The sequence below is a fragment of the Arvicola amphibius genome, chromosome 6, assembly GCF_903992535.2.
Source record: "Arvicola amphibius chromosome 6, mArvAmp1.2, whole genome shotgun sequence".
Classification (NCBI taxonomy): domain Eukaryota; kingdom Metazoa; phylum Chordata; class Mammalia; order Rodentia; family Cricetidae; genus Arvicola; species Arvicola amphibius.
In genome coordinates, this window is record NC_052052.2 from 156,612,343 (window position 1) to 156,900,025 (window position 287,683).

The window sequence follows — 287,683 nt, forward strand, 5'->3', positions numbered from 1 at the left end:
GTCACCAAGATCCATTTAGAGACCCTGTCTCAGAAAGAAAAAAAGTGTGGGGCCAGAAAAATGTCTTAGTAGATAAAAATACTTGAGACCAAGCCTGGTGACCTGAGTTTGATCCCTGGTACTGATCACATGGTAGAAGAGAATTGATCGCTGCAAGTTGTTTCTCTGACCTCCACATTCATGATCTCATACACCCCCAAAATAGATGATAGATAGACAGATGATAGGTAGGTGGATAGATAGATAGGAGAGAGAGAGAGAGAGAGAGAGAGAGAGAGAGAGAGAGAGAGAGAGAGAGAGGCAAAAAGATAAAAGTGGCACAAAACCAGGGGCTAGGGGCTGGAGAGATGGCTCAGCGGTTAAGAGCATTGCCTGCTCTTCCAAAGGTCCTGAGTTCAATTCCCAGCAACCACATGGTGGCTCACAACCATCTGTAGTGAGGTCTGGTGCCCTCTTCTGGCCTTCAGGCATACACACAGACAGAATATTGTATACATAATAAATAAATAAATAAATATTAAAAAAAAAAAAACCAGGGGCTAGAGATATCTCGACAGTTAAGATCTTACGCTATTTTTACAGAGGACCTGGGATCAGGTGCCAGGATCTGTATGGTGGCTCATATGCAACTTCAATTCTAGGGACTCCAGTGCCCTCTTCTGACCTTCTCAGACACTGTGCACGCATACAGTGTACATACTTACATTCAGGGAAACCACTCATACTCATAAAAAACAAACAAACAAAAATGTGTTGCTGGAGAAGTGGCTCAGCCATCAAGAGCCCTTGCCACTCGTACAGAGAACCTAGGTTCAGTTCCCAGGACCGACATGGTGGCTAACAACCATCTGTAACTCTAGTTCCATGGAATCTGGAGTTTATCTAACACAACAGGCACTATACAAGCATGTGGTGGGCACACATATGTGTAGGCAAAACATTCATGCATAAAGTTAAATAAATATTATGGAACAAAAGCTTTTTTAAAAAAAACTCACTGAGGTGAAGAGTGATTGAGGAAGATATACCCCATGTCTATCTCTGGCTTCCACATGTGTACTGCATATGTATATTTACACACACACACACAAGCACACACACACACACCATGATACTCTGCAATTTCAGGTGTAAGTTTTGCCCTAATCATATCTCTATGATATCATAGCAATCACCCCTAATAGTTTTAGAGAGCATAACATTGAAAACCAAATGGTAAACAAAATCAACCACCAGACCACAGGCATCAGGATTGCAACAGCAACAACCTGGGAGGCAGGTAGCACCATGGGGCCCATCTTCCCAAGGAGGAAACATGGTTTGTGTAACTGCAGCAACTTGCCCGTGTTTGCAAGGACAGTCCTGAGAGCTAAGACTCTGGGGTTTCCTGCACACAAAGTCTAGGCCCAGAGGAAGGATCTGCGCAACTCCCTGAAAACCATGACCAGATTTTATTTCTTTGCTTCAATTTCCTTAAAGGTTCTTGAAAGTTCAGAGCATGAGTTAATGGAGGTAGATAGAATAAAGAAGGAACTCCCAATGGGAATTCTGTGGAAAAGTGGATGGCCCTGAAATCAACCCCTAAATGTCTCAGGGCAGGTGGCAGTCGAAAGGCGAGTCGTGAATTCACTCCTGACAGCAAGCTGCAGAGCAGGAGGGTGATGCTTGGGCAGCCATTTCCAAGCCCCGCGAGAACCCTGACAGGATTTATTGCATGTGACAAACTTTATGTAAAATTATAGGCAGAGGTGAGACACAGAGCTGTGGCCTCTTTTCATCAAAATGGCAGCGACGTGGGGTGGGGCTTTAAAATATCTATCCAACTGCTGGAGCCAAACACAGGGACTAGAATGCATTTGGTGGTCACTCTGCAGCATTAAGTCAGGTGTCGGTGGTATTCATGCAGCCCAAATCTCTGGTAACTTTCATAAAATATGCTCACACTTGTTTGAGGTCCCTTAAGGGACCTTCTGGGTCATTAAAGGAGGATAATCTGGACTGGGTACGTAGTTCAGTTGGTAGAGTACTGGCCTATCAGGCACAAGGCCACACTTAACATTGCCTACAACCACATACGGTGGTGCACACCTAGAACCCTAGTGCAGGTAGGATGAGTATGTCAAGATTAGTCTTGGCTACACAGTGAGTGCAAGGCCTGTGTGGGCTACATGAGCCTCGTCAGAAGAAAGATGGTGGCTGGGGTTGAACAGGGGCCCATCTCTGCTGTCCTTTCTCCTGACAAAGCTCAGCAGGAAGTACACAGAAAGCCCTGAAACAGAGCAGGAAGGTCCAGACCGCTGACACATGATGTAAGAAACACAGCTAATAAACCCATTGGGAGTGTGAGAATAGGGCAAGCCTGGAGCTTGGGGAGAAACAGGAGCCTAAAATACCCCAGCTCCACCTGCTTGAATGCACAGGCACAGGAGGAAGACGCCAGGGTAGGGAGAGACACGAGTTGTCACGCTTGCTGATGCAGACGACTTTGTGTTTTACAAGACCAAGTATGGGTCCCAGTTCCCTAGCTCTGCAGGCTAGAACGTTTATTGCCTGGAAGATGTTACCTCCCAGGGCTGGGGCAACGGCTCAGTGGGTAAAGGGTTTGCCTGCCAAGAGTGAAGATCTGAGTTTGAATCCCTAGAACCGATATTGAGCTGGGTACAGCAGCACATTTCTGCAGCCCTGTTGTTGTTACAGTGGATGGAGAATCCAAGGAAGTTCCAGGCCATCTCTCCTGATGTACGCAGAGGCCAAAATCAAGAACTATCAAAAACAAGATAGAAGGGTCCAGAGTGACACTTCCACTTGCACACAGTGGATGTGCAGTCCCCACTATATATACAAAGTACCTGGAATACATATGGTACATTCCTATAACACGTCTGATGTCAGGGCATCTCAACCCCACCCTGCTATGAGCAGCACGTTACTTGTGGGTGCCACCAATATCGTTGTCATGAAAGCTGAGACTGAGGATTTCCTTGACCAAGCAGCCATTGCTGGTCTAGAAGGACGCCTCATAGTAACCCTTCCCCTTATTTTCATTGTTCACAAAGAGGACTTACCTCTAATTTTTAAATGCTTGCCAAAATTGGGAGTCTGGCCACAGGACACTGGGTCAAGCCACCACTTTGGTCAATAGCAGGGCAGTTGATGATCAGCCAAACACGCCACAGCCTGTGTGGCTCAGAACCAAACTCTTTCAGCAGCCCAGCATGGGTTTTCCTTGAGTCTTGCCTGATGTACCAAAGTATCCTTCTGGAGAGAGTATACATAGGGGAAGCTGAGACTCCAGAAGTCACGACTGTTAATAAAACGTGACAGTGCACAAGGTGAAGTTAAAGAAATTTGATGTTTATCCATTCACCATGTTTCCACATCATGGAACAAAGAGCATAAACAATGTTCATAAAATCGACTGCTAAAATCATGTGTGCTGGTGCACTCTGTAATTCCAGTACTCAAAAAGCAGAGGCAGGAGGACCATGAGTTTGAGCCTGGCCAAGATTACATAATAAGATTGTCTCAAACAAACACACAGATTGAGGGACGTATCACCCTCCAGCTGCTGAGGACACTGGCTGGAAAGCCTTGAAGGAAGGCTGGACCGTGGAACATGGCTTCAGCAGCCTAAGGGATTGCTCAGATGTTTCCATTACCAGTGACTTACACATGATTCTTTACGCTGCACACTGTGGTCCTGACAGGCCAAGCGAAACCTCCCAATGCCCATTAACAGGCGCTCTCTTCAGGTGCTTGCCTGTTTACTAGTGAGTGTCCTTGCCATGCGGCGTCATGTTTGTTTATGACCTTGCTTCAAGATAAACACGTTCCATTAAATAAAACAATAAAGCACTTTTCAAAAAAGTGTTTGTGGCCTTGGTGATGGTGTTTGATGGGTGCGTTTTGTCTCCAGACTCCTCAAGATAATCGTATCGGTGAGAACAGCTTTTTCTTGTGTGTGTGTGTGTGTGTGTGTGTGTGTCATTGTACTTGACATTGCCCTTCAACATAAATTGTGGGCAATTATTCTAAATAAGTCTGTTGTACATATTAGTTCTGCCACTTCTTTAAGGACTCTCTCAGTCAGATCCAAGAGTTGTTTTTTTTTGGAGGGAGGGAGGGGAGGTTCTTGTTTGCTTTGCTTTTTAATCTGGATGATTTTTAAGGCTGCTCCAGTCATTTAAGGACAAGGCGTGTGCTCTGACGCTCCGAGCAGTTTCGAAGTTTCAAGAACACTTGGAACATCGTCCTGAAGAACATCTGCCTCTTTTTAAGGCTTTGTTGAAATTTGCTCATTTTAAGAGGACAGTCAGTGGTGTTCAGTACAATTTGTATCTTCTTTGAAAAGTGATTATTCTGGGTAAGAAGCCTGCAATCCCCTTCTCCCAGGCCTGTGTACCCTTTCAGTCCAGGTGTGAGGTGGCTGCGGTTCCTAGGTTACACTTTGTACAGAATGCCCAGCCTCTCTCTCTAGAACGCTGGTTGAGAGGCCTGCTTCCCCCCAGATCTGAACAATATTTTGTCACCTCCACCCTGCATCAAGACTACTGAAAACTCTACCCAGCTATAAGGTGCTCCCACCCAGCAGGGTATACATGGCCAAGCATTTCCTGTTGAATCTGTTGTAGTCAGAAATGAAAATGGTATTTTCCACCAGCAAAACATAACACATTTAATAAACTTATCTCTGCTGCTCAGTAGCTGTACGATCTATTGGTCCCCCGGAGAGACTGCTGCAGTTCTTAATTTAAAGGGTCCATGAACTTTTGTACCTTTGCACTGGCTTTTTCAACAACTTGCCGTGCGGTTTCAAACTCAGCAGATTTAATTTAGTGCTACTGAGATCCACTCTGGAAATAGAACTGTTACACTTTCAATTAACATAGATTTAAGCAAAAGCAAAAGGAAGGAGACAGGAAGAGGGGAGGAGGCAGAGAGAAACAGCTGCAGCTTCAGTACTCCCTTGATTCCAGGGCCTCCTGTGGACACCCACGTCCCTGGGTGCTCCAGTCTCTGTAGACTGTGTGGAGTCCATGGATGTCCAGGTTCTCTGTCTCTACATTGATTCTACTACATGCGCAATGAGAATGTGGTACAGCAGTCCTGTTACACTGCCCAGGGAATGAGGGCAGGGAAGACAGCCCGTGCATGTGCTCTGGAGATGTGGGATGCCCCTGGAGCTGGAAGTACAGGCAGTTGTGAGCTGCCCGTTGTGAAACGGAGCCCTGGATCTCTGGAAGCCAATGCTCTTGACTGCTGAGCCATCCTTCCAGCCCAGAGCTACTTGTTCTAGAATTCGGCAAGCTTGTCTAGACCGTGTGTAGAGGTTTCAGTGAGAAAGCTTATGTATTTGAAAACCTGGTCCCCAGTTGGTGGTACTGTTTGGGGAGACTATGGAACTTCTGTGATGCGTAGCCTTACCAGAGGAAGAACATCAATGGGACCACTTTTGAGAGTTTGTGCCTTTGACTGTTTGCCTACACATATGTATGTGTGCCATGTGTGTGCCTGGTGCCCATGGAGGGCATCAGATCCCCTGTAACTAGGGCTACAGTTGTCATCTAGGTGCTGGGAATCAAACCCACGTCCTCTGGAAGGGCAACCAGTGCTCTTAACCACTCAGCCAACTCTCCAGCCCCATGGGAACTTTATTATATTTAATAATAAGAATTTGCAATTAATTGAAAGAGGAACAGCAGAAAGGAATCGAGATACTTTTGTTTAAGTTTTGATCAAAAGAGTACATCCCTGTACAACAAGCACTGATGTAAACAGCACACACTCAGAGCGTCTTCCTGAGCTGTGTTGAGGAATCTGAAAGGCACTGCTTTGGAGAACTTTCCTAAGAACAAAAGGCAAACTAGGTCACACTTTCCTGGACAGACACTCAGTAAGTAACCCGTGCCAAGAACTTCCAAACTCTTCCAAGAATTTGGAAGACAGCTTTCAAGCTCTTAAGATCAGCATAACTATGAAATAATGGTTAATGTCTTATATACACACACTGTTCTATTTTCATGTTTACTTAGTTATTCATAAGGAGTCAAAGTCTCCTTATGTTTCCCTACTGGCCTTGAATCACTGGATAGCAAAAACAAATTCAAACTCAGAATCCTCTTGCCTCAGCCTTCCGTGTCTAAGGACGCTTGACGATAGGCATGTATCACTGGGCTCCAGCAAACTGTCTTAACTAGAACTCTTTTTCTCTTTTTTTGGTTTTTCAAGACAGGGTTTCTCTGTGCATCCCTGGCTGTCCTGGAACTTGCTTTGTACACCAGCCTGGCCTCGAACTCAGAGACTCATCTGCTTCTGCCTTTCAAGTGCTGGGATCACCACCGCCCAGAACTTTCGATACAGTGACGTCACATTGTGTGTGACATTGTTTCTGTCACGACAAAGCACGCGGTGATGTGTCCAGTGCAGTTACACTTCCCAGTAAGGCTTCCTAGACATTAGCTGCTGACACTTGGTTTCACGTGGCTGCCAGGAGTGCTCAGCACTGACTTCCTGAGGTATGTGGGACAGGCATGCCCTTACAATATTTCATCATTAAGTTTTTTTTTAGAAATAGGGAAATAGAAAAATATTCAAGCTTCAAAATAACTGCACCATTTATATTATATATGTGTGTGCGCGTTTGGATGTCATCCCTCTAAGCAGAAAGCTGCAGCCTCACGGGTATGTGAGCCACGTTCCTGGTCTGAGGATGCTGCACAGAAGATGTCCACGTCGGTGGTTTCTGCTCTCCTTGCAAATCTTCAGGCTGACAAGCACTTTCGGGAAAATTCATGGCGAGTTTGTCTTTTTTAAAAGCGATGTTTCTATAAATCCTATGAAGCGCGGTGACAGAGACTGTGAATCATGTCGCTGGCTTGAGTAATGAGGTTTTCACTTTCTGAACTCTGCCGGGACGCCCAGAGGCTTCCGTTGAGATGGAATCTCTTGCAGTGTTTAAAACACCCATCCACGTGAAAAGGAGAAATTCTGATGTGGACCGAAAATATTTCACCATAATTTCTGCTGAAAGGAAAATAAATAGCAATCGACGGTGTAGGTCTGAAGGCTTCAGAGGGGCCCATTAGTCACCACAGAAGGGAAAAAAGTAGACTCAGTGGGAAAAAAATAACTCTTCGCTGCATCAATGGGCTGTAAGTTTGAGTTTTACAGGTGAGTATGATTGGCTCATCCAGTTCTAGTAGGGGTATGAGGCTTAGGGCTTGTGTCTGGATTTCACTTCAGTAATAAATGAACAATAGAAACTGAATGAGAGGAAATTGAGAGAGGGCATAGGAGCACAGCAGGCAAAAGCCCATAAGGCTTTGACGCTGGGATCACAAACCCCTAGGGCTGAAGGCCATGCAGGTAATATGGAAACTCTCATCTTTAAAACTGGCTTATGTGGCGGCAATATTTAACCACCCAGCCAAACTTCAAGTCATCCTATGTGTCCCTTTCGACAGGCATACAGGACCACCGTCTGTGATTTCTACCTTTTGCCTGCCTCTCACGATCCACCTCTACTAACCCTGATCAAGAGTGACAGGAGACTGGATCAGTGTTGTGGGAAGGGACCCGAGAGGGACTGGAAATCGGGCCCGGTTCAGTGGAAGGTGCGTACCGTGCCTGTCATATTGTAAATATTCAATCCAACTGTGGAAGACGAAAAGATCAGCTGGGAGATGAAGCTCGCAAGAGGCTTCCGATGAGATGAAGAAGTTAGTAGCTGTTTGCTGAGAAGAGAAACAGATGTAGGGTGTACTCTGAGACCCTTGCTCTTCATAAGGTCTTTGTTTGTTTGTTTGTTTGTTTCGAGACAAGGTTTCTCTGTAGCTTTGGTGCCTGTCCTGGAACTAGCTCTTGTAGACCAGGCTGGCCTCGAACTCACAGAGATCCACCTGCCTCTGCCCCTGAGTGCTGGGATTAATGGTGGGCACCACCAACGCCTGGCTATAAACTCTTAATTCATTGCACATTGACCCCACTTGTTCTCTAAGAAAAAAAACAAATGAGACAGCCACATCTCATCAGATCTATTAGCTATAGCTGCTCACCAGGCATTCTTGTCTCTTAACATTTTGCTTCGATTTTCTGGAGACTCAAGCCCATAGCTCTCCTCTATTCAAGCATCTTACCCCTAGGTGACTTCAGCCACTTCCAGGGCTGTAGGACCTTCGTGTACTTGGTAGTTCTCCAACCCCACTCCCCAGGTGCCCACTTCTACTTGGGCATCTTTAACGTCAACCTCCATATCTCTAAGACAGACTTTATCTTCTCTTCCCAAACTGTTTGACTACCTGTATTTCAGTCTACATGGTGGCAACATCTAGCCACCGAGCCAGACTTCAAGTCATCCCGAGTATCTCTTTCTCCTCCCACCCTCTTCAAATCCTGGAGGCGCGGGAATAGCTTCTTCACTTCTTCATGTTAACCTGTCCTCACTGCCTAGGATCTGGCTGCTTACAGAAGCCTGAAGGTCACAATCCAGATCTTCTTGTGTCTTTTTTTTTGTTGTTGTTGTCTAGATCCTGCTCTCTTGTGACCTTCTGCCCTGCCCCATTTCACCTCCATCACCCCAGTCAGCTGTGCTCAGCTTTCATCTTTCATAGATCTATTAAATGCGAGCTTCCTGGAAACCCTGGACTCCTCCCACCCCTGAATCCTCCCTGCTGAATGTGAAAAAGAAATACAAAAGAGGACATGACCGCTCCTAGGTATGACGGCAGAGATTTACTGTAGAAGTGAGGGAGAGCATAGCCTGAGGCTGAGACATCAGTGAACTTGACCCTGAGCTGAGTCTTCTGAGGAGAGGGGAGGCTAAGAGACTAGGAGGGTAAAGGGGGGAAAGGACTGGGTAACCCAAATGGCTGGATTATATAGGGAAGAGCAGCTGGGGGAAGGGCAGCCCAGCCCGTGGCAGGAGAGTTAAGTGTAAGGGAAAGGGTGGACCCTGTACCAGGTAGGGACTGAGGGATGCTGGGAGAACTTGGCGGCCAGGTCCACTTTCATATATTAAATAGGAATCTCAGCTAAGCCGTTTGTCTGGGTTTAAGACCTCCTAGCATCGTGTTTCCACAGCTCCCTGAAATGCTTTTCTTGTTAATCACCAGGGTTCTGGAGAAGTACGATGACATTGACGTCTAAGTGTGAAGGGGAGGGGGTGAGACTTAGGGGCGGTGGGGTTGCCAAGACCTTCGGGATTGAAGGAGACAAGAGAGATGGAACAGCCAAAACCGTGCAGAAGAGGTGAGGCCCCGCTTTGTGTGACCCTGGCTGAGGAAACCCCATAGGCAGGTCTGGGAAGTAACTTCTCTGTTCTCATTTTCCTCCCTGCTCTTTGAGCTCACGCTTAGTTCCCCATTGGCCAGATCCACTCTCTACCCAAGGTTAAGGAAAGATTAAGTCAGTCTTGCAGTTCAGCCACAAGGATGGGGAAAGCTAGAAAGGCCATACTGATGGGGATTGTATTTAGCACAGTTACATGGTGGGTTTGTTCACATCAGCCTCTCTAGACAGTCTGAGTTACCTGGCAGAGGGAAGAGGCCCTGATGTCTGTGTGCACCCCTAGCTTCAAACAGAGTAGAGTCTCAAGATTGCAGATCAAATCAGTGGAAATGGTAACTCATGCTTGCTTGAGGATTGTGTTGGAAAAATTGCCACGTGCTTTCTGGAACCCAAGGCTAAACCATAGGCAGCATAAGCTCAGTAATTTTTAAGAGAGATTTCTTTATTTTTGTTTTATGTGTCTAGGTGTTTGTCTGTGTGTGTGTTTGTCTCTGTGTGTGTGTGTGTTTGCCCTATGAGTGTGCCTGGTGTTCTTAAAAGCCAGAAGAGAGCATCAGATTCCCTGGAACTGGAACTAGAGATGTTAGTGAGCTGCCATGTGTCTGGGAATTGAATCCAGACTCTCTGGAGGAGCCATCACTTCTCTTAATCTCTGAGCCATCTCTGCAGCCCTCCCATCCCCCCACGGAGGCCACAGGGGGCCACTGGATACTCTGGAACTGGAGTTACAGGTGGTTGTGAGCTGCCTGATGTGGGTGCTGGGAACTGAGTTCCAATGCTTGTAACATTGCTCAGGAAGAGCAGCAAGCTGTCGTACCTGCCGAGCCATCTCTCCAGTTCCAAAGAAAGTACCTTTCACAATGAACCAAAGTACAGGCATATTCTGCAGGTATCGTTTAAAATTATCTGCCCATGGTGCTGGAGAGACGGCTCAGTGGTTCCGTTCCCAGCACCTTCATTTTGGCTCACAAACACCTGTAGCTCTAGTTGCAGGGAATCCAATTTCTTCTGGAATTCTCCACAGGCACCAGGAATACACACGGACCATGTAAATATGTGTAGTAAAACACTCACATGCCTAAAATAAAAATAAATATATCTTTTAAAAAATCCATTCTTTTTTGGGGAGTGGTGGTTTTGAGACAGTTTCTCTGTGTAGCCCTGGCTGTTCTGGAACTTGCTCTGTAGACCAGGCTGGCCTCGAACTCTGCCTCCCAAGTGCTGGGCTCAAAAGCGTGTGCCACACTGCCCAGCAAAAGAATGTCTATTCTTGGTAAGACTAAAGTTACATTATTAAAAACTAACCTGAAAGTATCTTTCTTTGATCTAATACTATCTTGGTAATTAAAACAAAGAAACAAACAAAAAAAAAAAAACAAAAAGGAAGGAAAGAAAAACAGAAGTTTAAATCTTAACTTCAAACCTAACAAACCTCCAGAGTCTGCATGCTCTCTGTTTTCATCCACTAATCTTGAAAAGACCGCAACCTGCACTGGGTGCAATGAATCCATCACCACATGCCTGGTCCCTGCATGGAATCATGGAGTAGCACATTCTTGGGTCCCTGAGTGACGTCATGGAGCTTAGTCTGCTTCCAACTCCCTGGAAACAAGAAATGAATCTTTAGTGTGATAAATCTCTGAAATGAGTTAGATTTTTTTTTTTTACAGCAAGTGGTTTTATTCAGACTAATGTAGCTATGAACTATTAGCCTGAAATCTATACTGTGGTTTAAATTCCATGTCCGTGATTGTCATAGGTCTTGGTGTGTATTGTAATCAGTCATTTGTAGCTCGAATCTTATACCAGGAGGGCTCTTGTCTTCTACGAACAAGATGTGTCCCTTGGAGCTGTTTTTGCTTAGAACATTTTGTGAAATCCATGCCAAATAGTCTGATGTATTGTGTAATACACATAGCTATGATTCACAGATTATCTCTTCAGAGCCTCTCAGAGGACACAAGGATAATTGTCCCCATGTACATTATTTTCTTTACTTCGTTCATTATTTGTGTGTGTGTGTGTGTGTGTGTAGTTCAGAGGACCACTTTCTGCAGCCACCTCTGTCCTTTTACCGGGGGTTTGGAGTATGAAACTCAAGTTGTCCCCATGTTATAGATGATGAAACAAACTAAGAAAATTAACTATAAACCAGAAAAACTCAATTTACATAATTGTGACCCTGGTGTGTCTCAAAGTTACATTTCCCTGAGCCTTTTCGGATTCCTCTAGCTCTTCCTGATTTTCTTATATAATGATCTAGTGCTTTACCAGAAATCACCTCACAGTAATCCTCACAGGACGTGAGCTAGCCGCTGTCAACTACCCAGGGGCTGGGTGACTGGAGGGGTGGGTAGAGCCGGCTGTGTAGGGCGATTTCTTTGTTTTCTCTGCTTTTATCTGCTTAAATGGCAGTTCCAGAGGAAACTCACAGAAAGGTCATGGATGAGGAGGGAGGGAGAGAGAGAGAGAGAGAGAGAGAGAGAGAGAGAGAGAGAGAGAGAGAGAGAGAGAGAGAGAGCGCGAGCTTGCTCTAACATTGGAAAGAAACCAACCAGCAGTATGGCTATCCCCAGATTTTCTTAGAAACAACCAGGGTGAGGGGTGAGGCCTGTCTTCATGGGAAGAACATTAAATTCCGCATTTTGATTGGAGGAAAGTCAAAGACTTTTCCTGGCACTGTTTCTAACTGCCACAGTCCCCTTTTCTAAAACATTTGCCTGAATTAGTGCAGATCTGGGTAAGCGATTTCATCTAAGCTTGTGCAGCTGGTAGACAGCCTTACGATTATTAGATGAAAATTTGTAAATCAGAATTCCACTCTGCTCTTTCATGACACCAGAAAAATGTCTTGTAATCTGCCCTAATGGCCCCAAGTAGATCCAATCCTTTAAGTGGCCTGGAAAATAAATTTGTTTTTGTAGGAAACCAGCCATCAGTAAACACTTTCCAAGTTTCTTCCCGTGCTTTTCATTTTTCCAACAGATGTATTCATTTTCCTGTTTCCAAAATGAATTGCCCCACCCCCACCCCCACCTTTTGATTGCTGATCTTTATTGTATTTCTCAAGATTCTTTTATATCTATTCTCAGATCGACCACTTAGGCCAGTGTTACCTCCTCGTTATTTTTTTCCTCATGCCTGCCGGGCTCTTCCCATGGGCCACTAAGAATATCTTTGATTTTGTTTTTGAGACACGAACTCCAGGCTAGCCTCCAACTTGCTATGTAGCTGAGGCTGTCCTTAGGCTCCCGATTTTCCCGCCTCTACCAGGGAGTGCTGGAATTACAGGTGTGTGCGACCACTCCTACCTGGGGAAATATTTAAGATTAGGATCTGATGCGTGGCCTGAGGAACATTCTTCTGCTTTACTTTGTTCTTGTAGCCCCAAGCCTCCACAGCTCAAAATTTCTGATGAATCAAGAGTTTGAGCAGTTGCGTGGATAGGAAATCTCAGCCGGGTTCACAAATGAGTTTTGGCAGTTGTAGGAAGCTGGATAGAATTCTCTTTGAGAACTCCACTTTGCTGGGAACACAGGGAGAGACTTAAAGAAAAATGGATGTGTGGATACCTACCAGTTTCACGAGTGGACCTGGAGTGTGGTGGCCAGTCCCCAGAAATCCAGTGCAAGGCGCTTGTGTACTGTTTTGATGGCTAAAAAAAAAAAAAAAAAACCAACAGTTGTAATTAATTTTAATAAAGTTTTATTTAATCTGAGAGATGCAAAGCACCATCGTTTGAACATGTACCTAACATAGGATATGCCTACGGCGGTTTTCATTCGTGTTTTTATAGTGTCTTAGACTCTGATGTGTAATGTACGCTTAACATAGCTCAAGCAGGACTTGCTGTTTCAACATCAACAACCCATGATCATAGGTACTGACAGGCCTCTTAAGTTTCGTCGGGCTTCTGATAGCTCGGCCTTTTCCTTCGTGGATCGCACACCTTGCCTTCATTCTAGCTCAAAACATCTGTCCTGGTGTTGCCCGCTCTGATGAGGCTCCTGTTATTCTCTGTTGGTTTTGTTGTCAACACAGAAGAACAGAGCAACCTCATTTATAAGCTATTTATTTGCTATCGTTTCCATCAGCGTGTGGGCGTCTCCGGGGCAGGATTTTATTGATTTATTTTTTTAAGCCTGCTGTTTTGCTTTTTGTGTGTGTGTGTCTCTGTGTGTGTGGTTCTGGCACGGAACACACAGCCTGGCCCACGCAGGTCATTGGGTTCTCACTCTGGAGAACCCTGAAGCGGGCGGCAGAGGGCAGCCGGGCGCTAAGTCACAGGTGGGGCGCGCGCTCGGTGCGGGCGAGTGGGTGTGTGCGGGGTGCGCGCGGCGGGGCGGGAGCGCGGAGCCGGGAGGAGCCGCGAGCGCAGCGGAGGAAGAGGACGGGGAGGAGGAGGAGGAGGAGGAGGAGGAGAAGGTGGTGGCTGCGTCCCTGAGGGGCCAAGCTGTGCCCGAGGCAAGGAGCGGAGGCCGCTCGGAGGTGCCCCGGATCGGGACCCGCAACGGGGCGCAGGGCGCACGGACCGAGGGCTGCGGGGCCGGTGAGCGGCCGCCACAGGCGGCGGGAGGAGCGGGAAGAGCGGGAGGGCGGCCCCGGCGCGGGGGAACAGGTGGCCGGGCCGGGCGCTTTGTGTCCCTTTTCTCCGCTGTCCCCGCGTCGTCCGGAGGCGGAGGCGGGAGCCTGGTAACCGCAGGCTCGGGGCTGGGGGCGCGGCGGTATGGGGCGTGGGGGGTCCCCCAGCCCGGGCTTTAACAAAGGGCGCGCGTGGCCCCAGCCCGCGGGAGGCCTCGAGATTAAAGCGGAACCCCGGGGACCCCGATTTCCTTGAGGTTTGCCATTTTCATTCTCCTCTCCGTTTCTTTCAGAGGTCTGCGGCTTGGTGCATGAGGGGCCCGCAGCGGCGCGGCGGCGGTGGGGATGGTTCGGGCCGCGGAGCCGGAGTGGCCTGGGCTCTGGTGAGGCGTGACAGTCTATCATGACTGTGTTCAGGCAGGAAAACGTGGACGACTACTACGACACCGGCGAGGAACTGGGCAGGTACCAGCAAAGGGAGACCGAAGCGCTCGGTGTGGGGGGCAGTGCGCGGTAAACAGATTCTGCTAAAGCCAGGCGTGCCTCTCTCTGGCCCTTCTCTGGGATGTGCCGATGGTGGAAGAGGCAGTGCCTAACCCGCGAAGGCCAGGGACCAGGAATAAGTTGTCTGATCCTAGGGGTTGGGAGGCAATCCACGGTGCGGTTACAGAGTGTGGTCAAAACCCCTGGACGAGACCAGACTTCATTGTGCGCACCAACTCCTGTCAGCAGTCTCCCTTCTGAGACAATGAGGCAAACGCCAGGACTCTTAACTGCAAATGGAGGGACCGCCTATGTGTGCTTTAAGCAGAGTACAAGTTAATTAATGGGTGTTTAACATTTTAATACTCACCCCTTGTGCTGGATTTTCAGTGCACATCAGCCAGGATTGGTAGGTAGGTGTGGAACTTGCCAGATGTTGGCCTTGGAATTTGAAACTTACTCCCACCAGGAATTTGCTGCTAAGCTTGGTATCTTTATGGCGGCTGTCTATATTCAGAGACTAGCAGCACAGTGTGGGGGCTGTGGTGCTGAGCAGGGTGTGTTAGTGTCTAGGTGCACCAAGAATATTTCTCTGGCAGCATTTGGCAACTGCTGGGTGACTCTTTCCATTAATCCACTGGGTTTATTGATCTGTGCTTTATGTGAGCAAATAGCCCAGTGTTCATACTCTGTTTAAAATTTGGCATGTGGAATTGCGTGTTGGCATTGTGGCTAAAGCAGGCAAAAGGATTGATAAACAAACATAGTTGCAGTTACTCACACAGTGCTTGTGTTGAAATTTGTATTTTTCATATATACCCAATGGCCTTCTATAAAGCTTTTTTTTTTTTTCTTCACGGAAAGGAAATTTAAAAAGAAAAAAAAAGACCCACACCCTCTATTACCTAATAAGATTTTGGAAGATATCTAACTCAAACTTTAAAATATTCAGGAATGAATATTTTACCCAGGAATGAAAAAGATCTTTTAAAAAGTTATAGCCCAGAGTGTTTCTGTGCATTCTCAGTATAGATCGAGGCATCTATAGAGTCCATGCTTAGGGAGAGAACACCGTTATCTTACATCTTAATGAATGACTGAAAGACCAGGCTCTGAAAGATCACATTTCATGGGTATGGTTAAGACTGAGGTCGATAGTGTGCAATTGAAATACTTGGCTTAACTGGAATTCAACCACGCTCTTCCTGTGGTTCATAGCAAGACGAGTGTGTGGGATTTTCCCAGGGGGCTAGAAAATAAGAATGGGATGACAAATTTCTCATCCCATTGCTGAAAGATTGCCAGAGTCTATAAATTATCTTGCAAAAAAAAAAAAGAGATGGTAAAAAATGAGGCAAGATGGTTGTTTTGTGAATAAGATGTATTGACTCTGTTTCCTTTAAGATCTTTTCATGGAATTGTGTGTTTAGAGAGAGGAGAGGGAGGCTTGCCTGTGGTTAGCAAACCTAGTTTTGATCTTCGTTGCGTGGGTGTGATGACGGGGAGCTTTGCTCATTTGTCACTGTGTTCCTCTTTGATTTTTGACTCTGTCTTCGTTTCTGTATCTAACTGTTCTCTTCTCCATGCAAGACTAATTGATAAGTTGTTTATTAAATAATTTGTGTGACCTAGGAACTTTGAAAACATACTCTGGAGAAGCTGGGAGTTGGGATTTTAAGAAAGAGAACATGTATGCGCAGCTATTGTAATGGCTGCTCTTGTTTTTGCCAAAAGATGAAGCACGTGGTTAACTCTTTCTAAGGTTCTTCTGTGCCCTGTTGTTTTATGTGTTGGATGTCATCACTTCTGCAAAAGACGCGTTAATGTACGGTACACAGGTAGAGATGTCTCTGGAAGACGGGGAGTGGAAGAGAGAAATTCAAGGGCAGAGAAATGGAAACGGACGGTCTGTGGCCTAAATGGAGGGTGATGCCAGCTCTGAACTGTGAGCCCTATGAAGAGTCTAAGTAGACCAGCATTCAGAGTTTAAAACTTTATTTAGTTCATCTGTGAGCCTGTGTATCTGCCACACAAGTGCAGGTGCCCATGAATGCAGGAAGAGGGTAATGGGTCCTCTGGAGCTAGAGTTACAGGCATGAGCCCCCTGGTGTGAGCATTGAACTCAAGTCCTCTAGAAGAGCAGCAAGCACTCAAGCATGGAGCTGTCTCTGAATAAATCTAGGTTTATTTAGTAATCTCTAAATAGAGCGGTTCATCTCATAAGTGGGCCAAGAAAACCCTCATCTAGAAGAGAAAGGGACAGTTTTAGGGAAGTAGAGCACACTTGTTATTTTTCTCGGGAAAACACAGGAGTATGGCTTTTGAATGTGTGTGTGTGTGTGTGTGTGTGTGTTTTCTGTGTATTGCCCAAGACTGTAGAACTTCCTGTTGACTTCTGAGAACTTTAAAACTACCATGTTTTTGCAGGAGTGACAGATGAGACCAACCAATGGATAGGCAGCCTAGACCCAGTTTTGCAGTTTGATGGCTTTATCACCTCCCAGGTCATAACTGATAAGCCCAGTGCTTATTTCATAGAAGTTGTGAAAATTGGGTCATTTAAGGCGTGGAAAGAGTTTATAAGGTGTAAACAAGAGCAGATTATCTGTAGGGCTGACCCCGAGATAGGTATCTGTGACAGGCTGGTAGCTTGCTGGGCCACTTGGGAAGAGAAGGGAGCCATTCAGTGTAGAGCATCCTGGTGGAGACCGTTGCTGTGGTTGACCATCTCTGTCCTCTTTGATTCAAATTAATGCAGCTCTAGGCTGGATCTCTGTCCTCCATGTAGAAGCAGAGGGGACCATTGTCTTTAGGAGATTTTGGTGCCCTTCAGTGCTAACTTGAGGAGACCATCTAGCAATTTCCCTTCCTTTCCTGGGAGGCTAAGCACAGTGTTCCTTCCATGGTGGGTGGTACTCCCAAAGATGAATTTTGATAATACAGTGTTCCTTCCATGGTGTGCCGTGCTCCCTAAAAGTTGTTGTGGTGAGAGCCCCTTTTCAAGGCTGTGATACTAGGTTGTTTTAATAGTATGCCTGGCTACTTCTTTCAGCTGGGCCTTTGGACAGCTGCTTGCTGACTTGCCCACCACCGGCCCTAGTTACACTCTTGGTCATCCCTGAGCTTGGCCTGTGAGTTTCCTGGGCACCTCCTTGTCTGCTGCTTTGCTGAGGTACTGGTTGTGTCTTCCGTCTCCTTGTCTGAACTTACTCAGTCTTCCTGAGGCCCACTTCCTTAGGAACTCCTTTATGATCATTCTCAAAAGAGTTGTTTATTATTATTATTATTATTATTATTATTATTATTATTATTATTTATTTTGTGTGTTTGTGCGTGTGCACAGGTGTGTGGCAGGTATGTGTATGTGTGTGTGCACCGGTGTGTGTGTGTGTGTGTATGTGCATGTTCATAGTTGTGTGTGCAGTGTGTGTGTATGTGTGTGCAGGTTTGTGTGTGTGTGTATGTGTGTATGCAGGTGTGCTCACCTGTGCACATGTGTGGATCCCAGAAGACAGCATCGGGTACCTTCCTTTGTCACTGCCTGCCTGTACCTTTGAAGCAGGTTCTTTACCTGAACCTGGCTCACGTTTTCTTAAGTAGGCTAGCAGCCAGCAAGCCTCAGCTAGTCTTCTTCCTCCACTTTTTTCTTCAGAGCTGGAGTGACAGAAGTGTGTGGAATGCCTGACTTGTTGTATGAGTGCTGGGATTTGAACTCCTGGTCCCCTTGATTACACAGGAAGCACTTCCAAGCTCTGAGGTATCTCTGCAACCACTCCATGGTTACAGGAGCCAGGTGGATGACTTGTCTGCAGGATCAGGTCCCCTGGGTTTTACGACACCGTTCATCTTGATCCTTGTAGCTTGCTGGGAGTTCTTTCTTGGTGTGCTCTGTGCTTCAGCGTCCCTGCGGTCCTCTCTACAGGGTATGATGTGTGCTGAAGACACAAGGCCCGCGTATCCATGAATGACCAAACTCCAAGCTGCCAGGGCAGCTGTACACGGAGCACTTAAAGTGTAGCTGGTGGTTGAGGTGTGGCGCTGTTAGTGAAGAGTGGGCTTGCCTTGGTGTACTGCTTTGGATGCCTTTATTTATGTGGTCGTGGGTGAATTAGAGACAATGGCCCTGGATTTCTGGGCATAGTCATCGCCTAATGTTCATTCAGTAACATTTCTGTATCATGGCAGGCGTCACCCTGCCCAGTAATAGCCTGCTTGATCCTAGGGAGCAATGACCTTGGATTTTCTCACCTTTTGTTTTTAGTGCTGACTTAGATGCATGATATTTAGTAGGTGCTCACCCAAGGTGCGGTGATTGACTAAATGAGTCCTTGGGAGAAGCATCACTGTGGGCCTTGAGAAAGTAGTGACCATGATGTAGACAGACACCCAATATGTCAAAGCTGCTGCTCATGGGAATGAAGCCTTCCCATCTGCATTCCCTGCCACCCAACAGCAAGAAGCATGACTGCCCAAATTTCCAAGACTGAGATCAGTTTTAAGCAGAAACAAGTGGAGTGGAGCATTAAGTATTTCACATTGGCTTGGATGGTGGTTAGGAGGCTTATAGTTTAGATTTATTACCTTCCCCATTTGTCATAAAATTCACAGGCATTTTAATTGAAAATGAGAAATCATAAGAAGGTAGGCATGAGGCTGGCGGTGGAAGACTTGTGTTCTGGCCCTGGGCCTGAGCTAAGGCTCTGTGTGGCCAGTCGCAGAGGGGGTTTGGAGCTGACTTTCTGGGCCTGATACATGCCTTTCCATTCTGGGCATGTGTCTTATCTTGCTTTTAGGAACCTGAAGGGTAAATTGTGTTGATGTGCCCCAGGGAAACCAAGAAAGCTGTGAGCCCTGAGGGGTGCTCACACTCCTTCCAGGAGTTAAGCACATTTTACCTGGAGAGGGAGCAATTTCCTTGTTCTATGTCCTTTGTCTCCCTGTGGTTGTCATGCCTTGAAGGCATGGACCATTTCTCTCCATGTTAGGTGGGGAGAGGTGGGTGAGTGGGTGGAGAGGCACAACACCCCCTCAGATGGTGTCTGGGGTGGGGTGCAGGATGACAAAGTCAAGGTTATATTGACTAACTCAGCAGGGAAATGTGTCCTTAATTCTGAGGCAGTTGCTGTGTATACCCAACCTAAACATGGTGTCAGTAGCGATGACTTTCTGATCTTTCTGATCACAGGAGGCCATGTCCTGCCAGGAGGGGAGTGGTTTCCCTTGGCGCTAGCAACCTGAGGCCTCAGGAACTGTAGCCTGGAGGAAGCCTGGGTGGTCAGTGTCCTCCCTTCTGCTTAGTGTTTAGTCACAGTAGGTTTTCCAGGACAGCTGGTCAGTAGGGGACGAGAGAGATCCCCTAAGAACCCTGGCCCAGGCTGAGCTGTTGTCTATAATGTTTAGGCTGTGGCCATTCCCCTCTTGCCAGAGCCAAATGAAATTGGTATTCAAGTTGGGCGGCTCTTCACGTCCATGCACCCCAATAGACATGACACAGAGGATGGTTGAGAATAGCTTATGGGTTATCTTGGCCTTCGTGGGACAGAATACTTGATGAAAATGCCTAAGGGGTTTTTGTCTCATGGTTTCACAAGTTTCAGCCCACCATGGCAGGAAAGGCATGAACAACAGAGAATGTCAATGCATGTCATCCGGAAAGCATAGCAAATCTGTCAGGTAGTGGTGGACCAGGAATCAGAGGAGTGGCTGCAGCTAGAGATCCGCTTGTATGTAGCCTTCGAAGCTTCACTTGTAGTGACCTGCTTCCTTCAGTCAGTCCCTGCCTCCCGAAAGTTCCTCAGCCTCTGTAACTGCGTCCTCTTCCCAGAAGGGTTTCATAGAAACCGAGGAGCTAGCAGCCGCTGCCCTTCTGAGTGTGAGTGCTCCCTCAGGTCTTAATGTCTTACCTTCCCCTGTGGCTTGTGCCCTGCAGTTACGTGTGGCATCAGCACAGGATGTAGTGCTTAGACAAGACCCAAGGTTAATAGCTTAGTGTTTTAGAAACTTGACAAAACTCTAACGCTGTATTTGCCGCAGTGTAATGGGGAAGACTCTGGCCTCTGTCCCCTGGGTCTGCTTCCTCACCGATCGACAATTTTTCAGACTTGGTGTGTGATCATTTGGAATTTTACAGGGAAGGTGAAATTCAATTGACCTGCTTTGAGTTTCTGGGATAATTCTGCAGAGCACAGTGCATCTTTTCTTGGCCTCCACAGAGGATCCATAGCAAGGTATTATTAGAGAGTCTTCCTGTTCCCTTCTTGACATTTTCAGTGGCCTTTAAGTATGCAGTCAGGATGGGATAGAGAGAGGAAAGCTGGCATTTGATTTTCTGGTCTCCTACTAAAATGGTTTAAATATTAATGCAAACAATAATCGTCCCCGACTCGTATCTTCCTTAGGACAAACAAAAGGTGTGGTGTTGTAACCACAGTGCTGGGCCAGGGGAGACAGGGTCTCTGGGAACATAGAAGACACCAGTGTCCTTTTCTGGCCTCCATGAAAGCGCAAGCAAGCAGACACTCTTGTGCATGCATCCTGAGTACCCGTCCTCCCCATTACCTCAGGCTATTTGTATGAGGTGTGAGTGAAATAAATGAATTTTACATTTAGACTTAGGTTTCTTCATTGAGCTAACTCTTTATGTATATGCAAATTTTTCAAAATCTGAAAAGAAGAAAAAGAAAAAAAGAAATCCTAAACACTTACTGTCCTAGTAATTTTAAAAAGGGCCTCTCTCTATTTTCACTCGCAAGATTGAACAGATTTCCATGTTAATTATTTGTCGATAGTTTATTTATTTTCCTATTATTTAAACTATGTCACTTTATTTCTTTCTTTTTTCTGAGGTACTGGAGACACCCCCAACCTACCTTTTTGGTTTTTGATGTTTGTGTGTGCACACATGTGCGTGTTTACACAGATGTAGGTACACACGTGTGTGCTTCTTGTGAAGGCCATAGGTCATTCTTCAGGAGCTGTCCACCTTGTGTTTTGAGGCGGGATTCTCTCACAGGGACCTGGAGCCGATGGCTGTACTGATTAAGCTGGCTCGGGATCCATCCACATGTCTCTACCTCCTAGACTAGTTTTGTAAGTGTCTGTTACCATGCTTGACTGGGTGTTAGGGACTCAAGTCCTGTGCGTGTGTGGCGAGCACTTTGCTGTCTGAGCCATCTCCCCAAACTCCCCAAACCCCATCTCTACTTTTTTTTTTAAACTTAAGATAGGGTCTCACTCTATATTCTTGGGTGGCCTGAAACTCACTTTGTAGACCAGGATGAGCTCAAACTGCCCGCCTCTGCCTCCCGAGTGCTAGGATTAAAGGTGTGTCCCACAAACCTGGCCATGTCTTTTACTTTTAGTATAAAATTGCTCAGGCTGTTTTAGGCATCTGACAGTCCCCTCTGCCTGGCCTGCACTGTAGGATTTTCCAGTTGACAAAGCTGAACGAGAATGAATAACCAGTGCTGTTCTTTTGTCCCATCCTGAGGAGGGTTGGATTTTTCTTCAAGCTTCTTATCTCTCTGCTTAGCAACTCAGAGGTCTGTCTGTGTCCCAGCGCACAGGAGGGCAGGGTTTGTACCACTTCATTGATGGAAGAAAGGATAAGCAGCGCGCTCTGCTGGGGAGAAGTCCTTGCTGGTGTTGGCTCAGTTCTGATGCTGCCCTCCTTTGAGAGGGTCTGTGCTGCGTGGTCAGCCCTCCCCCACGTCCAGCTCTTCCCTCTCCCAACATCCAGCCCTTTCCCCCCCACCTACAGCCCTTCCCTCCCCCACCTACAGCCCTTCCCTCCCCCCCATGTCCAGCTCTTCCCTCCCCCACCTACAGCCCTTCCCTCCCCCACCTACAGCCCTTCCCTCCCCACAAGTCCAGCTCTTCCCTCCCCCCATGTCCAGCCCTTCCGTCCCCCACCTACCTACAGCTCTTCCCTCCCCCCATGTCCAGCTCTTCCTTCCCCCCATGTCCAGCCCTTCCCTCCCCGACCTATAGCCCTTTCCCCCCACCTACAGACCTTCTCTCCCCCCCATGTCCAGTTCTTCCCTCCCCCACCTACAGCTCTTCCCTCCCCTCCTCTGTGCTGGGATGGCGTCAAAGCCGCTGCTTTACCCGAAAGCTGTAGGTGAGGATGCCATGTGTGTCCGGTAGAAGACAGACTCAACAGATGAAGGCTAGACTTAGAGATGAACTCACGTGTGCACACAGATGCTGCCCTAGACATCTGGTGAGCCAACAGGTACCAACTGGTTGAACTTCTCTGGTCTGAGAATGTGAAATCTGGTGTGTTCAGGAATCCCACCTATTTGATGATAGACACAATGCTATTTGGATTTTTGCATGAGGACAGCTCATTGGTGAGTTCATAAATATTCCAAAGTCCAACAAAGCTGTGACATCCGGTACACTTCCAGCCCCAAGTGTCACAGATAAGGGACACTCAACTTAGGAGACTTTATTGATCTATCGAGCAGATGGAAATCATCTTCCATCTGGGAAGTACATCTGGGAGGGGAGGTAGGAGGTTGTTTGGGCTGGAGAGGTGAGTCAGCTGGGGCAGGGTCTGCTGTGCAGTGTGAGGACCTGAGTTCAGATCCCAACACTCGGGTAGAGCCTGGGTGAGACAGCAGGTGAGCGCCCATAATGCCAGCACTGAGGAGATGGAGATGCAAGCTTCCCCAGCCTTGCTGGCCAGTCAGTCAGGTTGAGTGAGAGACCCTCTCTCTGAAGGCTTGGAGAGAGAGAGCAGTTGAGGAATTTTCCCAGTGTCAATCTCAGATCTCGGGGTTCCGCATGCGGGTATACCTGTGTCTATACACACACACATGCCTCCATCACATGATCACATGTGTAAGTGTATTTATTCTCTCTCTCTCTCCCTCTCTCTCTCCCTCCCTCCCTCCCTCCCTCCCTCTCTCTCTCTCTCTCTCTCTCTCTCTCTCCCCCCCTCCCCCCGTCTCTGAATGTGCGCTGCTGTCAGACATGTTGGGCACTCCTAGCTCTGTGGTTCTAATGTTTTCAGATCACCAATGAGATGATTTCCATCCTCCTCTAGCTTGGGCAGGAGTCCTTTCCTCCCAGGCCTGCCTCTTGTCATGAGGGAGGATTGACGAACTGTAAATCAGTTTTGGGTCTGTTTGTGTTTCTGGGTCCTCTGTCTTCGTAGGTCCTCATGGCACACTCGGGTTCTGATCTCTGCTCCTGGTGGCTGCGGCAGGGTCCTTCCCCTCACCTTTGCTCACTCCTCTCTTCTCTCTGCCCCTTTGGCTCAGCCCTGATGGTGGGTCCTGAGCCTTTGTCTGTCCGCCCTAAGCTGTTGGCCTCTTTTCTGGCCTGCGCTCCTTTGGCCTTGGTTTGTGCTGTTCTGGTGGTTCTTGGAGCGTCTGAGACACTGAGCTGGGCACTTGAGAGCTGACCACTGGAGGCAGAGCTTAAGGAATACCCCAAGTCACCGGCCACTTGGACCACAGGAGGAAAGAACAGGAGCCACTTGAGGGCCAGGAGGCTCTGCTAAGAAGGGAAGTGCTACAAAAAGGAAACCATGTGAGAGGGAGCGGAGAGGAGGAGGGAGAAGGAGTCAGCTGCTTGGTTTGAAGGTTTCCTGTTCCGAGGGGTGGTCACCCTGAGACTGTGTGTCAGCATGTAAATTCATGTTTTTAATGTGGCTTTTTTTTCTTTTGAAGCAGGGTTTCTCTAGGTAGCTCTGGCTATCTCTGGCTATCCTAGTATTCATTCATGGCTGGACTGGAATTCACAGAGAACTGCCTGCTTCTGCCTCCCGAGTGTTGGGATTAAAAGTGTGTGCCATGGGCCAGGCGGTGGTGGCGCACGCCTTTAATCCCAGCACTCAGGAGGCAGAGGCAGGTGGATCTCTGAGTTCGAGGCCAGCCTGGTCTACAAGAGCTAGTTCCAGGACAGGCTCTAGAAACTACAGGGAAACCCTGTCTCGAAAAACCAAAAAAAAAAAAAAAAAAGTGTGTGCCACTACTGCTTGACTTAATATTGCATTCCTAACTTCTCTAAAGCAGACAGATAATACCTTCTCTTAGCTTTTGTTTTGATGTGAAAACCAGCTGAAGTGGCCAGCTGCAACACTAGGGATTTGATGGGAAATTGAACTGATTTGTGTTCTGCATCTTTATGTAGAGGGGAGTCTGAGATGAATGCCTGCAGTCTCTGACCAGACAAACCTGCTATAGAAAGTAAGGCACGGGGCAGATTGGGAGCTTCCATTCATTCCTGATGCGTACTTATTTGAGATGTGAAAATGGGTGCTTGTGTCCAAGGCAGATCTGCCTTTGCCAAGGAAAGTCCTTTAGGTTGGTGGTTGAAAGGCGGAATTGTTCAGATTTGCTAATGGCCAGGCTCCGCCAGCTGCCGGGGCAACGGCCACTGCTGCTGCTGAGTGGCTGTCCCTGTAAGTGGCCTGAAGTAGCATATGGCTTGCTTAGAGAACATGGCTGCTGAAGGGTAAGCTTATTTGTAAGGTATCTTTAGTTTATAATGGCAGTCTTTGCAGGGCGAGAAATGGCTCAGTGGTTCAGAGCACTGGCTGCTCGTGCAGAGAACTTGGATTCAGGTCCCAGCCCCCATGTGACTCACAGTCATCTGTAATGCCAGTTCCAGGGCGTCTGACACCCTCTTCTTGCTTCTGAGGGCATTAGACACACACCTAGTACACAGACATATATGTAGACAGAACATCTAAACACATACAACATGAGTCATTTTTTAAGTGAGATAAAGAAAAGTGAAAGTACTTTTTAAATATTTATTTATTCTGTATACAATATTCTATTTCTGTGTGTGCCTGCAGGCCAGAAGAGGGCACCAGACCTCATTACAGATGGTTGTGAGCCACCATGTGGTTGCTGGGAATTGAACTCAGGACCTTTGGAAGAGCAGGCAATACTCTTAACCACTGAGCCATCTCTCCAGCCCGAGTGAAAATATTTTTAAAATCTGATTAAGTCATTCTTATTTGAAGGCTTTGGTTACTTCCTCTTATTTTTTTATTCATCCATTTAGCTTCCTATGAGAGATATACACCTGAAAACTGGTGAGTTCAGGAGCACCTACAGAGTACAGAGTGTCTCTGTCTACATCCCCCTCCTCCGCCCCCCCCCCCCCTACAAGAAACTGAAAGGGCTGGGCATTGGTGATGCAAGCCTGCCTTTAATCCCAGCACACAGGAGGCAGAGGCAGGCCGATCTCTGTGAGTTCGAGGCCAGCCTGGTCTACAGAACAAGTTCTAGGACAGACTCCAAAACTACAGAGAAAGCCTGTCACAAAAAAACAAAACAAAACAAAACAAAACAAAAGATTGTGCAAGGCAGAACTTAGGTAGGCGGAAAACTTAGGAAAACTAAACTAAATTCTGGGAGAAAGAAGGCAGAATCAGTGAGAAGCCATGTAGCCCCGCCAGAGACAGATGCCAAAACTTTACCCTATAAGCTACAACCTCATGGCGATACACAGATTAATGGAGATGGGTTTATTTAAGATATGAGTTAGCCAGAAATATGCTTAAGCTATTGGTCAAACAATATTGCAAATAATATGGTTTCTGTGTGATTATTTCAGGGCTGAGCAGCCAAGAACTTACATCCAACAGATGTGAAGGAAGGGCACGAGGAGCCTGAGATTTACTAGGGACACCACTAGTCCAGCAGTTAGGGTTCAATTAGAAGTCAATGTTTGCCAGGCAGTGGTGGCACACATCTTTAATCCCAGCACTCGGGAGGCAGAGGCAGGCAGATCTCTAAAAGTTCAAGGCCAGCCTGGTCTACAGAGTGTTCCAGTACAGCCAGGACTACATAAAGGTACCCTGTCTTGAAAAAAACACAAAAGAATAGAAGTCAACTTTTTTTTCTTTTCTTTTTTTCTTTTTTTGGAGACAGGGTTCCTCTATGTAGCTCTAAGTGTCCTAGAACTCCCTCTGTAGACCAGGCTGGCCTCAAACTCACAGAGATCCATCTGCGTCTGCCTCACAGGTGCTGAGATCAAAGGCGTGCACTACCACCTCTTGGCAGAAGTCAACATTTCTCAGCTGAGAAACCCAGGGCTCTGAACACGATCCAGGCTGGGTTAAAGTAGCTCATCAGTAAAACCTTTACCTAGCATTCAGCTGCCCAGCACTGCAAAACCAAGCAGCAGAACAAAGCAGAGTGGCGATCTGTCCTAGAGACTGTGAAGTGGCAGGAGCGTCATCTCTTGGTGCCGACCGGCTAGAAGTTGATGAGGAGTGCCCATCCTTTGCTTCCCTGCTTCCTCCAAGTCCAGACTCTCTTCCTCAGACCTCAGTGCGGTCTGCATAGCCCTCAGTTAGGTTTCCGTGCACTCTGCACACCTCTACCTGGTGTAGGCCACTGGGCACCACCACCTCCCTTGACACAAACAAATGCCTGTCACCTTGGCTAAGTCTGCTGTGAGAGCAGAATCCTTTTTGTATATAGTGGGCATCAACCACTCAGTTGCAGGAGTAAGAGAGGAGCCTTGACTGACAGACAGGTACAGGGGCAGAAGACAAAGAGAGCCTGTGCCCAATAGGCAAAAAGAATGTCTCTGAACTTCTGGTGGGCTGAGCTAAAAGAAGGATTTGAAGTTGGAGGTCCAAGGTCTTGTATAGACTCAAGGTGTGGGACAGTTTCCTTGGCTTGTTTTGGTTGCTCTTGAGTGATTGTCTCCTTTGTCCCTGCTTGGCTGGGACAGAGAGTAAGGTCTGGAGACCCTGCCAGCTGGACTCCCCATGCTGGGGTGGCAAAGGTGGGGTTACTTTTCTTTCCTCTTGTTCACCCCTGCTGTAATTAAATGTGTTATCTGTGGAATCGCTTCTGGAGACTCTTGGGTGAGGGCTTCAAGGCAGGACACTGGGATAAATTGCTGCAGGGTAAGGCACTAGAAAAGCATTTACACATTGGTAACAGCATGGGAGAGCCTATGAGGAGAGTTCAGACCCCAGCACTCAGGCAGACTGTGGCTGGGGCTCAGGAGAGTGGAGGTGTGGACTCTCGGGGCAGAAAAGGCTGTTCTTTTCTCACACCTTTCTGGGGGGGGGGGGGGGGAAGGTTTCACAGCTCAGGTCTGCAGCCCAGCTGGATTCCTAGGTTCAAGGCAGGGAAAGAGGGTGGGGAGCAGGATGTGTGACCCTCAGAACCCCTCTGAAGTAAATTCACTCCCCAGGTGAGAGAGCTTGGTTCTAGGAGGTCTGCTATTTAGAGATTCCCAGACAATGTCTCTGTATGGTGCCTGCCTGTCAGGGCTTCTGCAGGTGTTCAGCCTGAGCGACAGCTGGGTCCCAAGTCTACATTCTTAGATTCCAGCCTTTTGTTTATATTAAAAAAGAATCAGGGATGATTTTTTTACCAGAAAAGGAAGTAGAAGAGATCCAAAGGTTTGTGGATGTTGACTCTGTCTACCTTCTAAGTTGGGGAGGGTTGAAGATGTGGGTTGTGGTCTCTAGGCCAAAGGCTGCATTTTTCTTTCCCATCAGGAGGATGAAATTGAGTCCATTTAACACGCTGGGCAGTGTGCTGGGTGAGTTGGATCAGAATGCATATTAAATAGGGACCTAGCTATGGATTTGAAGTGCAGGTAATCCCAAATGGAGGTTTCTCTATGTTTGGTGTGCGTATGTGTGTGTTAATTTAGAATTCCATCTCTTTCTTCCACATTATGGATGTAAGGAAATTCTTTTCCAAAGACAATGAAAACCAGCCAAAGTAAAACACTCTTAAGATAGTGGGAACATTTAAATCTTTTAATTTTTATTTTAAACTTTAATTTATTATTTTTAATTATGTGGATGTGTGTCTGTGTTTGGGTAGGTGCATGCATGCAGATAGATGCCCATCCTCTGGGGCTGGAGTTGCAGAAGACTGTGAGGTGCCCAACGAGTGCTGGGTCCTCTGCAAGAGCAGGGAGGGCTCCTCACCCCAAACCATCTCAGGCCAATGTTTTCAAATACGGAAACTTGCCTTCAAACAAGGCAGGGGTCTGGGTAAATATGCAGCTGTGTAAAAAACTTGATTAAAGTAAGGACATGAAATCATCTTTACTTGTACCAAATCCAGAACACCGCTTTTATTATTTAGGTATATACTGAGCAGAACCTTAGACATCCTTTAAACATGGGAGGTTTTAAGAAATGTAAGAGTCAAGCCCTCTCTTTAGGCTGGAGAGAGTCTCTGAGTCAGTGTCCTCTGTTGCTTTGCTCCCCAGGAGTTTATTGTGGGGGGACACACAGTCAGTGGCAGGCATTTCCTCAACTATCAGTATAGAGTTCTGAAGATCACAGGCACAATGAAATTTTGTAAAATAGGCCAGATTTATATAGATTTAAGTATTTTTCCAGCAAAGTTTTATGATCCCTATATGATTTCCTCGGAATGCCTCAAATAGAAGCAATACTTTGTAACTGACTTTTTCCCCCGTCTTTCTGACAACATTTATTTGGCATTTAGAGAAACACAGTACAGGCTTTTAAATGTCTTATTTAGTAAAAGGATAAAGCAGATCTTGGAGTTTCTAAGCAGGTTTTGTAAACATTACTAAGAGCCCATCAACTTAAAAACACACAGAACCTTTGTTGTTGTAAACAGTGTTCACATCAATCGTATCTCTGTGTGGGAACTTGGAAGCGCCTCTCCTGGAAGAAGACTCTTCTGTGATTCAGGCCCGCGTCTCCTTCCACGTTCTTGCAGCATCCCATGTACTGGCCTGGAATTCATCTCACTCCATGTTTGAGTGGTTTCAAGGGATGGAAGCTTCATGTTAACTGCTGGATGAACCACGCCCCACATTACATTAAGTGGGACAGAGACACACGAGAAGCTGGAGAATTAGTTAGAGGAAAACAGCATCAGGGAGGCCGCCCGTCGCGGGGTGAGAATGGTAGTGCTTTGGTAATTCACGAATTTCTGGGGGAGTCAGGGTTGGGATTGCATTAGTGAAAGCAGCTTTGATGGCACTTTGGAAGCGTAAAGTTCACACGAGGAAGGCCGTGGGCACTCTGCAATGGGACATGGTAGCGTCTCCTCTGGGTGAGAAGGCAAAAGTAAGGGGTGCCATTGTCTCCCGAATATAATCTGTTTTATTTGGCTGTCACGGCACCTACCAGGCACATTCTTTTGCAGGTATCAGATCAGCGCCTCTCGGGGATCTTCTGTTTCGGGCTTGGCAAACTTTTTCTGTGAAGATAAATATTTTAGGAGTTCGGGGCCACATGGCTTCTGTTTCAACACTGGTTGGAGTTCAGAAGGTACACAGAGAACCTGTGTCTGGACGCCCGTGGGTGTTCTCTGATGAAACAGGCAGAGAGAGTTCAGCCTGTGTACCATAATTAGCCAGCTTGCTCTCTGTTTTACTGACACATTAAACCAAGACTCTAGATGTGAGGTAATTCAGTTTGCCAGGGTGTAGGGTTTGACCTAAGACTTAGAGTTGGAACACTTGCTTGTGGGTCTCAGGGCCCAGTGTGCTTATCCTTCCTCCTCGCTGCTAATAACTAGCCTCACCTGTCTCAGTGACAAGCACCCCTGTCCCAGCTGCACCTCAGCTTCTCCCTGGCTCCAGGCACTTACCTCTCACTCAGCTGAGCCCCCCCCCTCCCCCCAAGGACAGCGCACCCCTTGCATGGGAAGTGATGTGGGTAAACCGGCCTCTGGTGACTGGATACTGCCAGCATTTCTGCACCGACTGAGCTGGCTCCAGAGTCTGCCCTTGTGCTTGTGTGGAAGTTGGGGTCTCTGGGCCCACACTCTTCTGCATCTACACTGGGGTCCAGCCAGAGGCTGACTGACCATCCCTCATTGCATACTGCCAGCCTCCAGGCTAGGACGCCTCTGGAGTCTGAGCCCCTCACCAGGGCTGGCCCATTTCTCCCTGGCTCTGCAGGGCTATTGCTCTGATTTTCATGGCTGCTTTTAACCTGCCTGCTGTTGTTCATGCTGATTCTCTGTTTTCAGTCAAAGTAGAGATCTCTTCATTTCTGCCTTTCCAGCAAGCGGGATGGGGAGCCATGGAGAGCTCCACAAGGGGAACTTCTAAAGGTAGCCTGCCCAACTCTGAGGGCCTTTGGCAGGAAGAGGTGAAGTGTGTTTCCTGATGGCTGATCCCTGGGGTCTAGCACCTTTTTTCAGATCTGCTGAGAAGACTCTGGAAGGCACTCTTTATGGAAGTGGATTGGAGACAGTTGGGAGGTGGTAGGGGCCAGAAGGGCTGGGGCTGATGTGGAAGACTCTGTTAGTGGGGAGGGGTTGGGGCTGATGTGGAAGGCACTGTTAGTGGGGAGGGGCTGAAGTGGAAGGCACTGTTAGTGGGAAGGGGGTGGGGCTGATGTGGAAGGCACTGTTAGTGGGGAGGGGGTGCTGTGGGAAACTGATCTGTATCCCTGTGGTCCAGGAGTTTGGGATGGTGAAGTGTACACCGACACCCTCTGGCAACACAGAGGGTTGGTGCTATGTCTGTGGTGAGCTAGAGTCACCAGCGCATGCCACTTTGGGGAAGAAATGCCACCATCTGTCTCAATCCTGACCCCACACTCCACTCCGTACCTCCCAGCAGCCCTAACATGACAGGAAGCCCTGCTGGGAACAGGGTGTTGCCCTGGGCAGGGAGAAGGGAAGAGCAGACTGATGGGTGGAGAAGGGAGGACAGAAGGGAGATTAACCAGGAAGGGGCGTCCACCAGTGATAACAGGGAAACGTTGACTGCTGGGCTGGCTTTGCTGTCCTCCCCTCCCTCGGTGCAGGTGTGGCTGTTTGTGCTGTCTACGCCCTGAACACACTACTTCTGGCGTACTGCGTTTATATTTCCAGTCGTGCACAGTCGTTTCTGAGCATCAGAGTGTCCTCCGTAGGCAAGTGTGTACTGCCATGCTGCTCCGACTCACACTCTCCACTCTTGTTGCACACCGCATATGTGTGAGGTTATATTGCTGGACTCACTAGGGCCAGAACGTGAGCTCTGGCAGTCCTTACATGCCATGTTGGGCTACCCAACCTCGATAAGCCAATCGAACAAGGGAATGTGATAATGAAGATCAGAAAATGGAGGTCTGCTCAGTGTGGGTGTTGGGAAGAGGGACAAAGAGAGTCTGTGTTCCCTGGCCCCAGTCTGTCTTGCTGTGGAGAGGGCTGATGGGAAGGTTAGGTTTAGACAGGAAATCAGACTGGGCTGGGGGGGGGGTTCTCTTAGCCGTCATCCTTGTCTAAGGACAGTGTCCTTCAAGGGGGTCTGACGAGTCGCAAATACTGCCGAGGGGTGGAGTTGGCCCCCACAACCTTCACCCTTTCCCCACAGAAGGTGCCAGTTCTTGGGGTCTGTCTCAATGGTCTGACAGGCAAGGGTACAAGTGTCTCTTCAGAAATGTCTCCATGCCTGTGGGGATGGGGACAGGACCCATGGTAAGAGCTGTAGGCCATTTGTTCCCAGCCTTTTGCATGGAGAAGGTACTTCGGAAATAGCAGACTGATAGTCAGTGGTGTTAACTGATATAATTAGGACATTTTGAATTGAAAGACTGGAGCCGTAGTTCTTTGTTTGTTGTTGTTTGTTTTGTTTTTGAGACCTGATTACACAGACTAGGCTGACCTTGAACTTCTAATCCTCCTGTTTTAGACTCCTCTGTGCTGGGATGATTCCTAGGAGTCTTCAAAGTAGACTGACTATTGTCGGCCTCTCTGTGAGCATTCACTGGGAGTAAGGTTCATCAGTTGAAAGGCATATCTGCCTCCCTATTTCCTGCCACACCCACAGAGTGGGAATCACAGGATGGACCTATCGTCTGTGAATACATGCAGAGATAAAGAAAATACACCACACGCCCATGAATGTCCCAAAGTTTCCATGAGGGTTGGTTCCAGGACACCCTACAAATAACAAAACTCACAGACACTTGAGTTCCTTACACTGTACAGACATTTCATGTGGAATGCCTATCTTCTGTGTACTTGAGATTACCTCTAGGCTGCCGCTAATTGTTAATGTAATGTAATTGTTTAAGGTTGTCTTATACTGCATTGTCTAGGAAACAGTGACAGGAAACAAGTCTGCACGTGTGTGTTTGGATGTGGCTGTTACAGGCCTGATTACATAGCACATGTATAACCTGAGCTTGGCTGCATCTAAGGAGGCTGACTGTAATCACAGAAAGTTCCATAGAATGTGCAGGCTAGTCCAGCCGATCGATCTCAAGTTAAAGCCAGCCTAGACTGTATAATAAAATCATTTCTGAAAACAAATTGCGAAAGCAGAGTATGTTTGTACATGTGCGCACACTCAGAACAGCTGTGAGGCGTGCTAACCTGTGAGGGCTCAGCTCTCTGCTGACGAGGTCAGAGGGTGGTTCAGCCAGTTGATGAATTCTTTCTCCTAGGATCCCCTAAAAACATTGGCTTTTCTCACCGTACAACTCGTGTAACACACGTTCCAAATCCTACAAAGGAGGCAAGCCTAGTCAGAGTTCAGTGTGTTCAACCTGCTCTTATTGCAGAAGGTGAAAGGGACTCCTTCTTATTCTGACGGAGATGAGCCACACCTATCTGTGGCCACAATGCTCCTCAGTGCATCTTCGGGTTCAAAGATGGAGCAAGGAACATGGTGTTGCGCCTGTGTGCTCTGAGACTGAAGCTGTTATTATCCAGCCCCACAGCCCTGTCAGATCTCGCTGTTTTTAACGATGCTTGAAGCTGAGATGTCAAAAGAAAGATGTTAGTTTGGAGTTGGCTTCTTCCTGGTGACTTTTAATTGATTCTAGTACATGTGGAAAGGTGCGTGGTGGGTTCTGGAAGCATGCGGCGTGTAATTGTGAACAGGGGTGCTTTATGGGAAGAGCTCCACGGTGCACCCGCCCGCGGGAGGAGAGCTTTGCAACAGCATCCTCCGAGGGAGCTGGAGGATGGGGAGATCTGTGTGGGAGTCTTGCCAGCTTGAGAAGGTGTGAATTAGCCTGGAAGGCACTCAGGGAGGAGGGCAAGAAGTGTCAGCTGCGAGGCCCTGGAAGGATCTGGGGAGATGGACTGGGACAGCAGGGGACATGGCAGTTTCCAGTCCCATGCAGCTAGCTCTTCTCATCCCTTCCTGTGGTGATGAAAGAGCAGGAGACAGGAAGACACAGCTGCTGAAGGCCAGGGCTCCGGAACAGTTGGCTAGGATTAGGTTATTTACAGATAGCTATGGCGCAGGCCGGGAGGGATGAATTCGGATACTGGTAACAATTGTGTGGCTTATTTAGTTTCTTTTTGGACCCTTGGCGGCTGCTGGTGGTTTTGGGCTTTTATATATCAGGAAAACAGAAGTCAAAGAAGTTGTGTCTGAGGGAGTAGAGTTAATTTAAGGGTGGAATAAAAGGTCTTTACATCTGAAAATTAAAAAAAAAAAAAATCCCAATTTCCTGTGATCTTAGTTAAGTTGTTTAGCAAGTAAGATTCATGTAAATATTCCGAAATCCAACCCCTTCCCAAATAGGCAACTTGAAACCCTTATACTTGTAAGCATTTCTGGTGAGGAATAAATATTCCACCTGTGTGGGCAAGCATGCGTGTATTCATGTAGGTTTTTACATGTTTCTATAGCTGTACATATAGGTGCATATACATGTACACTCCACCAGTGTATGTGATATACACTAGAGATGTGCATGAGCACACAGTGGTTATGTCTTTTTCGTGGCCAACCTGTGGCCTCTTCCCTGTTAGCTCTTCCCATTTTTGCCATCACATCGCAGAGCTGATCACCATTGGACCAAGCCTTATCTAGAGCACGTTCATTATGCTGAGCCTCACAGTGGCTTCGGCACCGGCAGTGGCTCTAGCTGTCTTTTTAGATTCCTTTGCCCTCTCATGACTGACTCTGATCTGTCTAGCTATGTTCATACTCAGAAGCCAATTCTTAAAAGCGACCTGTTGGCTCCTTCCCACCCCAGCAGGTCCCAGGACATCACCAGGTATTATCATACTTACTCCTGGACCAGAGGAGGCGTGGGCTATGTAGTGAGTCAGTGGGCGATGGAGGAGCTGGGCTCCCAAGCAGAAGCCCAGAGCTCGCTGAGGCGGGTTCCTGCCCCAGGAGGGCAGTGCTCAGTGGGAAGAAAGGCCCCAGGGATTGGCCTGATCCAGAACTGGACTGGCCAGGGCCTTGCCATCACACAGAAGAGGAGACCGTTTCCTGTGTCCAGTGCTTCTAACTTCATTCTTTGTCATCATTTTTATGCCCTCATCTTGGAGGAAAGGGAAGGTCTCTTGTCCAGTACCTTGGCATTTTATGGTTGTCATCCATACCAAACTGGAAGGACCAGTTATGAGGAAGTAGGGATTCATACACCTGCTCTCGGATAGGGCCCTTTAAGTCTTCTATATGTAGGTGGTGTGTTCAGGTAGTCTAACCACAGAGAGTATCCTCTGCTCTCCAACAGCTCTCTCTTCTTGGGGATCATTCCAAATCTATTCTTCGCATATGTAAGTCAGGGAACTCATGAATAAATGTTTTCTTGTTTTAACCACAGGCTGTTCTAGTTTGCTTTCTGTTGCTGTGTGAGAGTCTGCTGGTGGCCTGTGCTGTGTCCACTGAGGGGGTGGGTGAAGCAGGATGAAGTCCCTGGGACAGAGTTTACTACTGCCTTCGACAGAATGTGCTCCAGGGATGAGCATTTCGTGCAGCTACCCAGGTGGAGGCTGGGGTGGGGCTGGAGACTCAGGTAGAGCCTGGGGGGAGGGGCTGGAGACCCAGGTGGAGGCTGGGGTGGGGAGTGGAGACCCAGGTTGAGACTGGGGGAGGGGTTGGAGAACCCGGTGGAGGCTGGGAAGGGAAGGGGTGGTGCTGGAGACCCAGGGGGAGGCTGGGCCGGACCTGAAGAGCTGAAGGTGTTCTGGGCTTCCTGCTAATTGGCTGGCATCAGGTCTGTCGGATCTCTAGGTCCAAGAGCAGGTAGCTCATATGACATCCCTATCCAGTCTGGGTTCTCTCTGTCAATCGCGTGTTTGGGCCTCCATCTCCTTGCTGTTAGGACACCTGGGAAGGGCTTTGAGCTTGGGGCTTGCTTTTCTGCCTGGGGGCGGCATTGTGTCAGTGCTGTGTGATTCATCAGGTAATGTGGAAAAGGGTGGGAGACACATACACAAGATCTTGAAATTCCAAAATTCTCAGACCTGCAGGACCTGGGGTGGATTACCTCCCGGTACCACCTCTTTACAGCCTCCAGGGGACAAACACATTTCTGAGGGACATGGTAGTCAGCAGGCAATACCTGTTCCGACTTCAAACTGGTACACTCCAAAGTCCACATGCCCTGTAGCTCAGAGAAGACCTCAGCCAGTCAGTAAAGTGGAAGAATCATCTTTCTATGTGCTCGTGAGTGGGTAGATCCCAGAACCTTTTCTATCTGTTTTTCACAGTGTCCAGCACGTTGCATAACTAAAATGAGTTGTATAAATAAATGACAGACGTCATCCCAGTGAAACCTGGGGTGGTTCTAGACTTAGGACACATTGGGGGGTGTCTTCCGGCCTATTCCCTGCATGCGCTGTCAAAGCTATCCACTGTGAACTTCCCAGATCTGGCTGTGGCTGTCCCACTTAATGTGTGCCTGCGTGCATGGACCCTAGGCCAGGGAAGCTCAGTTAGCCACTTCTCTTGCCCTTTCCATGGGCGAGTATGCTATTACTGAGATAATTCAGATAGACTCCGTAAATTGGCTTTTAAAATGTACTTGACCTAAAACAGTAGCTACTTAAATTATTTGTTGGCCTAACTTATTTGCTGATTACTGCTCAGTTTTCTTCCCCTTTACTTAAAAAAAATATTTTATGTGTTTTGCCCTCTTGTATGTTTGTTCACCATGTGTGTGCCTGGTATCCATGGCGGGAGAAAAGAGCATTGGATCCCCTGTAACTGAAGTTACAAATGGTTGTGACCTGGCATTTGGGTGCTGGGAACGGAACCCTGGTTATATATGCAAGAGCAGTCAGTGCTGCTCTTAACCTCTGAGCCATCTTCTGTGGTAACATCCATGCTTTCTACTATTCAGTACTGAGTTTTAATAAACGCATAGACTCATGTAACACCCCCCTCCCTCTGCTTCCCCGCAATCTTGACATGTAGCGTTTCCCAGCCAAGCCTTGGATACCTTCCTTCCTCCTTTCCCTCCCCACTTCCCTGCAATCTTGACATGTATCGCTTCCCACCCAAGCCTTGGATACCTTCCTTCCTCCTTTCCCTTACAGGTAATTGTCAGTTTTCTGTTCTGGTATTCTATCATTTTCCGGGAATAGAATCACAGCATGTATGCTTTCTTCAGTTTGGCTGGCGTAATGCATTTGGAACTTGTGTGTATGGTTGCCTATATTCATGGTTCGCCCCGTTTTATTGCTGAATCATACTCTGTTGTGCACAGTTTATTCATCTATAGCTGTGGGACTTGTGGGTTTTATGGCATGTTACGATGATCAGTTATCCATGATCAAGGCCAGAAAATAGCAGTATTTTAAGATTTGTTATGCGATGTTACAATTATTCTATTTCCTTTTTAGTTTTTTAAAAGCCTCGTACTGTGCTCGACTTTTAAAATGATCTTAGCTATGAAAGAGAAGACTGTAGTATGTGCAGTCAATGCTGTTTGTTCCATGATGGCCTTTGGCCCCAGGCGTCCACTGCGGGTCTGCATCTTGTCCTCTATGGGTAAACAGGGATCACTGTGCTGGTTTTTGATTTCCCACTACTAGCAGAGGGCACGCCTGCTAGATCATTAATAGGAACAAATGTGTTTGGTGTCTTTTGAAGGCAAAGACTTTTATGTCTCATGCGGTCCTTGAAATTATGTACTGTGTGCCTTTATGATGATGGTGGTTGCCCCTGTCACTCACGTTATACCGTTCTGGTGTCGTCATCTTACCATTACATGATACTTAATTGGTATCTGCCACACTCTCTCATGTGTGACAGACCTTTTTTGGTGCTGATCAAATTTGGAAATGTTACATGAATTTTTCTCTAAAAATGCAGACTCCATATGAAACCATCTCTTTACGCTGCTTTCTACTCCAAAGACAGTTGGGGAACAGCAAGATTCCTCAGCACTGCTAACTGGGGAGGCAGAAGGGGTGGGAGCCCACTGAGCATGTGTGCCTTAGATAGGAGACTGGACCCTGACGGAGTGGGGTACATGTGGTGTTAGTTGTCTGATTATTGTTGTCGATGGATAGTGAAAATAAATTCTATTCATGTTCTCCAAAAGCTAAGCTAGCTGCACAGCTTCACACTGCAGGGGAAAAAGTGCTCGTTGGCTTCCTTAGCAGGATGTGCCTTTCTGGTAACTTGGTATTGGTGTCCTAGTGACCTGCACAAGCCCAGAGGGGTGTGGAAGGTACTCACTGTTTGAATAAGGTTTGTGTTTTCTGAGAATGTGTGTCTGGGTAGATGAGGTAGGATATGGCCCCCAGCAGGTTTATGTCTTGTGAAGTGGTGTTCTGGTGGTTAGAACCAGGTCAGTAGAATGTAATAAGATCACAAGGGCTCCATCTTTATTGAATGGATTAATACAGTGGTACGGGAGTAGTCAGGTCTTATGGGAAGAGACTAGTTCCAGAGAGTGGGTTATCTGGCCCTTTCCTGGCTTCTCCTTCCTGTCTGTCCCTGTGATCTCTCCCACTTGCTGTGTTCCTCCCAAGGTACCACCCACCATGTTGAGATGTAGCTGGAGGCCCTTCGCTGGAGGTGGAGCAGGTGAGGGCCAGCCAGCTTTGGGATTTCCAGTCTTCAGAATTATGAGTTGAATAAATCTCTTATCTGGAGCTAGTCTCAGGCATTTTGTAATAGCAATGGAAAGTGGACTAGAGAGAACCAAGACGCTTGCTGGTCTCTGATGCTGAATCTGCCCTCTGAGAACCTTGCGCATGGTAGTCCTCACAGCGTGATGGGTCTGTAAGTCCACAAAGGCAGCTTGGCGCTGCAGGAATGTTTCTGCTTCATCATCATTGTTCTCTGGGCGGGTGGAAAGACTGTGTTCTGCGTGGGTACACTCTGCAAAGGCTAAACCCTAGCAAGCACAAAACAGAGCTCACTCCAGCTGAGGTACTCCCTTCCTGGAATTTGATATTGTCTGAACCCATGTCTCTAAGGAGAGTAATTTGGGGAAAGATCCTCAAAGCCTTTAAAAGACATTTGACTGAATGCACATTTAGTATCGACTTCCATTAACAAGTGTCTCAAAACAGCAACCTTGTATTTTTCTTGGAGACTTTCCAAGCACAGAGTTGCTTTTTGAGCTGATACTGGCTGGATTATTGGGGCTTCCCGGGGTGAGTCTTCTCAGCCCTCTTTTCTTACAAGTTGTCACTTAAATGCTTACACGATGAAGCACATTAACCCTGGAGAAAATCCTGGGCTGGGAAGTGATCTTATGGATACAGTTTTGTCTGCAGCTGGCCCTTTACTGACCAGAATGCAGAAATAGCCAATTCTCCTTTGATGTTGCAGTCTGCTGACCTGGAAATGGGAAACTAAGTTTCAGAAACATTCCCATTGCACATGTGCTTCCCATCCCACAGTGTTTCAGACCGTTGTGCATGGATGGTGTGACTTCCACGCAGCAAGCTAAGCCAAGGACACTAAGTAGGGTACAGGCTAAAGCCAGCTGACTGAATTCGTGTCTCTGTTTGCCCTGACAGAAGAGCGAAGAGATCTTTATTATGCTAAACACACCATTTTTTCCCCATTAGGAGCCCATGTTACTGTGTATCATCTAGTCTGTCTTTCTTATCTTCTCGCCAAGAACCACATTCTTGACTCTGAGTTTCTTCAAAGTTTGATTAGCTGTCTCTTAGTGATGCCAGGAGAGATTGCTCCATCAAAAGTACATCTCCTTTTTTTTTTTTTTTTTTTTTTTTTGCAAAGATGGCCAAATCATCTAGATGTCAGCTCCTGACCCTTTCGCATAATGTAAATGCTCGTGTGGATCAAAGATGTGTGGAATAGTGTTTGGGTTACCGGTTAGTGACCCACCAAACTGAAGAATAGGGCTAGGTTGCTCTGGAGAAGACAGAGCCTTGCATCCCTGACTGCAGACGGCATCTTTTACCTATAAGGACTGCAGTGAGGCCACCCAGAGCAGAGGAAACACCAGGAGGAGTCCTGGAGAGAGCCAAGGAGTGAATGCTGCCACTTGCCCTGCACAGTTCAGACCTACTCTCTCTGTGTGGTTTCTTCTTCTCCATGGCTCCTCTTTGTCACTTCTGGCACTTTAAGTGTCATGAAAATGTTTAGTGTGGAGGAGGGTCTGATGTCTCTCCAAATGTCAGGAGCAGCGTTTTCTCCTCTACAAGAATTCTATCTGGGGAGCAGCCTTGGAGATCTGTGCAGACTGAGCAGAGGCTACGCCCACAGCCGTCCCACCCGCCCACTGCAGTTCTGGCCCCGCCCACTGCATCCCCAGCCCCTCCCATAGGGGCCCTGTTGTTATCCCTGTCCAAGCTACCCTCTTTGCTGCTTGAGACTGGCCAAACAGCCCGCTGGCACTGTCGTCTTTGCCCCAACCAGACACGAGTGACTCTGTGTCACCTCTGTGTACCCCGTCACTGTCTTCACTGTGATTTACACCGCAGCAATGCCGAAATTCCCAGAGTGTGAGGAATAAACTGAGCCTTGAACGTGTTCCACTCCATGCCGGTAGCTGGCAGAAAGAAGCCTAGACAGCTGACTTTCAGTGCCCTTGCTATATCCGCCCATTGCTGCAGTCAGCCCTCTGTAAGGGGGCTTGGGTTTTAAATCTGCAGGCTGATTTCAAGCGAGTCTTAGGGGGGAGTTTCTATCAAACACAATTCGTCTCTCTCAGGGTCAGATAACAACATATCCGCCTTTTTGCCCCATTTTGACCCACTAAGATGTGGCTACTGGCATACCCTCTTAATGTTGATAGCTGAATTTTGATAACTTCCATCTATGGTATCCTATCTTCAGGAATTCCATAATTATTTCCCTCTGGGGACTGGAGAGACAAAAGTATAAACGCGTGATTTTAGACCTTAGCACCCATGTAAAAACATGAGCACAGCCGTACATGACCACTCTAACACTGGGGAGGCGGAGGTAGGAGGGTCCCTTGCTGGCCAGACAGTCAGTCTGAATTGGTCACAAAAAATAAAGGAGAGTGACTTAGGAGGACACTCACCTTTGACCTCTCATCCACACAGGCATGCACCCACACCTTCGTGCATCCACACACAGGAGGATGTACAAATAAAAAATTCAAAAACTCAACTTTGTTTAATTTTTAAACACCACCTTCCTTGGAAATCGTGACATTTAGGAACAAAATGCGCGAGACAATGCCTGTTTGTGCTAGTGGAGTTCCAGGGATAGGGGTCTTCTGAAGAGGATGTGCAGAGGCAACTTTCCTGTGGCCTCCTGGGAAGTCCCTACTGAGTCCTTTTGAAGCTCAACCTCTCTGGAAACCAAGGTAATGGCCAGGGCCAGCCTGGTGACTTCTTTCTAGTCAAGCAAGGCTCCCTTTCAAAGGAGGTTTTTAAGTAATTTCCTTCCCCTGGGATCCAGCAGCTGTGAGCCAAACATTAGCATCGGGCCTTTTAAAAATAGAGGCTGATGCATTTCAGAAACGCTTACCCTCTGAACAGTCAGCTGGAAGCATGGATAGATCTTAAAGTGTCTGTCTAAATCCTCAGGGGAGAAGGAGAAAGGAGGAGGAAGGAGAGGAAGAAGGGAGAGGAGACGGGAGAAGAGAGGAAGGAGAGCAGGAGGAAAAGACAGCTTTTTTACTAAGAAAAATAAGGTCATTGGCCGAGTGCTGTCATTGTCCACTGCGGTGGGATTGGGGCTGGTGTATTCTCTGGGTCCTTTCTGAGTATGTGTGTATTGGGGGGTAGGCACTAGCATCACTTGCCAGTGCCAAACTGGGATTATGTAGCCACTAACTAGCCTTGTCATTCATAGTAGAGATAGCATTTGAAAATAGCTTGGTTTTAAAAAAGAAGAAGGAGAAGGAGAAGGAGAAGGAGAAGAAGAAGAAGAAGAAGAAGAAGAAGAAGAAGAAGAAGAAGAAGAAGGAAAAAAAAGAAAAAAATAGCTTGAATTTTCCTTTTGGACTTTTCTTGTGTTTGCTGTATCACACACATAATCGTTTATAACTGGGGAAACAGAATAGATGGAGAATAGGAATAGTTATGATGTAAACTATCTTTAGGCTCTGTGCACACACGTGTGTGTGTGTGCGTGTGTGTGTGTGCATGTGGTAGACGACGAGTTGGGATGGAAGAGCTTTTAGTTGCATGTCAGCTGGTGCATGCTTCTGCAGGAACTCTGATCACAGAATGCTGCAGATGTTGAGATGCGAAAGAGACCTGATTCCACAGATGAGGTCTACACAGAGGAACCCTCAAGGCATCACCCAGCCCCCAGCTGCTGGGACAAAATCCTGAAAAGGAGAGAGGGAAGGAGGCCTGGTGGCATATACCTGTGATCTTAGGGTGTGCCTGGCTGAGGTAGGCAGGGTTCACGAGCTCCAGGCCACTCGGCTACATAGCAAGACTCTGCCTCGTAAAGAAAAGAAGGCAAGATTTATTTTGGCTCACTTTTCAGATGCTTTGGTCATTTGCCTTTGGGCCTGGGTGATGCAGCACATCGTGACAGGAAGTGAGTGGCAGAGGAAGCTGCTCATTTGTGGAGGTCAGGAGACAAAAGAGAGAGTAAGAAATGGGGGCCCCAGTATCCCCTGGAATGCCATATTCCAGTGGCTTGGCTTCCTTTGGCCAGGCCCCACCTCCCTTAAATTCCCACTACCCTTGCAAGGCCTTTCCTGCAGTAGCTGCCCATCTTAGACAGAGTTTTGACCAGGTGCCTATTGGTTGGCTTTTTCCCCCCAGTCTATTATACACAGTACTGAGAGTGTACAGGCCTGAGTCACAGACATTCGCAGGTGTTTGCTAAGCCTGTGTTCCTTCTGTCCATGTTAGAACTGATGGCATCCTTTACTGCCCTCATTTCAGTAAGGCTGTTGTGGTGTAACTCAGTGTGACCGATGTCCCCTGGTTTTTATCAGCCAACAGCCACTGACCCCAGGACCAAATCTGGCTGCTGTTGTTTGGAAAGCCAGTGTGCAGAGTGACCTTTTACATTTTCTTAGTTGGAAAAATGTAAAGAATATTTTGTGATACAAAATTATATGAGAATTTCAGTACCCCAAAAATATAGTTGCATTTGAACACAGTTGTAACCTTTCTCTTGGTTGGGTACTGCTTTATTCTATAATGGCAGAATGTCAGGTTGTGAGATGGCCTCATTGGAGAGAATATTGGTTGTAGATTTAGGCCTCGCCAGAAAAGACTTGCCAACTCCTGCTTCACCTTTAGGGTGAACACGAACTGTTATCCCTTGTTTGGTTTGAATTTTGAGATCTAAGATATATCGAATCACTTCATTCTGTATAATAGAAGTCTGACTCTGGCCACACCTTCCCCTCCATAAAACATCTGAAAATGTTAACAGGAGAATGTAAACTTCAACATACAGAGGCCTGTGTAGGAAGAGCCTTTTCATTGCTTGAGAAAAGGAGAAACAATTCTCTGCTTTCTCTCTTCCACTCTCTTTTTCCCCCTGCACTCTGTTATACTAAGAAGTTGATGGGTCTGGATACAAAGTATATGTAAAGGAAAGGAATGGCCCATGGAGTGAGTGAGAGAGAGTCTTTGAAAACCTGTCAGGCAGGATGGAGAGATGGCTCACACACTGCTCTAGCAGAGGATTCCAATGTGGTTCCCAGGACCCAGGTCTCCCAGCTCCATGTAGGGTGTCTCACCCCCTCCTCCAAATGCAGCTTCAGGGGACCTGACTCCCTCTTCTGGCTCCCCAGAGTAACTGCACTCATGTACATGCATGTGCGCGCGTACACACACACACACACACACACACACACACACACACACACACACACACACGCACACGCGCGCGCGCGCGTGCGCACAACTAAAAATGAAATAAATCGTAAAAAATGAGGAAAGAAGAGAACTTGCCAGGAGAGGACTGCCTTTGGCTGGGCCAGTGCTGCAGCCATTGTGCAGCTAAAGCCGCTGTGTGCAGGGTGCATAGTGGGCAGGCATGATCCTAAAAACCAGGAAAGTGTGTGGCAATGGGAGAGAACATGTGGGTTGAGTCCGGCCAGGCCATGCAGGCTTGTCTGCTGGGCCATCATGGCCTCCCCGTTCCTTCCTGTCTCAGGGTGAGTCACAGTGAAACACTGGACAGCTTGGTTGTGGTTATGCCAAGCCTTTAGACCAACTCCAGAGGAGTGTCCTGAGGCAGGAGAAACAGCCTCTGGGAGCTCGTGACAGCAGGGACCCAGGCTGGCTGGGGTGAGATTGTGACCAGTGTGCTAACCTGCTCCTAAGGGAGGGAGGTGTTAGCAACCTGCTGTGGGAGGGACCCACATAACAGTGGCCATCTTTAATCCTCTCTGTGCGTTTCTTTTTTCCATAACAGTACTCAGGCTCCTGTCCTTAAGATTTATTACAATTATATTTACACTTTTAAGGCGGCTAGTAGTAGTATTGGCTTCTGCCTATACTGTTGGAGTTTTCTCAGATTTATAGTTGGGTTCAGTGCGCTCAATGATCCTTTGGACGGGTAAACTGACTTTGATTCACATGCCTTTCTCTTCAGACCCTGATTTGAAAACTCGGAAGTGTTCTTGCTTGATCCACTTGTTATAATTGATTCTGTTGCTTAATGCATTTCCTGCGCACTTTGGGAAGACATGCTGTTCAGGGGATTAAAGAACAAATCCTCCTTCGGTACCTACTTTGTGAAGCCCCTGATGGATGGGAGTAGATAAACAGATGAGGAGAGACATCTTTTCCTTTGTGGTTGTTCATCTGTGGTGGGGGAGTTGCCTGTGTCCCTCCTGTGGTAATAATGGTGGTCGCTGCTGCCCCAAGAAAGATATCCCCATTCGACCCCTTCCCTGTGCTAGTGACCCTGGATTACTGTTCCCTAGCATGACCCAGCAAACATCACTGGCATGTATACAGGGCTTCACGGCGGGTTTTAGTGGCCAGTGCTGTGTTTTGCTGGAACTGAAGACTTAGAGCTCATACCACCTCTGGGTTGTGATTTTTTTAAAAGAGCATAAAATTGAAACTGCTCTTCCGAGGGTCAGTATCTGCTACTGTGAGTGACATTTCGTACCCTGGCAGGTGCCGTTCACTCTAATGTGGTGGTGCTCCCCTTCAGAGTCCCATGTGCCTTTGCTTTGCAGAAGTGGCTAGATACCTTAGAAGCATATAGGCACATAAACTTTGGTCACCAATTCTTACATAAAATATATAGTCTTTTCAATAAATAGACAAGACAGTATATACTAAGTGTCCCTCTCCCGAAATGGGTGCACGTTTGAGGCACTTTTATATGTTTCCGTGTATACTGGGGTGAGGAAGAGAAGACTCGTATAAAGAAGAAGGCTGGTCCATGACAGTTGGTCTCACATAAAAAAGACATATCCAAATGGTTTATTTTTATCTTACCACTTTCAGTATTTTTGGAGATCAAACCTCGAGTGTCCTACATGCGAGGCATTCCCTGTACCACTACAGCGATTCTCACTTCCAAGTCTTAAGGGTTTAAGTGTTTTCCTTCTGCCTGTAAGTGTTCCACAGTCTACACCCGCTTGCTCCCAGCCTCCCGGCTTTCCTTTTGTTTAGCTGAATCCCAGGGTGTCTTCCAGGTCAGGAGTCTGGGGCAGCCAACAGCCTCTGGGTTAAAGACAGCGGTCAGAGCCTGGAATTCCTCCAAGGTTTAGCATGGTTTCTGTTTTCTCTTTGGATCTACACGGCGCAGGGGTTTTGCAAAGATGTCCTCATGATGAGCTAGCACCCCTTGGCATGTCACAGCCCCTGTCTGCAAACAAAGTGTTCTGAGGACAGGGAGGGAAGAGCTTGTGGCTCATGGGTGGCTTGTGAGATGGCTCTTCCCTCCAGGGAATTGCTGAAGAGTTCAGAGGTCTTATCTGCCTGTGCTAATAAAAACCAAGAGCCTAAATTCTTACAGTTGATTTGGTTAGAAAAAGAGAACACAAATCCACAAGTGGTATGGGGATTGTAAAATGTTTTGAAGACGATAGCTTTAATTGAATCAATAAATTTAATAATAAGCAAATAAGTAATAATGTAATAATAAGTAAAACACTCCAATCAATTATGGCTGTCTTTTTGGTCCCAGCCCACGGCTCTATATAAGACTTAAATAAAATCAGTGTTAGGCAATGTTCTGTTGTTTCTCAGAATACTACATTCTTACCTTTACTGGATTTTGATTATCTTGAATGGATACAATGACAGTATAGTCAGGGATAGGGAATAGTTTTAGATTAACCTGTCTTTTTATACTTTGCTCGTGTATGAATATAGCTTTATCATCTGAGGTAAGAATGGTTGTTTTAGCCGGGCTGTGATGGCACATGCCTTTAATCCCAGTGCTTGGGAGACATAGGCAGGCAGATCTCTGTGAGTTCGAGGCCAGCCAGGTCTACAAGAGCTAGTTCCAGGACAAGTTGCAAAGCTACAGAGAAACCCTGTCTTGAAAAACCAAAATAAATAAATAAATAAATAAAAATTGGTGTTTTGAATTAAATTTTACTTTGGAACCTTTGTAGTAAAAGAAATGCCCTCTCTTTAAAAAAAAAATATTTTGTTTATGTGTATGTGTGAGTGAATGCTGTCTGTCTGTGGATGCGGAAGCTAGAAGAGAATGTCGGATTCCTTGGAGTGGGGTTACAAGTAGTTAGTTACCCATGTGGGTGATGGGAACTGAATTCAGTCCTCTGGAAGAGCAGCAAGAGCTCTTAACTGCTGAGCCATCTCTCCAACCCATAAAATGCACTCTTATTGGGTTTGTAAGCTTCTAGTAGCCAACGGACATCAGCAGCTATGTAGCAATCTGTAACTTGCGCTGTATGGAATATTGTGTATGCAAAGCAGATTGTGTTTGTGTGTGTGTGAGAGAGGTGTATACTGTGTGTAATGAGCACTTTGTGCCTACATGTTTCTGTTTTGTTGTGTGGTTTCTGTGTATTGCTTGTGTAGTGTATGATTTTATATATGTGGTTTGTGTAGTATGTGGTAAGTGCTGTGGGTATATGACTGATATTACATATGAATTTGTGTATTTGTGTATGGTCTATGATGTGTGTGCCGGGCGCAGTGTGTATGTAAAACTGCCATGCACATCTGTGGAGCATCTTGCTTGTGTGTGTAGGTGTCTGTGATAGATGGGGTGTGATACTTGAATGCTTGTGTGCCTTTAGGGGAGCCATGGAGACATCATCCAGAAGGGATCTGTCAAGTATGCTTTTGATGGAGGAGGTTTCTAGTCCGGGCTATAAAATGTGCATCTGTAAAGTTAAAGGCAGTCAGGGTGAGGATTAAATTGGTTCCAGGCCAAGGAGGTGCAACTGGGTGATATCAGCCCCCTAAAGCTATAAACATCAGAGAGCAAAGCCCCAGGCAAAGTGGGGGTTGGGGAGCTGTGGTGTGGTCCTGCTTGTGAAAGTGGTGTCTGCAGCTTCCAGCCCCACCCCATGGGAATCCCAGCTGGTTAAAATGCTCTGTAGCTGCTGAGGGCCCAAAGACTCCCTGTCTTCCCAGCTTTACTTTAAGGTCAAAAGATTCTAATTAAAGCAAAGGCTGTAATCTCAGCGTCAGCATTTAAATGAGTGCCAAGGCCATCCTTGCAGAGGAAATTTAAGATGTTAATTTCTCACAGAAGTATTGTTTAATCGTTGAGTCAAATAGTAGCTCCAGAGAGTGGCTTAGGGTCTGCTCTTTTGAAGTATATTGTAAAATGACAGATTTCCGGCCCCTCACAGCAGCCATTAGACAGAAAACTGCTGTAATTTTCACTCCTCAATCTGCCACCACCCAGAGAGAATGGCCGTCCGTGTCCGGTTATTTCCCACTTAGCTGAGCTTGCTGGCTTGGTTTGCGAATATCTGCATCCTGTCGTAGGTGGGAAGGCTGCGGCAGCCGTGGTCATTCAGTGCAGTAGCCTCTACTGAATTCTTCCCCAAACCTCTGACGACACAGCTCGTTAGCCCTGAAATGTGTTGTGAGGGCAAAAGCTTGAACAGAATTCTTTTAAAACATTAAATCAGTGAGACCCAGTATTTATGCCAAGAGCTTTCTGTTCAGAAGGTCTCCTGATTCTCTAAGAGGCATTACACACTGCAGAGAAAAACCACAGCTGATGGATGAATGCACACCCTCCATCCAGTTAGCTAAGCAGTAATGTTACCATAAACGAGAGTAAAATAGTTCACAAGATAGCAGGGAATTGAGCTTTATAAACAGTTTGCTGACTTCATTCTGTTTTAAGAATTAAGTGTACTGACTCTTCCCTTGGTAGGATGCCGATTTGCTTGAATTTGAAGAAGTATGTCATGGTGCCCCACAGAGCCACTGGGGAGCTTTCAGGAAAACGCCACATGTTAGCTTAAAGTTTATCTTTTGAAAATTGGAATTACAGTATGTTAGAACAGTTACTGGCAGGCATGGTGGCGCACACCTTTAATCCCAGCAGCAACTCGGGAGGCAGAGGCAGGTGGATCTCTGTCGAAAGCCAGCTTTGACAAAACTCATACGCTCCAGGGTAGGAGCATGAGGATTAGAATTATTAGGCAAAAGGAACAGAGATATAGGAGAAATAAGAGACAGAAACACAGGACAGCATCAGGAGGGACATGCGGTGAATACTGAATTCTCCTCGTTCATTTTCCACAGGCTTTATATACGTCACTCCAGAAGGGGAGGGAGAGGCAGCCGATTTTGTTAACATGATGTAAGGAATAGGCTTGATTGGTCCAGATGGAGCAGATCCACCTCTACACTCCAAAATACTAATTAACCACACCTTAGGTCAGAATCTCTAGTTTGTAGCCACACCTGTTGTCAACAACTTTGAGAAAACAAAAATAAGCTCAAACTCTGACCTCTAGCTAAGGTGAACAGGCCCACATCTGTGTGTGTTCCCACAGATCTCTTTGAATTTAAGGCTGACTTGATCTATATAGTAACTTCTATGCCAGCTTGGACTACGACGTTACTTAGTGTCTCTAAACAAAGTTTCTGAAGTTTCAGACAGTTGTTTTATTATTGTTACTATTGGTTTTGTGAATAGGGCTTTTTTGTAGCTCCTGGCATCCACAGCCTCCTCAGGAGGACTCCAGGTTTGTGTTACCTCACCATACTCCCTGTCTGCTTTCTGATTAGGATGTAGAGCTCCATAGTTTAGGGTGCTTGGGTTGCACATGTTTCTGAAGACAGGACAGAGCCTTTTCCTGAGCTCTTAAATCAGTTTAATTATGGTTGCTCACAGGGTGTTGTGTGGTCATGGCAAACCTGACTTTCCCCAACACTGTGGGCCTCTGAGTGTCTGTGTCTTTATCATCTTTGTGCTTAGGGTGTCCCTGACACATGAATAATTGTCGAATAGAAATTTAGGCCGAGGCAGACATATCATAGAAGTCCATTTTCAGCATTTAAAATAAACTAAATCTCACGTAGGAATGAGTACTGCTTAGAAGAACATACTCTCAGTCTTTAGCACATTTTAATTAAGACACTGAGTTTCTCAAACATTAAAATTATTCATGTGTGTACATTATCAACCCTATTTTTAGAATAAGACAAAATCATAGCCTCAGGTAGAACACCCCTTTTAAGGATTCTTGTTAGCTTTAAGTACTCATTTCCATACGTTTCTACATCTACATGCATATAAAGATGCAGCGCCTATTCTGGTTTTGCGGAGATGACATCATAGTATATATACGTATTATCCTGCAGCTCATTTTTGCTTAATAATAGGGCCCAGTTGGGCCTCTGGGACAAGGTTATGAGCGTAGCTCTGATCCATCAAAAACATTTGAAGTGGGACGGAAGTGGTGGAAGGCTCAGCAGTTGAGGACTTGCTTTCTTTTGTCTCCAGGGCCCTTGCAGTAGCCAACCACCGCCTCTAACTCTAGTTCCAGGGAATCTGATGCCCTTGACCTCTGTGGACACTAGGCAGGGGTGTGGTGTACAGACGTACACATAGGCAAAGCATGCCTATGAATAGAAAAAAAAACCGAAGTGTAATCTATTAAAATAGAGATAAGTCAATTTAGCATATTCTTATTAGTGGATATTTTTTGAAATAAATATTTTTTATTTCTTTGAGAATTTCATACAGTGTATTTTGATTATGTCTACCCCAACTTTGTCCCTTAAGTCATCCGAGATCCATCCTGACCTTCCTATTCTCCAACTTTGTGTCCTTGATTGTAAATTTCAGATTCCATTGACTTCTATTTGTGCTACCCGGGTACTCCTGGGTGTGGGCCCTCCTGCTGAGGTGGTCAACCTGCCAGCAGCCACACCCCCAGAAGCCATCACGGCTCCTTATTTAGGGGTTGTGGCTCATGAAGCCATTGCCATGTTATGCTAGAATGTTGTCCGGCTTGAATGTCTGCAGGTCTTATACAGGCAGCCACGGCCGCCGTGAGCTCAGGAGGGAAGCAGTCCTGCCACCCACAGAAGACACTGTTTACCTCAGGTCCTCCTGGGCCTCTGGATCTTCAGTCTGTCTGCCCTGTCTTCTGAGATGGCCCCTGCACCTTAGGGAGGGGATGTGATGTGGATGTCCCGTCTGTGGCGAGCACTGCACAGTCTCTTACTCTCTGCACTTTGACCAGCTCAGTTTCTGCCATAACCACTGTGCCCAGAAACTTCTCTGTTGTTTTTGGTTTGGTTTTGGCTTTTTGAGAAAGGGTTTCTCTGTGGCTTTGGAGCCTGTCCTGGAACTAGCTCTTGCAGACCAGTTGGTCTTGAACTCATAGAGATCCGCCTGCCTCTGCCTCCTGAGTGCTGGGATGAAAGGCATGCGCCACCACTGCCCGGCCAGAAACTTCTCTGATGAGATCTGAGAGCTGCATGAGTTTATGAGGAGAGAGGTTGTTACATTTCTTATTTGTTTTATATGTGTGTCTGTGTGTAGGATGTGCATGTGAGGGCAAGGGCCAGTGGAGGCCAGAGGTGTGAGAGACGCTGGAGCTGGAGTTGCTAGCGGCCTGTGAACTGTCTGTCCAGTGAGGACAGCCTGGGTGCTCTGCAATACTGCTATGTTCACCTAACCACCAAGCCATCTCTTCAGCCCCGCGCAGAGGCTCTTTTTAGTTAGATGAATATTGCTTGCTATTTTTACCCCTGATGAACAGTTTCTGACTCACAGTTACCCCGAAGAGTTAACATTCTTGTCAGGGGTCAGCAGCTCTTCTTTCCAGCACCAGAGGAGTGGTGGGGAGGGGCGACCACAGCTTGCTGCAGGCCAGAGCAGAAAGTGGTGTTTGGAAGTGGTCTTTGGTGTTTAAGCAGAGAACAAATGTGGACAAGAAGTGTGAGTTGATCTTCAGGCTGAAGATGGAGTTAAGGCGTGCTAGAGTCTCTCAGGGGCGCATTTTCACAACTGCCTTTTATACACATACCCATGCACAGTTGGGATGTACATAGCTGTTATTGCTAATGTGGTAGGGTTTTGTTGTTAAAATCCGTGTGTGTGGGTGTGTAGCATGAATAATAAAAACCTAGAGGCAGATATTGGGGTTCAAGCTGAAAATCAGAAAAGCAAAACAGACCTTTTACCTCTACCAGTCTTCATACCTGAAGGGTAAGAACCTGTCTTCAGGAATCCTCAGACTTCACGCTCCAGTGAGTTCCTGTTTCTTCCCCTTTATCTCTCTCTCTCTGCCCAGCCGTGTCTGCTCCTGTCTCCACCTCTCTAGTGCTGTGACTCTCCCAACTCTCAAACACTGGGATTAAAGGTGTGAGCCACCACCACCTGGATCTGTTTGTGGATTGATTTTGTGTAGCCAGGGTAGCCTTGAACTCCCAGAGATCCATTTACCTCTGTCTCCTGAGTAGTGAGATTAAAGGTGTGTGCCATCATTCTCTGATCTCTAGTGATTTAGCTTTGTATTCTGATCTTCAGTTAAGCTTTATTTATTAAAATACAAGTAAAATCTCTCTCTCTCTCTCTCTCTCTCTCTCTCTCTCTCTCTCTCTCTCTCTCTCTCTGTGTGTGTGTGTGTGTGTGTGTGTGTGTGTGTGTATAGCATATGTTGGTGTTTTCCCAATTTGGTGCAATTACATTTTGTTGCTGTTGCATTCTTCAGGTAAGACATTATCTTTGCTCATCTTTAAAATGATGTCTACCATTAGCTTCCAGGGAAGTGCAAAGTGAAACTACTTTGAGATTTCATCTCAGCCCATAAACTCAAATGGGAGTAGATGCTGATAGGGTTCTAGGGAAAAGAGAACCCTTGGCTACTCCTGGTGGAAATGTCAACAGGTGGAGCCATTGTGGAAGTCAGTGGGAAGGTTTCCTGAAAAGGTTCAAACAGAACTACCCTATGACCCTGCTTTATCACTGCTAGGTGTATACTCAGAGGACCCTCTGGCAATGATAGCTGCATTTCTATGTTCATTGCTCTCCTAGTTACAATAACAAGGAAATGGAGTCAACCTGTGTGTCCACCAGCTGATGAATAGATAATGAAAATTGGGTGCGTGTGCAAAGTAGAATTTTATCCAGCATAAAAGAGAAAGAAACTCTGAAGTTTGCAGGAAAATGGGTGCAGCTGGAATTACTGAGTGAGGTGATGCAGGGCCAGAAAGACAAAGTCTGTATGGTTTCTCTCATGTGTAGAACCTAGTTTTGAATTTGGAGTTCTGTATTTAAATGTGGATGAATGCAGAGCCACCACGAAGCCTCAAATGACATACTTTCTCGCTCTCACCATAGCAGAGCCCGTGGACATCCGTGAAATGATGTCATAATTACCAACAGAGACTCTATGTAACTTGTCTAGTTAGCATGTCTTTCTATAATTAAATACTATAATCAGACTGTATGGTGGAAAGAGAAAATGAGTTATTTTCATTGCTTCTACAGGGAATCATGTAGACGGTCCATGGGAATTGTGTTTTTGACAGTTATGATTTAGGATATGGCATATGGTGTATGAAGCAAGTTTGAGACACTGAAAAATACTACTTAGTTTCATTGTATACAAAACAATGCTTCACTGTGGCTAAGATGGGTCAGCTCAGGCTCTGAAGGAAGGGGACTTTATCACAGGAAAGGGTGCTGAGGGGAAGTAGGAGAACAAAATGGGCATCTTAGTGGGCATATTGTTTTTCTTCCTTCGTACTTAGTTACAATTTGTAACTTTTTGTGGGGACATGTCCCACTGCTTACTAGTGGGGTGTCACCAGTGGTTGTTTGGGCTCCCCTCCCCCATTCAAGATGGGGAGATGGGGTCTCGTGAGGTCCAGTTTGTCCTGGAACTCTTTGCCGTTGTGGGTGGCCTCCCTACTCCGCTTCTCAAGTGCTGGGATTACAGGCTTGTCTGACTTACATGGTGCTGCGGACAGAACCCAGGGCTTCCTGCTCAACTGAGTCACGTACACCCCCAGCCCTGGACCCAGTTTCTTTATGCGCACTGGCCAGCATTTTCTGACTCAGAGCTGCATTCTGACATAGTTAATAAGAACAGTGCAGCCAACTTGATCTCAGGACTGTCTTTCATCCCACCATGCCTCTGTGCTGTCGTCTGTCCTTATCTGATGGATTCCACTTTATTCTTTGTGAGCTGGGTAAGGCGGTACAAACTCAGGGAAAATACGAAAGTTTCCCTTTTTACCCAGAATTAATGCATCATAACTGTGCGCGCTTGGATCCTGCTATTATACTACCGTTCCAGAGGTTTTAAGAACTGAGGACTCGGAAGACATTGTGTGACCTTAATTAGTGGTTTCTGTTATTTAGCAGCAAGCTCATGTTGAGAAAATAAAGGCACAGATTGTAAATAGAGAGGGCCCAGTGGGTCTCGCTATGAAATGTTCTCAGAGTCTCCAAAGAGGATCCTGCACGAGTGAGCATGTGCTGGATTAGCCTAAACAGTTTGCTGCTCAAGCTCAAACATTAAAAAATAAATTCTTTTATGCGTCTCGGTGTTTTGCCTGTATACATGCCTTGTCACATGTATGTAGCTGGTGTCCATAGAGGCCATAAGAGGACATTGGGTCCCCTGGAACTGGAACAGACAGTTGTAAGCTGCCAAGTGGGTGCTGGGGCTAAAGCCAGGGTTCTCTGCAAGAACAGCCAGTGCTAATGACCACCGAGCCCTCTCTCCAGCCCCTCATTTCTTGAGTTTTAGAAAATCAAGTGGAAAAAAGATTACCTATAATCTCACTGTCTCACTGAAAACTTCTGTCAGGATTTTTGTTTCACCCTCGTTTACCCTTTGTATTGTTGACACAAAGACAAACTAGTGAAGTCCTTAGGTCTCCACATTTAGCTGTAGCTTTCATAGGCAGGGGACGCTTCATAAGGCAAACAGACAAAGAATATAAGGATTTCACAGAAGCCTGTGCCTGTCGTCCTGGCACACAGGGAGGCAGAGCAGGAGAATCAGAAGTTGAAGGCTAACCTTGAGTTTGTCTGGGCTATATAAAACACCTGATTTAGAAAACTCAAATCCTTCAGTAAGTAAGTAAATAAATAAATAGTAATATGTAGTGCCTTAGAATATGTGATCTTGTGTGTATGTGTATTTGCATGCACGCCTGTATACATGCATTCTTAATAATATGTGACTTATTAATTATAAGTATATATAATGTATAATTAATACATTATCCTATGTTTACATGTACCTTCCAGAAAACTTTTCTAGTATTTCTTTCAAGATACAGTGCGCACATTTTTGAAAACAAGTAATTTTGCAGTGCTAATGACTGTCACATTATTTTTTTTTCAGTTATTTTTGAGACAGGATCTCATATGTAGCCCTAGATGGACTGCAGCTCGCTATGTAGATCAGGCTGGCCTCAAACTCGTGGTGAGCCTCCCATGCGGACATTAAAGGTGTGTTCCACTGTGCCACACGGTGACATTTGTGTTTAATAGTGAGGTCCTAGAGGTCCCCACAGGTAGCACGCTTCTGCAGCCTCTCCTTGGGGAGAGATGGCTTCAAACTGGAAATGTGGGAAAAATAGACAGTGCTGATTTTTAGGTGAGTATTTAATAGTGATATAATGTTAGATTCCCTCCTACGCTCCAAAATTCAGGAAAGGCATTTTGCAAGCTGGAAAGATTGAGAGTCAAGGATTTCAGATCTCCCTGTGCTCCTAAGCTTTGCTCTCTGGCAGGTGAGCCATTGTGCACAACTCCACCAGACTTGAGAAGGAACCTGTCCGTCTTCAGCACTGTGGGTGTGTACCTCTCCTTTGGGCGACCTGGAGCATTTGATTGGCTGCTTTGGATATTTACCTTCCTGCCTTGAAGAGGCTGTCAGCTCCCCTATAATTTTAACACAAATATGGAGCAGTCAGACCAGATGTGCTTAACATGCCCTACCCCCACTTTGGGGGGTGGGCAGGCTCTCACTGTGTATGTAGCCCAGGCTGGCCTCTAACTCAGAAGAAATCTGCCTGCCTCTGCCTCCAGACTGCTGGGATTAAAGGCCTTGCTATGGCACCCAGCCATTTAACACATTTTATCAACAATTACCAGGCTTCAGGGAGCCTGGTGTTTCTGCAGATCCAGATTTCTGGGGAGGTGCATAATGGTCTTTAGAAATGGTTTTGGAGCAGACCACTAAATTGCTGTTAATAATCTCTGGCAGCCTCTTTAGATGAGTGCATCTCCTGCAGCACACAGCTACTTGAGGTAAATGCATCTCCTGCAGCACACAGCTACTCGAGGTGAATGCATCTCCTGCAGCACACAGCTACTCGAGGTGAATGCATCTCCTGAAGCACACAGCTACTCGAGGTGAATGCATCTCCTGCAGCACACAGGTAGCAGATGTTTGGGAGTTGCTCTCCTATCATGGTGCAGCGCTTCGGTAAGGAGGCCGAGAGACTGGATGTGCTGGAGGCAAACTGCCTTTCTGTAGCTTTTGTTTCATTTCGGGTACAGTGAGGCCAGCAGGCAGGAGTCCTCTCTGCCCGCGGAAACAGTGCTCACGGTTGCCAACAGAACAGGGAAAATCAGGAGGCAGTGTGAGTCAGGTCACACATGGACAGCAGCTTCTGTTGTGTTTTTTCTAGAAAGGAACAGGCTAGTAAGTGAAGCAGGCTTAGGACGGGCTAGGCTGAGTGATTTCAGCAGGCACTGGGGCATGGAGCTGAGGGATACTTTACCCTTGGGTGACTGGGCCGGGGACTGTGGCCTGGAGTGTGAGAACCATTTTACAGGAGGTGGGGAGAGTGTGTAGGGCACTCGTGTGTGTGTGTGTGTGTGTGTCAGACCAGCCCTGGAAGGTCAGAAACACTCCCAAATAAAACATGACAAAACACCAAACACACACACACACACACACACACACACTCACACTCACACACACACACACACACACACACACGGAAACAAGGTTAATAGAGAGACAGAGGGAGATTGGTTTCCCCACGCCCTCTCTTCTTTCATCATCTCTCTGTCTGCTTCCCGCTCACCATCATCTGGGCTACATTTCTCTTATGTCTGTTCTACAAAATATAAGCTCAGTAACATGATCGATCAATAGAAGACATTTGGTGATTGAAAAGTGGAATTGGTTTACACTACTCCCCTCCCCCCCCTTCTTCAAGGTCATACCAAAGGCTGAAATTACTTCTTTGATTTTTCCAACAGTAACTCATCTTAAAAAATATTCAGAAGGTTGGGAAGACAGCCCAGTGGGTTAAGCTGGAAGAACATGAAGACAACCTGAGGCTAGTAACCCAGTGGCCTTGTAATTCCAGCATGGCAGAAACGTGATCTCTGGGGTTTACTGGCCAGTTCCAGGTCAGCGACAGGCATTGTCTCAAGAAGGAAAAGGAGTGGATGGTACCTGTGGAAAGAAACCCAAGGTTGTTCTGTCCTCCATTCGAAGGGCACTCTTGAGAGTACACATTTATACGCGTGCACACAGACTCAGGGATACCACCTCACTCTGGAGACCAGCAGGACAGCGTAGCCTCTGAGCCAGGTCTCCTCGTCCCTGACTGCCTTCTTGAGGAGCAGAGTGTCGACTTTATTCTTGGTAGCCATGCGGGGATGGCCTGGTGTCCGGGTCTGCTGGGCTTTCCCAGCCTGGGTTATCCGTGCATGCGTGTTTCAGACTCTACCTGGTCTGTTTTGGGGGAGCTGCCAACAAAGTTGAGGACTATAGGAGGCTGTGAAGAACGTGCCTTCAGGAAGTCACCCCAGTGTGTGAATGTACTTCTTGTGCAAGGCAGTTGGTTTGAGTTATTTAATTCAATTAATTATCATTTCACTCTTCTTCTTTTGAGCAGACATTTCCCATGATTCATTCTGGGAGTGTTTTTGAGAACATGTGATTTTGTTTCTTTTGCACACAGACCCCAACACTGAGGATGGGAGAGCTAACCCAGGGGTGGGTATTGAACCCCCAGCTGTCTTAGCAGCCCGTCCTGTCTGTCACTCCTGTTGTACCAGGAGGCAGAGGGGACAAGCCCTGGATCTTATTTCTTAAAACTGGTGACATCGTGGGTATGGTATGACCTCATTAAAACTCTTGAATGGCTCAATAATTTTCTCACAGGAGTGTGTTAGGTGTCTCGGGAGTCAGACCCGCATGTCTGACTCCTCTTCACACATGCCTTCCCATTTTCCTTCTATGTCTGCAGCAACACATGATCCTCAGGTGGATGCTGGTACTATCAGCCTCCAGGACCATGAAACCAACTCACCATTCTGTTTTCTTCATAAATTACCTAGTCTTGGGTATCCTGTTATCACAGTGGAAAACCAATTAAGACACCTCATCTTGTTAATTTAGATCTTGTGGTTTGCCTTTGTGGTTAATGGATGAATACAAAGCCTGACATCCTGTTACGGAGACAGCAAGGAAAGGGGGAGGTCGCCCTTCATGCTCGGGCTATTGGTGAGAAATGACAGGACAGGAGCAAAACCTCCCAGAACTGCAGATAAAACAGGAAGGGGAGCTTGGAGGTCCCACCTGAGGCCCTTGGCAGAGCCTGGGGCTTAGCAATCAGGCATCAGAGAGCAGTGAGCACCATGACCTCTTTCAGGGCATAGTGGGTCCTGATAGGGTGACACGGAGAAGCTGTAACCAAACCAGTGTGTCTGTGTAGAGCCGAGAGGAGGATGCTCTGCAGATAACCATTTCAGTCTCCTGTCTTCTCTGAGAAGCGGGCCTGGCTGATAGATAGGGCGTCTAGCCTGCCTCAGATGCAAGCTCAGATGACTGGGGGCCATCGCAGCTGGGATCTAGATGAGCAACTGCACTCTGGATAATCTCTGCTACCACTAAGCCTTCGAGGGTGAGGAGGTCCGGTGATACCCAAGATCAAATTCTGAGGCAACATGGAGGAGTCTTTCCTGGCCAGCTCAGCTTTCAGCCTGCTAGTCTGGGAGAGGTGATACTGAGCAGGGCATGCCTGACCTTCACTGTGGTTCTACCTTCTCCAAGGCCAGGGAGGTAGCCTGGAGCCTGCCCAGGACAGCCAACAGGAAGGTGATGCTGCCGTACAGGGATCTCTGTTGAGTGTGGTCTTTCAACCTCTATTGTTCAGTACATCACAGCTCTCATGACTCCCTGCACCTGGGCTTTCCTTCCGAACCTCGCCAAATATCCCACAAAGGAACAGAGAGGAGTACTACCTGAGTGTTGTAAGGGGAAGCAAGCCCTCTCTTCCCTGTGGTCGCTTTTGGTCATGGTGTTTGAGCAGAGCAGTCCGCCGTGAGCGTGTTGTGCAGTGGTTACCCACCTCCTTTTTACAGAACTTTATCATCCTCCTAAAATGAAACTCGTCACCGAGCCCTTCTGCGAGCCTGCGATGGCCACCGTGCTGTGTTCTCAGTCTGAGTATAAAGCTAGTTTGGAAAGAGGAAACATCATTCTGGATATTACTGATGTATGGATTTCAGTGGGCAGCTGGATTAGAGACCAACAACATCCTAGCTGTCAGGCTTGAGTATTCTCTTCCTTCTCATGTGTGTGTGCATGTGTGCAGAGACATGTTCGTATGGGTGCACACATGCCACAGTGTGGAGATAAGAGGGTAGCCTTGTTTGTTAGTCTTTGCCTTTGGCCTCCCTTGACACAGGATCTCTTTGTTGATTTCCACTGAGCACACCAGGTTAGCCAGCCCGCCAGCTCCTAGGGTCTGGCTATGTCTGTCGTCCATTTTGCTGCAGGAGGACTGAGATTACAAATGTTTTCGACTGTGCTGTATGTGTGTTCTGGGGATTTGAACTCAGGTCCTTAAACTATGATGGCAAGTGCTTTGCCCGTCGAGGCACCTCCCCAGCTTTTGTGGAGTATTTCTTTGTCTTGGCTGTTGTGTGCCATAGTGTGGAGCTAAATGATCGGAAATGTTTTTTATCTGCGTAGTCTCTGACTCTTAGTTAACAGTCTGTACATTTTAGCTGCTGTCATATAACTGCGAATTATATTAAAATATAATTAATGATTTGCCACTGGTTATCAGTTTATATGATTTTCCCTAAGAATGTGGTCCCTAAGAATGAACGAGCCCTTTAAGAATGTAGACCCACTCTGTCCTGTCTGATACAGTTTCAGTTCTTAGCAGTGTACACGGCATGTACACACACACACACACACATGCACACGCACACGCACACTTCTTTTTAACACAGTGGAGACTAATGGGAGAAAGAGGAAGAGAAAGGATGTGCTATGTCATTCATGGACAGGAAGGGACATGGGGACACCCCCATTAGACTCCTTCCTGGGTTTCGATGTGTTCAGTGGAATGAAAAGAAGGAACCAGACTGGGAAACTTCACTGGAGATTAAGCAAACTCCAGCTTAATAGTTGGGAAGTTCCTTTGAATATAGTTGAAAGCTGTACCCACCCCAGAAAAATGTTCCCAAGCATATAATTTCAGTCTTGGTAGACTGTGAGAGCCGTCCATCCTTGCGGTATCAGAAATCCTGCCCCAGCGTCAGCTGTGACTAACAATTCCGTGATCCTAGTATGACGGAGGCTGAGAGGCAGGAGGATCCGAGGCCAGTCTGGGCTCTCTAGTGGAGTCTGTGTCTTAAAAAAAGGAACTCCATTTAAAGTCTCTTTATATTTAGATATGTATACATTTTAGGAAGTTTCTATAGTAGCAGTCTCCGTACGGCTACTGCAGCAGGTCGCTAGTGTTGTTTAGTCCTTCCATTTCCTCCTCCACCTGCCCTCACCCTCGGCCTCTTCAATCCTTCATGCCCCCCTCCCCGTTTCTTCTTTGTAACTCTATATTCTGTTTCCCCTCTCTTGAGAGATCTCCTCCTCCCTCTTGGCTATCCCTCCCTCCATTTTCCTCTCCTCTCTTTCTTCATCCTTCCTTCCCCTTCTTTCTTGGTTTTCATTCTCCCTTTTCTCAGGATCTCTTTAATTCATGATCCTCCTGCCTCAGCTCTCCCCTGTGCTGGGACTACAGGGGTGTGCCCCCACACCCAGCGAAGGAAGCTATCTAGAATCCTCCTGCCTCAGCTCTCCCCTGTGCTGGGGCTACAGGGGTGTGCCCCCACACCCAGCGAAGGAAGCTATCTAGAATCCTCCTGCCTCAGCTCTCTCCTGTGCTGGGACTACAGGGCTGCGCCTCCACACCCAGCGAAGGAAGCTATCTAGAATTCTCCTGCCTCAGCTGTCCCCTGTGCTGGAACTACAGGGGTGCACCCCCACACCCAACAAAGGAAACTATCTGGAATCCTCCTGCTTCAGCTCTCCGCTGTGCTGGGACTACTTGTGTCCTCTTCGATGCATCTAAAGTATTCAGCGCAGCGGTAGGATATAGACTAGCACATGCGAGCTACCTGTTCCCTCTTCAGAACCTCAGTAATAATGCAGCTTTAATGAATTTTACCTTGAGCATAATGGTGACCCAGGTGGGAAGATGGAAGGGATCACCCACAACAACCCTGTACTCACCCCTCCCCCTCACGAAGCCCTACTACCGAAGACTCAGGAATGTGCACTTGGGTCCATCTTCAGGGGTGTGAACTGGGACCCTTCAGCAAGGGTATACTGATTGCTTTTGTGGCCAGGAGGCTTCCCTGGGAGAGTCCAGATCTCCATGGTGCCTGGACTCCCCAAAAGAGCACCATGCCCTCAGATGGCCTCCGTCTGTTGTTGGTTACACCAGAAGCTTGCACCAAGGTCAGTACTATGTAACACCCAGGCTTCTGGGGGACACCCCCAGGCACTAGAGAATGGGGGACACCCTCAGACACTAGAGAATGGCTGGGCCTTTCTCCTGCTTCCCTTGGGCTTCAAGAGATCTTGAAAGAGGAACCATGCAGGTGGCTGGTTCTTGCCACAGCTGTTGTCAGACTTGATGTAAAGGTGGGATGGGTTCTTCTGGGAGCCAGGGTGCTTGCTGGTTAAGCCTCAGCCCCCAGAGTCCACAGAGTGGAGGAGAGTTCTCTGGGTGCATCCAGTCCCCACAAGCATGATTAGGGCATGGGAGTTACTCAGTATCCCTTTCTCATCAAAGGGAGTCTGTGCATCTGCAAAGCACTCACAGTCCACCGAGACCAGGTCCTGGTCCTGCTGTGCTGAGAGGCCATGTGTAGCAGAGCCCATTCCTAAGCAGGACAGAGGCGAGACTGAGCCTAGTCTACCCTTCTGCAGTAATGTGTATGTCGTTCCTTGGGCCTTTCCCTCTCTTCCCCATACACAGACCAGAGAGAAAACAGAAAAACCCTGGGGCCATCGGCCCTTCTCCAAATACAAGGAATAAAAACAGCAAAAACCTTCTCCTCGAATAATTAAAAACTCACCTCCCATTGTTAAAAGCCCACAAAGCACTTTTTGTTTCTTAATATTATTTACTGTTCAGTCAAGTAGGCTCAATTACTGGCTAGCTAAAAGGTGGGCGAGTTCCATATCGATATGATTCAACAGTGTTTAGGGAAATTATTACTTAAAGCGGTGGAGGTAGTCACCAGCTCATGCCACCACGCGGTACTGTTCTCCTCTAAGAAGACCAATGGGAAATGAGACCGTGAAAGATGCAGCGAGGATGAATGGGGCCATCCTCATCACCGCCCGGGAGCAGAGGACGCGGTTTGTTCACCCTCTCACTTCCTCCTCTGGGATTCTCCATGATGCAGGAATCCTAATCGCGGGCATTTGGGGTAGACAGCGCCTGTGCGCACATGGGGGTGGGGTAATCCAGGTGCTGTGGTCTCATGATCTTCACAGTAGCCCTGTGCAGTCAGCACAATCATATTGATTTTTACAGGCAGCTGGGAGGTAACTGGCCAAAAACAGTGCAAGCTTCCCTGTAATCAGAGGCCACAGAGCTGGCTGCCGGGCACACCTGTGTGCTCCTCCTCGTCATGCACAAGTGCTGCTTGTGGTGAGCAGAGCCTTCAGTCTGCTCTCTAGTTCCCTTATACACAGCCGCAGACAAGTCTTACCTCGTGGTGCTGGTGATTGGCAGGGCCTGGGGGTGGGGCTTCTTCAGCTGAGAGGGGAGAAGCAGCTAATGAGGAAGCACAGCATGATGGGAAGGATCCAGTGAGGTCTGTGTGGCTCCTTAGCTGGTCTTGGACTTGCTGTGTGACCCAGGCTGGCCCAAAGTTTATAGCGCTGTCTCTGTAGCAGTGTGCCTCCATGCCCCATGCCTGACTTTCAGTTGTTTGGTGTTTTTGAATGTGTGTGCACACTCGTGTGTGTGTGTGTGTGTGTGTGTGTGTGTGTGGAGGCCAGACATCAGCATTGGTTGTCCTCTGGTTGTTCTCCATTTTGCCCTGAGACAGCGTCTCTCACTGAAGTCAAACTTTGCACATTTGTCTAGACTGGCCGACCCCAAGTCCTCAGTATCCTCCTGTCTCTGTCCTCTAGTGCTGGGATTGGCTTCTTCTCTGGGTTCCTTGTGTTTGGGTGGCAGGCACTTCATTGACAAGTTGTTTTCCTCCCTGAGTTGTATGTACTTGAAGAGATGATGGGGTGGCTTTTCCTTGCCTTGTTTTCAGTGAGTGATTAAGAACTCATTTTCCCTGCTGGGTGGAAAGCCGGTCTTGGGTAGAGTCCTTTCTTTGGTCTTGACCTCCTTCTGAGTTGAGCTGGGACCATGTTCTGTGAGGAGTGGGCCCTATGGAATGAGAAGGGCGTCTCTGACACACTATTGAAGGGGTCAAGGTGGGTGGCCTGAAGCTTTTGCTTTGGCCTTCAGGGGCTCTTACCTTCTGCAGCACAGAGAAGAGGGAGTCTCCCTTCCTGGCTGACTTTCAGGAGATGATGGCTGGTGTGGTGAAGGTCCGTGTTTATCCAGCCCCTTGTCTCAGAACTAAGACTCAGAATGAAGCTTACCAGGTGGCCTCACATCTGCCCAAGCCTGTGCAAGACTCATTTGAGAAGTCTGGAAGCTTAGACTTAGGCCATGACTGAGCCTGAGGACAGTGTGTGCTTCTCACCTCTGCCTCGTTCTCTGTTCCCTCTGCCTTCCTTGTTCTTCCGAATAAGGCAGCTCGGTCTTCATATAAGCCGTGTGGATTAAGAACTTTCCAACCCCAAGATGATACTAGATTTCTACAGCTTTTTTTTTTCTTCTTCAGAAAGTCTTGGAGACTGTTACATAACACAGGGGCCGTCATTTTAAAAAGGCAGAGAGCCTGTACTGGGTCCCCAGTGGACCAGAGTGGACACCAAAATGGAGTCATTGACAAATGTTCACCAATGAAATTCTGAATGGAGGTTCTTTGTCTGACCTTTGGCCAAAGCAAGGATAGAGGGAGGGAGGATTACCAAACACCCAAACACTTGTGCCTGTCGCCATCATGATGAAGTTCTTCTTGCTTCCACAAAAGAAGTAACCAGGGCCAGGGAGGCAGCTCAGTGGGGACAGTGCTTGCTCTGTCACCATGAGGACCTGAGTTAGTTCTCTGGAACCCATGTAAGAGAGGCGGTGGTGGCCACCCTTGTAGTCCCAGTCCTGAGGAGCCAGAGACAGGTGGATCCCTAAGGCTTACTGGGTAGCCTCTTTGTGGAGCTCTGGGCCAGCCAGAGACCCTGTGCCATCCCCCTCCTCCCCAAAGGTGAGCGGTGCTAAAAAGGACGCATGAAGTGTTTTCTGCCTCCCCCATGTGCAGCCCCTTGTATATCAGTAATTACTTATTGTCTGTTACTTCTGATCCTCCTGTTTTTTTATGTGTGTTCCTGATCCTGCTCTCCTGAGCCCTCCTCTTCTGCTGGATCTCTTAGAATATTCATTCTGTTTTGCATTGCCTGCTGGAAGCCAACTAAGACCATTAAACTAAGCTGCTGTCATCTGGTCCTTGACAGGACGAAGTCTTTGAGTGGCTTCTCTCTCTGCCGCAGAGGCCCCATCCCCTCCTTTGAAGCATTGCTCACTGAGAAGTGATCTGGTAGAGGTGTGTTGGATGTCCACAGCCCCTCATTTGGTAGCCAGTCTTGTCTTTTGTTGGGTAAGTAGCTAGCAATACTTCCAGTGTTTCCTTCTTGTTTCCTCAGCCACAATAAGTCTTCCATTTTAGTTCTGGTTATCAGAATTGTGAGAAGTAGCCCAGCGTGCTGACTGGTTGCTCCTGGCAAGTCCTGTCACCTCTCCCTGGCCTTTGAGAGCTTAGTGAAGAAGACAGACTGACCGTCTGGCTTCCAGTGACGCTCGCAGACCCTCCAAGTGACTGCTGTCTTTTTTGGATGATGGCATCTATCTTGGCCTGCCAGTTGCTCTCCTTGAGGCATCATGGGAAGATACTAGAGATAACAGATTAAATTCTTTTGGTACAATCAGCCCATTGGGCGACACTGCAAAAGCCAAGGAAAAAGCTACAAACCATTGGGAAAACCTGAAAGAGAATGGATACTTGATAACGTGTTTCACACAGATGTGTACACACACGTGCGCACATGCACACACACATCTGTAGCTGTGTACGGATGGATACCTGAGCCACAAGAGGACGTCAGGTGGCATCCTGATAGCCCAGGAAAAGACTAAAGTTAACATTTGAAATTTTCAGTCAGGTCTGATCATGTTCTCCATTCCTACACCATTTTTTTTTTTTTTTTGGTGTTTTTGGTTTTTTTTTTTTTGTTGTTGTTGTTGTTCTTGCTATCAATCCAAATGTGTCTCCAGTTCTAAGCAATCCTCTGCCTTAACTTCACGAGTGCCAAGATCACAGGCATGTGTTTCCACACCCAGTCAAAGTGAAGATCCATTGAACGTGTGTCACTTTGTCATCTTGGAGAGTCCCACGTTGGACTCCACCACCCTTGTTTTCCAGCGAAGAAAGCAAGGCCTAGAGAGTCTGTTACCCGTCAGGCCTCTTCCTGTCAGGAGGCAGGATGGAGCAGGTGGGGCGGGATGCGAATGCATCCTTCAGGATGGCTGTGAGGCTGCTACTGTATGCAGAATGTTCTGATGCTAGGGAATTAGTTCCTCGTGCCCACTCATCCATGTGGCTCTATAGCACAGGAAATGTGGCCAGTGCCCCTGAAAAGTGAGTCTCGGTTTTATAAGGTTTAATTGCTGTAGCTCCACTGTGGCTGGCGACTTGACTTGTTTCTAGTATGGTTGTGTTGTGGGCTTTCCTCAGCACTCTCCAGAACCCTAGGTAAGTTAAGTGATCATCAGCGCTGAAAGCCGTGCACTTGGTCAGACAGACTGAAAAGATTGAGCCCCATCAGATGCCTAGCTCTTCTTTCTGGTGGTGTAAACATTATGGCAGTCTCCGAAGCAGGAGCTCCATAGCACCTCTCCACGGCTTCTTTGAATCTGGACCAGTAGGCAGTCGGATGTCTGTAATAGTTCTGGGGGTTTGAATGACCCTGGCTTGAGGCCTGAAGCCCCACAAAGAGGCTCTGTGTGACTTGGCACAAGTACCTGCCTCAGAGCAATGCACGTTCTTCCCATCTACCAGCCTTGCCATTTCCCTGCCCTGTTCAGCTGGAGAGGCCTCCATCCACTCTCCCCTCCTTTGCCTGTAGCTTTTAAAATACACGTGTGTGTGTGTGTGTGTGTGTGTGTGTGTGTGTGTGTGTGTGTGGTGTCCCAGTGCTAGGAATGGACCTAGGGCCTTGCTCGTGGTAGACAAGCATTCTTCTATTGTATTACATGCCCAACTCTATTTTTGTGTTTAATTTGTCATCATATCATATAGCTTTACATATTGCTGTCTTTTTGTTTGTTTTTGTTTCTTTTTGCATTCGGTATTTAATACTTAAGCATACTGTAACATGGTCTCAGATTTCAGTAGGCCCCCAAACATTTGCACAACTGACTTCATGATAGGTTATAAAACAGCGTGTAGACAGCACCACAGCTCAAAGGTTTGGTCCATTATCATCATGGTGCGACGTGGTGGCTTCAGAACATTATTATCATGGTGCTACGTGGTGGCATGCAGGCAGACATCCTGGAGAAGGAGCTGGGAATTCTCCGTCTTGATCTGAAGGCAACAGCAAGTGAACTTAAACCTCAGCATCTTAAATAATCAGAGTGTGCACATTCATATACATACACAACTCAGAACATTTTTCATCTTGTAGAAACTATTAAACCCTAATTTAGAGACTCCAGTAAGCCAGATGTAGTGGGGCACACCTTTAATCCCAGCACTCAGGAGCAGAGGCAGGTGGACCTCTGTGATTTCAAGTCCAGCCTGATCTACAGAGCAAGTTCCAGGGTAGTCAGGGCTATGGCACAGAGAAACCCAGTCTCAGAACCTGCCCGCCCCCGTTTAAAAAATAAAGAAGGAAATCCATTAAACTGAATTCCCTCCTAGCTTATGATGGCTGCCTTTCTGCTTTCTGTTTCTGTTTCTCTACTTTGGGACCCGAAGTTCTTCATCTGAAATTGTACAGTGTCATCTTTTGTGTCCTGTTTATTTCACCAGAGCAATGAGCTAGGGAAGCATACTGGGCAGAGGCATGCATTCCTGTCCCATTGGTCTGGTGGGTCTGCTGTCTTCTACCAGCCAGGGTAGGCTGCATGGCACCCTCAGGGCTGCCCAGAGAGTGTGTTTGACTCATCGGTAACAATTGACAAGAACTAACTCAAGTTCCTGCAAGACCGATTTTAACACCTGTCCCTCTCAGGACACTTGCTGCAGGACCCCAGAGCTCCCATCTAGTTCCACCCCTTTATGGCTTTAGCCTATCAGCAATCTCTGTGGACCAAGCCTCCAACATAGGAATTCTTCCAAAACAGAGCCTTATCCACCCACATCATCACAGATGGCTCTGATGGTCCCCAAGTCTGTATCCTTCTCTTTCCTTACTGTCTGTGAGCGCAGGGGTTTGGGGGATGTGGGGGTTGATACCATCCTGGCTCCTCAGAAGCTGGGATTGGAGCAAAAAGAGGAGCATGCTTGGAGGACTTGGTAATGTTAAAGAGGCAGTGTAGGCTTTTGAGCCTCTCTCAGATGAGGTCATAGACTCCAGAGGCCTCTGGGGACGTGTGACCAACCGTAGGGCTGTGGAGATCAGGCCCTGAGTCTTCAGACAGATACGCAGAGTCAGAGGGGGCATCTTTACATTCCAGAGAAGAGAGCAGGTCGCTTGACATTGAGGGCAGTGGGGCTTGGGCCAGGAATGAGCCTGGGGAAAGAGCCTATGACTTTTACCTGCTTAGCGCAGTCTTTAGGCAATTCCTTCTGGGACAGGGTGGCGATAAGATGTTCCGTGGATAGTGGAGAAATGTCCCCATCTTAGGACTCCAGACGTGGCAGTGCTGATCAAAGAAGTCAATACAACGGCCCCGTGATGGTAAAGAACTTGGTGTGTCTCCGACTCTGCTTCACACCCCAGCACCTCCTGAGAGTCTTCAGTGACAAAAGGACATTATATGCTTTCCTGGATCTAAGGCAAGCAAGGAGATGGGAGGAAGAGGGATACGGAGGTGGGGAGTGTGTGTCCTAAAGCCCAAGTGCCATCTTGTTTAAAAGAAGCTCTCCTGCTTGTTAGCATAGACGCTGAAGATTAGGTTTCTGTTCGTTGTAGTTATATTTTTAGGACTGGCAAAGTTATGCTACTGTAACAAATAATCCTTATGTCTAATGTCCCAAGTCTAGGACCAATGTCATTGGGATTCCGTCCAACTGAAAGCCCTGTTGATGAACCAGGAAGATGCAGCAAAATGAGAACTGGCTTCACACACACACACACACACACACACACACACACACACATACACACACACACACACACCTATACAGGGGAATATGAATATACATTCATGTAAAAAAAAAAAGTCACATAATCACACCCAAACTTGGAGGGGCTGAATTTTCTTCCCCATGTAGCCTTAGATGACTTGAGATTATTCTAAAGCCTGAAGGAGCTGAGCTTGTCCTGGGTCATTACACCTTGCCCTTTTCCTGCATCTCAGGTGGTATCCACAGGGAAACTGCCAGATCCTGCTAAGCCTAGCTCATACAGTAATGGCACGTCAGCCTTCCGAATTTGGATAACAGCTGCGATTGCAATATAAAGGCTGTTTTCTGCCTCCTAAGCTTGAAGGATGATTTAACGAGGGGTCTTCTGATAGGACAACTTGCTTTGCTTTCTGCTGGAACCTAAACCGAGTGCTGACCTTAAACTCTTCTGCGTCCTTCCTGACAGACGATATGATCTGAAGCGAAGGTTAGAGAAGGGAAGGCAAGCAGCAGCAGCCCAGAGATGGAAGCTGTGGAGTCCTGGGCAGAGGCTCGCCTTTATGAGTCGTTGTGTTTCTATTCTCTTGTCGTAAAGATTTTTATTTATTTGTTTATTAAATGTATTAATTTATTTCACATCTTGACTGCAGTTTCCTGTCTTTCCTCTCCTCCCATCCTCTCCTACCTCTTTCCCACTCTCAACGCAGTCCTTCTGTTTCTGTTCAGAAAGAGTGTCAACAAACCGGGGTCTGTCTCTAGCCTACGCTGCCTTGGAACTCACAGATCTTCCTGCTTCTGTTTCTTGAATAATGGGATTACAGGCATGCACCATTATATTCTGCCTCCCTCCCTCCCTCCCTCCCTCCCTCCCTCCCTCCCTCCCTCCCTCCCTCCCTCCCTCCCTCCCTTCCTCCCTCTCTTCCTCCCTCTCTTCCTCCCTCCCTCTCTTCCTCCCTTCCTTTTTTCCTTCCTCTCTCTCTCTCTCTTTCTTCCCCTGAAGGAAGGAAGGCAGGAAGGATGGGAGGAAGGAAGGAAGGTTCCTATGATGATGGATGTCATTTCTCCTAGCTCCTCGGTGTGTGAAAAGGCTGATTTTTGGCACATACCGGGCACTGTGCTGAGTTCTGTCTGTGGACCTCATTCCTCTCTAGAGACTTCTGAGAATGACCTGTTCTTTTGATGTTACCAGCGATGACACCGAGGCCCAGAGAAGCTGAGCAGCTTGCCAGAGGGAGCATAGCGTTAATGTCGGAGCTGGGATGTGAACCTTTCTGTCTGTTGCATAGCGTTAATGTCGGAGCTGGGATGTGAACCTTTCTGTCTGTTGCATAGCGTTAATGTCAGAGCTGGGATTTGAACCTTTCTGTCTGTTGCAAGGCTCTTGAGAGTTTGCGGACAGCATCCTGGCTGGCTTCTGGGACTGAGCCCAGTGGGCTTCCTTTTGACTGGTGTAGAGATGTAAGGAGTAAGGCTCTAATGGGGATGTCCCCACCTCAACGAATTCTGTGCCTTGACTGTTCAGGCTTCTGACTCACCCAGGAAGTAATTACTAACCACAGCAGAAGATTTTGTACTTTTATCAGTGGCCATGTTTGCAGTTCTAAGGGGGAAAGTGGAAGATGACGGGATATGTGTGATGAGGAGACGGGACTGCAAGAGGGTGTGTGGCTTTGCTGTTAATTGAAAGATGAAGGAACCCGCATTCCTGGATGCCCCACAGCCGCCCTGAGCTCACACAGGGGAATCCGGGCAGCTTGCGAAAACAGATGTTTTAATTCATTAGACCTTGAGACGCTACTGGAGTTTTGTTTTTCTAAGGTGCTCCTGCACTTCATGCTGAGAGTTCACTAAGGGTGACCAGTGTGACTGTAAGCACTGTGATAGGTCTTCTGTGGCTCTTAAAGAAGAGAAGTCACAGAAACAGGCCTGGGCTTGCTTGAAGTCACAGAATAAGGTCCAGACCCAAGTGTGGCGGCTACACAAGCGTAGGGGATGCTGACAGTAGATGCCTCATATTTCAAAGAAAACAGACTGGATTTACCTGTATCTCAGTTAAGCAAGGAGTTAGCTTTGCTTTGTCCCACATGAAACCAAGGAGTCGCAGGTGGAGGCTTTGCTATCCTAGGAGATTTTAAGAGTCGTGGAAAATTGCCACTAGCCAAAAGCAGAAGGACCAATGATGTGCCCTTTGTATTTCTAGTGGTTTGCTGTGTTCAAAGCAGCGACCCCCAGGACTCCGTCACTGGACGAGGCCACCACTGACTGGATTGATGTAGAGCAGGCCTGCATTGTGTTATGCAGGGGACTTGCATAGGCTCTTGGCATCTTTCAGGGGCCAGTATGGAAAGATTCCTACACATTGAGGTGCCTGGGCAGGTAGAAAAATAGCAAGAAAACCTAGTCATGAAGGTTTACAATTCACGGAGAAATGTTCCACAATTCACGTGGGTAGTTCACTGAAGACATGGATGGACTCTGCTTATGAAATAGAGAATTTCTTTCAAAACAAGTTATTATGACATTAGAACTCTGTGTCTTGGCAAAGCAATTGTGGACAAAGTCGTGGGGACAGGGTAGACTTCAGCAATGCTTGCTGCCCTCCCCCTCCCACGGCGGTGGGTGCCAAGTCAATCTGTAGCTGATTATTGTCTTGAATATGTACTCAAATTAGCTGTGAGCAAGCCATCTGCTGTCTCCCTCAGCCTCCAGTGCTGGCAAAGGAAAATCCTGCCAGAATGCAAACAATCTACTCAGCTGATAACAGAGAAGAGGGAGCTGGGGAGGAACGAGAGAGAGAGAGAGAGAGAGAGAGAGAGAGAGAGAGAGAGAGAGAGAGAGAGAGAGAGAGAGAGAGGGGGGGGGGGCAGAGAGGGGAGAGGAGAGAGGAGAGAGAAGGAGGGTGGTGGGCCTGTAGGCCTGTCTGCTTTCCTCTGTCTTTCCAACCTGTGTGTTTCTTCCACCTAGAGAAAGACCAGCTGTGGATCAGGAGAACTGAACTGGGGCTGAATGGGAGGTGCTGGAAGTAATGTAGAATCTTTCTCGGTTGGAATACATTTTGTAGCCTCTTTAGAGTCTACACTGGCCTGATTGATCTGAGCTCCCCAGGGACTTGGTGGGTGAGGCTACATCTGGCTCCTCTGATTGGTTTTGGATGTCTATGACATCCTACCCAGGAGTGCCCCAAGAGATCAGAGCTGTGCTCAGGTGTATTGCGGGATAGTAATTGTTTCTCAAATGCTGCTCTTGAATCAGGCTCAGGGTGCTTGTTCACACAGTTCCCGTTAGCACACATGGACACTCCAAAATGCTGGCATTGTTCATTGTAAACCAGCACCACAGAAATGAGCCTCCAAGGAGGGATGGCACATCTATCCAAGGTCTTAGTGGCCAGCGAGTTAGGAGATCGGGACATGGTTACAGATCCACTTCCTTGTCCTGTGGCACGTTGACTCTGCAGAGGACAGTGCTGGGTGAAGCTGACCAGGAAAGAGGCATGCCCAGCTACAGAGCACAGGGCTACCCAGAGGACCTTGCTGCCCATGGTAACAAGGGCCAGCTCTCCTGAGTCTTTTGGCACTGGCATGGGTCAGTCTCCTGAGTCTGAATCCTGAGTCTAGGATTCAGAGTTTTAAGATACTGAGTTTTTGGACTCCGTTTTTCAAAAACACGGTGGTTCAGGCTGTGGCTCAACCAGCCTTTCAAGCCCCCAGTTGTAACCTCTGGATGGAAGTAATACTTCCTTATAATTGGGGCTTAATTTCCTTTGAGGGCACTTGCATTTAGAAGATTATCGAAGCAATTCAGTTTTGAGTTAGTGCAGACCCTGGAGAGATGGTTTATTATGTAAGGCACCTTCTTAGGTCTGCTTCTTAGGTCTGTCCTGTGTCCCCAGCTTGCCGGCATGTTGGCTCAAGAGATGGGAAACTGGGCTGCAGTGTGAGCACTGGATCACTTGTGCTGGTTACCTGTCCTGTGCCCTGTCTGTGCCGTGTGGTCTCAGCACTGCCAACTGGGAGCTGACCCAAAGGGGAAGGCTCTCTAGACACTTTGTGTCATATACCAATGTCATTTAAAAATGGCATTTTCTGAAAAACCTTTCGAAAGTGGATGAGGGCTGTCTGAGCTTGATCCATTGTGGATTAACCGGCATCTCTGTGTGCGCAGTTGTTGTGGAATCTGTTCCCCTACTCCCCTTGTATGGAGTCCTAGGATTAAACTCGTGTCTGCAGACTTGTACAGCAAGCCCCTTTACCCACCGAGCCATCTTACCCAATACTGTTCGGTCATTTCTGAAAACAGGCCCACTTTTAGATTGTGGTTGTAATTCACTTACTTCCAGGGTGTGACTCTCCATGGCAACGACCTCGCTCTTGCCTGGTACGCGCGTGGTATTATCGAAATAAGCAGACTGTGAAAGAAGACTTTTAAGGAATAGGGAAACTTGCCTCATTTTCAGGGTTAGGAAACCCGATATTGGGTTTGACTAAGTAGCACTGCGCTTATTAATCCCACTGTCTCAGCCAGGCTGTTTGCAGATTTAGCTAGACTAGGTGAAGTCTGACTTGTGTGTGCATTTCTCTGTGTGTGTGCATATGTGTTTGTGTGCATTTATGTAGGTGTGTGTGCATATATGAGTTTGTGTGCATTTGTGTGTATTCATGTGTGTTTGCTTGTGGGCATATGTGTTTGTGTGCATTTGTGTATGTGATATGTGTATGTGCATGTTTGTGTATGTGCATGTGTGTGTGTCTGTGACTCTCACTGAACTTGCTTTGAGTCATTTCTGCTCGATTGGTTGGACAGTGAGGTCTAGGGGTTGTCCGGGTCGGCTTTTATGTGGGTGCTGAGATTACGAACTCAAGTGTTCACGGTTGCATAGCAAGCCCCTTCACCCACAAAGCCATCTTCTCAGCTGCTGGGTTTTGTGTGTGTGTGTGTGTGTGTGTGTGTGTGTGTGTATTATACACATATACATATTTGTGTATGTATATATACACATACTTTCATGCTCATGTGTGTTTCCCTGCATTTATGTTTGTGCACCATGTGTGTGCCTGGTGTCTGTGGAGCCAAAGGAGGGTATTGGATGTGTTGGAACTGGAGCCACCGTGTGGGTGCTGAGAACTGAACCCAGGCCCTCGGGAAGAACAGCAAGTGCTCCTAATACTGAGCCATCTCTCCAGCCCCCTCAGTGTCTTCTCAGTTTTTGCTTTTTGAGACAGACTCTCACGTAACCCGGACTTGCCTTGAACTGTTGATCCTTCTGCCTCTGTGCCAAGTACTGGGGATCACAGGAGTGAGCCACCACACCCAGCTCAGGTGCCTGATCCAAACCTCATAGCGAGTCAGCCTACCTAGGGAGCTTATTAAACTGAAGATTACTGGCCCTGGGAGCTGAGTCAGAACTGAAGGGCCCTGGAAACAGTATTCTTAAAAGCCCCTCCTCCAGCTCAACTCAGCTAATGATTGGCTTATCTGCTGCAGTTCGGGCACCTAAACCTACACACACACAGATAAAGTGTTTGCATTTAATAAATAGAAGCACTCGGACTAGGGAGGCAGCTCGGCGAATAAAGTGCTAGCAGGACATGTACTCAAACCGTGGAACCTGTGTAAATAAAGACAGGCATGGTGTGCTGTGTGCTTGTCGTCAGTGCTGGGAAGGGGTGACAGGCAGAACTCTGGAGCTGGCTCTGGTCGAGCAGCCCAGGCTAGCTCACTGTTTTTAGAACCGTGAGAGACTGCCTCAAAAGAAAGAGTGGACATAATATGAGGAGTGACGCTCCAGGTGGCCTCAGGCCTTCAGACGTGTTTGTACACGTGTGCTTGCACCTCACGTATGTGCCCACACATGCAGACATGCTCATGCATGCGCACACCCTTGCACAGACATGTATAGAAATTCTTCAGTGGCCCCCTCTTATGCGAGTGTGGGGGGCTTGACAGGGTCTCACTCTGTAGCCAGGTTTGTCCAAGGACCATGTATGTAACCCAGGCTAGCTTAGGACTTGTGACCGTTCTGCTTCTGTTCTGAGTGCTATGATTCAGCCTTGGAAGCCCATGTTGGACAAATGCTTGAGGAGGAAGTGGTTATTAGGCTCAGAACCTGTTATCTCCTAGGGAGCTGGGGCACAGGTCCTAGGCTGTGATTTCAGGAGGGGCAGAGAGGATCAGTGTCTCATTCTAGACACCGTCTCAGCTTTCTCCTGAAGTTCAGTGTGCTTAAAGACCTCTTTCCAAGCCACTGATCCTGTGTCCTCACTTCCTGCCTGCAATAGACTCTATGGAAATGACTCCATGAAGCTGAGAACTATTTCCCTCTGGCTGATGCGCTCTCTCTCTCTCTCTCTCTCTCTCTCTCTCTCTCTCTCTCTCTCCCTCTCTCTCCTTCCCTTCCCTCCCTCACTCCCCCCCTCTCCTCCCCAACAAGATTCCAGAAAACAACTTTCAAAAAATATAGTAAATACATTAGAGATACAGTAGATAATTTCTTTTGGTTAAAGATCTAGGATCTACTTCGAGAATTCTGGATGCCACGTTTTATTTCTGGCAACACTAATGTTTATATTTCTGATTCTTAGTTCGGACAGCTTAGAGACCGCCCTGGAGTGTGCTTTTTCTCACAGTTGAATCTTACTTCTTATCTGGAATGCTGTGCAGCATTCTGTGTTATTCTTTGCATAACCAAGTCACCTGTTAATATTTTCTTTGTGGCCCGTGATAAGGGAAGAATCTTCGTCAGTTTCAGGAGAGAAGGTACAAACATCGCTGATCAAATAGCACCGGGGTCCTGAGGACTTGACCTCATTTTCCCTCTGGCCCTGGTGTTAGTCATTTTATTCTTGACTCAGTCCTCTTTGCCTGGTCCAAACTCAGCTTCTGATCCCCGCCTGTCTAATTATTAACACACGCAGAGAACACAGATTGCCTGGTAGCCGGAGGCAGAGAAGTCACGTTCAGGAACCAGGTTTATTGCATCGCCAGTGGTTTGGGTGCAAGTCAGCCGTGTGAGTCACGGTTACCTCTTAGAATACCACCTTCCCATTGGGCCATTGCTCTTTCTCATTCTTCTCATTTATGATGCAAATAAACAGCTCATCACACACGGCATGGATAATATAGGGGTCCTCGCTCAGATGTGTAGTTTATTTGACACGTGAGCAGACAGACCACTTTTGCTTGGGGAGAGAGATACCAGTTTCCCACAGACATCTGCTTCCATGGGCTTCCCCATGGGAGGAGTGAAGGCTGAGATTTAGCCTACGGACTCCAAATGTTGAATATGCCTGTGCATAGATCCTGAGTCAGGGGCCAGGATAGAGGAAGGAACAGTAGCCACTCAGGACGCATACAGCGTAGAGCAGCGGTCTCCGTAGTTTTATTTCCTCCATCCAAAGCGTCATGTGCTCAGTTTGCTTTTGTTGCTTACACGGGGAACTGACCCCCTAAACGTGCTGATAAGAGAAGAATAAGTAAGTCAACACCCCCAGGGTCCCTGTGGGTTTCAGTGAACCACACTGGAACACGAGCCTTCTGTTTGCGGTTGAAAGTTTAGCCCTTGCATTTCAGGTTGGACTGTCCAGTGCATGCAGGAAGATGCAACACCTCATGCCAATGCCTGTTTTCTTTAGGCCCCAGAATAGAAGGCTTTGTGCATTCGGTACACACGCATCCAAAGCCAACAGTGACTTCATTGTACATGGGGAACAAAAGCCGCTACCTGGGGTCAAGATGAGGCAGTTTAGACTTTCCTTTCTGTAAAGTCAGTGGCTGGGAACACTGGAGCAAACATCTCAGCTGTTGCTGGTGTTTGCCTGTGAAATTCTGATCCATGGAATGGTGTTTCCCAGAGCTTAAAGTGGAGTGTGTGTGTGTGTGTGTATGTGTGTTAGAGCGTTCCTAGCACGTGGGAGGCCCTGAGTTCAATCCCAATATTGCAAAAAGAAGTAAAAATAAAAAATTAAAATCTAAGAAATCTGGCTTTGTGTAGACCAACTCTGAAAACAGACTCTAGTCCTTAACTATTTCTTACTCCCTACCTATACACACTCACTCACACACACACACACACACACACACACACAGAGAGAGAGAGAGAGAGAGAGAGAGGAGAGAGAGAGAGAGAGAGAGAGAGAGAGAGAGAGAACAGAAGGAGGTTCCAAAGGGAACAGAGAGTTTGTTCTCTTGTCCAATCTGCCTCTTTGTGGTTGTTCCAGAGGCACAAATTGAGGGTTGCATTGTGTGGCTGCCCATCCGTCTGCCAGCGCTTCAGTTTGGGTGAATCTGTTTGGAAGTCTCACTGCGTTCTATAAGAGCAGCTGTCTGCAGGGAGTGTGTGGGCGCTCATGCCCAGTGTTTGAGTGGACATCTACCACCTGTGTCTTTCCTCCCATTGAGGTTATGTGGTGCCACCGTTTGACCTTGAGGTATAAAAGCTTCTCTGAGAGTGACCAACTATTTGTGGGCTTCATCAAAGATGACCCCAAACCCCAGCATTTTGATTTTGGGGCACTTTGTTTCTTCTGCTTTTGGGAGTGTCAGTCGAGACCAAGATTTTTAGTGTTCTCTGTTCACCAGGGAGGGCGGTGTGGAGTTTAACTTCCCTCTTGGCTCACCTGCAGGTTAGCAGATCTACCCCAGTGACTATCAGCTGGTGATATTAGCGGTAGGAAAACACCTCCGGTGTCTCTCTGCCTTTTCTGTGTCCAGTGCCACTTTTACTCCTCACAATGAGTGGTTTTTTGTTTTGTTTATTGATGCAGGGTTTCTCTGTGAAGCTCTAGCTGTCCTGGAATGTGAACTCAGGACCTCTGGGAGAGCAGAGCAGTTAGTGCTCTGAACCGCCTCTCCAGCTCCCAGTAGGTGGTTTTTATTTTTCTTAACAAAGGACGGTGAAAGCAAACACGTGGATCAGGTTCCCGGGCAGTGGTTGTGGAGATGGCCGTGTTTCTTGGACTTTCTGTGAGTCTGCGAGGCTCCGGATGATGCAAATTCCAGTTCTTCAGTCTGGGTTGGACCAAAGCTTTGCGTTTCTGACGCTGGTACTGCCGTGCCCAGAATGCACTGGGTGGTAAACTCCCATTTTGGAAATAGCCAGGCCTGACTGAAAATTGTATCCCCTCCAGACTCTGAGACTAGTTTCTAAAGACATAGGCCTTGCTTTTAGACCACTGAGCAAAGCTGACCTTTTGAGGGTGTCTGTGGTCTGAATGAGTCAGGCAGTGCATGGCACCTTCCTTTCCCATGCTGCCTCCAGTGTGACATTGAATGGGGCCATACACCGAAGGGTGCATGCAAGTTTGGATCTTTTATTTTCCCTGGGGTCTGCACAGCAGGCTCCACCTGGCTTCTGCAGGGAACCTGCGCACTTTCTGCCTTGGAGCCTGGTGTGCTTCTCATTCCTGGCATGGTACTCACCACTGGTGGCCCCAGATCTGGCACTCTGCCCCACAGGATGGAAACCGTAGTCACCGAGTCATTTGTTTATCTGACCTGGGAGGTGCTGGGAATATGGAAGGGTCTGGGTTGACAGGGCCGAGTGGCTCTGGAAGAGGCCCATGTGCTTAAAGAGGTGGGCAGCACCCCTGGCCATGTTGCTGGAAGGCTCGCACATCTGGATGGAGAAAATGATTTCAGTTGCAGCTGCCACTTTAGGCCTATGTCCAGAAACTTAACAAGTGATAGAAAGTATCAGGCAGGAGACTTTCCTACCTTCCCCAGCTCTCTGTCTCTAACCATGAGTGATGGCTCATCTTGCAAGGTTTTGATTTAATAGATGTTTTACTAGATACTTGGTGGGATCATTTTGAGCCCTTGTCAAAGACAGTCCTGAGTAATAAGGATTACAGAAAATACCAGTCTGTCTGTCGTGTCTACGAGGGACCTGACAACTTTGGGGGGTGGGGGGGTCAAGGACTCTGCCACTCTTTTGATGCTATTCTGCCACCCTAAGCTTAGGTTTGTTTGGTGACATTGTCAGTATAACAACTGCTGATGCCCTGAACCATCCCAGGGTGGGTCAGGCATTGGGTAGGCTCTTTCCAATGAAAGATGTTCCTGCTCACATCCTGTCGTGCAGAACACAGTCGCGTGTCCACAAGGTACGAAATGTACTTAGACCCAGTGACCAGCCCCATACCCAAACACTGACCAGGCAAAGGAAAGATCAAACACTGGGGTGACCAAATGCCGCTGCCTCACGGGGGTCTTCAGGCCTTTCAACTCTTGCTGGTCCTTACTGGGAAGGTAATGTCTGATCTGGCCCAGATGTTCAAGTGGAGACTTCCTGACCATTCATGGGTTGAGGCCAGGCCACTATCATTTTACCATTTTAAAGTCCCTGCCCTGAGGTGTTTCATGTGCTGCCTAGAAAACACTTAGGGTAAGTGTGAAGGTGCATATTCATTAGGGAGCTGACTGCTAACTCTCCACCCACTCCTTCTTTCTTCCCCTCCTGCCTCCTCCCCTTCCCTTTTCTCTCCCTCCTCCTCTTCTCCTGCCTTCTCTCTTTCCTAACAGCAAACACAATGTTTCCCTTTAGAAGGCAGTGTACCCTGAGAGGAATAAAAATAATTTGTCTTCAACCCAATGGTGCCAAACTCAGAACAGAACTCTCCCGACAGCCTCCAGCATTGAGGAGTTGCCTAGCATGCACAGTTCAGGGCAAACCAGAGGCACCACTCCACTCTCTGACTGTACGTGTGGGTGGTTGCTGCACAGACCCAGTCCTGCCCCAGGGGGAGGGCTAGAAATACCTTAAGTCTTGAATCCAAACCAGCCCCACCTCACGGGTTTGATTTTGGTCATTCCATGTTTTGTTTTTTTCCGGCACAGCTATGTGCAGTAATTGGGAATCATTTTTAGTGCAATCTCTTAATGTTAGCATTCTGCGTGTTCCAAACTTAGGTGGATTTTTATGGGCCCATTCTTCACACACCCACACATACACACACACAGAGAGGCAGAGTCTATGAAAATATGGTAGGATTTGTGTTAAAGGCAGGCTGAGAGCAAGTGTCTACCTGTGCTGAATACATGGTGGCTTCACCCACACTAAGAACCAAAGGTCTGGAGATGGCTCAGCTGGTCAGAGTGCTTACCGTGCAAGCCTGACAGATACCGCATAACCTCAGCACTCCCTGAGCGAGATGCTGGGCAGAGATGGGAGAACACACAGGCAGAAAGAAAGAGAGCCCTTCAAAAGTGTTAATGACAGCCATAAGAGATTGCACTTCAAAAGGAAGTGAGCACCCACTCCTGAAAGTTGTCCTCTGACCTGCACACGCGTGAGTACATGCACACAAACATGCACAATAAGTCAACGAGCTAAAGCCAGAACAAACCAAACCTCAACAGGCTTGTTTGCTAAACTGCATGGATTTTGTCGTGTGTATGTGTTCTTGGCAGGTGAGAAGCCGGGACCTTGGTATATGGATAAGCCCTGTTACTTCTTGGCCCCCGCCTCTCCTTTAACTGCAGCCTTGCAGTGAGCTCAGCATTTATTTTCCCAAGGTACAAACAGAGGTGCCTTCTGTGTGTGTGCGCTTCAGGTCTGCGTGAGACAGATCCAGCCAGCATCCGTCTCCGTGACACAGATTTCACTTTTCTGTTTTGTCGTTTTGTGTTTTTATTGTGACTTGTCATTGCCAGTCGGTGTTTAGGACTTAAGGGATGGAATAATGGGCTGTATCAGTTAGGTTTGTACATCAGTTTTGTGTGGAACTCGCATCCAGTGAGGCAGGGCTGAGGAGCTGTTTCTGGGTCTCCATGTGTGTTTCCTCCTTAGCACCTGAAGGCAACACAGACTCTCGGGGCCTGTCTTGGACCCACAGGATGGGAGGCCCAGTCGTCAATGTTTTACCAGATGTGCAGAGGATCAGGATGTGTCTTACTTGAGCTGGCAACGGCTTCAGACCTGGTCATCGCTTCCCTGTAAATGTAAAGCCAGGCCCCAGCCCAGTTATACTGACTTTTTGATTCTGGGCTTTGACTCAAGCGAAGACTTTTCTTTTAAAGAACCTCCACTCCACAGGGCCGGGGAGATAGGATAGCTTAGCAGGTAAAGACATAAACCTGTGGGCCCATTCAGGCTTGTTGCTTGTGTTTGTAAGCCCCGAACCCAGGAGGAGGAAGCTGATGGATCCCGGGGGCTTTTTTTGGCAAGCTCACTTCAGTACAGTCTACAAACTCCAGTCCAGTGGGAGAGCCTGCCTCAAAAAACAAGGTGAACAGCACCTAGGGATGACTGACTCCAAGATGGGCCTCTGGCTACCACTCATCAATATATGTGCCTCACTGTGACCTCCCCTGCCCGACCAAGACTAGTACCACTCTGAAGAGTTTTTGTTTCCCTCCTCTCTTTCTCCATCCCTTCCTCTCCTCCTTCATTTACTCTCTGGTGCAGGGATGGGAACTGAAGAAAGCATTCTTCAGTAAGAGGTGCTCTGAGGAGATAACAGGACCTGCTGAGATGTTTCCCGCAGGCCACAGGAAGGTGGCCTCACGTCACCTCGAGCCCTGGAGTGATCTAATGTCCTTCTGACTTTACATGAAGCCTATGCCGTGCCAAAAGTTAAAAAAAGGAAACTCGGAGAGAGGAAGTAGGGAAGAGGAAGTAGGCATCTGTCACCACCTGACCCCCGAAGATCCCACTCCACACCAGTGTTCGCTGTGTTAGCCAGTCTTGTGACTTGTGTCATAAATGAAAATCAAACTTATGATTCTAGCCACATGCCTCTTTTTTTTAAAAAAAAAAAAAAGAAAAATTATATTATGACGATTTCAGTTTGGAAGCTGGCATGAGATTGCACTGTGTGGGTTTGTTGTGATTAGATCAGCCATTTGCCTCTGCTAATGCCAGTCTTGTTTTCTGTCGTAAGTTTAAGTGTCCTTGTAAAGAGATGTGATTGCTTTTATGATTATTTCCTTAAGATAGATTCCTAGAAGTTGATCCACTGAGCCAAAGCTACATTTTAAAGGCTCATGTTGAATAGAATTAAAGTTGTTTCCAGAAGGGTCTTGCCAGTTCTTACTCCCTAGATGAAGGAGTACGTCGTAACTGTACTTTGCCAGACATTTTAAAAATCAAAACCCAGACCTAAACTGTCGCTTTGTGCTAGGGGGACCCTTGAGTCCTGGTCCCCTGTTCCTTCTCTGTGGATGTCACTACCGAGCTCTGCAAGCAACAGCTTTGTCTTCATTTTCCTCGTGCGTAGGGAGCCACAGTTTAATCCCCTTGGGTTTCGTTTTATTTTCAGATTTGAGACTACCTGGAATCCTTAGCTTTGCCCTCCTGTCAGCTGATCTTCATTGTGTCTGGGCCTCCTGTGTGCTGCTGTTGTGATTCTCTTGTTGTTTGCTTGCTTTGTTTTTTGTTGCTGTTGTTGTTTGTTTGTTTGTTTTGTGACAGGGTCTCTGAACTGTCCCGACCTCCACTGTATGTTTGAATCTACTCATGCCCAGTCATTTGTGTGGACAGTTGTGTCGTTTAGGACAATGCCCTCAAGGGGTACATGTAAAGTTCTCTGGGATATTGTCACAAGCAGCATCTCAGACATTGCCTTCAGACTATCCAGATAGCCAGGGCACATGTCAGCAGCTATGGGGAGGCCATGCTGCACACAGTTCCCTCTCCTCCTGCACACTGACCCACAAGCTCACACGCTCTCCATTGGGTCCCTGATGACTGAAACACCAGGAAATCCATTTTCTTGGCAAATGACATGTAACCGAAGGACTGAGTGAGTTCAAGATTAGGTAGAGAGAGAACATTCCCACGGTGACCTTTGACATCTTCAGGCTGCCCCAACTGGTTACAGTGGCAGGGTCATACATCCTGACCGTTCTGTTGTTGGATATGTAGACTGCTTCCTGCTTGCTAGAATCCACGCTGAAGCTTGTGGTTCAGGGAGGAGAGTCAAGGCCTCTGTTGGTGAACTCCAAGAATGATGCAGTTAGACGATTCCTTCCCAGAAGCCATTCCCCCCTCCCCTGTGAAGCTGAAATGAGCCAGGACTCTGTCAGATCTCTTGGTAGTAGGCCGCCTATGGCCTACTCACTCTCCTGAGTACACCTGTGGCTGATATCTAATCTAGTGTAAATAATTGCTGTTCCTAGCTGCTTAGCGAATATTGACAAGAAGCCTCCTTACCTGTTCAGTGTCGATGCAGCCCCCCCCTCCCCACCCCCAATGTCTTCTCTATAGTTGACTGGCCCTCTGGACACAGATCCTCCAGATAAATGCGAGGTAGGGACGCTCAGGAAGGGTAAGGGCAGGAGGACTGGTTCAGTGTTTCTCCTCTAGGGTCAAGGCTTTTGATTGACACATTTTCTCCTTGTTCTGTGCTCAGTGAGTCATCTGACTTCTTGCTCAACCAGGAAATCAACGAAGATATTGCAGGAATGAGCACACGGGCTATGTTCATCTCAAAGTCTCCTAGCTATATCCTGCTCCATCCATCTACCTGGTGGTCTCCCTATTTATCCTTCCTTCCCTCCATGCACCCAGCCAACCACCCATATTCCAGTAAAAACGTGTTTCATAGTATCACCCAGCCTCCTTCTACAAGCAACGTCTCGAAGGTTTTGGCTTGTAACAAGCAGCAATGATGTCCACGGTAGTAAGGGGTGATCTCGGCAGATACTTTATTGGCAAAGCTAGATATGATGGAAACCATAGAGAGAATCTGCCCGCTAAGAGGCACAGCTCTTTGAAGGTAATGGGTGTGGGAGATGAAGTCGTTGAGAGCTGAGCACAGACACTCTTTACCTGCGGTCCACAGCTGGAGAACGTCCCAAGCTGATGTTCCAGACAGTTCCCTTGAGTTCCCACTTTTCAGAACAGGGAACCAAGGAGGACAGTGGTCAGGTTGGCTCATTTTGGGGATGTGGTGGCCAGGATGATGACCCCAACCTTGTTCCCCTCTCAGTCTCTGGAATCTGTGACTAAAGTCTTTATATGGAAGGTAATAGGGACAGGGTGCTTGCACAGGCTAGAGGCGGAGCTCTGTGCAGGAGCGGTCTCAGTGTCCTGCCTTCAGAGTGTAGTTTTGCCCTTTTGACCCTTCACCTCAGTTTTTTGTTTGGGAAATAGCACTCCACTTTAGACCGCACAGAGAGTTTGTCCGTTTATCCTTCCTTTCCTTAGTCCCCTTATCTCTGAAGGAGTTACCTGTAGATATCACTAATCTTAAAGTTCGAGACTAGCTGGTTTAAGCAGTGAGTTCTGGGAGAGCCAGGCTGCACAGAGAAAACCTGTCTAAAAACTCCTCCTTCCCAAAAACAGTGACCCTGAGGTTTTTTTTTTTTTTTTTCCCCTCTCGCCCCCTCTTTGTTCATCATTTCGGTACCATGAGGCTTCTCAGAAAAAGAGAACACGTTCCCCCAAAACAGGCAGGAAGCTAAGCTCCCAGAGAGATTCTCTGAAGTTCAGAGGAGAGCCGTGCTGGAGTGGAGTTCTAGAAACTCCGTGAGACACCGCACGTGAATATGTGACATTTACTTCTGGTCATGTCCCCTGCTAAGCTTGGTGTTGATTCTGCTGCGAGTATAGATTGCACGGACCTTTGTGGACCCCTGAATCCTCTCTCCTCTCAGCCACTGGTAGAGGAGGGACTCATGACCCAGTTAGGTAACAGCCTGGGAACTTAGCCATCTTGAGTTGCTTCTCTCTGCTTGGTTACAGTCTCCCTAACCACTTTCACGTACTCTTCCCAAACCTAGGCTGATTGCGTCCACTGGTTGGTGTGGCCTCCAGAAACCCCTGGCACCTGGAGTGGCAGATGCCGTGTTTGGATTCCTTCTGCCTGCCAGAGTGGAGAAGCTGAAAAAAAGTTGTTTATTATTATTATTATTATTAATTATTATTATTATTATGTCAGTTTTACATAGGATAACATCTAGAAATCAAAATGTCTTGAAAAGGTATGTTTTCATGACATAAGACAGAAGAGTGGCCTCAGAGGCTGTGTGTTTGGAAGACCTGAGGCCTCTTTTAAGCTCGGAAATCATGTGCTCTTGTGTAGTTCTGACCAGGTTGGAATTTGATTCTTTCTCCCCAATTCCCTGTGGGTCCTGGGTCAAAAGCGAGGTGCTCACGTGGCCAGCCCACACAACAGTTGGCTGTGGAACTTACCTGACTAAACTGGCTTGCCAATGTGGAGAACCTTTACCCAGCTGCCGTGGAACAAGCCAGCCATTCATCGTGAGCCTGGCACCTGGCGGAGACCACGTGACTGCTCCACGGTCCTGTGCAGCTTTAAACATGATTTGTTCTCATTTTATTTCACTTGAGATTCTTGGGCTTAAAATAATAAGATTTTAACTGACTGGGAACTCGAACAGAGAATTGGACACTCAACCCACTAAACTTAAAGGCAACAATGGAGAACCCAGAAGGGCTTCAGAGTTCTGCTACTTAAAGGGATCACCCTTTCATTTTGAACAGAGGTTTATTCGGTGTCCTGCTAGACTGTGGTCCCGTACCAGGCGGGGACTGCCCCATTCCTTTCTTAATGAGCTAGAGTGGTCAGGGACACTTAAGGTGTGTGTCGGTAGAACGACACAGAAGTGTTGCTGACACCGTGGCAGCTTTTGTGATTGTATCACACGATGTAAAGCCAAGAAGGTCATAGGTGAAATGAGTTAAAAGATTAGTAGGAATTGTGCTGTGACACCCAGCCCATTGGCAGGATGGTGGAGGACACATGGTGACAGCTCTCAATGCTCTCTAGTGTGAGGAACAAGCACGGAAGAGTAGATGAGGAGGAGCCAGGAGGTGGTGGCGCACGCCTTTAATCCCAGCACTCGGAAGGCAGAGGCAGGCAGATCTCTGAGTTCAAGGCCAGCCTGGTCTACAAAGTGAGTTCCAGGACAGTCAGGGCTATGCTGAGAGACCCTGTCTGGCAGGGGGCGGGGGTTGGACAGATGGATGGACAGGACAAGTAGATCAGGAGTGGGTGCAAGTATGGGGCAGACTCCCACTTTGGTTGTTCTTGCCACATCTCGCTGTGACTCTTCCACGTCTCCTTATTGTTGCCGCATGTCGTCAGTTGCCCCTGTTTCCAGTCAGGTTGAAAGTGAGTGCAGCCGCTGGAGCTGCTGCCCTCCCGCTGAAGTGGGTGCTCCCTGGGATCTTGGGACACAGCCTTTCCAGGTCAACTGTGGGTGGACTTGGACAGCGCCGGAGTGGCCTGTTCCTTTCTGTGTAGAAAAGAAGGACAGAGGCAGTGGAGAGGAGAGACATTCGTTCAGAGGTTGCCGTCCTAGGTGAGGAGAGCGAGGAACCGTGTGTCCTTTTACAGATTTCCCTGAGCCCAACAGTGAGTCCCATGCTGTAGGTTTGTTCATTTTTATGACTTTGAAAAGCAAGAGGGGACGAGTGGTTTACGAAATTCGATGTTTGGGGTTCGGCAGACAATAAAGGACCTGAATTTCAGCCCCAGAACCTAGATAAAATATGCAGGTATGGCAGTGTGTGCTTGTTATCCCAGCACTGGGAGGCAGAGACATGATCCCTGGGGCTTCGTGACCAGCCAGCCTAGCCTACTTGGTCTCTACCATGAGTGGTGGTTTGAATAAGAATGGTTCCCACAGACTGGTATAGGTCTGGCCTTGGAGTGGGCGTGACCTTGCTGGAGAAGGTGTGTCACAGGGGTGGCCTTTCCAGGCCCAGTCTCTCTCTTTCTTGGCCTGTGGATCAGGATGCAGCGCTCATCGATTGGTCCAGTACCAAGCTCCCCATCATGATGATAATGGACTAAGCTTCTGAAACTCTGCAAGCCCACACTTAAATATTTTCTTTTATAAGAGTTGCCTTGGTCATGGTGTCTCTTCACAGCAATGCAACAGTGACCAAGACACCATGTGCTCCCATCCCCCGTCAAAAAAGAGTGGATGATGCCTGAGAAATGACAAAAAAAAGACACCTGGAGCTGTTCTCTGACTTTCACACCCACATGTGTGCGCACACACACACACACCTGCATACATGTGCACCCATGTGAGCATGAGCAAGCATATACATATTAGAAATTTAACACATGGAGGCAGAATTCCCTGCACATTGAAACTGGCTCTTTGATTCTCCTCTTTATCCCACCTGAAACTCTCAGCTCTCTGCTCAGTGACGTCACAGCATCTGCTTCCTGCTTCCTTGACCACATCAGAAATTCCCCCATACCCCCTTTCCCAGGTACCGTTTCTCACTTCCCATTGTCCCCCCTCCCACTGTCTTGCCTCTGTCTGGGGGAAGAGTTGGGTGTGATGCTAATTGAAATAAGATCATATGGAAAGTCCACTTACCGTTTGCTACCAAACTCTCAAAATCAGCGGAGTTCTAATATCCATCTGCTTTCACGCCGAGCCTGGACTCCCATTCACGGCCTTACAAGGAGCCGCGTAGCTAGGCTGGTCTGCATGCACCGGAAGGGATCCCAACAGGGGATGGCTAGAGGAGGGTATGTGGAGCAAACAGGCAGAATATATTTAAAAAGGGAATCGTCTTAGTGCACATCAAGCACTGAAAATGTCACTTTCTCACCTCTTAAACAATTATCCTATTTTTGTAAATGTTACAGCATTATATTTTACTTATAGTTGTTATAGTTGTCCCTTCCCAGTCCCTGACCCCGTGCTGGTGTTCTTATTCCTTACAGTCACCTTTGGCATCCATGGCATGCATGTAACACATACCTCCATGGCGTGCATGTAACACATACCTCCATGGCGTGCATGTAACACATACCTCCATGGCGTGCATGTAACACATACCTCCATGGCGTGCATGTAACACATACCTCCATGGCGTGCATGTAACACATACCTCCATGGCGTGCATGTAACACATACCTCCATGGCATGCATGTAACTGCCATGCACTGCGCCCCTGTGTCTGCACTCAGTGCGCTTGAACCCAGTTCACAAGATTCGGGCAAGGGGCAGGAGGTTAAAAAACACAAAGACTCACACAGAGAGACAATGACAGTGGGTCATCCTTGAATTCCCAAGAATGTCCCCTTTATTGGTTCAGGGGCAGATTATATATAGAGATAGCCACGCCCCAGCCAAACCCACCAGAAACCACTCTCCTGCCATCAGGAACTGCTGAAGGTCTCGTGCTCAGAGCAGCTGTAAGCACTCAGATCAGGGGATTACAAGAAATTCAGGATCTGGGATCTCACTGCTCCCAACATGTAACACATACCTCCATGGCATGCATATAACATATACCTCCATGTGGCCATTTCCCACCTCACCACTTAGATTTTACATATAAGAGAAAGACATGAAATGTTTGTCTTTATGAGCCTGTGTGTATGTACACCTGAGTGCCTGTGTGTGTGTTCACATGGGCCATGTCCTCTGTGGGAGAGAGAGGACAGCTTGCAGGAGTTGTCTCCTTCCATCCTGTGGATCCAACTCAAGTCCTTGGACTTTGCAATGAGTCCTTTAGCTGCTGAGCCCTCTTCCTGGCCAGGCAGAGTCCTTTCCCCCGGAGCCTCCACTATCCTATCCTGTAGAGCCATGCTGTAGCTGCATAGGCTTACACTCCCACCGTGAGTGAACCAGGATTCCTCTTAACCCACGTCTTCGCCAGCATTTGTGGCTACATGCTTGGTGATGGCCATTCTGACTGGGATGAGAAGGAATCTTAATACACTTTTAGCAGCCAAGGATGTCTTAAGTGTTTGTCAGCCATCGGTATTTATACTTTAGGTAACTGGTTAGCTTATTTGCCCATTTATTGATTGAATTTTTTATTTTTCTATAGGTTCTAGACAATTATCCCCTGTCAGTCAGTTTTGCAACTGGTGAAGATTTTCTCCCATTCTGTAGGCTGGCTCTTCATTCTGTTTCCTTTGTCTGTTCATATATTTTCAAATATTTTAAGGAACACGGTCCTGGGTGCACAGCCTGGATCTCCTAGACCTTCACACTTTCCCGTCTGGTCATTAAGGTACTGAATTGATGAGGTTTACATCCCAGCTACCTCACAAGGCTCTCGTCTACTTCCTGTCTATAAATACCCGTGCTTTGTCCCAGTTTTATGTTATGGCTGTAAAATTAGCTTCAGGCTGTGCTGTCGGGACAACAACCACTAGTCATTTGTAGCCCCCTGAGCGCTTGAAGTGCAGCTGGTCTGAGCTGTGCTGTGGATGCGAAATGAACACTGGGCTCCAGCAACAAAAAAAGAGGAAAATGCCAGCTATGGTGGTGCATGGGGCAGAGGCACGTGGGTCTCTGTGAGTTCCAGGACAGCCTGATCTACCTAGTGTGTTCTAGGCTACCCGGGGCTAGATAGTGAGACCCTGTCTGGAAGAAAAATAAAAAGAGACAGAAATCTCATAGTCCTATAGTCTAAATATCTATAATGTATAAATTACAATATTTTTGAAGTACTGTAATAAAATGTTATTGAGGTTAATTTTTATTTGACTAAGGTGGGGCTTCAGAGTTTTCAATTGCACAGACTGTCTGCATGGTGGCTTGTCTTGCATGTCTGTTGGGCAGCTCCATCCTGAAGTCACTGCATGTATAGACGTTTGTTACTAAGGACTTAAGTCCGTGTGTACCGATGATGAAGGCTCCATTGCTTTCCGTCCTTTCCTACGACAAAATACTGTTAGGCGAGTTCTCTAATCAGATAATTATCACTAGTGGGGACTCACACAGGTTAGTGTGTGTGCTGAATTAACTATCGCAGAGTTTTCCTTGTGTGAAATTTAATTGCATGCGTTTGAGGGAGTCTGAACTTAAACTAGTACAAAGTTCAATTTCATTTTACAGTGACTAGTTTGAGCAAATGAGATTGTGACTCATTTATCTGTCTGTCTGTCATCTGTCCATCTATTTGCCTATGTGTCTGTCTGTCCATTTGTCTATATGTGTATCTGTCCATCTGAGGCAGGACCACACGTAGCGCAGGATTATCTTGGACTTCTGATTCTCGCACCCCCACTCCGTGCCGAGATGACCAGTAATCACAACTGAGCTCTGTTTGTATGGTGCTGTGGCTTAGGGAACACTGGGCAGGCACCCTGCACCCTGAGCTTCACCCCAGCATTGACACCCGATATTCTAAATATGATTCGGGTGCACCTGACAGACACACTGGGTTCTGCTGACTCTGTGTCTGTTTCCTTATATATTTTAAGGCACAATAATGATGATGATGATAATAATAATGGCAACTTCACCCAGTTATTGTTCTCCTTAGTGGCTGGGTCAGCCAAACAAACATTAACACCAAGAGTTTGGGATCCCAAGGACTGAAATTGAATCGTCCCCTCTGTGAGCAAAGATGAGGTCCCTGTTTCTGTGTTTCTTGTTTGGCATCCTTGGTACAGCTGGCGACCCTCTCCTTCATTCGGAGCACAGATCCGGAAGAGTTGGTACTGCTCATGGTCCTGAAGTCACCCCGCGTAGCTGCTTGAATACCAGCTCCCAGGCAGGAAGGCTTCTGACTACAGCCTGCAGCATTTCCTGTTCACATGAACAAGAATGGGAAGCAAAGCCATGCCCTCCTCAGTTCCTTTGGTTTTGTTAAGTCTTGTTTCTGACGCCTGGTTTCCTAATTCTGAATTATTCTCAGGAGAAGAGTACTTGAATGTTTCCCATACATAATAAATGCTGTTCCTGAATGATCACCTCACAGCGGGGGTGATGACGTCACCATGCTTGAGAAGGGAAGTTTCTCTGTTTATTTGACTGTAGAGAGCAGCAATTGCAAGCAGGCAGGAGCAGCAGCAGGTGTGCGGTGGCGGGATGAGGGGGACTGTCCCCCTAGAGTTTACAAGATCATCTTGTAGGTGGTGTCAAGACCCTCAGCATTTACGAGGGTCACTTGGGCCTTTGGCCTTAGAAGTGTTACAACTTTTGTGTAGGCACAGGAAGCTGGAACTTCTGGGTACTGACAGTAGCTGGAGTTGAAGCTTCCCAGCAGGCTTAGGTATTAGGCGTCCCCAGCCCTTAACAGTGACCAGTGTTACATCTCCTGGACACAGGGTCTTGTCCCCCAAGGCTAGGTGGTTCTTTGGGACTGTCCCAGCAGGCGGAGTAGGCAGTCTCTGTCCACCAGATCTTCACAGAGGTTTGTCCTTTCCAGTTTCAGCTCTCCGTCCTCTCTGCTCCTGCACCCTGCTTGCTCCTTCTGTAGCTCCCTTCATCAGCTGTCAGGCAGATGCCAACTTTCCCACCTTGCAGCTCTGCCGCCAGCGGCCCACCTGCTGCCACCACTGCTTGCTCCCCGTCCCTGCTGCTGCCGCTGCTCCGCTGTGTCTTTCTTCATCCCATCAGTTCAGCTACCACTCCTGCACAGGCAAATACAGGACTACTCAAGATCAGGCTTTTGTTGAGCCAACCGCTGCAGCACCAGGGCGGAGGCAGCCTGCTCATGAGGGAGCTAGAGGAGCTGCTCAGGCCAATCATAGCTCACCTCACATGCCTTGCCTCCAGCCTCTGCTAGAGGAAAAGCGGTCCCTCTCTGGTCTAGGTGGAAAAGGCTGCAGGGTCATCCAGAGTTCATCCAGGCCCATGTCAGCAAAGTGTGTGGTAGGAACTGAGACAGAGCTGGCTGAAGGGGTGGAACAATCAGTTGCCTTTGTTGTGTTGTCTTCTCAAGGTGTTGCAGGGTGTTCAGAGTGGCTCATGCTGGCATAGGACAGTCCACCTGACGCTTGGTTATTTTGCTGGAGGTAATTAGGGCTGGAGACTGCAGACATAGATCAGATTGATTCATTGCCCCAACATCTTTGTTTATTTACCAGAACATGAACATTGTAAGTATTTATAATGAGAACTCAATGAAATACCATGAATACTTAAAAATGATTTTGATAGATTTTGACAGTGCTCAGTTCCTTCCCAGGACTCCAGGGGAAGAAAGGGGAGTCCCCTTCTCTGTTACGGTTCGTCACAGGGACTTCTAGAAAGCAGGCTGACCGGTGCCTCGTGCTTGTGATCAGTTAAACAGATTGTCCCACTGTCCCACTAGGTCTGTGGTGGATCTGGTGGGTGTTGTTGTTTAGGGAGGTTGTGAACCTTTATGAGGTGCAGCCTTGCTGGAGGGAGCACCCCTGGGCGTGTACTTGGGGAGTTTATAGCCTTATGCCACTTCCGGCTCACTCCCTGTGCCTTGGGTTTGCTGTGAAGAGGCGTTTGCTCTGAAGAGGCGATCTCTCAGCTGCCTGCTGCTATGCCTCCCCCACCCATACTGACTGTTCCCTCTGGAACTGTAAGCCAAACAAACGCTCTGTAAAGAGCTTTGGGTCATAGTATTTTATCACAGCCACAGAAAAAGTAACTAAAACAGGACCTGATTATGCTCCTGGGAAGAGCTGGTGGGTTCTTTACATAGAGTATTCATCCAATTGGACCCCTCCACAGTTGGTCACCCCAAGTCTCCCAGAAATCAGATGCCTTTTCTTAGGAAGCATCACTCTAGGAAGGGTCATTAGGTCACTCTCCCCCCCCCCCCCCCAGTTGTCACTTGTAAATTTAATGTACACTGATTAATTTTTATTGTTTTTAATTTATTGGCATAAGATATTTATGTCTTGGACACCCATGTCCTCAGAGAAGTAGTATTGTCAGAGTCTGTTTTCTTGGCTGTGGAATTTACAGTCACCTCCTGGCTCTCACCATTAGCCTCATGTGTGTAGGATCACATCCCTGGGGTGAGGTCAGCCCTTCTGGCAGGCGTCCAGAGAGTTTTCTGCTTGCATGGAGCGACTGCCCGGGCTTCTAGGGGAGCTCTGGTTTCTCTTCCACTGCTGATCACCTTTCACTTTTATCAGAACGGCTCTCACTTCAGTAACTCCAGCAGGGAAGCTGTGTGCCAACCTTGCCTCACCTGGCCTGAAGTGACCTGCTCGGGTCTTCCTGTTCTCTCTCTCCCCCTAGACTTCCTCTGGGAGGTGAGTCCCACCTGACTCAGAGCCAGGCTGGCAGATCTGTAGACACTGCAGGGGTAGAACTGGGCTCTATGGAAAGGATTTGTCTGTGTCATGCAAGCAGCCAGTCAGCCATTCTGCCTCCTGCTGGGCTGAGCCTGTGGTTCCCATGCCCAGAGAAGGACAGCACCTGAAGCTGTTAGTTTGGGTTGCCTTGAGTCTGTAGAGCTAGACTGATCCAAGCAGAGCATGGTTGACACACAGCAGCCGTGTGGCTGTGCCGACAGCCATGGGGTATTAGGTAATCCCTGGTTTCACTGCTGTGCGCCTGATCTTTTCAGGGCCATGAAGCTAATGGTTCTACAAGAGCACACGGGCGAACTCTCCCTACCTAGACAGAGAGGGAACAATGAAGACGGATGCCTCTGTTAGACCCACTCGTGTTCTGGGACAGAGCAGAGTACACGCTAGGGGTTCCCGTGATTTCTGTAATCTCTACTCTGGCATGTGTGTGTGTGTGTGTGTGTGTTTCTGTGTGTTTGCCTGTGTGTGTATGTATGTGTCTGTGTGTGTTTGTGTATGTGTCTCTGTGTGTGTGTTTGTCTGTGTCTGTCTCTGTGTGTGTGTATGTATGCGTTTCTGTGTGTGTATCTGTGTGTATGTGTCTGTGTGTATGTATGTGTCTATGTGTCTCTGTGTGTGTCTGTGTGTATATGTATGTGTCTGTGTGTATGGATGTGTCTCTGTGTGTGTATCTGTGTGTCTGTGTGTGTCTGTTTCTGTGTGTGTGTATATGTATGTGTTTCTGTGTGTGTATCTGTGTGTCTATGTGTCTCTGTGTGTGTCTGTGCACAGTGGATTTGCATGCTCTTCTCTCCAGCCGATTGTTCTCCATCTTGAACAAATCTGACTCTTTCCCCCTTCTCTCAGCTGAGCGCCTGGCGTGTTTCCTCTCTCCTCATGCAGACACATGAATCCTGCTCTCTTCTCAGACTTTCCCCCTGAGAGCACCCTGCTGAGTTCAGAGCAGATCATACCTTCTGGCCCGGTTAACTTTGTCCCAGTAGCTGAAAGGAGACTACAGGATAGAGTCAGCATGATCAAATAATAGGGAAGGGCTCCAGGGATTCAGGCGGTGAAGTCAGAATAGTCAAACAGGCTCTGAGTCTCAGCAGGGACGGGCAGACCCATGTGGCTGGAATGTGCTTCTGAGGCAGGAAGTCCCAGTCTCTGTCCCTCTGATGGTACTGTCCCTGGAATGGCAGCTGTATGGCAGTAATCTGAAGATGTACTTTCTTTACAGGATGTTTTGTTTTCCATAATCCTAGGCTCAGAGGCCAATGTGACTCATGCTGAGCTTATTGTGTTTGGAGAGGATTCCGAGCGTGGCTTGTTTGTCTGGTCCATCGAGACCCTGTTTGGATTGTGTTAAATGACATTTAGCAACATCATCTTATTCCTTCTCTCTTGGCTTTAAAGAGGAAACAATGAGCAGATGTAGCTCCAGGCCTGTGTTGTCTTGTTAGGTCTCAGGGGCAGTGCTGTGCATGGCCAGCGAGGATCCCACTGGAGCTTCCAGCTGCCCATGAGACCCACTGTCTGCGCGTCCAGCACTTTGAAGTTCTCTTGGGTTGAAATGTCATAGACATAAATTCCCAAACTGTCAGGACATTGTCTGGGCCAGTATTGTTTACTTAGGCAGTGAGTACCAAAAGGCTGAAGAGACTAGCCCGGAGCAAATAAGCAATGTAGTCAGGTAAGGTGGCCAAAACCTGTTATTCTAGGACTGGGGAGGTAGCCGCAGGTGGGTTGTGAGTGCAAGGTCAGCCTGGGCTACACAGTGAGGCTTTATTTGAAAAAAAAATTGACTTGGAAAAGAACAATAAGAAAAAAAAATAACAGTGCATCCATCAGTTCCCACCTGGCTAGTGTGTGGAAAGGACACCCAGGACTGTGCTCCCAGGAGGCCTTGGGACACTCAGGGCTGCTCCCAGGAGGCCTTGGGACACTCAGGGCTGCTCCCAGGAGGCCTTGGGACACTCAGGGCTGCTCCCAGGAGGCCTTGGGACACTCAGGGCTGCTCCCAGGAGGCCTTGGGCTGCTCAGGGCTGTTCCCAGGAGGCCTTGGGACACTCAGGGCTGCTCCCAGGAGGCCTGGGGACCCATACTCCTCCCTGTCACCAGCACACGTTTTCTTCATGGTCATCCTACTTTTACTTTGAGGGCTTGGGGGTTGGGTCTGGTTGGATCTGGTGCCACAAGCATTTAGCTCAGCTGTTGGGAGGCAGAGACAGAAGGGTCACAAGCTTAAGACCAGCCTGGTCAATTTAGAAATATCAAAACAGAAATAGAAATAATAATAATAATAATAATAATAATAATAATAATAATAATAATAAAGCTGGTTTATAACTCAGCAGTGATGAGCAAGGTCCTAGTTTCAATCCACAGTCACTACCAAAAAACAACTCATCAAAACCAAAGAGCTGGTCTGTGGCAGCCGGCGCCCACTGCAGTCTCTGAGCTCCTCTTCTCTTCATCTCACTCTGCTCTCAGTTGCCACCAGCAATACCCAGCACAGCTGAAGGAAGAAAACAGCTTCAAACACTGTGTTATGGTAAGAGCCGTGCCAGCTGAGACTGTCAAGGATTTGCCCGTCCCCAGGGCAGCCCTTTGACCAGCAGCCTGAAGAAGGCAGTGATCTCCTCTCCCAGGCTAGACACAGCCCAGCCCCATGTTTTAATGCACCAAAGAGCCCCAGAAGGATCTCCGCTCATCCTTGCATCCCCCGCCTCCACCTTTGTGTTCAGCTCCATCCGCCCTTGGAGGGACTCAGCCACAAGCACCACCTGTTAGGAAGAGCCTCAGATGCGTTTCTGTGTTGAGCCCTAAAGCCTGTACTGGATATAGTCCGGCCCCACTCCAAAGGAGCTGACAGTGTCCCTGGGAGAGAGGACCCAGCATACCTCCAGAATGCTGGACTTTAAAATGCTCCAAGACCGAAAAACTGTAAGTTTGTGAGGGTTTTATGGGCAATGGCAGCCTCAAAGGACAGCTGACACACACTGTGTCCTGCTGTGACAAGGGCCAGGTTTAACCCTGCGCACACAGCCTATCAGGGCTGCTTACCAGATTTTAAATTTCTCCAGATATTCCTGGAGAAGTCTAGACTCGTTCGTCCAGGTAGATCTAGAACCTTCCTTCTGTTTCCATGGAAGAGAAGGGGCAGAGATCAGGAGTTCCAGACTGGGTGGGCTAAGTGAAAGGCTGTCTCCAGAAACCAGCAATTCTGAGCCGGTGCTTGGGCCACCTGCTGTTTGTTACCAGCTTCTTTGACTCCTCTGGACTTGCTACTTCTGGCCTTGGGCCCTGGGTGTTGTGCCTTCTTGTGCTTGGCTGTGTGATCTCGTCCTCAGGATGCAGCTGCTCCCAGGAGCTGGCATCTGTCTCAGTCCCCTACACTCTGTGTTATTTGCATGGCCCCCAGACGACTCTGCTCCTTTTGCATGTTACTCCTGTGGGTTCCCAGGGTGACAGGATGCTGTTTACCTGCTCTGGAAGCCCTTTCTCCCTGTTCATGTCATGGTAACCTGAGCTGCTTATCACGAGGGGCCCTTGCTCTCCAGGCCATTTTCCTGACCTCCTTAGCAGCTCAAATATTTTTTTTCTTTTCAGTATGGGTTTTAAAGCTTTTCATCTTCCTATCATGCAGTTTGGCAGCTTCTCGATGGGAAGGCAAAGAGCAATTCCCAGTGTAGGCTACGTCAAGAAGGTGTTCCAAGGGAATGGGTACCACCTGGGGCAGGCATTAGTGAGTTTCCATTCAGGTTACCTTCTCTTCTGCTAAGATCTGTGGAGTTGGTAGGCTTAGGACGGAAGGAGAGATCCTGCTTCCTCTTCTAAGTGTTATTTGAGAGGAGAACCCACACATTCATCGCGGGTGTGCTTTAAAATCAAAGGTAAAAGCCGCCTGCTGTTGTGGCCGCAGTTCTGAATCTGCACCCCCCTGTCCAGTTTGGAGCATGCTCTTGGGGAGGTCTCTGGAGCAATGGGACATTGTTAGACCTTGGTTTGGGCACGGTCATATCTTGTCACAGTGTATCTTTTCCACGTTTAATGTCACATCATTTTTTATTTCCTTCTCCTTTTCCCCTTCCCTTTTCTTTTCCTTCCCACTTCTCTCCTGTTCCTTTCCTCTCCCACACTTCGTTCTTCCTCCTCCGTTTCTTCCATCCCTCCACCCCCTGCCTTCCCCTACATGACAGGCAGGCTCTTTGTGGTCGAGCCACGCACACTTCCCCTGCAGCCCTGTTTTGGCAGTGGTCCCTATTTCACCCTTCGTTCCCATGATCAGAATCTTCCACAAAAGACTGTATTCGAAAATTAGACCAGTTTGGGCTAACCAGAATTTTAGGGGTTCGTTTTCAGTGTTTAGTGGACTGAGACCTACAGAAACGCCAGTGTTTCACAAATAGATGCGCCACACGTGACCGGATGTTGAGGCTCTGCGCGTGCTGTCTGTCGTTTTAAATGCAGACCACGCATTCCTGGCCCACAGCGTTTTCATCATCTTTCAGATTCTAGAATGCTCGCATAGGCACAGCAGAGGGATGGGGCCCAACAGGAATCAGGAAATTTGTTTGTTTCCTATGCACCACACACTTATGACCAGAAGGTATTTTTTTTTTGCAATATTATTAATGATTTCGAGCATGAAACCAAGTTTTGTGGTGCGGACTCTGTTACAAAAATGCTCCCAAGATTCAGATATTTTGATGTTCTGATCAGGGATGCTCAACCGCCATAGTGCTTTCTTGGCAATATCACAAACACAGAGAACTTTTTTGTTGCAGGGCTCTTCAGAGCACCTCCAAAGTTTGACTTTAATTATCCAGGACACCTGATTTTTCAGAGAGGAGGAGGCGACATTAGGTGGCCTGAGTTATCCACAAAGCCCTAGGCTTGCATTCTCTTCTTAGAGGTCTTTTCCAGGAAGATCTGCCCTCCAGTGATGTGTTGGCTGGGTGTGCACAGGTTAGAGCAGCCACTGTTTGGTGTGAATGGGTCTCCGGGGCTTCGGGGCTTGGACTGGTTGCCAGCCATGCAGCTTTACCCGCCATGTGAGAGTTACACAAATTCATAAAATGTTCTTGAGTGTCGGTTTTCACCAATAGAAGAGATGACAGTCGTGTGTGTCAGAGTGTGGCGGGGATCTGTGTCATGGGCCTTGTAAAGTCCTAGTTACAATCAGGGTCATGGTCAAACGGAATGTATCAATAAGCTGGACAAGGAAGCTTGGTGGTAGTTTATTTTTATAAACTAAGATTTATAAGATTTAATAAGATTTGTGGCTTTTTTAAAAAATTTTTTTTGAGTCTATATATGTGTGTGCATGCATGTGTGTGCATGCAACATGTGCATGAATGTGCATATATGTTTGCATGTATAGGCCAGAGCAATATCAGGTGTTTCCCCCAGTATCTTTCCTACGTAACTGTTTGAGACAGGTTCTCTCAGTGAACCTGGAACCTACTGCTTGGTTAAACCTGCTGTCCAGCAAGCTCTGGGAATTCATGTGTCTCTGCCTCTTTTTTACCAGGATTGGGGCCCAACCTGCTTAACTTTTTGTTTTTAAAGCAGGTGCTGGGGTTAGGAACTGCGGTCCTCACGCTTGCAGCAAGCGCTTACTCCTTAGCCCCTGTGAAGTCCCCGACACGGCAGATCAGACACAGCATCTTGAGTGACAGGCAGGTGCTCTGTCAGTGAGTCATATCAGCCACCCATTTCTACTGTAGTCTGAGTCTGTCTTTTTTTTTTTAATCTATGAAACTCTTCAAATAGGGATATCTCTCAGTATTATGTGTCTGTCCACCAGATAGTTTATGTTCTTTACATTTAAGTGAAAAGTTTTGTGTTAAATGGATTGGCTGTTCATCTCTAATGCAGCAGGCTATCCTGAAAGAGAACGTTAGCTTGCTGACAGAATGGCATCTAAAGCGTTCCATTTTCAGGGAAATTTGTGCCTATTAATTACTGGCAGGCACCGAGCTGTTGCTCTTGGGAGAATGCAGCTTTGGATTTTTCTAAGCCTGTTGTCAACATTTCTGCAGACATGCTGCATAACCCTTTTTATGTGCATTTCCATTTATAGATACCTCACCTAATATGTGCTCTCACTTCACTGACATTGAATTCATGGCAATGGTGTCTCACCCTGAATGATGCTTAACTGATAAGCCTGTTTTTCTATGAGGCAAATCAGTCTTGGCTTACTAAACAGCACATGAGAACATCCAAAATAGTGAAATACCACAAAAAGCTAAAAAAAAAAAAAAAAAAAAAAAAAAAAAAATACAGTGACCTCTCCTCCAACAAAAAAAAAAAAAAAAAAAAAACCAACCTGGTATCAAGCAGAGTCCAAAGGGGCCTTTGGCTCCCATTGTCAGAACTAAACTTAGAAGGAAGGAATGTTATTCTCAGGGTCCTCAGCTTGGAAGTGCTTATTAGCAGCTCAATTCTTTAGTCTGTGTGTGTGTGTTTGTGTGTAAACATCCACAAAAGTGTCACAAGGCCGCTGGAGAGGTGGCTCAGCAGTTAAGAGCACTTGCTGCTCTTACAGAAGATCCAGATTTGGTTCCTAGCACCACATAGTGACTCACAACTGTCTGTAACTCCAGGTCCAGGGATCTGATGCCCTCTTCTGGTCTCCATGAGTACTGCATGCATATGGTGCACATACATACAGGCAGGCAAACACTCATGCACATAAACTAAATAAATCTTTCTTTAAAAAGTGCCAGCCACAAGGACTGACAAGGAAGTCACAGTAAATGTTAGCAGGAGAGTCTGTGAGCAGTGAGGATGTCTTTCACTACTTCAATAAAATTCAGTGTGGGTACAGACTTTGCCTGCACAGAAACTAGACTGCTTCACATCCAATCTTCTGCTGGGCTAACAGTAATTGCAATGCTGACCTCCATGTTGGAATTCCCTTCTGACCACCCTCAGGGTGTGGGCAGCAGGACTGGACGGACACTTAGTCTGAGTTCCATGTCTGAATTGGATCATGTTATTATGCTAGGACCCACAAAGTAGAAGTATTTGCATAAAAACTACTTTGGTTTGTTATGAGCGATTGGGCTGTTAGGTAGGAATTACCTTCAAACTCAGGGTAGGAAGCAGGTGATAGGAAAGCCGTGGTCCGGCTCTGGGCGCCAAGGAAGAAAAGAATCTTGACAGCAGTTAGCCAGTAGCCTAGCATTGCACTGAGTCTCTGCAGCAGTTGCTCGTGATGAGCTGGGGTGTGGTGACTAATTGAGAATGCCTACACACAGGTTCAGGCATTTGAATTCTTGGTCCCCATGGTGGAGCTGTTCATGAGGTTTAGGGTCCCCTGCTGGAGGAAGTGTGTCGTGACAGGTCACTTGTATTTAATAAATAAAGCCTGCCTGAAGATCAGAGGGTAAAACAGCCACACTGGTCAACCATACAGACCAGGCAGCGGTGGCACACACCTTTAATCCCAGTAGCCACACTGGTTCACCATAGAAGCCAGGCGGTAGTGGTGCACACCTTTAATCCCAGCACTAGAGAGGGATATAAGGGAGGAGACCGCTCTCAGCTCAATCTCATTCTGAGATTCCTGGAGGCAGGATCGCCTTTTCTGTCTGAGGTAGAGGTAAGAGCCACGGCTGGCTGCTTTGCTTTTCTGATCTTCAGGTTGAACCCCCATATCTGTCTCTGGCTTTTTTTGTTTGTGCTACAGGGTGTCTGTCCCTGGGGGCAGGGTTTGGTGCTCATGGCCTCATCCTTCTTCCAGTTTGCCGAATCTGCTTTGTGGTCGAGGTTGAGGATGTGTCTCTTACCATTCTGCTGCAGCCACTGTGCCTCCCCACTAAGTGCTTTTTGTCATGGTACTTTATCACAGCAACAACAAGGTGACTAATATCGGGGAATGCGTTCACCCAGGAGTCCCCGGCTGTGTGTGCGAGCTGCCTGAGGAGATGACCAGGGCAGTGGGTGTGACCCAGGTACACAGCTGCTGGGACTGTGCACACTTGTGATCCTCAACCTCCAAGGCTGCAGCTTGTAGTTTACAGTTGTAGCAGGAACACGTGTGGGGTGGAGATGGTGAGAAGGGGTGGAGCAACGACGTGAATGAAGGCTGGAGCCAGCAGCCACAGTTATCAATACAGCCATCTTCGCGGCATTTTCTTCCTCCTTTGGGTACCGTTTGCCCACGCTACTATCATCCCCAAGGAGGACACCGATTAGAAGTGGTATTTTGAGGGTACTGTCACATCACATTGATATAAAAACAAGCAGTGTTAGCAAAAATAATTTGGTTTTTTGTAGATGAATAATAGCTGTCAGTAAACAGTGGTCGCCTGTGCGCTATCGGGCACGTCTAATTACTCTGTCTCTTAGAACTTCACTGAAGCACTTACCCTCGCTCTAATCTGAACATTTGAGTGGCTCATGCATGAAAGGCTTGGCCCTGACTGGAGCACAGCAGAGGTGACCAGACCTCTAAGAGGTGGGGTGCTCAAGACCAGTGTTTATGTCACTGGGTGCTTGCTCTGGAATGTGATTATGAGACCCCTTCCTTCTCCTCACTCACTTTCCTTCTTTGCAGGAAGTTTTCTACTTTTACTTTCTTTAATGTCTGTACCATCGCTGTGTTAAATTCTTGAGTCAATTCACAGAGGGCCTGGAGCCTACAGCCTGGATCCTTGAGCCGAGTTGGCTGTGCCCATGGGTGAGGGACGCACAGCTCAACCTCTGGATAGTCCTTGGTTGTCCCAGCTGGACCTTTGCATCCTGGGTCCTCTCGTGTGCTTGGTGTCTGCCAGATGCTGTCTTTGTGAGGCGAGGGCCACTGAGCTTCTTCTCTGGACTCTAAAGCTGCTGTAGACTCGATCCTTGTTCAGGTTGTGGAGGCTCCCCTCTGCCGTTCCCCACCCTGCGGCAGAGAGCGGGGTTGGATTCCGAAGAACACTGTACAATGATCCAGACAGCCACATCCTATCCCCTGTCTCTAAGCCAGCAAGTTCACAGCAGCCAATTCTGCTGTAGGAGAGGGACGTGGGAATTAACCGATTGTGTTCAAGTTGCTGCAAAAATGATGTGTGTGTGTGTGCACGTGCGTGTGTGTTTCTTCAGTGGCTTCTGCTGCTGAGGCAAGTGTATGTGTGGTGAAGCGTCCCCTCTTGAATATCAAAATATTATCCTTCGTTTGCCTTCCTACCCCCACCCCCATCTTCACGGGAGTGAATAAAGCCGTCACAAATATCCATGAGACTCCCTTACATAGCCATTCTTCAGCAGGTGCCCAGAAATGTTCAGAGCTGGTGAGGGGTGGATGGCCCCTTCCTCTGTCAGCCGGGAAGAAGGGAGAGGGCGGAGGTTGATCCAGAAGGCTCCCCCAGAACACGGCTCTTGAACTCACATGGTCTCACTTGCTCTCTGGACACACATGATTTTGTGTTGGCTTCCTTTCTGATCTCCTTCATATGTGGGAAGGAGATTCCGGTTCTGTGTTCTGTGCTGCAGAAGATGCTTCCTTCTGTGAGAAAAGGCAGCTCAGATCAAACTGCCTTTAGTAAAAGGCTTCAGTAGCTGAAAAGTCAGCGACGTAGTTTTAGGCTGGACTTAATTCACCACTTTGCAGTGTTCCCACAGACCTGGTTCCTTTCCCTCCACAGGTACCCCTCTACAGTGGTTGCCCCTAAACCCTAAGCTGTTCTCCTAATGCTCCCACATAGCTGGCAGTCACTCTGGGGTTATATATAGTTCAGTGTTCATAAAAAGAGTCTCATAAAGACTGTCTCCCCATTGTCTGGAAGGTCATAGCAAGTCTATCACTGGAGCCAGAAGAATGCACTGCACTGATTGGCTCAGCCTAGATCATATAATCCAGTATTTGGGGGTGGAGTCAGCAGCCCAGAACCACAGAGAACCCTCTTGTGGGCCTTGTTTCTTTAGGTGTTGTGGTGTTTAATATTGATACTAGAAATACATCTCTGAAGACAGAGCCTTGACTGTTCTGTGCCGACATCCTGCTCTCCACGCCCCCCCTTCCTGGTTATGTGTCTAGACATGCTGAAGAAGAGCTGTTGAAACAGGTCAGATGTGAGTGCCTGAAATGGGAGGAAAAGTATAGACAGGCTGGCTACCTGTTCAATCAGATACGTTTTATTCCTTATGACGTTATTCAGACAGGCTGGCTACCTGTTCAATCAAATATGTTTTACTTCTTATGACGTTATTCAGACAGACTGGATACCTGTTCAATCAGATATGTTTTACTTCTTATGACGTTATTCAGACAGGCTGGCTACCTGTTCAATCAGATATGTTTTATTCCTTATGACGTTATTCAGACAGACTGGCCACCTGTTCAATCAAATATGTTTTACTTCTTATGACGTTATTCAGACAGACTGGATAGCTGTTCAATTAGATATGTTTTACTTCTTATGACGTTATTCAGACAGACTGGATACCTGTTCAATCAGATATGTTTTACTTCTTATGACGTTATTCAGACAGGCTGGCTACCTGTTCAATCAGATATGTTTTATTCCTTATGACGTTATTCAGACAGACTGGCCACCTGTTCAATCAAATATGTTTTACTTCTTATGACGTTATTCAGACAGACTGGATAGCTGTTCAATTAGATATGTTTTACTTCTTATGACGTTATTCAGACAGACTGGATACCTGTTCAATCAGATATGTTTTACTTCTTATGACGTTATTCAGACAGACTGGCTACCTGTTCAATCAAATATGTTTTATTCCTTATGACGTTATTCAGAAGGAATGGGCTCAGTCAAGCTGCACCATGCACAATAAGAAGCATGCCTGCCCCCTTTGTTAACTGTCAACCTTTTGACCTTCCCTGGTCATGGTTTTGCCATATACCCACTCCCATGCTAAGTCCCTGCTCAGATTCTATCTCTAGTGAGAGCCCTGACCACTGTCCCACCTTTCTCTGCCAGCGGACAGTTCGCGGTGGTGAAGAAATGCCGTGAGAAGAGCACTGGTCTTCAGTATGCGGCCAAGTTCATCAAGAAAAGGAGGACCAAGTCCAGCCGGCGGGGCGTGAGCCGTGAGGACATCGAACGGGAAGTCAGCATCCTGAAGGAGATCCGCCACCCGAACGTCATCACCCTGCATGAGGTCTATGAGAACAAGACTGATGTCATTTTGATCCTCGAGCTGTGAGTGTCCCTTGGTGTGGGGAGGGACGTGGGTCTGCATGGGCCATCGTTAGCCCAACCAGACCACTGTTGAGAGCAGTCCATTAACAAAGTCACACTCGATTTGCAAGAGAGTACCCAGATCTTGGGGCTCATCTCTTTTCTGGGGTTTAACTCTGTTTGCCATAAGTACATTATGTAGGGGGTTCTCCTTTCTGAGGTTCAGCCATGTTTGCCATAAGCAGATTTCTTGGGGGGGTTCTCCATAACCTTTATTCATGTTGCCCCCCGACTCTCTCTGCCCTGCTTTTCTGCCTCTCTCCCTCCATTCTCCTTTCTCTTCCCTCTTAATCTTTAAAGCACACCCTGCTTTTAGCTGTGGAACTGTCAGTGCTAATTACAGGAATGGGTGAAGTTGAAGCTGAGCTCCGGGAGGTGATTACAGGACTCTCTAAGCATGCTGCTGAATTTCTGTCTTGCCCATCCAGTGTCATGGTGGGCAGCTGATTGACAAGCATTGTTCCGAACTGTTTCTGGTTTCCACCTCCTGTCCCTCCTCTCCCTGGATTCCTGCCTGCATGTGCTGTACAGGGACCCACGGTGACCAAGTCCAGCAGCCCCTTCTGGCTGGAGAGAGGGAGAAGAAACTCAGAATTCTCAGAGAGTCTATCTATGGCATGTGGATGTCCACCTGAGGGAAGAGGGATGTGTAGTGCTAAGGCCTGACAGCTGATACTGCGTGGTCCCCTGTGGCCACAAGTCCCATCCATTCCCTGGGAGGTTCCTGAGTCCTGATGTGTCCACTCTGTTTGGTGCTGAGGCCTGAGAGCTGATGCTGCGTGGTCCCCTGTGGCCACAAGTCCCATCCATTCCCTGGGAGGTTCCTGGGTCCTGATGTGTCCACTCTGTTTGGTGCTGAGGCCTGAGAGCTGATGCTGCGTGGTCCCCTGTGGCCACAAGTCCCATCCATTCCCTGGGAGGTTCCTGGGTCCTGATGTGTCCACTCTGTTTGGTGCTGAGGCCTGAGAGCTGATGCTGCATGGTCCCCTGTGGCCACAAGTCCTATCCATTCCCTGGGAGGTTCCTGGGTCCTGATGTGTCCACTCACTGTTCAACAGCTCCCTTCCTTTGTACGTAAACCGGATGCCACACGGCTCCTTTTAACCTTTTGATTTTCTAAAATTCTTGTTCTGTAGTAAATGATGCTGGAGGAAGGTCTGCTCCCTATGGTCCCCACAGTCCCTCCCCCCACATTCCTAGGCGCTCCAGCAGCCCTCGGGCTGTTTTATGATCAGCCCCATCTCTACGTCCTAACCCCAGATGCTGTGCCAGTGGAATTGGCACTAGTGTGAACTCTGAGACCAGTGCCCCTAACTCAGTGTAAGACTTGCACACTTACACACACTTACACACACTCTTCCTTTTAAACTGCCTAGTAGCCCTCCATCACCAGAGTGGAGTGCTTGTTTGTGCTTCCACCACCCAGTGGGCACGTGGGCTGTCTCTAGTCCATCACAGTCAGGAGCGACACCGTCTCCAGCGCTCACAGACTGGCGCGAACACAGTGCTCCACATTTCCCGGGTCAGCACTTAGGAGTGGGGTTGCCGAGGCATGTGAGGACCCCACAAGCAACTGGCAGGCTTGTTTTCCCAAGGATGAAATTTCACTTTTCGGCCTCTCCAGCAGCAGGTAGCTCTGGCTGCCCTGCCAGCCCCAGCATTGGCAGTGTTTATGTCTTTAATTGCAGGCATGTGGTTAGGTGCCTGGCCGCAGGCAGCTTTATGTTGCTGACTGTGTTGTGACCTTGAATACAACTTGTGGAAGTTCCATGGGAGCAGCAGGAGTTTGGAAGTGGGTGGGAGGGTTATAAGGCTCCGTCCTCACAGGGTCAGGCACATCTCCACAGATTCCCGCCGCTCCTGGGGCTGATGGTCTCGCCTCCTCACCCACCTATTATGAGCAGTTTTGGTGGTTACAGCTGCTCAGACATTTGGTTAAAAGCTCTGGGTGATTTTGCATGAGGTCAACATGTGAACTGGCTAGACCTAGGGAAGCAGACAGCTTTCCATAGGATGGGTGAGCCTTATCCAGTCAGCTGAAGGCTCTGCTAGAACAGAATGACCAGTTCTTCCTTGAGTAAGAGACATTTCTGGAACCACCCTGCAGGGATTGAGAAGGGACCTCTGCTGATCTCAGGGTGGATACTATGTTACAGGGATTGAGAAGGGACCTCTGCTGATCTCAGAGTGGATACTATGTTGTTTGTTTGTTTGTGTTTAAGGCACAGTAGTCAGACTCTATGCCAGGCTCTGCTCTTCCATTCCTTGCAACTCTGAGAAGTAGCTTTCAGACAGTAACTTCCCCTCCCCACGCTTGCTTCACGGCACAAGAGTTACCTTTGCATTGAAGTGCAGAATAAACACGCAGGAGGCACAGGTGACATCCCACCATCACGACTTCACATCCTCCACACGCCATTGTTCCCTAATAAAGTCATGCCGAAACAAAGATCCCTTCTGCCAGTGTTCTCGCCCACCCGCCTCATTGCACGGTTGAGCCACTCCAAAACTTGGATATGTGCTTGAATCATTCCGTAATGCTCTTTGTTACCCCGTGAGCAGTGGAACTGAACTGAGAGAACTTAGCTTTTCCGTGGCTGTGACCTTGGAAATACCTGAGCAGATGGACTTGAAAGGAGGGAAGGCTTTGTTTTGATTCAGAGTTTCGGAGGTTTTAGTCCATGGCTGCTTGGCCCTGTCACGTGGTGGCATGGGTAGGCAGCATGCCGTGGTGGAGAGCATGCTGGATCCAGAAAATAGAGAGTGAGGAGGGGCTACGGCTAGAGGACCTGTGGACGGCGTCCTCCAGTGACCTCACGTCCCTCACTAATCACCTTCTAAAGCTCAACCACCTGCCTGCAGCAGCCGAGTGAACACAAGGGGTCTGGTAGACCCTTCTGATCCAAGTATGAATGCTGTCTCTAAGTGCGTGGTGATGTCCATCAGAGGCACCGGCATCTAGCAGTGCATTGCTAGACAGTTTGGTCTGTGGGTAACGAGGCAGTTTTTCCTCCATCCCTCTTTTGTCCCTGAGGGGCTACACATGCTGACTCAAGCCCACATATCTTCAGGGTCCAGCTGACAATGGAAATAAGTATTTTTGGCACCATGACACCTCAGTGTTAGAGAGATTCCAGAGAATGGTGGAAACTGTGGCTGAGGTCCTCAATGCTGTCCTTCACCAGTATCTTAAGGGGACTAGCACCCAAGGTTGGTTATTCATGTTGGAATGTAGGATTCAGATTGGTCAGATCTTTTTTTTTTTAAGTCTAATCTAGGATTTTTTTTTTTTTTTTTTTTTTTTTTTTTTTTTTTTTTTTTTTTTTGGTTTTTCGAGACAGGGTTTCTCTGTGGCTTTGAAGCCTATCCTGGAACTAGCTCTTGTAGACCAGGCTGGTCTCGAACTCACAGAGATCCGCCTGCCTCTGCCTCCCGAGTGCTGGGATTAAAGGCGTGCGCCACCACCGCCCGGCTAATCTAGGAGTTTTAATGTGGCAGTCAGTTTATAGTATTCCTAAACAGATTAAACAATGTGTTAAAGACACCTGTGGCTTTTACAGACCTCCAGATCTAAGAACATGTCACGTGCACAGTGGCACCAGGGAATCTCTACCACAGGAGGCACTACCTTAAATAAGTGTGAAGACACGGGAAGTGCTAGAGGCTACAGATTGTCCTGGGGAGACAAGACACAGAGTTAGCACTAGGACACAGTGTGAACCGCTGTACAGTTCCAGCACATGGAAACAATTCCCAAATATTAGTGTCTGCTAGGGTCTCCTGAAAGGCTTACAGAAGACAGGCTTCTTGACCTTCTCTAGAGTTTCATCATTGGGCTAAAGAGTTAATTAATTAGCTGGGCATGGTGCATATCCCTTTAATGCCAGCACTTGAGAAACAGAGGCAGGCAGATCTAGGTGAATTCGAGGTCAGCCTGGTCTACATAGTAAATTCTAGGATAGCTAAAGCTAAACAGAAAGACTCTGTCTCAAGAAAACCAAAAGAAAAAAATTAATCGTTAATTAATGATCTTTGAGACAGGGCTTCATTTCTCCAAGGCTAGAATGACAAAGTTTTTAAGTGTTGGGATCACAGGGCTACAGCACTGTGTCTGGCTTTCTGTTATGCTAGGGTCTATCCCAGGGCTTCATGCATGTTGTATGCAAACACTCGGCTCACTGAGTTACATCCCTAGTCAAGCATTTGTCCTTTAAAAATATTTTGATGTAGATGCTGTGACTGCTCTGCCCTCTGCCTTTTGTAAAGCTGGTAGGGTCCACGTCCAAATATATTGTAATTCTTAGTAAGTAATTTGCCAGAATGCAACGTTATTGGGGGAAGGGTGGTTTCCAGTGTGGTTAGTTCTTTGGAGATCACGCTGAAGTAGAGCAGGGCAGCAGTCCAATGTGGTTGATGGCATTATAAGCTCCTGAGCGGACGGAGAAGCAGGGAGGATGCTGGTGGATAGGACAGTGGAGAGATGTGGTCACAAGCCAAGGGGTGCGTGGAACTCCTCCAAACCAGGGGAGCAGTGGAGACAAGTGTTGATTTGGACTCACGGACTCTAAACACAAGATGATAAATTGTGTCAAGTCCCCACTGTGTGTGCACACTAGCGTGTCCATCCATCCATCCATGAATGTATGTATGTATGTATGTATGTATGTAATGCATGCATGCATGATTCCATTCCAAGTGCAGGTCATGAAAATAAAATTCTTTTTTTACTTAAATAGTTACATTTTGTTTATTATATTACAACTCTTATGTATGTGATGTGCATGTGTGTATGTGTTTCTGTTTGTGAGGGAGCACATATGTGGACGGCAGCATGTGTGTGAGGCCGGAGTTTGATACAGATGTCTTCCTTAATTGCTTTCTTTAATCATGCTAACCAAAACAACAACAACAACAACAACAACAACAACCCAAACCACCCGTAGGATTTATTGTGCTAACCATGTTTGCACATGTTATATTAGCCGCGTCCATGCTATTGTATCTGGAGCTGTGGACAATTCTTCTTGGCAGTCTGAGATTCCTCCCTTGGTGAACAGCAGTTCTTTTTAGTTTAGTTGGGTTTGGCAAAGTAGTAAGTTCTGGGATGAAGTTGCTCCTGACAGACAGGTTGTATCCAAATGTTACTGTGTATCAGACACCTTCCGTAAGATCGTTGCTCATCCAACCCTTTACTTTTTAGCCAAACCCAGAGGTGAAATTGTGCACAGGAATTGTGCCTTCCTCTTATTACACACTGGTGTGGTGCACACACATTTGTCTGCCTGGCCCAGGACTGGGAACGTATTTCAGAGACAAAGGCCAAGAATAAATCGATGCTTCCAGGCAAAGTGGTAAATTTGGACGGGGAGCTGATAGAGACAGATGCCAGAGGCTTCTCCCACAGCGCCTGTGACGCAGAGGAGCTCCGAGACTTCCCCCATGGTCTCTCCTGCTGGCATACTTGCTTGTTCCTCCCTGAGGCTGAGCTCTTGTGACTTTTTGAACCTTTGCTTTTGTTTGCCAAAGCAATTTCGAGAGCTCCTTCTGGTACCCTACCCCTTAGATATCTGTTATTAGCCAAGAGCAGAGACATCAAGAACAATTGGCAGCAACTCCCACCTATCAGCACAGATCAAATCACACACAGTAGATGACTTTCCGCTCAAGTGAGCTCTTGAGAAATAAAACCCGGCGTGTGTGTATCTTGTACATTCTCTCTTCTTGCCAGCCTGGTTGAAAAGTGTTCCTTGGGTTATTATTAGTATTTTACTCCCTTATGTGCACGGCTTGATTCTTGAACAGCCATGCGTGTCCGAACTCTTGGATATGTAGATTGAAGGCTCTGTTCATGATCTCTTATTCTGCCTGCTGGAATCAGTGTACCTGCTTGTTCTTCTTTGTTGATCTTCGTTCCCTTCAGAAGAGTTTACTCTGCCCTCTGTTCCTCTTTGGCCTATGAAAGACTTCCGTTTAGGCTTCCTCATACATGCTGCACAGTGCTTTAATATGTACGCAGTTCAAGACACTTAACTATGACCCTCTAGAATATTTCCAACCCCCAAGACTGTATCACTAGGTCTCTCAGAAGCCCCACAAAGCATCCTCCAGGGATCTCATCAACATTTCCATCCAGATGGATTTCCTTAAACTTCAACGCTCTCATGCGAGCTTCTGGTCTCCTCCCTCTTGCCCCTGTCTCCCCTGTCTCTCTTTTTGGCTTTCTATCTACCTACCCTTTGATATCTTTCCTATTTTTAGAAGTCACCTTTAGAAGTGTATTGCCCACGCATTTACTAGACTATGTGTGTGTTTTTCTCCTTTAATGAACTATAAGCTTTCTGGGTCTGTGCTAGAGTTTCCCTTGTTTGTTCTTATGCATCAACCGTCTAGGAGATGTGCAGGCTAACACGGTGCCTAGTGAAAGTGGCTCGAGTCCCTGTCAGTCTAGGAGAGTAGCTGGGAGGCGGCTGACTAGTCCTTAGGGACAACAGTGAGAGTCTTGTCGAGGTGAGGACATTGGGGGGAAAAGAAGGAATGCCCACAGCATTGCCAACCAAGGCCCTGCTTGCTCATGGCTCGCCATGGTTGAAGTAGTCTTCTTTCATGGGAACAGGCAGATTGACTGCAGTGGGGCCTGGGGAGTTGTGTTCATACTGGGTGTGTCGGCTGGGGCAAGCTGACTGGAAGGATGGCCAGTAGTTGGGATTGCAGGGCATAGAAGTTGAAAGCTATTGTGGGCCTCGCTCTGATGCCAGTGTCACTCAGACGTGGGTGGTGGAATTTGCTATAGATGTATAACGCAATCCTGCCCATCAGATGTCAAATTGGTGTTAGAGAAGGGGGGGGGGGCAGACAGACAGAAAGAAGAGTCCTGCTCATCATGGAGCAGATGTTAAACTGGTGTTGAGAGAGGGAGGGAAGGAGGGAGGGAGGGACGGAGGAAAGGAGGGAGGGAGGGAGGGGGGAGGGAGAGAGAAAAAGCGGGGAGGGGGGGTCAAGACAGACAGAAAGAAGAGTCTTTCAAGGGATCAAAGGTTGACTTGCTCAAGATGGAGTTCCCTTTCCTGGACCTGAACTCTGTTGCTGAGAGGGGCATCCAGATCTCATCTCCATTGTTGAGTGGCTCTGTGGGCATGCCTCTCTACTCTCAGGGCTGCAGACCCCTCCTTCCCTCTCTTATCAGCAGAGGTGGAGGTGGTCAGCAAAAGGCTCTGTTCACTTCCTACCCACTCTTCAGGGTTCCTGATCCCTCCCCTGCCCTGCCCTTGATCCCCATGATTAACGCCAGGGGGCTTGGCTTCTTAGCAACAGGGAGGAAGTTATGGGAAGTCTCCATACCCACAAGTGAATTTCAGTTCTAAAATTCTTCTCTTCATCTTGAAACGTGTCCTCAAACCGAGGGGAAAGGCCTCCTGCCCTGTGCACGTAGAAGCCCAGCTCTCCACATCCGTATCTCAGGGCAGCATGGTCCTTTCCTCGGCTGTGTGTGCTTTCTGAAGGGCTGCTGGTCTTTTGGCCTGGGTTTCCAGATCATTAACAGTAATCAGCAACTGTCATTTTAACTCCTTCACTGGAGAGTTCAACCCAGTCAGGAAGGAGGGGCCAAAGTCACACAGCCCCTGGGTAATCGCTTTCCCTTCTGTTCAGCTAGACAAGATAAATTGGTTTTGGGATCATCCTCCATCTATGGCTGCCCTAGCTTGGTTTATGTCCCACCGGCCTTTTGTTCTAATACCAGTTATAATTACCCAAGCTGAAGAGAGGCCTGGCTGCTCCAGCTTTTCCTTTGCCCCACTTTCGATTGGCCTAATTCTTTCTGTGGGTTTCCAAAGCTTGGGCTGAAGCCATTAAAGTGAAAAGAGGCCTGGCCTATGCTGCAGGGCTTTCTGGCTGTCGGGTTATTCATTTACCCTGGAATGAGTAGTTTCTTTAGTTCAGGAAATGTGCATGGCCCAAGTGCATGGCAGATCTCGTCTCTCCTCCCAGCTCCTCCACTCTCCTCTTCCACAGTAGTGCCTACCAGCTCCTCCCCTCTCCTCCTCCACAGTAGTGCCTACAGCAATGATGCTCCCCTGAACGTTTCTCTTTGGTGCTTTCAATGTGGCCGTTGAATTAGGTCACTGGGCTAAATGGATGAGGCTATCTCGGCCTGGAGATGACCATCTTCATGGTCAAGCTAGGGCACCAGGTAGCATTGTATATGACTTTCCTCTCAGCATAACATAAACCCACCACCATCTTGGGGGTCCCTCACATGGGAGTTCAGTGTTTACCCTTACCCCATCCCAGCCTTAGTGATCTTGGGAGGTGCTGGGAGTAGATAAGATGCAGTATTCGTGATGTCATTGTCATGCTGAGGTGGGGAGTGTATGGTGACAGTGTTTCTGTCACCCATGTTCCTGTAAACAATCCCAGTAGACTTACTGGTTCACTAAGTTAGTCTTGGGTGGAGTATTGACTTTGTTCACCTGTTGGGTAAACAGATGTTTGCTCATGACTCCCCAGGGAAACCGGTACAGTGCCAAGGGCTCATGCAGGCAATCTAAGGACTGTGAGTCTCTCTCTCTACACACCTGCACCCCCCCATAGCGACACAGCACTGAACTCTAAGATGCAGGACCCAGGGGGTCATGTGTTTCCTAGTGGGCTTCCTGCCTGACACCCCACTAGTCAAGTTCCTCTTTTCTGAGGCCAACTGTAGTATGAACTTCTGGAGAGAGGAAAGTCGTTATTGACTGCTGTGTGCGTGATTCTCTTCTCTCTTTCTCTCCCGTCTTCTGGGCTGGATGACCAGACACAGGCCTGGAGCACTCCAGTCCGTACTTCAGAGCCACACTCCCAACATGACACTTTCTGAATATTTTCCAACTTTGTATCTCTCTAAGGCCACCTGTATGTAGTTTTTGCGTTTGATGGACGGGGTGGCCCTGCCTCATGCTTTGGGTATTAAACTTATTCTCAATCCTCTAGATGAGCAGCTAAGCATTCACTTGGCACTCGGGCTTCCTTTCTAGCTTGCCTGACTTTGCTTTTTTCTAATCTGAATTAGACATGATGTCATCTGACATACTTGGGACCCTGGCCTGCCTCTAAATTGCAAATGAGGCCTGGTGTTGGAAGGAGAGAGGCTGCTTCTTGGTTCCCGGCCATTTAGCTCCAAAATAATCACACAGGAACTATATTATTTAAAACGTTGCTTGGCCAATTGCTTAAGTGTATTGCTAGCTAGCTCTTACATTTAGAATTAACCCATCTCCATTATTTTATATTTTCTCATGGCCTAGTGGCAACGTTCCAACATCTGTCTCTGGCGGGGCTCCATGGCTTCTCTCTGACTCCACCTCCTTTCTCCCAGCATTCAGTTTAGTTCTCCCCGCCTGGCTCTGTACCCCTATAGCTCTGTTATAATCCCAAAGCAGTTTCTTTATTAACCAATGATATCACAGCATACAGAGGGGAATCCCACATCAGCCTGGGAAAAGCAAGTCCAAAGCTCCTAATGGCTGTAACCAGAAACAGGAGGGAGGTTCCTTCCCCTCACATCACAGTGATGTCCTAAGGCTTCACCTCTCTGGGGCTCTTCCCTGACAGTTGCATCCTCTGGTTCTTTGGAACATCCTGAGAGGTTTGATCAGGCTATTGTCTGCAGAACTGTAGATATTTCTCCTTGAAGTTTTTGCCTATTCCCAGCTGAACTGACAGGCTCCATCATCATCTCTAGAAATTTTAAACAAATTCGTCCTTCATCTGTTTGGAATAATTTCATGCCAGTTCCCGCATCCATTCCTATTTCCCACATGCCCTTCCTTCTGGTCCCTTGTAGATAAGAAGATGCAGGTGGAAAATCAGAAACAGAGCAAGTGTTCTGAGCTGGGGGAGGAAGGGCTTTGGTTTATGACAATCCCTTGTAGGTGTGACAGCCACCTACCTGAGACACCCTGCAGGGTGTGATGTGCAACAGGCCTTAGTGACATCTCCCAGGAGCTAGGGAGGGTTCCTCCTCCGAAGCTGTCTCTTACAACTTGTCTGTGAACCCAGAGCACATTTTCAAGGTTGATTATCGTAGTGATCTGTGCAATGGGTAAAGGGAAAGTGGAGTCTATTCACTGAACGAGGAAGAGAAAAATAAAGTGGGTTTGGGCTTGTTGGCTTTTTTATAAATGCTTCATTATGTTACACATACTTCCTCAAGTTAAAAGAAAGAAAATAAAGATTTTTTTTTTAAAGTACCTCATTTAGCTAAGAACTGTGGCCTCCTATTTGAGAATCTGGCTCAGCAAACTGCTTTGGCTGCTTGGCCTTGGGCTTCAGTGTGCAGTTAACTCAGGGCTTGGCGAGGCTTTCTGGTTGCTGGTGAGCCATGAGGCTGTGGTTTGTGCGGTGTTTGCGACTGCTGCATCCTCCTAGCAGCTCAGTGATGTGGTCTGGCCCGCATTGGTGGTACCGCTGCTGCTGCTGCTGCTAAACCATGATGCTTTTCTGGCTTTATGTCTTCATCTTCACTCTGAAAGAAAGTCCTGATTCTGCCTTCTCATTCATGAGTGAGAGCAGCAATTGCAGGAAACTGTCGGTTTCCCACATTGGCCATGTTTTGATTCTAGAGCACTGATTCTTCATCCAGACTGTAGAAGACAGGATTCTTTTTTTAAAAATCAAATTTTCTTATTTACTTATTTGTGTGTGTGTGTGTGTGTGTACAAGTGTGCACATGTGTGTGAGCAAGCGTGTACACATATACTATGGCATGCTTAGAGAGTTGAGAGGACAACTTTGGGAAGTAATTTCTCTTCCACTATGTGGGTTTCAGGGATGGAATGCAGGTTGTCAGGTTTGGTGGCAAAGCCGTTATCAGTGAGCCATCTCTTAGGCCCTTATAGAGACATTCTATTCTAGGATATCAGGAACGTGTTGGTGGAGGCTTATGTGGGATGCTTTGGAGGCCATCATTGAAGTGGAACAACACACACCACTTTCTGCCACACTCCTGGCTAGAAGGAGGCCTGGATTCATAGAATGTGCACCTTCACCATGCTCACAAGTGTGTGTGTACACATGTGCGCGTGCACGCGCGTGCCCAGGTGTACAGAATCTTAAAATGCCAGAGCTGGATAACTGGGAGGTCCTTGTCTTAAGTGTGTGTGGTCAGTGTGCACCAAGATCATCTTAAAGACCATGTTAAATACAGATTCTGGGACCTGGTCAAGCAGGTATGAGGAAATCGCCTTTAAAAATGTCCCTAATTATTAGGTTAAGAGACCCACTGGGCTGAACTGCTCACTTCTCATTTTATAGATAGTAAAATTAGGGTCCAGTCACCCACAATCCAAGACACAGTTGGTGTTAAGGCCCGTTCAGATCCCTGACCGGCCACTCCCAGACATGTCCTCTGGAGCCTGTCCACAGTAGAGCACACGTGGTTCCCGATTGTTGACGGCCCCTAGTTCACCTGTCACATGTAGTTGGTCTGTGGTACCAGATGAGGACATGCCCCTCCCCCAATCTCAGGGAATCCAGCCGCTGCCTTGAAAAGGGCCAAGTCTGTATTAGCTTGCAGCTGAGACCAGAGCCAATCCAGAACTGAATCCTGTTAATATTCATGGCAGTTGCTATCAGGAGCCAGGGGACTTTCTGGTGTTTTTAATTTAGAGACTGAAATCTTGCAAAGGTACTATTGGGAGAAGTTTTAAATAAAAATGAATTTCCTCCAGCCCACTGACTGTGTACCTCCCCAGGAGCCCAGGGTGCTTTTAAAACTGTACTGTATGGAATCCTTTTCAGGACGGCCTTGCTTGGTGGGAGAGAACTTCTGATTCCTACCTCTCTTGGTGGAGACAGCCAGTGCTTATGAGCTTGCATTCTCACACATTTTTAGTGTGTGTGTGTGTGTGTGTGTGTGTGTGTGTGTGTGAGAGAGAGAGAGAGAGAGAGAGAGAGAGAGAGAGAGAGAGAGAGAGAGAGAGAAAGAGAGAGAGAATTGGAATTTAAAGCTCTCTGACTCAGAGACCTAATGAAGGAGACTCAGTATGCTCCCAGAATCTACTCTGCAGATTACTCTCCTTCCATCAATCTTCCTTTGTGAGCAAAACATAAAATTTGAACAAAAAGTCCAAGTACAAAGGATTGCGCCGATTTCTTTCTTATCCTTATTTGGAGGTTCTGAGTCTGAGCATGTGTGTAGAAGTGGCTTTGTGAGAAGAAAAACAAACAAACATGCAGTCACTTGCTACCGTTGGAGGTAGCAGGGACACAAGTACATCATAGATGGTGTGTCATGCGTGCAAACCTTTGCTAAACTGAGGGTGTGTAAGTGGCGTGAGGGAGGGGTGGGTGAGCGAGGATGAGTGTGTAAGTGGGTGACGGAGGGGAGGGTGGGTGAGGATGAGTGTGTAAGGGAGTGACGGAAGGGAGGGTGAGGGAGGGTGAGTGTGTAAGTGGGGGGAAGGAGGGGTGGGTGAGGATGAGTGTGTAAGTGGGTGAAAAGGGGTGGGTGGGCGAGGATGAGTGTGTAAGTAGGTGAGGGAGGGGTGGGTGGGTGGGCAAGGGTGAGTGTGTAAGGGAGTGAAGGAGGGGAGGGTGAACGAGGATGAGTGTGTAAGTGAGGTGAGGGAGGGTGAGTGTGTAAGTGGGTGAAGGAGGGGTGGGTGAGCAAGGATGAGTGTGTAAGTGGGTGAGGGAGGGGTGGGTGGGCGAGGATGAGTGTGTAAGGGAGTGAAAGAGGGATGGGTGGGCGAGGATGAGTGTGTAAGTGGGTGAGGGAGGGGTGGGTGGGCGAGGATGAGTGTGTAAGTGGGTGAGGGAGGGGTGGGTGAGCGAGGATGAGTGTGTAAGTGGGTGAGGGAGGGGTGGGTGAGCGAGGATGAGTGTGTAAGTGGGTGAGGGAGGGGTGGGTGGGTGAGGATGAGTGTGTAAGTGGGTGAGGGAGGGGTGGGTGAGCGAGGATGAGTGTGTAAGGGGGTGAGGGAGGGGTGGGTGGGTGAGGATGAGTGTGTAAGGGAGTGAAAGAGGGATGGGTGGGCGAGGATGAGTGTGTAAGTGGGGTGAGGGAGGGGTGGGTAAGCGAGGGATGAGGTTGTAAGTTGGGTGGAGGAGGGTGGGTGAGCGAGGATGAGTGTGTAAGTGGGGTGAGGGAGGGGTGGGGTGGGCGAGGATGAGTGTGTAAGTGGGTGAGGGAGGGGTGGGTGGGTGAGGATGAGTGTGTAAGTGGGTGAGGGAGGGGTGGGTGGGTGAGGATGAGTGTGTAAGTGGGTGAGGGAGGGGTGGGTGGGCGAGGATGAGTGTGTAAGTGGGTGAGGGAGGGATGGGTGGGCGAGGATGAGTGTGTAAGTGGGTGAGGGAGGGATGGGTGAGCGAGGATGAGTGTGTAAGTGGGTGAGGGAGGGGTGGGTGGGTGAGGATGAGTGTGTAAGTGGGTGAGGGAGGGGTGGGTGGGTGAGGGGGAGGGTGTAAGTGGGTGAGGGAGGGGTGGGTGGGTGAGGATGAGTGTGTAAGTGGGTGAGGGAGGGGTGGGTGAGGATGAGTGTGTAAGTGGGGTGAAGGAGGGGTGGGTGAGCGAGGATGAGTGTGTAAGTGGGGTGAGGGAGGGGTGGGTGGGCGAGGATGAGTGTGTAAGTGGGTGAGGGAGGGGTGGGTGAGGATGAGTGTGTAAGTGGGGTGAAGGAGGGGTGGGTGAGCGAGGATGAGTGTGTATGTGGGTGAGGGAGGGGTGGGTGGGCGAGGATGAGTGTGTAAGTGGGGTGAAGGAGGGGGTGGGCGAGGATGAGTGTGTAAGTGGGGTGAAGGAGGAACAAGGTAAAGGATGACATAGTAGGAGGGAAGATGATGAACACAGGGTACTCTGAGCACCAGTGGCAGGTCTGTTTTCCAGGGGACATCTGGCTTCCTAGACAAGCCACAGCATGGACTGTATTATGTACAACACGAGAGTGAAGCCAAGTCCTAAGTGAACCATAGACAGAGGTAATTAGAGGACCAGCTGAGGCCTGCTCTCCCTCAGCTGTGGTTAAGCAGTGCCACTGCGCCTTCCAGGACCTGAATCTAGGGGTTGGAGTTATTCTTGACTCTCTGTGGTCAGGAAACTGCAGGAGTTAAGTCACCAAGGTTTGGCAGATTAACATACAGCAGCCAAACTCAGGTAGCCACCTGCTTTTGTTAATAACATTTTACTGGGACACAGTCACACCCAATGGCTCGAATGTTTCATGTTGACGCTGAGCTGGCTGAGTTAAGCAGCTGCTGCAGACTGTGCCGCCCAAGTGTCTCGAGTGTAGTCTTACACACATGATGGTCTCCATGTGTGTATAGTATGTCATGGGTAGCCTGACAGAAGTGTGATGGTCTCTTCTACATGGCCCCAGGTTGATCAGCTGCTGAACTAGGTAGCAGCCTAGGAAGAGGCATGACCTTGAGTCAGGGGCTCTCTTCAGCAGAGAAGAACTCTGGGATGGCAGAAGTCAAAGGAATGTTCACTGAATCACCCTGAGAAAGTGGGGCAGTAGGTGTCCTTCAGGGATGGAAACATGGGTGGTGCCCATAGATGTCTTCTATAGTGTTTTCAGTGCTTCTTAAAAGTTCCCAGTGGAAGCCATCACACAGCAGTCTGCGTTGTCAAGGCGTCTCTATTTCCAAGGTCAGTGGAGCCTAGCCGTGCAAGCAGACAGCTTCTCATGGTGGCTGAGGAGGTGGGGTAAGAAGACTTCCTTCAGGATAAGGCCCACTCTAGCTTGTTTACACTGAATGGGTGTAGATTTATTATTCACCCGCATGTGTATGGGGTCCCGGCCTGCTGAACAATACAGAATATAGCAGTTATGTGCATAATCACATTTAATTACAATGTTGTGAGTTGTTAAACTTGATAAAGATTACCGTACAAGGACTCTTATTAAACGCTCCCTGTTGTTTTCTGTTAACCACCCCTGTGGGGTTTTGGAGGAATTTCTTCTTCTCTTTACTAGATAGAAAAGTTTTGAGTTGTTACCGTGAGCCTGGCACTGTGCTGGGGGTAGGGCAGCCTAAAGCAGGCTCTGCCTGCTGCCCTCAGTGGGTTTATTGTCTAGTGGGGTGGAGGAGTGACAGACTCAACAAATCTTCCGCTAGCTGTGAACCTTGTGGTATTGCATAAGTTCATTCTTAGCAACTAAAATATTTCTTAAAGTCATTACTAAATGAGTTTCTTTTAAAAAATGCATTTATAAATGTATACATATTCACTTATAAACAAATGTAGACCAAAGAATATCCTTATGATACCTTGTTGCAATCAATTTAAAATCAGTTGAAATACAGGTTAGGAATCTTCTGATTACTTCTCTAACATATAGGATGAATTATTCTTTGAGTCCTAGACAAAGCTGGGGTGTAGCTCCCCATCCCTGAACCGAGAGTTAAAAATCCTAAGTTTGAAATATCATCAAAATGCAAAGAAATGCCAGAGGTTGGAGTGATAGCTCAGTGGGTAAGTGCTTGCTGAGCATTCCCGAGGAGCCGAGTTCACGTCCCTGGTATCCATGTAAAAGCTGTGTGTGACCACTGGCTTCTGTAACCCCGTGCTGTGGGACAGAGACAGGCAGATCCCAGGGCCTTGCTGGTCAGCCACTCTAGCCAAAATAGGGAGCTTTGAGCTCAGAGAGTGGCATCTTAAAAAATAAGGTGAGCTGGGCCTTGGTGGCACACATCTTTAATCCCAGCACTCGGGAGGCAGAGGCAAGTCGATCTCTGTGAGTTTGAGGCCAGCCTGGTCAACAGAGTAAATCCCAGAACAGACTCCAAAGCTGCACAGAGAAACCCTGTCTTGTAAAACCAAAATATAAATAAACTAATTAATTAATAAATAAGTAAGTAAGTAAGTAAATGAATGAATCTCCATTAACCCTGGCTCCTGGCTCGCAGTGTTGCAGGGGGTGAGCTGTTTGACTTCTTGGCTGAGAAGGAATCCCTGACTGAAGAGGAAGCAACGGAATTTCTCAAGCAGATTCTCAGTGGTGTCTACTACCTACACTCGCTTCAGATCGCCCACTTTGACCTGAAGGTAAACACACACTGTGAGTGGAAGCCGGTGAAGCTGGCGGAAGCTGGTGAAGCCGGTGGAAGCCTCTGCCAGCTGTGGCCTTTGTGTCCTTGTTGGCTAAGAGCAACTGAGGCTCCCGAGTAAAGATTTCCCCCACGTGGGTTTAACAGATGGAATTGTTTCTGTAAATCATTAGCATATGAGGTCTTCCTACGGCTGGAATGTCTAATCTTTGTTCTGTGGGGTAGAGGCTTAAGATCAATGGTCACAGTCAGGAATCCCTGGGAAGGAGCCAGAGGGGCTTCCCAGGTGCTTCAGCAATGGCTGCTCTTGGACACTAGGCTATTTTCGGCTGGGTTGGCTGGTGACTGGCACAGTTTTCATCCTCCTGTGGCTGGACATTTGGGGGACAGTGTGTTTTCTCTTGATGCAAGCCCGGGGTCTGACCCTCCCCTTCACTGTCAAGTCAACCCAACTCCCCAACTCTGAACTTTGCTGGTCTAGCCAGTCTCTGACTGGAGGCAAGGCTGTATGGGGGATTGGAAATGTGTGAGCTTCATTTCTAGCTGTTATGGAGTCTTAATCTTTTGGGGGAAAGGAAGACAGTACAGGGACAAGAGGAAGGGACTGATAGAGGGACTGGAAGTGACCACAGGCTGGCGTAGGCCATTGAGCTAGAGCAAGACTGCAGAGGACTGACGTGACCTGAAGTTTTCCCTATAGCAGGACCATCAAGCCCATGTCTGTGTCCCCAGTGTTCAACAGTAGATTTCCGCCAGTGTCCATCTGCCTGATGTCTTGTTTCTGACCTGGGGAGCTGGCAGTGCCCATAAATAAGTGCCCCCTGGGCAGCTGTCAGGACCGGAGGGTAGGAGATGACAGACAGACATAGGATCTGCTTCCGTGGGAAGGACTCTGAGTTCTGCCCTTTCTCCTCAAGCTGTCAAGAAGGACAGTGCCCTCGTCATCCTACCTTAATAACAGACATTTTAGGTCTGCCTCCTGTTTCCTGCATCCCCGTCCTTACCACGGGTTTTCAGGCCTCAAATTCTTGTCTCAGACCTGCCTCCTGGAAACCCTGAGCCCCAATCGTGTTATTCCCAGGACTCTCTTCTCATCTACATCCTTTTGGGTTTTTGTCTATTTTTTTTTTTAAAGCATGAAGAAGGACCATTTGACACCCTTTACTCCTCTTTCTCACTCCCTTTCAGCCGGAAAACATAATGCTTCTGGATAGAAATGTGCCCAAGCCTCGGATCAAGATCATCGACTTCGGCCTGGCCCATAAAATCGACTTTGGAAATGAATTCAAAAATATATTTGGGACACCAGAGTTCGTGGGTAAATTTTCTCTGCTCTTGGGCTTCATTTATATCTCATCCACATTCCTCCCTGGCTTTCGGACCGTTTCCTGTCCGCGTTTCTGTTTGTTACGTGAGGGTAGACTCTGTTGGCTTGTAGCCTTCCCAAGCTAATGAGTCTTTATTTTCTCGTAGCTCCGGAGATAGTCAACTATGAGCCCCTTGGTCTCGAGGCAGACATGTGGTAAGGAGAATGTCCTTGGTATTGGTGTCTTTCTGATCTCTTTGGCTGTTCTCCTAACCTGGCTTTGTTTTTGTTTCTTTGTACAGGAGCATCGGGGTAATAACCTACATCCTGTAAGTATCGAGTCTATAACTCATGTATTCTTCCCTTGTCTCTGAACCATAAGTGTCAACCAGATAGATCATGTAGGCCCTTTCAGCTCGTGCATGTTCTCCCTTAAGCATCTTTATTCCAAACCTTTGAAAGGAGGTTTATTTTATGCTATTTGGGTTTATTCTTCCTCAATCAAAATGAATTGCCAGAGATTGTAGCATAATCATGGTGAGGAAACCTAGCTCTCCATCACTGAGAAAATAGGAAGAAGATTTTTATTTTAAACTACACACTGGTTCAAATGACCATGTGCGGTGGTATGTTTGTATGTGATGTGACTACCACATAGCATGTGTGTGTCTGTTGTACTGGTCAGTGTGTGTGTACGCAGGTCCGAATGATTACTCTGCATGCCACTTTTTTTTTTTTGAGATAGGTTTTTTTTTTTTTTTTTTTTTTTTTTTTTTATGAACCTTAAGCTCATTGATTTGGTTACAGTGGCTAGCCAGCGAGCTTCAGGGCTCTACTCTGTCACCCATTGCTAGGGGTACAGTCACATGCCACTGTGCCCGGCTTTCTTTGTGGATTCTGGAGGTCCAAATGCAGCAGGCACTTTAACAGTGGAGCCATCTCTCTAGCCCCAAATGAACCTTTAGCAGGATGGCTTTGCATGAAGTCAGTACTTTTGTTCGTAACGATGTGTGATTGATTCTGAAGTGACTAATCCTGCATCAGGTTCTACTCCTGTTTGGCGTTTCCTACATGAGACTCAGAAGAAGCAGTGACTCCACATGAGTGGTCATTATTGTTCTAGTAATGCCCTGCTTTATTCTGAACAGCCTAAGTGGGGCCTCCCCATTTCTTGGAGACACTAAGCAAGAAACATTAGCGAACGTATCTGCTGTCAACTACGAATTTGAGGAGGAATTCTTCCGTAATACCAGTGCCCTTGCCAAAGATTTCATCAGGAGACTGCTGGTCAAGGATCCAAAGTGAGTGTCCTCTCTTCCTGTAAGGTGGAGCCTCATGTGGCTGGGACTGGAAACAGCACGTGTTCTGTGTGTGGCCACCTTTTGTCAGACCCTCACTGTACTAAAGGAAGAATGCCCCAGAAGGAAGTGCTGCAGAAGGTGCATTTAGGGTCTGCCTGCTTGCTGGCTCCGTCCCTGCACAGAGAACGAGTCAGGAGCTAAGCTGGTGACCTACAGTGTTGTTCTGATGATGGAGGAGAGTCATCTGTCTATGTGTTACTTTCATTGGTTAATAAAGAAACTGCCTTGGCCCTCTAATAGGACAGAAAATTAGGTAGGCAGAGTAGACAGAACAGAATTGTGGGAGAAAGGAAGCAGAGTCAGGCAGACGCTTCAGGCAGTTGCCGTGACTTTCCTCTCTGAGACAGACACAGGTTAAGATCTCTCCTGGTAAAACACCACCTCATGGTGCTACACAGATTACTAAATATGGGTTATAGCAAGATGAGAGAATTAGCCAATAAGAGGCTAGAGCTAATGGGCCAAACAGTGTTTAAAAGAATACAGTTTCCGTGTAATTATTTTGGGTAAAGCTAGCCGGATGGCGGGAAGCAGCCAGCTGCTTCTATCCATCTACACTCTGAGGGTTTTGCTTGTTTTTAATGTGGGCCCCAAACTGCGTTTTCTAGAGTGTCTGCTTTGTAGACTGGGCCAGCATGGAGATAACCTTATCACTGCCTCAATATTCATGAGAATTTTCTTCTTCCTTTTTTTTTTCCCCCAAAGGAAAAGGATGACAATCCAGGACAGTTTGCAGCACCCCTGGATCAAGGCGAGTTACTTCTTACGTTGGGGTTCTAATCATTCCTTAGTGATTGGTGTGAGCATCTGTGGGTCATGCTGGAGTGTGAACTGGCTACTGGTCCCATAATTATAAGACAGCGTGGTAGACAGCAGTGTGTCCCAGTGATTACAGAGGGAGAAAAATGAGCTGTTCAGAGCAGGAAGAAGTCACGTTGGTTTAGCAGACCATAGGTTTAGTGTAACCTATGGAGTTACAGTACAAGCAGCATTTTAAAGCTTGAATTATTTTCTATTACTTTGAAAAATCTGAAGGTCTGTAGACACCACACCCTCTTTCCACACAGCAGTAGGGGAAGCTGTCCTTTCTTTGGACCCTTGACTGTGACACATGACACTTTTACATTGCTGACCTATTGGCACTTGGGCAAACAAAACTGAGTTTGTTTCAGCCTGAAATAAGAGGAACTGAGGTTGGCAAATGTGTAGCTTTCTGTCATTGTGGCAGAGCGCCTAGGAAAAGGCCTTTGTTCAGAAGGACAGGGTTGTTTGGGTCAGTTTTAGAGTGGTGGACATTGGGCACGGTCATTGAGGCCTCTGGTTCGTTACGGCAGAGAGAATGTGGTGGGTGGAGCCGCTGACTGCAGGGTAGCCAGGCAGGATGGCAGGATGAAGGGGCAGTGGTCCTGTTAGGGCTCTTCAAGGACTCGCCTTCTCTCCAGTGGCCTCTGCCATTGCAAAATTTCTCTCCTGCCCAGCACTAAGAATAAGAATAAGAATTCTTATTCTTTAGAATAAGAGGCATTGGGAACAATTAAGATCCGATTGATAATAAAGGTATCTAGTAGTTGAAAACAAACCCATGGGCCTCATCAGTGGAGATTATGGAAGGCCTGGGCTCTTGCTCTTCCACTTGGGTAGAGCCTGTGCCTATGTGTTTCCGCTGAAGAAGATGCAGTGAACCTGTCTGAAATGGGCAGACCTCTAGGGTCCCTCCCAACTTGACATCACTTAGTAAGAAAGACTCAAGTTCAAACCTATCACAAAAGGCCTCCCCACGAATCTTGCTGTTTCCAAACTGTCACTGTGGAAGACTGCCACTGAGTTTGGTTACAAGCTTGCCTTCTGTTCTAGATGCCTTTTCTATGTCTTATACAAAATACTGGGGCATTAAGAGTTAGCTGGCAGAGCCTAGTTCTTCCTAGATGGTTTTGTTTTTGGGAGGGTCTCAAGTATGCCGGGCTAGCTTCAATTTTGGATACAGGCAAGGATGATCGTGAATGTCTGACCCTTCTGCCTCCCCCTCCTGAGGGCTGAGACTGCAGGCATGAACCATCCTGCTTGGTTTATGAGGTGCTAGGGATCAAACCCAGAGCTTCTTGAATGCTAGGAAGTCTCTGCACCTGCTGAGCTGCATGCCAGCCCAGCTCCTGGATCTTGAATGCTGTTCTCCACTCTGTATGCTATTTTAGGATAGGGAGTATGTTAGCCTTTCTGATAGTAGTGAGGGGTCTTAAAGCATTGCCGTTTAACCTATTTCTGTAATTAGCTTTCGTTATTTTATTTTCTTTTGAATTTCCATTTTAGCCTAAAGATACACAACAAGCTCTTAGTCGAAAAGCCTCAGCAGTAAACATGGAGAAATTCAAGAAGTTTGCAGCTCGGAAAAAATGGAAAGTAAGATTCCCTGATGCATCAAACTCTTTTTTTTCTGTCTGGTCAGGGCTCACTCTTCTCATCCTGGGATCGGTAACTGCCTTCATTTAAACAAGAGGCTGGTCTGCAAACTTCTGTGCTTTTATTAGTGACTTTCAAAGAAAAGCACAAATCATATTTCAGGGCTATTTAGCTTATCCTTTGAAATGAAATTTTGCACGCTCTTTTTCTCAGATTATCCCCAAGGCAGATTTTCCAACTGTAACAAATCACATTCTAAATAAACCAGTTCTTCCTGTGAGTAGCAAGGCCTGAAGCTTGTATCAGAAACCGGCCCTCCTCCTCATGGGCTTGTAGGGGGACCTAGGATGGGGTACGAGATGGGCAGTATGTCTTCCCCTTCTCCCCTGTGGTACCTTCCCTGTGACCTTGGTGGGATGCTGGTTCAGGCATCTTTGAAGCAATCAAAATTCCAGGATCAGAAGGTGATGGTGTGGCTTTCAGTGCCCAAGATTCAGTCAAATCTGGAGGGAGAAAGCCCCTGTCCTTCTCCCTGGCTGGCCTAGTGGTGTACCTCAGTTTTATACCTAGACTGTCAACAAGGCTTAGAAGTTATGTCTCAGTCTCTCTCCCCCTTCTTCCTCTTTTTCTCCCTCTTTCTTCTTTTCTCCTTCCCTCGTGTTCATTTCCCTGTGGCTTCCTTCAGCCTTTGAGGATACGGAGGAGGTTTTACTGCAGACCAGTGCATCTGTCTCCTATCTGTGCGTGCTGATAGTCACATGTATTCCTTTAGCTGACTTGGGCCCAGAGAGCTCAGAGCAAGGCCCTTGCATCCCGTGCTGGACCCAGGAAGATCCCACAAGGGTTTTGTTGGGGTTTAGAAAACAAGGCACACAGAGAGAGATGGGATATGAGGCACCCACTTCCGCAGGTGGTAGAGAATGCACAGAGTCTCTCTGTCTTGCTGTCTGAGCACATGACCTTTAGAATCCTTCCTTAAGCAAACAGCCCAGCCTGCCATGGAGTGCCCACCCCCAGAGGCCTGTTGGCACTGAACATGTTCTCAGTGCCTTCTTCGTAAGTTCTCTGTCCTTCGCCCATTGACTTCTTATGTTTATTTTGTTTTAGCAATCTGTTCGCTTGATATCACTGTGCCAAAGATTATCCCGGTCATTTTTGTCCAGAAGTAACATGAGTGTGGCCAGAAGCGATGATACTCTGGTAAGCAATCCTGTTTGCCGTGGCCAGCTTCTTTCACGACCGTGTTTGGATTGTTTACACTGTTCTGTTTGTTCATCAGTCCAGAAAGCCCACGTCATGGAAATAGCAGACTCACACTTACTCCTGAGGTGGGCTGACTCTGTGTCCTGTCCTGCTCTCCTCTTTGATTTTCATTCAGTTGACTTGGCCTTGTCTTAGCTGCCATCCCTACTGTTTCCAATACTACTCCTCCCGTAAACACTTGTGTACATGGACACACCACATACACAAAGCATGCATATGTGCACACACACACACACACACACACACACACGGAAGAGGATAACTAGTGGAACAAGAATGAGCTTACACTATTTCTCATGAATGAGCATAGGAACTCTGCCACCAGTGGGAGAATACAGAGTCATAGTGACACAAAAAGACAGAGAGCCTTCACTTCCTTTCCCCACCAACACCAAAGATAGCACAATGACTGTCTCGTGGTAGACCAGAAGGCCATATTCACTTTGTTTATTGACATTGTCCTGACTTTTTGCCCAAAGTCCTTGCAAACAGCACCACAGTTTTCCCCATGTCCAAACTGAAACCCAATCACTGATGAGCTCTTCAGATACAGCCAGACATCTCTCACTTCAGTGAGACTTTCTCCGACCACTCACACACTGGGGCTTTGTTCGCTGAAGTGAAGGGGACTCCAGGAAAGGCAGACACAGTGGTTCTGTGGGAACCACCATGGCCTGTAACCCAATAGTCGGCGTTTCCTGGACAGAACTAGGAACTCCTAGGGCAATGATCACATGGCAGCAGACACCAGCTCTTCTTTTCTCCTGACGCTCTGCTGCGCACTAGTGGTTCAGCTTTACAACTGTAGAGTAAGATGAGAAGGAATGTGTGGACGCACGCACATGACGCGCGCGCATGTGCGCAGGCACACACACACACACACACACACACACACACACACACACACACACTCACGTGAAGGAAAGCCAGAGAAGGAAGTTATGAAGGCAGGGAAGGAAGACCACTTTTGGAAGAACTTGAGGGTGTTAGTGGAGCCAGGGAAAAATGGAAGTGTGGGTCTGACTGGGGGATGCCGTAGTGGGGATGACTGAAGCTCATGAATCAGCGTTCTTAGCAGTCCTGTGTCAGTGAAAGCTAGGGTAGGAGCCCTAGGAGAGATCTCACTAGCTCTGTCTTCTGCTGACTGTGGGGGCTGTAGACTGTCTTCTGCCGACTGTGGGGGCTGTAGACTGTCTTCTGCTTGACTATGGGGGCTGTAGGCTGACTGTGGGGGGCTGTAGCTGTCTTCTGATGACTGTGCAGGGCTGCAGGCTATATGCATGCGTGTGGGCACACACAAACACCACACATACAGATGCATACATATGCACACACACGTGCATGCACACACATGCACACGCTCACACATGCATTTTTATTGAGCATTAAGAGGATTTTACCTTCCTATATTTCAGACCTAGAAAAAGAAGACATTCAAATGGCAAAAAAAAAAAAAAGAAAGAAAAAGAAAAAAAAGAAAGAGAAAGAAAAGAGCAAAAAGATAATTCTGTAACTGGAAAATTTAGCAAATGAGATTGTCTTCTTTAAAGAAACTATGGATTTCCTTGGTTCTATGGTTTTTCTCCTTCCTCATCCAGTAGGAGAGGCTGTCTCAGAGGAACCTCTACACAGTGTTTTCTGGTAACTCTGTTTTGACAGATTCCAAAGATAAACAGAGGGTCATTAGTCAATATCCTTGTCCAAAATCAGAGCCTTAGAAACAGTTCATTCTCAGTTACAACGCAGGTGCCCTCAGGCTCAGCTAAGCAGTAAGTGGTTAGTAGCAGAAGTTCACCTCCCAGCTCCCTTTCTGACTGTGCATTGGGGATTAAGTGGCCGGCCCTTCTTCTTAGAATGCCCCTATGGCAAACAAACCAGGTTTCACCCACTGTGTTGATGAGGATCCTGGCCAGTATGCAAATCTTTCCATCCTCATGTCTCTCTCAGGACGAGGAAGACTCTTTTGTGATGAAAGCCATCATCCATGCCATCAATGATGACAACGTCCCAGGCCTGCAGCACCTTCTGGGCTCGTTGTCCAGCTATGACGTTAACCAGCCCAACAAGGTCTGACTCTCTTCTGTGGAGGTTACTTCTCCAACTCCACCCTGCGAATGGAGCCTCCATTCTGTGAGGAAATCCTTTCTGTCTAGAGAGATTTGAGTTGCAAATAAGGACGTTTTGCATTGAGGGCCTTCCTTTACACCCCTGTTCCTGCACCCTTGAGGTCCTGTCTCTTACAAATGGTGGCACCATCCTTGAGTGTACATCTGAAAAAGGAGGTGCTTTTGGTCCTTCCCTTCCTGTCCCTCGATCTGGGGAAGGGTGTGGACACAGCAGGCAGAGGATATTGGTGATTCCATGGGCTTTCCCCTTCCTACTCAACCTGAAAAACAGAGAGTAGCTTCCTCTTCTCTTTCAGCATGGGACACCTCCGTTACTGATTGCTGCCGGCTGTGGGAATATCCAGATGCTGCAGTTACTCATCAAACGAGGCTCAAGGATCGATGTCCAGGATAAGGTCATAATTCTGTGTTATTAAAAACAAATTCTTATCATGGGTTCCCCCGTGTCTTCCTAATCATAGGAGCAGTAAGTGGGAGAGCGTGTCTACTTTTGTGATTTCCTATATGGCACTGCATAGAGAGCATTGCGCAGGCTGACATGTCCTGGGGAAAGGTGCTCATGTTTCCCCCCTGCAGGCTCTGCTCCTTTCTCGTGCCTTGTGCATTGCAGGTCACATTTACTCAGCAGTGTTACAGGTCATACTTGGAAAAGTGTTTACTGTGTAGTTAATCTAATCCGAAATTCATTAGCCTGCGTGTGTATCACGTATCTGGATATGGATGCACATTCTGGTGTAAGCAGCATTGTAAAGGCAGACGTCACTGAGTGACAGCTGATGATCGTGGCCACAGATCTGTCATCAGCTGCCATAAAAACTCTAGTTTGTCCCGGAGAGCCCATGAGCTCAATCCCTGATCTGGCCAAAGGCGGACTGAGAGTATGTGGGGGAAAAATAAATTGCAGAATGTGTTTCTTCTCGTAACGACTGCTCCCATGGTGTTTCAGCTGTATCAGGTGTTAGGAGTAGGTCAGAGGTGATTAGGGTGCGTTGGAGGATGTACCGGTTCTGTGCAAGCTACATCATTTTGTAGAAGCATCTTGCACACCCACGAATTTTTTTCTTTTGGTACCTGTGTGGAAGGTTGGATTGCAGTCAGTCCCCTGTGGATACCGAGGGTACTGTTAGGAAGTCTAGCTAGAGGTTGATATTGAAAAGCCTTCAAAAAAGAAAAAAAAGTTTTGTTTTTACCTTGAAAAGTTGCAAAGATAACACAGAGACCCTCTTTCAGCTTCCCACTGAACCTCCCCTGCTGCTAATATGGTACATGACCATGGTATAATTACCAAAGCCTTGAAGCCAAATGGGGTTTTGTACCTCTGGGAAGAGGCTCCGCTGGGATTTGTTACCCAAGAAGGGAAGCACTGTGATTCCAAAGGGTGCGTGGTCCAGGAGTTCAAGATGCGATTCTGCATCGGTTTCCTTGCAGGGAGGATCCAATGCCATCTACTGGGCCTCTCGGCATGGCCACGTGGATACCTTGAAATTTCTCAATGAGAACAAATGCCCTTTGGATGTTAAAGACAAGGTAAGGACATGCATCTTAAGAAAAACAAGAGGAATCGGGCTGCATTGAGTGTTGGCCTGCTTGGTACACCAGAACCCAAAGATAAATGAGGACCACATCCTCCAGCAGGGGATTTAGAGTTAAAGACTTTGTTGGTTTTTTTTTTTTTTTTTTTTTTTTTTGTTGTTGTTGTTGTTGTTGTTGTTCTTTTGACTGTGGCTTGGCCCAATATTTAAATCAGAGTTTCTACCTTAGATACTTCTAACTATTGTTAAGGTTTTGGGGAAACAAAGTATTTAGGGTTGTGTGCTGGAGCAAAGTTCGCCTCCTGTCAGCGAGGAAGGAGGGAGACAGAGACAAAGAGACAGAGACACCCCCAGTCTCCTTTATTGTAACCTAACTTCCATTAGCCCCCACCTCCTAAAGTTCCACCACTCACAGCCTGGGGGATTTTTGCACATGGCCTTCGATGAGTGACTAAGATCTAGACAGCAGCAAAGGAATCCATCACCGCAGTTTGCTGCCGGTTGACAGTAATGTTTTCTGTAGTTAGGGTAGTGTGATACTGGCAGGTGCAGACACAAGCAAAGCATCATAAATTATATTTGTTATTCACAGAAATATACCAGGAGCAAATGGCTGTGTTCTCTAAAATCTCAGAGAATGCAAGGAATGAGTCTCTGAGCACAAATAAGGCAATGAAAGGAGGAAGTAGTTAACGATTTAATTAAAAAGCTACACATTTAAATAATGGCAGAATGATGAGCCTGACCTTAAAGGGGTTTGTGCATGTGTACAAGAGCGGGGGCAGGGGAGAGTCTTAGTTTCAAGTTGAGTGGCTGAAATCATCTGTCCACGAAGGAGGTAAAACATGGCCCTCACGGTAACGGGAACATAGTCTCACCGAGTTGTTGTTAGTGACGAGATGAACCAGGTATGAGTGTGCAGCCCTTGCTGCCTAGGGGCCGCCTGACCCCACGTCCTGCCCTTCATCTCTGGGGAGCAAATGGAAGGCATGGTCTCTTGAGTGGTTCTGAGTTCTGGTCTTCTCTTGCAGTCTGGAGAGACAGCCCTTCATGTGGCAGCCCGTTATGGACACGCGGATGTGGTGCAGCTTCTCTGCAGCTTTGGCTCTAACCCTGACTTCCAGGACAAGGTAGGTCAGCTTCCTGCCCCCAGCAGGTGACCCAGGTGATACGCAGAGGCCTCTGGGCTTCAAGGTCGTATCCATCCATTGCAGAGCACAGGTTCTCAGACAGCACCCTGCAACCAGGTCTAACTTCATTCACCTGTTCTAATCCCCAAGACAGCCTGTTATTGGTATCCTTGCTTTATAAGTGAGGGAATTCACACAGGAAGTTTCACAGCCTGCTCAAGTTGTCTGTGGTGGGACCAGGGATTGAACCCTACTAAGTCTGGGTTTCAGAGTTCTGTTTGTAAGCACTTCTGTCTCACGGAACCTTGTAGACGTATGTGTTTGATAACGCTGATGGAAGTGCAAACCTTCTACCCCCTGCCCGCCCCACCCCCCCCAGGCCCAAGCTTTGAGGCCAGTGCTTCCTGGTCTAGTTACGGAGATGTCATCATGATAGCTACCTCACAGAATGCTCCGCCGAGCTGTCCTGGAGCTAGGTACCTGGCAGAAATCAAAGCCCTGAAATTGCTGAGACTCTTGCTCTTCAGGGACCTCTAATATGCTGAGAAAGCCAAGTTCACTTAGCACTCCTGCCGAGGGGACGGACTGACCAGGGAGAGCCCTGGGTCTGCTTCTTAATGGCAGCGGCTCCTGCTGGTGTTGTTATCTCAGATTAATTTTTTGCCCCATTGACTGAGTCTCTGTCCTCCGAGGCCTTGATGTTCCAGCCATCTGCATTTTCCTTCTCTGCATCCGTGTCCTTGAGCAGGAAGAAGAAACCCCCCTGCACTGCGCTGCCTGGCATGGCTATTACTCCGTGGCCAAAGCCCTCTGTGAGGTTGGCTGCAATGTGAATATCAAGAACCGGGAGGGAGAGACCCCGCTGCTGACAGCTTCCGCCAGGGGCTATCATGACATTGTGGAGTGTCTGGTTGGACATGGAGCTGACCTGAATGCCTCTGACAAGGTACTTTTTGGGGGGAACTGCTAGGCACTCACTGATCTGATGGGGTGGAGGGACCAAGACACTTGCCTACTTGAACTCAGTATACTATGATTTCCTTTCTTTGATTACAAAAGTTTAGACACATGTTGAAATGGGTATTTATTTTGCCACTTACTCTTTTGTAAAAAGGCAATAAACCACTATTATTTGTTTTACAATTTCACTTCTATCTATACCAGCTGTTCCCTTTTTACCTAAGCAAATTCAACACAATCTATTTGAACTTCTTAAACAGATACAGTAACAGTGCTGTGTACAGTTAGACTGGGGGTCTTGTAGTTTATGTAGCAACTGTCCTTGTGGGGCAGTGCCTTGGTACAGTCTCAGCTGGAAGCAGCTGTGTCCCCAGGGGACTCTCTAGAAATATCTGGAGACATATTTTCATTGCCAAGGTTGGGCTGGGTATTTCCTACTGGAATAACTTAGATGGAGCTAGTGCTTCTTCTAAACAATCAAAAGTCCCAGTGCCAAGAGTGCTGAGTGGAGAAACTCAGGCAGACGCAATAGAGATGGGGCCCCAAGCTCTGTTTCTCAACAGTGCTCAGCACATCTATTCCCCAGGGATCCTGTACCGGGGTGCTATTAATTCCCTGGCCGGGTTCTTGCATCTGCTTTCTGATTTCAACAGCTCTGGGGGAAATTATTTCTCTCTCTCTCTCTCTCTCTCTCTCTCTCTCTCTCTCTCTCTCTCTCTCTCTCTCTCTCTCTCTGTCCTCCTCTGTCCTGAGGCAAACTACAGTAGGAGTTTCTCTGCTTAAGAATTTAGCAGTGTTTTTCCTTTTCCTTTTTTTGGGGGGGAAGGGGAAGGGTTTCGAGACAGGGTTTCTCTGTAGCTTTTGGAGCCTGTCCTGGAACTAGCTCTTGTAGACCAGGCTGGCCTTGAACTCACAGAGATCCGCCTGCCTCTGCCTCCCGAGTGCTGGGATTACATGTGCCACCACTAGCGGTGTTTTTCACATCTGTTCACAAGGGCGATTGGCACACTACTAGTTACAGCTGACCAATGCTGAGAGAGGTGCAGAGTCTCGCTGTCTGACCTTCTCCCCGAGCCTTCAGGCTTCAGTTATGCGGAGTGAAATGGATGAAGCCCTGCTTTCCAGGGTCCAGGCAACGACTCTGAAGTTCTCGCGTGTTTGAAGCCACCCTGTTTCCTGCTGAGGGTGGAAACCAGAGCACTCACGGGCTTGCGCTTGGTTCCAGGATGGACACACTGCCCTTCATCTCGCGGTGAGGCGCTGTCAGGTGGGGGTCATCAAGACCCTCCTCTGCCATGGGTGCTTCGTGGATTTCCAAGACAGGCATGGCAATACGCCCCTGCACGTGGCCTGCAAAGACGGAAGCGCGCCTATCGTGATGGCCCTCTGCGAAGCCAGCTGCAATCTGGACATCTCAAACAAGGTACTTGTAGAGGGTGGGATCCCCAGCTTCCCACTGTCATAGCTGAGGATGGCTGTCCCCAGGGGACAGTGCCGTTGTGAGCCGTGCAACTATTGAGTAGTTTCCCAGAGTAACAGAAAATTGGGACCTTAACATATGCTTCTTGCCTATCCTGGCCTCCCACTTCTGTGTTTGTAAAATGAATGGATGTGCGTGTTTGTGTATGTGTGTGCGTGTTTGTGTATGTGTGTGTGTGTGTGCACGAACCTGTGCATGTGTACACATAGACATGTGCTTGTGTTTCCAAGAAGAGTCGGAACTCATGGTACAAACGAAGGCTGCTTTCCGATACACACCATCCTCAGTAAATACTTTCAACGCTGTGTTCTGACCAAGGTCCCGGGCACACTGTCTTCCTTGTCTCTGATGAGTTGTCTGTGGGCAAAAATTCCAAATACGGCTGTGTTTGGGTGCATGCATGTGCACTATGCAAATTTGTTAAAACCAAGGGAATACTGTATAAGTAATAAAGGAGTGAAAATAAATTGCTTTTTATCAGTCCCTAAAAAGCCCCAAGTGCAGATTCTGGATGGTAGCAGTCACCAGCCATTTCACTGGATCCCATATGGGTTTTCAGTACAAAATAAGACTAGTAAAATATTTGTGTAGTCTCAGTGTGTAACTCTGTGAAAGGCAGGCACTCTCTTCTTAAGGGCATGTTAAAAATGAAGTTGAGAAGAATAAATTTGAACTGCAGGAGAGGTCAGTTTCTAGGTGGTATATATGTGCCATAGGACTTTATGATTTTGTTTGAGGTAAAATAATACATGAAACAGCTGGAGAATCGTCTTGCTGTTCCTCTTGCAGATTACAAGATTAACTGTGGTGGAAATTGAAGTTAATCCTCATACTCTGGGACCCTGTGAAGGCCGTATCCTGGGTCTTCCCTTTAGCTGCTTCTTGCTGTCCTAGTTGATCCCTTCCTAATCGCGCCAAGATAGATATTTGAGTGGCTTAAGAGGGAGCCAGATGTCCTCAATGGACACATGCTCATTAGACTTCCTTTAGCCTTCACTGCAGGCGGCGCAGTGGCATTTGGGCTACACCACCTAACTTCTTAGTATGGACAAGGAAGGCCCAGAGTTCAGTTCCCACTATCCTGAAAATATAAGCAAAGCAAAACATGTTTTAGCTTGTGCCTAAAGGCAAAATCTTATTAAACATGTCCATTAGAAAGTCCAGCTTTGTTGGGCATGGTGGCACACACTTGTACTCCCAGTACCTGTGACATATAGGCAGGATTATGAGTTTGAGGCAAGTCTGGGCTACGTGTGAAGAGCCTGTCTCCAGCACAAACATCCACCAAGACAAGTCTAGGCTTCCATGTTTAAAAACACCTGGGCTGGGCTGAGAAGAGGCTCGCAGTCCTGTTTACAGCACCACAAAAGTGGACAGTGTGGACACTTGACTCATTTGGTGGGAACTTGCCACAGTGGTTCACAGACTTGGGTGTGCCGATCACACACCATGCTGGGCCGCACAGAGGGCCTTCGGTGGGTGATTCTGGTCGTGTGTGGTGCTCATCCAAGGCGAAAATCTTGAGTTGCAGAGGGACAGCTTGTGATCTGCAGCTCATCCAGTCTTACGTAGAGCGGGAACCTGCCTGCTGTCCTAATGCAGCCTTCTGGCTGGGGTCTTACATGCTGAATGGCGTCACACTGGTGGCGGACAAGGGAGGAAGCTGACTCTGCTTTATAGAAGCCACTTTTGTAACCTACCTGTCCTGAGAGGTTAATGCTCTAGTGACCCACCCCCATGCTCCATGCCCCCAGGCCTCACCTTTTCAGAAGTTCTGTGACCCTCCCACATCATTGTGTTGTGAGCCAGGCCTCTCTGCTATGAACCTTTAGAAGACAAATGATATTTGACCCTCTCTGCCCTGCATCCTCTGTCTCCTCACCCACTCTTTCCCTGTTTCTGTCCCTCTGCCCTCTTCCCAGCTTCCTTCCATCCCTGACCCTCTCCCCTTAATCTTTCTGCCTTTCCTCTGGTGTGCAGGGGAAAGTAAGTCCCAGCCACAGCCCCCGCCCCCAGTCTGTCCAGTCTACCTTTACTCAGGCCCACATGAGTAGCCGTTTGTCAGAGCGGACATAGCACAGTGGTATCCGTGCTCCTCAGGCAGGCTGCCACTCCTTCCCCATGGCGCTGTGCTGCTAGATTAGAGTCCTCCAGAAATAAACTAGACCATTTAAATCCTGCTCTTCTCACACCAAGAGGGCAGGGACTTGTAAACTCTGTGGTGACAATTCTTCCTGCTTAATTTGAAGATGAGGGTGGTTGCTTCTTAACTCAGTTGTGTTAGCAAACAGATATGAGAGAAAGGAAGGGCTGACATCAGTGTCACTGAGGTAGAAACCTCACAGGACACACACACCCCCAACAGAGAGACAGACACCACCCACACCTATGATGAGCAACGGACATCAGGTGGGATAGGTGCACAGCAAAGGCCCTTGAGGAGGCGAGGATTCAGCCATGGGTGGTTCTACCTTCAGGCTACCTTCAGAAAATCAGGCACACCATACAAAGTGGTAAATCCCTTGCCATCACTGCTAGGGCAGGCATGGGGCAGGCACAGGTGCTTCTGAAAGTTTGCTTCTTGGAGGTGACAGATCCAGCTGGATGAAGAGGTCAGGAGAGAGGCAGCTTTAGGCTGAGCCTGCTTGTGCAGCTCCTGAGGACTGTGGTGCACACAGCGCAGGTGTGCAGCTCCTGAGGGCAAAGGTGATGGGAAACGGGAGAAAACAAGGTCAGGAGGAGCCCTAGGGGTCCAGACATGAAAAACCTAGAGTGTAACACTATGGAATTTGAATTTTGTCATTTCCAGTACTACACACCAGAGGGGAGTAAGTGGTGGCTGAAGGGTTAGAAGTTCAAGGCCAGCCCAGGCTACATGAGACCCTGTCCTAAACTTTCTTTTTGAGGGTTGGAGAAATGGCTCAGTAGTTAAAAGCATTGCCTGCTCTTCCAAAGGTCCTGAGTTCAATTCCCAGCAACCACATGGTGGCTCACAACCATCTGTGATGAGGTCTGGTGCTCTCTTCTGGTCTGCAGGCATACACACAGACAGAATATTGTATACATAATAAATAAATAAAAATTTAAAAAAGACTTATAAAAAAACAAAAAAAAAACCCTTTTTTTTGCGGTTCTTAGAAAGGGCCCGTTTCCTTGTCGCCTTTCCTCCTAGTCTCTTCTCCCCTGTATATAAAACTGTGTGTCGGAGTTCTCTTCTTCATATTTCATCTTCCAAACATCCCACCCAGATCTGCAAAGCTACCTCTTTACCGTCTCACGTTAACTCCTGCAGGTTTGAAAGTTAGGAGTTGTTTTCTGACACCTGTAAAGAGGATGGCAACACAAAACCCACGTCACGTCACAGCTCTGTTGGCGGAAGGAACGCAGTGGAACACTCCTTCCAGCTCTGTGCCCTGCGGGCTGCTACGGGCATCACTGTGGCTTGAGTGGCAGTCAGGCTTTCCAGAGCACGCCCAGACTGCGTTACAGACGCAGAAACCCCCGTGTCAGGAGGATAAGCTGTGGTCATGTGTTTGTCAGTTCAGTTGTTTGGCTCCTACTGAAGATCCCTAGGTGTGAGCTGGGAGGGAAATGCTCCAGTGTGTTTGTTAGTGGATAGTGGAGAGTGCAGAGCAGGGGCCTATGGGGAAGAGGCCGAGTGGCATTAAGGGTTTGAGTTTCCGCCACATTCCTCCTATATTAAACACTTGAAATGACAATGTATTGACCCATGTAAAAATAAACACTGTGCAAGCAAATATTCCCAAGATCCAACTGTTCACGTCCTCTGTACTGTCTCGCTGATTTTTATTCATGACTCCTGCAGAGCAAACGATTTTGTAATTTCACTGTTTTGTTTGTGGAGTCTCTTAGCCCCCAAACTTAGCAGCCTCTGAGAAAGACCAAACACCTGTGGAGAGGAATCCCATCTCTTACTCCGTGCATGCTCACAGTCACCAGGATGCATGGTTGCTGAGTCTTGTACCGCTGTTCCCCCTGTGGATGGAGTAGGATTGGGTGTCTCCCTCTCCCCCATTTCACAAGATTACTTTCAAGACGTAAACATTAAAAAAAATATTACTTTACGTATTTGGGTATTTTGTCTGCAGGCATTATTGTGCACCACATGTGTGCCCGGTGCCCACTGGGGTCAGAGAGGGTGTTGGATCCCCTGAACTGGAGTTAAGGATGGTTGTGAGCTACCATGTGGGTGCTAGATCCTTCGGAAGAAGAGCTAACTTACTCAACTGTAGACTACCTCTCCAACCCCTGTTTTCAAGACCTTTGTTTCTTAGAGGCCAACAACTCCTCAGAGCAGACCTGCAAAGATAAGTGTCACTGAGAAGAGAGCTGGCAATCTAATACACCTACTCTGAGTTCCTTGGAGGAGATATTCACCCGTATCCTTCAAACCTTAAGATAGCCGCTGTCATCCCTGGGGCTTCACTGCAGCGCCCCCAAGGTGCATGGCACCCAGTTTGAGAACCATAGGCATAAAAGCCGTGATAGGCATGGCCTCAAAGCGTCACCTCCTCAGACTCCCCTCCACAGTTCTCTTTTTGCCTCCCCGGCTCTCTGGATCTGAACTGTAAGGTGCAGGTACACAGGGATGTCTGGGCGCTCGTGCTCTTGCCTCTTGCCTATTCTCTGCCGGCACAGCAGGGAACTTGGTCACCCTGTGGCTAGACTCCTCATTTGCCCTTTGAAGGTGTATTTGAAGCTAGTCTTTCAACTTCAAAGTACCTGAAAATGTTCTGCCTGGCAGGGTTGCCTGAGTGGCACCAGAACCTCCTCTTTAGTTCTGGTGGGCCCAGGCCCCTTACGTAATGTTGTCTCCCCCACAACGACAGTGGCTGTGAGCTATGGGCTTTCGTAGGCAACAGCCAAGAGAAACGCCTTTGGTATTTCTTTTTCCTCTTCCCAGTATGGACGCACTCCTCTCCACCTTGCAGCCAACAATGGGATCCTGGATGTGGTCCGCTACCTCTGTCTGATGGGCGCCAACGTGGAGGCTCTGACCTCGGTGAGTAGCAGGCAGGTGCGGGTATTTGGCTGCGGAGAGCCATGGAAACTTCTCATGCCTCAAGGGCACGGGGAGAAAGGTATTGCCTGGCAACTGCATTCTAAAGCAGACAGGTTGCTATTAAGCTTTAACTCTCGGCTGCAGTTACATAAACATTTGCCCACACAGACCCAGTTTAATATCTTAGTTAATGTTTCATCCTTTTCTCATCTCTCCAGCCCGCTCTGCCAGCGACCCGCTGGCTCGCGCTGGCCTTTTGTTTACCGTGTTACACAACCAACCGTGCTGCTTAACTCTCTATTCCACTGATGGATTTCTCTTTCGTGTTTCCCGTTGGCCCCAGGGCACAGGAGGCCCGGTGCCTGTGGGAGGAGCTGGATCCCCTGTGTGACCCTGGGGGTCATGAGCAGCTGTGAGGCAAAGGGCAGGTGTCTACAGTTGAGTGTCTGCCTTGCTACTGGGCCTGAAAATTACTTGTAAGCCAGACGCAGTCCTTTTTTTCCTCTGGCTTCTGGCTTCAGGCTTAGTACCCCAACAGCTTTGCATTTCCCAAAATACCAGAGATAAGAGTTTGGCCAACAAGATGAGGTGGCAGTTCAGTTGTGGCCATGAACTATTGCTCAAGTTGCTGCTGGCCTCACAGTGGGTTGACTGTGTGGGGAGGCCTTGACCTTCACAGACCTCAGCTTTGCTGACAGTCAGTTGTGAAGGTGATCACGTGGTGTGTGATGTGGCAGCCCACTTGAGGCTCTGAGGCCCAAAGTACAGCTCTGGTTCCCGGAGATCTTCAAGGTCTTAACCGAGCAGCCCACAGCGAGCCACATCCAACCTGCTGCTTGTTTTCAGATGACGCTTCCCTGTGGCAGAGCTGCTCTCATTCATTCACCTGTTGTCTTTGGCTGTGCGTGCTGGAGAGCCCCAGACACCTGGCGTGATCTGCAGAGTCTGTGTGCTGGTCTGTGTGTAGGTCTTTGCGGCGCCAGCCACTCTCAGGACCGAACAGTTCTGTTCTCTGTAGAGCTGGGCTCTCTGTAGGCACAGACGTTAACAATGCCCTGTGTGGGATGGGCACGCTTCTCAGGCCACTTCTTTTCTGCTGCCGTACAAGGACATGAGCTGCCCTCATTCCTCTGTCAACCCAGTCTTTACCTACGGGTTAGTTATCCTGCCATAAAGCATCTTGTGCATGCTTAAAAGGAAAAAAAAAATATTTCTTCGACTCAGATGATGCCACATAGGAAAAACAGAAACAAGGCTGATTTGAAATGCTATCAGCTGTTGGAGCCAGAAATGTGTTCTTTGCGTTTCTCTGTGAGCCCATGGTTTTCTCCATTCACGCTTTTCTATGGTGTCTGTCTCCTTTGTTCCTCACCACCATCCTGCCAGGCCACCTTCTCCTCTGGTCCCTGTCTCTTCCAGCTTCTAGAGGGGCTCTTCGGGGTTTTCTGTCCACACTTATAGCTTCTCGCATAGCCTCACTATTTACTCAGACAGACACAGGGAAACCTCTAGAACATGAGAGAGGGATGCTGATCACAGAGTCTCAACAGCCGATCTCGAGTCACCGGGTGGGGCAGTGTGATGACAGACAAGAGTCGGGTCCTGGGAAATTGGTGGAGCTGACCCCTCTGTAGGAGCTGGACATGGAGGATAGCCACTGAGTGACTTTGAAGTTATCAGAGGCTCCGGAAAAGCACCAAATACAGAGTCTTAAGCTGTAAGGATTCCAGGGACTGTGCAGCACTGAGAGCCTCCCATGGCACCTGGCGCACTAGCCAGGGGAAAGCAGGCTTCTTCCTCTTAGAGCAATGATGCCTTTGTGTGAGGAGCAGGGTGGCCGAGTGCCGAGGACCTCGCCGAAGACGAAGCCCAGACTGTTGTTTCAGATTCTCCAGCAGCGCCACTAAATAAACAGATGAAGCAGATTTCAGTACAGCATGCAGAATATCATTTCAACAGTATATTAAGATTATTAATGTCTTTCCTATTCTCTCACCTGTACCAAGTTTTTAGTGCCTTGCCTGTTCTGCGCTGACATCCATTTTTTCTGGACCACATTTCCGACCCGTGGCTGGGGCTGCTGTCCTGTGGGACAGCCCTACCAGTAACTTTTTCTGGTTCCTTTTGAGAAGAGTGTCCAAGCAACACTTGGCTCCACAGTGCCTTCTAGTGTCTCTCCTAGTTTGGTCTTTACTGGGATGAGTGGGAATGGTTTCTGAGTGTTCCTGCCCTTCCTCCTGCCTTCCCCCTCCCGAATCTCCACTGGCTTGTCTTCCTCCACCACTGACTCAGCTGAGGCCCCAGGCCCTCTAGCAACTTGTCTCTTTTAGTATAAATGAAGACAAAGCTTACAAAAGAATCGACTGGGTGTGGTGGTGTACACCTTTAATACCAGGACTGGAAGGCAGAGGAAAGCAAATCTTTGAGTTCAAGGCCAGCCTGGTCTTCATAGAGAGTTCTAGGCCAGCCAGAGCTACATAGTGAGATGCTGTCTCAAAAATAAAATGAAACGGTATGTGATCAAAATGGTCAAGGCGTGTAAGTCATCTGTAGGACCTTTGTTGGTCCACCCGGGCCATGGAATAACTGAGAGCCACCCCAGGGACAGTGGCTTGCCTCCACACTCTCTCTGATGTAACTCCCTCTGACTTGGTCTCTTCCTCTTACTGCCCAGCAAGTACCAGTGGCTCCTGTTAATCCTTTTTCTTAGTCCTGGCCCACGTTTGCCTCCCTACACCTGCCTCATCTCTGCCTATGTCCGCCTCTGGCTCTTTCCCCTGTTCCTGGACACCTGTTGTCCAGTCTAAGTTGTTTTCTCTCTGGGTCCGAGGCCTGCAGCTTCACTGGAACACCAGGCCCTCCTCCATGCCTCTGGACCTGCATGTCCTCAGAGCTCAGCCTTGGATGTTACCTTGGAAAGTCTGAGGCAGTCACATCCTGCTTCTTTCCCTCCCCAAGGCATTCCGTGCAAAGAGAGTTTGATGAGAACTCCTGGTTGAGGGTGCAGTGTCCAATAAGGAACCCAGTTCAACCCATAGCCAAGGAGAAGGCCTGGCCTGCCTATTGGATTCATCTCAGGTTTTTAGGGACAGAGTAAGAACAGGGTGACCCTGACTTTGCAGAAACACACATCTGAGTTGCACCTTCAGCCTGGGGTGAGCATTCATTCTCAGCCTGGCAATTTTGTTCCCAAGAGACACTTGGAATTCTCTGGAGACATGCAATTTTCCAGCTAAATGTTATGGAATGTTCCCAGCACCTTGGCAGATGGCAGAGTGTTATTAACCACTGTATAAAGTAGACAATGGCTTTCTTTCCACATCAGAGAATGACATAATCCAGTAGAACTGAGATTAGGAATTGCTGGTCTCTCCTCCACAGCAGAGAATTACATAATCCAGTAGACCTGAGATTAGGAATTGCTGGTCTGGAGAGACCCCATGAGTATCTCCGAGTAGCTTGAGCTGAAGAGCTGGGAGTTTGGCAGGCAGACAGACTTTCGGCATTCCAAGCCACCACAAGATGGCTTGCCTCCAAATGTTGGTAATGAAGCCATAGACTTACTTTTCTTTTGCTGAATAGGTGTCTTCATTGAATTGAAAATTGGTTTTTAGGGCTGAATAAAACTTCAGCTCAATGGTTGTGTCCTTCTCCCTTGGTGTGGAGGGGGTACAGCCACAGCTCCTGTCCCTCTGAGGGACCGTGAGGTCACTCTTGTGCCTCACTGTGAACTGGATCAGCTCTGAACCAGAAGGTTCCCTGGAGATGGTCATGCCCATGATATAAATAAGAATATATCCCTTCATATAAAACCATGGCTCTGTGAGAAGTCTAATTAAACAGTAAAGATCAAAGTGCTGTGGACTCTTAGGTCCCTGCTCTGTGATTGTCGGCAACCTTAAACCAAACTGTGCTAGTCTGTATTTGGAAGGCACAGTGATTACCAGCTGTGGTACTGTCTGAGGGCCAGGTCTGTATGTGTTAGAACTGAGAGACATGAGCTGACACTGAAGTGGACACGCGTGACTACTGTGTTAGAGATGGGGCCTCAGGGCAGGAAATCAGTCAGAGAATGAGCATGTGCTGAGTCTGTGGGTTGAGCATCTTTCTGCCGTCCCCGCAGGACGTTGATGTGTTCTTTGCTCTGACATCTTTCTTTCCTGGGCCACTGGATAAAATAAAGATTCTCTGGACAGGGAAACAAGCCGGGATGTGGTCTTTTACCTGACTTTCTTCTAACCCTGCTGTGCCTGTTTCTTCCTTGAGCTGGTGTGTTAGGGTCCCATGCAGCTCTGCTTTTCAGGGGAAGGGCACTGATTGTCTGTCTCCTACAGGATGGCAAGACGGCCGAGGACCTCGCCAGGTCGGAACAGCATGAGCATGTGGCGGGACTTCTGGCAAGACTACGGAAGGTGAGCTTCCCTTGAAGTTCTCGGCTTTGTTTTTCTGCGATAAGTTTTCCTAGTGAGCTATTAGGAGGAGGCATCAGGCTTGGGTTTAGGAAGACCGTCTGTCTGTGTGCTGTCAGTGGGCACACTTGCAAAAGCACCCATAGGGTTTATTCTACACTTGGCTGTAAAAAATTAATTTGGGGGCTGGAGGAATAGGCTCAGTGGTTAAGAGCACTGGTTGCTCTTGCAGAGGACCAAGGATCAATTCCCAGCATCTCCATGGCAGCTCACAGCCATCTGTAAGCCCCATGCGTACAGGAGATCCAACATCTCCTCAGACACCAGGCAGATGATGCACAGGCAGACACACAAACTAGCTTGGTATTTCCCTTCACTGAGTTAGTTTGGTTTTCCCAACTCTTTCTCTGCTAACCATCCTGTCTTAGCTAGAATTTCTATTGCTATGAAGAGATGCTATGATCATGGCAATTCTTATAAAGAAAAACATTTAATTGAGCTAGCTTGCAGTTTCAGAGGCTTAGTCCATTATCATCGTGGTAGGTGGCATGCAGGCCAACATGGTGCTGGAGAGGGAGCTGAGAGTTCTACATCTTGATCTGCGGGGAACAGGAAGTAAACTGTGTACCACACTGAGCACAACTTGAGCAAAGGAGACCTCAAAGCCTGCCCCCACAGTGAAATACTTCCTCCAACAAAGACACACATCCTAATAGTGCCACTCCGTATGAGCTTATGAGGGCCAATTACATTCAAACCATCACACACCCCTACAGTGGAGGGGGACAGATACTGATGATGTTTCGTTCCCTCTTTTGTTTTGAATTCCTAGCCCCTGTTTATCTAATCACAGCACTGTAAAGTTTATAAAGAGAGAAAACAAGTAAATACAGGTGTAGATCTGCAGCCCGCTTCATGCATCTAGAGACTTCAGAATGCTTAACCCCTTTTAGTTGAGATATTTTTCTGCTGTCAGGCTGTGGTGGCGCACGCCTTTAATCCCAGCACTCTGGAGGCGGAGGCAGATGGAACTCTGTGAGTTTGAGGCCATGACAGTCTCCAAAGCTTCACAGAGAAATCCTGTCTCGAAAAACCAAATTAAAAAAAAGAAAAAAGAAAATATATCTATTTGTTAACACACAAAGCTATCCATTGTAGTCCTATTAAAGTGTAGTAGCAAAAATTAGACACATCAGGTCACCGACACTAATGCATAGCAAATTGTCACAGAGAACAGGATGGTTTTTCGCCTTTATGGATGCTTATGAAAAGGTTGTATGTACAAGAGGTTAATGCTTAGGATGTTTCTAGGCTGAAGCAAAGAATAAAAAGATAAATTGTCCTCACATTTTAGCCCTTACGCTAGGGCTGGGATGTAGCTCAGTTGATAGTTGGTAGAGATCTTCCAGAACATTCAAGAAACCCTGATTTCCATTCCTAGTGTGGAGGGTGCTGCTTACTGGATTGCTCCCTATGGCTTGTTCAGCCTACCTTCTTATAGAACCCAGAACCACCTGCCCAGGGGTAGCACCACCCACAGTGGGCTGGGTGCTCCCAAACTAATCATTCATCAAGAAAATGCCACACAGACCTGCCTGCTTGATGGAGACAATTCCTCCGCTGAGGAGCCCTCTTCTGAGGTGACTTGAATTTATATCAAGTTGGCAAAAACTAAGGAGTGCAGGTGGCCTGGATTCTGGACCAAGACCCATGAAGCTCTTGCTGGATGAACTGGTCCATTGCTTACTAAATCAATGTTTTAGCATGAGTATTTGACCCATGGGTAGAGGTGGCACCTCATAGGATGGTATTTAGGGCCAAAAGAGTTGAGATAAATGATTTCTTGAGGACAGCACCTGCACACATGGTTTCCTTTGTGGTTGGAACCCTGAAGAGCACCCCTAGAAAGGACCATGGCAGCTTTGGTGGCAACTCTGCAGTTGTGTGGCTGTCAGTGTTCACAGAGAAGGTGGGGAACTGGGCCTCAAAGAGACTGAGGGAAGGGTTTAGTGAAAAGCCAAGAGTCCCATCTCACACGCGGTATCTCTGCTTTCTGAATCTCTCTGTGTGCACAGGGCCTGTGCACTGTGCATTCCCAGCCTGCATGGGGACATTGCAGTGAGTCTTTGCCAAGAATCCCTCCCTTGTAGCAGGTCAGATTACTCCCCAGTGATACGAGCTGGGGTTTCTGTTCCGTCAGGCAGGATTTTATAGAATTCTTGTTCAACAGGACCTACACTTGTCTTTGCTGTCCTTCACATGTCTCTCAACTTGAACCGCCTGGTGTGAGCCCTGCTCATCCATTCTGTCATCCAGAGAACTGAACTAAATAACTCATCAGCAAAAAAAAAAAAAAAAGAGAGAAAAATAACTTATCAACACTTGGAAACGCCCTATTAGGAGATTTGGTTTTAGAATTCACAGCAACAGCCCTGGGGCCTGAGGGGTGGTGGCAGCGGCTGGCTGCAGAAGCCAGTGCCTGCAGAGAAAGTCAGGGTGATGGTGCCTTTGTTTGCAGTTCTCACTGGGTCACCAGGAGGAGAGACTGTTCAAACAGAGATCGTGGGGGAAGAGGGAAGGCCGCAGAGTGTCCACTGTGCCCTCCTGCCTTCTCTGCCACGTTCACCAGGGCGTTCCTGGCATTACAGGTGGGTGCAAGGCCTGTACTGCAGACTGTTTTGGTCCCCAGCGTCCAGGCCCCTGTTGTAGCCTCTCTTTTTCTCTCCTACCTTTGTGAAAACCGTATACCGGGCTGTGTTCCCTGTCTGTCTTAGAACCACTGGAAGGAGAGGTGGGCCTTGGCCTCCTCACTCAGGGACAGTCCACGTGGTCACTGAGGTTCTCAAAGGCTCACCCCCTGTGTTTTCACTTCCTAGGAATGTAGTTTTGAAACTTTGCTGTCAAGAAAATAAGGGGATTGACCTATGGAAATAGATCCAAAGCCAGCATGCCACTGGCGCCAGCATGAGAATCAGAGGGTCCGTGCTCATCACTAGGCAGTGAGGGCTGACACAGGACCAGGGAGGGCTTTGTGGTCTTGCATTTAGGGGACCTCAGGAGCATCCCTTCTGGACAGGCTAGGACCACCAGGGGCCCAGGTCAAGGCCAGGAGGTAGGACTGAGCTGTGTGGAGTCTCACTGGCCCAGTTCAATATGGAGAGCTTGGAACATTTGGTTCTTAGCGCATTGTGGTTTGGTGGGCTCTGCAAGCACCACAAATGTGCCCTGGCTGCCCCTTGCCAGGGGAACTAACAGGAGGAAGGTGTCCCTTCTACCGTACACATGCGCATGAGCCCGCACGCACGCATGCACGCACGAGATTCCTTCCAGGAAACAGAGCTCATTAGCCTCGCCACCCCACACAGCTGAGCTGCACTGCCTAGCCAGGCCAAGTTTCCTCCTCTAAATGCAAGGTTGATGTGGCTGCAGGGAGTGGGCTGCTTTCGAATTGGCCTTGAAGTCCATTTTCGCTACCACCTTTGTCCCTGCACTTTCCATGTTTATCAGGCCGTTGAGGACTTGATTTTCTTGATTGTCTCCAGTCAGACTTTCTGTAAACTAATATTAGAAGTGCCCATGCCTCGGCAGGAGTGCTCTGGAATGTTTTGGAAAATGGACAGTGTTGGGAGTTGCCCAGAATTAAAATTCACCAGGAGTGAAGAGCATTTGTGTAATTAGGATCGTCACTTCTTCCATTTGGGTCTTACAGCTTCTGCCTCGTGGCTGGAAGCCGCTGTCTGTTCTCTGGGCTCTTATCTGGTGTCTCCAGATTGCTGGTCGTCTTCCTCTCCAGCCTGTGGGTTTAGTCATCTTTCCTGGTGGGAAAGTGAATGCTAATTTGCCAGGGGAAAAGTTGCTGTAGAAACAAAAAAAAATAAAAAAAAAAAACTGTAAACCCCGGAGACTTTTCTAGGTTCAGGCTGTGGTGTAAGGGTCTGGAGGAGAGACTAGTGGGAGCCATTGACAGCCAGCATGGTGCTGGACTTGGCGGGCCATTTGCTAACAAATGAGTAACTACCTAAGCAAGCACTTAAAGCAAGCTCCTCAGTGGTGAGTGTAACCTGTCTGACAACCCCCTCCCCCACTCCTTAGTATTCTCTTACCAAATGATGTCCAGTCTGCACAGAGAGAACTCATCCAAACCTCTGATGCCCTTGGCCTTGTGTGTGACCCAGTCACACCCACAGACCCAAGGGACACACTCTGGTGAACACCATAAGACCTGAGAAAGACTGAAGAAGCACCATTGCCCCAGCTGGCTACTCCTGGGTGCTGAGTGGACAAGCTCCTACCTGGCCCAGCTCTTGAGAACCTGGCCAGTCTGGGTTGGAGCTAGGTCTAAGCCTCAGAGCTATTCACTCAGTTAACTATTCACTCTGGTGAACTATAATCGCGTTTCCCTCCAAACCAATTAACATATATAGCACCTTCTAGAACTGGTCTGGAGCCATTCCTTAGGGTAGGAAAACAGCTGATGAAGATGGCCTTCCAGGGAGCCACTTCTGGGCTCCTCAGCTTGTCTCTGCTGTGCCATCTAGTGGCCAGAAGTGAAAATGCTCCGACTGCCCGTGGAGGGCTATAGAAACCTCTGTTGGGTTAAACTCATTGGGTTTAGATTCTCCAGGGTTTGAAGTGAGGAGCAAGAGAAATCATCCCGCAGGATGTGGTTAGAGTCCCTCACACGTGAGGATGAGGATTTTTTTGCACTTTCTTGTTTGGATACTCTTCCCACCCCCGTGAGAAAGTATTCCTCCTGGCTTAAGTTCTAAAACTGCAGTTCTCAACCTAGGGGCCGAGTGACCCTTTCAGAGGGGTCACCTAAGACCATTGGAAAACACAGATATTTATATTATGATTCATAACAGTAGCAAATCACAGTTACGAAGTAGCCATGAAACTAATTTTATGGTGGTGGGGGGGGGGGTCACCGCAACATGAGGAACTATATTAACTGGTTGCAGTGTTAGGAAGGTTGGGAACCACTGCTCTAGAGCCTCCGGGCCAAGGCTGTCATCTCTTGGTGGACAGAAGAGAAGGCATGAAAGGAATCTGGACATAGGCAGGAGGGGGTGGTGTAGGATTCCTTCCTTGCAAACCCACTCCGGTCTGATGTCCCCGGACCCCTACTTTAAAGGTAAGAACACGTGTTTGCTTGCGTGGTCACCCAGAGTTGAGGGCCTCATAAAAGCCAGGGAAAGAAACACCGTCTTCTTTTATAAAACAGGGTGTGCTGAAATCGGTTATTAATTAGCTGGCTGGCATGCGATTCAGACATGAGTGACCAGCCCCAGCTCTTGAGGCAGGTGAGCATGCTCCACTGCCCCTAGTGAATGGGTTCGCCTCTGAAACAAAGCCACAACGAGGTGCCAAGTAACGAGCCACACCTGTGGATAGATAAGTAGGGAAGGCTCATTTTGCACACTTTCCTAGTGGTGGTTTATGAATCTTCCTAAAATCTAGAAGCCACCACAGCTACTTCATGTTTGAGACAGTGCCCCAGCGGGGCTGTCTTTAGTGAGATGGGCTGTCAATGGCTTATGTGGTCCCCTGTGCCTGAGATTCCGCCTCCTGTCTGCCTGTGCTCCGTTCACCTCCCTTTTACACTCTGGGAAGGACCGAGGAGCCTTTGACACTCCACAAAGAGTAGAGGGTCCAGTAGTAGATTCTGCTTTACCCCATGTCCTGTTTCCTTACCTGGCCGAGGGGAGGAGTGGACACAGCTTCTGTCAGTCACCTGGGAGCTCACGACACTCCTTTCGTAAGGCCACCCCACTGACCTAAGGACATCTTGCGGATCCTTCTCTGTAGAATCTCAGACTCAGCGTGAAAATGGTGGGCCCTGGGCCCTGGCAGTGATCTAGGGAGCCTGCCATTGCCCCGGAGTTACTGAGAGCATTCACCACAGGTGCCCATTGGACTCTTGGCACAGCAACTCGAGCAGCCCGGTTCAGGGTTAGCAAGGGCCCCCAACAGTCTCAATGCATAAAGGCCAAACAGAAGTTTAGACAGGACCAGAAAGATGGCTTAGGAAATAGAGGTGTCTGTTACCAGCCTGAGGACCCTCATGGTGCAAGGAGAGAACCGTCCTTCTCAAGCGGCCTCTAACATGTACCACAACGTGCACACAAGAACAAATAAATAAATAAGTACTGAAAGGTTTAAACACTGTATGAGCCAGCCAATTTGAAAGATACTTGTAATCTTGGAAAACTCTGTGTTCCCCTCCCCTACCCCCAGTTATGTGCAAACGTGCACCTAAGTCCTAAGCTGAGACGACTTCTCAGAAGATTTCTCTCGTGTGTAAACCCTGATCAGGTACTCAGAAGTCCCGGGGACGCAGAATATCCTTCACTGTAGGAGGAATAGAGGCACACCTTTCCACCCAGTGCCCAAACACCCTCACATTGTGGGATCTAAAATACATCTATTTCCTAGAGTGCCCAGGAGGAGGCAGTAGTGTCACCACTGCTGAGAAAATGCCCTTGTAAACTTCAAGGTAATTAGGGAAGAAGAGGTCGGTAGAGAATGAGCGTCTCGGGACTTAGAACCAAGTCAGGTGTGCGCCTTGGTGAGATGCCCTGTGTGGATCTCCTCTGCTGGGTACCTGTCGTCTGTCTGTTCATCAGTCCGTGTGTGCCAGGGCTGGGATGCCAGCTCTGCCTTTCACTTGGCTCCTGGTCTAGAGGCTAGAACTCAGTCTTTGGGGGTTGCGATAGAGATCCACACATGAATCAAGCCTGCTGGAAACAGAGACTGAAGGAGATGAAAGACAAGATGAGTTTTGTGGTGTGCATAGACATTAGGCTACAACAGAGGGGACACTCCTGGGGCTAGAGGAAGGAGGAGACATGCAATAACTGCCTGAAAAAGCTTCAAACACTCTCACTAGGGAAAGAGCAGGAGATAAGAAAATGAGACAGGTGCTGAGGACAGGATGGGACCTTGTGGGCATGAAGGATGCCTGAGGACAGAGGCTTGAGATGCTGTTCCCTCAGGATGCAGTGCTGTGCCTCTTGACAGAAACATCCCATCCAGGGCACATGTTACACCCGAGGTCAGATTGTCCATATGGCGGTATCTCTTCAAGATCGCGGCTCTGACAGCCTACATTTCCTAGTTCTCAGCGCTGAACTTTACTCTTGGAGACCACCAAGTTTATGGGGAGACTCACATTTCTCCATACAAGTAGAGCAAGACCCCTCTGCTGCCCTCCAGCCCTCCCACAGGAGGTGGCCGTGGCCTCCTCCCCAGTCTCCTGCTGATGTGGCCCTAAAGGAACCAGACCTTCCAAACTTACCAGAACAGGCTAGGACTCTCTGTGAAGGAACCAGAATTTCCATACACATAGAGACAGGCCTGCATGTATCAGCACAGTGGCCCTCAAGGAAGCACCTCACAACCCAGAAAGGGGCAGATTCTACCCTCTTATGCCATGACAGTACCACCCATGCCCCAGGCTCTCCACACAGAGGAATAGACCCCTAGCTGGTCAGACAGAGTTCATCTTAGTTCATGCCTAAGTTGATGCTTCACAGGTTTTTCCAGCCAATTTGTTTGGATCCAGATGCTATGGGAACAGGCAGATCCAAAGACAGGGGACAGAGGTTGCCAGGGGCTGAACAGATTGCAAGGGTAGTGAATGCCAGTGGACTGGGACTCCTGTAATGACAAAGGGACTCTGAGATGGGTGAACAGAGATGACTGACAGCAAGGGGAGAGACTAGAACCCCTGAGACCCATTCTTCAGAATGGTGACTGCATGCTGTGTGTTTTCCTTTAGCTTGGAAACATTTCTGTGAAACCAGCAAAGAAATGTATCCCTAACGAGAGAAGGAAGTGCAGGCCCAGGACCAGAAAGCCAAGAACCACGGGGTACAGTCTGCTAAGAGCTTCACTTTCCCCTCTTCCAGGACACACACAGAGGACTCTTCATCCAGCAGCTCCGACCCACGCAGAATCTCCAGCCAAGAATCAAACTCAAACTGTTCGGCCACTCGGGGTCTGGGAAATCCACACTGGTGGAGTCTCTCAAGTGTGGGCTGTTGAGGAGTTTCTTCAGAAGGCGCAGGCCCAGGCTCTCCTCCATGAACTCCACCCGCTTCCCACCATCGCCTCTGGCTGCTAAGCCAACAGGTAGGCGCTCCTGGGTGGCCACACCTCCTGAAGTTGTTGGGTTTTACAGTCTTTAGGGTGAGATGTGCTGGAGGCAAAGGCTGAGGTCCCAGCAGGTCCTTAGCTACCTCTGGAGAAACTCACAGTGTTCCCGAAGTGAGGCAAGCATTGGGGGTTCTGAGTTCACACACTGGGGTGACTCAGGCTGCTGGGGACTTGACTTTCCAAGGAACCTTACACACACTTCTCACTGGCAGCCTCATGCCTCACTCTGTTCTGTGGCTCCCTTGAGGACTGTGGCCGTCCTGTTGTGTCTGTACCAGAGACAGGGAGGCATTCAGCCTCCTGGGAAGAACTCTTGACAGCCTGCCTAGGAAGTTGCTGATGACCCTCAGCCCAAAATAGGCTCTCCCTTCAAGTCTGCCTCCTGTTGACACTAGAGGGCAGTAGTCAACAATATTTTTTTCTGTGATTTCACAAGCAATAGCTTTTATTTTGCTATAAACAAGCCTGTCCCAGCCCTGTATCCTCACCATGATCACTTATCACTGAGACGTAGGAAAAAAAGGCCTCCTGCCAATTGCCCGTCTTCCTCTGATACCTTGTGCCCACAGCCAGCTAACCATATCCACTCCTGTCAAGTGGTGTCCTGGACACGGGTACCGGGCATGAGACTTTCCTGGGGGTCCCCAATGCTCCTGTGAGGCTTGGAAGCTATAGAAAGATATACTGCAATGCGCAAGCATCTAATCCTCCATCCCGTAGCCCCTCCCTTTCCCGAATCCCCGTCTTCCCTCACCGTCCACCTCTCCTCCTCGCCTGCTTCGGGAACCCCACGTCCTGAGTGCTAACCCTTCGGCCCGCAGTCTCGGTGAGCATTAACAACCTGTACCCCGGCTGTGAGAACGTGAGCGTGAGGAGCCGCAGCATGATGTTCGAGCCGGGCCTCACCAAAGGGATGCTGGAAGTGTTCGTGGCTCCGTCCCATCACCTGCACTGCTCGGCCGACGACCAGTCCACCAAGGCCATCGACATCCAGAACGCTTATCTGAACGGTACGCCCCGCCTACCCGGAGGGAAGGAACTGGGGTTTTCCTTTCACGGGGGCTTCAAGTCGTGACCCAAAGGCAGCTTTTGCCAAGCGGTATCTGCTACATCCAAGGAAAGTCCTGTGCAGACTATTGATGGAGCCACTGCTGGCTAACACACTAGAAGCAAAACTACATGGTTGGGAGCTGCCAGCACCTAGCAAAACACTTAGCACCCAGCAGGTGCTTAATAAGTGACAGGTTGGGTGATTAGTACCTTTGGAAAAGCAGAACCCCAGCCTCTTTAGGTGGGGATCTAATGGTGCACACAGCCCCTCATGGTGATGGAGCAAGTTTGAAAAAGTGATGTTTAAAACACTGACATCATGGCTAACACTGGCGCACACATGAGGAATTCTTTGAGTGTTTTGTTGTTGTGTTTGCTTATGAGACCCAGACTTTCAGCCTAGGCGAGCCTCAGTGTAGCACCCCAGACTTCTACCTTCCTCTACCACCACGTGTCAACACCACCCCTCTTAGTATCCCCCCCCCCCACTGTAGAGCGGGATGCTCGTGTCAAGTCGCAAGTAGAAAGCATCATGGCATGGCAGGAGAGGCCGTATGCTGAGAATCCAGAGAGCTGGGATGTGGCCAACTTCTCTTTATAATAACCCACTCTCAAGGCACTAAAGTTAATGAGGTGTTAACATCTACCTGAGGGCCTTGCAGGTGACCACCTCCCATCATGCCCCAGTCTGGGGATGCCCAGAGGGCTTCAGGAGGGATGTGTATGAAAGAGCTGCTGTCCTGTCTGCCATGGGGAGACTTTCAGAAGATAGCAGGATCATGTCAGGTCCAGATGTGTCCAACCCTTCAACACTGTGGCATGACATCATTTATAGGTGTGTTGAATCACATTCCAGCTATACTGGAATGTGGCCCACAGACCACAAGTTAGACACACTGGTGAGGTCCTGTGATTATCTTAATGAAAAACATCACATTACCTGAAGCTGTGATTATCTAACGCCAGCCTAAACGGGAATCACCTAAAATCTGTAACAGCATGGACTGCTGGGTCCTCAGGGCTTCCCCAAGGGTCCATGTCTAAGAGCTCCTGATCCAATGATTAAAGTCCATGTCCCTCCCACCCCCCCATTTCAAACTGTTTTCCCCCAGTGTCCCCGGACAGAGCTGGCCAGGCTACATGAAGAAAGGAGGACTCATATTTGGGCCTCACTCAAAATCCCCACCACAAACCAGGTCTCCAGTGCTGAAAGTTCTATTTCTGGTCCAAGAACTTTCCATACTATGCTGAGCCTCTAATTACAGGGTGTGTGTGTGTGTGTGTGTGTGTGTGTGTATAAAATCATGGGATTATGGGTGTTTGGCTCATTCTCCTGTGGAATCTGACAGGACTGATCTCTTTCCGTGATTGGCTCTCACCCTCTTTATATAATAATATGAAAGGGGAGAGAAATCAAAAGTTTGTTTGTATACACGCACTTCCATGTCTGCATCTGGCCCCACACACCTATAACACACATATATCTGCCGGCAATTTGAAGTAAATACACAGTAGATGCAGCCAAGGTGATCTTAATGAAAACTTTTAGGGGGGAGTCATGTAGGCGTAGATGAGAGGGATAGGCATAGAGCACTGGATGGGGACCTGTGCATAAGGCACTGTGTGCTTACACAGACACATGCCGCAGGCATCACAAGCCCTGTGCAGAGTCCCTAAAATGCTTACAGCCCCTGAAGTTAGGTGGGATGTTTCCTGATTGCAGCCTTTGCTTTCTTTCTGAAGGAGTTGGTGATTTCAGTGTTTGGGAGTTCTCTGGGAACCCCGTGTACTTTTGTTGCTATGACTACTTCGCTGCCAACGACCCCACATCCATCCATGTCATCGTCTTCAGTCTGGAAGAACCCTACGAGATCCAGCTCAACCAAGTGATTTTCTGGCTCAGTTTCTTGAAGTCTCTGGTCCCAGTTGAAGAACCCATAGGTGAGCAAGGTCCTTCCTCCTCTGCTTCTGCAATGCTCTTCTTGGGGTCCTCATGCTGGCCACACTTAGACCGCACAGAATGGGACTCCTAGCTTTGACCTCTCCCAGTTCTGAACCATCCTTGATAGCCCCTTCTCACCCCTGCTCTGATTCATCACCAAGGTGATTCATTATGGCTGAGCGCACCATGGAGTCCTCCGTCCACGGCTCCTGCTCCCTTCTGGAAAGTACCGGGGCATCAGCAGCAGAAGGGGTTATCTTTCCATCTGCAGCCCTGTGAAAAGGCCCAGGTGGCCTGCCTCAGCACGTTGGCTAGAGGGCTCGGCCTCCAACAGGAGCAGCTGTCCCTGGTTCAGGGTGATGCTCAACAGCCATCTTCCTTCGACAGAAAGCCCAGGCTCGTAACATCAGCAGGGCTGATCTCCCAGAGGATGTAGTTTTGCCTCTTCTTTCTCCTTTGCCACATCTCTTTTAAAACACTCCTGTGAGCAGAGGCCGTGCCTGTGTGAGTTGGAGACTGCTTGTCTTTGGGCTTTCTCCAGTGTGTGGTCGCATTCAGAAGGCTTTTTGTTCCCGTGAAAGCTGTCCCTGGTTGCAAATGTCCCCCTCACATGTGGTCTCTTTAAGGGAGCCCCTGAGAGCAGCTTTTTATGCTGCAGTCTGCCCTTGTCTCTGCTGAGAACTCTAGCGGAGGATCAGGACCAGAGGCCACACTCCCTAGTCCCGTCCTCTAGCCTGTGGGCAGGTTGTAATCACCTGCACAGGGGGTCTAGGCATGAGGCCAGCACTTTCCCTCTGGGGCAGGAGAAACCAGCCAGGGAGGAGATCAGACTCTCAAAGGGTGCACTTTTTCCCTCAGCCTTTGGAGGCAAGCTGAAGAACCCGCTCCGAGTTGTCCTGGTGGCCACACATGCTGACATCATGAACATCCCTCGGCCTGCTGGAGGCGAGTTTGGATATGATAAGGATATATCCTTGCTGAAAGAGATCAGGAACAGGTGAGCGCAGCCCACGGGGGTGGGGGCATGGGGTGAGCATCTGAACTGAGGAACTGGGTCGGGTGAGAGGATGCAGCAGAGGACATGTGGCCATGCTCGGGTGGGGTGGGGTGAAGGAACTTCCCACTTTGAGAGATCTTTTGCTGAACTTTTCGTTTTCATCAAAGCAATGAGTACTAATTACACAGGTAACACACCTGGCTAGATGCAAACAGAACATGGTAAAAAGGCCACAGACCCGCTTTCACCTTCTCACCTTCTCACCCAGCACCTCTACACAGAGGTGACTTCCATTCTCAGGCTTTCGGGATTTACATGGGTAGAGGCACTCCGGTCTGTATTTCCCAACGTGTCAATTGCAGATACCCACTGGATTATAACTTAGGTTAACATCCAGCTCCATCATGGGGTAGGTTGGGATGGGATGGAACAGAACAGAAGAGAAAAGATCCGAGTGCCTTCCTGTTGAGTATTATCTATAAGACCCTTGTTTCTCCTATAAAGGACTGGAGGTAAATATAACTTTTTACTTAGACTCTGTTGGTAATTTTCATTGCTGTAGCGATACACCTGAAGTTGGGTAGCTAATAAAAGAAGATGCTCTTAGCTAAGAGCTTAGGATGCGCTTCCTGGTGGGTGGCATCATGGTGGACAATGTGTAAGGATAGGAATTCAGGGAGGGATTTTGAATTAGGCTCTCTTGACACTTCACAGACCTCCTGGAAGCTACCGTAATCCTTGGCATGGCAGCACCCCTGAAACTGCAGCGTTTAGTTAAGCCTGATTTCTTAAAGGCCCCATTACACACATCACCTCTCTGGGGACAGACAGACCACATTTATTTCGTAGCATGTTCCATAGAACATGTTCTATGAACAAGCGTGGACTTAGCAGCTGGAAAGACGGCTGCTCTTCCAGGGTACCTGAGTTTGGTTCCCAGCACCCACACATATAGTTCACAACAGCCTGTAACTCCAGTTCTAGGGGACCCAATGCCCTCTTGTGCAGGTGGCATACACACAGAGACACATATACATAAATTTTAAAAAAATGAATCATTAAAGCATAAAGTCTGACCTTGCAGTTTTTTGTAACATGCTGGCCCTCGGATCTTGATTATCAACTAGAGATGCGGCCTGCTTTCCCCCTGGTGTGAGAAGAGGCGTATGTGAATAGTTTTAGAGCCGAGGTGTGACTCCCTTGTCCTGTTTGATCTTAGCCCCTCCCTCAGCAGCATTCTCTGCTCTTCGGAAAGTGAACACCCCAGCCTCTGCATCAGTAGGCTCTGACATCTTTCTGCCTTCTCTTTCTCTACCTGCCCTGAAACCCCAGACTCCCGCTTATATGATCAAAAGAGCACACTGACTTCCCACACACAGCGTCCAAAGGGACCAGCAGAGTTCACCCAACAGCAGGGACAGAGAGCTTCAGAGTCACTAGGGTCCTCCCTGCTTCCCTACCATCAGCCTCTGGGGCTAGTGGCAACCCAGCCCCCTGCACAGGAACACCTAAGGTCGAACCAGAGCTGATGCGGCTCCTGCTTTGTCCATAGGTTCGGGAATGACCTCCATGTCTCAAATAAGCTGTTTGTGCTGGATGCGGGGGCTTCTGGGTCTAAGGACATCAAGGTTCTTCGGAATCACCTGCAAGAAATACGGAGTCAGATTGTCTCGGTGAGTACACATGGAGGTACCTGGACTCCACCGTGGAGATGCCAGCCTTGACCAAGGAGTTGATCCCACTGTACTGCCCTCACTTCGGTTTGATTTTCCTGGGGATAGGCTGACAGTAGGAGCCAGGACTAAGGTCTGTATGCAAGTGATGTCCTCCGGTTACTCTGGGGGAGGCAGGAAGAGAGAGAAACAGACAAGGCAGGAGACAGAGGGTTGTTAGGGGCAACAGCTACCACTCCAGGATGTATCAAGTTCTTTAAATATGACATTTCTTTATATAAATTACACCAGCAATTTTAGTTTGTTTTATTTTAGTATGTGTAACAAATTCAGATAAGAAAAATAGCCACTAACAAAATTAACCAAAGGATATGTGCTAACAGATGCGAACATATTAGACTGTGTTTGCATCGCAGGTAAAATATGAAGGGAGTGTTGCATTTTCCCCAAATGTAATACAGTTCTACCCAGAATCTGAGTGGGACAGAGGGCATTGGGATGTTCATCTTGAAATGGAAATGGAAGAAGACAACAGGTTTCACCGGGTTTATAATTAAAACCGTTAAGAGCAGCTTAGACGTTGTCCCCAGGGGTCACAGTGTCCACAGACATTCGCTAGCAAACAGAGAAGCTGAGCTGAAGAGATGGCTGAGTTTGTAAGTGCTCCCTCTGTGTACAACATGATGTCTGGATCCTTAGCATCCTTAGAAAAGCCAAGCATGAAGGGGCACACCTGTACCCCAACCCGTGTGCGGGGGAAGCGGGGAAGTTAGAGGCAGGAGGATGCCAGAAGCTTGCTGGTTGGCTACTTCAGTCAATCATTTCGTCCCAGGTTCAGTGAGGGACCCTGTGTCAAAAAGTGAGGTGAAGAGCAATTGAGGAAGACAGTAGGCATGTATGTAGGCATACACGTGTGCGCAAGCATTGCGTGCACATACAAGAACACGTAGTAGAACACAGGTAGAGGAGACTCTCATTATTAAGAAGAGGGGGAGAAATAAAAAATATTATTTCATTTTAACAGAAAATGTGACCTAATAAACTGGCAAGTTGGTTGTCTACTCGGGATGAAATACATTGGACGATCCAGCTCATGGCATAGCCCCAAAGTGGGTGACTCAAGCTTATCCGTGCACACATGTAGAGCAATAAACACCATGAATGGGGATTCTGGAGAGTGTTTTTAAAATAACTGGGGACTTGAGGAATCCTTCTAAAGGTTTTCCAAGGAATTATACCCCTTTGGAAACCAGTCTATCTTTCCTCATCAGAGAAAGTCTTGCAGTAGAAAATGATACCCAGAAGAGGGAGGTGTCAGTACCTGTGACAGATGGAGGGTTCCCTAGAGAGAGGCTGCTAAAGATCAGAAGACGTCAGCTCCCCTGGAACAGCAGTTATGTTGATGCCGTTGATGTTAATGCTGGGTATGGAGTCCTGTCCTCTGCAAGCGCAGCAAACTCTCTAAACCCCAGAGCCGTTTCTCCAGCTCCCAGTTTTGCATTTTTTTAAAAATAAGGAGTGCAACTTAGGTGACATAAGATGCGGTTTCGTGTCCCTGGTAGTGTAACACTGGTAGTGTAACACTGGTAGTGTAACACACCTCTGTGCTGTATGACTTCCCATTAGGAGGGTGTGGGATTATATTGATGTGAAGCATATTTTATAGCTTGGCTTCTTTAACCAGCTTGGCTGGCGAGAGAATAATCTCATGCCAACAACTGCTATTGGCTATTGCTCTAAGGCTATTCCATCAGCAGACCCCAGGAATCCACCCCATGCTGATAGAATTCTCATTCTCTGCCACACTCTGTGCATAACCTTACTGTTTCTAAGATGGCTACCTAACTAGTGAGCGAGGAAAGGGATAGAGAGAGAAGCCAGAAGCAAGGGCAGATCTGAGTGCAGCCTTAGGTACTGGAAAACGTGAGTCAAGTCCATCGTCCCTAAAATACTGTTGTGAGGACACATCATCTCTTACACATAAAGCTGCTGTCAAATCCCTCGTGTCTGATTATTAGATTATGCCTGGAGACAACCCTCAGTTAGCAATAGACTCCATCACTGAGCCAGTAAAGCACTGACTCCTCTGGGTATGAACAGCGTGGATAAATGATGTCTCTCCTGGGCTCCCAGAGCTTCAGCTGCGCAGCGGCTAATCTGTCCTACTTGCCTGTCCAGGGCTGCCCTCCCATGACCCACCTGTGTGAGAAGATCATCTCAACGCTGCCCTCCTGGCGGAAACTCAATGGACCAAACCAGCTGATGTCGCTGCAGCAGTTCGTGTACGATGTGCAGGACCAGCTGAACCCCCTGGCCTCTGAGGATGACCTCAGGCGCATCGCTCAGCAGCTGCACAGCACGGGCGAGGTGAGGGCGGAGGGTGGGTGAGCTCCCATTGGTAGAGGAGAAAGGACCCTGCTACCTGTGGTCTCTCATCCCACAAGGCTCTCTTCACCCTGCCAAGTGGTCAGAATCAAGGCCTGGTCTTTCTGGGGTTTGGGGCTCTTTCAAGGACTTGAACTAACGGCTCGCCTGATTGACATACACATCACAAGAATAGTTTTTTTTTCAAAGCGAAGCAGCAGTGCAGATCAGAAAGAAACACACTGACCAGATTGACAGCAGGTCACAGAGGTGAGGATGGTCAAGAGCCTGGGTCTTCTTTATGAGGCCTGAAAGAGGGTAAGTCTGCTTACAAAGAGCAAAGTTTGGGAGGTTCTCTATTTTAATTGACAGGTTTAGGTTATGTAAGCTTGGCTCAATGTGAATGTCCCTTTCTGTGATGCCACCTGATTTTTGTCATGTGCATGCCCAATATATGCATAGGTATAACATGATCAATAAGGGTTTTTTTTTTTCCTTGACAACAGTTTTCCTTTTTGTTACTGCATCAAAACTGGTTCAGGCTGTATCTGGCTCTCCTATTATACCCTGACATGAGTAGATTGAATAGAATATGTTTGATGGTTGTTAAAAGGAGAGACTTATTCCATTGTTCAGTGTGTGTGTGCTCACACGCATGCATGTGTGTATGGTGCGCGTGCATGTGATTAGCTTGATAGGCATTGGGGTCCTAGGATGTTAACAGACTGCTAGGTGTGTTGTTTGGAGTGGAATGTGTGTGCATCTCAGGCTATCAGTTGCATTATTTGAAGCAAGATGTATGCAAAGCTCACAGGTAGGAGTAATTCCTTTCTATCAATGACTGGTCTGTTTCCTTTGGTTTGCTGCTGTCTTCTAGACCCCATTAGTTAGCACTCTTGTCCTGGGTCATTGGGTCTCTCTTGCCCCCTCAACCACCTACTAATTCCCTTTTTTTCCTGGCAGCTCTAGGCTGGCTGCTCTGAGGGAACAGAGAGGCCCTGGCTGTGGACGTGGTCCTGGGTTGACAAATACTAAGAAAAACTCATGAGGTGTCATCCTGACAGTGTCTGTGGACAGGAAGACACTCTAAGTCAGGACCCCTCAGCAAGCACAGCCACCAGAAATGACAGAAATTAACTCTCGACTGCGTGGCACTTAGCCCAGTATGGAAACGGTTCTGACTGCATCCTGAATGCCTGTCCCCAGAAAATGGGGGCCTTTGCCTGCCTCCTCTTTCCTATGAAGTCGAGTGGCCACGTGAGCTAGGCTGTGTCAAGAGCAGCAGTAGCGATTATTAACAGTTAGAAGCATCTGGGGATATCGAAAACCGCTGAGTTCATTGGCTTTGTCAGCTTGCATTTGTCAGAGCTGTGTGGGTGCCACCTTAAGGCTTGCATTTGAGTTGTGTGGGTATCATGTCAGGGTCTGCATTTGTCTGAGTGGTGTGGGTATCGTGTCAGGGTCTGCATTTGTCTGAGTTGTGTGGGTATCATGTCAGGGTCTGCATTTGTCTGAGTTGTGTATTCTTGAAACTAATACTGAATCTAGAGCTAGTGACCCGGAAGGACCTCAAACAATAGGGCCAGCTGATTGGCTGACTGACTGGCCGTAATGTAAAGTAACCGAATGCAGGGAAGAAGACAGGAACAGGGTGAAGGCATTTAGATGTTTAGACATAAAAGGCAGCTTTCCCATGAGAATAAACTTTCTACTTTGATAAGATACTTTTACCTCCTGGTTTTTGACCAGACATTTTCAAAGTCGCGATGTAGGATCTCCTTAGTTTCATATCACATCCCCTCTCCCCTTGACCTTGAGACTTTAGGCAACAAAGAGGAAAAAAAAAGAGAGCAAAGGAAAGGAAAGCTCGTGGTGGGGCCAGTTCTACGAGGCTGAAGCCTTCTTAAGTCTGGTTATGAACTACTAGCTCCTTAGTTTCCTCCTGCATGGGTCAGGCTTTGTTTTTCTCAACCTTAAAGAAATAGCGAAGTTAGTTAAGGCAAAATGAGGCCAAAGGCCCAAGAAGCTGCACCAGGGCAGTGGCGCCCCGTGGCCAGCAGGTGGAGCCAGAGGCCCCTGCAGTGAAAGCCCACCTGGGAACGCCACTATTAGACTAACCTTTAAGGGCCAGGAAGGAAAACGTGATTTCTGGCTTGGCTTTGTTTTCGTCCCACATCTTTTTCTCTAGCTTTTGGGCTTTTAAAGAAATAGGCATACTGGTCGATATCTGGTATCATTCTTGTCCCCTCTTTCAGTTGAAGGGTTAGCATAGGGACAGATTTATAACAAATTTACACACACACACACACACACACACACAAGGTTTTTGTTGTTGTTTTTAAGTGTCTTTAAGCTTTATATTGTTTTAGTACGTTAATTAAAATTTTCTGGACCTTTTTCTTAGAAAGTTCCATCACTATGGAAGCTAGGCGTCATGGGGTATGCTTGTAATCCTAGCCCTCAGAAAGCTGAGGCAAGAAGATGAAGAATTTAAGTCCTGCCTGGGCCACACAGTGACACCTTGTCTCAGACAAACAGAAAGATACTACCACAGAACCACACCTTCTCAACTGGCATTGACCGAGTCTTTATATTCTGGCTCCTTTGCCTCCTTTCTTTCAGCCACACTTCATTGTAAATCATGGCGTGTCTCCATAGACAAGGTTGTTCCCATGCAAAGCTCAGGAAAACACATGATCACAATCCTGTGTTCATGTGTACACGGCCCTGATTCAGGACAGTGGCTGAGTTTACGGTCTTCGTCCAAGGGTCTCCATTTGCCTTGATAATCCTTTTGATAGCTTCCTTTATTAATTTGTGGGCTCTCCTAGACTCGGGTTCCATCAGAAGCCAGTCTTTTTGTCTTCTTCTCTCACTTTCTTTCCCCGTCTCCCTCCTGTGTTTATTTGTTGCTTTGGGTTGTTACTACTTTTGCCTCTGTCTTTACATACTTTTGATTTTTCCCTCCATGGGCCACTCTTCTGGGAAACCCCCCCTCTGATGCTCTTGAACCACCTTAGGGCAGGGCTCAGGGGTGGCTTTAGAGATGGATCCATGCTGCAGAGTGTGTATTTCCCCCACTGAGCTCTGGGTGATAAGCGTCTCTGGCCCGGGTGCCCTTTCCCTCTGGTGACTTTAAGTTGTCGCCTCCGGCAGATCAACATCATGCAGAGTGAGACGGTTCAGGACGTGCTGCTGCTCGACCCTCGATGGCTCTGTACCAATGTCCTGGGGAAGCTGCTCTCTGTGGAGACCCCGCGGGCCCTACACCATTACCGGGGCCGTTATACCACAGAAGACATCCAGCGCCTGGTCCCCGACAGCGACGTGGAGGAGCTGCTACAGATACTGGATGCCATGGACATCTGTGCCCGGGACCTGAGCAGTGGGACGATGGTGGATGTTCCCGCTCTGATCAAGACAGACAGCCTGCAGCGCTCCTGGGCGGATGAGGAGGATGAGGTGATGGTGTACGGCGGCGTGCGCATCGTCCCCGTGGAGCACCTCACTCCCTTCCCCTGTGGCATCTTTCACAAGGTTCAGGTTAACCTGTGCCGGTGGGTCCACCAGCAAAGTGCCGAGGGTGACGCCGACATCCGCCTGTGGGTGAGCGGCTGCAGGATCGCCAACCGCGGCGCCGAGCTGTTGGTGCTGCTGGTCAACCACGGCCAGGGCATCGAGGTTCAGGTGCGTGGGCTGGAGACGGAGAAGATCAAGTGCTGCCTCCTGCTGGACTCGGTGTGCAGCACCATCGAGAACGTCATGGCCACCACCTTGCCGGGGTTGTTGACGGTAAAGCACTACCTGAGCCCCCAGCAGCTGCGGGAGCACCATGAACCGGTCATGGTCTACCAGCCCCGAGACTTCTTCCGCGCTCAGACCCTGAAGGAGAGCTCCCTTACCAACACCATGGGAGGGTACAAGGAGAGCTTCAGCAGCATCACCTGCTTCGGGTGTCACGACGTCTACTCTCAGGCCAGTCTCGGCATGGACATCCACGCGTCAGACCTGAGTCTGCTAACCCGGAGGAAACTGAGCCGTCTGCTTGACCCACCCGACCCCATGGGGAAGGACTGGTGCCTTCTGGCCATGAACTTGGGCCTCCCGGACATGGTGGCCAAGCACAACGTCAGCACCAGGTCGCCTAGGGATTTCCTTCCCAGCCCAGCGCATGCCTTGCTGCAGGAATGGACCTCCTACCCCGAGAGTACGGTCGGCATCCTCATATCCAAACTCCGGGAGCTGGGGCGCCGAGATGCTGCGGACTTCTTACTGAAGGCCTCCTCCGTGTTCAAGATCAACCTCGATGGCAATGGCCAGGAGGCCTACGCCTCAAGCTGTAACAGTGGCACCTCGTACAATTCCATTAGCTCGGTGGTGTCCCGGTGAGGGCAGCCTTGGCTCGGGCAGGGTCTTTATGGACTGAGATGCAAGGGTGGTGGTGGTGGGGCTCCCCATCCTTCTCAACGCATTCCTTCTGCTTCTGAAGACACCCCATCCTGTTCCTTGCTTCCCCACCTCCATTCCCCTCCCTCTCACGCAGTCAAGAGCAGACCACATCCTTCTCTTTGGCCACGCGGGAAGCTAGTGCCCCTCCTATCAGTGTTTTGGACTCCATCTCTCGTCCTCTAATACCTTGCTTCTTACTCATAATTTTATTGGAATTCCAAACTTTCAATGAAAAAAAAAATTTTAAAGTCCCTTACTGATTATCCCCCTTTTTTTAAAAAAAAGAGAAAGGAACAGACATTTATCCGCAATGTGTATTTCTTACTTTTCCTCTGCTGTAGCAGCTGCTCAGCCTATCTCTTTTATATTTGTAGGAGAGGCTCCCATGCCTGGACCCCACTGTATGATTTATAAACAGACAATATGTGAGTGCCTTTTGCAGAAGAGGGTGTGTTGAAATCGTCTGAGTCAGCCCGGCGCTGTCACCAAGGAAATGCTACCTCTCTGTCCCTTGCTGTGTGCTGATCATCGCCAGAGGTGCTTCACCCTGAGTTGTTGGTTTTGGTTTGGTATTCTCCTCCCCCCCTTTTTTTTTCTAGGGAGGGGGCTCTGTGTTTCATTTGGCAAGGAAAAGAGGAAAAAGGAATCCTCCCCCAGAGTATTCATGGCCAGTGTTGCTGTAAGAAGACATTTTTTAAGTTGCTTTTGTTAAGACATCCGTGTGAACATACATGTACATGAAACCTGCCGACCGTCATGCCTCACCGCTCCCTCCCATCTCAGGTAGAAGGTTGACACAGTGTAGGGTTATGGAGACCCGTGTTAAGAATTCCGAAGACCCCCAGCTCATAATCTGTGGCAGTCCGTTGTCGTTGGCGCATAGCAGATGGGTCCTATGTTGAGATCCTGGTTTGATCACTTCCTGTACTTGAAGTCTGAAAGAGAAAGAAAAGAGAAGAAACAAGTTTTCTTGAGGTGATTGAGATTGTGATCGAATTTTAAATCACTATGAGGGAACATGTTTTAATTCTGTCCTGAGAAGCATGTAACGTTACCGTATCATCTGTACATATATATATGCACTATGTATATACATATATATTAATACTGGTATTTTTACTTAATCTATAAGATGTCGTAAAAGAATTAAGTTTGTTTTTTTCTTTTGTTTTATAAATAAACTGTTGCGTATTGCATTTGATTGGTTAGTCCTTGATTCAGAAAAATTTGTTCTCACATAAGTTTGGCTCCCAGTGTTCTGTACCACGTCACCAACTAATCTACAATGCAGACAATCTTTAACTAACCTTCAGCCCTTGGAAAGTGCTATACTTGGTCTAGGTGCTTCTTTATTTATAAAATTAGATGACATAGTCCTTAGTCAGGACGGAGGTCCTTGTCTTCGGTGACTCCTCTGGCCAGAGTTGAACCAGGAAGATCCCCTGAAAAGATGTCAAGGAGTAACCGTCACCTTTTTTAGTAGCTGGCATCTGAGATGCTTCCCGAATGATCCATAAAGGTTTGGGTCCCCATCATGGTACTACTGGAAGATGCCAGAGCTGTTAGCCTGTGCCTAACCACGTGTGTAGGTATGTGCCTGTAATCCAACCACTTAAGGGGTACAGGCAGGAGGATTAGAGGCTCAAGGTCACCTTGGACACGTCAGGAGTCGATGCCAGCTTCGGCTACTTGAGCTCCTTCCTCAGCTGGTGAAAGGAGACCTGGAGGACAGTTGAGTGAGGAAGAGAGCTTGTTCCGCAAGCGTGAAGACCTGAGTGGGAATCCCTAGCATCCACTTAGCCAACCCCAGCACTGAGGGTCAGAGACGGGTGCTCTCTGCATGTGTCCCGTTATGGTCTCCCATCTTAGCATTGTCCAGAACAGTGGAGCCAACCGACCATAACCTAAACTTCCAGATCAACAAAATAAACCTTTACTCTGTATAAGTTGAGTATCTTAGTTATTTGCTATGGTAACAAGAAACTGATGGACACACACCTTCACAGGCAAGAGGGATCCTTGGGAAACTTTTGGAATACCCCTAGTGGAGGACTTAGCCATTTTCCCCCATTTGTCATGATGATTGCTTGCTGGAGATAATGTGCCCCCCAGTTCTGAGTCAGAAGGGAGTGAGGCCTTGCATGGGTGTGGAGCGATCAGGAGAGAAGCTGTGTAAGTGCTTCTAATGCAGCTTGGCCTTGCCCTGTCAGAAGGCCAGTCACTCTCAAGTGCACGGGGTGAGGAGCTCCGCCAGGCACTCAAGGCTTCAATGGCAGTCCACAGCCTTGTAAGGAGTACAGGGTGGGAACGCTGATCTTGTTCCATCGAAACCACAGAATTTTTAAGTAAATTTAACTTAGGGATGAGCTATTTTCGACACACTCTTTAGGGTCTGGACCTAATGGGATGAAGAGAATTAGACAAAATGGCACACTTCAGTCAGTCACGATTTGGCTTAAATCAGATCATCTAACTACAGGTGTCACTGTACATGGCTCTGCCTCATGTTGATCCTTCACTTTTTCCCATTTTTCCCTTTTATTGAATATAGACTCTTTTATACAGTATATCCTGATTATAGTTTCCCCTCCCTCTATCCCTTCCAGTTCCTCTCCATCTCCCCTCCCCTCTGATGCCAGTCTTTCATTAGAAAAGAACAGGCTTCTAAGAGATAACAACCAAATGTGACAAAATCAAACATAATAGGATAAAGCAAAAAAAAAAAATATCACCATATCCAAGTTGGACAAGGCAATCCAACACAAAGAAAAGAGTCCCAGGAACAGGCACAAGAATCAGAAATCCATCAGTTCTCACACCCAGGAGTTCCTAAAAATCACTAAGCTGAAAGCTACAATCTATATGAGAAGACCTGGTGGAGACTCATGGTGGCCCTGTTGGCTTCAGTCTCTGTGAGCTCATCTGAGCCTTGCTTAGTTGATTCAGCAGGCTTTGTTCTCCTGGTGTCCCCCATCCCCTCTGGCTCTTACACTCCTTCCATCTCCTCCTCTGCAGGTTTCCCTGAGATCAAAAAGGAGGGATTTGATGGAGACATCCCATTTAGACTCTTTCTCCACATAATGTCTCTCTGTGGACCTCTGCATCATTTCCTGACTGCTGCCAGAGGAAGCTTCTCTGGTGATGACTGAATAAGACATAGTATATACTTTATTATATTAATTATTATTGGAGGCCTTGAGTACCAGCCTCGGTACCCCCTCAGGACTCAGAATTGTATGTCTATGGCAGGCAAGGATCTGAGGGTAAAAAATGAACTCAAGTACATTATCTCTGCATCTTCTTTATTTTTCATGCAAGGGGAGAAAGTGGAGTGAAGGGGGCCTGGAGGAGAGGAAGAATCAGGAGAAGAGTAAGGGAAAGAATAAGGAGAAGAAGGAAGGAGAAGAAGGGGAAGAAGTAGAAGCAGCAAGATCTCTGGCCCATCTAGTCTCTGGTTCGTGGTTGCCCAAGCAGTGTTGGGTATCTTCATTTCATGGAGTGGGCCCTTAAGTCAGATCAGACCTTGGTTGGCTACTCCCACAAGTTCTAGTCCACCATTGCCCTAACACATTTTGCAAGCAGGAAAAAAATGTATGTCAAAGGTTTTGTTGTTGGATTGGTATTTCTGTTTTTCTTTTGGTAGCCTTCAGAGCACCTTCCCTCACCAAAGACACAACAACATAGGGTGAAGGTTCCACGTAGGCCCCAGCTCAACTTCTCCATGTTCAACAAGTCTGTGTGAGTGTGTTGTCCTCAGCCTGGGTTTGGGGATTTCCATGTGATCCCCTTGGCCAACAACTCAATTGAATGCAACCAAGTTCTGGTACTGAAAGACTTGTTTAATGACAAGATACGGCCTTTTGGTGCCTGTTTCCCTGTTGTTAGGAGACCTCGTTAGGATAACCTCCAAATATTTGAGATGTTTTCAGAGCACTGGTTTCTATACCATCCCTCAAATGCCCCTCAATTCCAGCTGTCTCTCCCTGAATTCCCTCTCAACCCTATCATCTCCCTTCCCCCTCCCCACCTGATCCCCCGTTCTTGTCTCACCTGCCCCCAGTCCACCTGTAAAGTCTGTTCTATTTTCATATTGACCCTTTAAGTTGGCATCTGCACATACATTAGCATGTATGCCATGAGTATAAACATGTACATGCATGTTAAGTGTATCCACTTGTAAGTTTGTACGTATGTGCAGAAACATGCCTGTAAGTCATATGCATAGGTACATAACCACCTGTGTGTGCTAAGTCACATGTGTGTAGGAATAAGAGTGTATGTGTATATGTAGACGTGTTTGTGTTTGTATTTATGCTCATGTATGTAGGAAAGAATTCTCTGACCTCAGAATCTGGCTGATTCAGCTGTGTGTGCATCTTCTCACTGTGAGCAGAGACAGCTGCAGGGGCCCTGGTTCTGAGGCATCAGCAGGACATCTCTGTCTCCCACGAGAGAGAGGAGCATCCCTGGAGCCGCACAGGCTGCTTCCCCAAATCACATGGGTTTGTAATCAATATGCTCTCACTCAACAGTAGAGAGATGAGAGCTGGCCTGGGGGTGGGGTAGGGGTGCTTGCAGCTGCTCTGCGGCTGTGTACCTGCCCCTGCACCAGAGACAGAAAGCAAGCCCAGTACTAGCCCTGCCTGGGCCCTTTGGCTGTCAGGGCATCTCATGCAATGAGAAGTTGCTGCCAGTTTCCCCTTTCAGCCATTTTTTTTGACGTATGTCTGTGTGGTTGCAATGATACGGACTGTATGCTTTTCTTTGCTGCTGTTTTTAAATGTCCCACCATGGCATAGCTCCTTTTCAATAGCCTTAGACGCCTCTTAGAAACATTAGTGATGACTGACTGTGGGGGGCTGTAGTCACCTGCCATGAAACACCAGGGCATTTCCTGCTGTTACAAGTACAGCTTCCGCAAACGTCTTTAGGGACATTTTTATTTTTGGCACTTTTTTTTTTCTTTTGTGGCTCTGGAGATAAAATCCAGGGCCTCGTGCATACTAACAAACGCTCCTCTGCGCACACCCTCTGCCCTCTAACAGATTTTGAACTGCACATAAAATATAAATATATGGCTTGTTTTTACTTCTGTCATGTAATAATTAAGCTCTAAGGAGAGAAAGTATTTCTACCAATCCAAGAGCAGTGTATTATAGGCTACTTCCCCAAGAAAAACCTTATTTTATTAATTTTAACTGCTGACACTTTATAATTCTCTTTGACTATCCCTTTTTTGCTACACATAATGGATTTTGTAATATTACACCTTTAGCAAGATCGGGAAGGAAAGTCAGTATCCGCACTGTCATGGGTGCTTGAGCGAGTCAATCCTCATAGCCACCCGGCTAGCTTTACACCCAAAATAATTACACAGAAACTATATTCTTTTAAACACTGCTTGGCCCATTAGCTCTAGCCTCTTATTGGCTAACTTTTGCATCTTGCTTTAACCCATATTTAGTAATCTGTGTAGCACCACGAAGTGGTGTCTTACCAGGAGAGACTTTAACCTGCGTCTGTCTCAGAGAGGAGAGGCATGGCGACTGCCTGAGGCATCTGCCTGACTCTGCTTTCTTTCTCCCACAATTCTGTTCTGTCTACTCCGCCTACCTAATTTTCTGTCCAATTAAAGGGCCAAGGCGGTTTCTTTATTAACCAATGAAAATAACACATAGACAGATGATCCTCCTCCATCAGCTATTGTAGTTTTTAAGAACTTCTTGCTTCAGTACCCATTTATTTATGAAGCTACATGGAATTTTAGGACTTTTATCAAATTTAGGGAATTGTTGAGGTTTTGTTTTTTTCATATATAAGCTGTAGATTTTCTGACATTTCAATTTCTTTTGTCCAGTGACTATTTATTTTTGATGAGTGCTGTATTTACATCATCTATTCCCTCATTCTCCTCCCGCTAATTTCTCCTGTATACCCACATTCCTCAAATTCATTGTTTCTTATTCTTTAATATCATTGATCTATATAGGTATATACATATATAACACATATACGTATACATATACATGTAAATTTATAATTACAGTCACTAAGTTGCTTCCATTTGGGATTAGATAACCTATTGGTGTCTCATTCCTGAAGAAGACTGATTCTCCCTCTCTCAGAAGCCATTAATTGCCTGGAGCTCCCCATTTAGGGACCTTGTGAGATTGCTCCATTCCCACTGGGATGTCAGCTGGTGTCCTTGTTCAAGTATTACTTAGGCAGAAGACATTCTTGTTATTGTGTGTTTCAGCATAAAGCATGTGTGTAGGCATACATCATGGCATGGGCATGAAGGTGGGTGTCAGACAGAGCCCTTGTTAAGTCAGTTCTCTCCTTCCTCCATTATATGGGTTCCAGGGGTCATAGTTGGGTTGCACACTTGCACAGTATCTCTATCTCTGGAGACATCTTACTGGCCCTAAATTATTTTTTAAGTGATTGCATATAAGCATTAATAGTCAAACATGGAGATTCCTACCTAACATTGAATGGTAATAAGTCATGTTGCAAATGGACAGTTGGTTGGATAATATTACATGTTATTTTAATGCTCATTCTTAGCTCATACTTAAGTGAGATAATATTTGAAGTGGCATGTTAAGCGACATTAGTGTCTTGAACACTCCCACTAAGTGTGACAATTTCCCTATGAGTTAATCGTCCACAGACTGGAACAGACATTCCAGCAGAGACTTCCAACAGACACGCATGTCCTGTTCCACGAGAAACAAAACAAACCTAGGAAAATGAATACAAGATACGCAGGACCCGTGCGGCGGTGGTGAAGCTTGATAGTCATCCTCGCCGGGCCTTAGAGCACAGATGTGGTCAGGTGTTCTGCGTGTTTCTGTTAGGTGCTTATAGATGAGATGGACAATGGATTAGTGGGCTTTGTGTACATCGCCTGCCATCAACAGGTAAGTCTTGCTTGCCCTTCAGCTGAAGGCAAGAATGAAATGAAAGAACGTTGTCCTGCCAGCGAGAATAAATACTTCAGCAGACGACAGCCTTCATCAGCACCGAGAATAAATACTTCAGCAGACGACAGCCTTCATCAGCACCACTTTCTTTGGTTGTTAGAGCTGAGTTTGCTATTGTTTTGATTTTTGAGACACGTTTGGCCCAGGCTGGCCTTGAATTCGCAATTATCTTACCCTTAGGGCTAGAATTGCATGAATGTATATATCATGTCCAGCTCCTACTGACAACCTTTGAACTTGACTGGTGACAGAATCTTTCTGTAGGGCAACTACCCTGTCAGCCCAGATTTGGGACTGGCCAGGCATATATCAACTCCTGAAAATCAGACCCTTCCTCCCCATCCCACACAAACACCCTACTACTTCCAATTCTAAAAAAAAAAAAAAAATTAAGACACAGAAATATTAAATTTTAAAAAGCAGTCAGGAAGTTCTGCGGACTGTGTTATATCAAGAGCAGAAGGCTTGGTTGTATGACTAGAAAAGCCATTTTTAATTATTGGGTGAATATGCTGTGTCTTCTACCCTCTTGCCATTAGACATTCCTGAGTCTAGGTTTAGGTTGTTACACGCTGGGTGTGAAAGCGCCCATTGTTTCTCCTGTGTCTGGTTCATCCTCTGAGACAGTGGTGCTCAATTTTCATGATTCTGTGATCCTTTAATTTAGTACAGTTCCTCATTTTGTGGTGACCCCCCCCAACAATAAAACTATTTTTGTTGCTACGTCATAAATGATTATCTAAGAAGGGAGGACTTCATATTAGCATGGTTTTTGTTTGTCCTCATGGTCACTTTGCAGAATTCTGCTTCACCCATGCATGGATTGGACCAACTGTGGCCCCAGGGCAGATGGCATAGATCTGCATAGATCTGCATATACAATGCTAGAAGAGTCTGAGGTCACCCAGTTTTCTATTGTACCACTGATACATTCTGCTCTGTCTTTGGATACTAAGGACATGCTGGCTGATACGTAAAGTCACTTTACTAAAATCAAATGTTTCTCGCCTTTTCAAAAACTATACATTTAATTCATAATGAAATACGTTGTTTAGGTGAATCCATACAAGTCACTAGTGTCAACAAAATTATGGCACCGCTTGTATCTCAATGATTCCTATACTGTATCCCACCCATCAATGGCCGCTCGGAGTGACGGTGGAGTCCCTTCCTGTGGACATGCCCTCCGTCCAGCCCTCCTTTGTCACAGTGTGACATCTCATGGACCGATGGTGGCTGACTCAATCCCACAGTTGTTATTCAGGTCTCTGGCAATCTTTCCATAGCCATCCATGCTCCATTTTGTACCCCCGCTGAAAGCACGCCATGTTTCCACTGTATGTGAGGGCTACAGTCTTCACTAGTGTGTGCCAACGCTGTGTTATCGCCTCACGCAAACACTCCGCTCGGGATGTGGGCTTGACAGAAAGGATGGGGAGAGGCAGGCGTTCCTGCTATTGAGTCTAAATCTGCACATCACTTCCACCCTTGAGTCAAAACTTCCCCTTACACGGACTGAAAGAGTCAGGTACAGAAAGGGCCGACGTCTTTCCAGGTAGGTGTGTTTCAGAATTAAGAAAAAAAGTTCAGAATTTAGTTTTGTAGCTGCACTAACACAGTGTCAATACCCCTGGGAGACCTGTGACATCGCTGTATGGTGTCCACGTGTGAATGGTTCTCTGGTCAGTGTAAGAGCATAAAGCCTTTGGAGACCTGGCCAGGTTCTAATTGCAAGCAGGAAGCTTGTGTTTGATGTTCGGATGTAGGTATGTTTGACAGTTTCCACCTGTTCTTGACCAGCCAGTATTTCTTCTTGTCAGATTCTGTTCCTTCAAAGTCATATCTGATCACAAGAGAGTGCGAGTCAGGGTTTTGTTGCAATTTGGATCATAATAATTGCCTGAAAAATAAAATAATAATAAAAATAAAGTCAAAGCTCAGCCAAGCCTCTCCATGTACTTGGCAGAGACGGATTCTGTCATCTATCTCTAAATTCAGGAAAAAGACAGAAATACCATAAAAGACTTTAAAGTAGAATCCATTTTTTAAAATTGAAGGTCAGGATTTAGGTTCTCGTTTGAAACTAACAATAGTTCAGATTAGCACATATCCTTTTGTAAAAGACTTGGTGAGAGCCACAGACGGTGATGCTTGGGTGTTTGTCTATTGACAGGTTCCACTGTTCTACTACCCAGTGGGGGTACAAACTCCTAGGTCGAGCTCAGAGTTGAGTCCTGTCCAGCTCCAACAGTGCTCTCTGATAACCTGTTCGATCTCAGAGGACAGCACAGAACACAAAATTTGTTGACCAGACAATTTAAATGTAAGGTAAAAAGCTCTTCGGGGCAAATTAACAGCTTAAACAGTGAAGCTGTATACTTAACAGTGTCGGTATTGAAGAATTTGTGGGGGTTGGGGATTTAGCTCAGTGGTAGAGCGCTTGCCTAGTAAGCACAAGGCCCTGGTTCAGTTCTCAGCTTTGGGGGGAAAAGAATTTGTTAAATACTTACATATTTGGGGTGTGTTTAGACTGAGGGCAAATGAGCACACCAGGAGAAACCCGTTGTGTGCCCAGAAGAAGCGGCTGTGTGGAATCTGTGCACCAGGATCTTTTCATTCCATTCTGCTCATCAAAGGACCGTTCATGCTGGAAGATCTGGGGATCTTCTACATCATTCCTGCATGAGCTTCCATCCAGGGCCTGCTTACCCCTCTTATAGAACCAGGAGGAACCCCACTGTCTACCAATAACAGCAGAGATGAGCCCCTCCATGGCCACAGCTCCCTTAAGAGCATTGTCAGTACCTGGGATGGGCACAAACCCTGTGCATTAGCAGCAGAACACCAGCGGTCATACACGCTGGGTCCTTGCTTTTAAAGGTAAAGGGGGGAAGTACTCAGTTACTTCAACAGCCTTCTGAGGGGCAAGAGTCAGAGCCACAGCTCTTCACTCCTTGCAGCTGAGCACCTGCCTGTAGTCCAGGCTCTTCCGACTCATCCCAGGACGGTCAGCGCCGTTCATTAATCTAAGTTGAAAATTAGCTTCTGTCTCCAGTGACACTTTCTGGGTCCCTCAGTCCACAAGAAAAGCTTGATCTTAACAGAACATGTTAGCTGTGGAGTAGCTTGTGTTTGCTCCCTGCTAGGTATAGGAGCGCACTTCACTGAACTCATTACTACAGAGCAGTGCAGATGGTAAAGCTTCCCAAAGACAGAACTGACAGCTTGCAGACATGGCTTCTAACCTCTAAAATGTCAGTTCTGAGACGGGTATGATATCTCTGCAGTGTCCTCCTTTCTAAAACCAGAGCGGGGAAGATAATGGCATTTACCCTGGTTCGGTATGGGTAGGAGCTCTTTGTGTTCTAGCCCCCAGCTCTCCACACCCTGAAAGGCTGTGTGCCTTATCCCTCCCTGCAGCCAGATTGTGTTGAGGTAAAGAACAGGCTGCTAGGCTCCGCTCACTCAGTGAGACCAGCTTTCCAGTTTCCTGGGACATCTGTCCTTCTAGGTTCCCAGAAGCTCTAAAAACCCAACAAGCATTGCACAGACCCTGTTAGGGAGTGGAAAGGCTGTTGCCCACAGAGGCAGTGTCAAAAATGCCAACAGCAGGTCACGTGTCTGAGTTCTCTAAAGGAAAGCAGAGAGCTGTGTGTCCCTCCACCTACAGAGCAGGGACGGCAGCTCTCTCGGCATCTCTGTGGACAATTGATATGGGAGGATGGAGAGTCTTACCTGATCCTCCGCTGGAGAACTGTAGCTTTTCTCTCTCCAACCCACAGTTCTGTCTGGGGATCTCCTGTTGAGGTTCCTGGAGTACCCCATTCCCGTGTTTCTGGTTCTGAAATCCATTCTTCAACACATTTAATTCTTCGGTGTTCTTCAAGAAAAAAAGCAAATAAAGCATTAGGGGAGTGTTTATTTTGTATAAAGAAAGCTGAGAAGAAAGGGAAGCGTTGGGGCATCTGCACCACACTCGCCCTGTCTCCAGCGGTGTTTGTCTTCATGGTGAAGCCATGCTTCCCCTCAAGGTTTTCCCCACTGTGCAATTGGGTCATTTTCATGTTCTTCTCCCAAATGGCTCTCCTCTGTTCTTCTTCTCTCTAGAAGCACAAAACCAGCAGGGTTTATTTCCCAATCTAAGCCCATCAAGTGGTCCTGTAGGCATGGATGAAGAGGACTCATGGCAGGGATGGCTGGCTGTACACTGTTGGTAGCCATTCTGAGGCCCTAGGGATGTGCCCACACTATAGTTGATTGGGCTCTGCCTTGGAAAGATCTGAGTCCTAGGACCTGTACTGTGGTCATGAGCTCCTATAGAAGGAGCATTCTCACTGGGGTCCCTCTGGACAGTTTGCATGGTACCAACCGGGTTGTATGTTTTTCTGTGTTTCATCTTCCACTTGTACCACTGAGCATCAAAACTGGAGTCAAATATTGGAGCAGCTAAGGTCACCCCCAGGAAAAGGATCGTCAGGTAGAGAGCAGGACTCATGTCTTAAGGATCTGCAGAGGGAAGAGAAGTGAGGGCCTGATTAAGCCAACGCTTCTAGTAAATCTTTTATACCTAGCCGGGAAATTAAGGCTAGCAAGGAATAACAACGAAGACTTGCTAAAGTGGATGGGAAGGCTCATGAAGCCCCAGCCCTACAGAAGGAACTACAAGCAACAGGGAAATGTGGAGGGAGAGAAGTAGTTGTTCCTAGGGAAGGTTATACCAGTGGGTTATCTAATACCCAGAAAAGAAACGTACAAGGGACATTGTGCAGACTAAGCAGGGTGTATTTTGGAATATATGTATGTGGCAAAAATGAGAAAAGAGACCGTGAATTTGAAAGGGCAGTAAGGAAGGGTATATATGGGAAGGTTTGGAGGGAGGAGAGAGAAAGAACAAATGGTGTATATTATGATCTCAAAAAAATAAAAGAAGAAATAAAAAACCTTCAGTCTCAGAAGAAACCAACTGCAGCAGCAGTAGCAGCAGCAGCAGCAGCAGCAGCAACAACAACAACCCACAAAAGCTAGAACTTGTCTCAGTTCCCTTCCCACCCAAGCTTGTTCTCTCTGCTCCTCTTCTTAAAAATAGAGACAAGAAACAAAACCAAAGTAAGACCCCCCCAAAAAAATAGAGGAAAAAGACCAATAAGACAGAAAATGTCAAAGCAAACCAAAACAAAACAAAAGTTCACGAAAACAGCGCTGAGTTCATTCTGTGTTGGTCAACCATGCCTGGGCACAGGGTTTGCCCTGGAACATGGCGGATCTGCATGACACACCGTTGGAGGAAACTGATTTTCCCTTTGCCAGCAGGTATCAACTGCAGCTATGTTTTTGGTTAGGGTTCAGACCCCTGTCTTCTTCTGAAAATGAGAGGACTTTGCCTGGAAGAGGCGGTACAGGAAGAGGTGAGCATCGGAGCCTGCTGTGCACGAGTCCAGCGTTTCTGTTTCACGTTGCCAGGCTCAGACCTTGACATAATTACGTATTCTGGGATACCCCCTTCCACCCCGTGTAGTCTGGAGGCCTCGCGGGATGCCCCATTCACTCTCTGCCGTTTTCTGGAGGTCCAGTTAGCCGGAGAGAGCTTGTCCCCTGGAGGGATCCCCTCCTCAGATCCCTCTCCTCACCCTCCCTCACAGGGCTGGGGAAGCTTACCCGAGGTGATACAGCTACACAGGTGCACTCCTCAAATTCAGCTCTTCAGAGATTGCAATCTTGCAATCCTCGGACTGTGCTACCTGGCCTCTGGCTTTGAAATCACAGATTTGCTGGCCAGCCTAACCCTCCTCATCTCCTGCAAGGCAATTGGCTGTCACAGCTGATGGGTGTGGCCTGAGACCTTTCTGCCTCTCTGGGTGTGGTTTCTTGGTCCCAGTCAGTTCCAGGTCATGCTTTTGCCTGGGGGTGGAATGCCCTAACCCTTTGACCTTTGACCTTCACCCTCTTGTTGCTTTTTTTTGTCAAAAAGCCCTCTGCCATGTTAAGGCCCAGCAAGAAGGCACTCGTAGATCCTGGCACCTTGATAATGAACTTCTGAGCCCCTAGAACTGTGAGATGATTAATTACGTTCATCGTAAATTACCCAGCCTCCCCCCCCCCAACTCCAGGACAGCAGTACACAACAAACCAAGGAATCTCTAGGTGCGTGGGAATGGAGCCATGCTGGATTTGTTCTTTTACGTCTGAATATTTCCTTTTACATAATATCATAATGATGTCGCTCAGATGTCACGTCATAATGCCTTTATTTTTTTAAGGCTGAATAACAATGTTCCATTTTTTTTGGTCAGCACCACATTTTATTTATTCCTTGATGGACACTGTTTACAAAGCTCCGGTCAGTGTTGACCTACAAATAACCGTTTTCACTCCTTTTACATATTTACCTAAAAATGAGAGTCCTGGGCAAGTGATTCTACGTCTGTTTCCTATTGTTAATAGTGGATGCATCCTTACTGCCCACACGCAGCACCTCAGCCACATTGGTTTCCTTTTGCCCTTTTCCTTTCATTGTATTGTAACTCTGATTTGTCCATTTCCAGTGGTTAACGGTATGGAGCATCTTCTCTGTGCTGATGAGTGCTCAGTGTTGACCATGAAGGACACTCTCTTTGAGGCTCTGTGGTTTAACTGGGCTGTTTTGTCTGGTCATTTTGGAGTTGGCATTTAGGAGTTCTTCCAATCTTCTAGATGTTAGCTCCTCATTAGAGTCATGACTGGCAAATGCTTTTTTTCTGAGCATTGGTTTTTCTATTACACTAAATGAAATAAGGTTTCCACTTTTATGAAATTCAATTGATTTACTTAATTATTGTGTCATATTTGAAAATCAAACCCTATGTCACAAAAATTTTCTTTGGTGTTTTCTTCTATCTGTTTTACAGTTTCCTTTTAAAAAGCATGCATTTATTGTGTGTGCATGCGGGCGTGTGTGTGTGTGTGTGTGTGTGTGTGTGTGTGGTGTGCCCACACATATGCTACAGTGCACACCTACAGATCAGAGGACAATTGTGGAAGTCAGTTCTCTCTTTCCACCATGTAGGTTCTGAGAACTGAACTCAGCCATCAGGTAGGTAGTGAGTGCTTTTATTCACCAAGCCAACGCTCCACACCACTACGGCTCTATATCTTATGTGTGGGTGTCGGATCCACTAAAGTAATGTCTGTCAGTATACATTATAAGCCAATGGTAAGCTCCATCCGTTATGTGTGGGAAACTGGATTTCCTGGCACCATCGCTGCCAACAGTGTATTCTCCCCAGTAAATAACCTTGTCAGCCGCAGAAGAGTTTCAAAACCATCCATACACACACAGCCTCAAGATGTTGAAGATAAAGAAACCCTTCATCCCACACCCAGTGCCTGGAGCTCAGGGCCTTGGAAATGCTCCTGCATGTGACCGGGAGAAGATTGTCTCTGGAAAGGCAGCAGAGTTCAGTGGGATTCATCCGCTAGCAAGTCTCCATCCCTAAGGCAGCAGAGCTCAGTGTGATCCCCCCATCAAGAGGTCTCCATCCCTAAGGCAGTAGAGTTTGGTGTGATCCCTCCATCAACAGGTATTCACTCCTGCTCTACCTTTGCCCTGGGCTTCAGCTCCCTGAATGGTGGAAACCTAGCCAGTGCAATAGCAACCATCACTTGAGCAGGGCAGAGGACGTGTGGAAGCTGCTGCTCTAAACAGTGGTCTCTCTGTGGGAAAGGGATGAAAATGCATCAGAGAATCTATGGACTCTTTTTTACTGAGTGAATCTTGATCAAGAGATGTCTAAATGTAGGATCAAGAGGGAGAGAACCATCTCAGCAAGAGAGTAAAAGGCACATTTGTGCCCAACTGTTGAAATATCTGCAGATACAAAAGGCACTGATGTATCCTAGAAAGGCCACGGTGCTGTGTTTGGCCTTCCCTGCTCTTCCCTGCCCATGTTGTAGAAAAATGACTTGGACGACTGCTATTAGCAGATGTATCTTGGTGTGGTACCTCACTGTCCTCAGTTGGCATGGCTAGAGTGTTTCTTTTGAATCAATCCACGTTTAACTTTCTTTGAACCTCGGTTATTCCATGTTGGGCCACAGAAAACTACACTAATCCTATTTCATAGCCAGGGGCATAGATAATGGCACGTATGTTTAAGTCAGATTATTGTTCAGGATCCTGGTTCAGGAGATAGTAAGAAGCCAGCATGTGGGGGTTAATCCTCAGCTTCCCCAGTCTCACCCCAGGTCAGTAACCCACAAACTCTCTTCCAGGTCTTAGAGTTTCTTTCTCAGATTTGATTTGTACTTCTTGCCACCATATGACTTCTACAGAAGAGGACATCACACTAGTTGAGACCCCATGTGAGTATAAAATGTGCTTGGAGAAGTGGCTGTCACCTCCATGTCTTGGGTCTGTGTATCCCACACTGAACTTGTAAGTGCTTTGGGCAGTTGAACAATGGGCTGGAAGGAAGACCAGCTTCTGTGTGTTCTTCAGAGTAGAAACTGGTTTCTCCTTTGACCCTACAGAGTTGGGGATAAAATTTGGGATCCTCGTTCCAGGTCTGACTTAGGGACAGTTGCATCAAGAGCAGGAAGCAGCAACCTATGATTTGAGTAGCTGGGAAGAGGGGCAGGGCACACAGGAAAGAACCATCACCTCACAGGGTGGAAGCAATGGTTTAGCAGATCTTCAGAGCTCCTTGGTTTTGATTTTGAAGGGATCACTGGAGACGCCAATGATTGATGCAAGCATCTTTTACCCCCTTTTCTCCCTTTCTTTTGAGGCAGGGTCTCACCATGTCTCCAGGCTGCCCTTGTGATCTCCCTGCCAAATGCTAGGGTTGCAGGCATCCAGCACCATGCCTGGAAGCAGCGTCTTCTTTTGAAAACGTGGCTCAGGTATGCGTTTAGGGTCAGTGGATGAATGAACTGCACTGTTCGAATGAATAACTGATTTTCAGTTAGGGATTTTTATGTCTTGGCTTAAAAGTCTGACAATGCATAGGTCTTAAGGCTCCAAACGGTCATGGGAGGACACGCCAATGAGGTAGAGGATAACATGCTATTCTAGATGCTGGAGGCTCCAGGTAGATGCGGGACCTCAGCCTTGTCCAGCCAGCCTGACTTCAAAGATCCCATTTGGGCTGACTCCAGCCAGGTTCCTGAGTCTTCTACTGGTTCCATCTGTGCACCGGGTTTAGCAAAGAGTCTTTTGAAGTCAGTTAAGCAAAGCCCGTATTCTGAATATCTGTTTGTGCTTCATATCTGATCAGGTTCCTTTCTTTCCCCACTATGCCCTTGTTGACAGCTGCTCATTCTGGTCTGTTTGCAGCAAGAATCCTGTTAGGGCTGTTTGGCCAGAGTCCTCCTTACCTCGGAGATTTCACCGTGTGCTCCTGTGCCTCTCATCTATGACCATGCTGTACTTAAACCTATCTTCTTCCTCAGCTCCAGGGCCCCGTTGCAATGGTCCTTAATGTATCTCATTGTGGTTGAAGGCCAGTGGTAACTCTTTTCCTTGGTAGCCCTTAGTCTGTTCTTCACTATTCTGCCATGACAACAGGTGATTGGAATACAAGCAGAGACAAGGGCTCTAGGGAGTCTTGGAGTTTCACCTTCTGATGACCTCTGAGCTAAGGATTTTTCCACTTCTCATCGTACTCTCTGTCTTGAGATTCCTTTCTTTGCAAAGCAAATTGATGCAGACAGATGGGGGATTGGTATACGGGAATGGTGACAGTCAAGACCCTCCCGCTCAGCTAAGCTCTGCTCACGGAAAGGCTGCTCATCTTGGTTACGTCTTTCCTTCAGAGAGCTTCTCGGTGCTACATTTGTGTGTTCTGGCACCCTCCACTGATGTGGTCATACTTACCTACACAGTGGCCTCAAGGAAGACAGTTGTCTCTTAGGGACTGCGCCTGATGAAGGGCCCCCAATAAGTAGCCTCCTTGAGAACTACAAAAGCAGTCTCCAGGGAGAAGAATCAATTTTCCTGAGCCCTCCAGCTAGGACATTTGTTTTTGTTTTCAAATAGAGTTTCACTGTGTAGCCCTGGATGCCTAGAACTCATTATGTAGACCAGACTGGCTTTGAACTCACAGAGATCTCCTGCCTTTTTGCTTCCTCTATGCTGGGATTGAAGGTGTGCCCCACCATGCCCCATTTCTTTAGACAGTTTTGACAGAGGCTGAAGTCTGAGACTCTTAATGGGTTGGCGGAGAAGCATGTGCAAATGTTCACAATAGTGTCTGGAGCAGGGTGTTCCTCGAGTTCTTCTCATCTCCTGCCCTTACTATCCTTTCTAATAGTGCTTTAGTTTTCAAGAGTACCACTGGACCCTCACAGAAATGCCCTTTCTCTAGGGTAATGCCCTATTCTCATGGAACACCATGGCAGGGGTGTGTGAGCCTGAATCTCAATGACACAAAGACCCTACAAGTTTCAACTCTTACAATGTTTTCGTTTTTGGCCTCATTCACTTCTTCTTCTGCATGTGTGGCATTATCCCACAGACATTCAGCAAGCAGAGTGGACATTTTGTGGGTGTTTGTGTCTGCACTGTGCCCTTGTCATCTCTGTGTATGTCTGGAACATTTTCATCTCCCCAAAAGAACCTCTGCATTTATGAGCCATGGCTAGTCACAGAGCTCTTCCTAACTCTATGGTCATCTTCTGTATTAGGTTTGCATGAATGTGTCTGTTTTGTATATTTCTTTTTTCTTTGTATATTTCTTATTAAAAAAAAAAAAAACCCATAGGCCACGCAGTCCTTTTTGTTGCCTTTTAGAACTTAGCAGAATGCTTTCAAGACTAATCCAGCTGTGGCTCCTAATCAGAACCTGAGTTGTTTGTTGTCGATCTACAAATGCATCATGTGTTCTTTACTCATTCTCCAGTAGGTGCAGCTGGTGGGCAGTGGCTGCTTCCCCTCGGGGCTGCTCTGAGTTGCACACTACTTTGGCATCATGTCCATTTCTATGTCTCTTGGGCACATACATAGGTGGGAAACACACTCTGCTCTGACATTTTCCAATCTGTCCCGAATGACTGTGCCGCTTCGTTTCCCCACTCTTTTAAGAACATTTATCTTGATTCTTTATTCCTGTATGTTTTGCTGGCATGTAGGTCTGTTTTTCATGTATGTACAGTGCTCACAGAGCCTTGTTGGATGCTGGATCCCTGGGAAGTGGCGTTTCAGGTGTTTGTGAGCAGCTACACAGGTACTGGAATGAGCCAGGTTCTCTGTAAGAACAGCCAGTGTGCTGAGCACGGGGCATCTCCAGCCCCTTCCCTTACACTTTTAATAAAAAGGAACAAGACCTGCTGTTTAGATTTTTTTCTTTTTGAATACAAAGAGACTGAGCTATCCCTTTTTCTTTCTTATTAATTCTTTGACTTATTAATGAAAAGAATTGTTTCTATGAATGCTAAACCGACCACTTAAACACAGACTATTTTGAAACTTCTGTTTAGAAGCTTTTGCACTCACACATCTGCATCACAAGAGTGACTGGCAATGTGAGAGACACAGCCAGCAATGGCTGAAGTCAATATGCCTTAAAGCAACTCGTTACTCCTTACACTGCCTTTAGAAGGCAGGTAGCTCACGCCTGCTTCTGCTAGGCATAGCATTGAGGCATATGACTGTCTCCAAGCCTTGACTTCATCCAGTATTGAAGAAGGAATTCCTACAGCACAGTATAAATGGGAAGAATGCCAGAACCTCACATAGTTGTGTCAGAAATTAAGTAACACATTGATATAATCAGTTGTATCCCTGGTAAATCTTCACATGCTTGAGAAATGGAATTCCATCCAACCCCAAAGCACGTTAATACCACATTAAAATGGCGATGTTGAGAAATTGCTTACCATCCATCCTACTGCCATCTCATTTAGTGGCATTTCAATTGTATTTTAATAAATAAAGACGCTGAGAGTAAAACAGCCCCACTGGCCAGCCTTACAGACCAGGTAATGATAACACACACCTTTAATCCCAGTAGCCACAATCACACGTGCCTTTAATCCCAGTGCCATAGAAACCAGATGGTGCATGCCTTTAATCACAGTGGTGCATGCCTTTAATCCCAGCCCTGGAAAGGATTATAGGGAAAGGAAACAACCCTCAACACACAGTCTCATTCTGAGCTTCCTGGAGGCAGGATCGCCATTTAGGACTGAAGTCAAGGTAAGAACCAGTGTCTGGCTGCTTTGCTTTTTAGGTCTTCAGATTGAACCCCAATTTCTGTCTCTGAGTTTTTATTAATTGTGCTTCAGTCTCCTGCATTTGTCACCCACGGTTCTGCACTAACGCGGTGTTTAGCTCAGTCCGGGGAAACCGCTCTGTACCCATAACCACAGCACTCTACTCCACTGATGATGGTTGGTTCTCTCCACTTTAAAAACCGAGTGTTGTGCTTAGCTTCCCCTTCTACAGATTCCACAGAGAACTTCCAAATGGATTTGGGGTTCTCAATACATGTGTGAACATTTAAAGAATGCTTCTACTTCTCCTGGGAGAAGGGAGGCAGAAAGTCCCCGGATGTTGGCTTAGGGGAACATGCCTGAGACTACACTGGCAGTCTTGACTTTCCTTCAGCCAGGTCTCCAGCATCTCCGGTCTCTGTCTCCCAGAGAGATGGTACAGATGTTGGGGTGAGGAAGATCTTGGGATAAAGGAGAGTTGTTTGTTTGAGCCCTTGAATTTCATGCTGTGCACCAAGGGATTAACAAGGACCAGCAGCAGAGAAGTGTGTAGTTGAGTTGAAGTGGGGGGGGGGGGGAGGTCAGTATCTCCTTTCAATAATGTTTAAACTTTGCAATTCTTTTATTTTCCACTGACCTAAAAATGTAAGTAGTTTTCTCATTAAAGAATCCCCTAAACAGCAAGTTTTAATGTATTCTCTGTTCCCAGAGGGAAATTTAAAAAACTGTGGCATCTAGATGGTATTTTCTGTGTTTTTTTTTATTTTTTCAAAAGACATTACAGCCAAGTCTACCTTGTGCTTTTCATCTTGGATTTCTACCCAGATTGTAAGAGCCTATGATTGTCACTTGGCCATACCATAGCTCAACCTTTGTTTTTGAAAGTTTTATGGTTACAATTGAGCTGTAGAACCCTGAACCTTGGAAATAAGAGCCTGCCTGTTAACACGCACAGGTTGGGGTGGGGGTGGGGGTGGGAGGGTGGGGCCGTGTCGGAAGCTGCAACCTTAAAGTCTCCTTAGACACCACCAGACCTTGGGGTATTTCTCAGGTTCTACAATTTCATGTTTGTAGAATATACCAGGCTCTTTCTTTTCTTTTCTTTTTTTTTTTTTTTTTTGAGACGTGGCTTCTGGCTATTTTAGAACTAGCTCTGTAGACCAGGCTGATCTTAAACTCACAAAGATCTGCCTGCCTCTGCCTCCTGAGTGTTGGGATAAAAGTTGTGTGCCACCACTGCCCGGCTTATATCTAGGCTCTTAAGTGGCATCAAGTCCTCCAGACTTTCCTGTTCTGTCCCAGCTGTTACATACCCATGTCTGTCTTTATTTATTTATTTATTTATTTATTTATTTTTTTGGTTTTTCGAGACAGGGTTTCTCTGTAGCTTTAGAGCCTGTCCTGGAACTAGCTCTTGTAGACCAGGCTGGTCTCGAACTCACAGAGATTCGCCTGCCTCTGCCTCCCGAGTGCTGGGATTAAAGGCGTGCGCAACCGCCGCCCATAGCTCACTCCATGGTATGACTTTGATCTCTGTCTGGAACCCGCATGATGGGAGGACAGAGCCAGCCGCCACCAACTGTCCTCTGACATCCATGTGCTCACATGACATGAGGGTCCTCCAATATGTAAAATTGATAAAATAAAAATTATTAAAACATCCAAGTCTTCTTTTCCTGGTGGGCATACCGTTTTTAGTTTTCATTTAAATAATGTTGTAAGAAATATATTTGCACATATGTTTCCAAAGATTTCTCTAGCAGAAAAAGAATCCCCTACTGAATGCATCCTTCCAGCACTCACTCTCTAGACCAAGTCTGATTCTTTTAGCCTTAATTTTAGTATCCTCTTAGGAGATGTCCTAATTTCAAAGTACCATAAAAAAAAATCTTGGTATTATTTCATTATCATGATAATCATTAAAAAAAAACCTTAATGTGAACAATACAAGGCTGATTTAATTCTGTTCACTCCTTATAAAAATTGTATAAAACAAGAGTTAGTGATCTAATATGTAGCTGAAAAAGAAAAGGCAAATTAGTTGTGCATCATTGTGCAAGTAATTTGGATACTTTCTGTTTCCCATCTGCGAATAGAGAAATGTGCACAATGTCTTGTTTCTCTCCTGCATGGACTACGTGGAGAATTAAATAGGCGTAGCTGGACTCTCTGACTGTGATGAATTGATGTGGGCACAGAGTTGAAATGCTCCATCCAGGAAAAGAGGACAGAGCAGAGGGACAGGAGGCATACAAGGTCTGGGTGGGCCAGAAACTCCACCTTGTTTTCCAAACAGTAACCAGCCCCACAGTGAAGATCAGGAGCCACCTATGAACTGGGCTGGTGACCCCCAACCATACAATTATTTTGTTGCTACTTTGTAACTATAATTTTGATACTGTTATGAATTGTAATATAAATATCTTTTTCTCTCTCTTTTTTTGGAGACAGGGTTTCTCTGTAGCTTTGAAGCCTATCCTGGAACTAGCTCTTGTAGACTAGGCTGGACTCAAACTCACAGAGATCCGCCTGCCGAGTGCTGGGATTAAAGGCCATAGCCACCACTGCCCAGCTAATATAAATATCTTATATGCAGGAGTTCTGACAGTGGCCCCAAAAGGGATTGTGACCCAAAGGTTGAGAACCCCTGCTCCATGGACCAGCCTGCTCTTCCTGCAGGACCCTCCAAAGCATCTTGTTTTCAGTCTTCTGAGATGTATCTCTGAGGACATAAGTCTCATTGATCTTCCTCCATTTCTATGAGTGCCACTATTCCTTTGCAGCTGATCCTCGAGGTCCTGCCCCCCTCCCTCCACCGGGAGCAGCAGGGGGATAAAGCCCCCAGCCAGAGACCATTAGATACGGTTTATGTTTAGAGGCATGGGAGGGTTCAGCATTCAACACTGAGCACAAAAGTGAAATCTTAGAACATGCATCCCATAATATCATCAAAGTATGAAACTGGTAAATAGTTGTGTATTTATTCATAAAGAAGGAAAAGAAGAATGTGTGGCAAATTGTTACCAGTGATGTTGGCAATGGGAGGAAGTGGGGTCTGGCTGGAAATGCTAGATTTCAATATTGCATTTTTTTGTTACTCAGCATTATTTTACTTGAAGTGTCCCAGTGAGATATTGCTGTAGCAATAAAATTAAAGCATCTCTGCATATGCATGTATTTGGAAAGGGATTATATGTACAGAGAGAAACCCTTGTACTTTGTAAGATAATACCACACTGTGTATCATGTTTAACACTCCGTTTCCCCCCTGAGGTAGGAGACACATTGCCTCTCCAAAATTGTAGTGCCCTCCTCTTCAGGCCCAACATTTCTCCTGATTCAAAATTCAAAGAAATATATGTGGTAAAATTTTTCAAACCCTAAAAATAATAGACAAAAATCACGGAATGAACGGAAGTGATGGCTTTGTTCAGATATGCTTGAAAAGGTAGGCCCATGCCCACATCAGTGAGACAGCCCACTGTGCTACACCCAGGCCCACATTAGTGGGATAGCCCACAGTCCCCTACCCAGGCCCATGCCAGGGGACAGCCCACAGTGCCTCACCAAGGTCCACGTCAGCAGGACAGCCCATGGATCCATGCCCAGGGCCACTTCAGCACAACAGCCCATGGTGCCATTTGTGTGGATTAAAATAAATTCAATTTTCAAGAATTTTCATTTAGTTTTTTTTTTTTATTACTTGTTGCACCATGGTTGACGGTGACTACATAAAAGTCTGGAATGAACTCTGATCATGGCTGAAATCAATATTACCTGATGAAAAGTCACCCATCCTTTGCCCTAAACACCACTGCCACCTCCTCTGTGCTACTGAATCGTACATGTGACTAAGAGAAACTATAGCAACAAAGACTGGAGGAAGCCCCATCTATCTTCTAAACGTAGGTTTTATAAGAACTGTGTCCATCTTGTAAAAAAATCGAAATTTCATAACTTATTAATGCAAATCTGCTCACAGTAGCAGAGAGGCAGTCACATTTGACTGGAGAAAACTGTCCCAGAAGTCACATCGAGTGTGGATCCGCAGTGACTCAGGTGTCACTCCCGAGAGCAGAGGCTGGTCCAGGAAGGGGGAGCCCCCATCCTCTGTGCCATTCCCATTTCTTCCTTGTTGCTGCCCAGCAGCTCACACAGTGGGGTAGATGGCATACGTTGCAATTCCACAGTTGTTGTTGCGGTCTCGGGCCATCTTTATGTAGCCGTTCATGCCCCAACCTGCGCCCCAGCTGGAAGAAGAGCATGTTCGCCATTAGGAGGAAAGAACACAGCACAGAGGCTTCATGGCATTAACTCCCATGAAACAGAGACAGAGGCCACACTTAACAGACAGGATGGGAGAAGGGTCAACTCTTGGTCACTCGAGACTGTGAACCACAGCAGCGATAGGACAGGGCATCTTCCCACCCACATTTAGCTCAGAACCAGAAATGCATTCAAATTCCATCTTCACACTCCCCAAACCATGGTAGAGTCTTATCGTTACAAGCACCCCAAAACGTCTGTATTTAAAATACGTGGGGTAAATTGCTAACACCTGCACCCAAGTGCTATCTGACCAACAGTACTTTCCTTTAGTGTTTTCAACATAAATGCTCTTTGGTTATTTATACCTGTTCTTGACCAGCCAGTATTTCTTGCCATCTGATTCTTCACCATAGCCAACCACCAGGACGGCGTGATCCAGATCACTGCTGCTACAGCGTGACTCATAATACATGCCTGAGAGACAAAATCAAGGCCAAATGAGAGGCTCCAGTAATCCCTCTGTGACTGCTGTCACCCACATTAATGGGAGGATTTCTAATTTTGGTTCAATATCATACAGGTGGGAGTGATCCTGTGTTAGCAAGGCTTGGGGCACAAACTCTTTTAGGTAGCATAACAGAAAAAGGTTCACATAAGTCCTCAGGGAAAATACTTGCTTGAATGGTTGTAAGTGTGTCAGTCCATAGAAACCACATGAAAATACAAAATACAGGAATCAAGAAGGACCCTTGAGACTGAACTATCTATTTAAAATCTTAAAGATTCAGTAACTACAGAAAATTCAATAAAATTAAGACCTGCTGGGCGGTAGTGGTGCATGCCTTTAATCCCAGTACTTGGGAGGCAGAGGCAGGCAAATCTCTGAGTTCAAGGCCAGCCTAGTCTACAGAGTGAGTTCCAGGACAGGCTCCAAAGGTACAAAGAAACCCTGCCTTGAAAAAACAAAAACAAAACCAAAACTAAAGAAAGAAAGAAAGAAAGAAAGAAAGAAAGAAAGAAAGAAAGAAAGAAAAGAAAAGAAAAGAAAATTAAGACACATAAAACCCAATTTGCTAATTAAGAAAATGGATATCTATACATATGTTTGTATGCTTGTGGAATTGTGTTTAAATAATGTTCTATGGAAACAGCATAAATATTTCTCCCGTTCAGAATATTTACATCAGATGTTATATACCAACAAGTCAAACTCATGGCCTGTGTTGGAGACACATTCCCCTGATTACTGGAAGGAAGAACACTTACCTCCACTATAGAACCTGAAGGAATAGTGATGGGAATCAATTCCCACAGAGATGGGCCCCACCGTTGCCACGGCATTCAGTAGGGCTGCCTCACTCACTGGGATTTTCACATAGCCTGTGACGTTAGCTGCGGAATACTTAGGATTATACCTGCAGGGTCCGTTCTTTGAAAGACAAAGGTAAAAAAAAAAAGTCATGGTTATTGCCATCCACCTCCTGGGGACCCCGAGTCAAAACTCCACTCGGCTCCGCTGTCACCCACACAGGTGATCTCCACGTCTATACGCTTATAAAACATAAGCATTTCAGGACCTGAAAGCTGGTAGATTTCGGTGACTGGATGAGCTAGCCTTCGAGTCTTCAACAACACCCCACCTCTTCAATGACATGCCATGTATTCCTATAGATACTAGCTATCCAAAGCTGAGAAATCTGATCTATCTGTGGAAGGGTTTGCATGTACTCCATGGGAACACAAGTGGAGACAGCTACATAGAAGTCGTGGAATCAGACCAGCATGCACAGGCTGACGCTTGAACTGCGGCGCTTGGGGTTTAATAGGATGGATTCTACCATGGAAACAAGATCCGAGGACAGTAGGTTAACTTTGCAATTTTTCTGCTTTGTAAACTTGATCAGGAAAGACAACATCTTAGGATTTGTACTTACCCGCGCTTCATATGCGTAAGATGCCCTTGTGTCCAGGCCTCTGTTGTCCTTCACATACTGGAAGGCGTGCTCCATCAGGCCACCATCACAGCCGCTGCTCCCGTAGGACCAGGAGCAGTCCACGAGGTTCTGCTCACTCAGGGAAACCAGTCTGCCTGTTTTCCGGAACATCTGTCCTTCTAGGGAACCAGTGGCACTAAATGCCCAACAAGCACCACACTGACCCTAGAAAAGAAAGAAAGCTGTCACCTACAAAATTAACATAGATGTGTTTGACAGCAATTCCCTGAAACAATAATTTCACGATCAGTGAACTGCATGCTGCCCCAATAGTCAGCAAGACAAGGATGGCATTTCTTTGACGTGCTGGTGGACACTGACACCTAGCAATACAACATGCCCTACCTGGTTTTTCACAGGAGTCACATAGCCATGATCTCTCCAGTCCACAAACTTGGGGACATCGCCTAGCAGAGGCTCCTGGAACAAATCCTCCACCTCCTTGGATCCCATGCTTTGAAAGCCAGTCATCAATTCCCTGAATTCCGTATTGGTCTTCAAGAAAGGGTAAAGAAATCATTGCAAAGGAGAGATGGCTTACGAAGAGCTGAAGAGAGGAGATCCCCGTTCTGTTGTCCATGCGTACTCACCAAGTCCCCGAAGGCGTTCATCTCCATGCTGAAGTCATGCACTCCCTTGGCATAGTCCTCGTTGTGCATCTCAATCACCCTTCTGTTGTCCTCCCACACGGCTCTCTTCTGTCCTTCTTCGTGCTGGAATCAATACAGCGTGTGGTCATTCTACTGTATGCCCACTCCTCGGTCCCTCGTGGACCTGCTGCTACCGGTGGTGGGAACCCAGGGAGGCCGTACACCCCTGGAAGCCACAATCCTGTCCCCATGTCAACAGTGGTCATGCCCTGAAGAAACTGGCTTTCACTGCGTAAACTCTCTATACACTTGACACAGCCAGGACCATTGTCTCTGCGTTGCCCCTGGTAGTTTTTATGGTACCAACCATGCTGTATGTTTTCCCATGTCTTGTCTTCCATTCATGCCATTCGGCATCCAAACTGGGATCGTGCATTGGAATTGCTGAGACCACCCCCAAGCAAAGAGTGGCCAGGAAGAAAAGAGGACTCATGCTTCCAGTACCTAGAGATGGAGAAGAAATGAGACTATGAGCTCAGAAATTCTTCAGTCAACTCTTATTTCTACAGATGTTAAGGCCACTAGGGAAGAATAAAATTATTTTAACTATCTTAATGACTGTTGATATAGCTGAGAATGAGCCTAGCTTAAAACACAGATGAGCAAAAACATTCCCTGATTCTAACAACATGCAGAGCAGCTGCCCAGAGCGCCAGGGTTTGGACTGTGTGTGTGTGTGTGAATGTGTGTATGTGTGTGTGTGTGTGTGTGTGCGTGTGCGTGTGCGTGTGTGTGTGTGTGTGTGTGTGTCTACTGTGCATTTAGATCACCATAGGGTCTGGATGCATCCAAGGTTCAGAAGGTTAAAGCAACTACTTAAGACATAGTTGGCCCAGGTTTTGTTACCTGGATATTGAGGTATCCTATGCTAAGCACAACTTAAGCACAATGTGACCCCGTTACATACAATGAGATCTGCAAGACTTGGGTGGGGTCACAAGGCATCTTTTCTTGGCCGGTATACACCAGGAGTCAACTATGCCTTGCCCACTCTCCCTTCTGAAATGTTTCTGGAATGTCTTCTCTAGAGAGTCTTGGAAGGACGACAGGTAGGAATCTGTCTGCCCCACCACTGGGAAGAGCCTTCAGAATTCCCCTTCACTTTCTCAACGAAGAGGGCCCCGCGCGTGAGTACAGGTTGCTGTAGCCACCTACTCAGTGGGGACGCAAGGGTAGACGAATGCCAGGTTTCGGCTTTATGAGGGACTCTTCAGAAAGGGCCATGCCAGCAGACTCATGCCACATGCTATTCCTTGGGCACATGCCCAATGAGCCCAGAGGATTGTCCTTTTTGCATTTACATGAGAATGGTGATCTCTTTTGGGACAGCTTAAATAGAGGACAATTGGTACTTCCTGTACCTATGTAACCACTGGCAATCTACTAGGCTCTGCTCACTCAGAGGGAAAAGTTTGCCTGATGTCACGTTAGGGAGACTTGGCACACACCTGAGCTCCTGAAGATCTGGGGACGCCCCAGGATCCCCCTCCACCCTACTCCACATTCCCACACCAGGACTGTTAAGGTTAAGCTGATATTCCCATTCCTGAGGCAGCTGCCTGGTACAGCAAGGAGTCTCTAGGGTGCTCCTCCAGGGTCAGTTCCCAGACTGCCTTGGGAGAGCTATGGGGCTCACCTGGGATGTCCACCGCTGGGCAGGTGTTCTTCACAGTCTCAGGTCTTCCGAGGTTGCTGAGATCCCAGGCTCTGTCCCAGCTGCAGGTGGATCCAGGCTTTAAATCCCAAATCTGTGGCTCCAGGACAGTATCCCTGCCCAGGTACCCCTCCCTGCAATTGACTGGGTGGGCAATTGGGCTGACCTCCAGGCTGTGGGACCGCAGGCTCACACTGATGCTGACATTGATTTCCACCCTGTCCTGAGGCGCTGGGTATGGGCTGCGGGGAAGGAGCAGTGGGTCTCTACTCCAGGAAAGCAGAATGTGTGAGTCGAGTGCCAACAGGCAAAGTGCTTCCACAGGGCTTGGCCCTCGGCTCAGGACAGAAGGGCCTAGCTAGCTCTGGGTGGATTTCCATCATAATCCTACTTTTCCTTTAGAAGGAGAGATTTTGGTTAAATTCATTGTCAATGCTGCCCCATGAGCAATTATATTCTAGCCGAGTGTCTCCCCTTGATTCCACAGCTAAGCTGGGTCTCCAGGTGGTTGCAGACTCTGGCCTTATTCTCCTCAGGGTCAGGAAGGATGGCAGCTGGGTTTCTAAGAATCTTTAGGGGAAGTCAATCCCTAAACAGGGAGGGGATAGTCAAAGCAAACCTAGGAATGGACTGGGGTGAAGTGTGTTCTGAGACTCGGGGCTCTGGTACCTCATTCCATCCTGTCTGCTCTTTCTGGAGTCTTTCTTGTCTCACATCTTTAGCTACAGCAAAAGATGTCAGGTCTTAAACTGGGCGGTGGTAGCACATGCCTTTAATTCTGTCACTTGGGAGGCTGAAGCAAGAGGATCTCTGAGTTCAAGGCCAGCCTGGTGTACAAAGAGCTAGTTCTAGGACAGGCTCCACAACTCCAGAGAAACCCTGCCTCAAAAAAAAAAAAAAAAAAAAAAAAAAAAAACAGAAAATAAAAAGTTGTGAGGTCTCTGCACACACCCAGGTGAAGAACAGGGAAGTCATCAGGATTTAGGGTCTGCTTGAAGGGCAGATCTGAGCCTACGCTGTGGTCCCTCAGTCTCTGTCTTGGGGTTTCCTTTGGACATCTTGTGGGTGAGGAAACACTGCAAGTCTACAGTGTGCAGATGGAAGCTCTCGTCGCTGACCCACTAAGGAACATAATCCCAGCTCTTCTCCACTCTCATCCCTCACCTGAAGTACATTGTAGAGATAAGTTTTAGTGAAACGTCGCTGTGATCTTTCTCAAAAAACCTTTGCTAAGTCTGTTCTGAGATTTTTTTTTTATTAAAACATGAAGTCATGTGACATTCTTTTCATAAGTTTATTCCTACTTAGTACTCTATTTATAATTCATTTAGAAACAAACTCAGACCTATAACTTTCTCATTGTTACAGAAGAGGAACAGGAAGTGTGACCCTTTCATCAGCACATCCCTGGAATTAGGGACGGACACACGGTCTTGCCGCCGCCACCACCGTAGAGCTGCAGAGTTTGTTATTCTGTGTCCCTAAACTGAAAATCTGTTCTCTGTAAGTGTCTGCTCTCTCCCAAGTCCTGTGTCCGCCCCTCAGTTTTCTGTGTGATTTTGAGGACTGCTGCAGGATGAAGCTAGTATCCCCCTCGACATTACAGCCATGTTGGAATAAATCACTATTCCAGCTGTTTGAAGAGCTGCGACCAAATACGGGCAATCCTCACATATACGTCCGTCTCATGGCTCTGAAGTTGAGTTACTGCTCCTTATGGAAATATCCCGTTTTGTTTATCTTCTCAGCTCAGCCCTTGATGGGGTAATAAGCAACCCCACTTGGTCTTCAAAACTATTCATGAGAGCCGAGCGGTTGCTCAACGGCTAAGCGTGGTGCCTGCGAGTCCAGAGGTCCCGAGTTTGATTCCCTGCTGTATCAGAGCGGCTTTCGGCCGTCCGTCCCGAGCTCCTGCGCCCTCTTGTGGCGTGCGTGGGGAAAAAAAAGTTTAGGGCTGGAGAGAGATGGCTCAGAGGTTAAGAGCATTGTCTGCTCTTCCAAAGGTCCTGAGTTCAATTCCCAGCAACCACATGGTGGCTCACAACCATCTGTAATGGAGTCTGATGCTCTCTTCTGGCCTGCAGGCATCCACACAGACACAATATTGTATACATAATAAATAAATAAATATTTTTTTTAAAAAAGGAGAAGAACCATTCATGATTCATTTCCTACAAAGCAGTGCATCCAGAAAGGTTCTGCTAACCTCCCACCCAGAGTTTCTTCCCTGAGCTGCTTCTGCAGGGCTCATTTGAGCTAGGCTGTCAGGAAGCAGGCTGGCTGAACTTTACCCCGAGGGTTTGCCCAGGCCTGGGAAGAAGGAATGCTATTCCGGAAGGTCCAGAGGTGGGGACTGACTCCACACCTTGCTGCTCTTCCACACTTTGCTGCTCTTCCCTTGGGAATGAGAAGCTTCAGGGAGGTCACGTTCCAGCACAGCCCTGGATTCCTCACCACAGCTTCCTTCACACCCAGTGTTCCCCGGGCATTTGCACCTTGGTGCCTGAAGTTCCACCTAGCATTTAAATTTGCCTACACAAGCAGGTGCCTGTGCCCTTTACATATTAGTCTTTTTTTTTCTACTTTTCTTTTTTAGATTGTAATTTAATTACCATCCTCCTCCACTTCCATTCTTCCCAGAACCTTGCGCATACCCTTCCCTGTTCCTCAACTTCATGGACGCTTTTCTAATCATAAATTGTTTTATATGCATATATGTATTCGCATATACATACATATTCCAGAAAACCACACGCAACCAAAATGAAGAATTGTGGAGTCCAGTCCCAGTGGCTACACCTACAAAACTCTCCCACAGCTAAAGCCCAGGGAACATTTGGGAAAAGGGGGCCTAAAGATGGTAAGAGCCATAGGGCTGGGGTCTTTGCTGTGAGGTTGTTTCTCCTCATAACACCAGAAACTGTACCCGTAAAACAAAAAGGTTTTCTAAAATAACTGAATAACCCCAAGTCAACATCAGCCATATCAGGGGAGAAAGCTATGACACCTGCACCCCACAGGGCCCTGAAGTTAAAACTATTCTGGGAAACTAAGTTTTTGGAGAAGTGGGGAAGGACATTGAAGCAGGCAGCTGAAAGTATGAATCAGTCATTGAAAACACCGGTTCTTACAAAATCTGCGAAGTGATGCGGGGCCTAAATCATATCAGACTCCAGTCTCAAGCTGTCCTACTGTGCACTTCTTTGTCACATCCAGTTAAGCTCAAGAGCAGGATGCCTTTGCAGCAAGAGCACCCTCCTTCCCAGTCCTCTCTGATCAGGACCCTCTCTCGCTCCTTCTGCCCCAGACAGCGTGTGCTCCCGCTGGCTGGCCTCTCTGCAGCACTTGTCCTGCAGTTGTGCTCAGCAGCATCACCTCACTTCTGATCCTTCTTCTTGGTATTTTCATGTCCCAAGCCCTACTGTGCTCCTTGGCTACAAAGCCACCTTGCTTCTATTGGGGTGTTCCCTCAGAGGGTCCCTACTGCAGGGCAGTGACCCCATGTCAGCTGTGGGTGCAGTCATGGTCCTTCGTGAAGTCTTCTTGCTATGCCATGGAGCACCGTACTTAACCTATCATTTATTTACCTATTTGGTTTAACTTTACATTGAATTTTACGTTTCTGAGTTCCCATCAAGTCCTCCTCTCCCTCCTCTAATTTCTCTGCTTTCTAATTCCTCTCAAATTCATGACCTCTAATTTCTCTTTTTGTTATCATTGTTCCATAAACACATACTTTCTCTGTCTCTGTCTCTGACACACATACTCTCTGTTTCTGTCTCTTTCTCTATGTCTCTGTCTCTCTCTGTCTCTCTCTGTCTCTCTCTCTCTCTCTCTCTCTCTCTCTCTCTCTCTCTCTCACACACACACACACACACATACACACACACACACTTCCAACCTGCTGCGTGCTGTTGCTCCCCCCCACCCAATGTTGTACCACGTGAGAAGTAGTCAATGAGGTAATGGTTTTGGCGGCCTTTATTGTTTATCTCCTAGTCTTTGGGATTTACATTCCACACCCCCTGGTGCCCTCACACCTCCGGAGTTGAACTTGCAAAATAAGAGCTCAGGGCAGGGAGGGGGAAGACAGGTGAGGACTCCACAGCTTGGTTGTGTTTCTGATCTCTGCTGGTTAGATTCATTAATGACTACGAAGGCATGTAACCCCGTGGGTCATCTCAGTCTCCACTGCAGGGACACGCACACAGCTGGTTTCCCAAGACCACTTATCTGCGATGGAAACGAGTCTTGTTGTGCTGGCCCCCAGTCACCGCCTGTCCTGTGCATTCTTGGGAAATTCCTAGAATACCACATTCCCGAACCCCTTAAGATCAGCACTCTCACAGCCCCTGGGCCCTCCATGTGATTCGGACCCACTGTCGGTGAAGCACGGTCCCTGTGGTTCTGTGAGGGTGACAGGAGAGGCCGGTGTGAGGAGCTCAGACTGGGCCTGAAGTCTTAGAGTTGCTCAGTGCTGACGTCATCGGCACCAGTACCACTGCAGAGCACTCTCCTCTAGCAAAGTTCATGCCCAAGAGTAACTAGTCCTCAGAGGTGGGGCTGTCCTTCCCCTGGAGCACCCAGCTCAGGTATGTGTGCACCTGACTGTCTCCATAAAAGATCTTCACCCTCCTCACCAGGGGCAGTGATGTCATGGGTTTCAATCTTGCCTTTGTGTGTCCTTTGTATATAAGGTAATATATATATATATATATATATATATATATATATATATATATATATCATTACCTGTGTGTGGTCATACTGCACACAACACATAAAAGTCTCAACATGAGTATGCTGTGGATCAATGATCTTCTCTAAGCTGTGCCTCCATCACTGTCATCGAGAGCCCGTGCACTTACAGCACCTTAACATTGGCCCGGGTTTATTGGTCACGTTTAGTATGAATTCCCCTCCTCTGCATTTCCAAAATTACCCCTTTTTTTTTCTTTTTTTTTTTTTTTTTTTTTTTGGTTTTTCGAGACAGGGTTTCCCTGTAGCTTTGGAGCCTGTCCTGGAACTAGCTCTTGTAGACCAGGCTGGTCTCGAACTCACAGAGATCCGCCTGCCTCTGCCTCCCGAGTGCTGGGATTAAAGGCGTGCGCCACCACCGCCCGGCCCCCCTTTTTTTTCTATGGGCTTGTCTGCTCTATACATGTCCTAAAAAGTTCCATACATTATGCAGTCTTTTGTGTCTGGATTAGTCAAGATGTGGCTCTTATCGTCCATCTACACTGTAGCAGGTGGCATTGCCTTGTATGGTTTCATGACTGCAAGCATTCCTTTATAGGAGTACTGATATTCTATTAATTAATTAATTAATTATACATTGCAGCCACAGTTTTCCCTCCTTCTTCTCCTCCCAGTCCTTCCCCTCAACCCAGTTTGTTCCTACCTCTCAATCCACTTCTCTTCTGTTTCCTGCTCAGGAAAGTGTAGATCTCCCATGGATATCAACAAAACATAGCATATCAAGGTGCAGTAAGACTGAGTACCTGCCTGTGTCTCAAGGCTGGGCAAGGAAACCCAGCATAAGGAGTAGGATCCCAAAAGTCAGTAAAAGAGTCAGAGACAGCCCATGCTCCCACTGTTAGGGGTCCCACAAGAGGACCAAGCTACACAACTGTAACCTATTCATATTGTGCCCAGGTCAGTGCCTTGCCAGTTCCCTGACTGTCAGTTCAGTCTCTGTGAGTCCCTATGAGCCCAGGTTAGTTGATTCTGTGGGGTTTCTTGTGGTATCCTTGACCGTTCTGGCTCCTACAATCCTTTTTCTCTTCTGCAGGATTCCCAGAGCATCATCTCATACTTGGCTGTGGATCTGCATCTGTTTTCATCAGTGGGTGGATGAAGACTCTCTGATGAAAACTGGGCTACCCACTAATCTATGAATATATCGGAGTATCATTAGGCATCATTATATTGACATTACATTTTTCCTACAGTCATTTTTGGTTCTATCCTAGGTCTCTGGGCCATCTAGTCTGTGGGTCTTGGTGCTCTAGGCAGGGTCAGGGGTGGGCTTACTCTCCTGGCATGGGTATTAGGCTAGACCAGTTGGCCACTCCCTCAATCCCTAGGCCACCTTTACCTCAGCACATGCCAGAGGCAGGACAGACTGTAGGTTGAATGTTATGTGGCTGGGTTGGTGTCCCACTCTATCCTCTTGAAGTCTTGCCTGGTCACAAGAGATGGCCAGTTCAGACTATGTATCTGCTATTGTTAAGATTCTTAGCTGGAGCCATCCTTGCAGACTCCTGGGAGATTCTCTTGTGCCAAGTTTTTATCTGACCCAAAATGCCTCCCCTCCTTCTAGAAGTCTCTTTCAGTGCTTTCCCTCTCCATTCTCTTTCAACCTGATCACTCAAGTTCCCATCCTTACTAGTCCCCAGTCCATTCATGAAATCTCTCCTATTTTCCCTTCCCATGGAGATGTGGGTGTCCCGGTTACCTAGTCTCTCTGGGTCTGTGGACTGTAGCATGATTATCCTTTACTTTACCGCTAATATCCACTTATGAGTGAGTACATACCTTTGTCTTTCTGAGTCTTGGTTTTCTTACTCAGTATGATTTTTTTCCAGTTTCATCCATGTGCTTGCAAATATCATAATGCCATTATTTTCAACAGTTGAGTAATACTCCATTGTGTAAAGGTACCACATTTTGTTTACCTGTTCCTTGGTTGAGAGACATCTCGGCTGTTGTTATGTTCTGGCTATTGCAAAGCTTCTATGAACAGAGTTGAGTAGGGGCCTTGTGGCAGATGGAACATCCTATGGGTAGATGCCCAAGAGTGGTATGACTTGGTCTTGTGGTAGATTGATCCCCAGTTTTCTGAGAAACCATCATATTGATTTCCAAAGTGACTGTACAAGTTTACACTCCCACCAACAATGGAGCATTGTTTCCCTTGCTCCACATTTTCTTTAGCATGAGCTGTCATTTGTGTTTTTGATTTTAGCCATTCTGATAGGTGTAAGATAGAATCTCAGAGTCATTTTGATTTGTATTTCCCTGATGGCTAAGGATGTCGACCATGTAAAAAATGTTTCTTGGCCCTTTGAATTTCTGTTGACAATTCTGTTTTGACTTGCAGCTTGTTTTTTTAATTAGTATTACTTGGTTTGTTGATTTCTAGTTTCTTGAGTTCTTTGCATATTTTGGAAGTTAACCCTTTGTCAGATGTCAAGTTGGTGAAGATCTTTCCCCATTCTGTAGTGTGTGCACTATTGGAGCTCGGGAAGTTGTCTCCTGTGTCAATGCATTCAAGGCTATTTTCTACCTTTTCAGTGTATCTGGATATTTATGTTGAACTCTTTTATGCACTTCGACTTGAATTTTGTGCAGGGTGATAGATATGGAGTTATGTGCATTCTTCTACATGCCAACATCCAGTTAGACAAGCACCATTGTTGAAGATACTTTCTTTTTCCATTGTATAATTTTTATTAATTTGTTTTTAAATTTTTTTCTTTTTACATTTCTACCACAGTTCTCCCATCCACTCCTCTCAAAGGATAAGGTCTCCCATGGGGAGTCAACAAAGCCTGGCCATTAAGTTGAGGTGGGACCAAGCCTCTCCCCATTGTATTAAGGGAGAGCATGGCCATAGGGAATGGGCTCCAGCAAGCTAGCTCATGCACCAGAGACAGATCCTGGTCCTACTGCCAGGGGCCTCTCAGATAGACCAAGCTACACAGCTGTCCCCCACATGCAGAGGGCCTAGTTCGGTCCCTTGGAGGCTCCACAGCTGTTGGTCTAGAGTTCATGAGTTCCCAAAAACTTAGTTCCGCTGTCTCTGTAGATTTCCCCTTCATGATCTTGACCTCCCTTGCTCACATATTCCCTCCTCCCTCTCTTTGACTGGATTCCCTGAGCTTGGCCTGGTGTTCGGTTGTGGATCTCTGCATCTGGTTCCATCAAGTAGCGTTATTTGTAATAGCCAGAATCTGGAAACAATCTAAATGCTCCTTAACAGAAGAATGGGTAATGAAAATGCAGCACGTTTGCACAAAGGAGTCCTACTTAGCTATGAAAAACAATGACATCATGAAATCTGCAGGCAAATGGGTGGAACTAGAAAAAAACCATCCTGAGTGAGGTAACCCAGACCCAGAAAGACAAACATGGTATGTACTCACTCATAAGAAGATGCTCGATATAAAACAAAGGATAACCAGATCAGAATCCCCAGCTCCAGAGAAGCTAGGTAACAAGGAAGACCCTAAGAGAGACACATGGATCACCCTGGGGAGTGGAATTAGATGAGATCTCCTGGGTAAACTGGGAGGAGGGGGCAATAAAGGGGAAAGAATGGGGGAGGAGAACATGAGGGAACATGATGGCTGAGTTGAAGGAGGGAAGGAGTGTGAGAGCAATGAAAGATATCTTGATAGATATTGATAGCCATTATGGGGTTAGGGAGAAACCTGGTGCTAGGGAAATCCCCAATGTTCCATAAGGATGACCCCAGCTAAGACCCCTAGCAATGGTGGAAAGAGTCCCTAAACTGGCCTTCCCATGTAATCAGATTGATGACTACCCCAACCGTCATCATAGAGTCTTCATCTATTGTATACTTTTGACTTCGTTGTCAAAAACCAAGTGTTCATAGGTGTGTGGATTTATGTCTTCAGTTCAGTACCATTGGTCCACTTGTCTGTTTTTATGCCAATGCCATCTATATTTTCTTACTATATTCCTATAGTAAAGCTTAAAATCAGGGACGGTGATACCTCTGGAAGTTCTTTTATTGTCCAGGATTGTTTTAGGTATCCTGTTTTTATTTCCCCATATGAAGTTGAGTATTGTCAATGATTCCAGTTAGCAAGGGTCTGGCTTTCCCTGCACCTTGACGCTGATGCCTGACTGTCAGACACAGTTCTCACCGTAAGGCCGTCTTCACACCTACCTACCACACAGGCCTGGGTCACACTAAACTCCCCCCTACATATGCAAGCTACTCCCCTCTCTGACCACACCCTGCAACACTCATCACCTGCACCCCCACCACCAGGATCTGGGCCTGGCACACTCACCGCTCTGTCTTTCTCTGCTATAGACAAAGCTAACTGTCACTTCCTCAGGCCCATTGACCCTGTTCTTCCCTCTGCCTTCCATAATCCTCCCTCTGACTGGCTGTTCCTGACCTTCAGGTATCAGCTCCTACAACTCAGCAGGATGGCCGTGTGTCCACATCCAGAACCGGATCTCAGCGTCACATGTCACGCTACCTGACTGCGGTTCACAGCACACATATCACGGGCAGCACTCCTTTCTCTAAAGAACCGGATGTTCCTCCTGCTTAGCTCTGCCCTGTATGGACCTTAAGAATGGGTCAGTCTGTAGGAAAAAACCAAAGATGAGATTTGGGTGATCAAAATCAGCTAGAGCAGGATTTAAAGCCAGAGAGGTGGTTCCTCAAGCCCTAGCCACAGGATGATCAGGGCACAGGGCCCACTCACTCACCGGCCAGAGGTCAAGAGAGAGCAGATACCTGCTTCAAAGCTTGCTGTTTTGTAGCTAAGGACAGGAAAAGGGGAAGAAGAATTCTTTAAGGGAAGAATGGGGAAATTAATTGTACTCTTTAGGTAAACTGTTTTTGAAGCTGCAGGGCCAGCAGGAAGACTGGTTTTTGTTTGTTTTTGTTTTTTTTTTTCTTTTTGTAATCACCAAATGCCTGGGACAGGATAAGCTGTGTTTCTTCTGCAGTTCCAAGACAGCCGGCTCACTGGGTCTCTGAGCTCACGCGTGTCTGTTAAGCGTGATATCATAATAACTATGAAGAAAAGTGGCAAACAGCAGTGTCCCATGGTCCTGCGTTGTAAGACTCTGTAGGTTATGAAGATATGCAAGCATCCTGTCACGACAGACCTGGCTACAAGGTGACGGGACAGTCAGAACTCAAAACTGATGTCTCAAAAAGGGGGTCAAGGCCCAGGCCCAGTTCCATGGAACAGCCCAAAGTGCCATCTCGCTACACAGAATGGCAAATAATTTAAACTTTGAAATATATGTGAATTAAAACTTTAAAATTCTGAAAGTTTCACATATTTTTAGACCCTAGTTGATGGCAAGTACCTCAAAATCTGATCATAACTGGATTATTGGCCTGATGATAGAGTCACCCACCCTTTGCCCTAAACACCACCACCTCCTCTGTGCCACTGAATCACGTGTGACTAAGAGAAACCATGGCAACAAAGACAGAAGGAAGTCCCATCAGTCTTTTAAACGTAGGTTTTATAATAACTGTATACATCTTGTAAAAAAATGAAATTTCATAACTTATTAATGCAAATCTGCTCACAGTAGCAGAGTGGCAGTCACATTTGACTGGAGAAAACTGTCCCAGAAGTCACATCGAGTGTGGATCCGCAGTGACTCAGGTGTCACTCCCGAGAGCAGAGGCTGGTCCAGGAAGGGGGAGCCCCCATCCTCTGTGCCATTCCCATTTCTTCCTTGTTGCTGCCCAGCAGCTCACACAGTAGGGTAGACGGCATGTGTCGCAATTCCACAGTTGTTGTTGCGGTCTCGGGCCATCTTTATGTAGCCGTTCATGCCCCAACCTGCGCCCCAGCTGGAAGAAGAGCATGTTCGCCATTAGGAGGAAAGAACACAGCACAGAGGCTTCATGGCATTAACTCCCATGAAACAGAGACAGATGCCACACTTAACAGACAGGATGGGAGAAGGGTCAACTCTTGGTTACTCGAGACTGTGAACCACAGCAGCGATAGGACAGGGCATCTTCCCACCCACATTTAGCTCAGAACCAGAAATGCATTCAAATTCCATCTTCACACTCCCCAAACCATGGTAGAGTCTTATCGTTACTAGCACCCCAAAACGTCTGTATTTAAAATACGTGGGGTAAATTGCTAACACCTGCACCCAAGTGCTATCTGACCAACAGTACTTTCCTTTAGTGTTTTCAACATAAATGCTCTTTGGTTATTTATACCTGTTCTTGACCAGCCAGTATTTCTTGCCATCTGATTCTTCACCATAGCCAACCACCAGGACGGCGTGATCCAGTTTACTGCTGCTACAGCGTGGCTCATAATACATGCCTGAGAGACAAAATCAAGGCCAAATGAGAGGCTCCAGTAACCCCACTGTGACTGCTGTCACCCACAATAATGGAAATTTTCTAATTTTGGTTCAATGTCATACAGACAGGAGTGATCCTGTGTTAGCAAAACTTGGCACATTAACTCTCTCTCTCTCTTTATACATATACATATATATATATATATATATATATATATATATATATAAAATTTATTTTTGTTTTATTTGCATTGGTGTTTTGCTACATGATTGTCCATGTGAGGATGTCAGATCTTGGAGCTACAGACAGTTGTGAGCTGCCATGTGGGTGCTAGGACTTGAACCCAGGTCCTCTGGAAGAGCAGTCAGTGCTCTTAACCACTGAGCCATCTCTCCAGCCCTGGGACATAAACTCTTATGTAAAATAACAGAAATAAAGGTTTGCAAAAATCCTCAGGGAAAACACTTGCTTGAATGGTTGAAAGAAATCTCAACCTGCTTACAAAGTGTGTCAGTCCATAGAAACCACATGAAAATACAAAATACAGGAATCCAGAAGCACCCCTGAGAATGAACTACAGAAATGGACTAGCTATTAAAATCATAAAGATTAAGCAAAGACAGAAAATTCAATAAAACTATGCCACATAAAACCTCACTTTGCTAATTAAATGACAACGTTGGACATAAGTTCATAGGATTGTTCTTAATTAAATACTGCTCCCATTGAATGTAATATTTAAAACTCGAGGTGTTTATGTGAAAATGAGACATAAAGGTGATGAGCCGTGGTGGAGGCACAGCTTCTTATGATTCCTGGAAAGCACTTACCACCCCTGTAGAACTGGAAGGAATGGTGTTTGGTGTCAATCCCGACGGAGATGGGCCCCACGGTGGCCACAGCCTTCATGAGGACATATTCGCTTGGCAGGACTTTCACAAAACCCATGACTTTAGCAGCAGAATTTTTAGGATTGTACCTGCAGGTTCCATTCTTTGAAAGACAGAGGTTAAAAAAAAAAAATCATGGTTATTGCTGCCTACCTCCTGGGGACCCTGAGTCAGAACTCCGCTCGGCTCAGCTGCCATCCACACAGTGACTTAGCACATGCCGCTGAGGGTCTCCAAGCTTCTGTGTTTATAAAATTTCACATGACCTGATGAGGTGGTAAGTTTCAGTGGCTGGTAGAAACTAGCTCATGCACTGTCAATGACATTCCAGAGATAGGCCTGTAGGTTATAAATTTTCACAGCAGAGCAATCTGATCTATCTGTGGAAGGGTTTGCATGCACTCCATGGGAACAGAAGCAGGGACAGCTACATGGAAGTCATGGAATCAGACCAGCATGCACAGGCTGACGCTTTAACCACTGCACTTGGGGTTTAATAGGATGGATTCTACCATGGAAAGATGAGTGTTTAGGATAGTGTATCGTCTGCACAGTTCTTATGCTTTTTAAAACCTGAGCTAGAATGACAGCACAGAACTACTACTTACCCGTGCTTCGTAAGGATAGGAGGCACTGGTGTCTATGCCCTCATTGTCCTTCACATACTGGAAGGCATGCTCCATCAGGCCACCATCACAGCCGCTGTTCCCGTAGGACCAGGAACAGTCCACGAGGTTCTGCTCACTCAGGGAAACCAGTCTGCCTGTTTTCCGGAACATCTGTCCTTCTAGCGAACCAACGGCACTAAATGCCCAACAAGCACCACACTGACCCTAGAAAAGAAAGAAAAAGCTGTCACCTACAAAATTAACATAGACGTTCGACAGTAATTCATATGATACAATAATTTCACAGTGAGGTGTATGCAGATCCACAGTCAGCAAATCAAGGATGGCATTTCCTTCCTGGCTTCTAATTGGACACTGACACCTAGGAATACAACATGTCCTACCTGGTTTTTCACAGGAGTCACATAGCCATGATCTCTCCAGTCCACAAACTTGGGGACATCGCCCAGCAGAGGCTCCTGGAACAAATCCTCCACCTCCTTGGATCCCATGCTTTGAAAGCCAGTCATCAATTCCCTGAATTCCGTATTGGTCTTCAAGAAAGGGTAAAGAAATCATTGCAAAGGAGAGATGGCTTACGAAGAGCTGAAGAGAGGAGATCCCGTTCTGTCGTCCATGTGTACTCACCAAGTCCCCGAAGGCGTTCATCTCCATGCTGAAGTCATGCACTCCCTTGGCATAGTCCTCGTTGTGCATCTCAATCACCCTCCTGTTGTCCTCCCACACGGCTCTCTTCTGTCCTTCTTCGTGCTGGAATCAATACAGCGTGTGGTCATTCTACTGTATGCCCACTCCTCGGTCCCTCGTGGACCTGCTGCTACAGGTGGTGGGAACCCAGGGAGGCCGTACACCCCTGGAAGCCACAATCCTGTCCCCATGTCAACAGCGTGGTTTGCTCTCATAGCTCCTAAACTGTGGTCATGCCCTGAAGAAACTGGCTTTCACTATGTAAATTCTCTATACACTCAACACAGCCAGGACCATGGTCTCTGTGTTGCCTCTGTGTAGTTTTCATGGCACCAACCGTGATGTATGTTTTCCCATGTCTTGTCTTCCATTCATGCCATTCAGCATCCAAACTGGAATCATGTGTTGGAGCCGCTGAGACCATCCCCAAGCAAAGAGTGGCCAGAAAGAAAAGAGGATTCATGCTTCCAGAACCTAGAGATAGAGAAGAAATGAGACTCTGATGACTTCAGTGCTTCAATAAAATCATATTTCTACCTCAGAAATTTAGATTGCCACAAGGAATGAAATTATTTGAACTACTCTATCAACGATTTACCTAAAGATTGCTGAAAAGACTAAGAACACATTTTTAAAGCACATATATAGAGGGATTCCATCAGTCAAAAAAAGTGAAGAGCAATTGCCCAGGGCTCCAAACATTGGAGTGTGTGTGCACTGTGCACTTAGCTCAGCACAGTGTCTAGCTGCACCTTCTGGTTCAGAAGCTTAAAGCAACTTTAACTTCTTAGGACTTAGCTGTCTCAGGGTCTCTGCCATTCTTATTGAGCTCAGGAAAGCTAAACAAGATTTACGCAGTGTGACCCACAGTACATACAAAGAGATCTGCATGATTTGAGGGTATCAGACATCTTTTTTTCTTGGCCAGTGTATACATTGAGGCCATTATGCCTTGGCTTCTTCCCCTCTTAAATCTCTCTGCGATGTCCTATCTGGAAAATCTTGGAAGGACAATAGGTAGGAATACGTCTTCCTCATAGCTGGGATGTACCTTTAGAATCTTATCTCATTGTCTCACTGAGGACTGGACACAAGGGTAAGTCATTGGGTGACAGAGGCACTTGTATATTTGGGATCGAAGGACAGACTACCCAGGCTCAAGCCTTTTAAGTTTTTTATGTAACACTTGAGATAGGGCAATTGACAAAGGACATGCCGTAGCTCATCTCCTCAACCTGTCGTAGTAGACCAATGAATTTTCTTGGCAGCGATATGCATGATGATGTTTCCTGTTGCCACTGGAGCTATGCCCATGGTAGCTACAGTTTAAGGGACAAGCTGGCACTTGCTGTGCTCATGCCTTGACTTTCAACTCACTCGGACACTGAGCAGCATAGGTCCCCTGAAGTGTCGAGTGACCTCCTGGGATCCCCATCCACTCTACTCTGCATTCCCACACCAGGACTGCTAAGGTTGAGTTGATACTCCCTTTTCTGAGGGAGCTGCATGGTCCTGCAAGGAGCCTCTCTAGGGGATCCTCCAGGGTCAGTTCCCAGACTGCCTTGGGAGAGCTATGGGGCTCACCTGGGATGTCCACCGCTGGGCAGGTGTTCTTCACAGTCTCAGGTCTTCCGAGGTTGCTGAGATCCCAGGCTCTGTCCCAGCTGCAAATGGATCCAGGCTTTAAATCCCCAAAATGTGGCTCCAGGACAGTGTCCCTGACCAGATATGCTTCCTGCAAATGACTAGGTGGACAAGTGGACTGGACCTCCAGGCTGTGGGACCGCAGGATCATACTGTCATTGATTTCCACCCTGTCCTGAGGCGCTGGGTATGGGCTGCGGGGAAGGAGCAGTGGGTCCCTGCTCCAGGAAAGCAGAATGTGTGAGTCGAGTGCCAACAGGAAAAGTGCTTCCACAGGGCTTGGCCCTCGGCTCAGGACAGAAGAGCCTAGCTAGCTCTGGGTGGATTTCCATCATAATCCTACTTTTCCTTTAGAAGGAGAGATTTTGGTTAAATTCATTGTCAATGCTGCCCCATGAGCAATTATATTCTAGCCGAGTGTCTCCCCTTGATTCCACAGCTAAGCTGGGTCTCCTGGTGGTTGCAGACTCTGGCCTTATTCTCCTCAGGGTCAGGGAGGATGGCAGCTGGGTTTCTAAGAATCTTTAGGGGAAGGCAATCCTCAAACAAGGAGGGAATAGATAAAGCAAACCTAGGTCTGGACTGGGAGGAGGGGTGTCCTGAGACTCGGGGTACTTCTAATTCATCTCCTTTTACTGCTCACTCTGGGGTCTTTCTTTTCTTACATCTTCAGCTACAGCAAAAGTTGTGAGGTCTCTGCACAAACCTAGGTGAAGAACAGGGAAGTTGTCAGTATTTGGGGGTCTGCTTTGATTGGCACCACTGAGTTTAAGGTTACGTTTCTTTGGTCTCTGCTTGGGATTGAACTCAGAGGCTTTCCTTTGAAAGAGCTTTGTGCTGGGATTGAGACAGAGTTTGGGTGGTTCTGGGCGAGGAAGCATCTGTCAATCTATGACGTGTAGGCAGAAGCTCTGGTCACTGACCCATTAAGGAAAACAAACCACGGGATTTCTCAACCCTCATTACTCATAGGAAGCCCGCTGTAGAAAACAATGCTCAGTGAGATATCACTGTGATCTCTTCTGAACAACGTTCATTAAGCATGTTCTGTGTTCTTTGATTAAAACATGGAGCCATATGACATTCTTACTCATCAGCTTCTTTCTGCTTAAGACCTATTTATCATCCATGTAGAAACCAACTCAGGCCTGTAGCTTTCTCCTTGTTACAACAGGCTAACAGGAAGTTTGACCTTTCCTCAGCACATCTCTGGAATTAGAGACATACATGTGATCTTGCAATGGTCACCGCCACAGAGCTACAGGTGTGGGCAGTTTGCAGGAAGACGAGGAGCAGATTGAACACAGCTTGCAGAATTCCTTCCTAATGAGAGGAACTCAGTTCCCACAGTTTACAGCGGTCATGAGTTCCCAGTTGAGCCTCAAGTGTCGCAGGAGGGTTGCAGAGGTCAGAATCAGAGAAGGGTCAAGGAAATCAGAATGACTGACGCATCCCAGAAGCACCAGGTATGGCTGTGGCCTTCCAAGCCGATCCAATGCCAGTTCTCAAGGATAGAAGAAGAAGATTGGAGAGATGACTGCCTAGATCAATATGTGATGTGACACTTTCATTCAGTCTTATAGAATTCTAGGTTGATCTATACTCTGAGCTGATGATGCCGAGGTCTAGTCGTAGCGACTGTTCAGCCTTCATGCCTCCCGAAGCTGAGGTGGAGCTGTCCGTGCTCCAAAGCTGCCGAGGAGATGAGCAAGCACCTGGGTACCCTGAGACAGTTCCTGCCCTTGGCTCCTCATTTTTGCTTGAAGCTTTCCTTTTCCTTTTAATGCAGACATTGCTGTCATAAAGTCTTAGGATGGACCCTGGAATGTTCTGCAACTTGAGGCATCAAAGTTCAGATATTTCAGTGTTAAAATTTATTTGTCAAGTCTGTTTTTTTTTTCCCCCTGTGGTCAGATTAATAATAGGAAAAGTGAAGATTTATGCTTTTGCAGAAAGCAAAAGACAAATAAAAAAGACCGTACAGACCTGAAACTCCTGTCCAGAGAGAGGGTCTGCGTGCCTCCAGCATGCTGCTTAGGACCTGCATAGTCAGCAAAGAGCATGGACTCTTTTTGTAACTGGTCAGCCCTTCATAAAATTCTGGGAGAAAAAAAGGCAAAAGGTCAAATTTTCTTCCACCGTCAATTTTTTTCCTTCTGCTTCTTGTCTGCAAGTGTGAACTGAAGTAACAATTCAGAGAAGACTATGGTAGTCCTCGGAGATATGAACATGTATCTCTCCTCCAATATTTTTACCCAAGAGGAAAGAAAATCATGTGCACAAATGTTCTACCACCATTACTTCTAGTATCCAAAAATTATAGGCAGGGACAAATACTTCTCCACTGTAAATGGATTAGCAAGCCTGGCGGTGGTGGTGCACGCCTTTAATCCCAGCACTCGGGAGGCAGAGGCAGGAGGATCTCTGTGAGTTCGAGGCCAGCCTGGTCTACAAGAGCTAGCTCCAGGACAGGCTCTAGAAACTACAGGGAAACCCTGTCTCGAAAAACCAAAAAAAAAAAAAAAAAATGGATTAGCAAAATGAATATTCATTAAAGGAATGATTTCAGCCTTAAAAACACACAAAGTCCTGACACCTCTTTGGTGGACAATAAGAGCCTCGTCTTGAATAATCCAGACACAAAAGACTGCATAATGTATGAAACTTTTTATGGCTTGTATAGAGCAGACAAGCCCGTAGAGAAAAGAGGTAATTTATGGAAATGCAGAGGAGGGGAATTCATACTAAACATGATCAATAAACCCGGGCCAATGTTAAGGTGCTGTAAGTGCACGGGCTCTCAATGACAGTGATGGAGGCACAGCTTAGAGAAGATCATTGATCCACAGCATACTCATGTTGAGACGGTAACTTTTATGCCGTGTGCAGTATGACCACACAAGTAATGATATATGGCTTTCATTCAACTTCAATTCCCATCACAAAACCATCTCCCTAAGATAACTCCTGCTGTGTGTTTGTTCTAGAATTCCTTCATGGACTATCATATATTTTCCATTTTTTTTTTTCAGTGCTTGGAATCTTTTTCTGCACGCTGGGAATTCCCTAAACCTTCTAAGCACGATCAATTCTTGGTCCATAGCCAGGAGCTTATTTAAGAAGAAAATAAAAAAGTTTCTGAAAAATTTGGTTCTGTGTCCAAACAAGCCCTTTAAACAAGACATCTGATGACAGTTACGAGGGGCGCTGGGGAGACATTGTGGCCAGGCCTTCGCTTCACCTTGTCTGTGCCAATGAACTGACTCTACCTGGGACTCAGGGTGTCCTGGAGTTGCAGGTGTCTTTGTTCACGTGCGGACTCTGAGCTGAGGCAGGGAGCTTCGTCAGCCACATTCTTTTCATTCCTTATCTTCCACAGGGGCCAAGTGTGGTGTCATCCCGTGCACAGTGCTCCTGAAAACACCAACTGAAAATGTCCCAGATAGGGTGTTGGCAAGTTTCCCCTATCACAGACCGGTCATTTAAGAGACTCAAGTACAGGTGTCACCAAATGTTGCTTCACCAGGAAGACATTTGACACCTGAGGTGACACTGGACATTCTTCCTGTCAGTGCTCAGTCGTTGTTTTAGCCGGAGCCCAAAGGCTTTTCGGAAGAGTTGTCCTTGGGACACCAGTAACCTAGGCTGACCCTGCAGTCTTTAAGCTCAGGTGTCGCTCAGACTGCTCCCAAACTCCTGTGTAGCTGGAAAGCAAATAAGGATAAAATATACACCAGAAGCCTGAACCAGCTAATGAAAACGAACCAGCCAACGTCAGTCAGTTTTATCGGCAAAAGAGGCAAAAGGAAGAAAACCAATGAAATCCAAGATGAATGTAAAATTAGTAGGGCATGGCAGGGTGGACATTTAATCTCAGCACCCAGGAAGCAGAGGCAGGGGTGTCTCTGTGAGTTCCAAGCCAGGCTGGTTTATATAGTGAGTTCCAGGCCTGCCAGGGCTACATAGTGAGACTCTGTCTCAAAATAAAAATAAAAATAACAAAATAAAAGAGTAAGCAAGTAGAAGCCTAAACTTCTGTAGTATCTTATTTTGGGGGTGGACTTAGGTCCAGCTTAGCTTCATACTAAATAGAATATCGCATCTGAGCTCATTTTTATTAAAAAAAGATTTATTTTTTTGGAAATTTTGTATTTATTGGTGTTTTGCCTGCATATATGTCTGTGTGAGGGTGCCAGACACCCTGGAACTGGAGCTGCCATGTGGGTGCTAGGAATTGACCTTGGATCCTCTGGAAAAGCAGCCCATGTTCTTAACTGCTCAGCAACCAGCCCACATCTGAGCTTCCAACCTGCATTCTGACATACATAAGAAGAAGTAGGGCATCCCTTGTTAAGTCACTGTAGTGAAGGAATGACTGGCTATCCTTGTATCAAATCCTCCAGATTTAAGGTCCCCTCGCCCTAACCACATACAATCTATTCTCCCTGAGAAGTCTCTCTTCAACTCCAAAGTGTGCACCTTTTCCAGGGAACATGCTCAGTCCATACAGTGCTTGTGGTTCAGGCCTGAGGACCTGAGTTCCTGTCACCATCCTCAAATAACATCTGGGTGTAGTGCCACGGGCCAGTAACCCCAGAGCTGGGGTTAGCGCAGAGACAGGTAATTCCTTGCACCATCTGCCCAGCTGAGTTAGCCAGCTCCAGGTCCTGTGAGACACCCTGTTTCAGAGAGCAACTGAGGGGCATGCCCAACCTCAAACTTTGGCCTACACCTGTGGGTGTGCACAGGTGTGTACATGCACACACATACATGCACATACACACATACCATCCAAGCATATACATGCACGTGTGCACATACCTGTGTTTGTACATACAGACACACAAAGGCCCACATTTTTTCTTTGTCTCCTCATTGAATTCAGTCTTTGACAGTGGCAAGAATATGGAGTGACGTCCTAAATTTTTGGCCTTGTTGTCTTCCCAACTTAAAGACCTATTTTCTTGCCCCAAGTTCCTACCGCTCACTCCCATCCCAAGAGAATTGTGGACCATGTGGAAATATAAGCCACGTAGGCACAGGGTATCTGCAGCCACACTAGAATGGTTCATGTGGGTTGTTTGCATGGAGTGGTTGGCAGCTTGGTCATAACTATGGGATATTTTCTTCTATGAGTGATCCCTATGACCCAAGAGGTACATTGAGAGGGCAGAAAGACAGAGTCAAGACAAAAGGAAGCCTGGTTTGACCTGCCCCATCCCTGCTGAGTCAACACTGCCAAAGTATACTTGGTCAAAGGTTAGCAGGGAACTCCTAAATCAGCTTTCAGCCAGTCTTGCAAAATCCCTTCGTACTTTCACTTGGAGTGTGGTGCTCATGCAGCCGTCTCCACCCAGAGACTGCTAATCGTTGAATAGTTTAGCCATGAAGTGCACTGCCCAAAGCTTACTGCTTGTTCACTGAATGACTAAAGCTCTTGACAAGGAACATTTTGCCCTGTTCAGTGGATCAGTTTCCTTGCAACTGAAGATTCTCAGATCAGAAACAGCCTTTCATTTTGCTGGGGTCTGCCCAGTTTCAGGGTCTCAGCCACATGCATACATACACACCATATATACATATACACATACACACATCATACATAAACACACGCACACCATACACACAAACATATAGACACTTCACATTCACACATGCCATACAGACACACACACACACACATGCACATATACACACAAAAATAACTATAACAAATACTAGTGGAGGTCCAACGAGAAGAGATTGCTCTTTCGTTGTTTCTAGGATTATAAACAGTGCAGCCACTATGGAAATCAGTGTTACATCCCTTTAAAAAAACCAAAATCAACTATAATATATCCTATCCATACTTTTGAGTATGAACCCAAAAGAACTTAATTTGGCCTACAGTAGAGAAGTCTTAAAAATCTGTCTTTGTCATGGTATGATTCATAATAGCCTACTATGGAATCAGTCACAGGTACCATGAACAGGAAAGATGATCAGAAAGTGTGCTACACACACACACACATACACACACACACACACACACACACACACACACACACACACACGGATTTTCCCAGTCATAAAGACAGAGGTCACATCTATTCTTTCATCTATAGAACTTGGGTGTAGAAGAAAGATTCAAAAGTAGGAGGAGGATTACTATACACTTGGAAGAAGTGGGCAGTAGGAAGGGCAAGAAAATGACAGAGGAGGTGGACGTGATCATTCTAAGCATGCACAGCCATGTCACAATGAAACCCCTTGGTAGAGGGATGCAGTGCTAATTAAAAGTGTACGATTGAATAGTGTGCGCACTAATTATCTTGGTTTTATTTATTCCAACTTGCAGAAACATGGCAGACCATCACACTTTTCCTGGACGATGCATGCAGCGTTCATCTGTGAATCTGAAAGAGAAAGGTAAGCATAAAATATTCCACTTCTAACCTGGAACACAGGAATGTAGCTGTGCTCAGAAAAGTTTCAGGAGCCAACGGAAACAATGCAGCTACAAAATATCTCCACGTTCCTGATCATTGCAGCACTGGTCACAGTGCTAAAACTATGGAATGTGTCTACCTGCTCATCAACTGAAGACTATGCAGAGAAAATGTGGTATGTCTACACCATGTAATACAATCTTTCTTTAAAAAGTTGACCTGGTCCTTGCCAGTATCATCAACAGGCCCGGAAGACACTAAGTTAAGGGATGGAAAGTCAAAAGCCACACTACCACACCTATGTGTGGAATTTAAAAACTGACCTTGGATGTGCAGAGTGGAGGCACTGAAGGGGTTGGGAAAGTTCCTCAGGTTCTTGTCCTGGGGACTTCAAATTTTAGGATGGGAAGAATTGAGGAGGAGGCAACAGCGAAGGAGGAGGTGGAAGAGGAAGAGGTGGAGGAGGACAGCAATGGGGATGACAGATACTTGATAATCCCATCTTTTAAGAAAGGAAAAATGGGATGGTTGTGTGAGAAAGCCCCATGGGATTGGGATGTGGACCCTTGTCTCGGGAGAGGCCCTAGCTCAGGATAGATGCAGTTTCCAGGCGCGACCTCTCTCGGCAGGTGTGCTGTGGGAGCTGCAGAGCCCTCTCAGGTGTTTGTGGGGTAGGCACATTTTGGATTCTGAAAAAAAAAATGGCTTCCTCTAAGGGAATGAGCTTTGGTTTTCCAGAGCACACAAGTCCCTCCCTGGCCACTGGAATCTATGTTAATGGCTTGAATGAGTGAGGAAGTACCTCTCGTGGTACCTAAGAATTACTGGCTACCATGTGTTGGGCAGCACCTCCGGTAGATAACCACAGAGTGGACTTGAACTCCATGGGCTCACTGTCATGTACATGAGACAGGCACCTGCAGTGGCATGTGCAGGTTCCAGGATGCAGCCACCTTGTCAGCGTGGGAAGATGGTGTCCTCCTAATCTCCTTCAGATCCAGCACTCCTTCCCTCCAAAGTATAAAGGAGAATGAAATGCTTCTGAGTCCTAAATTCTACCTATGCTTGACAGCTTCAGCACTGGCATGGGCAAGGGCTCACCAAATAGTCACCCACCTAACGGTGACGACAGACACAGCCTCGAGAGTCCAGGGCACAGCACGTGCTGCTGTCTGACTGAACTTGACCGAATGGCAAACTGCATTTCTCCCCGTTTCTCTTTCCAGTCTTTTTGAAGGAGGAACGATGACTGTGTTCTTCCCGTAGGCAAACTGATGCAGAAATGGTAAGTGCCATATGGCACAGCAGATAAGTCACTTGGGACCCCGTCACCCTCCAACATGGTCCTCAGCCTTCTGTCTATGTACCCACTTTCTGAGGAAAGAAAAAGTAAATCTTCCTGAGTTCCTTTTGTCCACTTACATCAAATGATGCTTTACATAACACTTATTCTTTACTCAGTAATATAAATTTTCCTGCATTTTACATTAGCACCTTTAGCTCCTGTTAAAATGATAAGTTTTGAAATTAAAATTTGCATATATTCTTGATGTACAACATGGTATTCTTATTTGTGTGCACATTGTCAAGCATCTAAATCAGATGAATTGCATAAGAATCATCTGACTACTGAGCTTCTGGTACTGGGCGTGTGCACAATCTACTCTTACCAACTCTCTCCTACGCAACATGCTATTAACTGTAAGCTCTCTGATGTACGGTTGCTCCATCGAGCTCATTCCTGATGCCATTTATGGTTATATGCAATTCAGTTCCACACGTGGACACACCCTGTTATAGCCCTCTGACTTTCCTCTGAGTCTCAGAGAATACTGTAAGAAGGGATTGGAAAGAATGCCAGAGATGAAAGATACAGAGAAGAAGTGTGAAATGTCTTTAAGGCATGACACCACTGTTGCAAACGTGACCTCCAGGGCAGCTGTGGCTGCCTGCATGGGGCCTGGACAAGACTGAGCCCATCAAAAGCCAGGATGACTTCATGGGGCTCTTCTACTCTCTGCTGAACTATTGGCACATGATGACTTCTGGGGGAGAGACAATCATTGCCTTCAGCTGTGTGCCGGATTGTGAGTCAGAAAAGAGGCACAGCTCTTTTAACAAATTCTCTGACAGCGTGGACCGATTTCTATGGCTAGGACTATAAATGAGTCTGGCTCTTATAGAGGTTCGTATGGAGATACCTGAGGGAATGCAGACTAGATCTACTTGAAGGACTCAAGGCAGCGTCTCAGAGCTCCTTGCACACCAGTGCTCAGTGCAGCGCTGGTCTCAGTAGCTTAGCTATGGAACCAGCCTACCTGCCCATCACAGAGGACTAGATAGAGACAACACAGTGCATATGTGTGATGGGATTCTTCCTTATGGAACCAGCCTACCTGCCCATCAACAGAGGACCAAACACAACACAGTGTATATGTGTGATAGGATTCTTCGCTATGGAACCAGCCTTCCTGCCCATCAACAGAGGACTAGATAGAGACAATACAGTGTATATGCGTGATGGGATTTTTTTTTTGTTTTGTTTTGTTTTTCGAGACAGGGTTTCCTTGTAGTTTCTAGGGCCTGTCCTGGAACTAGCTCTTGTAGACCAGGCTGGCCTCGAACTCAGAGATCCGCCTGCCTCTGCCTCCCGAGTGCTGGGATTAAAGGCGTGCGCCACCACCGCCCGGCGTGATGAGATTTTTTTTAGCCATAAAAATAAAGTTATGTTACCTGTAGGAAAATTGGCGCCAATATGAGCTTTGTTTTCTTTATTTTTCCTCAATTTTACACAGATCCATGAAATTATGTATGCATATGTTACATAAAAATGTAAGGGAAGTTGTCTTAGGTAGCAGAGTGGACTAGGAGAAGAGAGAAAAAGGTCTGGGGAAGGGGTGTTTGTAGTCAAAAGTCTTTCATGTGTATGTACACAGTACCACATACAATAACATACGATGAAAATTAATAGACTAGTTTTATCTAGTTTTATTCCAAATAAATTATTACAACAGAAAATAATCAAGTCAGAAAGATGAACAGCAAAAAGATGGGACAAATAATACACAAAATGTTTGGAAAACAGTAGCACAGCAGGAATAGATATTACCTACCAGCAAAAATCCTTATGTGAAAGAGTTAAAATGTACAGTCAAAAGATATTGCATGGGTGAAGGGGTCATTAATATGACCCAAGAAAGGAGCTCACTTCACATATAAAAACAAACATGAAGGCTAGACATGAAAGGCTGGAAAACGTTCACACGAATGGAAACCAAGCACAAGCAAGGCAAATTTAAGCAAGTCTGATGGTTCTTAATGGTTGTTAGTGTGAATGGATCCAGAGTCAACCGAAAGCCGCTGGGGACTTCCCGGGTCATGAGGAGCCATCTTAAATGGAGGCAGCGCCTCACTGTGGCGATTGAGATAATAGAAAAGGATGGAAAGAAACTTGGCTTTTGGCCTCCTTGCTTTAGCTGTTACCGGCAAATCTACCTGTCCTATTGCTGCATGCCTTAGCTGGGGTTAGAATTCATCCTTCTGTGTGGCTTCCAAAGCAGACTGAGACCAGTAGCTCTCCGGAAATCCTCTAGGCTTTTGGCCTCATATCAAAACTACTGAGATAGATATATTCAGCCTTATGGACTGAGTGACCACTGGATTCTCAGCCTCCTGGTAGGAGACAGCTATTGATGGACCTCCCAGACTATAGCATGTAAGCCAATCTAATAAACTCACCTTTAATATATATAAATTAATTATCTCTGCTCTGTTTCTCTAGGAAACCCTGAAAAATAAGGCAAGAAAATGAAAAATTCTGAAATAAAAATTTAATATTAATGAAGCTACATAAAACACAAAAATTGGACAGATAGCCTATGCTCGTGGATTGGAAAAATTAGTATTACTAAAATATATTATCCAAAAGAATCTACAGATTTAATGTAATTCTCCTAAAAATATTAAGAACAGTTTTCTCAAAACTGAAGAAAAAGAAATTTATAAGAGCAAAATTCACGTGCTGTCATCATCAAACACCTGCTGCAGCCCAATCTTTAGTGGAAGGAATCAAGCTGGACCATCACGAGAACCGATGCAAACAGTAGCACAAACCTGCAGCATGAAAAGGACCCGAACCTGACAGAAGTGCTCAGACACATAGACAAAAGGAATAGCATAGACCGTAATCTGAGTGTTTAGGTATAATTTAATTTTTGCTTTTTATTTTTAATACATATTTTTAATTTTTTATATGATAGGACTGATTACACTTTGGAGCAGGGGCTGGGTGCATTATGACAAAGCTATAATTTTTTTGGTCTATCCATTAAATTTTTGTGTTTTCATATTTTGTCTTTTAATGAAAATAGATTTTTTTTTCATATAATATATACAGCTTTTAGTTTCTCCTCCTTCTATTCCCTCCAGTTCCTCCCTACCTCTCCTCCCAACCAGATCCACACCCTTTCTGTTTCTCATTAGAAAACAGGCATCTAAGGAAATATAATATAATAAATATAATTAAAATAATATAATACATATAATTAATACAATAGAATTAATATAATTAATATGATATAATGTATTGTGTTAAAATATAACAAACACATAGAATAGGTGAAAACAAACAAAAGGAAAAGTGCCCAAGAAAAGGTACAAGAAGCATAGATAGGTGCAGAGACTCACTCACTTGGAAATCCCAGAGAAACACAAAACTAGAAGCCTTCATATATATGCAAAGGACCCGTTGGGTAATCAATCAATTAATAATAAAATAAAATAAAAATTTAAAATAATGAAAAAATAAGCAGATGGTGGTAGTGCACACCATTGATTCCAACACTCAGAAAGCAAAGACAGGAAGTGTTCTGAGTTCAAGGCCAGCCTGGTCTACAGAGTGAGTTCCAGGACAGCCAGGGCTACACAGAGAAACCCTGCCTTGGAAACAAGCAAACAAGAACGAAAAGCAAAAGAAAAAAAAGAAAAAAATTAAAATAATTAAAAAAGATAAAACTGAAAGAAACAGTCCTGGCATGACATCATGAGACAGGGAGCCTCCAAAGATGCTGTGGGCCATCTTCTGCGGCACATGCAGCCTTTCCTTAAGAGTAGTTTTATTCCCCAGGGACACTCCCTTGGAGAAAACTAAATTTTCATTAGCAAGTGGCCATCAGCTGCAGACAGCTTCTGGTTGGGGGTGGGGCTTGTGTCCACTTCTTCCAGCTCTAGGTTCCCATCTGATGCAGAGTTGTGGAGACCCTGTGCTCACTGCCTCAGGCATTCTTAAAGTGTCTCTCAGCCATTTGAGTTTCCTCTATTGTGAATTCTCTGTTTAGATCTGTACTACATTTTTAATTGGGTTATTTGTTTTCTTGATATCAATATTTTTAGCTCTTAATAAACATTAGCCTTCTATCAGGCATGTAGTTGGTGAAAATCCTTTCCCATTCTGTAGCCTGATGCTTTGTTATATTAATGGTGTCTTTTGCCATAAAGATTTTAAGTTTTATGAGATCCAAGTTGTTAATTGTTGATCTTAGAGTTGTCTGTACTAATGGTCTATTCAGAAAGTCTAATCCTGTGCCAATGAGTTCAATACTATTCCGCTTCTACCAGGTGTAGTGTATCTGACCTTATCTTGAGGTCTTCAGCCCATTTGGATTTAAGTTTTGTGTAGGGTGATAAGTATGGATAAATTTAGATACTTTTAATGCAGCTGTCTAATTTGACCAGTACCATTTGTTGAAAATGCTTTCTTTGCTGTGTTTATTTCTGTCTTCGTTATAAAAAATCTGGTGTCTAAGGTGTGCAGATTTATATATGGGTATTCAGTTTAATTCCACTGTTTAGCTTGCCTGTTTTTGTGCCAATATCCTGTTGCTTTTTATTACTATTGCTCTGTAGTATAATTTGAGATTGGGAAAGGTGGTACCTCCAGCAATTCTTTTATTATTATTCTTATTTTGTAATTAATTTTTTATTGTTTTTATTGTGCTATACATTTTTCTCCACTCCCCTTCCTTCCTCTCCTCTTCCTTCCTACTTTGTCCTGTGACCCTCACGCTTCCAATTTACTCAGGGGATCTTGTCTTTTTCTCCTTACTATGTAGACCCATGTATGTCTCTCTTAGGGTCCTCATTGTTGTCTAGGTTCTCTGGGATTGTGATTTGTAGGCTGGTTTTTCTTTGCTTCTTGTTTAAAAACCACTTATGAGTGAGTACATATTGTATTTATCTTTCTGGGTCTGGGTTACCTCACTCAATATGTTTTTTTCTTTCTAGATCCATCCATTTGCCTGCAAATTTCAAGACATTATTTTTTACTGCTGAGTAGTAAAAAATTGTGTAAATGTACCACATTTTCCTTATCCATTCCTCAGCTGAGGGGCATCTAGGTCATTTCCAGGTTCTGGCTATTATAAAATAGTGTACAGACATAGACAACTTTTAACAGATAAATTAAGTGAAAGACATTTAAGGAAATGCTCATCATCCTTAGCTATCAGAGAAATGTAAATCAAAACAACTCTGAGATTCCATCTTACACCCACCAGAATGGTCAAGATCAAAAGCACTGATGACAACTTATGCTGGAGAGGCTGTGGGGTAAGGGGAACACTCCATTGTTGGTAGGAGTGCAAACTTGTACAGCTGCTTTGGGAATCAGTATGGCTATTTCTAAGAAAATTAGGAAACAATCTACCTCAAGAGCCAGTAATACCACTTTTGGGTATATATCTAAAGGATGCTCAATCGTACCAAAAGGATATGTGCTCAACTATGTTCACAGTACTTCTTTTATTATTAAAGATTATTATTATTATCCAGAATTGTTTTAGCTATCCGTGCACGTGTGTGTGTATGTGTATACGTGTGTGTGTGTGTGTGTGTGTGTGTGTGTGTGTGTGTGGTGTTTCCATTGTCCTTCCAAGAACTGTGTTGAAATTTTAGCGGAGATTGCATTGAATCTGTAGATTGCTGTTGGTAGGATGACTGTTTTGTCATGTTAATCTTACTGATCCATGAACATGGGAGATCTTTTTATCTTCTGATATTTTCCTCCATTTCTTTCTTCACTGTATTAAAGGTTTTATACAAGTCGCTCACTTGCTTGGTTAGAGTAACCCCAAGATATTTTATATTTTAAGGCTATCTGAGCTTTTAATTTATTTTTATTTAATATATATGGTTGATTTGCCTGCATGTATTTCTGTGTACCACCTGGTACCTAAAGAGGCCCGAAGAGGGTGTTGGATGCCCTGGAAATGGAGTTACATACAGTTGTGAATGGCCATGCGGGTGCTGGGAATTGAATCTGGATCCTCTGACAGAACAGTCAGTGCTCTTAACCACTGAGGTTTTGGTAGGATGGTCATTTTTACTACACTAATCCTCCAATCCATGAGTGTGGGAGATCGTCCCATCTTCTGATATCTTCTTCAGTTTCTTTCTTCAATGTCTTAAAGGTTTTTTTAAAATCATATACATCTTTTATTTGTTTGGTTAGAGTCACCCCAAGAAATTTTATATTATTTGAGGGTATTGTGAAGGGTGTACTTTCCCTGACTTCTTTCTTAGTCTGCTTGCCATTTGTGTATATGAAGGCTGCTGAATTTTGTGAATTAATATTTTATCCTGGCAACTTTGCTGAAAGTGTTGACCAGCAGTATGCATTCACAAGTTGAAGTTTTAGGATCCCAAAGAAACTATCATCATAATCGGCCAATCAAGATACTTTCACTTCTTCCTTTTCAGTTTGTGTCCGCTTGAGCTCCTTCAGCTGTCTCTTTACTCTAGACAAGACTACACTACTCTTCAATGGCCCTGAGTTTTAGCTGTCTCTCCCTATATTCCTTCCTACTTTCTCTCCCTTTCCCTCTCCATTTAAGTCTCCCATTTCAGACATCCCCATCCATCAATAAATATTTATTCTCTTTTCCTTTCCTAACTAGAAGAATTCCAATACAATTTAGGATTGTTTTAGCTGTCCTGTTTCTCTTCGTTTGTTTTCATTTCTATTTGAAGCTGACCATTGATCTTTCGAGATCCATGAGGAACTGTGTTGGAATTCTGATGGGGATTTTATTGAATCCATAGATTGCTTTTAGTAAGATGGCCATTTTTACTATGTTATTCCTACCAGTCCATGAGCATATGAGATCATCTCATCTTCTGATATCCTCTTTAACTTCTTCTCCCTCTAGTCCCTTACTGTGTCCCTATCCTCTGAGGTTCTATGGATTGTAGTTTACTATTGACTTAACAGCTAATATCCACATATAAGCATATACATACCATATTTGTGTGTATGTCTTGAATACTTCCCTCAGGATGATTTTTTCTAGTTCTGTCCATTTGTCTGCAAATTTCATGTCTTTTTTAAAAAAAAAAACAGCTGAATGATACTGCATTGTGTAAATGTACCACATTTTCTTTATCTACTTATCTGTTGAGGGACCTTTATGTTGTTTTTAATTTGTGCCTGTTACCGATAGAGCAACAGTGGACAAGACTGAGCAAGTGTCTGTGCAGTAGGATGAAGCATCCTTTGGGTATGTGCCAAGCGTGGAATAGCTGGATGCTGAGCTAGATTCCCATCTTTCCGAGGAACTTCCATTTGATTTCCATAATAGCTATACAAGTTTGCACTCCCACCAGGAATGTATGAGTGTTCCTCTTACTTCACAGCCTAGCCAGGATGAGCCGTCTCTTGTTTTGCTGATCTTAGCAATTCTGACAGATGTAAGATGAAATCTCAGTGTTCTGATTTGCATTTCCCTGAAGGATGTTGGACATTTCTTTCAGTGTTTCTCAGCATTGGAGTTTCCTCTACTGAAAAGACTCTGTTTAGATAATTTAAAATTGGGTTATTTTCTTGCTGTCCAGATTTTGAATTCTTTATATATTTTGGATTTTAGCCCTGTATCAGATGTAGTTGTTAAAAACGCTTTTTCTATTCTGTCAGCTTTTTTTTGTCTGAATGGCAGTGTCTTTTCCATGCAGCAACTACTCAGTCCCATGTATTAATTGTTGATCTTAGTGTCTGCACTAATGGTGTCCAGAAAGTCTTTTTTTTTCCTGTACAAATGAGTTCAAGGCTATTCCTCACTCTCTTCTATCAGGTTCATGATATCTAACTTATGTTGATGTTTTAATTCATTTGGAGTTAAATTTTGCTGACTTTTGTTTAAGGTGATAAATATGGGTCTATTTGGATTCTTTTACATCCAGTTGGACTAGCACTATTTGTTGAAGATTCTGTCTTTATTTATAGTGTGCATTTCTGGCTTTTTTTGTAAAATAATCAAGGTGTCCATAGGTGCATGAATTCATGTCTGGGTCCTTAACTCGATTCCACTGAACAATGTGTCTGTTTTTGTGCCGATACTGTGACGTTTTCATTATTACAGCTTCGTAGTACAATCTGAGGTTTGGGATGGTGACACCTCCAGCAGTTCTCTTGTTACTCAGGATTGTTTTTAGCTGTCCTGGGTGTTTTGTGTTTCTATATGAAACCAAACATTGTCCTTTCAAGGTCAGTGAAGAACTGTATTAGAATTCTGATGGGGATTGTATTGCATCTATGGATTGCTTTTGATAGGATGGCCATTTTTCCTATGCTAATCTTACTAATCCACGAGCATGGGAGATCTTTCCATCTTCTGATATCTTCTTCAATTTTGTCTTTCAAAGACTTGAGGTTTTTAATCACACAAGTTTTTCTCTTGCTTGGTTAGAGTTATCTCATGATATCTTATAATATTTGAGGCTATTGTGAAAGGTGCTGTTTGCATGATTTCTTTCTCAGACAATGTGTCCCGTGTACATAGGAGGGCTGCTGATTTCTGTGAAATTGATATTGCATTTCAGATATTTTGCTGAACCTGTTTATCAGGTGTAGGGTCCCCCCCCCCCCCGCCCGACCTTTGGTCTTTTGAGACGGGGTTTCTCTGTTTAACAGCTCTAGCTGTTTTGGAACTCGCTCTGTAGACCAGGCTGGCCTCAAACTCACAGAGATCCTCTTGCCTCTGCCTCCCAAGTGCTGGGATTAAAGGTGTGAGCCGCCAACCCCCCGAGTTTCCAAATATTTTTTATAGCTACTTAATGCAGTGAATTTATCTCTTAGAACTGCCTTCGTGTCTCATATGTTTTGGCATATTGTGTTTTCATTTTTTTTTAAATTTCAATTTTTTTTTTTTGCATTTGTTGGGACTTGCCTTGTGTCTGACTGTGGTAAACTTTGGAGAAGGTTCCATGAGTTGCTGAGAAGATATATTCTCCTGTGCTGTGCTTGGGTGATGTAAATAGCTGAGCCATTTGGTTTATGATGTTAGTTAATTCCAAATTTCTTTGTTTAGTTTTTGTCTAGATGACCAGTCTATTGGCAAGTATCGGGTAGTGAAGTCACCCACTATTGATATGTGAGGACCAATAGGGTCAATATATATGAGTTAAGCTGCAGTAGTGGGTTATTTTTTTCTGACTTGGGTGCCCTTGTGTTTGATGCATAGATGTTAACAGTTGCAATGTCCCATTGGTGGATTTTTCTTCTTTGATGAGCATGTAGTGTTCTTCTATAACCCTTAAAGTCTATTTTGTTAGGTATTAAAATAGCTGCAGTGGCTTGCTCTTTAGGCCCATTTGCTAAGAATATATAATATATGTTACCATTAGGCGACATCTATCCTTGATGTTGGGTGTGTTTCTTGGATGCCGCAGAAGGCTGATACTGCTTTTGCATTCATTCTGTTAGTCTGTGTCTTTTTATTGGGGAATTGAGACCATTGGTGTTAAAAGATAGCAATTAGATATCTTTGCTAGTCTGGGATTATTTATTTCTTGTGTTAGGTGCAGTTAACTTCTTCAGGTTGATTTTTTTTTTCTGGTATCTTCTGTAGTTGTAGATAGATACTGCTTAAACTTGGTTTTATCATGGAATTGTTTTTCTCCATCTACTGTGATTGAAAATTTTGCTGATTATAGTAGTCTGGGCTGGCATCTGTGGTTTGTTAGAGCTTGTTTGAACTGTTTTCCAAATATTTATCCAAAGACTTTGGAGGGACAGGGTCTCTCATTGAATCCAGAGCTCACTGGTTGGTGAGGCTGGCATGCTGGCAAGCCCTGAAGAGCTTCTTTTCTCTTCCTACACTGGAATTACAGATGTGTCTAGATTTTGACATGGGGCCCAGAAACCCAGACTCAAGGCCTCACTCTTGTGTATCAAGTAGTTTGCCAGCTGAACTATTTTTCCAGTGTCTCCCAGTATTTTTTTCAAATTTTATTTTTTTAAAGCAATATTTTTAAAATTTTACATACCAATCCCAGTTCTCTTTCCCTCCCCTCTTTCTGCTCCCCCCACTTTTTCCCAACCCCACCCTCATCAATTCCTGAAAGAGGATGATGCCTCTTATGGGGAGTCAACAAAGTCTGCCAGATCACTTGAGGCCTTCCCCTGTTAGCAGATTGATGACTACTTTAAATGTCATCATAGAGCCTTCATCCAGTAACTGATGGAAGCAGATGTAGAGATCCACAGCTAAGCGCTGGGCCGAGCTCCTGGAGTCCAGTCATAGAAAGGGAGGAGTAATAATATGAGCAAAGGGGTCAAGACCATGATGGGGAAACCCACAGAAACAGCTGACATGAGCTGACGAGTGTTCACTGATTCTGGACTGACAGCTGGGGAATCTGCGTAAGCCTGAACTAAGCTCTCTGAATGTGGGTGACAGTTGTGTGGTTGGGCAGTTTGTGGGGTCACTGGCTGTCAAACCACTATCTATCCCTAGTACATGAACTGGCTTTTTGGAGTCGCTTTGTGTTAATATACAAGTATATATTCTAGACAGTATGAACCTATATTTAGTACTCTGACTGACCCAATATGCTTTTTAGTGAATAATGCTCTACTGAGCTTTTCATTTTATTCATGTTTCCTTCTTATTTCAGGAACTTTATTTATTTTTAGTTCAATATCTGCGAGTTTTTGTTGTATCTTTTGTATTGCCTCTATATTTTCTTTAGGACACCTTTAGGAACCCAGTCTGAGAAGTCACATATCACTGTGCCTTCAGGATCGATCACTGGCACCTTATTTACTGCTTTTGATGAGGTCATAGCTCTGCGAATGAACGCCCTTGGTGTTTGTACACGTGCTGCAGCGTCTGTGTAGTGAACAGTTGGGTGCTTCTCCCAGACTTCCTAGTGCGGTGAAGGAGCTCAGATGGTTAACTAGTTAGTGTGTGTGTGAGCTCAGTTTCTTTGGTTGGTTTTCCAGGCATTCTCAGCTGTCTGCTGGAGTCTCCGAAATCGGTCCTTATTTGGTGGAAGATTAGGTGTGATTCCACTTTTCACCACCAGATGGAGGAGCAGGATGCGAGGGTCCAGCAGCCTCTTCAGGGAAAAGCAGATTTCACCAAGACAAAGGTCTAAGTTTGGGTTATCCAGCACAAACCAAGGATGCAGTTCTAGAAGGTAGTTGGGTGTTTTTTTTTTTTTTTTTTTTTTTTTTTTTTTGTGTGTGTGTGTGTGTGTGTGGAGAACAGCACAGAGTCCACTCATGATCTCTGTATAACAAAATCTACCAGGCCACCTTAAGAAGAGCCCTGCCGCAAGGTGGCCCCCATCCATTCCCTCTGTGGCAGGAGCTTGTCAAACACCCTTAGGGGGCCGGTGAGATGGAGTAGCTGCTACAGAATTGCTTTCAGACCATGCAGCCTTCTCAGTATGTTTACCCTTGGGTTTATATGTGTGATTGGGACAGAGAGGATGTCAGGGGTTTCATAAGATTGGGCGTAGATCAGGTGAAGAAGAGAAAACAACTCCCAGCACCCGGGAGTGCAGAATTATGAGCCGGATCTTCAAGGCTGCCGTGAAGGCAGACATGAAGGGCACGCGCTCACTTGCTGGAGAACTTGAAGCGCCTGCTTTGGAGCTTGTTCAGCACTGTCAGCTGCCATTTTCTTCACAAGGCTCAGCCGTAGCTGATTCTACACAGCCCTAGCCAATCCAGCACATCCTGTGTCAATGACTCCTGATAGCAGGGCCTCTGTGCCGGAGCAACCGGTTTGATGGAAGGAACTTAAGGCAAGCCTCACATTTGACTTCCTCAGAGGCCTGCACCAACCTGGCTTCTCCCACAGGCCTGTAAGCTGTGCCCGCCTCATCGTGTGGAACTCACCATCGGCACCTCCATGCCCGAGTTCTGGTCCTGGCATGGTTTCTCTCCCATGGACAAAAGTCAGCTTTCACTTCCTCAGGCCCGTTGTCCCTGCTCTCCCTTCTTCCTTCCCCAGTGTCCCCTCTGACTGGCTGCTTCCTGACATTCAGGTGTCAGTTCCTGCTTTGCACCATGGGAGCCTCCTGGTCAGTGTGTGATAACACGCCCACAGCCAACACCAAATCTCACCTCACCCTACCTTACCGCAGTGCGTGGCATGCACACCAGGGCCCACAATCCTTTCTGCAAAGAGCCAGATGTTTGGTTCTACGCAGCTCAGCCCTGTATGGACCTTATATGACAGCTTTTGTTTCAAAAGGGATATGATGAATTCATGATCACTGGACAGCTGCATAATGTCTGCATGTGATGGCTCTTTCTTATCCTTGGAGATCCATTGTAAGACCTATGAACTATTGATAGCATTAATATGTATATATGTACACATATGCAATATAAATATATATGTACCAATTTATGTATACACATACTAATGAATGCTAGTATTTTCTGTACCTATGAAAGGTTTAGCATATTTATTTGGCATGCTAAAGATAACAACCAGTAAACCATATGAAAACAGGACATGTTTGCCAACAGCCTGCTATAGCAAGGGAGGTGTCACTGCTCTTGCATGGTAGGATGCTGTTGTGTTATCCAGGTATTACTGCTGTCCTCCGGCCACAGAGCTGATCACATGACTCTTCCATGACCACATGCAGTGTGTGCACAGTGCTGATGTGCTCAATAAAGCGAGATTCATAGCTCAGGTACAATGCAAAGAAAAGAACAAGGTGTCACCTCACTACAGAGATCTAATTCTGTATATGCTTTAAAAATAGAAATTCAGAATTTTTAGGGGATCTGTGAGAGTCCTCCTTTCCTTCTTGGCCTGTTGGTCATCCGTCCTAGAGGGGAAAGGGGCAAAAGCAGCAACAGAAAGCTTTGACCGGGAATGGAGACAGCCCTCTAGGAGATTGCGTTCAGGGGAAACAGCTCAACTTTATTTCAGAATATAAGGGACATATAGGAGCGGGGAGTCTGGGGACAAACCCTAGTTTGCACTAAATGGCACGCTCCCATCACCAGACCTCATATGCGGCAGTAGGGTCCTATAGCCTAGCTCCTAGCCCAACTCTTCCACCGGGAAACCGTGCCAGGGTTCAAGCTAAAGATTAATCGGGGCATCTGGTTTAGAGACAGCTTTCAGATAAGGTCAGTCTTCCAGATACAGGGATATTATACTAAGGGCAGGTAGAGGCAGAAGTTCTGCTTGGGAGGGAAGGAGTTTGCTTGTTGCATAGCTATTGCGATAAGCTGCCAGCCCATGGGAAACTGCAACCTTTACCAGTCAGCAAAACCCTTCCCTCAGGGATTCATTCCTATAAAACTGTTGATAGCAGCTGATTCATATTTAATTAGAACAAAACATGTCCTGGAATTCGCACCTGCATTTAGATCTTCAGAGAATCAGGTGTTGTATCCCTCACAGCCAAGGTGGCTGCTGTGAAGGCCAAGGCCTCTCTGTACATGTGGTCCCCAGGAGTCACCATCAGGCAGCTCACAATGGCTACCCGGCGTATGGAGCAACTCCACAGTGGCTCTCCCAGTTTCTGATGATCTTCATATAGCCCTCCATGCCCCATTCTTCACCTTGGCGGGAAGAAGAGCACGTTTTCCATTTAGTAGAGAGACCACATCATAGCAGTTTGATGACGTTAACCCCATGTAAAGCCCAAGACACAGGCTACACTTAACTGACAGCATCTGAGAAGACAGAGCTCAGCTCCTAAGACCAACAGTGACCTCACACAGGACTGTGAAAAATCAGAGCAAAGGATGGACAGACATCTTTCCATCCACATGTCATACAGATATAACATCTGGTGGTTAATACACCCCCTAACTAAGACATGTATCAGGATATATATAATATCTGGTGGTTAATACACCATTTAACCATGACAGATACTTTTCCACTGCCTCTGGCCTCTTTTTTTTCCTTGTCCCTGTTGCAGAATATTTAATCATACTGTGAAGATGTGTTGTTTTAACTCACCTGCCTAGGTGCCTTCTGATTGGTTTAATAGAAAGCCGAATAACCAATAGCTAGGCAGGAAGAGGATAGGAGGGACTTCTGGGCAGAGATAGGAATTCTGGGTTTGGATGTGATGTGGAGAATTCACCAGGAAGATGTGGAGGAAGTTGGATATAAGGTATGGAGGAGAGGTAATGAGCCACCTGGCAAAACGTAGATTAATAAAATGGGTTAATTTAAATTTTAAGAGCAAGCTGGGAACAAGCCTAAGCTAAGACCAAGCTTTTACACTTAATAAGAAGTCTCTGTGTCATTATTTGGGAACTGGTGGTTCAAGGAAAGTCTGATTACACTTCTTTCATCTTTAAAAAAGTTTTAATTGTATCTATCTATCTAATTTTTGAGATCATATTTATGCCTTGAAATTCTGTGTTCATCCACTGTAGGATGATGATTGCTGGCCTCTGCTTCTAGCTATTGGCTGCAAACAGTAATTTATTTTTTGATTATTAAGTAATAAACATTTTGGCAACCTACACCTGTTCTTGACCTGCCAGTTCTGATTGTCATTCCAATGTTTTCCACTAAAGTCATAACCAAAGTCATAACCATCAACTGGAACAATGTGAGTTGGGAAATTTATTCTGCACTTTCATAATAAACATCTGAAAAATAACAATATCAAAACAATGTTGGCAGGCTCCAATGATTTGATGGTGATCACATGAGAGAAACATTTTTATGTTCACATAAACACCAGATAGGCCTTCATGAGGGTTTTTTTTATTGCTATCAGGGCTAGGACTGCAAATTCTGAAGTAAATATGCCAGAACTGGCATCACTTTCCCACAACACTGTAAGCAAAGATAAACCAATTAAATGTCGTAGGGCACTCGCCACTTGCTGACTCCCGTGCATTAAGAAGTTGACTTACTTAGCATCATTGAATCAAACACAGCATCGTCTTTCTACTCATGTAACAGGTTGTCCACACATGTTAAAGGTACGTGTTAAAGAGACACATGTTAAATCTACCTACATCTCATCTTTCTGTGTTTTTATCTGAGAATAAACTCACTGTATAATTTTGAATTTCTTGTTGTCTCAAGGGATATACCTTTTAATATTCCACTCTAATCTTTGATGAGAATTCAACCCTTGTCAATATACAGACTGTGGGAATATGATAATGGCCATAGTAAATAGAGCCGTATATTAGTGACATCAGCTAGGTCACTCACAGTTAACAATGGCTTTGTTGGGTCTCTAAAAGAAATCCAACCACTTTGAGTGCCTGTATCTCATGATTCTGAACCCAGGCAGCTCAAGAGAGATCAGTTCCCTGAACCCGAACAGAAGGGCACAATCAAGAGGAAAATGCTGGGTCAATAGCAGAAGAAGTCTTCTGGAAAAAAAGTTCATCCCGGCTGTCATTGCCACCCATGTGGCCAGAGATGGAGAGAGATGGGCCTGGAACAGCTCAGGTCTGCCCTCCCTTTGTGCATTTTCATGTCTATACTTAGTCTTGTTCAAGTGGGCTCAGCCTTCCAGCTACAAAGCACTGAGTAATTCCTCATCAGATTGATGGCACAAAGTATACTACTTCTTCATCTGTGGATTGCAAAGAACATTCTCATTTCATAAAACTATGACAAGGCAAAATGGGTACTTCACTGTGCTCTAAAGCCTGGCCAGATAAGAGGCATTTGCTCTAGGAGGCCACAGACAATGTCCCTTATCATGAAGGATGCTCAGGTACCAACAGGACCTGTTCTTACAGAATGGGGACACTCAACACAATGAACAACATTGCAAGAGTTTCTGTATGGACACATTGATTTCTTTTCTTCCTTCGGCATTAACTGAATCTCTCTCTCTCTCTCCCTCTCCTTCTCCCTCTCTCTCTCTCTCTCTCTCTCTCTCTCTCTCTCTCTCTCTCTCTCTCTCTCTCTCTCTCTCCCCCTTCTCCCTTCATAACCCCACTGAATAAATCTTCAACCTCATTCTGTAAGTCATGTCTACCCATGTCTCTGTCTTCTGCCCGCCAGCCAGCAGGCCCTGCGAGCAGCCAGTCCCAGGCAGAGAAGGCTGCCAGTCTTAGAGCAGTGGCCTGAGCAGTGGTGGCGGCCCATGTGGTGGCAGGCAGTGGGCTCTGGGAGCAGCCAGTCCCAGGCAGAGATGGCTGCCGGTCCCTGAGGACTGGCTGCTCGCAGGGCCCACTGTCTGCCGCCACATGGCCTGCTACCACCATTTGGGACTTTATAGCATTTGCTGCTTGCCTACAGCTGCTGCCTGGGACTCCATAGCATTTTTTAAAAGAAACACAACAATAATTTTCTACATAAATAAAATATCTGGTTAGAATCCTCAAGGTCAAACAGCTGGAGAAAATTTAAATAAATTTACCACATGAAACATTAGGCTAATTTAAAAAACATTAATTGGCTCCCATTCATGGAATCGTTTTAAAGTAATGCAAAATAGGAAAATTTAAATAAAAATTTCACATAGATTGTAAAATTCACAAATGGGAACATTTATATTTAATGCTATGTAAGAAAGAAATCATGATATTGATTTGTCATGTGGCAGTGCAACTTTTATGCAGGATTTCTAGAAGGAAGACACCATTCTCATAGAACCGGAAGGAGCTATGGCTGGCATCAGCTGCCACAGAGATAGGCCCCACCTTAGCCACTGCCTTCATAAAGGCTTCCTCGTGTCTTGGGACTTGCACAAAGTCTCTGACATTAGCTGCAGAGATCTCAGCATAGTACTTGTAGTCTCTACCCTTTTAAAGTTAAGGAGAAAGAAATTCATTGATGACCATCCACCTCCCAGAGAAGATGAGCTAGAACCACAGAACTCAGCCCACTGCAGATGAGGGGCTCCCAGTCTGTGCTCTTATAAACCATTCCAGGAAGTGAAATTCTATTGGGAGATTTGGTGCTGAAAATGAGCTCACTGGTGTTCAATGATACTCCATAGTCCTTTGCTCATAACAAATATTCACAGTGAAGAGATCTGTACTGTGTGGAGTGGCTTTCCTGTTCTGTGTTCACAGCAGCAAGAAGGGGTCTTTGGAAAGTACCCCATCAGCATACATAACCATGCACGGGCTATGCTGTCATGACAACAGTGATGGCTTACAGATAGGTCCTATTACTTTAATGGGGATGTCAGAGAAAAGCTTTGAGGGTCTCTTCATCTATCATGATGTCGAGTGTGGGCACATCGTCCTTATCAAGTTGAGCTATGTTCTCTGTATCCACAGATTCCCCAGGAATCTTATCTTGAAGCAATGTTGGATTTTGCTACAGGTCTTTTCTGCACTTAGTGAAATGACCATGTGGTTTCTATCTTTGAGTCTACAAGGTCAATCACACTTACTAATTTAAGTATATGTACCAGCCTCGGATATCTGGGATGAAGTTGACTTGATTATGGTGTATGATCATTTAGATGTGTTTTAGAATTTTAGAATTTGTTTGCTTCTAAAGTGATTGAGAGATTAGCAATATTTTTCTTTTGGTTTAGACTTTATGTAGTTTTTCTCTTGGGGCGTCATAAAATAATTGTAAGTGTTCCTCCCTCTTTAATTTGTAGAACAAACTGGGGAGAATGGGGGCTAATTCTCTGAGGAAGGAATTGGCAAAATTCTGTGCTGAATCCATTTGGCCTTTGGCTTTCTTATAGCTAAGAAATTTTTATTTACATAACCAATGTCAGTTGTGGGTTCACATAAATTATTTACTTCATCTTGATTTAATAAGTCACATGCATCCAGAAACTCATTCATTTCTTTAATATTTTCTAGTTCAGGGAAATATAAAAATTTAACATATAGTCTTTGAACTACTGAATTTTCCCAGTATAATATCTCCTACTGTAATATCTCCATTTCCCTACCTAATTTTAATAATTTTGGCCTTCTCTCACTTTCTCTTAGTTAATTTGACTAAAGAATCTTCAGTCCTGCTAATATTTCCCAGGACCCAACCCCCCCCCATTTCATTAACTCTCAGCTAGTGCAGTAAGAAAGCAAAGACGATGAAGAGGAAGCAGACAAGGCCGAGGTACCCCGCAAGTGTCCTCATTTTCAGGTGTTGTTTTTTTCTATACCCACAAACCTGTGAAGATGCTACCAGAAAATCCCTAGTTAACATACTAATGGATGAATTAATACATTTAGCAATGTATCAAGATACAAAGGCAGAACGCAGATCTCAATGTGTTCTGATTTATACCCCATCTATATATCAACAACAAATACATTGAGAAGGAAATGAGGGAAGCAATAGCATTTGTAACAGTCTCAAAATGTTTTGGAATAAATTTAGCCAAGTGAGTGAAGATTTATATAATGAAAACCTTAAGAGATTGAAGAAGATACCAGAAGGTGAGCAGACACAAACTGCCCCCCTGCTCATGGAGTGGTAGGGCTGACACTGTGAATACCCATTCTACCGAAGTCTACAGAATCCGTGCCATCCCCATCAAAACTCCAATGCAATTCTACACAGAAATTGAAAAAAAAATTCTTATAGGAGCACACACGCATGCACACACACACACACACACACACACACACATATACACCCTCACTAAAATAAACAAACATAACAGGACAGCCACAACAGTTAAGAACGTGATGTCTTTTGACCCCACACTCAAGACTTCTGTGGGAAAGAACTCATAGTGGAGAGGACCCACAAAATGTAGAAAGTGTGGAAATCTCTTCAGAAGCTGAAGCTCAAGTGGAAGATTTCATCCTGGAGAGAAACCACAGAAATGTAAAGAATGTGACAAGGCTTTTAAGTGTGAGCCACACCTAAAAGCCCTTACAGGATTCGTTTGGGAGAGAAACCTTATCAATGTAAGGAATGCAACAAGTGTTAGGACACATCAGATAACTCGGTGGCATGACAGCCTTCAATTGCAAAAGATGTGGTGTGTTCTTTGGTTTGAAGTTACACCTTAGAATTCATTATAGAACCCATTCTGGAGAATTGCTGACATCTGAACACAGTTGGTTAGCTTAAACTAGAAAAACTCCATGCTGTCCTGTCAGCCAACGGTCTGAGATAATTTGTTGCATTGGTTGCCGAATCAGGATTGATGAACATGAGACAGGAGTCAGGGAAGTTGGGCAGTCCCCTCAATCATAGGGGCCTCAACCACCTGGATACCCGGTGTCAAGTCAGACGCTCTGTGGGTCAGAGCTCGTCCGCAGCTCCTTTCTCTTGATGACTTTTAGAACACTATACTAGTTCATAACGGAGTTCCAGTTTTGGGCACAATTCTGCCATTTTGACCACAGCCTTATTTTTATAACCAAGATTATTCTTTTCATTCTAAAACCATTTAAAAACAGCCCTTAACACTCAAGCAAGATCCTCTCTAGAGCTTTTTTTTTTTTTTCATTTCATTTGTAAAAAAAAAAAAGTAGGCTGAATCACTCAGATCTCTGGGCCTAGGGTTCATGTTTCATTGTCTATAGACAGGATTCTGGGATTACAGCAATTTATGGGTACATCTTCTGAAGCTCACTGCCTGCTGCTTCTATTGGCAAGGCATTGTTAACGTCTTGTTCCTTGAGTGATCCAGGAGAACTTAATTACTGTACTACAATGCAGTCTATCTTTCCTTTGGAGCAGGCAGAGCAAAGCACTTCCATGTGACGTGGGTGTCCTGGGAACCATTCCTTTCTGCTGAAGAAAGTCTATCTTGACTATTTGCAAGAAAACATTTTATGAGCCTGGAATGGATATGCATGTCTTTAACCCTAGTTCTTGGGAGGCAAAGGCTGCCGCACAAAGGAGAGCTTGGTCCATGAAACAAGACTCTGAGTCTGCAATGTGAATTTTCAACAAGGAATGCCGTGGACCCGAAGAGCAAAAACACCTAAGGATCCAGAGTGCATCTTGTGCTGAGTTTGTATCAGGGGCAACCATGTACAAAGATACTATACAATCATTAAACTGTGTTTGCAGGGAATAAAAGGTTTAGTTAATAGGTTATGAGGAGGAACAAAAACAAGGAAATAAAGGTAGAAAAATATACGGAAACAGACAAAAATCTCATACCTCTTAAGAAATAGCACATTTCCAAATCCTGAATGTGGAAATGACTCTTTCATAGGTCATTTCTCTCTGTCATTAGTATGCCAAGGGCCAGAGCTCCTTCTTTCTCAGACGATGCTGTTGGCAGAAAAGCGTGGGCAGAGAGCTCTGCTAGCTCCCAGCCAGCCTGGGTTGTGAATGTGCTGAGTTCATTGCTAGCCAAGGCTGCATAGTAAGATGCTGCCTCAGAACCAAACCAGACAAGAAGCATTTTACAATCTGATGAAAAATATTGCCAAATGCGTGGAATCGATTGCTGTCTTTGAGAGGTAGAATGGATGGGTGTCTTCAATACATTTTGCATGAAAAAAGTGTAGAAGTCAGAGGAAAGTCAAAGCTAATCTGGAAAAATGTGTACCCAGTGTGCCCCCACAGAACTCAACCCTTTGTCTCATGCTTTGGAAAGATAATGACCTCCAGGTCTCCATATCACAGTAAGATAATGTTTTCCTTCTATGCTTATAATCTGTATTTTTAAATAATATTATATGCATTTTTTAAAGATTTTATAACTCAATGTACGTGAATTTTATCTTAAACGAAAGAGACATTTTAAATAGTTTTACATGAAAATTTAATGAATAAATGTGACCTCATCTTTTTTCTATTTCATTTTAAAGTTTTTATTTTACTTTATTATTTTTTTGTGTATGCTAGTTTTGCCTGTATGTATGTCTGTGCACCATATGTGTGGCTGATACCTGCAGTGAGTATGTGATCTCAGATTATAGCTGACTATGAGCTGCCCTGTGGGTGCTGTGAATGTCTGTAGCAGAATAGATTGGTGTCCCCTGTGGTTTAGAAGTTTACAGATTGAAGTAAGTACTACTTAGGGTATACTTAGCTTAATATTTGGACCAAAATTAGGTCACCCTAACAAACTTTTTCTAACATGACATCTGACCCCAAGTACAGAAAAAGGGGACTCCAGGAGTTTGGGCACAACAACACATCCTTCCAGACTCACATAGAACAGGAGACACATGGGGTCTCTGAGTTCTAAGGGAAGGACAACATCCACTAGGCCCTCTGTCCTCCACTTGGAACTGTACCTTCAACTTCACACTCACTTTTGAAATATGGAAAGAGGTCCCATGGTCAAGGAGCTGGAAACCAGAAACACCAGTGTAGGGAAGGTACAAGGGCAGGCCACTCTCAAGATCAGGCTCTCAACCCTCCTGGTAGGGCCAGGCCAGGTGCAAAGTGCGGGCAAGAAAATGATGCCCTATTAATAAAACAAATGAAGGACGCAGCCCCCGAGAACAGGGTCACATCCAAGGTCTCTGTGGCCAAGACCAGACTTTTCTTACTGGGAATTAACTCAGAGTGGGAATCTTGGGCTGGAGAGGTCATAGATTAGTGCTTCCTGAGGAATGTGCTCACTTTCCTTCGGGAGTCTACCCGGGACTCTCCTCTAGTGTGAGCTCCCGGTCTACCTTCCCTGGCCTAGTGGGCTCACCTGGGATGTCCGCTGCTCCTCAGATGTCTGCTGTTTCCTTCACAGACTTGAGTTTCAGAGATCCTTGGGTTCCACAACCCAATAAAATGGGTTATGCATTGGGAATTAAATGTGTTATGCATTGGGAATTTACACGTACAGAGTTCCAACCTGCTTCTTGGCTATAATATCCCCTACCTGTGTCAATGGGGGGCTCAAATAGGGTAATCTTTCTCTTAGTTCTGAGCTTACTAGTAATGACCCCTCTACCTATTTCCATGGTCCTTAATAAAGCTTTCCTGCTTGTTTTTTTAATGAGAATTATGGAATAACATTCTATTAAACAGCAGGTCACCTATATTTTATTTAAATTTTCCAATGTTAGGTAAGAAGACACCCTCATACTGAAAAAAGCATGAGGAGAACCCCCTATGTCTGCAGCTGGAGCCCTCTCTTCATTGCCCTCCCTCAACACCATTATGCTCTCTCTGGTGTGGACCCTTAACTCTCCTCAGAGCCTCCTTCAGGCCAGTGTCTGCGTGCCCAAGGAATGGATCACTTGTCTAACAAACCCCATGCCCCAAGCAGTCCATCTCAGTGTCTCTCTTGAGTCATGGGGCTGCATGAGGCCCCGATGACAATCTGCCTGCCATAACCTGGTGACTGTATGTGACTTTTCAATAGGTCGTCCCATGGTATCTCTCTGAGAGACCTCTTGATAATCTGTGTGGAACTCCAAGGGATGATGTGAGGTCTCTGGAGTCTGCATGAGCTTCGTGTGTCATGAGAGGTCTGGGGGGTCTTATGGTCATCTTTCTGAGGGTTGTGTGTGAGGTCTGGAAGGCTGGGTGATATCTCTGTGAGGGAGAGCTGTGTGGTACCCAGAGGCCACCAAGTAACATCTATACCTTAGGGCTCTGAGAAGTTTCTGAGGTCTCCCTTAGTGTCTCTATCAAAAGTCTCTTTGAAAACTCTGTGAGGCTTCTGAGGTTTGTGACTTTTGCGTGTTCTAAGATATATCCACCATCAGAAGTCATCTCTAGAGTCCCAGGACAGAGAGGCATTGGAAGTGTTCTTCCATCAGCTCCTGGAGCTCAGGGCTAATGAATTCCCCCTGGAGATGGACAGCAGACTCCTGGCCCTGGGAGACCCAACTGTTGGAAGTGTGTTGACTAAATGCTTGTTGTGATTTTTTAACCATGACTGGTAAATCGCTCCTACTTTCCTAGTGCTTCTTCAAAAGGTGGCGCTCTACGTGTCGAACAGTAGTTGGGACAATAACTTGGGTTCTTGAAGATGTAGGACAAGAAACCCCATCATCCCTAATTGGAGCTGAATCACATGGTAGCTTTGAGAGAGAGGGTGGGTCACGGGCCTGGGTCTGGATTCTAGTCTTTGGTGGAGATCGGGACCAGGAAAACTTTGGAGTCAAAGGTTGGGATTTGACCGAGTGATGGAGCAAGGGCTGTGGAGAACAGAGCTGTGGCGGGTCCTCTGTCTGAACGTGTAATGGGCTGTAAGCAGAGAGCCCATTGAACAAGATAAAGGGGTGAACTAGTGGAGACCCTGCCGTGCTGCCAGTAGACACAAGGGACTCACTGTGGAGAAACGGAGACCCCAGTAAAGCTGGTTATATGTCTCCTTGAAGTCGTTGTCTAAGACCTTCTGCTAACCCGGAAACTGCTCAGATATGCAGTCTTTGCTCCAGAGAGGGTGTGAGGTGATGGTGGCTGGCTTGCTGCTCCAGGAGTGCAGCAAGCAAAGGTCGGATCTTTCTGTTTCTTTCTCCTTCCAAACTTTTAGTTCGACTCTTTTGCTAGTTTGAATTCCCATCATCTCTTGGATATCAGCGTTAACAAAAGGGGGCTCCCCAGGCTCTTTCTGCCTGTATGTGGGGCCTTCCCAGGATGAGGCCTTGTGAATGGTGAGAGAAAGATCCTCTTGCAAGGACTCATCATGTGATGAGGTGCAATGGCACAAGGTTTGGTCAGCTACCTGGTACCTGACAGGGCCTGAGATAGGCCTACTTGAGTGGTCAAAGCCTGGGGTGGTTAGGGTAGCCTGCTTAAATGGTCAAGGCTTGGGATGGTTGAGGTAGGCCTCCTTGAGAGGTTAAGGCTTGGGGTGATTGGCGTGGGAGAAGGCAAACCTGGCAGATGTGTGCCAGTATTTTCCAGTCAAACTGAGGAGCTGCCATGCTGGGATCTGTCATAGGTGGAGGGCAAGTCACAGGATGAGATGGGCGGAGAGGTGCCCGTTGTGGTGGTGGTGAATGGCATCCAGGAGTCAAGGTCAAGGGGCAAGCACAGATGGCTGTGACATAATCGGTGAGGAATTCAGCAGGACAGGTGACGAGGGTTGAGAATTTCTGAGCAACAGGTGTTTATTACGAGGAGCAAAGGAAGTCTCTAGGGAAGAACTGGTGGCCACAGACTCCTCTGTGGGCTGCCTAGGTGGCAGGTGGGCTTTGGCAGCATCTGGTTTGAATTCTTCACCCGAGGCATCTTGTCTTAATTGCTGGCACATGCTGATGGTATTGACAAGCCTCTTCTGCATGCTGTAAGAGACAGGAGATATTGTATAACCCTAGGACAACTCTGAGGCCATTTCTGAGGCCTCTCAACCTTAGTGCTTCCCCCCTGCTCCCCCGGGAACCTAGCAACTACACATGCACATACTGGAATTTTGGGGACTTTCCATCTCCCTTTGTCCTTGTGGATGTTCTCCAAATAGTGCTTCGTTCCTGGAATTGGGACAAGATAACCCACAGATGTCCACAGGTGTTTTGACTCAGTCCCTGAAAAGGGGGCAAAGTGACCCTCAGATGTTCCCTCTTACCTTGCCTGATCTGGCTCAGACCAATTATTATTAGTAGCCCTTTGAATATGCCATTCCTAATAGTTGAAAAACAACCCCTGAGTCCCCCACCCCCATTTCTATGGCTTTTTTCTTTAAAAGTAACTTGTGACAGTCATTTGGGGTCTTTTGGCTTCTTGAATGCTGAAGGACCCTGTTGCAGCAGAATTAAGTCCTCTTGCTTTTACATCAACTGCGGTGTGAGAGTGGTCTCTTGGGGGCAACTCCTTCTCTCTAATTGGACTTTAGGGTCCAACAATATGATTGCAACCAGGAGCTTATGGGGCCAGGAGGTGGAACAAGATGAATAGGGAAGGACCCTCATAGCCCATCACAACCACTGTTCCATACTCTGCTTTTTATAAGACCTTGTTATCTTAACCTCAGGACTACTCACAAGCCACCCATCCAGAGAGCCCCTATTCCCAGGATAACTGTATGCCCTGGTCAGTGGTGATCACATAGCAGACAGTAGGAGTGATCCAGACAGAACTGGATATGGCTCACCTGTGCAGAAGTGAACCCAGTACCTTGTCTTCCTTTGGTTTCTCCCTGTTGCCTCTGTAAGCTGGAAATGGAGACTGGGTTATTGACGGGTAAAGGAGGAACCAGGTATCTTATCAGAGACTGAATGAACTGTCCCTTCCATAGAAACGAAAAGTTAAACAGGAGCTCAGTCATCTGTGAGCAAGGCCATGTGCCCAATGCATGGAGAGCAAGGTGCGTGTTGGGCAGGACAATGCCATGAACCAGGTGCCTCCACTTCTAATGACCTCCATAGGTATCATTATCTCCCTGTGGAGAACAGGGAAGGACCAGGATTCTGAGAGAGGAAAGTGTCTCAGAGGCAAACAACCAATTTACCTCCAAATCCAGGCAGCATGGCACCACTTCATCACACGGCACCACCTCCTCCCACACCATCCCTTCCAAGCCAGTACCCAGTCCTGGCTGTCCATAGTTTCGTTCTGAGCACAGAACCTGGGAAATGTCTTCAATTCTGGGTTCCTTCCCAGGAGCTGCTGCCTTGAGGGTCCTGCAGCTCATTAGTGTAATCATGGGGCAGGGGTGGAGGAAGGCTGAAGTCACCTCACCAGGGAAGGAAGGATCCTACCTTTCACAGTCCTGACTTTCTTCCCGACTTCGCTGTGCTCCCTCTTCACCACCTGAGAGAGAGAAAGAGAGAGAGAGAGAGCTCACCTGCAGCCCCCTTCACGTATCTATAATTGTGGACAAATGTGTTCTTTTTTCTCTCAGAAAACTCAAATGGGGGCTGTCTCTGCGAGATCCACCATCAATGTAATTGAGTAAAGTTCTCCTGAGGAACCAGAGGCTCAGCTATGAACTACCAGCAGTCACTTCCTGATGTCCTGGAGGTCATCACCCCCTTCATCTCAGCTGGATCAACCCTATAAGCATGTATGTTAGAGGGGAACACAGAAACCATTGCTCAGAACCGTTCGTTTCTCAGAGGTCCCTAACCAACCCAGGAACATCACTCCTGACCACCATGGCGCAGAGCTTCTCCCGGGTATGGGTGGTCTGAGAGCAGACATCTTGGAGCCCACTCTCCCCTCTGCCCTACCTGCCAGTTCTCAAGAAGATGGGGTCCTGCTCTCAGCTGAGATCCTGTCAGCCACCTCCCTATTTGATTTGGAAAGTGAAGTCTGGAGAGAGAGGAAGCTCTTCTTCATTGGTTGGGGCCTAAGGCATACTTACATTTTTGGTGGTGGTGTTTTCTGCTGGTGGAGGTGAGGGTGAGTCAAGGGGGAGGAGGGGTAGTAGTAGGTGGAAGAGCCCCAGCCCACACACAAAGGCAAAGATCATGTCCATTGCCCAAGTGGTGGAGCTGGAAGTCAGCCATGAAGGATTAATGCTTTCCAGGAGAGAGAGAAAATTCTCCATCTGAATTGCACTGCTGTTCTTAGGCAACTGAACGCTGAGAGTTCTCTCTGGGAGTTGGCAACTGGGTCAGGTCCACATCACAGAGCTCCTGTCTCTCTGTCACAAAGGGCTCCTTTCAGGGGCCAGCCTCGACAAAATTACCTTTCTTCCAGAGTGGATGCATGGGAATTTAGAAATATAGTAAAGAATATAAAGACACAAATGAAAATAATAAAACCCAGAGACACATAGGATAGTATTGGGAGGGAATTTCAGTGAGTACCGAAAATTTGTCCATGTTTAATTCCCAACAGCTTAATATATCCCTGATTTCAAAAAGTAGGAGTAGAACAGAAGGACTGCATTAACACACAAATTGAAAGTCACGGGGTGTATTAGGTCGCTCATGCCTTTGACGCCTGCCCTAGACCAAACACTCTGTAGGCAAACCACTCCCTGGGTGGAATCCCAAGTTATTTCCACAAAGAGAACTAGAACTTAGTTGGATCCTTGGACTTTTGTTTTAGGTAGGAACCAACTACTTCCCTATTTCGGAAGCAGGAGGTCTGGCAACAAGCCACACCTGTTGACAACAGCCTTGAGAAAGAAGAACTCTGATTTACAACGAGGTGGGACCTTTGTTTGAGTTAGAGGCACAATAACCTCGAATGAACTAAAAACAAGTCCCAGACTCTCTGACCTTTGGCCTCTTTGGGCCTCCAAAGAGTGTGGGGAAGGGCGCTGGAAGAGCTGACCAAACAATCACTCCCTGTTTGCCAGGCTTCACATGGGCTCCATCCTCCACAGCCTTTTGTGTCTGTTTCCAATTCCATCTGCACACTCCATAAGAAAGAGTCCTGTCCATTTTCTCTTCCTCTCCTATCCCTAGAGAGAGAGAGGCTTGTCTGTGTTCTGTGGGCTTTTGAGACCTCCAAGCCACCTCCAGTGACAAACCTCCTCCAAAAGGCCCCACCTCATAATCCCCTCCAAAAGTTCTACCAACTGGAGACCAAGCACTCAAATATATGAGCCTATGGGGTTTATTCCAACCACGACATTCCATTCTCTGGCCCTCCATAGGCTTTTAGCAATGTCATAAAGCAGATGTCACTTTGTCAGAGTTCCAATCTTTTCTGAGACTCAAGTCAATCTCTTAACTATAACCTAATGGAAAAGTAAAACTCAAATTGCCTGTTTCAACAGACAGTGTCACAGAAAACATATTTCCATTACTAAAGGAAGCAAAGAGGGTGTTGTGAGGACATGCTGGACCAAAGCAAGACCAAAACCCAGCAGCACAAACTCCAAACTCTGCACCTCCATGTCTGATATCAAAGGGCTCTTCAGCTCTCTAGTCCTCTCAGCCTTTTTGCCTGCAGCACACTTTCTTCTCTTGGGCTGCGTCCACTCCTGTTAGCAGCTTTCCTTGGCAGCGATCCATGGCTCTGGCATCTCCAACATCTTGGGGTCACCAATGAAATCCAGGCTTCATCTCCACAGCTTCATGTATTGTCCTCTCTAGGCCTCCATGCGGGGACACCCCTGACATATGCCTGATCTCAGCATCTTTCCTTAAGCACAGAGGATGATCCCAATACCCCTTACTCATGTTCCCTTCATGACTCTATCCCCAGAACCACATGGTCAAAGTAGCCAAGTTCTGCTGCCTGCTTAGCGTGAAACCTAGAACCTGGACCCTTCTTGAATTGTATTGGCTTAGGCTTTGATTTGTTGTTGCTCTTTAGGGACAAGTCTTTCCTTAAGGTGTTTTCTTCTCACAAATTGCAGGATTAGCTGGCTGGGGTCTTGCCCTGAGGGGAACCCCTCCCTTTACTCCATTCCTCTTTACCTCTTTCAGCACCAACCAAGGCTCCAATGTTAAATTTCTTGTGCTCTTCTCCCACCAACTGCACATTTGTATTTCCTTTTGCCCTGCTTGCTCTTTTTCCTTGTTGATGTGCATAATAGTGATCACCAATATCCACACAACGGAGTCCATATTAAATTGTCTTGAAATCTTTTCTGCCTGCTAAGATCTATGAAATTAGTCTAAAGCCTTTCAATTTAGCTTCAGGCAGACTCTTTGGACAAGGACAGAACACAATCATGATTTTGCCAAAATGTTACAGGAACTGTCTCTAACCTGGAAGCTAATATTGTTCCCCTCTGGAATCTCTTGATCTGGGCCTCTATAGTTCACATTGTTCTCAGCACTATGTTCCAAGCTCCTACTAGGACTTTATTTAAAGTCTTCTTTATAGCATTCAGCCACTTTCCTAGTTCAAAGTCTCAAAGTCTTCCACATTCCTACAAAACCCCAGGCCTGTGGCAGCAGTACCACCCTTCTGGAACCAACTTCTGTGTAGATGGAACAGTGGGCTGCGTTCCTGTCACCCAGCTCCTGGCTGCATGGCTAGCTTATGCCCCAAAATAACAACATACAAATTGTATTCATTTAAACACTGCCTGGCCCATTAGTTTCAGCCTTGGCTAATTCTCATATCTTGATTTAACCCATATTTAGTAATCTGTGTAGCACCACAAGGTGGTAGCTTACCGGGAAAGATTCAGCATGTCTGACCTGGTGGCTGGCTTCATGGTGAGTGACCCAGAGAGGAGAGGCATGGCGATTGTCTCACTTCCTCCCAGCATTTTGTTCTGTCTACTCCACCCACCTAAGAGCTGGCCTATCAAATGGCCAAGGCAGTTTCTTTATTAACCAATGAAATCAACACAAAACAGAAGACCCTCCTCCATCACTTCTGTCTTAGTCATTTTTCTATTGCTGTGAAGAGACACCATGACCAAGGCAGCTTAGAGAAGAATGAGTTTATTGAGACTTACAATTTTAGATGGTGGCTCTGTGACCACCATAGTGGGAAGCAGGGCAGCAAGCAGGTAAGCATGGTGCTGAATTGGTAGTTGAGAGCTTACACCTGACAGACAAGAGGCAGAGAGGTGTGGCACAGTGGAAATGGCTGGGGCTTTGGAAACTTCCAAGTCCACCCCCAATGACACAGCTCCTCCAACAAGGCTAAACCGTCTAGTCCTTCACAAACAGTTCTACCACTGGGGACCGCACATCCAAATACATGAGATTATGGGGGCTGTTCTCACTTACATCATCACAACAGTGGAATTTTTTTAAAAAAGATTTATTTATTTATTGTGTATACTGTAGTCTGCCTACATACATGCCTGCAGGCCAGAAAAGGGCACTAGATCTCATTACACATGGTTGTAAGCCACCAAATGGTTGCTGGGAATTGAACTCAGGACCTTTAGACAAGTAGGCAGTGTTCTTAACCACTGAGCCATCTCTCCAGCCCCCCTTTAAAAACGATTTATTTATTTTTATATATATATGAGTGTTCTTTGGACTTTATGTCAGAAGAGGGCATCAGATCTCATCAGATAGTGTGAGCAACCTGTGACCACGGACCTCGGTCTCTAGATGGCTTCTACAAGGCCACTGTGCAGCTAGAACACAGTTCTGGTCAGTTCGTGAGAAAAGAGATTCATGGCACAGGTGCAGTGCAGTGGAATAGAAAACGGTCCCTTCTCTATCACCAAAGACAAGCAATTTCACTTGTCAAACTCAGGAGAATTAAAATCATTGAGTTGTACAAAATTTCAAACAGGCTTTCAGGTTATTGTTAAATGAAGGCATCTAAAACCCTGGAGACAGAGCTCAAGCAAAGGTAGAATACCACTCTCTACTGAGAAGAGCCATAGACACTGTCTCCCAGAACTGTTTCCATGCTCAGGTGCACCATCAAACAGAATTATATCTTTTACCCACATTAAAACTTACTGAACCAAAGCCAGAAAGAAAGCAGAATACTACAGTTAAAACCAAGCTTCATTTTAAAGACGTTACAGTGTATACTCTTTTTATTAAAGCAAATTTAAAGATCCTTGTTAGAATCGATAATATAAAGGACTTCAGAGCATGCAATAAAATATCAGTAAGGTTTTCTTAGTGTGAACACGACACAGAGGTCACACAAGAGCGTGGACCTTGAAAGTCTTGAGTGTTGGATCCCTCACAGGACAGGCTGGCTAGTATAAGGGAGGAGGCCCCTTGCTGTATAAGGGAGGAGGCCCCTTGCTGTATAAGGGAGGAGGCCCCTCGCTGTGTAAGGGAGGAGGCCCCTCGCTGTTTCTTCTTTCTGCCTACTCTAACCTTGTCACCATCATAAAGCGCACATGTTGGGGCAGCATGCTCCTGAGTCAATGGTGCAGGAATTTTTTCACTCTGGCTACCTTTGCGTTGCCATCCAAATCCCAACTGCTACTCTGACTGGAAGAAAAACACGTTGCATGAACCAGAAAGAGTGCAGCAAAGTGGCTTTAGCACAGTATCTGCCTGGAACTTCTACCTTTCATGTTCACCACCCACATTCAATCCAAACTAACAGAACATCTACAGTGAGCAAGGAGAGGCTGTCGTCCATAATCAGACATCAACTCTAGCCACTAATTCAGAGCTGCACACTTAGTCAAACAGGGAACGGGGTGTTTATCCACAGTTGACGTAAGTGAAGACCAGTTCCTTCTCGGCTTCCCATTTGACGGTGGGCTACCTGATCTCTCTCAGGTGACACATTTCTGTCCTCTGTCATGTCCTCAAATGCAGGAATGTCACTCAAGAGACATGTGTCGAGTATCTCCTGGTCTTCCAACACTGAATCAGAAGAGCAAGTCATCATTTCCCAGAATTCATCATTAGTCTCCATGGAAAAGCAAACAAAACATTGAAAACCAACAGATACCAGAAAAGCGTGAAAAGAAAAAACCACAGCGTTAACAATTCACACGCCACTCACCAAGTCACTAAGTTCATTCAGGCCCATGCAGAAGCTGCTCTTGCCCTGCTCACATTCTGCGTTGTGCTCCTCAATTTTCTTCCTAAACCATTCTTCTGTGTCCTTCTTCATCCTGGAAATCAACACAGCAGGTAATATTTCTTTCCTATTAACTCCCACACAAGCTGACCAAATGAAGTGTAGGAACAGGTCAAACAGATCCCTGGAGAGGAACCTCAGGACACTACATCCTCCACACCCAGAGGATCAATGAGACTGATCACCTGGAGTTCATAACACCTGTCTTTAGGCAATTCCTTGGCAATGGCTGGTCTCTGTGGCCACTTCCATGTCCACGAACTTCCTAGAGTTAAGATCATTCTCTCTGAGATCTCCCTGGACTGCTTCTATGTTACTAACCTGGCTGTAAGTTTTCTCATATTTCCTCCACTCCTGCCATTCAGCATCTAAACTCCAATCCAGTCCCCCAGGATGTTGGCTCTCCATACCTGGAAGCCTTGGACCACCACCTGGCATCACGTGCAAGCTCAATTAATGCATCTGGGCCACAGAGTTAAACAATGTGGCTCAGGAGACAAACTAGATCCCAGGCCCAAGCTCTGTGTTATAGGATGAGGCTTTTCTTTTTTTTTTTTTTTTTTTTGGTTTTGCGAGACAGGGTTTCTCTGCAGCTTTTTTAGAGCCTGTCCTGGACCTAGCTCTTGTAGACCAGGCTGGCCTCGAACTCACAGAGATCCGCCTGCCTCTGCCTCCCGAGTGCTGGGATTAAAGGCGTGCGCCACCACCGCCCGGCAGGATGAGGCTTTTCTGAGAGTTCTAACACTCACAGAATATTCTGTTTGTTACAAATAAAATCTTCATGGACAACAAATGTCATGGCAGGATGACACCAATGGGGACAGATAGTGTCCCACAGTCCTACCTCAGATTCTGTGTCTGCACGGAGAGTATGTGCTAGTCTAAGAATTGTGAAGGCGCTGCTCACAGCAATCTGAAGAATCAAGGGTAGGTGTCTGTGTCTGCCTTGCCTGAAGTAGCCTCTGACCGATAGGAGCTCCTTCAGAGAGGATGAAATACCCCCTCCCCCCCCAAACCAGAGATGTTAGACATACTCGTCATTCCTCCTGGCCATCAGTGTCTCAGTCCTGGAACTCTCATCATACATAAGGATCATCTGAGTTGCCTGAACCAAGGAAGAGATGCCTCCTGTGTACAGAAAGGTGGCCTACAGGGTTGGACTGGACACATGAAACCTGCAGTGCGGACGTCCCCATTACTCTGACTAGATAACTGGCATGATTGCAAAGCAGATGTAACAAAAATCAGAAAAGAGGATACAGTGTGACTGAATAACACAGAGAATGTAAATTACTGCATGTGAAGAGATCTGGTGTGTTTCTATTTTAATATATCACAGAAAAAGACAAAAAAGTAGATTCATGCACATTTTCCTTTGAGTTTTCCGAAGTTTTATTATTCACATGTTAGACAGATAATTGATATTTAAGGATGTTCGCATGATTGTTACAGGCAGAATTGGATGGATACAGCCTTATAGAGTGTGTGTGCTTCTTCCTCAGTCAGGGTGGATGCCAGTCTGCACAGCAAATTGAAATATACAGATAATAGGAACAAAGTTTAGCTCGACATTCCAAACAAAATGAAAGAAATCTCTGCATGTTCGGAGTGTGCTTGGGGTTTAGAAAAGTAGTCATGGTTTAATCTTGACTTAGTGTTCTGTACTTGTGTTTGAAACGTAAATGATATTGAGGAAAGACCGGAAGGCTGCTCTCTTAGGCTAACTTTGCCATAATTGCAGAATGGCTTCTGGCAGCAGGAGCAAAGAGGTAAAGAAGATCAGATCTGTCCTTTTCACACCAGTGGCTGGTGAGTATTTATGCCTAGTTAAATTATCTTCTACCAGTGCCTTCTGTAGAGCTGGATTTGTAGAGAGTGCTTGAATTTGGTTTCATCATGCAGTGATTTAAAGTCTAGCTGGGTGTAGTTGGCTGTGCTGAAACCTGTGGTCTCCTAGAGTCTGTACATCTGTCCAGGTCCTTCTGTATCTTTGAGTCTCCATTGAGACATTCAGTGTTATTCCAATGGGCCTGCCTTCACATGCTACTTGGTCTTTTTCCTTTGCATCATTTAACATCTTCCTTCCTTCTGTATGTTTAGTGCTTTGATTTTTTTAAAGATTTTTTTTAACGATTTATTTATTTATTATGTATACAAAATTCCTTCCATGTATGCTTTGCATGCCAGAAGAGGGCACCAGATCTCACTATAGATGGCTGTGAGCCACCATGTGGTTGCTGGGAATTGAACTCAGGACCTCTGGAAGAGCAGTCAGTGCTCTTAACCTCTGAGCCATTTCTCCAGCTCCTGCTTTGATTTTTATGTGTCTTGGAGGATTTATTTTCTGGTTCTGTCTTTTTGGTGTTCTCTAAGGATCTTGTACCTTGATAGGAACCTCCTTCATTGGGTTATGGGAATTTTCTTGGTTTTTATTGAAAACCTTTTCTGTGCTGTTGACTTGGGTTTCTCCTCCTTCCTCTGTTTCCATTACTCATAGATTTGGTTTTTTCTTTTTTATAGTTTGCCACATTTTCTGTATGGTTTTGCCTGAATGTGTTTAGATTGAACGTTTTCTTTGACTGATGTGTCCATTTCTTCTACCTGGTCTTCACTGTTTGAGATTTTCCCTTCCATGTCTTGTATTCTGTTTTTGGGGACTTTTCTGAGTGTTTTGTTTGACTTCTTAAAGTTTTCATTTCCTGTTTTAGCGAATTTTGGGTTTTCCTTAGTGATTCTACTTCAACTTTCATGTCTTGGACAACACACTATTTTTGTTTGTTTGTTTGAATGTTTGTTTTGTGTGCATGTATTTTCACAGACATCAGGGGCCTCCACTGGAGATCACATATTGGTCCTGCTACAGACTCCAGACAGCAATCCTATCTGTCACTGAGGACTCAGGTTCAATATAGTATGTTGGGTAAATAGCTCACATGACAAAACATTCTACATAGCAGGAAGGACCTGTTGAGTAGCCTTATCTTATCCTGGCCACACAAAGGCAGCAGCTTTAAAGTTCCTTAGCTATCTGGGTTAGAATAACACATTCAAGTGAGGAATACAGAGCTTTCAAAATCTAAATAGACTATTAAGCACTGTGCAGCTCAGTCAGTAAAACTCCCACCCAGGCGTGAGAACAAAGCGTTCAAGGACAATAACAACAACCACCACACCCACTTAAATAATGTAGTGAAGATCCTCTTCATCAAAAACCTCAAGACCACTAAGAAAACTGGTCATGAGACCCTCGAAGATGGGAGATGCTCATCAGTAGGACTAACCAGAGTGCCACCTTTTTGAGTACCATCTTTCATAACACCAGAAGGCAACGTGCAAGCTTCCAAATGACGGAAGCGACAAACGGCCTTACTCAGCTATGACAGCCACGAACCCTAAAGATATAATAGCTACACACATATATTAGAGGTACCCAACTTCTTCCTAATTGAGTGTAAGATCCACTCAACAGGAAGGAATCCATGCCTGGTATTGAAAACCTAGTCAACTGCCTAGAGCTAGCAGAGTCATGGATCTTTCAGAGACCCTTATAGAGAACAACAACCAGCCAATATGAAGAGTTTTGAAGCCCAGCCCAGCTGATACACTTACAAAACAATGCCCTCTCTTAGGGCTCGGGGACCATTGTAAGAAAGGTAGCAAGAGAGATGTCTATTTCTCATGTAGCAAATGCTTTGTTTTCTTGTAACTATCCATGTGTGTTTGTGGGCTTCATGGCTGAGATTTAAAATCATGGAAATGAGAATGGCTCCCTTCCAGACTCAAATACATGCCTGTTACAATGGAGAGTCATGATGGGTTGGATGTTCCAGCCTCTGGAAAACTACTCCCTAGGGAAATGTGTCCCCAGTATCAGTGCACAGAAGGCAATGTGTTGAAAATACCAACGTGCCTAGCTTTACCCAAGGGTAAACCTGAAAATCAGGTGGTATAACTTGTGAGCAACTGGTTCTATAGGCATGAGAATCCCAAAATTTGGTGAGTCATGGATTTGGAGAAACACTGAGGCGAGACACCTGCTCCCAGGTCAGAGACTCTACAAGTAGTTCTGAAAGGGGCCTCGTGGAGCTGTGAAGGTGAAATCTAACTTGCAATGGTGTTCACAGGATGTGCTGAGGCTAGAACCACAGGACATCCACCAAAGAAAGCTCAGGAGCCAGCCCAAGAGAGACTACAGGTCCTGTAGGAGCCTTAGCGGAGGCACTCAATTGTCTGTGTCAGCCATGGGGCTGAGGGGGTGGAGCTTTACCTGATTGGTTATTGTCTTGCTTTGGACCTTTCATTCCTTGCTATGTCCCCATAATTCCATTTTGGAATGGAATTTAACCTCTGTGGATTTGTCTGTTGGAAGTCTGCAACGTGCTGTTATTATGTTAATTACATACGAGGTAATCACAGTTAATGGGCTTTCTCAAGTCTAAGAAAAAAAAACTGGATATTGGAGATTTGAACCCTCCTTGGTCACAGCACAGTTAGAACAAGTCACTGATATGTTTTATAAGATGAAGTTTGTGGCAGAGGTCAAGACAGTGGGGCAGAAGTTGCCTTCTCTGCTCCGAATTCGTCCCTGTGGCTAGTGATATTTGGTCAACTAATGCAAATTAACAAGTTGGAATCCCAGAAAATTCCTTGTTGACTTTCAGATCATTGCTGAAAGTAAGCACCTGAATCCCTGGAAGCAGAGCTCCACTAGGGATGGGAAACTGGACCCTATGATGAGAGAACCATCCTTCTAGAACACCATCCCACAGCCAGGTATATTTTCAAGCAGAAGGTTTTAATGATGTACAATATTACTGAAATAAAACCAGAAAGCAAGCATAATGCTACATTTAAAGTCAAACTTTAATTTTAAGATATTGTTGTAAAAAAAACACTTTATTAGCATGCCTATGCCTGGTCATTCTTATCACAATGTTGCTATTAAATGAAGTCAGCATTTTCTTCTGCAGGGCACATGCTGGACCATGTGATGGAGAGGACCCCTCCTGCTCCTCGTTTGCACGGTCCATTCTCCTCAGCATCATCTTGGGCAGAAGGCTCCTGAGGCAACGAAAGAGGAAAGGAGCAAAGATTACTCCACACCTAGGCTATCTCATTGCTGTCAATCATCCCCTCCCATTACTCTGACTGGAGTAAAAGCATTACCACCTCGATTAGAAAGACTACAGCACCGTGACTTTGTCAGAGTGCCTTCATGGTCACCATGTTCCATGCCCAACTATAACACCCCAGTCAAGAAGAAAAGATTGTCATCCACACCCCAGTATAAACTCTCCCCGCACTCAAACAGTGAACCGCCAGTTGTCTCACAGCTGACGCCCGTGAGGGACGAGACACAGTCATACCTAATCTGCCGCAGATGTCACTTAGTTGTCTCAGATTTAGACAAATCTTCCGTAAACTTTGGCCTTCCGCAGCAACTTGTCCTGAATTCCTCGTTTGTCTTCACGGAAAAGCAAATGAAAATATTGAGAACCAGGAGACTAACGGTAAAGATCCAAAGTGAAGAAACATTGTTAGTAACCCATTTCTCACTCACCATGTCACTAAACTGGTTCAGCCCCATAGTGTAGCTGGTCTTGCCCTGTTCGTACTCTGCATTGTGTTTCTCGATGATTTTCTTATTTTCTTCCCACAGTGCTCTTCGGTGTCCTTCTTCATCCTGGAAACAAATACAGCAGATGGTATTCTTTTCCTATTAACCCCCACACAAGCTGACCAAATGGAGCGTCGTCAAGAGGAACCATGGAGACTACAGCCAGCCATTGTCCACACCCAGAGAATTAGCCACAATGGCTACCTTAAGTTCATAGCGCAAGTCTTTAGCAAGTCCTTAGTGGTGCCTGGCCTCTGTGGCTGCGTTTGTGTCTATAGACTCTCAACAGCAGGGGGCATTCTTTCTGAAATCCCTCTGTACAGGGTCCATGTTACCAACCGGGCTGTAGGTTTTTTCAAATTTCTTCTTCCATTCCTCCCATTCAGCATCCAAGCTGGGATCACGTGAATGAGCAGCTGAGGCCATTCTCGAGCAGGAAGACAGCACTGATCAGGTGAACAAGGACTTGTCCAATACCAAATGGTCAGCCCTGAAAACATTCACACAAGTAATTATGCATACTGATCAGGCTACATTCAGGAGTATAAATGTACATGCACATAGGCACATGGTTACAATTAATGAAAAGAAGAAGGCCAGATTTTAAAATGAGTCAGGAAGGGTGTTTCTGAGGGCATGAGGGAGGAAAAGGAGGAAGTGGCAGTGATGTAATTCCACGAGTATCTTAAAACAACAAAACCAACCAACCAACCAAACAAACAAGAAAACAAAGAGAAACAAAACCCAGGGAAAGAAGAGAAGTCCCAGGTAACCAGAGCAAAGCTGCGGGATGTTTCTAGAGCACGAGTCAGCCGGATCCAGGGCCTCTGTACCTTGCTTGTCTCTGCGGTGCTGCAGCTTCTGTTAAAAACGTGGACACCAGAACCGTGGTGCACAGGACCTCCTAAGAGCTATTTATAAAGGAGTCTAGTGCTGCAAGAGCAGAGCAGCCTTGGCTCCGCCCCTTTCGTTCCCGGAGCAAAGCCTACCCCTTCCCTGAAGTCTCAGCCTGGTGTACTGAGCATGTCCTAAACCAGCTTGATTAGTGACTCACGCACACCAGGAAGGAAATCACAACTCTGCCGACTAACGAGCCCCACACCCAAACTGTGTCATAAAGGATGTGGCTTTTCTGTGAATCCTAAGACACACTTCCTGTTTTGTATAATCGAAAGTCTTCAGAAACAACAGAATCGTAGTGGGGAGAACTCACTGGGGACAGTTTGTGTGTGCCACAGTCCCGCCTCAGGTTCTGCATCTGTACAGAGAACTGTGAAGGCCCTCAGACAGCACGTCTGAAACATAACAGTGTGTATCTGCCTGTGATTTCCTTACCTGAATCTCAGCCCCTGATAGACAGGAGCATCTGCAGAGGGGACGAAATAACCAGAAGGAAACAGATGTTAGAGATACTTTGTCATTCAGCCTGACCATCAGTTTCTCAGGCTAGGGCTCCACAGCTTTAGAAAAAGCATTGAAGTTGCTCTAATCAAAGAAGAGATACCTCATGTGCTCAAAAAGATGATCTACAGGGTTTGACTGGACATGGGAAACTTTACCATGACTCTGGACACCCGAAACTTGCTGTGTGAGCTTCCCCATTTCTCTGGCTAACACAGCTGGCCACGTGGTTACAAAGCAGATGTAGCAAAAGTCGGAAAAGAGGATACAGTGTGACTGAAAAACACAGAATGTAAATTACTGCAGGTGAAGAGATATGGTTCATTCCTACTTTATATATTTTTTTTTTTTTTTTTTTTTTTTTTTTTTTTTTGGTTTTTCGAGACAGGGTTTCTCTGCAGCTTTTTTAGAGCCTACTTTATATATTATAGGAAAACGTTAAAACAAAGTAGAGTAGTGCCCATTTTCTTTGGTTTTTTTTTTTTTTTTTTTTTTTTGAAGTTTTACTGTGCACTTGCCAGACAGATTAAAATTTAAGGATTTCATATCTTGGTTCCAGGCAGAATTGGTTAGATGCAGCCCAAAAGAATGTGTGTGCCTTCCCCTCAGTCAGGGTGGATTGCCAAGGGCCACGCCAGAGGAGCCACAGATACCAACCAGGTGATCTGCCCACCAGGAACTGAAACTCTTCTGGGTTAAACTCAGATAAGCAAGGCCTTGAAAGCCTTGGCTGAAGAATGTCTCTTGCCTTTGAGGGTGGGGTGGGAGGGTGTGTGGAAGGAATGGGAGGTGGGGAGGGAGTGGGAATTTGGATTGATTTTTTTTTTTTTTAAATCTAATAAGTAAAAAAAAGAATGTCTCTTGTTACTGCTGTGTCTTTGTATGTTTGATGCTGCCATCTTTCTCTGGTATGTGGCATGGTGTGAATGGGTGTGGGGAGACCAGCAACACCTATAATGTAGTTTTTATCTCATGGAAATATTCTGTTACCTTGGACATTTTTACCTGTGGATTATTATGAAGACGATTCCTCCTAAGCTGTACTGTTTAACTGAAGCAATGATTTTTATACAATAGTATTATTAGTTGAAATAGGATTTTGATGGTTGAGGGTCTTTAATAAATACAGTAAAGAATTATGTAAGAGGTTAGGTCAGTGGAAAAATTAACATAGGTAAAATTAGGATAAAGTTGCCTCTGCCTCTGAGTCCCTTTGACTCTTATTGCTGCTGGAGGCTGGCCCTAGGCAACCATAGTGCATGGAAATTGAAATATATGGATTAATAGAAACAATGTTTACTTCTCCATTCCAAACAAAATGAAAGAAATTTCTGCATGTTCGGAGTGTGCTTGGGATTTAGAAAAGTAGTCATGGTTTAATCTTGGCTTAGTGTTCTGTACTTGTGTTTGAAACGTAAATGATATTGAGGAAAGACCGGAGGGCTGCTCTCTTAGGCTAACTTTGCCATAATTGCAGAATGGCTTCTGGCAGCAGGAGCAAAGAGGTAAAGAAGATCAGATCTGTCCTTTTCACACCAGCAGCTGGTGAGTATTTATGCCTAGCTAAATTATCTTCTACCAGTGCCTTCTGTAGAGCTGGATTTGAAGAAAGTGCTTGAATTTGGTTTCATCATGTAATGATTTAAAGTCTAGCTGGATGTAGTTGGCTGTGCTGAAACCTGTGGTCTTTTAGAGTCTGTACATCTGTCCAGGTCCTTCTGTGTCTGAGTCTCCATTGAGACATTCAGTGTTATTCCAATAGGCCTGCCTTCATGTGGTACTTGGTCTTTTTCCTTTGCATCATTTAATATCTTCTTTCGGTTTGTATGTTTAGTGCTTTGATTTTTATGTGTCTTTGAGGATTTATTTTCTGGTTCTCTCTTTTTGGTGTTCTATAAGGGTCATAGGCACCTTCTTCATCAGGTTATTTTCTTCTTTGTTTTTGTTGAAAACCTTTTTCTGTGCTATTGACTTCAGTTTCTCCTCCTTCCTCTGTTTCTATTACTCAGAGAATTTTTTTTATAGTTTGCCACATTTCCTGGATATTTTGCCTGAATGTATTTAGTCTTAATGTTTTCTTTGACTGAGGTATCAATTTCTTCTGCCTTATCTTCACTGCCTGAGATTCTCCCTTCCATGGACTCTGTTGTTAGGATTTACCTCAGAGGGTTTTGTTTGACTTCCTAAAGTTTTCATTTCTTGTTTTATCTCATTTTAGATTTCCCTTAGAGATTTTATTTCTACTTTTATGTCTTCCACTGTTTTCATCATTTCAATACATGACTTTTTTGTGTGTATTTTCAGACTTCACTACGGGATTTTTTTTTAAATATACTCTTTAAGGACCTTGTATATAATTGTTGAGGAATATTATTTTAAGGTGTGTTACTTTTGTTAATGCTGTGAAACATTTGTTTAATAATTAAAGGTGTATTATTGTTGTTTATGCTGCATTTGTTTAACTCTGTGAAGCTGTGTTACTTTGCCTGTCTAAAACACATGATGGTCTAATAAAGAGCTGAATGGCCAACAGCAAGGCAAAAGCAAGGATAGGCAGGACTGGTAGGCTGTAACCCTGCTTGGCGGGTCAGCTATTCAGGGTCCTCTGAAGGGGCGCTACCTGAAAGCCATGGGCTAGAGAGAGAAAGGAGACCAAGCAAGATTCTGTTTGTCAAGGTCTCGTTTATTAGGGTGATGATTACAGCTTATATAGCCCTTGAATGAGGAACTCGGATTGGAGTTGGGGGTAGGGAGTAGCAAAGGTCACCAGCTAGCAAACCTGGTGTTCCTTGTGCAAGCAGAAACATTCTTTTTGTGGTTCCCTTAACAAACAGTTCTCAAGATAGTTAGGACGTGGGGCTCTCTGCAAACATCCTTAGGACAATGGTCCCTGCTATCATCTTTAGGACAATGGTCCCTAACAGTAGGCAGAGAGTATAAATAGGAGGAGAAATGAGGAAGAGGTGAACAATGAGAGAACAAGGGGAGGAAGCCGTCAGGGGCCAGCCACTCAGTCACTCAACCACCCAGCAGGATTCAGCCAGCCAGGGAGTAGGAGTGAAAGTAAGACACACAGAAGTAAGAAAAGGAAATGGCCCAGATGCAAAGGGTAGTGGGGATAATTTAAGTTAAGAAAAGCTGGCAAGAAACAAGCCAAGCTAAGGCCAAAAAGATTATGCCTGTGTGTGTGTGATTTCTTTGGGAGCTGGGTTGCTGGCCCCCGAAAAGCAAAAAGAGTAAAATATCACACTACATTTTGGCATTCAACATGGGCCCAAATTTCCATGTAGGGCCAAAAATGCTGGAAGAGAGAGAGAGAGAGAGAGAGAGAGAGAGAGAGAGAGAGAGAGAGAGAGAGAGGAGAGAGAAAGAGGACATGATTCCTTTAAGAGGTGGTACTGTTCTACTAAATAGAACTAGAAATGGCAAGCTAAGCAAAAACCACTTGTGGTAATGCCAGTAGGAGCTTCCTTAGCTAGAAAAGTTTATTGAAACTCCTCCTGGTCACGCACTTTTGAGCTCACCAGCCTGCAAGCTTTGGGCTTGACTTTCAGGACCCAACCCAAGGGTGGGTGGGACCAGCCTATAGAGAATGCAGAGGATCCAGGTGTAGTTGCTTAACAGTCTAAAAAGGCTAAAAGGCTAAAGGTTAAAAGAGATCCCAATGGGGGAAAAACAAACAAACCTCTAAATGGTTTCCAGTGTGTTTTATAATTTACATAGGCTTAAGAAAGAAAGAATATGGACATCTCCTTAAGTGTCTTTCGGCCATTTGAGATTCTTTTGTTGAGAATTCTCTGTTTAGTTATATACCCCATTTTTAAATTGGATTATTTGGAATTTTGATGTCTAATTTCTTGAGTTCTTTATATATTTTGGAGATCAGTCCTTTGTCTGATGTGGGGTTGGTGAAGTTCTTTTCCCACTTAGTAGGTTGCCTTTTTGTCTTATTGACTGTGTCCTTTGCATTACAGAAGCTTCTTAGTTTCATGAGGTCCCATTTATTCATTGTTGCTCTTATTGTTTGTGCTACTGGGGTTATATTTAGGAAGTGGTTTCCTGTGCCCATGCATTGAAGGTGACTTCCCACTTTTTTCTTCTATCAGGTTCAGTGTGGTCAGATTTATATTGAAGTCTTTAATCCATTTGGATTTGAGTTTTGTGCATGGGGATAGATATGGATTTATTTTCATTCTTCTACATGTTGACATCCAGTTATGCTAGCACCAGTTGTTGATGATGCTCTCTTTTTTTCCATTGTATAATTTTAGCTTCTTTGTCAAAATCAGGTGTTCATAGGTATATGGATTAATACTCGGGTTTTCAATTTGATTCCATTGGTCAACCTGCCTGTTTTTATGCCAAACCAAGCTGTTTTCTTTATTGTAGCTCTATAATAGAGTTTGATGTCAAGGATGGTGATGCCTCTGGAAGTTCCTTTAATGTACAGGATTGTTTTGGCTATTCTGGTTTTCTTTTTGTTTTTCCATATGAAGTTGATTGTTTTTCTTTTGAGGTCTGTGAAGAATTGTGTTGGGATTGATGGGGATTGCACTGAATCTATAGACTGCTCTCAATGCAGCAAAACTAGCCATTTGGGCAAGAAGCTGGCCTTGCCTCGACTGCTGACAATATGTTGTCTTAATTGAACAAGCAGGACACAAATGAGTGATTACCAAATCTTGTCAAGACAAGGTGAGAGAGTTCTTCAAAATCTGGTTTCATAAAAAGTTTGTCAAATATTCTAGGCCTTTAGGCTGCAGATGGATGCCCTAACATTGCAGAGGTACTTTGGGTGATGTCCAGGAAGCCAGCTGTTTCTGTTATTCCATTTTTTGGAAGTCACCTGCTTACACGTCCTGCTTACTCAGCTAATATTTCCTTCTTGGGTCTTTGAGGGAGTTGAAGACTAGGTAGTTATAGCCATAATTTTTCTTGTTTACTAGACTCAGAAAAGTTCACTGAAGAAGTATAAAGTTTATAAGGTTGAGAGATATCTGATATAAAGATAGTTTTGGATAGTAATGCAAGTTATGATAGAAAGTAAATTAGGTACAAGACTTTGGACTCACCAAGATAGGATAAATAATGGAGTATTTTCTCTGAATTTGTCAAATATAAGTAGACTAGATATTGTTGAGATACTTATTGCCTGTATATATTGTATATAGTTTTTCTTTTATTAGTTACAGCCTTTTTATTTTAGACAAAAGGGGAAATATAGTGGTATGTTATTTGTGTTTTAAAAAATAAAGGTTGCCTGAATATCAGATTTCAAAACAGTCACACTAGTCAGCCATGCAAACCAGGCATGGCTTTCGTCCCAGCAGCCACACTAGCTAGCCTTAGAGGCTGGGCAGTGGTGGTGTACGCCTTTAATCCCAGCACCAGAGAGGAATATAAAATGGGAGGAGACAGAAACTCAGGGTCTCAGTCTATAGTTAGTCTGCAGTCACACCGAGGACAGGATCGCCCAGCCTTGGTAGAGGTAAGAACTCTAATGGTTTGGCTGCTTTGCTTTTCTTATCTTCAGCTTGAATCCCAATATCTGTCTCTGGGTTTTTATTACTCATGCTATGCATTCCCTACAATAGGATACCTTGCTTAGCCTTGACACAGGGGGTGGGAGCTTACTTCAGCCTAAACTTGATGTGCAAGACATTGTTGACTCCCCAAGGAAGGCCGTTCCCCCATGAGAGGTGGATGGGGGCTGGGAAGTGGGGGTAGAAAAGAGACAGGAGAAGTGGAGGGAAGGGGAGCTGGCATTGGTTTGTAAAACGAAAAATAATTTTTTAAATAAAAAAGGAAAAAAGTCTCCCAGTTGTTGCAAGGGGAGGGCCCACTTGTTTGTCCCAGACAATTTTAGTGCAGAATTCTACCAGACTTTCAAAACGGACCTAATATCAATACTTCTTAAATTATTGCACAAAACAAAAACAGAAGGAACATTATCAAATTCCTTTTCTGAGGTCACTGTCACCTTGATACACAGAAAGACTAAAAAAGGAAAAGAGAATTACAGACTGATTTCTCTCATGAACACAGATACAAAAATAATAAAGTACTTGCAAACTGAATGCAAGACACATCAAAAAGTTCATCCACCACATCGACTTAATCCCAGAGATGCAGGGATGGTTTAAAATATGAAAATCTGTCAATGTAATCCACCATATAAACAAACTGAAAGAAAAAACCACCACATGGTCATACTAAAAAAGCCTTTGGCCAAGTCGAACACCCCTTCATCATAAAAGTCTTAGAGAGCTCCACCAGGGATGGGAAACTATGTAATGAGAGAACTCTCCACTCCTGTTAGCCACCCTAATAGCCAGTTATACCTTCAAGGAGAAGGTTTTAATGATACAAAATCTTATTGAAACAAAACCAGAAAGAAAGCATAATGTTACACTTAAAGTCAACTTTTAATTTTAAGACATTGTGGTTTACATTCTTTTTGTTAAAAAAATAAAAATTCTTGTGAGAATCAATAATATAAAGTAAGTGAGCGCACAGATTAAAGTATTGTAGGGTATGTATTATAGTGTTTGTAGAGTAATCATGTTTGAGATTTCATATCACGGTGTGTAGCTTAAATGGTTTCAGAGTTGGAATCCATACAGCCCAGGCTAGCCTCTGCAATGGAGAGGCCCCCTGCTGTTTCTTCTTCTATTTTTCCCCCTGTTCAGCCTTGTCAGCATCACACAAGTCACTTCTTGAAGCAGAGGGCTCCTGAGGCAATGGCATATAGATTGCTTTATTCTGAGGTTAAAATAATGTTGCCATTTCTGCCAGAACTGTTACTCAGGCTGGAAGAAACACACTTGTTGCATTATTTAGAAAGAATGCACCAAGGTGGCTTTGTCATTACCTCCCCTGTAACACATTTGTGGACAAGGGAACCAACCATGTTTAAAACTGAACAGTAAGTACAGCTACCCTGAGAAATAAGAACTGGTTGTCACCTACAACCAAATGTCCACTGTAGGCACAGTCCACAGAGCAGAACGCTTAGTCAAACAGTGAACTGTGTGCTGTTTTGCAGCTTATAGAAGTAAGGACTTCAGCTCCTTCTCCGCTTCCTTGTGGGCACTTGTGGTAGAAATGTGGCAGAGTCATACCTGATCCTTCTCAGGTGTTACATTGTTGTCCTTTGTCAAATCCTTATATTCATGCTTATCACAATCCAGGTCTTCTTCTGCCCACATTAAGTTTCCACAGCAAACTTTCCTGAATTCTTCATAGGTCTTCATGAAAAAGCAAATAAAACATTAAAAACCAACAGATACTGGAAAGATGTATAGAGAATAAACATAAAGTTAAGAATCCATAGCTCAGTCACCATGTCACTAAATTCATTCAGGCTTGCACAGACGCCCGTCTGGTCCTGCCCATATTCTGCATTGTGTTCATCAATCTGCTTCTTCTCCTCCTCCCACAATGTCCTTCTGTATTTTTCTTCATCCTGATACATGGAAGAGACAGTGTTTCCTTCAGACAAGTCAAGAGGAGGCATGGAGAGGGGTCTCAGGACATGATAGCCAGTCATCCTCTACACCCAGAGGATGAGCAAAGCCAGCCACTTTGAGTTCATAGTGGATGTCTTTAGCAAGTCCTTAGTGATGGCTGGCCACTGTGTCCACGTTTATGCCTATAGACACTTAACAGCAGGGGCCAATCTTTCTGAAATCCCTCTGGACAGTGCCCATGTTACCAACCAGGCTGTAGGTTTTTTCGTATTTCATCTTCCATTCCTCCCATTCAGCATCCAACCTGGGATCAGGTGATAGAGCAGCTGAGGCCATTCTCAAGCAGAAAGACAGCACCGATCAGGTCTCAAAAACCTAGGGAACAAAGACTTGTCTAATACCAATGGTCAGCCCTGAAAACATACACACAAGTAATATTATGCATAATGACTAAGTTATAGTTAGGAAAACATATACATACATACATATACATATATACATACAAACATACATACATACATATATATTCATTGCATGTAACAACAATTAATGAAAAAGAGGTCAGAATTTAAAGAATCAGAAGTGTTATATTAGGAGAAGTACACGAGAGAGTTTTTTAGGGCAGAGAGGGAAGACAACAATGATGTAATTATATTCTCTTAAAAAAACAAAAACCCTCAAAAGAAAGTCTAGAGAAAGAAGAGAAGTGCCGGTAATTAGAGCAAGCTCTGAGGATGTTTTTGGAGCATGATTAGATAGGATCAGGGCCAGTGTACCTTGCTTGTCTCCGCTCCCACCTGAAGTGCTGCAGCTCCCGTTCAAAGGTGGAAACCAGGACTGTGATGTGCAGGGCCTCCTAAAAGCTATTCTAAAGGAGTCTAGTGATGTAGGAGAAGAGTAGCCTGTGGCTCCACTCTTTCCTTCCAGGAGCCGTGGCTAGCCGTTCCCTGAAGCCTCGGCCTGGCCCACAGAATAGAGATATAAGCTAGCTTGACTAGTGTGTTAAGCATCCCAGCCAGAGAAACATAGTTCTGAAGACTAACCAGACCCCTGACCGAAGCTGTTTCACACAAAATGTAGCTCACCTGACAGTCATAAGACTCATGGAATGTTCTCTGTTTTGTATAATTGAGTACTTCAGAAACAACAGAGTTGTCATAGGATGAACCCATTGATGACACAGTAGATCCTACAGTCTTACCTCAGTTTCTGCATGTGTATGGAGAGCATGTGCTAGCCTAAGTACTGTGAAGGCACCGCTGACAGCACATCTGAAGAATCTAGCAACGCTAGAATCTGTGGCTGCCTTGCCTGAAACAGATGACAACAGGAGCGTCTTCAGAGAGGATAAATAACTATCAAGAAAGAGAGGTGTCAGAGATACTTGTCATTCAGCCGACCATTAATATCTCAACCTACACCTTTAGAAAAAGTATTAGAGTTGCTCAAACCAAAAAACAGATGCCCCATGCACCCAGAGTTAAATGGCCAACAGGGTTTAGTGGATAGGAGGAAATTGCTGTGTGGACTTTACCATTACTTTGACTAACACAGCTGTGCATTTGACTGCAAAGCAGATGTGATAAAATTCAGAAAACAATGCAGTGGCTTTGGCTGAGAAATTAGAGAAAATATACATTCCTATAAAATACAGAAAATATACAAGTGATCAGAATCTTTTTTTTCTATTTTGATATATCACATAAAAAGAGAAAAGCACAGTTGTATGGCCACATTCTTTTGATGTTCTCTGGAGTTTTACTGAATACTTGTCTGTCTGATAATTGAGATTTGAAGATTTTTGGATGTTAGTTAAAAGCAGAATTGAAGGAACAGATGGATACTTTCCTAAAAGATGCATTTGATCTCCCCAAGTCAAATTGGATGAAAATATAATCAGAAATTGATATACACATATAGCTATACAGTTTAATTCCATATTACAATCAAAATGAAAGAAAACTCTGCATGTTTGCATTGTTCCTGATTTTTGGCTATGTGCTCAAGATATAATCTATGGTTATTGTTCTCTGCTACCTTATTTCAGCCCTCATGGAACTTTCACCAATATCAACTATGTACTTAGACGAAAGCAAGTCTCAACAAATATGCAAAATTTGGAATAACACCCTCTATTCTTTCTGGCCATCACAGATTGATGCTAAATATTAACAACAACAGAAATCTTACAAATCCATGGAAATGGAACAACTTACTACTGAATAAAAATGGGTCAAGACAGACATCAAAAATATATTGAAACCTTTTCAAATTAAATAAATATGAATACATAACATGTCCAAAATTATGAACACAATGAAGGTGGTCCTAAGAGGAAAGCTCGTGGCACTAAGTACTTATATAAAAATTGATAGATATCATACTAGTGACTAAATAGTACTCCTGAAAGATTTAGAACAAAATGAAGAAATAATTCCCAAAGGGCAAAATATCATCAAAATTATCAATCACTGAGGAGAAATTTAAGAAGTTATCAGAAGCTGGAAAGATTGCCCCATGCTCATGAATCAGTAGGATTAATATATTGAAAATGGTCATCCTTTATTGTACAGGATTGTTTTAGCTGTCCTGAGTTTTTTTTTTTTTGTTTTTGTTTTTTCCATATGATGTTCAGTATTGGTCTTTTGAGGCTTGTGAAGAATTGTGTTGGGATTTTGATGGGAATTGCATTGAATCTGTAGATTGCTTTTGGTAAGATTATCATTCTTATTATGTTGACCCAAACTATCCAAGAGTGTTGGGAGATCTTTCCATTTTCTGATAAATAGAAAAGAGAAAATAGATGAGATGTCTGGGAGTAGGGAGAGAGGGGGAGGGGATAGGGTTGTGAATGAGGGATCAGGATGGTCTAGTTGAGGTCTGGGCAGAGGAAAAGAGTAACAAAACAGATATCTTATAGAGGAGGCCATACTGGGGTTAGGGAGAAACCTGGTGCTAGGGAAATTCCTAGGAGCCCACACGGATGAACCAATGGTGTCTATCTGGTGTAGGTATGGACGTTCACACATGTTTATGGGAAGAAGTACAGAGCCACCTCAAGGCTGATTTTAGCCTTTCTAGTTGCAAGAGGACTCAGCTTCTCTCAGACTGAGATGTGAGCAAAAGGTCCTTTTATTCTAATACAATTCACACTTGTATCAAGTCAATTCTGATACCAGTCTTTGATCTGAGTCCCCCAGAGGGACAAGACCAAATGCAAATTCTCAGCTAAGAATACCACATTTTTCTGGAGGTTCCTTAATCTAAGCTTTCATAGGCTTTGATCCCCCCAGGAAGACTCTCAGATAAGACTTCAAACAGAAGATTCAGGGGAAGCAGGTAACAATCACAAAAGGCAGATCAAAAGCTAGGAAATAACACTGCAGAGTCAAGTCCACTGCAGAAATCTGTGGGGGCTCATTTCATACCCCAGCTAAGATTCCTAGCAATAGTGAAGAGCATGCCTGAATTGACTTTCCCCTGTAATCAGATTGGTGATTACACTAATTGTTATCATAGAGCCTTCATCCCATAACTGATGCAAACAGATGCAGAGATCCACAGCCAAGCACTAGGCAGAGCTCTTGGAGTCCAGTTGAAGAGAGGTAGGAGGGATTATATGAGCAAGGGGGAGGGATTCAAGGTCATTACAGGGGAACCCACAAAGACAGATGGCCCAAGCTAGTGGGAGCTTACAGACTCTGCACAGCTACGGAGATGGCATGGGATCAACCTAGGCCCTCTGCATCTGGGTGACAGTTGTGTAGCATGGTCTTTTCTAGGACCCTTAGCAGTGAGTGCAGGATCTGTTCCTGACACATGAGCTAGCTCGTTGAAAAATATTCACCATGGTGGGATGCCTTGCCTAGCCTTGATGCAAGGGGGAGAAGGTTGGGCCTCCCTCAGCTGGATATGCTATGCTTTCTTGACTTGCATGGAAGGCATTATATTTTCTGAATGGAGATGGAGCAGGAGTGGAATGGAGTGGGTAGGAGGGAGGTGGAGGGAGGGAACTACTGGAGAAGAGGGAGGGGAAACTGTGGTTGGTATGTAAAACAAATAAATTAATTAAAATTTAATTTGCACAAAAATAGAAACTAGGATAGTGCATTTTAAATAAAACTTTATTTTATAGACCTAGCTTCACTTGTTCTTTTTAAAAGATATCTAAAAGTCATTCTGAGAATTATTAATATAAAGGAGCTGAGAACATGGGTTAAAGTGTTTGTAAGGTTTTTTATTTTAGTGTGATCATGCCTTGGAGTTCATACCACAGTGCGGCTCCGAAGGGATTTGAGTGTTGGATGTTGAGGTCCCTTCTGCTCTGCTCCCTTCCCCCACTTCAGACCTTCTTCCTCACCATCAGGCAGCTCACATCTTGGGCAGGAGGCTCTGAGACAAAGGCACAGTGGTCGCTTCACTCCTTGGCTACTTTACGTTGCCATCCATGTTACTCTGGCTGGAAGCAAAGCACACATTGCATGAATTAGAAAGAATGCAGCAAGGTGGGTTTGTCAGAGTTCCTCCCTGGGAACACCTGCCCTTCAAGGGCAGCCATGTTTAAAGCTCATCAGGCAGTGCATTTACCCTGAGCAGGAGAAGGTTGTCACCTACAAGTGGTTATCACCTCTAGCCACAATCCACAGGGCAGAACACTTAGTCAACTACTTAGAACAACTGTGTGTTGTTCCACAGCTGACATGAGTGAGAACTCCAGTTCCTCCTTGGCTTCCCAGTGGGCAGTTCAGGGAGATGCTGTGGGACAATGGTCTCATACTCTGTAAAGATTTGTCACTTGTATTGGTTTAATAAAATGGTGATTGGCCAGTAGCCAGGCAGGAAGTATAGGTGGGGCAACCAGCACAGGAGAATTCTGGGAAGAGGAAGGGCTCAGTCTACAGTTATCACCCAGACTCAGAGGAAGCAAGATGAGAATGTGTCACTGATAAAGGTACCAAGCCACATGGTGAACTCAGAAAGGAATTATGGGTTAATGTAAGATATAAGAGTTAGTTAGTAAGAAAGCCTGAGCTAATAGGGCAACCTCGTTGTCTCTGGGAATGAATGGCTGTGGGACCAGGCGGGACAGAAATCTCTGTCAACAGGGTAGGAATGTGACACCATCATACCTGATCCTGGACAGGAATTGTATCACCGCTCCCTGACCAATCCTCAAATTTAGGGAAATTGTCAACTGGCTGTGTCTGAGTTTTTCCCTTCTCTTCAAACATTGTGAATAAAGGTTCATTCATCTCTTCCTTGAATTCTTCTGGAATCTTCATGGAAAAAGTAAATAAAACAGTGTAAATCAACGGACTAACTATAAAGTGTGAAGTGAAGAAGCACAGAGCTAAGCCATCTAAGCCACACTCACCAGGCCATCAAAGACATTTATATGTGGGTTGATGTTGTCATCCTCCAGGCTATTTTCCTTATTGCTATGTTCAATCTTCTTCATAAACTCCTCCCACATCACTCTTCTCTGTTCTTCTTCAACCTAGAAATAACATAAGTGACAGTGTTTCTTTCATATTAAGTCCAAACACAAGCCAACCAATTGGGCTTGCTGTGACAGATAAAGAGAAACCTGGAGAGGGATCTCAGGACTCTACAGCCAGCCATTCTCCATACCCTGTATTTCAGCAATGGAAGCCACCCCGTGTTCATAGTACACATCTTTAAACAGTTCCTTGGTGATGATTGACCACTATGACCTCCTTTATTCCTATGTATTCCAAAGAACAAGGACTACTTCTAAGATCCCTTTGTATAGTTTCCACATTACCAACCGGCTTCTCCTGTGTTATAATCTTTTCTTGATCTTTGACATCCAGAGTGACATCAGGGGATTCAGCAGCTGAGGCCACTGCTAAGCACAGGACGACTAGGAAGACAGCAGGATTCATGTCTCAAGTGCCTGGAGAATAAAGGGAGAAATCCCAGTCTATGTATGTCAAAGTTACTAAAGTGTTTCCTTCTTTACTGAGAAATTAATGCACAAATGGTAGATCGAGATTGTTTGGACTATTCCAAGCATTTACCTAAGCAATATGCAAAAGGCTAATGTTGTGGCTTGTTTAAATAAAACACATGGAGGTCTTTGTTAGGCTACACACATGAGTAGCTGCTCATGGCTGCATAAGGGATGGAAACAGTAAGTACTGTGAGCTTCACTTATCAGGCAGATGTTTATATATCCCATGATTCCAAAAGTTGTAACTGAGGACATAAGGTAGAGTGGACTTAGGATTTGTAGAGAGTAAGGTAACTTCAAGAGCTGAGGGACATTGGACATCTTCTTACAGCTTATTGCATGGCAGGAGTTACCCTATGTCTTGGACCCTCCCTCTTGAATTATAACAGTCTAACCTCTCCTTTCTTGAGAACCTAGGAATGACATCATCTACTTCTTCCTCTGACACACAGTTGTCTCTTTGCCCCCTGAGTCTCTGAGCACTGCCTCACAGAGGAAGGGATTCACAAGGACATGTCACTAGAACCCAAAGCCAATAGTATGTGTGGAGTAAAGAGGAGACCACTCTTAGGATGTTCAACTCCAGAGTTTGCATTCTTCAGTTTACCCTCTCAAGAAGATGCTAGATTAGGGCCATGCTGCTTGGTGTTCTGTCTGTAGAGGCCAGAAGAGACATGAGGTTTTAACTTGTTTTGATATGGGAAAAGGTAATCCTATCTGAATGGGAAGCACTAGGCTGCCATTGTGCAAGGGACAAATGATACTCCCTGTGACCAGGCTAGAGTTGTACTCACAGGGATCCAGCACAAAGTTGGATGCCTGTGGGGCCTGGTTGACTCATTCAGTCTTCCACTCATCCTCCCTTGCTTCTCACCAAGACTCCTAAGTGTAAGATTTCCTCATTCATGATGGGTCTGCCTCATTCTCCAGGGAGTCTCTCCAGGGCTCTCCTCCAGTTCCCAGTCTACTTTGGCCAAGCCAGGGCTCACCTGAGATGTCCAATGCTGTACTTGTGCACTTCAGTGACTCAGCTCCTCAGTGGTTCCTGGGCATCCAGAATGTAGCCCAGCTGCACACCGTTCTGTCTTTAAATCCCCAATCTCTGGCCACGAAGCCCCACCCAACAATCCTAATGTCTTTATGACTGTCTGTGCAGATGACAGCCTTGGGCCCCAGGCTCTATCAGTCCAGATGTTTTCAGAAATTTGATTCCACCCTGTCCTGGAGGATGGAGTGATGTGTTGTCATGGTCAACTATGGGGGAGATTGCAATGCAGAGGATGCTAAGGAATGAGCCTTGAGTCCTAGGATCACTTAGCACCCCTCTATTTTGCTTGTGGGTTTTTTAAGAAGCACGTGTTTCCAGGCAATTTTGAATGGATTCTCAATATAACCATGCTACACCTTGGAGTTGTATGAGTCAGTATTTTCAAGTCTAATGTCTGTTGGTAGGAATACAGACCCTAGGATGCTTCCTCAGCATATGGGTTGAATCCAGATGGGTCTCACACAAAAACTGTTAGGAGAGGGCCTAGAGCGATAACTCTGTAGTTAAGAGTATTTGCTGGTCTTACAGGAGACCCAAGTTCAGCTCCCAGGATCCTCCTGTGGCCCCCAACAATCTTTAACTCTGGTTTCAGGGAATCCAATACTCTCTTCTTCTATCTTTGAGCACTGGACTCAAATGGTGAAGGTAAATTGTACACATAAATCAAAATTCAATAAGAGATTTTAAATAAAGAGAATAGCTAGAGGAAGGCTGTCTTGAAACAGCGATGGTCAAGGTCCAAGCCTTGGGTGGGACAGGGGAGAAAGGACGGGATAAGGTCCCCTGTGAAGCCTCCACTGGTTGCACATCTTGCCTAGTCTCCTTGGGCAGAGATACTTTGACCTCTCCTGTCTTTAGCAACTGATTCATGATATAAGAATCATTTGTAAAGGCTGTGTTAATTAATGGAAAGGGGAAAATGAGAAACATGGAAATTTCTTCAGTTTTACTCTCTGGGTTTTGCTGTATGGAAACCTAGTGTCTATCCTGAGATTTAAGTTAAGAACCTCAGTGTTAAAACTTCATGAACTTCAATGTTAAAATGTAAAATAAAGAGAACTTAAGACAGTTTTAGGTAGAAGAAATCATAACTATATAACAGTAACCATTAGGTACTGCAACCCAGAACCTAAAAACAGACGTCTCCAGGAGAGCATGGCCCACCAAATCAACTAAGCAGGGCTCCCATGGGTTCAGAGAGACTGAAGCATGCTGCTTCAGGGCCTATATGGGTCTGTACCAAGTACTCAGAGTATATATCTGTGAGTTTGGTGTTTTTGTGGGACTCCTATGAGGGGGAGCAGATATGTCTCTGACTCTTCTGCCTGTTTGGGGACCCTTTTTCTCCTGTCCAACCTCAATATGAGGACTTTTGTCCTGTTTACTGTATCTTGTTTTGTCCTGTTTGGCTGTCATCTCTTGGAAGCCTGCTCTTTTCTTTAGAGGAAATGGAGGGGAGTGGATCTGGGGAAGATGAGGTAGGGCAGTTGGGGGAGTAGAGGGAGGGAAACTGTGATCAGGATGTACTGCATGAGAGAAGAATCTGTTTTCAATAAAAAACCCAACATTCAGAAATGTTCTAAATCATTATGATTTCCTTAATAATATAAACATGCATTTGTTATAGAAATCCTTTCCAGGTAAAACAGTCATCTCTCCATTTCCACAATAATATTTCTTAATGAATATTATTTTACTTATTTGATAAAAATGGGATCATAATTTGCATACTTTTGCACATATTAAAATTTACAGATTTTTCTGATTGAGATTCATTTGGTGTCCAGAAGGACGATGTGACCTGTCCTTCTTTTCATTGAGTGACAGACATATTGCATACAAATTCCCATATTAACTATTGTATGGGTCCAGTGGCAGTAGCCCCTTAAAAGGCCATTTGATAATATAAATGGTGGGCCTGCAAGATAAATCTTGCATTATAAACACAGCTTACAGAAAACCACATGACCTGAATTTAAGTCACTCGATAGTGGAAGTAGAAACCTGACTCCTGTACCTCTTCCTTGACCTCCACACACATGCCCTTCTCCAAATTTAAAATACATAAATAAAGCATAATTTTTCTGAAATGGAATGAATTAGGTCCCAATATCATATCTCCAACTTTCTTACTTTTTAAGGATAAATAATATTTATTACATAGTTTTTGGTTTGAATGAGATGTCACCATATTCTTGGACATCTATATATTTGGTCCCCAGTTGGTGACATGGTTTGGGTAGCTGTAGATCTGGCTTTACTTGGGGGAAACATGTCACCAAGTGTGGGATGTAAGCATCCAAAGCCTTGCACTTGTTTCTAGTGTGCTATCTGCTTCTTGTTTGTGTTTCAAGATGTGAGCCCTCGGCCCCTGCTCTGGCTGTCATGTCTGCCCTGCTGCCACCCTTGCTGTGAACCCTAATCCTATGGAATCAGAAGCCCAACATAAACCATTCTTTCTATAAATTCCCCTGGTCATGGTGTTCCATTACAGCAATAGAATAGTAAGTGATACATAGAAACATCATTTTTTTCTCCTGTACATTATTTCATGAACACGTTTCCCAATCAAGTAGGAAAAGAAGATACAATATCTGTTTCCCTTACACTATCAAGTGTGGAGAAAGACTAAATTTGATCTACAGAATCTGTAATAGAAAAGAAGCATTTACGGATGTTTAAGCTAGAGAAAAGAAGTCACTATTGTTGCTGGAAGTGATTGAGATACCTGTTTATATGAAAAATCTGTTAAATTATACTTGGTTCTTCTTAATTTAGACCTCTAAATCTTGTTCTAAGCCTGCCTATGCAAGTCTTTGTAACATCCTCTTTCAGACAACAATGCTATTAAGTCAGTTTAGCATGAACCTCCATCCTTACTATCTGATAATCAACTCTGTGTGATCAAGAGCCCTTTTTTTCCACCAATGCCCCAGGTTATGTCTCCTCATATGGCCAACAGCAAGATTCCTGTAGGTCTGTTTAGTCAGAATCCCCTTAACCTTGATGCTTCTTAACAATTTTCCAACTACTGAGTCTCAGTCAGCTCCTTGCTATAAAATTTGCATAACCATCTCTACGTGACTCCTTGCACTCTCTCGCCTCTCATGCAGGATTCCATGCAAATGACTCCTATAACCTACTCCTTAATACAGTTTTCTTAGATATTTTAATAAGAATTCTTTAATTCCCAGATATGCCTTATTAAGCAATCATAACCTAATTTCTTTCCCACAGTACTTTCCCACCCTCTCCTTTTCCTCTGCCTCACTAGAACAGCAGACTCTCGAATTGAAAGAAGAGCATTTAATTAATATAATTAATATAGTTAGCCCACATTGGTGCACCAATCTGTAGGTGGAGGCTGTGTGTTCGTTTCCTGGCTGCCCAGACCCTTTGTAAGAGTTGTAGTGGTCATGGTGTCTCTTCATAACAATAGAAAACCTAACTAAGACATACAGGTGATGTTGGATTCCCCTCTATATAGTATGAATGTGTTTTATTGCCATTGGTTAATAATGAAGCTTCTTTTGGCCAATGGCTTAACAGAGTAAAACCAGGCAGAAAATCCAAACAGAGATGTGTAGAGAGAGTAGGCAGAGTCAAAGAGACTCCATGTATCTGCCAGAGGAAACAGACACTGGAGAACCTTACTGGTAAAGCACAGGGTCTGGGCAGCCAGGAAACAAACACACAGCCTCCACCTACAGATTGGTGCACCAAATGTGGGCTAACTATATCCACATAAAACCTGAGAGAGCTTTAAAAAGGAACTCTAGACACAAAAACACAGAGTTTAGTGCAGCTTCTTGGTAGCCTTTTTTTTTTTTTTTTTTAAATTCAGATGGGCTCTGATTGCTGACACCAAGCCGGGGCATTATGGCTCCATTAAGAGAGGTCTTCGTGACTCAGCATTGGCAGCAAAGGCTGCGTGGATTCTTTAGGGGAGGGCTTCCTGGTTTTTGCTAGTTATAGGAACAGCTCTATCTGTTTCAGGATGTTGAGTACTTAAATGGGATCTGTGAATAGTGTGTTACAAATTGCTTAATGGTGACATAGACCCACTGTCTGGAGCTGGAGCAATGTGCATGGGTCTCAGAGGCAGTGATCATGCATCTACCACGTTGGACTGGGTGGAGTCAACAGGCAGGGCCATGGAGTTGGTCCTAGCCAAATCCGTTGAGCATTTAAAAGAAAAGATAATACATTCCTAGTCAAATAATAATTACAGATATGTAAACAATAAAGACAAATTCAGATGGAGAAGACCTCTAAATGAGTCACAGTGTTGGATAAATGTACATAGGCTTGAGAGAGAGAGGAAAAAGAGTATAGACAGTTACAATATAAAAGAGTACAGACAGTCATAGATTAAAGGAGTAAGGATAATAAAATAAATATTAAACTTGTAGAAAAAGTAAGAGTAAGAAAAATAAGCCATGTAAAGAAAGTCTATATTATATATATTATTGTGTTTTTTTTTTAAAATTTTTTGACTGTGAATGAGCTAAATACAGAGAGACATTTCATTTTATGGGCCGTTAAGCTAAACTAACATATATATTTTAAAGGTATCTTGACTACAAAATTTGGTTCTAAGGATATGCTGCTTTGGAAAAGAGGTTCTGCTTTTTTCCCCACAAAGGAGAGAAAGCTGTGGATACCTTACTATCTAATATGGTTTGATAAACAAGACCCCCTGAAACAATGGCTCATATCCAAACAATGGTCCAACATCTATGACAGCTTTAGAACTGCTGGCTGAGATGGACCTACCACACAGGATAGCCCATGAAAAACCTGATTAACATTGCCCCAAATCAGCAGGAAGTAGTCTAGAGAACAATGTCCAAATTCTGTAAGTGATTGTTTATAAATGTTTTTTACATTTAAAGGGGGATATGCTACAGAGATGAACACTTTGAATTGGTATAGATCTTTGTTTATTGATACAAATTTAATGCCAATTTCATTATATGTATATTTCTGCTCTCAATTAAGGTATTGTGCTTGTGCAGCTCATTAAAAAATGTAGTGTATACTTAAAAAACAGGTTAATAGATAGTCATCTATAGTAGTCAAGCTTGTAGTCAAGTTAGTTTGATTTTCTAGATGTACAGAGATATATTTCAGATGGCTAGATATTCTTCAAACCCTTTAAAAACTAACAGAATATGGCATTTAAAATGTTTTAAAAACTTAGGACTTGTCATGATGAGTCACATCTGCTCCTGGCAGCACCAATGTACTTCAAGAGGATGATGGACATTGAAGAGAGTCTTTATGGAGTTTGTTAGCTATTTTAGCAATAAATTGTTCTTGCCTGGACTGCTTGATAGTATGCTGTTTGAACTGGATATACAGGACTCATAGAAAAATGATTGTTGAGCTTGCCTAAAGCTGAGACAGTCCTTCAGGGTTCCTGCATTATGAAAGAGTCTGCCAGATATTCTGCAGGATATAGAAGAAAGTGACTGTCAAACTTCCAATAGAGGTGAAACAGTCTTTCAGATTTTCTGCTTCATGGAAAAATCTGCTGGATACCTGTAGGCTGAAGAGGGATGCCTCAATGCTACAGAAGAACTTTGGGTGACTGTCTAAGCAGTGAGATGTCTCTGCCAATTCTAGAGTTTTGGAAGTTGCTTACAGTGTACTTCCTGTTAACTTAGGTAATGTTATATCCTTCTGGGGTCTTTAATGGAGTTGAAGATATATAGTTATAAATATAGAATTCCTTAGTTGTGATAAAAGATAAAGTAGATATAAATATTGTAACTGTAATTCTTACTTGATACCTGTCTTGCTATATGTAATTTTACCATGTTAAAATAAAACTGTCTTTTTTAATTAGACAGAAAAGTGAGGTGATGTGGGATTCCCCTCTGTTTGATGTGAATATGTTTTATATTGATTAATAAAGAAGCTGCTTTTTGTCAATGGCTTAATAGAGTAAAGCCAGGCGGAAAATACAAACAGAGATAGATATATATATAGAGAGAGTAGACAGAATCAAAGAGACTCCATGTAGCTGCTGAAGGAGACAGACACTGGAGAACCTTACTGGTAAACCACAAGTCTCATGGCAATACATGGATTAATAGAAATGGGTTAATTTACGATGTAAGAGTTAGTTAATAAAAAGCCTAATCTATTGACCAAGCAGTGTTGTAACTAATATAGTTTATGTGTTATTATTTTGGGTCTGGGCTGCCAGAAAATGAACAAAGAGCCTCCACCTACATACAAGTAAAAAATTGTTGAAAAATGGAATTTAATTGAAGACCCAGACACAAATTACACATTCATGGATACCTGATTTTTTTATAAAGAGGCTAGAAATACACAACAGTAAAAAGCAGCATCTTTAACAAATGGTGCTGGTCAAAATTCATCTGGATTAAAGACTTCCACATAAAACCAGATACACTGAACCTGAAAGAAAAGAAAATAAGGAATAGCCTTGAACTCATCGGCTCAGTAGAAGGTTGCCTGTACAGAACTATAATAGCACAGGTATTAAGATCAACAATTAGTAAATAGAAACTCAAGAACCTGAAAAATTTCTGTAAGACAAAGGACACCATCATTCAGATAAGGCAACAACCTATAAAATGGGAAAAGATGTTTATCAACTGCACATCTGATAGGGGACTAATATCTAATGTTTATATCTATATGTGTATCTATATCTAAAACTTCAGAAACTAGATATCAAACAACCAAATAACCAAATTAAAAATGGCATACATGTCTAAACAGAGAGTTCTCAACAGTGGAGACTCAGATGGCTGAGAAACACTTGAAAAAGTGTTCAATATTCACAACCATTAGGGAAACGTGAATAGAATTAACCTGGCGATTCTATCTTACACCTGCCAGAATATGTAAGATCAATGATACAAGTGATAGCTCACGTTATCTGTAGAGGATGTGGAATAAGGGGAACATTCTCCATTGCTGATAGGAGTGATAACTTGTACAGCCATTATAGACATCAATATGACAGCTGCTCAGGAATTTGGGAATTGAAATACTGCTAGATTCAGCTATATCGTTGCTCTTGGGCACATACCTAAAGGCTGCTTAATCCTACTCCAAGAACACTTGCGGATTTTGTGTTCATTGCTGATCTATTCATGATAGCCAGAAACTAAAAACAACCTAACGTACCTTAACAGAAGAATGGATAAAGAAATTGTGTCATGAAAAATGGCTGTGACTAGTCCTCTCTGACGACCGTGAGCGAAGGGAGGCAGGGCCCTGGGAGGCTTTGCCTCCGTCCCGTCAGCGATGGTGCTTCAGCAGCGGTTCTGGAAATGCCTGTTTGTAGGAACCTGGAGTGTGGGCTGGCAGCCCTCGTGACCAGTTCCATACTAGCGATTCAGCACATTGTGGCGACTAAGGAAAACGAAGCTGTGGCCCCAGAGTTCACCAACCGGAACCCTCGGAATCTGGAGCTCTTAGGAGTAGCCAGGAAAGAGCAGGGCTGGGCTACCGTGTGGCCCAGCCGTGGGTTCTGGCACAGGATGCGAGTTATAAGGACTCAGCATCACACAGAGGCAGTGGTTGAGCATCAGAACGCCCCGGTGGTGGTTTCGGCATCCACTCGGGAATGGGCTATTAAAAAAACACCTGTATACCTGTATAGTACCAGAAATGTGGTGGCTTGTGAGAGTATAGGATGAGTGTTGGCACAATGATGCTTAGAAGCCGGAATCAACTTCATGGTCTACCAACCAACTCCTTGGGAGGCATCCTCAGACCCGATAAAACGTCTACAGAACGCCATGACAGAGGGTGGTGTGGTGCTTCGGGAGCCTCTGAGGATCTATGAATGAAACAGAAACACCAACTGCTTTAAAAACACAAAACCATCAGCTCTTCCAGCCACCAGAAAGAAGAATCTGCTCCTAAACAGAAAAAGAAAGGCAGGCTTTTAGAAGGAGAACCAGACTGAAAGTTTCATAGCAATAATGTAACAGTGGAGAATTATTTAAAGAGAACCTCTTCCCACTTAAAAAAAATTGTGTTATAAATGGCACCATGACATTTACAGGCAAATGGATGGAATTAGAAAAATCATCCTGAGTGAAGTAATTGAGACGTGGAAAGATAAATATGGTATTTATTCACTTATATATAAAGTAATTCACTAAACAAATGATAATCAAATTCGAGTCTGTACATCTAGAGAGAATAGCTATAAAGTAAGTGACTAGTAGTGACATATGGATCTTCCTGTAAGGGGGAAATAGAATATATTTTATGGGTGGACAGAGTCAGGGTTAGAGGAAGAGGTGGAGAGGCAGAGTGGAGATATAACAAAGGGAACACACAGAGAGAGAAAGACTGAATTAAAGGGCTCTTGAAGGATGGTATTAAAACCTAATAGAGTGGAAATTTCCTAAAATATATGAAGGCAATTTGAATGCAGGGGATATAGAGTCCCAGCTGGCCATCTCTCATCACCAATGGCCTTCCAGTACTGGGACTAGGCTGATTCCTACTGAATTTCTGGCCAAGAGTCCCATGGAAATCCCAAACAACCCAGACTGTTGACGAGGACAGTGTGCTGTTCTCCACAAACCAAAAGCAGTGCCCTGTTGATGAGGACGGCACTAGTACAACTCACTGAACATGGAGACGTCAAGCTGGTGTCCTACATGTCACCTTCACCCTGACTTCCTAGTGTCTTTGTTGAGGGAAGGTCCTCTGCAGGCTGCCAAAAGAGACACAGAAACACCAACCCAGTCACAAATCTTTCAAACTACAATCTGTCCAGCCTGCACAATATGTTAGGGAAATGGTGAGACAGAACTTGAGGGAGTATCCAATCAATGTCTGCTTTGACTTAAGGCCCACTCCATGAGAGGAAACACTTCTTGGATGTCCCAGAACCAGAGACTAGATAGTCCAGAGACCTGGGCTAGAACCAAACACTACTGGTCTAAATAAAAAGAATTGACATAAGTCTCCCAATGATATTCTGCTATAGTTACAGATCAGTGCCTTACTTAGTCATCATCAGGGAATCTTCCTCTGGTAGCACACAGAAACCTAAGCAGAGACCCACAGCCAGACATTATGTAGAGAGAATTCTTGACATGATCAGCTAAAATGAGATATCTTCATTAAATCCTGCCCCTCAGTGCTAAATGGAACCCATGGAAGAAGATATAGAGTATTCAAGAGTCAGAAGGAATGGAAGATACCAGAAGAACAAGTCCCTCTGAAATAACTGAGTACGGCTCATATGACCTCACAGAGATTAAAGCAGCAAACACATGATTGACACCAGGTCCTCTGTGTATATATAATAGCTTTCAGCTTACTATTTTTATGGGACTCCCAAATGTGTAAATGAGTGGGTTTCTAATTCTTGTACCTACTCTTGGAACGTGTTTCCTTCCATTGGGTTGCCTTGTTCAGCCTCAATGTGATGGTTTTGTTTTATTTTATTTGATCATGGTTTTTTTTTTTTTTTTGCTATCTTTTGAAATTCTATTCTTTTCTTAATAAGTGATAGAAAGGGAGTGGACCTGAGGGAGAGGAAGGAGAACATAAACTAGAACAAGTAGAGGGAGGGAATATACTCAGGATAAATTGTGTGAGGAAAGGATCTATTTTTAATAAAATAAATAAGAAGTAAAAACCACAGTGTGTTCTGTTACTGTGATTTCCATATTTTTTGGAGTTGTAGTACTTTCAAAGCTATTATGATTAAAACCTCAAGGTATTACTTCAATATCACATTAACAAAATCATGTAAGAAAAATATGGTACTTAAATATTAATGTACTTTAATGTAACTTTTACATTATGTGGTTCCTATGAGGAGTGAATGAAATTAAATATAGGCTATATGAAAATACACGACACATGGGTTTGCAAAGCTTTTGGACACTCTGTGCTTCTGTTTCAAGAATAAGAACACAAGTGTGAAATCTTATCCATGAAGTAGGATATATCATTTCATGGCAATATGCATTGCTTGACATTCACATATCAGTGGCTACAAATAACTGCATAATTGGGCTAAGACCAGCTCATAAGGAGGGAAATCATGTCTGGTACTGTAAACCTAGGTAACTTCTTGGGGTTTGTGTGGTCATGGTCTTAGAAAATAATCTACTACTGTCAGAATGTCCTTGACCCTGAGACTGGACCTTGAGGGGGGACGAACTCTATGAGATGAGATTTTATTAACAGGAAAAGACATAGCCAGAAGAAAAAGAAGCCCTGTGGTAAGAACACACCTGTCCTGTTGAATGGGAACAGCCCAGGTGTGCTTGGACAGAGGGAAGGAGCTGTTGGGCTTTGGTCAGATCCATCATCTGCCTACACGTTTTCACCTGTGCCTTCTGCTGTTCTTCCTGCCTACCGCCTTCATCCACCAGTACAGGAAGTGCATAAATCATTCTTCAGGCTATGTCCCAAAGTGCACTTCATTTTTGTGCTGAGCCACAGGAACACCCCTCACATTCTAAAAGCCTGAGCTGGCTGACTAGGTGCTGAATAACACTGATACATCCCAGATGCCCTAAAGACCTGGTAGGCAAGAGACAGTTCACCCTGCAAGAATGAAGAAGCTCTTCATTGGCATCAAGAGCTTCTTCTGTTGGATGGGCTTCTGAAGGTGATGGCGGTTCCTACATGACAATAATATATATATTATTATAATATAATATATGAGAGTTATATAATATAATTTCTACATGAGAAGCTATAATTTCTTAACTTTGAAAGATTTGGGTTTTTGATCTCCTTGCTATGTGCTGGATCTTCCCTCACATCAAACATGATCCTAGTCTTGGATGCTTCACCATCTTTAAATAGCAAGACATCCCAGACATCTGCCAACATGAGAGGCTAGCTGGTCTACAAGGATGTTACTAAGCAGGTCTGTGATCTTCTTAGTATCAGGAACCTGCTACCAGTACAGTAGCATTTCTTGGAGTCAGAATAGTTAGGTGGTGTGGGATTCCCCTCTGTATGCTGTGAATATGCTTTATTACCATTGGTTAATAAAGAAGCTGTTTTGGGCCTATGGCAGAGAAGAATATAGCCACATGGGAAATGTGAACAGAAATATATATAGAGGGAGTAGGCAGAGCCAAGGAGACACCATATAGCTGCGGAAGGAGAAAGGCGACCAGGAACCTTACCAGTAAACCATGAGCCTCTTGGTAAAACACAAAATAATAGGAATAGGTTAATTTAAGATACAAGAGTTAGTTAATAAGAAGCCTGAGCTAATAGGCCAAGCACTGTTGTAATTAATATAGTTTTTGTGTGATTACTTTGGGTCTGGGCAGCTGGGAATGAACAAGAGGTCTCCGCCTATGGTTACAGACACTTTACAACCTCACCCTTTCAGGATGTGTCAGAGACTGAGAGGAGATTTGCTCTATCAGTCAAAGACCCTAATCCTGTCAAAGACAGAATTAGTTCAGGACAAGAAAAATAACCTAAGTATGAGGAGAAGATCTCACCAGCTTCTGGGAGCCAACAACTATGGACTTGGTGGCTCTTGAAAGTGAGGTCTTGTTGAAACCCTTGTGGGAAGGATCTCTCTGATAAGCGGACTCTACTCTGTACCGCTTCATATGTATGTATTTTCATTCATATTTTCTTTTAACTAAAAACACTTGTAGCTGTCCTTGCTATGTATGTACATAAAGATATTCATGTTAGACATGGCACGGTAAGAGGTTGTAAGAGTTTCAATTTTATTGTGCATTCACCCATTGATGTCATTGGAGTTTTTTTCAATTTGAGGATGAATAAAGACTTTTAATATTTTTTTTAAAATTTTATTTATTAAGTATACAGTGTTCTGCCTGTCTGCATGTATGCCTGCAGGCCAGAAGAGGGCACTAGATTTCATTACAGATGGTTGTGGGCTACCATGTGGTTGCTCCGAATTGAACTCAGGACCTTTGGAAGAGCAGTCAGTGCTCTTAACCACTGAGCCATCTTTCCAGCCCCACCTTTTAATATTTTTTTTTAAAAATAAAAGAGTTTCACAGTACAGGTGTAGTGCAGTCAAACAGAAAGAGGGGTAAAATCTCTTTGTGCCGAAGGAAATCAATTTTCACTTGTCAAATTTATGTGAATTAAAATAATTAAATTCCAGAAATTTTCATATAGGCTTTCAGATTATTGCCAATAGAGGGCACCTAAAACCCTGGAAAAAAAGATGAATCAAGGATGAAGTTATGCTGACTCCATAATGACGAGACTCACTCACACTTCCTCCAGACCACCATCCCACAGTCACCTTCCCAAGTCTGCCTTCCAGCAGAATTACGTGCTAACCACATAAAAATTCACTTCCACAAAAATAGGAAGAAAGCAGAACACTGTATTTTAAATAAAGCTTTATTTTAAAGACAAAGCTTTACTTGATCTTTTAAAAAAGTTACATCTAAAAATTCTGAGAATCATTAATATAAAGGAGCTGAGAACACAGGTTAAAGTGTTTGTAAGGTTTTTTATTTTAGTGTGATCATGCCTTGGAGTTCATACCACAGTGCGGCTCTGAAGGGATTTGAGTGTTGGATCCTGTGATGTTGAGGTCCCTTCTGCTCTGCTCCCTTCCCCCACTTCAGACCTTCTTCCTCACCATCAGGCAGCTCACATCTTGGGCAGGAGGCTCTGAGACAAAGGCACAGTGGTCGCTTCACTCCTTGGCTACTTTACGTTGCCATCCATGTTACTCTGGCTGGAAGCAAAGCACACATTGCATGAATCAGAAAGATTGCAGCAAGGTGGGTTTGTCAGAGTTCCTCCCTGGGAGCACCTGCCCTTCAAGGGCAGCCATGTTTAAAGCTCATCAAGCAGTGTGCATTTACCCTGAGCAGGAGAAGGTTGTCACCTACAAGTGGTTATCACCTCTAGCCACAATCCACAGGGCAGAACACTTAGTCAACTACTTAGAACAACTGTGTGTTGTTCCACAGCTGACATGAGGGAGAACTCCAGTTCCTCCTTGGCTTCCCAGTGGGCAGTTCAGGGTGTGAATGTGACACCATCATACCTGATCCTGGACAGGAGTCCCATCACCACTTGCTGGCGAATATTCAAATTTAACGACATCACCAACTGGCTTTGTTTGAGTCTTCTCCTCCCCGTCAAGCATTGGCAATAAAACTTCATCCATGAATTTTGTGAATTCGTCATCAGTCTTCATGGAAAAAGCAAATAAAACATTGAAAACCAACACATTGTAAAAATGTGAAGGCAGAAACACTGAGCTAAGCCACCCCAGCCACACTCACCAGGTCATCAAACGCGTTCATTTCTAGGCTGACACCATCGTTCTCCAGGCCATTTTCCTTATTGTAGACTTCAACCTTCTTCATAAACTGGTCCCATATCTTTCTTCTGTGTTCTTCTTCTTTCTAGGGATAACGTAAGTGACAGTATTTTCTTCATATTAACTACATACACAGGCTGAGCCAGTGGACCTGCTGTGGCAGACAGAGATGAGCCCTGGAGAGGGATCTCAGGAGCCATTCTCCGTATTCTGCATTTCAGCAGTGCAGGTCACCTCGTGTCCATAAGTATGCAACTTTAAGGAGTTCTTTGGTGACAGTTGACCCCATGTGATGGGGAAGCTCAGCCAATCACATTCTGTTTGTGGGGTATATCCCCTAAGGCCAAGATTTACTTATAAATCTTGCGGGTGTGCTTCCCACTTCTCTCTTTGGTTTCCTGCGCGCCTGAATCACTGGAACCCTGGTTTTGTAAGTTCTACTTCTTCCCTTTATTAAAGCTAAATATTTTATATTAAAGCTGGTCTGATTAATTCTAACTGCCAATCGACCACGCCCCTTCACCCATGACCTCTTTCATGTCTGTGTACATCTAAGAAAAGGACTAGTTCTCCTGAGATCCCTTTGGACAGTTCCCTTGTTACCAACCGGCTTCTCATTTGTTATTGGCTCCTCTTGATATTTGACATCCAAAGTGACATCAGGGGATTCAGCAGCTGAGGCCACTGCCAAGCACAGGATGACTAGGAAGACAGCAGGATTCATGTCTCAAGCACCTGGAGGAAAAAGGAAGAAATCCTCAGTCTATATATTTCAAAGTTACTAAAATGTTTCCTTCTTTACTGAGATACGATGGTGGATCAAGACTGTTTGAACTCTTCCAAGTATTTTATCTAAGCAATATGTAAATGTATAAAGATGTGATTTGTTGAAGAAAACATATGGAGGTATTTGTTAGACCACCAACTTGAGTAGCTGCTCATGGCTGCTTTAGGGATGGAAACAGCAAGATGTATGAGCTTCATTTATCAGGCAGATGTTCATATACTCCTTGATTCCAAAGTTAAAACTGAAACTAAGGACACAAGGCAGAGAAGACCTAGGGTTTGTACAGAGGAAGAAACCTTCAAGAGCTGAGGGACATTGGACATCTTCTTCTAGCTTATTGCATGGCAGGAGTTACCCTATGTCTTGGACCCTCCCTCTTGAATTATAACAGTCTAACCTCTCCTTTCTTGAGAACCTAGGAATGACATCATCTACTTCTTCCTCTGACACACAGTTGTCTCTTTGCCCCCTGAGTCTCTAAGCACTGCCTCACAGAGGAAGGGATTCACAAGGACATGTCACTAGAAGGCAGAGCCACTAGTATGTGTGGAGTAAAGAGGAGACCACTCTTAGGATGTTCAACTCCAGACTTTGCATTCTTCAGTTTACCCTCCCAAGAAGATGCCTGGTTAGGGCCATGCTGCTTGGTGTTCTGTCATCTGTAGAGGCCAGAAGAGACATGAGGTTTTAACTTGTTTTAATTTGGGAAAAGGTAATCCTATCTGAATGGGAAGCACTAGGCTGCCATTGTGCAAGGGACAAATGATACTCCCTGTGACCAGGCTAGAGTTGTACTCACAGGGATCCAGCACAAAGTTGGATGCCTGTGGGGCCTGGTTGACTCATTCAGTCCTCCACTCATCCTCCCTTGCTTCTCACCAAGACTCCTAAGTGTAAGATTTCCTCATTCATGATGGGTCTGCCTCATTCTCCAGGGAGTCTCTCCAGGGCTCTCCTCCAGTTCCCAGTCTACTTTGGCCGAGCCAGGGCTCACCTGAGATGTCCAATGCTGTACCTGTGCACTTCAGTGACTCAGCTCCTCAGTGGTTCCTGGGCATCCAGAATGTAGCCCAGCTGCACACCGTTCTGTCTTTAAATCCCCAATCTCTGGCCACGAAGCCCCACCCAACAATCCTAATGTCTTTATGACTGTCTGTGCAGATGACAGCCTTGGGCCCCAGGCTCTATCAGTCCAGATGTTTTCAGAAATTTGATTCCACCCTGTCCTGGAGGATGGAGTGATGTGTTGTCATGGTCAACTATGGGGGAGATTGCAATGTAGAGGATGCTAAGGAATGAGCCTTGAGTCCTAGGATCACTTAGCACCCCTCTATTTTGCTTGTGGGTTTTTTAAGAAGCACGTGTTTCCAGGCAATTTTGAATGGATTCTCAATATAACCATGCTACACCTTGGAGTTGTATGAGTCAGTATTTTCAAGTCTAATGTCTGTTGGTAGGAATACAGACCCTAGGATGCTTCCTCAGCATATGGGTTGAATCCAGACGGGTCTCACAAAAAACTGTTAGGAGAGGGCCTAGAGCGATAACTCTGTAGTTAAGAGTATTTGCTGTTTTTTCAGGAGACCCAAGTTCAGCTCCCAGTATCCTCCTGTGGCCCCCAACAATCTTTAACTGTAGTTTCAGGGAATCCAATACTCTCTTCTACCTTTGAGCACTGGGCACACAAATGGTGAAGGTAAAATGCATACACACATAAATCAAAATTCAATAAGATATTTTAAATAAAGAGAATAGCTAGAGGAAGGCTGTCTTGAAACAGAGATGGTCAAGGTCCAAGCCTTGGGTGGGACAGGGATGAAAGGACGGGATAAGGTCCCCTGTGAAGCCTCCACTGTTTGCACATCTTGCCTAGTCTTCTTGGGCAGAGATACTTTGACCTCTCCTGTCTTTAGCAACCAATTCATGATGTAAGAATCATTTGTTAAGAAACTGCATTAATTAGTGAAAAAGAATAAATGAGAAACATGGAAATTTCTCCAGTTGCACCATCAGGATGTTGCTGTATGGAATCCCAGTCTTTCTTGAGATTTAAGTTAAGACACTTCTGAGGGCAGAAGCGCCTCTGTGAATATGTTCCATTACCATTGTTAAATAAAGAAACTGATATGACCAGTGCTCAGGCAGAATAGAATCAGGTAGGAAGTCCAAGCCGAGAAAGAGAGAGGAAGAATGTGAAGTTTGGGAGAGCCCATGTAGCTGCCAAAGGAGAAAGATGCCAAATATTACCTATAAACCACAGTCATGCGGTGATATACAGGTTAGTAAAAATGGGTTAATTTAAGTTTTAATAGCTAGTTAATAATAGCTTGAGCTAATAGGCCAAACAGTTTGCAGTTAATATAATTGATACAAATTTCTGTGTGAGTACTTGGGACTGGGTGATAAGGAGATGAATTTGCTACCTCCGTTTACACACTTCATGAACCTCAATGTTAAAGCGTGAGACAAAGAGAATGTAAGGATGTTTTAGGGAGAAGAAAACACGAGTCCTTAAGTACTGCAACCCAGGACTTGGTGCTTTTGTGGGACTCCTATGAGTGGGAGCAGGTGTGTCTCTCACTCTTTTGCCTGTTTTCTGCACTCTTTGGGTTTCCCTGTTCAGCCTCAAAATGAGGATTTTTGCCTTGTATTGCTGTATCTTGCTTTGTCCTGTTTGGCTGTCATCTCTTGGAGGCTTGCCCTTTTCTGAATTAAAATGGAAGGTGAGTGGGTCTGGGGTGAGATGAAGTAGGGGAAGCTGGGAGGAGTGGAAGAAGGGGAAACTATGATCAGGAGGTATTGTATGAGAGATGAATCTATTTCCAATAAATAAACCAAGGTTCAGAAATGTTCCAAATCATGATTTTCTCAAAAACATAAAACATATATTTGTTATAGAAATCCTTTCCAGGTAAAATAAGCATCTTGTCATTTTTACAATAATATTTTAATAAATATTTTTTCTTATTTGATCAAAATGGAATCATAATTTACATATTTTTGTATATATCATAATTTACAGATTTCTCTGATTGAGAATCATTTGCATACCACCTAGAAGCACCATATGACCTTGAGTTACACATATATTGCATAAAAGTTCTAATTTTAACTATTGTTGGTATGGGGCCCAGTGGTACTAGCCCCTTAAAAGGCCATTTGTTAAGATAAATAATGGGCCTGAAAGATAAATCATGGAAGGTAAACACATGGTCCAGAAAGCCCAGTGACATGAATTTAAGGCACTTATAGTGGAAGGAGAAAGCTGACTTTGGTATGTCTTTTGTTGACCTCCACATACACACTTTTCCGCAAATTTAAAATACATGAATAAAAAGTAATTTTTCTTAAATTGCATAAATTAGGTCCCAATATCATGTGTCTAACTTCCTTATTTTAGAGGATACATAATATTTATTACATAGTGTAGTGGTCTGAATGAGATGTCCCCATATTCTTGCACATCTACATATTTGATCCACGGTTGGAGACACAGTTTGGGTAGATTTTCATGTGGGAGGTTCTTCTGTCTTGGTTAATGAATAAAGAAACTGCCTTGGCCTGTTGATAGGACTGAACTTAATGTAGGTGGGAAAGACAGAACTGAATGCTGGGAGAAAGAAGGGTGGAGTCATGGAAAGAAGTCATGGATCCTCCGCCTGAGACAGATGCTGGTTAAAATCTTTGCTGGTAAGCCACTGCCACGTGGCAATAATAGAAATGGGTTAAATTAATATGAGAATTAGCCAATAAGAAGATAGAGCTAAGGGGCCAAGCAGTGATTTAATTAATATGGTTTCTGAGTGATTATTTTGGGTGTAAGCTAGCCAGGCAGCCAGGAAGAACAAGCAGCCTCCCTCTGTACTACAAGATTTAGGATATCTGGCATTACTGGGGGAAATATGTTACAAGTGTGGACTTTGAGTATCCAAAGCCATGTACTTGTTTTTAGTGAGCTCCCTGTTGTTTGTGTATAAAGATGTGAGCTCTCAGCTACTGTCTGTCATGTCTGCCATCTGCTGTCCCCCCTTTTAAGAACCCTAATTCACTGGAATCAGAAATCCAAAAGAGACCATAAATTCCCCTGGTCATGGTGTTTCATTACAGCAATAGAATAGTAAGTGATACATAGAGACACCAATATTTTTCCTGTACATTATTTCATAAACATGTTTCCCAACCAAGTAGGGAAAGAAGACACAATATCTGTCTCTCTTACATGACCAGATGTGGACAAAATTTCAATTTGACTTACAGAATTTGTGATGTAGGAGAAGCAGTTATGGATGCAAGCCAGAAAGAGTAAGTCATTGTTGCTCTATGGCATTGGGATACCTGCTTATATAGAAAACCTGTGAAATTATTATTGGATCAACTTCATTTAGACCTTTACATTCTGCCCTAAGCCGGTCTATGCAAGTCTTTGTAGTATCCTCTCTAAGCCAACAGTGCTAGTAAGTCAATTCTGCAGGAATCTTCAACCTGACTACCTGACAATCTTCTCTAACTGATCAAGAGCCTTTCCTCCACCTGTGCCCCGGCTTTGTCTCCTCACACGGCCAACAGCAAGATTCCTGCAGGTCTGTTTAGTCAGAATCCCCTTAACCTTGATGCTTCTTAACAATATTCCATCTACCGAGTCTCAGTCAGCTCCTAGCTATAAAATTTGCATAACCATCTCTACGTGACACCTAGCACTCTCTAGCCTCTCACGCAGGATTCCATGCAAATGACTCCTATAACCTGCTCCTTAGTACATTTTCCTAAATATTTTATAAGGAATTAGTTTTTTTATTTCCCAGATATGCCTTAATAAGCAATCATGACCTACTTTCTTTTACACAGAACTTTCCCACCCTCTCTTTTCCCGTGCTTCATTAGAACAGCAGACGCTCAAACTGAATAAAGAGCATGTTCTTGGTGATACCCTGAATCATTAGTTCCTCAAACTTTAGGATTTGTGGTCTGCTTCTGCTGTATCATAATCAAAGAACTGATTTGGAAAAGCTAACGATGAACGCTGGAAGGAGGGTGGAAAGTGAAAACAGTAAAACTCAGCCTCCAATTCTGAGGTCAGCTGGCCCAGTGCTCTGTGCTTGTTCTGTGGAAAGCGAACAAGAGTCTGTTCTGCTAGAGGAAGCATCAGTGACAGAACAGAGAAGTTATTTCAACCAAGTTTAGAGTAGTAAACCATCAAGTTTAGAGTACTAAACCATTAAGTTTATTTGGGTTAGGTACAGGAACTTAGGTGAAAGACCATTTTCCACAGAATGAGTGGCTCCAAGCAGCCATACCACTGAAAAATCTCACAGCATCCTGGGTGATAACTACCGCAGAACATTCTTTTGCACGGTGTGAAGATGTGTCACTACATCTTAATAAAGCGCTTAATGGCCGATAGCTAGAAAGGAAGAGATCAGACAGAACTTCTGAGGACAGAGAGGTCTTGGGGAAGAAGAAAGACGGAGTCATCAGCTGGAGGCAGATGGAGCAAGACAGGCAGGAGGAAAGGTAAAAGCCATTAGCCACGTGGCAGCATATAGATGAATAGAAATGACTTAATTTAAGTTATGAGATCTAATTAGAAACAAGCCTAAGAATTGGCAGGGCTTTCATAATTAATAATAAGACTCATTATCTTTTTTTGTGAGCTGGTGGTCTAAAGAAAAATCTATCTACAGATAACCTTCCAAAACTGCATCTCTGAGACTTAGTCCACAACTTGGAGAATAAGAGATGCTTACAAGATTCAGAAAGTTTCTGAAATGTACAAGATTTTTAAGCCCCTTTCCCTCCCTCAGGGTTCTAAAAGCCACAGTCTGCTCATGTTGCAAGCTTGTTCTATAATGATTGGATATGTGCTGTAAAATAATGATCTCGAACTCTGTAAAGATTTTTTCACTTGAATTGGTTTTAGCAAATCAGGAAGTATAGGCAGGGAACCAAACTAAAGATGATGGGAAGCAAAGCAGAGTGAGGAGACACCAGCCAGCCACCAGACAAGCAAGATGTGTAGAAAATGAGGTAACAAGCCAAGAAATTTTTTAAAAGAGTTTCAGTGATCATGGTGTCTCTCTATAGTGATAAAAACCCTAACAAATATATGTAGGTAAAAAATTGTTGATCATTGCAATTGAATTGAAGACCTAGACATAAATTCACACACCTATGGGCAGCTGATTTTTGCTAAAGAAGCCAGAAATACATACTGGAAAAAAAAAAAAAAAGACAGCATCTTCAACAAATGTTGCTGGTCAAACTGGATGGCTACATGTAGAAGAATGTAAATACATCTGTATCTATCCTTCTGCACAAAACTTAACTGAATCAAAAACCTCAACATAAAACCAGATACACTGAACCTGAACGAAAAGAAAATGAAGAGTAGCCGTGAACGCATTGGCACAGTAGAAGACTCCCTAATACAGGATTCTGATAGTTCAGGCAGTAAGATCAACAATTAGTAAATGGAAACTCACGAAACTGAAAAGCTTCTGTGAGGCAAAGGGCACCATCATTCAGCTAAAGCAGCGGCCTACCGAATGGGAAGGGATGTTTATCAACTCCACATCTGATAGGATACTAATATCCAAAATATGTAAAAACTCCAGAAACTAGATAGCAAACAATCAAGTAACCTAATATGGGGTATGGATCTAAACTGAGAGTTTTCAATAGAGGAAAAACTCAAATGACTGTGAAACACACGAAGAAATGTTCAACATCCTTAGCCATCATAGAAACGCAAATCAAAATTAGCTTGAGATTTCCTCTTGCATCTGTCAGAATGTCTAAGGTCAACAACACAAGTGACAGCCCATTTTTGTCTGTTGAGAATGTGGAACAAGGGGAACACTTCTTTGTTGCTCGTAGGAGTGAAAATTTGTACGAGCACTATGGAAATCAATATGATAGTTCCTCAGAGAGCTGTGAATCTAAATACTGCCAGATTCAGCTATATCGTTACTCTAAGGCGCATACCTAAAGGTTATTTTATCCTACCACAAGGAGACTTGCTGACATCGTTCTCATTGCTTATCTATTCATGAAAGCCAGAAACTAAAAACATTCTTCCACAGAAAGATGGATAAAGAAATTGTGGCACATTTATATAATGAAACATTACTCAGGTATTTTAAAAAAATGATGCCATGAAATTTACAGGCAAATTGATGGAACTAAAGAAAATCATCTTGAATGAGGTGAGACCCAGAAAGAAAAAAATAGTATTTATTCACTTATATGTAGAAATAAGCCACAAAAGAAATGGAAAACCACCTACACTCTGTAGACCCAGAGAGGGTAGCTATAGAGAAAGAGACTGGTAGGGACACATGGATCTTCCTGGAACAGGGAAATAGAATTTACTTTATGGATGGACTGAGTTGGGGTGGGAAGGAACAGGAGGAAGAGGTAGAGAGGCAGAGGGAAGATAGGGTTGAGTGAGAGAATGCAGAGAAAAAAAGATGGAATTGAGGGACATCTGAGGGATGGTATTGAAACAGTGCAGTAGAAATTTCTTCAAATATATGAAGGTGATCCTACTGATATCTCCTAATAACGGGATATGGAGTCCTAACTGGACATCACTTATAGCCAAATGGTCTTCCAGTACTGGGACTAGGCTGATTCCTACTGAATTTCTGGCCAAGAGTCCCATGGAAATCCCAAACAACCCAGACTGTTGACGAGGACAGTGTGCTGTTCTCCACAAACCGAAAGCAGTGCCCTGTTGATGAGGACGGCACTAGTACAACTCACTGAACATGGAGACGTCAAGCTGGTGTCCTACATGTCACCTTCACCCTGACTTTCTAGTGTCTTTGTTGAGGGAAGGTCTTCTGCAGGCTGCCAAAAGAGACACAGAAACACCAACCCAGTCACAAATCTTTCAAACTACAATCTGTCCAGCCTGCACAATATGTTAGGGAAATAGTGAGACAGAACTTGAGGGAGTATCCAATCAATGTCTGCTTTGACTTAAGGCCCACTCCATGAGAGGAAACACTTCTTGGATGTCCCAGAACCAGAGACTAGATAGTCCAGAGAGCTGGGCTAGAACTAAAAACTACCAGTGTAAAAATTAAAAAAGAGTCAGCAGTACAACACCTAATGATATTCTGCTATAGTCATAGATCAGTGCCTTAATCACTCATTGTCAGGGAAGCTTCCTCAGGTAGCACACAGGAAAT

The 287,683-nt window shown here is 45.9% G+C and overlaps 4 protein-coding genes, 1 long non-coding RNA gene and 1 pseudogene across 6 annotated transcripts; 2 read left to right on the plus strand and 4 right to left on the minus strand.

Annotated features, from left to right (window-relative positions):
* The first annotated feature begins 13,464 nt into the window (after nt 1-13,464).
* Nucleotides 13,465-163,540, plus strand: Dapk1 (death associated protein kinase 1). Of its 2 annotated transcripts, none has more exons than XM_038333400.1 (27): nt 13,465-13,572; nt 14,160-14,331; nt 102,431-102,652; nt 118,580-118,718; nt 119,909-120,038; nt 120,194-120,242; nt 120,329-120,355; nt 121,175-121,327; nt 122,093-122,138; nt 123,695-123,784; nt 124,892-124,984; nt 126,995-127,114; nt 127,470-127,568; nt 128,602-128,700; nt 129,737-129,835; nt 130,584-130,781; nt 132,021-132,218; nt 137,200-137,298; nt 141,633-141,710; nt 149,618-149,840; nt 150,686-150,874; nt 152,658-152,855; nt 153,715-153,853; nt 155,406-155,526; nt 157,705-157,893; nt 161,047-162,275; nt 162,714-163,540. In XM_038333400.1, the coding sequence occupies exons 2-27, from the start codon at nt 14,270-14,272 to the stop codon at nt 162,751-162,753; spliced, it is 4,329 nt and encodes a 1,442-aa protein (XP_038189328.1). In that variant the 5' UTR covers nt 13,465-13,572; nt 14,160-14,269; the 3' UTR covers nt 162,754-163,540. The 2 variants fall into 2 exon arrangements, with proteins under 2 accessions (XP_038189328.1, XP_038189327.1); XM_038333399.1 differs by lacking the exon at nt 13,465-13,572 and adding an exon at nt 13,657-13,834.
* Nucleotides 129,387-134,836, minus strand: LOC119816615. Its single transcript, XR_005285794.1, has 4 exons — nt 134,306-134,836; nt 134,037-134,101; nt 132,465-132,632; nt 129,387-129,942 (listed from the first exon to the last, which is right to left on the minus strand). It is a non-coding gene; the product is annotated as an uncharacterized LOC119816615 (long non-coding RNA).
* Nucleotides 163,541-185,661: 22,121 nt separating the features above from the next.
* On the minus strand, nt 185,662-188,857 carry LOC119817544 (procathepsin L-like). Its single transcript, XM_038334854.1, has 7 exons — nt 188,732-188,857; nt 188,365-188,487; nt 188,120-188,269; nt 187,715-187,939; nt 187,047-187,209; nt 186,146-186,254; nt 185,662-185,761 (listed from the first exon to the last, which is right to left on the minus strand). Exons 1-7 carry the CDS (start codon nt 188,855-188,857, stop codon nt 185,662-185,664), a joined length of 996 nt encoding a protein of 331 aa, XP_038190782.1.
* An 11,706-nt stretch (nt 188,858-200,563) lies between these two features.
* Nucleotides 200,564-203,806, minus strand: LOC119816597 (procathepsin L-like). Its single transcript, XM_038333368.1, has 7 exons — nt 203,681-203,806; nt 203,284-203,406; nt 203,040-203,189; nt 202,636-202,860; nt 201,968-202,130; nt 201,048-201,156; nt 200,564-200,663 (listed from the first exon to the last, which is right to left on the minus strand). The coding sequence occupies exons 1-7, from the start codon at nt 203,804-203,806 to the stop codon at nt 200,564-200,566; spliced, it is 996 nt and encodes a 331-aa protein (XP_038189296.1).
* A 44,916-nt stretch (nt 203,807-248,722) lies between these two features.
* LOC119816599 (protein CTLA-2-beta-like) lies at nt 248,723-250,536 on the minus strand. Its single transcript, XM_038333369.2, has 5 exons — nt 250,328-250,536; nt 249,834-249,984; nt 249,438-249,560; nt 249,244-249,341; nt 248,723-248,938 (listed from the first exon to the last, which is right to left on the minus strand). The coding sequence occupies exons 2-4, from the start codon at nt 249,918-249,920 to the stop codon at nt 249,261-249,263; spliced, it is 291 nt and encodes a 96-aa protein (XP_038189297.1). The 5' UTR covers nt 249,921-249,984; nt 250,328-250,536; the 3' UTR covers nt 248,723-248,938; nt 249,244-249,260.
* Nucleotides 250,537-272,676: 22,140 nt separating this feature from the next.
* Nucleotides 272,677-273,224, plus strand: LOC119816598 (annotated as a pseudogene).
* The last annotated feature ends 14,459 nt before the right edge of the window (nt 273,225-287,683 follow it).

Excerpts from the sequence above, each read along its gene's own strand:
- Dapk1 (XM_038333400.1), top strand. The coding sequence starts at position 14,270 with ATGACTGTGTTCAGGCAGGAAAACGTGGACGACTACTACGACACCGGC. Across the intron at positions 120,356-121,174 it reads GGGGTAATAACCTACATCCT|CCTAAGTGGGGCCTCCCCAT; the intron begins GTAAGTATCGAG and ends TATTCTGAACAG. Across the intron at positions 157,894-161,046 it reads AGCTGCACAGCACGGGCGAG|ATCAACATCATGCAGAGTGA; the intron begins GTGAGGGCGGAG and ends CGCCTCCGGCAG.
- LOC119817544 (XM_038334854.1), bottom strand. The coding sequence starts at position 188,857 with ATGAGTCCTCTTTTCTTCCTGGCCACTCTTTGCTTGGGGGTGGTCTCA. Across the intron at positions 188,270-188,364 it reads TGAACGCCTTCGGGGACTTG|ACCAATACGGAATTCAGGGA; the intron begins GTGAGTACGCAT and ends CCTTTCTTGAAG. Across the intron at positions 186,255-187,046 it reads CTTCAGGTTCTATAGTGGAG|GCATGTATTATGAGTCACGC; the intron begins GTAAGTGTTCTT and ends TTTGTCTCTCAG.
- LOC119816597 (XM_038333368.1), bottom strand. The coding sequence starts at position 203,806 with ATGAATCCTCTTTTCTTTCTGGCCACTCTTTGCTTGGGGATGGTCTCA. Across the intron at positions 203,407-203,680 it reads ATGGGAAAACATACATCACG|CACGAAGAAGGACAGAAGAG; the intron begins GTTGGTGCCATG and ends TATTGATTCCAG. Across the intron at positions 203,190-203,283 it reads TGAACGCCTTCGGGGACTTG|ACCAATACGGAATTCAGGGA; the intron begins GTGAGTACACAT and ends CCTTTCTTGAAG.
- LOC119816599 (XM_038333369.2), bottom strand. The coding sequence starts at position 249,920 with ATGGCCTCAGCTGCTCATTCACGTGATCCCAGCTTGGATGCTGAATGG. Across the intron at positions 249,561-249,833 it reads TTGAAAAAACCTACAGCCCG|GATGAAGAAGGACACCGAAG; the intron begins GTTGGTAACATG and ends ATTTGTTTCCAG. Across the intron at positions 249,342-249,437 it reads TGAACCAGTTTAGTGACATG|ACAAACGAGGAATTCAGGAC; the intron begins GTGAGTGAGAAA and ends TTTTCCGTGAAG.